We start from the raw sequence: 288,358 nt of genomic DNA, 5'->3' as shown, positions 1-288,358 counted from the left end.
TTGGATTTTCCCCCAGCGAGGGAGAGCCTGGGGACTGCGCAGCGCTGCGCTGCAGCCCCTGGTGAGGGAACCCCTCTCATAGGGATTCCCCCCTCCTTCTGATCTTCTTCTGGGTGCCAACCCCGCTTATTTGATTATTTTTATGCGCGGGTGCCCACCCCGCGACTTTTCCCATAATTAAAGCGGGTGCCCACCCCCTGCATATTTTTAATACCGAGGGAGCCTACCCCTCATTTGCCGCCGCCGAGATTGCCGCTGCAGTCCCGCCACGGCCACCCCGGAAGTCAGGCAAGTCTGCCTATGACGTGGGCGGGGCTGCGGCAGGACCGGAAAAAGGAGGCGGCAGCTTGGAGCCTCGCTAAGCTCCACACTGGAAGTCCCGGTCCCGAGGAGGGGGACCGGGTGAAGTAGGGCGCCTAAGGAGGCGGGGCTCCCATAGGTGGAGAGAGCCCCGCAAGCGCCGCAGCCCAGGAAGGTCGAGGCGGAGGGGGCTCGAGGCACATTGCCGGTGCCTGCCCCCGCCGCATGATGAAAGTGGCGCCGGTCTAGAGGACAGGAGCGGAGTCCCCAGAGAGCACCCCGGTAAGTTCAGAAGGGCTGGGGGGCTCCGTAGGCCTTGTAAGGGTCGCGGTGCAGAGTGGTCCCGCCAGGGAGCGGGCCACTCCAACGATGGGCGCAATTCTGATTATGTTCTAAAGGGCCCATGCGTTTTCCCGTGGTGGGGGTCTGAGCGGTCCCGCCAGGAGAGCGGGCCACTCCAACGTGGGGTACCATTGTCTTCAGAGCCTGTGCATGGCTCCAACGCTCCACAGTATTTATTTTCAGTGGCGGCTGGTGACATTTGAAAGTGGTAGGGCGTAACGGTTCGGGATGAGTGCCATATGGCGAGGGAGCGTAGCAAACGAGGCGCACCGTCGTAGGCACATGGAGCTTCAGACTCAGGTAGCTCCTGCTCCTTCTCTGCCTCAAAGCTCCTGGTGAGGGAAGACTATTCTAAAGGTAGGCCTGGTTTTAACAAGGGAAGCTAGCAGATTTTTCAAATGGACTCAATACCTTTGTCAAAATGTAAAACTCATCTGACAAAGGCAGGAATAGTGGATGGTTTTATATACAGGGCCACTGAAATTATGCAGCAACGGAGCACCAATTTATAAGATAAATTATGGGGCTAAGCACAGCAAATTATGTGTATGATGTAGCAGTCTTTTATTGACATTTCAGCAACTGTTAGAAGTGTCTGCGCAAAGGTGTGCACATTATTACCATCTGAGAATCTGAATATAGCAATATCCATTTGAAAGGTGATGGGTTAAACTTTACAAAAGAGTTGCCACTGCTAAGTTTTACATTTAGCTCGTACATGTAAACGTCTGAAATGAAAAATAAAACTTATGTCCGTGACATTTTGCCTTTTTTCTTGTGGGCAATCAAGGGCTAAACAGGCCAGTGGCTGAGAGAGACACAGAGGGCCTTTCAAATGCAGATGCCAGCGTCCCACTAGTAACGGGCTGACATCAATACTCCTGAGATGGGCACAGGGGGGGGGGGGGGGGGGGGATAAAAAGATGTTGTCCAGAACGTCATGAGCGTGAAGGTCACCAGGAATTGGGTACATATTTAGCACGTAGAAGCAGTCTAACGTCCACCACCCCCAACTCCCGTCAAACCCCTCGGTGGTGCCAAATAGAAAATACTCGACCTTAAGACTCGCGAGATGTAAAACCTCTAAGCCACGTGCTCTACTCACACCAGATGAGTTACATATAATGAAACAGAGCCTGTCCTCGGCAACGTTTCCCGGGTTCAATCCGCTTCTGTAGCATAACCTTCACGACCAAGGGCAGTGATAGCAGCATCATGAACCTGGCAATCGAGGGCCTCTCAGTCAAATTTGACGATGAACTTACTTTCTCACAAACAAAACCAGGGTACAGGAATTTGCAGCTACCGCGTTTTCTGTATAATTGTGGATTTGCTGCATTTGCCACTCCTCTATAATGTTCAGTTACTAAAACTCTGTGTAGGCAGGTCCTTTTCTGATCATGACAGGTCACCTTCCTTTTGCCAATTGCCATATTTAGATGTTAAACTGATAATAATGATGTGTAACTCTCCCCCCGCCCCCGCCAATGCTGACATTATATAAAAGACAAAAACATGAATTAATGTCACAGAATTCCAGTGGAAGGAAGAGGAAACGTCAATAAAGAAGCAGTTTATACCAAAGACGAAAGAGTAAAAAGCTAAACAAGATAAACAACAGAAGGAAGGAGAAGGTCGGATAATAAATAGCTTGTAAAACATGAGAAATAGAGAGGACTTAAAAGAAAGGGAAGATTAGACGGACCCACGAGGCTTGAACACTGAACACAGAGATAAGAACAAACTCATCTTGCAAATGAACGTGAGACGACCGAGATAGTAAAGACTCAACCCGCGCAAAGCCCCACCTCGTCAGTCTCCCCTCCAACACACGAGCCCTGCCAGCCTCGACTCCAAGTTCTCATTAGAATAATTCTGCCTTCACACATCTAGCTAGCACTGGGCTTTTCAAAGGCAAACTTGCTACCAAATCTAAGAATAAAATGCACAGTCACAGTGGCAAATGTTCTGGAAGCATGTATACTCAGCCATAAATGCATTCACTGAAGTATGCAGTCGTGGCCGGCATGACGGACCGGGGGGGGGGGGTGGAAATGAGGTCGTCACAGGGGGTTAGGGGGAGGCGGGAGGGGTTTAATTAAAAATATATATATAAAGTAAAACTTACTAATACCGCCCTGCGCCACCTCACTTCTCGATGGTTCCCGAGTCTGACTCCCGCCGTCGTGCGGTGCGTCTTCAAATTCGTCATCAGGAAAGGCAAAGGCAGCCTCCCTCCCTCCCCTTCACCAATCACAACACTGCAATGGCAGCATTGTGATTGGTGAGGCGCAATAGAGCACGCCCCACGCGGGCCATTTTCTCATGTAGGCTTCTGCATGCAGCAGCCTACATAGAGAAAAAGGTCGAGTGGGTGGTCCTGCTCGAGGGTAGGGGGGAGTGGCTTGGCCGCTGTTGTGGGTGTTGACTGTTTGGTCGGCTCCAGCGCTGACCAAACAGTCAATACCCACAACAGTGGCCAAGCCACTCCCCCTACCCACGAGCAGGACCGCCCACCCCCAACCAGGCACTTCTGCTGTCTCGCAGTGCGAGAAGCAGAAACATAAATTGGTGGTTATTACCATTTATGTTTCTGCCTTCTCGCACTGCGAGAAAGTAGTGGGCCAACGCCCCCACGCCCCAATGGGGGAGCCGCCACTGTTTGTTTTAGAGCCAGATGGCTCCAACAATCCACAGTGTTTATTTTCAGGGGTCAGTGCGCTCCATGGGGGCATCATTTGTCTACAGAGCCCCGTGTGGCTCCAACGTTTGGCGCCATTACGTCCAGAGCCCGTGTGGCTCCCACGTGGGCATATGTGTTTTTAGGGCCACTGAGAGCCCATGCCTCATTTGATCAGTTACAGCTGCGCAGCAATTAGTGCCAGCTGCACCGTTTAGGTGCACAGTTCTTTGGGGGAATGTTTTGTGAAGTCAGGAGTGAGATGCACTCCTTTGCCCCACACTTTCCCAGCTGCCCAGCAAGTAGTGAGCAGCTGCTACGTTTAGGTTTGCGTAGTGGCGCACCCTTGACTTTTGCTGCATTGGCAGCGCGCCCTGACATTCTGAACACAGGGCATTTGAGCCCCTTTGGGATGGCCAATTGGCCACGGGGATTGTTAGGTTTATAGGGCGCCAGGCCCTACTGTGATTTTGGGTGCTAGGAAATGTGATTCATGTAGAATGATTTACGCACCCTGTGTTGACACCTCTAAATGTGTTTTATGATTATGAGGTTGGTTCGCATATTATGGTTTATGCTAGTGAGATTTATTTCCTAATGTACTTATACTTAGGAGGTCAGGGTTTAATGCGTTTAGACTTGTGAGATGATTGCCTCATGTGTTTATGATGGTGAGGTTGGCGCAGAATGTAATTCGCGCCTGATGTGATTTCTGTGCATAATGTAGTTTATGTTACAGGCTGATGCTAAGTACAGTGGTTACCAGTAGTTATTGGTTGTGTTCTATGTTTATGATAAATTCTACATTTACTAAGTTCACTTTGTGATGGTACTGACAGTGGTCCAGTTGGCCCTGTCAGGTGTAAATAATCCCTTGTAAATATGACCTAGTGCCAGGTGGCACCATGTATAATATGTGCTTACTATTCTAATGTGTTATGATAATACAAAGGCTATTTTTATATATGACCTTGTGTGGAGTTCCTTTTGTGGTGTGCCGGGGATGTTGTTGCTGTGTGCGTGCGCAAATGCTTTATACATCGCCACCGGGATAAGCCTGACTGCTCGTGCCAAGCTACCAAGGGGATGAGCATGGGTTGTCTTTGGCGTGTAACTCCCTTGCCCTGACTTCTGCCTGGCTTTGGCGCAAGCCTTAGCCAACCAGAAATCCCATTTCTAACAATTCCTATTTGGGAAGTGAGAAATTAACTATCTATTGAAGAAGGCCATTACTCAGGGGTGGTAAATTGGTTCCACCTAAGATTTTCCATGACAAGGTAATTAACCTTTACCACGAAGGACACTTAAGGATTGTTAAAAGCAAGTGTAGAATTAAACAGTCATACTGGTGGACTGATGTGGACAGGGACATCGAAAGGGTCGCCCTTGATTGTGTTGATTGCACCAATTTAGACAAGGGCATAATCACTTTTAAACCGGCCTTACACCCCATTGTGATCCACAGTATGTCATGGGAAAGGGTTGGTGGTGACATTTTTGGTCCTGTTAGAGGCATGGATGGAATACAGAAGTACATTTTTGTTATTATTGATCACTTCTCTAAATGGCCAGAGTTCAAGATTGTGGAGAAGGCAGATACTGAGAATTTGTTGTGTTTCTTAGGAGAAGTATTTGAAAGGGAAGGTTTTCCCAAAGGTTTAGTGTCTGATAATGGAGGACAGTTTGTTGGTGATTATTTCAAGAAATTGATAAGAGAAACTGGTATTGTACATAGGACTACTTCCCTTTATCACCCAGAAGGTAATGGAAGTGTTGAGTGCTTCAACAGGGTGATTAAAGGTATTATTGAGTTGTCATTCAGTAATGGTAAAGATTGGGGGGGATGAGTTGAGGAAGATGGTATGTGCATACAGAGTCACTTAGTGTCAGTCCATGGGACATTCTCCTTTTGAACTTATGAGAGGGAGATCTCCTCTCACTAAGAAGAACATGGGGTGGTTGACGTGTACTAGAATTGTCTCTTGGTCTGTGAAGGATGTGAAGCAGTCTCTTGAAAGTAAGCAAAGCAATTGTATGGAGAGACCTGTTGGAGCTCATAAAGTGAGAAAAGTGAACTTGCAAGTGGGTGACATAGTTACAGTTAAGAAAGGGAGATTAACACACAAGGGGGAGAGCAGGTACTCTGCCCCCCTCAAAGTAGTGAAAATCCTTTGCAATTCTGTACTTTTAAGTGATGGAAAGGTATGGAATGTTAATAGAATTGCATTATTAAAGGGATGTGTTGAGGAGGAGAGTGTTGTGGGTAAACAGGCCCAGGTTAGTAAGTTTGACTGGGTTGAAGATGTGGAGGCTACCAAGGAGGTGTATCAACCTGATACTCCGATCAGTGCTCATGTTCAATTTTCAGTTAAACCCCTAGTGGTGAACCTGGTTCTAAGTGTTCCACTCAGTGTGCTCAAGGTGCAGTAAACGTGCATCCTAACACAAAAAGTGTTGATAGGGGAGAGGTGACCCGGGCAAGACGCTTGTGTGTGAAACCCAAGAGATTTGATGATTACATTACTCACATTTACACTAGAGCCTTTTCCTGTGGTTTACCATCCCTACATGTTCTTCTCTATTGCACATTCTAAACTGTTATTTCTACATATATTATTGCCTTATTGTGGTATGTATACTCTAGGTTTAATTTAGTATAGTTTCCTTTTGCTTTAGTTAGCTATGTTATATTTTATTCTTTTTGCTGTACCTTTTATTGTTTGTTTTTCTTTTGTGGGAAAGGGGAAGTGTTGTGTCGGTGCTCGAGTGTATGCTCGAGCCACCCTGGGCTCGTGGGATTCCAGAGCTTTGGCTGTGCTCGGGGCATGGGATGTATTGAGGGTGGTCTTGGTACGGAGCTGGGAGCTGGCAGTTGTTTGGGCTTTTCCCTGCTGTCGGGGGTTTAAGTATTTGGAATAAAGCTTACAACTGGACTACTTGCGAGTGCCTCCTTGCTTTCCAACATACAGCGTTTAGCAGTGTGACTCGCGACGTGTCCCGTGCTTCTGTACTCGCGGGCACGAGTCTCACTGAGGCATGTTTATGTTCATTATTGTTGTTATTTAAACTTGCATTCTAATGATAAGTCCCATGCTGGCAGGGAACGGTAGGTGAAGATTCCAGCTGAGCCAACTGGTCACTGTCCTTCGTGGGTGAAGTTGGATGTGGAATAAAGCTTTGTTCCCTACCTTTCCAGCTCCTGCAGTACTTATTACATTTACCTGCCAGAAGTGTGGACTAATTACACTTAAAGGACTCACAACCTTCACAACTAATAACCCATTTTCTTACTATAGTAGATGGCAGGTTGTTGCATCCAGAGACTGCTACAACACACTCGTCTGTTCCCCTTCATGCTTCATGAATATGCTGCTAGGTATTCATGATGCACTATGAAACCCCAGATGCCCATTCCATACTGGCAATGTCGCTAATTAAAACAAAAACAAGATTAATGTATCTGTTTCTTTTAATGTTTTAGATTATAAGTTTTGTGTTTAACCTGTTTTGTTGCCTTTTTAGCTCATTATGCTCTATATTTTACACATACATATCCTAACTTACTCCTTCGAGAGAACCCTTCATTTTTTCCCTGGAATGGGAAGTGAGGTTGATTTTTCCAATTGGTCCTTTTTTGTACGTTTCCCTTCACTTCCTTACTGTATCCTCTGTTTTATTCTTAAAGAGGGATTTTACATTCGTTTCCTTAAAGCTGCCCTAGTCTATATTCCAGTTGTACCTCTTATTGTCCATATAATGCACGTTTTCTTCCATGTTTTCTAATCTATTAGAATGTGCCTTGAATTTACAAACAAGAATTCCACTTTACTCTGAAGTTCTCCAGTGTTATGTGAAGATCTGACTCCACACACATCTTTTATTATTTGTTGAGCTATTTGTATTACCATATTTTCTGACTTTCAATTTCTTTTGAAACATATCCATGAATCTCTTTTATTCTGTTTTGTTTTTAGTTCCCTCATCTGTCAGCTTGCTCCCTACGTCTTCCACTATGCTCTTGTGGAATCCATTTTGATTAAGGTTCCATTTTGTGACGCTCAATAGGCCACCTGCAGAAAGTAAAAAGGCCTGCTGGCCTGTAGCTGAATTTGCTATGTCCTTACTGTGACAGCAATGTCTTGAGACATGTTAGTCATTAGTGTATGTGACAAACTGCTGCTATGCTTCATTTGATGATTTCATTGAAGTCAATGTCTATGCATAGCCAAATGTTTGGTTCTGATTAATGATTGGATAAATGCTTGGAAACCTCTATCCGTTTGTCAAGCAAATGGCTCTCATTGGCAATGTATCTTTATGCAACATGTATTGTACCTTATAAAACTTGCTTTTTGAGCAAGTCCGGAAAAGCATTTGGCTCTTCGAAGCTGTTGATTATAAAGTTACACTTTGAATCTTATGGCTGTCTGTTTAATAATTTTTTCCAAACTCTCCCTATCATCTTCGAACCTTTTACTGACATCAAAGCTGCCTTGCTCTTTCCAACGAAATTCTTTAGTTTATTATTTTATAGTTACTTTATAGATTTTAAATCTAATTTTTATAGGCCTCCTATGTCTTTTGACTGCTAAGGTTGCATTTATTTTTGTTATTTACATCGTGCCAAAAGCTCACTAAACCATGCCTAGGTGCAGAACTAATGAAGGAACTTGACGTGGGAGAGAAAGGCTATGTACAACTCCAGGTTCAACTGGTCAGTAGAGTAGCCATATTTTCAAAGGTTTCCAAAATGTCAAAAGAGTTGATTCTTGACAAATGTTAATAGAGGGCAGGTTGCAAAATCTAGAACACTGACACGAACATCTTCTGTAACCACGAAACGTATATGTTGTCTGAGGCACAGTTAAGATGAGCTGAAGGATGCAGTACAGAGTCCTTTCCAGTTGAAACCAGCTGAGTTTCTCTGCAAAATACATGGAACCCATCCCATGCAGGCATTTAAACACCAAAATAAGAATTACGAATTTTATTTTTTTAACAGTGCAGCAATCTTCTGAGATCAGGTACATGATCTCACTTTCTGAATCCAAAGATAACAAAAACGTGCTTTCTGAAGGCCTTGTAAATGATGCATTTGAAGTTGTGGAAACCAGTATGTAGGGATTTTTCCTAATCCAGTTTTGAGGAGTTGCATGCTCGAAATTGTTTGGCCTTTTCTAGTACCTTTCCTTTTTAATTATATCTGTGACTTACACCTTGTCCAATGATTCAATCCTTGGGCTAACTGAATGTGTGCAGAGATCGAAAATCGAGTACAAAATATCGAGTTGCACAAATATCGAGTGGTTAATATCGTGGGTCAGAAATATCGACAGCAATAATATCGCCGTCAAGAATATTGACTCAAGGTACGTAATATCGATTTAAAAAATATCGAAGTGCTTAATATCGTTTGCAAAAATATAGTTGTTAAAAATATCGTTTTTCATTATTATGTATTTTAGTATATATTTTATATGTATGTGATGTATGTTTTTTTGTATAAGAATTGTTTGTATTTTTAAGATATGTGTTACATTTTTAGTAGTTATTATTATTAATATTTTGTATTGGAATTTTGCGCTTTTAGTTCCGTAGCAGGTTGTGGGTTTATAGGGAATAGGGTGGGAAGTAATTTAATGATATTAATTATTTTTTTCTTTGAATGTTGAGTTTTTATTTCCGTAGCGGGTTGCGGGTTTATAGGGGAATAGGGTGGGAAGTAATTTAATTATATTAACTTTATTGATTAATTTTTATTTATTAATAATTGTTTTATTGAGATGCTATAGTGTTCAATGTGTAAAGTAATGTATTATTTATTAATTAATAATTGGTTGTTAATTAATTATCGTAATTAATTATGGTAATTGTGTAAAAAAATGTAGGTGTGTGTTGAGGTGTTTATAGGTGTAAAGCGTGGGAAGTAATTTATTTTTAATTTATGAATAAAAAATTGGTTTTGATTAATTTCTATTAATTAATTTGTAATTAAGTTTGGTAATTGTGTAATTAATTTTAGGTGTGTGTTGTGCTTTTTATAGGTGTAAAGGGTGGGAAGTAATTCATTTTTAATTGATGAATTAATAATTGGTTGTTAATTAATTTCAATAAATTAATTGGTAATTAATTATGGTAATTGTGTAATTAATTTTAGGTGTGTGTTGCGATGTTCATAGGAGTAAAGAGTGGTTAGTAATTTGTGTTTAATTAATTATATGTAGTTGTTAATTAATGTTAATTATTTAGGTGCCGATTCCGATCCGGTAAAAATAATTTGCGTACGACCCGTATCCGTATTTTTTTACGTACGAGTCGTACAAGTACCGTACAAACTGCCAAGTACGATTCGTCCGTGAAAAATAACTACGAATAGCGTCGGGAAAAGTCTACGAGAGTGCGTCGGAAAGTGTTCACGTCCGAATATCGTCGAGAAAAGTGTACGAAAGTGATCCGGACATTTTTACGCGCAAATTGTAAAACACAAGTCCGAGTGCGCAAGTACGATCCCGACCGTCCGTCCGAATGCACAATCGCACGTAAAAAGGCCCATACGGAGCAAACGCAGGAGCACACATGTACACGGGTAAACTCATGCCCGTGTACGAGCCATACAGCCCCCCCACCCCCAAATATGTCAGCACCGTACACCACCCTGTCCGCAGTGCACCCCAGCCCCGCAACTGTACGCGCTGTACCCCCCCATGTACGCGCCTTACCCCCCCTGTCCGCACTGTACCCCAGCCCCGCACCTGTACGCGCCGTACCCCCCCATGTATGCGCCGTACCTCCCCCCAGGCGCATCACCCCCGCATGTACGCGCCGTACCTCTGCATGTACGTGCCGTACCCCAGGGCCGCATGTGTATGCACCGTACCCCCACCGCATGTACGCGCTTTACCCCCCCATGTACGCGCAGCACCCCCGCATGTACGCGCCGTACCCCAGGGCCGCACTTGTACGCACCGTACCCCCATCGCATGTACGCGCCTTCCCCCCATGTAAGCGCTGTACCTCCGCATGTACGCGCCGTTCCCCAAGGCCGCACCTGTACGCACCGTACCCCCACTGCATGTACGCGCCTTACCCCCCCATGTACGCGCCGTACCTCCGCATGTACGCGCCGTACCCCAGGGCCGCACGTGTACACACCGAACCCCCACCGCATGTACGCGCCGCACTCCAACACCGTACCCCAGCACCCTCACCCAGCATCGCGTATGTACGGATCGTACCTACGCGAAAATGACTCTTACAGAACCAGAACACTGTAAAACAGCACATGGAGGGTCAATTCGACTCGCACAACACCACAAAACACGTCTACATGACAAAATACATCTCAATGACTGACCTGGCACATCCAAACAGGCAAACAGAGGCCCCAAATCACAACCACCACTTATAACACACCCACCAAAATTCAAACACAGCCACACCCAAAAAAGGGCCCACACACACAACCCATGAGCCTTTGCAACAGACCCACTGCTGCCAGACCACACTGACAAACAACTCCACTTAGAAACTACTCCACATCACTCATACCTCCACTACACCTTCACTCACACACCTTCACACAACCTCCTCCACAAACATCCCCCTCTTCACATTCACACACACACCGTCACATTCACACCCACACACCCATCCACACCCACACCATGACCACAGACAAGAATCCAAAGTTCACAACGGCGGAGCTGGACCTCCTTGTCAACGAAATCATCAGAGTCGAGCCACAGCTGTTTGGAACATTGGTCAGACAGACCAGCATATCTGCGAAATCTGCCATGTGGCAGAGGATTGTCGACAAGGTGAATGTTGTTGCGCCCATCCGAAGGACCAGGCATGAATGCCAAGCCAGGTGGTATGATCTGCGCAGGGCGGTCAAGAGGAAAATGAATGAAGAATAGGCCCAGACCAACATCACTGGAGGAGGGCCGCCCCGCAGACCTGTACACTACCATCCCTGGGAGGAGAAGGTGATGGCCCTTCTACCGCCGGTGGGAGTACACGGAGTCGAAGGAGTCGCAGAGCCTGGTGAGTACACAAACAACTTACGTAACATGGGGGCAATGGGGTCCACACCACATACACACCAAATGCACCCAACTTCCCCCAAGCACTCACCGCAAACAACCACACTCAAAAACCACGCTGATGCCACTAACGTCACCATGCACCCTTCACAAATCAAGGCACGGCCATGTCCAAGCCTACAACAACCACAAACACAAGACTGGATGTCCGGGAGGCTGGGAGTGTGGGCCCCACACAACACATTGTCAAAATGAGACGCAGACACCAATGCCCTCAGCCCATATGGCATAGGTACATAACCATGCACAATGCACAGGGACTGGCAAAGTACTGACAAGGTAGATGACACTTGGCCCTGCTGTATGCAGCACAAGGCCCTCCTGGGACCACTGTACACTCAAATACCAACTCCACAAGCACAAGTAACTAGCACAGGAACTCACACTCACTGTCATGCCAGCATGCACCATGAGGGGACAGACACATCACCTGGGAGACCCAATGAAAACTCACACTACACACAACAGCAGCCCCGGTCACAACCCCCCCCCCCTAACACAAGCACACACACCCGGGGCAGGCAACGGATTTACACACTCCCACAATGGACATGTGACACAACAAGACCGATCCAGAGCCAAATAAGCCTCAGAGCTAACAATCTACAGGTCAAACACTCAGGAGAACATCCCAATCTGTCCCCCGCAACAAACCCATCCCCAAGTGGACATTGAGAGGAATTAATAGGCACATCCAACTACCTGGAGGAAATGTGTCAACTTGAATATGTATGAAACATAGATGTTGCATGAAACACCATTAACATTGTCTCTCTCTCACACACAGGGCAACGTCGTCGATCTCCCCCCAACACTGGGGGGGAAGAATCACAGTCCCAGGCACCGCGTGAAGACGATCCCACCGGGAGCGACGACTCTCACCACTCCGTGGATGACCCCAACCAACCTGGACCTTCTGGTGCCCAAGCCCCTGCAGCACCTGCGTCAGGTACATCTGTGCCAACCACCTCCACCATTCCTGCCACATCCCAGGACACACCCAGAAGCCCTGCTCACACTGAACAACAGAGCCAGTCTGACCAGGAGGGACAAGGTTCTCCGGGCACCCAGGAGGAGGCAGGCAACCCTGCAAATGCCATCGCTCAGGGGTCCCTTAGACCCGATGTGCCCACAAGGGCAGGCCAGGCTCAAGAGGGCAGGGGTGGTGGGAGTGGAGGCAGGCGGAGGTGCGAACCTGACCAGCCAGCTCAGGACCCCGGTATGTCACACATACGCAACATCCTGGACTCATACCGGCGTGACACCAGAGGCATCAACCAGGTCGTGTCAAGACTCTCCGAGATGCAGGGGACCCTCGATGACATTAGGAACCTGCAGGTCGAGCATCATGCCAGTCATCAACAACACCAAGGACGGATGGAGGCAAGACTGGCTGAGCTCCTGGCGGTGCACAGGGACCTGAGCCAATCACTCCGTCAGATCGCCCAAAGCTTGGCAAACCCTCCCTGTGCCACCAGGCGTAGACCAGCACCAGACACAGGGAGGGAGGAGGAGGAGGATTCATCTGATGGAGCGTCCCCAGCATCGTCAAGGCCTGCATCTGAGGGTCCCAGGAGGAAGATGGGTCGTCCACGGAAAAGACCGTGAGAGTCAGCGGACCATCCCCATCTCCCAGGTCACCTGGCCTGGCACCTGGCCCTCCGGCGCAACAGCAGCACCTCATCCAATGACATTCTCTGCCACATGGACTTGCTGGTCACAGTCTGACCAATGAAGACCAACACTGTGGTCTGGACTCTGATGACTTCCAATGCCAAGGATACCATCTCCCCCTGTGAACTCTGGATTCTATTCCCCCGGTAGAGCACCTAATTTAATATACCAAAACACGTACCCCACCGCAAATAAATATATTACTTTGGTCATGAGACGTTCCTGTCATTTTGCATTATTCAACGACATATGTGTGTGGAAATGTCAAACTATGCCTGAGTGTTGAACTAACTCCAGCCATCCATACCCTGGGATCAGAGTCTGGTACAGGACACACATGGGTCACAAGGTATCATTCAATGTAGGCATGGAGCACAACACTCACCTGTGATGGCCTCTGGCTGCTGAGGGGGGGCTTGCTAAACTGTGCGGAGAGACCTATTTGGGAGATTATCATCAAGGCGTAGAGGTCATGGCTCATGTGGAGGTTCCCGGGGAGGGAGTCCCAGGTATGTGTGGCCAGGTGAGAGAACAATGTCCTGTATGCTGGAGTACGGTGGATGTGAAGAACGGTGGCCAGGGCAAGGTTGGATGCACGGAGATGGCCCAACCGGATCTAGGATGACAGACGTACAAGGTTGGTTGGGGTCGGGGTTGTGGACTGCCTCCTGAGTGTGGGTGGGGAGTGTGGAGGTCACCCTGCAGCAGACAGTGATCCATTGCAGCTATCTATGGTGGACGGTGAGGTGGCTGGGGCGCAGGGTGTTGAATCTGAGGTGTGCAGATGTCCCCTGGAAGTGGACCCGTTTCCTGGGAGTTTGGATGTACTTGCTCCATAGAGGGCAGGGCAGTATTTGACACGGATGTTGTCATGGACCTGGGGGATGGCCTGTCTTTTCTTGGAGTGGATCTATCTGTGGATCATGTGCATAATGCAGAGGGCATTGCAGCATGAGGTACAGATGCTGTGGACTAGCATGGCATATGTGAGCGAGCCAAACATGATGCACACCATCATGTGTGTGTGGTACTGGGTGCTTGTGCAGGGCTCTTGTGGGTGGGACACAGGCACTTGACCCAGCTGGAAGGGGACAATCCTCAGATGTTCACCTCAGTCCTGTACAAGTCCAGCCTCAGGTGCCTCGTGTGCAGCAATCCATCAATAGATCTCATGCATACTTGAATGATGGAACTGCCAATGTCTGTGTCTTTATTGAGGCTGAGGAGCACCTGACTGTCAATGGCATACGAGCTGATGATGAGGTGCTGTGCGCATGTGATGGTGGAGAGGGGGGTGCTGGACACTCTGTAGATTGACATGCTGAGAGATGATAACTGTGCCATGTCCCAGACGATGACACCATACTACATGCTGAAGCCTTGAGTCCCACTCCCATGCCCTTGCTGGGCTACAGAGCCGGTGGGGAGTATTAGAGACGTGACCTGGTTGGTGTGACAGGGCCTGGAAGGCGGGGCAGCGCAGTGTAGGCAGTTGGAGTTGCACACTCAGCATGCAAAGGTGTTGTGTGTGTGCCCAGGGAATGTCTGACAGCAGGTGTTAGATGTGCGGATGGACATAGCTCGGAGTGTGGCTGATACATCAGACTGTAGTGTGATGTGGGTAATGCAAGGACAGGATAGTGGTGCAATGTGCACCTTGCATGTGCTGATGGTCCAGCCTTTGGCAGCGCGTGGCGGCAACACTGGCATAGACAAGCTGAGGACAGCAAAATGAATGGGTGGAGGGAGGAAGTGAGGAGCATCCTGGAGGCAAGTGTGTTGCCAAATCTGAATACTCTGTTGGCCCTTGCTGCAGGGGCCGCAGCAGCAGGCGGCATCTCCTTGCAAAATGACAGAATTTGCACACATAGACTAGGATGTCAGAAGGACAACTGCAACAGGCGCGTGTGTAAAGTAAGGAGTGTCCAGTGTCACATGGCACACCCAGAGACAATGCATGCACAATCACCAAAGAAGCATGACACCGGATCAGGAAACTGAAGGCCGACCTGCGCACAGGAGAGACACCCTCAGCAGCCGTTGGTGGCCCATTGTGCGGACCAACATGCCAAAAAACATACACGACCATGTACCTCATGCCCAATAGGGAGCCTAACCCATGAGCAACTGCATGCATGTTGCTAAACTACACTATGCATAATCTTCCACAACTATGCTAGATATGCCGCATGCAAAGTGGCAAGAGACCTGCATTGACAGAGATGAGGCACCTTGGAGTGTGACAAACACCTTTATTACTCAGCCGCACACTAAGGGAAATGCATCAATTGGAACAGACTCACAGGTCATTTGGCTGACCATGTGTGACCTACACTGGACACCCCCTTCAACACACAGATGTTATGTTATGTTATGTTAAAATTTTATTTCTATAGCGCACGGCTACTCCAGAGGAGTGTCCCGGCGCTTTATCGGGGCAGCTCAATAAAAAACATAACATCATAAAACAGACAGCGAACAGGAGAAAAAGAAACATCCTAAAGGTTAAAAAGCCAAGTCTTAAGGCTCTTCCTAAACAGAAGGAGATTAGAGGAAGACCGAAGGTCCAAAGGCAAGGAGTTCCATAACTGAGGGGCCCTCAAACTAAAAGAGCGTCCCCCAGTGCGAGCCTTCCTCACTCGAGGAACCACAGCCAAAAACAAAGATTCCGACCGCAGTGATCTAACTGGGCGGTAGAAAGCCAATCTCCGTTGTAGGTACTTTGCTCCGGCGCCAAATAGCGCTTTATGCGCCAAGGTCAGTGCTTTAAACATAATCCGCTTCCGGATGGGCAATCAATGAAGCAATCGCACCAGACCCGAGGCTCTCGCTCGCCTATGGAGACCAAAAATAGCACAGGCCGCGGAGTTCTGCACAACCTGCAGCCGCTGAACAAGATAGTCCGGAAGACCTACATAGAGGACGTTCGCATAGTCCAGTCTGGAGCCTATTAAGGCTTGCACAGTGATCTTTCTATGCTCTTCTGTTAGCAGAGGCAGGAACTTCCGGAGCATCTTAAGTATGCCAAAGCAGGTGCCCGCCAGGCCAAGAATATGTGATCTCAGCGACAGATTATTATCAACCTTCACTCCCAGATTTTTTGCCACAAGCGATGCCTGGACAGGGGGACACATATCTATTGGCCACCAGGCCTGCCAATCAGGGTCAAGAGAGCAGCCGAAGAACAGCACCTCCGATTTGTTGGAGTTTGCTTTAAGGCTGTTCCGCTGGAACCAGCTGAAGACCATCTCCAGGCAACCCTGGATGTTCTCTCCATCAAAAGCCTGATCTTTCCCACACGTGAAGAGCAATTGAGTATCATCCGCGTAGGATACGATCTGGGCCCCAAAGGACTCCACCAGTGCCGCCAAAGGTGTCATAAAGATGTTAAACAGAGTCGGGCTCAACACAGAACCCTGTGGAACACCGACTCCCAGTGGCGGCATCTCGGCGGAGCTCGGGGAGGCCCAGACCGTTTGTCGGCGGCCCTCGAGAAAAGATGTAAACCAATTGAACACCGTCCCCCTCAGACCGATGTCGTCAAGTCTGGAGAGGAGCACCTCATGGGGGACGGTGTCAAAGGCCGCCGACAGATCCAGCATGACAAGCATGGCCCTTCCTCCAGAATCCAGTGTCTCCCTGACGATCTCTGACACTTCCAGAAGTGCAGTCTCCGTACTTAAGTTAGGGCGGAAGCCGGACTGCGATGGGTGAAACAGGTCATTGGATTCGAGAAAGCTAGAGAGAACGCCATGCACATGCTTCTCCGTGATCTTAGCCAAGGCCGGCAGAAGGGAAATCGGCCTGTAGTTAGCCAAAACCTCAGAGTCCAACCCAGGCTTTTTGAGGAGGGGGATCACCATAGCCCTTTTCCAGGGCAGCGGGACCCTCCCCTCCCTCAAAGACAGATTCACCAAAGAGTTGACCAAAGGGTTAACCACGACCGCCATCTTGGCCAAAAATTTGGCTGGACAGGAATCTAATGGCGAACCCGATTTAAGATTGGCCAAAAGAGCTAGGGAGACATCAGCGGAGACAGATGGAAACTCAGCAAGAACCGCACCTTGCGTGGACGGTGAAGATAATCCGGCCTTCAAACTAGAACACACTTCCGCAGACCTCACTGGGAAAGAATCCTGGATAGACTTTATCTTATCCGTGAAAAATTTGGCAAGATCACAGACCCAAAGCTCCGATGGAACACTATGGGACACGTTGGATCTGGGAGCCGTAAACTCCCTCACCACAGTAAAGATCTCTTTACAAGAGTTAGAGGCAGCCTCAATCCTCCTGGCCAGATAATCCTTTTTCTCACGGAGAATAACCTGATGATAGGATTTGATCATTGTCCTGTAAGCCAGTCTGGCCTCCGGATCATAGTGGAGGCGCCATGCCCTCTCCGCCACCTTACACTGGGCACGGGTGGCACACAATGCCTCAGTGAACCACGATGCTGAAACCCTCTTAGCCGTGTCCCGAGGGGCCATTGCGGGGGCCAGATCATTCAACCTCTCCAGCAACCACCCCTGCAAGGACTCCACATCCTGCTCTAAATCCCCTGAAAGAGGGCAAGGATGGTCCATAGCGGCCTGAGCCAGCAACTCAGGAGTGACTCTATGCAGAGCCCTTCGAGCAGAGCCATGCTGTCTAGGGGCGCTGTTGGGTAATTTTTCGCTCCCCAGCACACAGAATCTGGCCAGCCTGTGGTCAGTCCAAAGCACCGGAAGGAGCTCAACGTCGACGAGAGGGACCGAGGAAAAAACCTGATCTAAAGTATGTCACTTGTCGTGTGTGGAACCAACAAGTGAAGGGACGAGACCAAGAGGGGCCGTAATGTCAAGCAGTTTTTTTACATCCGGATCATCGCCGACATCCATATGAAAATTAAAATCTCCCGCCAGAAGACAGTGCTGCGCGCTCAAAGCCATGCCAGAAATGGCCCCCTGGAGGTCGTCAAAAAATGAGCCCGCTGGTCCAGGAGATCTATATACCAACAGCCCTTTCAAGGCTTGATGCGGGGTCAATCTGATAGTGAAGGCAAGGGATTCGGATCCTGCAATGGTATCCAAAGAAGAAATAGAGCAAGTAGCTGACTTTTCCACTACTACCGCCACCCCTCCTCCCCTGCCTTTTGCTCTATCTTGACGAAAGATGTTATAATCTGAAGGAATTGCCGCCATAATGTCCGGATTGGACGTCTCCCCCAACCAAGTTTCTGTCAGCAGGAGACAAAGTGGTTTTTCTCTGACAAGGAGATCGAAGATCTCCAAGGCGTGCTTACCTACCGATCTCGTATTAAGCATTAAGCAGAGGTGTTTGACACAAACCTCGTCTCTCCGAGATGAAGCGGCCGGGGTATAACCGGGCGTCCAACCGCAGCCAGGACACAACCGTTTACCCCTGTAACGGCCCGGGAACACGGATCGGCAAGCGCAAGAAAAGCTTTGCAAAGCACGTAGTTCCCTAGCAGTATAGCAGACCATCTTACCCAATAAAAAGAATTACAGCCAGGCACTCCCGCCGCTCCGCGGCCTCCGGGACGCTGACGGGCGCAGACGGGCAGGACTCTGGCAAGACTCTGGCAAGACTCTGGCAAGACTCCGGCAAGACTCCGGCAAAAGCGAAGGCAACCCCGCTGCGCGATCCCGCTGCGCTAAAAGGAGCGGTTTAAATAGGTCCTCCAGATGAGGTCTTACCTGCCCCACAAGGACGCTAAAGATGGCGCTGCCAGAGCGCCGCTGACCATCCCAAAATGGCGCCCAAAGTCGGAGCGCTGCTGTGTCCAAACCACCCGGGAGCCCGGACCCGCTAAAAGAGCAGTGATTCAACAATTATGTGGAGTAAGGGGGCACTCCTATCTAAAAACAGGGATAGGGGGGCGTGGCCAAGATGGCGGCGAGGTAGGACGCAAGATTCAGAGCTCCTGCCCGCCGCCCGCCGAAAACAGCTTCTGATAGCCTCCGAGAGACCCGTGGACGTCTGCAGACACCGGCGGAGGGCTGCCCCGGTGACCCACTGGCCCTGGCTGGCGCGGGAGGCGGCAACAGTTGGCCGCGGCTGGAGGCGGAGTTTCGGGAGGCGACCCGGCCTGCGGCGGCTGGCACCCAGTGGAGGCTTCACCAACGCGGAGGCCCCGAGAGAGGTCTACCGAGGCCAGCTACCCTGATACCGGCCTCTGCCTGGGGGCCTGCTGCCCCGGTCGCGGGCCGCCCTCGCCGGGCGTTGGAGATTACGGAGGCCCGGGCTGCGGGGGAGGGGCGGCCCTGGACTGCAGCGCGGCCCCTGGAGCTCGCCGGGACCTGCGGCCGGATCCTTGCTGGCGCTGGAGCGGGACCTCTCCCTGTCCCGGGTGGTAGACGACTGGTCCGATACTGAAGGCTGTCCTCCGCTGGGGAGAATTGGGGCTGGAGTACCGGCGGCTGGACGTGGCCCGGGACCCGGCTGAAGTGCACCGTTGGCGGGGCCCGGACCTGGCGATCTGCTTCCGTGCGCGGTTCCGCCTGCTGCCGAGGTGACTGGGGCTCCGGTGGTGACGACGACGGGGCCCCGGCCCTTTCCTGGAGCTGAACGGCGGGGCGAACTGCGACGCCTGAGACGAGTGGAGGCCTACCTGTTCACCCTGTGCGCGTGGGCGTGGCCCGGGCCTGGGCCGCGGGGGCTGCCCTGGAGGTGGTGAGTCGAGGAAGCGCCGGAGCAGGAGCGAGGTGAGAGGTTGAGGGGCCCGGTGGGTGCCCGGGTCCGGGACGCGGGGCGGCGTCGATGGGGGCAGAGGGTCAACCCAGTGCACGGCCAGCGAACTAGACGGTGGGCCACGAGCGGACAGTGACCTGCGGGCGCACATGGCTCCCCTCCCCCTGTGGCCTTTGCTGGGTGACGTGCCTGCCCGATTGGCGCCCCCCCCGACACCTTGCCACCGGACCTGCTGGGCAGCGGCGGGGGACGACCCGCGACCAGCCCACGAACTTGCCGTTACTAGACCCTATCTCCCTGTGTTTCCCGACGCCCGGTGACGACATCGACGTGCCTCTCGGCGCTGGTCACTTTGTGGGTCGCTGCGCAAAGCCCGTATCCAAGGCGAGGAAATCAAAGCCTCTGAAGGACATATTCGGGCGCCCTCAGCCTGTCCCCAGCACCCACGGTGTGGATTCCAAGATGGCGACCCCGCAGCACTCTCCCGGCGCTGGGGAGGAGCCGGTCACCAAGGCGTTCATGGAATCCCTCTTCCAAACTCTGCGGGCTGACCTACAGACAGTGAAGGCTGACCTCACCGCGGAGATAAAAGACATTCGCAGGGACGTGGAGGAGGTGGGGGAGCGAGTGGCGGCGCTGGAGGAGAGGAGCGACACCACTGTGTCGGACATGCACACGCTCCAACAAGAAATCCTCCGCCTGAGAGACCAGCAGCTAGACGTTCAGACCCACCTCGAGGACCTGGAGAATAGGTCCCGCAGACATAACATCCGGATTCGCGGAGTGAAGGCCTCGGACGACACCACGGACCTTTCTGCCTTAGTCGTGGGCCTCTTCCGCCACATCCTAGCGGCGCCGGATGACGCCGAGATCGTCCTGGACAGAACACATAGGGTCGGTCCACCCCGGGCGCCCAATAGCCCTCCAGCGGATATACTGGTGTGCGTCCAAGACTTTAAAACTAAAGAAGCGATCCTCGCAAAAGCGAGGACCCTCCATCCCGTCTCTTATAAGGAGCACTTTCCGGTGCTCTACCAGGACTTGGCCCTGATCACCTTGCAGTGCCGGCGGCAGTTCCACCCTGTCACGAACCATCTCTGACAGCGGGGCATTCCATACTCGTGGGGGCACCCATTCCGCCTCATCTTCCGCCTTGATGGCAAACTTCACCAGCTGCGCTCGCTCTCCGCAGCCTGCGGAGTGCTGGACTTGGTGCCGCCGGATGGGGAGGAGGACTGTCGAGCTGCGAACCCGGGGCCAGGGCCCTCGGCGTCGGGTTGGAGGCGACAGGGAGGGCGCAGACGGGGATGGAAGCCCAACAAAACAGACATAGCTAAGAGTCAGCGGGACGCATTGGCCTCGGCGACGGACGCGCTGGCCGGGGCGCCCTCGGGTGCTGAGTGAACAGTGGCCACCTGTGGCCTCACGCCCTTGACCCAGGGGTCTCCGGTGGGAGGCGGGCGGCGGAGGGAACCGATACTCCCCCTCTTGGTCGCACTATGGTCCCCACACTGACGCTCCCCTGGCTTTGCCACGGTGACGGACAATCCTCCCGGATCGTGACTTTGTTGTTGGGTTTTGTCAATGTTGTTATTATTGGTTTATTTGGTCTGCAAGGGGTTTTGGGGTTTTTTCTTTTTGTTGGGTATGGGTTCCCTCGTCCGCTTTCCCCTGTCGCACCCCGACAGTTGCTCCACAAGGGCTTGGAGGGTCTGAGTTGCTACCCGCACTTGCTTAGGATAGTTAGCACCCTACAGCGATTCCGCCTTGCTCACTGGACCGTAGATGCCACACACCCCCCTTAAAGTCCTTACGCTCAATGTGCGGGGGCTGAATAATCCCGTCAAACGAAAGGCAGTCCTTAGCTACCTGGAACACTCGAAAGCGGACATATGCCTTCTACAAGAAACCCACCTACTGGCTAAGAACCACCATAGATTGAAATCCCGAGCCTTCCCAACACAGTTGTTTTCCTCTGCCAACTCCAAGACGGCTGGGGTGGCCATTTTGGTTTCCCGCTCCTTCCCAGGCAGGGTCTTACACAAAGGGGCGGAGATCAGGGGTCGACTACTCACCTATCAGATTTTACTAGGAGGGGTGACCCTGGATGTTGGTTCCATCTATGCACCCAATGACAGGCAGATTGCATTCCTCCTCAATGCTCTTGACAACACGGCCGCAGCTTCGGGCCGCTGTCTGCTGCTGGGCGGCGATCTCAATATCGTTTTTGACAACGCACTGGACCGGTCCGGTCAGAGAACTGGTCAGGCAGGTGTTCTCACGGCTGCCGGGCGAGCTCGTCTCCGGGATCTGGGGCTGTCGGACCTGTGGCGTCACTTTCACCCGTCTAGTCGAGGCTACACCTTTTACTCCGGGGCACACAAAACGTACGCACGCTTAGATTACTTCCTTAGCTCCTCATCACTTCAGGCCCACGCATTGAACACGGACATCTTACCGGCCTCCCTCTCTGATCACTCCCCAGTTCTGGCCACCTTCCAGCTCCCGCCATCCCTGCAGCCTCTCCGACATTGGCGCCTGCGCGATACACTACTACACCACCCCTCTGTTGTCGAACAGCTCCAGAAATCTATCTCGACCTTCCTCACTCTCAATGCTAATCCGGATATGACTCTAGCGACACAGTGGGTGGCACTAAAGGCTGTTCTGAGGGGGGAATTCATAGCCATATCCTCTGCCCATAACCGCGAACGCAGCCACAAACGGGCGGAACTTTCCCAGCGTGTCTCAGAGCTCAAAGAAATGCATCAGCGGACCGGCGCCTCCCGGGCCTGGCGGCAACTTTGCATAGAAAGAAAGCAGCTGGCTGCCTTGGATCAGGACAGGGCCAAGTTTGCCGCGCTCAGGCTTCGACACGCATACTACACAGGAGGAGATAGGTGCGGCCGCCTGCTGGCAAACAAACTGCGGGAGACCAGACAAAAGCAGGAAGTCCGCGAGATCCGGACCCTGGGGGGGGAACCTGTAACTGACGACGCCGGTATAGCGGAGGCATTCCGCGACTTCTACGCGGGCCTCTATTCTGGGGATCCCCTGGAGACCCAGGTCTGCGCTGATTACGTAGCGGGGGCCCACATGCCTTCCCTAACGCCCGTGCAGGCAGATCTCTTGGAGAGGGATATTCGGATAGAGGAGGTTGTCTCGGCGATCTCACGCCTTAAGCCGGGTAAATCGCCGGGCCCGGACGGCTACACGGCTGCCTTTTATAAGACTTTTTGCACCTGCGTGGCCCCCCTCCTGACGAGTCTATTCAATACCTTCGACCAAGCGGGAGCAATCCCGAGTGAAATGTTAGAGGCCGCGATAGTCGTTATCCCCAAATCAGGGAAGGATCGGACAGCCTGCAGCGCGTACAGACCCATCTCCCTGTTGAACATAGACATTGAATTGTACACTAGCATTCTCGCGGCTCGATTGGCGCCGCATATGGCCAACCTGGTTGAACCTGATCAGGCGGGCTTTATTCCGCAGCGGCAAACAAGCGACAACACTAAGCGCATCTTGCATCTGATCGAAAAGGCGTCTCGTACTCAAGGAGAATACATGCTCTTGGCCATCGACGCAGAGAAGGCCTTCGACAGAGTGCACTGGCCGTACCTCGAGATGGTTCTGGAGAGCGCTGGGTTTGGGGAGAAGCTGCGTACCAGGATCTTAAATTGCTATCGCTCCCCCATGGCGACGGTCAGGGTGAATGGCTACACTTCCTCCCGCTTCCCCATTGGGAGGGGTACTAGACAGGGGTGCCCCCTGTCACCCCTTCTGTTCGCGCTCTATATGGAGCCTCTGGCCCTGCGAGTGCGGCGACATAAATTTGGAGTAGACATCCATACCATTAGTCTCTACGCGGATGATATACTGCTCTTCCTGTCAGATCCAATACCGGCTCTGCACGCTCTCTTCATCGAACTGTACGGCTTTGCGCGGGGGTCGGGGTTCAAAATCAATCTGGAGAAATCCATTGCACTTAACGTCTCCCTCTCCCCGCAGACCCTGGCCTATATCCAGGAAGAGCACACCCTGAGTTGGGCAGCTGCCTCGATTCCCTATCTAGGCATTCACCTAGCCCCAACCCTCCAGGCCACCGCGGACATTAATTACTCTGATCTCCGCTCCCGCATTCGTACGGAACTGCGCAGATGGAACACTTCTACGCTCTCTTGGCTGGGCAGGATTGCGGCCATCAAGATGACGGTCCTCCCACAGATCTTATACCTCTTCCAAACTCTCCCCCTCCGCCCACCGCCCGGCTGGATCCAACAGACTCAGGCGGACCTAGCGCGCTTTATCTGGCATGGCCGTAAACCCCGATTTCGACATGCAGTAGCGACTCTCCCACCGGAACGGGGGGGGGGGTAGGGGTGCCCGACCTTCAACTATACTATCATGCTTCTCAGCTTCGATACTTAGTGGAATGGCACCAATTGGAATCGGAGAAACACTGGCTGTTCCAAGACCAAGCGGTGGCGGCCAGACCGCTGCAGGGCATCCCCTTCCTTCGTAAACAGCATAGACCACCCAATCTCTACGCTTCCTATATCACAAGCACGGTGCTGGAATCCTGGGATCGCACTAACCTTGCCCACCGACTGACCTCCTTTCCGTCACCGCTCACCCCAATATTTGATAATCCAGAGTGTCGTCCTGGTGCGGACGCCCAGGCCTTTCGCGCCTGGCGCTCCTCCTCTTGTAGGTCCTTGGGTTATCTTTTCGATTTTGATGGCATAATCACATTTCAGCAGCTCAAGGAACACTACGGCCTCCCGGAATCAGAGCGCCTGCCGTATTTACAAGTCAGACACTGGGCACTCCACCAACAGGTTAGGCCCCAGGCGCAGCGTCTCCTGACCCCTTATGAGAAATGGCTAATGACATGCACATCCAATAAGAAAATAATTTCTGACCTCTACAAAATGCTTCTGGACTCCACCGCACACACATATAACGCAGGCCGGGCTCGGTGGGAAAGGGACCTGGGCAGATCCTTAAGCCACAAGGAATGGGACGGTATCTACCATAGAGCGCGGCACTCTGCGTACCACATGGGTCTCACGGAGACTCTGACTAAAATTGCCACTTACTGGTATTACACGCCAGAGCGCCTGCATCGCTTTGACCCTCGCCGGAGTGCGCTGTGTTGGACGGACTGTGGAGAAGTGGGCACCCTCGAACACGTTCTCTGGAGCTGTACCCGTATACAACCATACTGGTCCCATGTTTTGGATGAAATTGATCTGCACTTTGAGACAGAGCTACCGCGCTTCCCCGCGTATATTCTTCTGGGCTTGCCCAACCCGCTGACATACCCACTCAAATCCCGGAGGGGCAGGCTGATTGCCATCGCCCTAGGCGCAGCGACACAAAACATACTGATACACTGGCGTTCAGCCCAGCTCCCGACACACTCTGGATGGCTCCAGAGACTCTGGGGGGTGTTGGGTATGGAGAAACTGACACTCACTTTAGCTGGTAGGGGATCCGAATTCCCAGAGTTATGGAGGCCCTTCCTCACCCTACTGGTGTCTGAATTCCGTGAGCTGACCTGTCCCCGTTATCTGCGGTTACTGCGCCTGGCAGACACGCAGATCCCAAACGCCACTTCCCAGGATCGCCGCGGGCGGCGGCGTTTACCCTTCAGAGGCTGCCTTCACTTGACCAGTTGACGAGGGAAAGGGAGGGGGGAGGTATCATTGGGGTTTGTATGATTTTAATATTTTCATATTTTTTGGCCCGGTTTATGTCTACTGCCCGTAGTTTTGCTCAGCTTGGCAACCCAGTTGCCTCGTTGGTATTGTGCCTCTGGAGTTGAGGGTGTTGTTGTTCACTGTTTGCTTGAAATCAATAAACAGATTTAAACCATAAAAACAGGGATAGAAAACATCCCGAAAACACACTTAATAAAAGAGCGGTAAGTACAAATAAAACGCGCTGGCAAGCTGCGCGAGCGTGACTAGAGAGCCGCCCCTCCGGGCAAATGTTTCCAAAGAGGGTGAGCACACACGAGGACCGCCTTAAATAGGTCCTCCAGATGAGGTCTTACCTGCCCCACAAGGACGCTAAAGATGGCGCTGCCAGAGCGCCGCTGACCATCCCAAAATGGCTCCCAAAGTCGGAGCGCTGCTGTGCCCAAACCACCCGGGAGCCCGGACCCGCTAAAAGAGCGGTGATTCAACAATTATGTGGAGTAAGGGGCCACTCCTATCTAAAAACAGGGATAGAAAACATCCCGAAAACACACTTAATAAAAGAGCGGTAAGTACAAATAAAACGCGCTGGCAAGCTGCGCGAGCGTGACTAGAGAGCCGCCCCTCCGGGCAAATGTTTCCAAAGAGGGCGAGCACACACGAGGACCGCCTTAAATAGGTCCTCCAGATGAGGTCTTACCTGCCCCACAAGGACGCTAAAGATGGCGCTGCCAGAGCGCCGCTGACCATCCCAAAATGGCGCCCAAAGTCGGAGCGCTGCTGTGCCCAAACCACCCGGGAGCCCGGACCCGCTAAAAGATCGGTGATTCAACAATTATGTGGAGTAAGGGGGCAATCCTATCTAAAAACAGGGATAGAAAACATCCCGAAAACACACTTAATAAAAGAGCGGTAAGTACAAATAAAACGCGCTGGCAAGCTGCGCGAGCGTGACTAGAGAGCCGCCCCTCCGGGCAAATGTTTCCAAAGAGGGCGAGCACACACGAGGACCGCCTTAAATAGGTCCTCCAGATGAGGTCTTACCTGCCCCACAAGGACGCTAAAGATGGCGCTGCCAGAGCGCCGCTGACCATCCCAAAATGGCGCCCAAAGTCGGAGCGCTGCTGTGCCCAAACCACCCGGGAGCCCGGACCCGCTAAAAGAGCGGTGATTCAACAATTATGTGGCGTAAGGGGGCACTCCTATCTAAAAACAGGGATAGAAAACATCCCGAAAACACACTTAATAAAAGAGCGGTAAGTACAAATAAAACGCGCTGGCAAGCTGCGCGAGCGTGACTAGAGAGCCGCCCCTCCGGGCAAATGTTTCCAAAGAGGGCGAGCACACACGAGGACCGCCTTAAATAGGTCCTCCAGATGAGGTCTTACCTGCCCCACAAGGACGCTAAAGATGGCGCTGCCAGAGCGCCGCTGACCATCCCAAAATGGCGCCCAAAGTCGGAGCGCTGCTGTGCCCAAACCACCCGGGAGCCCGGACCCGCTAAAAGATCGGTGATTCAACAATTATGTGGAGTAAGGGGGCAATCCTATCTAAAAACAGGGATAGAAAACATCCCGAAAACACACTTAATAAAAGAGCGGTAAGTACAAATAAAACGCGCTGGCAAGCTGCGCAAGCGTGACTAGAGAGCCGCCCCTCCGGGCAAATGTTTCCAAAGAGGGCGAGCACACACGAGGACCGCCTTAAATAGGTCCTCCAGATGAGGTCTTACCTGCCCCACAAGGACGCTAAAGATGGCGCTGCCAGAGCGCCGCTGACCATCCCAAAATGGCGCCCAAAGTCGGAGCGCTGCTGTGCCCAAACCACCCGGGAGCCCGGACCCGCTAAAAGAGCGGTGATTCAACAATTATGTGGCGTAAGGGGGCACTCCTATCTAAAAACAGGGATAGAAAACATCCCAAAAACACACTTAATAAAAGAGCGGTAAGTACAAATAAAACGCGCTGGCAAGCTGCGCGAGCGTGACTAGAGAGCCGCCCCTCCGGGCAAATGTTTCCAAAGAGGGTGAGCACACACGAGGACCGCCTTAAATAGGTCCTCCAGATGAGGTCTTACCTGCCCCACTAGGACGCTAAAGATGGCGCTGCCAGAGCGCCGCTGACCATCCCAAAATGGCGCCCAATGTCGGAGCGCTGCTGTGCCCAAACCACCCGGGAGCCCGGACCCGCTAAAAGAGCGGTGATTCAACAATTATGTGGAGTAAGGGGGCACTCCTATCTAAAAACAGGGATAGAAAACATCCCAAAAACACACTTAATAAAAGAGCGGTAAGGACAAATAAAACGCACTGGCAAGCTGCGCGAGCGTGACTAGAGAGCCGCCCCTCCGGGCAAATGTTTCCAAGATGTGTAAATCCTACTGAGCTGGCACACAAGTGAAGGGGTTGAGCCTAATACCCCTTGCTGAACACGGTGAGTCTACAATTCCCCATTGAGCCTCATATGGGGATGTCCCACACTATGTCCACCATTAGCATCCCGTATGTTCCTTGGAGCCGTTATACACACATTGATGCCTTCATCAGAATCCACACACCATTACAGATGACTGTCAGGAAGGGTGACCATCAATTCATGGGAGCCATGCAACACGTCATGTGGCCCATGGTCATTCGACATGTATGCATGGTAAAACAACATGCACAGGAGCAGTCCCCACATATCACAAACACGTACCACCCACAAAATGCCTTGCTGCACTCCTTACCCCAAATGACTTGTCACCATGTCTGTGCATGTAACCCTGATCCTGGCAAAACATATTGGTCACAAACAAACATCAACAGATTGTTGTGAATAGCCACACAGGCACTGCCCAGTGTGAGTATGCACAAGCAAACTGGTGCATCCCTGTCCAGTGGGCAAATGTATCACACATGTGAAAACTACTACCTAGGCCAGGGAACAATGCCACATAGGCAGAGCCATCATGAACCCACAGTGAATGTGCACAGTGTTGACACACATGAGTAGGAGGGCAAGCTGTGACAGGGTCCGTACACGCGTGAGTACGTGCTTATCACTATGGTTGGGGGTACCGTAGGGCCTAGTGATACGGCACGTACTCACGCGTGTACGGGTCGTACACGCGTGAGTACGTGCCTATCACTATGGTTGGGGGTACCGTAGGGCCTAGTGATACGGCACGTACTCACGCGTGTACGGGCCGTACACGCGTGAGTACGTGCCTATCACTATGGTTGGGGGTATCGTAGGGCCTAGTGATAAGACACGTACTCACGCGTGTTCAGCCCATACACGCATGAGTACGTGCCGTATCACTAGGCCCTACGGGTGAGTACGGGCCCTACACACACCCTCAGAGCGTGTGTACTGCGTTTCACTGCTTACACTGGTGATAGGAGGCGCACACGAAAGGATTGGAGGTGTCAGACTTGCACAAGGCTGTACATCAAGTCATTGTCAGTGCAGTCCTTCATGTGCAGGGCCTAGGTGTGTCAGGCAGGATACATGATTGCCAATAACTGACACAGGCAATGAAGCACCAACAGCAAGCACTGGCGAACATCACGGGGGCACTGCACAATGACTTTCTGTACTTTGAATCATCACACACAAGTCAGTGGCCTGGCGCATGTGACTGCTTTGCGTTGCTGTCCATCAGCCTTGTGTTGCTTGGGATGCACAGTGTGTGCCATGATCAGGGATTGGTTCGCACCCCTCATGCCACCTGTGTACTTACTATGCCATGTAGTGCATTGCTGCGTCCCCAGTGGAAAAAGTCCCTATGACTAAGGTGCTATTACTTGCCAGCATACTATGCCCTGTTCTACAAATCTGAGATGTTCAACTGTGTGTCTCTGTGACATGGTGCAGGAGTAGTGATGTTGTCCCACTTTGTGATCCACACAGGTATCCCCCTACCACAAGGGGAAGATCTGGAAGGACGCCGTCAAGGCCGTGCAATCGGCGGAGGGCCACAGTCGGCGCCTGCCACAAGTGAGGAAGAGATGGCAGGACATCCGGTGCTGGACCCGGAGGATCACCCGGGTTATGCTGAAGGAGGAGGCTCCTCGCAAGCATGGCGGGCGCCGGCGCCTGACCCACCAGATGCGGCGTGTCCTGGTGGTGGTCTTCCCTGACCTGGATAGGCAGATACGGGAGTTACAGCAGCAGGAAGGGGGTAGGTACATGTGTGTTTGTTGTGTGTCGCAAGCTTTTGTTGCCGCTCAGTCGCCTGGAGACACTGCCAGGGTATATATGTGCAGTGCATATCCTGTTCCCCCACAGTCAACCTGTGCTGTTCTTCCTCCCTTCCCCTCCTTGACATGTGTTACCTGGTCTGTGTGTGATCACTATTGCACATGGTCATCTAGGCTGCCAGTTTATCAAGGTGCACACTGCTTTCAGCATCATGTGTGGGGGTGGTCTGCCTGTGCCCTGTCCTGTACAGTCATTAGGGGGTGCATATTTGTTGCCACTGATGCTGAGTCCCAACATAGGAGTGTGAGGTTTCAAATGAACAGACTTGCTGCATGCATTACCAATGTTGTGGCCTCAGACATGATGTGCATGAGTGGAATATATGCATAGTGCCGGGACGGTTGCTCCTGTAACAGTCAGCTCATTCCAGGACCATGGAGCAGTGTGCACACTACAGTCCCCTGTCACAGCCTGCCCTCCTACTCATGTGTGTCATCCAACACTGTGCACATTCACTGTGGGTTCATGATGGCTCTGCCTCTGTGGCATTGTTCCCTGGCCTAGGTAGTAGTTTTCACATGTGTGATACATTTGCCCACTGGACAGGGATGCACCAGTTTGCTTGTGCATACTCACACTGAGCAGTGCCTGTGTGGCTATTCACAACAATCTGTTGATGTTTGTTTGTGACCAATATGTTTTGCCAGCCCTACAAGGTGATGTTGTGTTAATGAAGCTAGTTTTCAAGCACAGTTATTGTAACCCTGAATATGAGCTCTCACTTCTTGATTGGTATCAGTCACATTGACTCAGGTATGGGTGGGTGTGCGAGGGAGGGGCGTACATGTTCAACCCTGATGTTTCATTACCAGTTCTGACTTGTGTGTGATGATTCAAAGTACAGAAAGTCATTGTGCAGTGCCCCCGTGATGTTCGCCAGTGCTTGCTGTTGGTGCTTCATTGCCTGTGTCAGTTATTGGCAATCATGTATCCTGCTTGTACATTTTTGGCACCTGTGTGTGGTTCAGATGCTACACTGTTGTGACTTTGTGTGCTGACATCTGTGGGTACATTCTGGCTTGCCATGAGGGGGAACCCACAGTACAGCTAGGCTTTTTTGCTAAACAATTGCAGGCCCATTAGCTTATGCATTGTCCTGGGTGTGGACATGTGTGCCACTCCAGATGACAGTCAGTAGGTCATATGTGTAGCCAACTGTGTGATCAGGTGACGGATAGCCATGTGACAAATGACATTTTTCAAGTTGTTACTCGGGGAAAATGTCCATTGGCACTCACTACACCTGTCAACATGTCTCAATGTTTCATATGCTTGACCTTGTTGTTTGGTTGTGAAGGACAATGATCTGCCTGCATGACAGATGTCTCCCAAGGAAGTGCACAAGACACCACCTTTACACTTTCCAGGGACACGCTGGCACATTTTACAGTAATGCACAGTTTGGACAACACTTATTTGGAGTTCATACATATACATGTTCCCACAGTGTGCTGGCATTTGGGTTAGTCCTTGGTTGTTGCTGGTACCAAATTACGAGTGTCAAGTCATCCAGCCACCCGGGTGCCATGTATATGTACTTACTGCTACGCCATTTCTTCCTAACAGTGGCTGATTTGAATGAGTCTGGCAGCTCAGACAATGACTGTGTACATGTAGTTTGGTGTGCACCTCCTTGTGTGACTTCTGCTATACAGACACGTGTGTGAGTGCCACATCCACACATGCTAGACATGTCCATTTTGTAAAGGGTTGTGATTCTCCAGGAGTCACAATGTATTTATTTGGGGTGTCAAAAGTACTCACAGGTCTCTGAGTGTGGGGACACCTTCTGCATTGGCATGTGGTATTTGGCCTTGGATGGGACAATACTGTTTGTTTCCCAGTGAACAAGAGGCGGCATGCCTTCATAGTCTTGCTGTGCTCAACTGATCCCAGACACTAGCTTCTCATGATCTTGTGATTTCGAGTTATTGTCATGCTCCACGGTCCGCGACGCCCGACGCTGCAGTATTTAAGGAATCTCGAGGCACAGAGACGCGCTTAGCGTTCTTGCCTCGAGATCCATTTCCGTCCTGACGCTCGGCTGCCTGACTTCCGGGTTAGGTTCTTCCTGTTTCCGGCTTCACTCTGTGGAACGAAGCCGGGTTGCGGTATACGCGTTCTGTTCTCCTCGAGCACCTTGGTCCTGCCTGCTTCGTCACCCTTGCTTGCAGACCGGACTTGCCCCGCTTTCCTTCAGTATTCCAAGTGAGAGGTCTTGGGTGTATGTGTTGCAGGAGTTTCCCTTTCATTACGGTGCTGTTGTATAACGTTCTAAGTGTCTTTTCCTGCCAGGCAGTTCCCGATGTCCTTCTACTAGTTAGGATTGCCTAAGCCTTTCTTGCACGAGTATTGCTTTCCATATTCTTTTCCCTTCGTATGCTTTCCCTCCTTTATGTTGGCCCTATTGACAAGTACTCCAACGGTTGTCACCCCTTCGTCCAGAGACTATAGTTAGGAGTTAGACACATAGTACCATGGTAGTGTTTCATCGTGTACCCACTTCTATACTGTGTTTGCCAGTCCTTATTCCTCGCCAGTTGTGTCCTGTCACTCCCTGGGGTTTGCGTGAATCACTGTGTGGATACTCTGCGCGACAGAAACACGGTAAAGGCGCATTGCGCTACATTATAAAACATACGGTTTGCTATATAGAGGAATAGTTCTCAGTGGGTATTTCTGTATGTTCTGAAGTAGTGTATTCTCTATTTCGGTAGCATATCTTCTACAGTGGTCAACAGTCGAAAAGAATCCAGGGAGTTGGTAGTTCATCTACGTCATTACTAGGGGTGAGTTATTAGCGGAAATAGAGTATAGCGTGGGGCTGAGTCTATTCTCCTTTAACAGTGTGCTCTCCTTATATAGAATCCTACAGCAAACCCATGACGCCTTCACAGTACAAGAGTATCAAGAGCAACACAGGGGTAGGTGCGGTCAAGGGACAAAGTACACATAGGGAGCTGGGTATGTGTAACAGTGTTTACATAATAATTATTTTTACAGGGTGTATGCCAAGTGTATCTATCCTCATCTGTGGAACCAGACGTCGATGACCCATTGAAGTACAACCCTCCTTCCCTTGTTTTGTTTCCCTGTTTTCCCTGGTTAGTCTTCTGAGTCTCTAGTGTCTGATAGAGTCGGAAGACAGCTGGGGAAGGCTGAGGACTCGCTTCAGGTTTCTGGCGCTCCTGCGGAACAGCAGTCACCGTTACAGAACGCTAAGCCCTAGTGGTTTTGTTCTGCCCGAGCGTCATGGACCTGGGAGCCGTCTCCCTAGCCGATGTAGCCGGCATGATAGGGAATTTACAGTTAGAAACGCAGGCCTTGGCGGCGAGAGTAGATGCCCTTCAACGTCATCACGTTGCGGCACAAGGAGGTAGTGCTGATGGTACGCCACAGATCATCCAAGTCACCACCCCTCCTTCCATTCCTTTAGCGCCACCAGAGAGGTTTTCGGGGGATGCTGCTCGTTGTGCCACATTTCTTAGCCAGTGCCAATTACATTTTACTTGTAAAAGCACGTGTTTTCCCTCTGATCAATCCCGGGTAGCCTTCACGATTTCATATTTGAGTGGTCCTGCAGCAGATTGGGCCATCCCATTGGTAGACAGAAATGACCCCTTGCTGCATGATCACTCAGCTTTCAAGAGGGAATTCCGTAAATTGTTTGATCGGCACACATACACTCATTCAGCTGATACCGAGTTGCTAGCACTCAAACAAGGGTCTCAAGACTTAGTCCACTACATTACATCCTTCCGTAGACTGGTGGTGGAAGCTAATTGGCCAGAAGAAAAGCGTAGTACTCTCTTTTATAGGGGACTACGCGATGATTTAAAGGATGCCCTGTCACAGATTGTAGATCTACCTGAGGCATGTGGGGAACTCATCGACTTAGTAGTGAAAATAGATCATAGACTACACGAGAGAAAGCAGGAAAAGGGAAGAGTAGAACACCGTTATGTGCCTTCCAGAGAAAAGAAGAGCGAATCTCTTAAAGTAGCAGACGAGAGTGAACCCATGCAAATAGGGGTGTTGAAGGGCCCCTTGACACCAGAAGAGAGACAGAGAAGACGCACTAATAGACTTTGTTTATATTGTGGCAAAGCCCGCCATTTCTTGAAGGCCTGTCCGGTTAAACCAAATCAGTCGGAGAAGGCGGGAAACTAGGGAGCCCGGGGCCCTGTGAGGCAAGGATCCCGGGTGGTTCAGATGGTTTTGTCTCTTCTGTTCAACCTACTAGGTCCATCACACATCTCTATATCTCTGCCCTGCTATCCTTCGCACATACGGGGTTACAGGTGGCAATAATGATAGATTCCGATGCATCCGGAAATTACATGGACTCTGAGTGGGCTAGAGAAAATCTGATACCCTGTAGAAAGAAAGATGCAGTAAACAGAGTCACCACCATTGACGGTCGTCCCCTTGTCTCAGGGCCAGTAACCCATCAAACAAACAAACTACACATGGCTATAGATCCTGGCCATCACGAAGATATAGAATTTGATTTAATTTGTTCTCCGCAGATTCCAGTGTTATTAGGCATACCATGGTTAAAAATGCACAACCCTGTAATAGACTGGGAGAAATCCACCCTTATGTTTCGTCCTCCTACGGAACAAGAAGTAGTGCTTGCAAGCACAGATGTCGCCGTGGAGGCAAAAGGTATGGAAGTCCTTCCGGAGTTGCCCTCCCATTACCAGGACTTATCTACAGTATTTGATCCCAAAGAGGCGGAAGTCCTTCCCCCACATAGGGTATATGACTGCCGTATTGATTTGGAGACAGGAGCCAGAATACCCTGTAGCAGGGTGTATTCACTTACCGAAAAAGAGAACACCTATCTAAGAGAATATCTAGATACCATATTGGAAAAGGGCTTTATCCGCCCCTTACGCTCCCCTGCCTCCTCGTCTTTATTTTTCATACCCAAACGTGAAGGAGGTCTCCGCTGCTGTATAGATTACAGAAAATTGAATATGGTCACCATTAAGAATCGGTACCCTTGATTGCCTCCCTCCTTGACAGAGTACGTGGGGCCCAGTTCTTCACGAAACTGGATCTGCGTGGCGCCTACCATCTGGTGCGTGTCAGGGAGGGAGATGAGTGGAAAACGGCGTTTTGTACGAAGTATGGGTTATTTGAATACCTTGTGATGCCTTTTGGGCTTTGTAATGCTCCTGCAGCGTTTCAGTATTTCATAAACGAGGTACTCAAAGATATGCTTGACGAATATGTCATTGCTTACATTGATGATCTATTGATTTTTTCCTCTTCTATGTCAGAACATGTTCTCCATGTGCGAAGGGTGTTGGAACGCCTTCGTGACAATCACTTATACTGTAAGTTGGAGAAATGCACATTTCACACACAAGAGGTGCCATTTTTAGGTTTTGTTGTTTCTCCATGGGGCCTGTCTATGGACCCCGGTAAGGTTAAGGCAGTTCTCTCCTGGCCTGCACCCAGTTCTGTTAAAGAACTGCAAAGCTTTTTGGGTTTCGCCAATTTCTATAGACGTTTTATTCAAAACTTTTCGGAATTGGCAAGCCCCCTCATGGCTTTGTTGAAAAAAGGCGTTTTGTTTGACTGGTCCAGGGAAGCAGAAAATGCGTTTCAAATGCTGCGTCTGGCTTTCACGAGAGCTCCTATCTTACGTCATCCAGATCCGGCTTTGCCCTTCATGGTCGAAGTGGATGCCTCACGGGTGGCAGTGGGAGGTGTCCTAAGTCAAAAGGACCCTGTTTTAGGACATTGTCACCCGGTAGCCTATTTCTCACACAAGTACACGCCTGCGGAATACAATTACGCAGTGGGCGAAAAGGAGCTCCTTGCAATAAAGAAGGCGTTTGAGGAATGGCGACAGTATCTGTTGGACGCTCGCTTTCCAGCTACTGTGTACACAGACCATCGTAACCTCCAATACCTAAAATCAGCTAAGGCATTGTCTATGAGACAACTTCGTTGGTCCCAATTCTTTGGGGATTATGACTTCACCATCCAATATAGACCAGGAAGGAGGAATGGCAAGGCTGATGCCTTATCTCGCTTAGGTTTCAAGCAACCAGAGGAGCCTAGGGAAGTACCAAATATCATACCCTCAAATGCTGTTCTTGGTGGGGTGTTTACGGAAGACGAGTTCTGTAGAAGGATTCAGTTAGCTCAATCATCAGACATGATGAGGGAAGTAGTAGGCACCCATGAAACAGTAATAAGTGATGGGTTTGTCAGTATTCAAGGCGGGGTGGTGCTACCTACACAAGAGTTACAAGAGCAGGTTATGTACTGGTATCATACACATCCTTTAGCAGGTCATCCCGGCATAAAGAAAACCATCCAGACAATACGTGAACGGTTTTGGTGGCCTAACATGTCAAGGGACATTGAAACTTATGTCAGGATTTGTTCTACCTGTGCCCAAACCAAGGTGTCCCACCAAAGTCCTGTAGGTCTACTCCTACCATTGACCTCCCCGCCAGGACCCTGGCATACGGTATCACTCGACTTCATTGTGGAGTTGCCTGTTACCAAGAGGAAGAACAATACTGTCCTAGTGGTGGTAGATCTATTCACTAAAACCACTCACTTTGTCCCTTTAGGTGGGTTGCCCACTGCAATGGAATTGGCTTTGGTATTTTTGCAGCAGGTGGTGCGTCTTCATGGGTTCCCTTCTGTTTTAGTTTCGGATAGGGGGGCCCAGTTTGTGTCCAGGTTCTGGAAGGGCTTATGTTCATTGTTGCAAATCGATGTCAGATTGTCTTCTAGCCATCATCCTCAGTCTGATGGACAGACAGAGAGAGTGAACCAATGTTTTGAGCAGTATATCAGAAACCAGGTCTTGCATTCTCCATCGGATTGGGATGAGTGGGTATGGATGGCAGAGATAGCGTACAACAATAGCCCACATTCTTCCATCAAACACTCACCTTTCTTTTGTTCTGCGGGGTTTCATCCTAAGTTATTACCATCCGGGTGTTCTCCAAATAGTCCTATCCCAGCAGCAGATCTTCTGGTACAACAACTCGTAAATCTGCACAAAGCAACCTCAGAGAATCTTGACATGGCGAAAGTACGTTACAAGGAGGGGGCGGATTTACACAGGGGATTAGAACCCATATATACTCCAGGGGATAAGGTGTGGCTTTCCACCAAACATTTAACACTCAGTGGTTCACGCAAGTTCAATCCCAAATTCATAGGTCCCTACCGTGTCTTGAAGGTGATCAATCCAGTGGCTCTGAAGCTGGACTTGCCTGCTTCTTTTAAGATTCACCCTGTTTTTCACGTCTCGTTGCTTAAACCAGTTGAACCGGGCACTTCAGTACTGAGACGGCCCGCACCTGTTATCATTCAGGGTAATGAGGAATATGAAGTGGAAACCATCGTGGATTCACGTATAGTGGGGAAGACTCTCCAATACCTGTTACACTGGAAGGGATATGGGGTGGAAGAACGTACATGGGAACCAGCTAGTGCAGTGCACGCACCTCGTTTGATTCGTCTTTTTCACCGACGATATCCTGACAAACCCAAGTAGTCGGGGGGACATTGTGGGGGTAGTGTACTGTCATGCTCCACGGTCCGCGACGCCCGACGCTGCAGTATTTAAGGAATCTCGAGGCACAGAGACGCGCTTAGCGTTCTTGCCTCGAGATCCGTTTCCGTCCTGACGCTCAGCTGCCTGACTTCCGGGTTAGGTTCTTCCTGTTTCCGGCTTCACTCTGTGGAACGAAGCCGGGTTGCGGTATACGCGTTCTGTTCTCCTCGAGCACCTTGGTCCTGCCTGCTTCGTCACCCTTGCTTGCAGACCGGACTTGCCCCGCTTTCCTTCAGTATTCCAAGTGAGAGGTCTTGGGTGTATGTGTTGCAGGAGTTTTCCTTTCATTACGGTGCTGTTGTATAACGTTCTAAGTGTCTTTTCCTGCCAGGCAGTTCCCGATGTCCTTCTACTAGTTAGGATTGCCTAAGCCTTTCTTGCACGAGTATTGCTCTGCATAATCTTTTCCCTTCGTATGCTTTCCCTCCTTTATGTTGGCCCTATTGACAAGTACTCCAACGGTCGTCACCCCTTCGTCCAGAGACTATAGTTAGGAGTTAGACACATAGTACCTTGGTAGTGTTTCATCGCGTACCCACTTCTATACTGTGTTTGCCAGTCCTTATTCCTCGCCAGTTGTGTCCTATCACTCCCTGGGGTTTGCGTGAATCACTGTGTGGATACTCTGCGCGACAGAAACACGGTAAAGGCGCATTGCGCTACATTATAAAACATACGGTTTGCTATATAGAGGAATAGTTCTCAGTGGGTATTTCTGTATGTTCTGAAGTAGTGTATTCTCTATTTCTGTAGCATATCTTCTACAGTGGTCAACAGTCGAAAAGAATCCAGGGAGTTGGTAGTTCATCTACGTCATTACTAGGGGTGAGTTATTAGCGGAAATAGAGTATAGCGTGGGGCTGAGTCTATTCTCCTTTAACAGTGTGCTCTCCTTATATAGAATCCTACAGCGAACCCTTGACGCCTTCACAGTACAAGAGTATCAAGAGCAACACAGGGGTAGGTGCGGTCAAGGGACAAAGTACACGTAGGGAGCTGGGTATGTGTAACAGTGTTTACATAATAATTATTTTTACAGGGTGTATGCCAAGTGTATCTATCCTCATCTGTGGAACCAGACGTCGATGACCCATTGAAGTACAACCCTCCTTCCCTTGTTTTGTTTCCCTGTTTTCCCTGGTTAGTCTTCTGAGTCTCTAGTGTCTGATAGAGTTGGAAGACAGCTGGGGAAGGCTGAGGACTCGCTTCAGGTTTCTGGCGCTCCTGCGGAACAACAGTCACCGTTACAGTTATTTGCTGTTGTGTCCTAATTTTCATTGTTTGCGAGTGGCATGGTGCGTCAACCAACTGGGGAGTGCAGGGCTTACATATGTGGGGAGTATCCTAGATGTTACTCCTGATGCCTTTCCTGATATGCACTGTTGCCTATTTTGTTTGGACTCATGTGTCAGATTTATACAGGTGACTGATTTTTTCCTGTCTCTTCACCTTGCCCACAGCATCATCGGAGGACACCGAGGGAGACACCGGCACGGACGTGGAGGAGGGACCGAGCAGTGGTGCCACCACTGCTGTGGAGTCGGTGGAATCTAGTGGCACGGAGGGCGAGGGGAGTGAGACGGAGGACCTGCCCAGTACCAACACAGACTACGAGGCAGACGGGTCCGAGGCTGAGCTCCCAGAGGGGGCGGAGGCTGCTCCCAGAGCTGAAAGCAGCAGTACATCTCTCGCCGCCCCCTCCATTCCCATCACCGCCCTCCCACTTGCTCGGGTCCCTTCTGTCCGTGCTAGGCCACACTGTGTCTCCTTCGTGCCAGGCACCGCACCCCCTGCCCCTGTCCCCCCTGCTGCCCTCACTGCCGAGTCTGTGGACATTCAGCGGCAGTTGCAAGTTGGGCAGACATCGATCCTGACTGTCCTCCATGGCCACACCAGACTGCTGACCCAGATGGTGTCGTACATGGAGGGCATGTCATCAGCGATGTCTGACCAACGGATGTTGCTGAGGTCCCTGGACTCGTCACTGATGGCAGTAGCGAGTCACCTGCAGCGCTGCCTCCCCCCCTACCCCTGGCCCATCCACAAGTCCAACACCCATGCCTGTCCCAAGCACACCCAGACATCCACACACACGCACCCCACCAGACAGAAGCAGCACACCACCACGTAAGGGCAAGCGCACACCTCCTGACACGCACACTCAGGGGGTAGCAGGCACACCCACTGGGTCTGGGGCACACAGGCAGGCACGCAGCCACAGTCCTCATCCACATGACTCACTCCCTTCGATGTCACTCCCCTTGGCTCCCCTGCTCCAGATTCGGAGAAGGAGGCCTACTTTGCTGGGATGGGCCTCAGCCCCACTAGTTCACCTGGACGCAAACGGTCACAGCACTCCACGGGTAGGGGAGTTAAGTCCCCCAGCTCATCCACCACGTCCCCCAGTAGCGCTGCAACCCATCCCTCCGACCCCCCCCTCCTTGGGGCCTGTTGTTTCTCCGGGTGCAGGGGAGACGCTTGAAGAACTGGCAGAAGTGTGCAGCGCTGAGCTCGCCTCCACCTTTGGCGCTGCCCCACCCCCTGTGGTGGAGTCGTCCGTCCCTGCACCCACCACACTTACCCTTCCCCCTCCTGTGCCTGCAGTGCCTGGTCCTTCCCCACGTGAATCCCCCCCCAGTCGACGAAACACTCTTGTGATGTGCAGGCAAGCTAGGGGAGACGCATGGCCATGTGTCCCCCCCCAAGGACTGCTGATATGGACTGGCCATTGGCCTTTGTGAATAGTCTCGTTTACACATTATTATTTTCATGCTGAATAAAGCATTTTCTTTTTCTTTGTAAAAGTCTTGCATTTCAGGTATTGATGTTGATGCTGATGCTACAGGAGTTGGGGTTGTGGGCATGTGTTATGTTTCAGGGAAATGTTGTGGTCTGCTGCTCATGGGGTGGAAACTGGTATCTGCGTGCCATCACGCGATCTCTGCAAAGATTCTTTGTCGTGTATGCTCTTTGTGTTTGGAGACATTGTCCCAAGGGGTGTTCCTCTCCTCTGTGGCACCTGACATCTCCCCTGCAGAGAGTTGCACAATTGTTGTGTTGCCCCGTGTCTACATGTCCTTTGTTGGTGATGGATCCCTTCAACTCTGGGCATGCCTGCTCAGCAATGTGTCCGCCTGCATTGTCTGTGCCATCCTTGGTACTCACTGTACTTGTGTATAGAGTATTTTGCCATGCCTTCATGGATAAATGGTCCCTTTTCCGCACCATGCATGTAATCCCAGCCTAGTACACATATGGTACTTGTTCTGCTGGGTATTTGAACACCTGACTCACAACTGTGGGCATTGTATCTGTGGTAACTCCACACTATTCCTTCCATGACAGACTACATCTTGGTGGCTAGCCCAGCACCTGAACATTCCTATCAGTCCTGAGATGTGCGTGACAGTGTGTGTTCTCTTTGGCTCTCTTAGTTTGTTAGGCAGTGACACACATGACTATACAGTCTTGTGGCATGATCTCAGTCTGTGTATTGTGCTGCATCTGCCAGGGGTGGGTATGCATGTGTTATTTGTCCTCACAGCCACATGTGGTATGTCATGCAGTGGGGGTAGGACCTCCTTCCTCCTGGGAGTGGGACAATGCTGTCAGTGATGTGTTGTTATGGCACTATCCTCATTGTCCTAAGTTAGGGATACGTACATTCACCCATGGAGCTGTGGTCATCTGATAATGATGAACACCCCCCATGTCTCTGTCCACTGCTGGGAGTCCTCTGCAACCACCCCTCATATGTCTGGGCACTGCTGGGAGTGATAGGCACCCACCCCTCATATGTCTGGGAACTGCTGGGAGGCCTCTGCACCCACCCCTCATATGTCTGGGCACTGCTGGGAGTGATAGGCACACACCCCTCATATGTCTGGGCACTGCTGGGAGTGATAGGCACCCACCCCTCATATGTCTGGGCACTGCTGGGAGTGATAGGCACACACCCCTCATATGTCTGGGCACTGCTGGGAGTGATAGGCACCCACCCCTCATATGTCTGGGCACTGCTGGGGGTCCTCTGCACCCACCCCTCATATGTCTGGGCACTGCTGGGAGTGATCGGCACACACCCCTCATAAGTCTGGGCACTGCTGGGAGTGATAGGCACCCACCCCTCATATGTCTGGGCACTGCTGGGGATCCTCTGCACCCACCCCTCATATGTCGGGGCACTGCTGGGAGTGATAGGCATCCACCCCTCATATGTCTGGGCACTGCTGGGGGTCCTCTGCACCCACCCCTCATATGTCTGGGCACTGCTGGGAGTGATAGGCACCCACCCCTCATATGTCTGGGCACTGCTGGGGGTCCTCTGCACCCACCCCTCATATGTCTGGGCACTGCTGGGAGTGATAGGCACACACCCCTCATATGTCTGGGCACTGCTGGGAGTAATAGGCACCCACCCCTCATATGTCTGGGCACTGCTGGGGGTCCTCTGCACCCACCCCTCATATGTCTGGGCACTTCTGGGAGTGATAGGCACCCACCCCTCATATGTCTGGGCACTACTGGGGGTCCTCTGCACCCACCCCTCATATGTCTGGGCACTGCTGGGAGTGATAGGCACCCACCCCTCATATGTCTGGGCACTGCTGGGGGTCCTCTGCACCCACCCCTCATATGTCTGGGCACTGCTGGGAGTGATAGACACACACCCCTCATATGTCTGGTCCTCTGCACCCACCCCTCATATGTCTGGGCACTGCTGGGAGTGATAGGCACCCACCCCTCATATGTCTGGGCACTGCTGGGGGTCCTCTGCACCCACCCCTCATATGTCTGGGCACTGCTGGGAGTGATAGGCACACATCCCTCATATGTCTGGGCACTGCTGGGAGTGATAGGCACCCACCCCTCATATGTCTGGGCACTGCTGGGAGTCCTCTGCACCCACCCCTCATATGTCTGTCCACTGCTGGGGGTCCTCGGCACCCACCCCTCATATGTCTGGGCACTGCTGGGGGTCCTCTGCACCCACCCCTCATATGTCTGGGCACTGCTGGGAGTGATAGGCACACACCCCTCATATGTCTGGGCACTGCTGGGAGTGATAGGCACCCACCCCTCATATGTCTGGGCACTGCTGGGGGTCCTCTGCACCCACCCCTCATTTGTCTGATCACTACTGGGAGTGATATGCACCCACCCCTCATATGTCTGGGCACTGCTGGGAGTGATAGGCACACACCCCTCATATGTCTGGGCACTGCTGGGAGTGATAGGCACCCACCCCTCATATGTCTGGGCACTGCTGGGAGTGATAGGCACACACCCCTCATATGTCTGGGCACTGCTGGGGGTCCTCTGCACCCACCCCTCATATGTCTGGGCACTGCTGGGAGTGATAGGCACCCACCCCTCATATGTCTGGGCACTGCTGGGGGTCCTCTGCACCCACCCCTCATATGTCTGGGCACTGCTGGGAGTGATAGGCACACACCCCTCATATGTCTGGGCACTGCTGGGAGTAATAGGCACCCACCCCTCATATGTCTGGGCACTGCTGGGGGTCCTCTGCACCCACCCCTCATATGTCTGGGCACTTCTGGGAGTGATAGGCACCCACCCCTCATATGTCTGGGCACTGCTGGGGGTCCTCTGCACCCACCCCTCATATGTCTGGGCACTGCTGGGAGTGATAGACACACACCCCTCATATGTCTGGTCCTCTGCACCCACCCCTCATATGTCTGGGCACTGCTGGGAGTGATAGGCACCCACCCCTCATATGTCTGGGCACTGCTGGGGGTCCTCTGCACCCACCCCTCATATGTCTGGGCACTGCTGGGAGTGATAGGCACACATCCCTCATATGTCTGGGCACTGCTGGGAGTGATAGGCACCCACCCCTCATATGTCTGGGCACTGCTGGGAGTCCTCTGCACCCACCCCTCATATGTCTGTCCACTGCTGGGGGTCCTCGGCACCCACCCCTCATATGTCTGGGCACTGCTGGGGGTCCTCTGCACCCACCCCTCATATGTCTGGGCACTGCTGGGAGTGATAGGCACACACCCCTCATATGTCTGGGCACTGCTGGGAGTGATAGGCACCCACCCCTCATATGTCTGGGCACTGCTGGGGGTCCTCTGCACCCACCCCTCATTTGTCTGATCACTACTGGGAGTGAAATGCACCCACCCCTCATATGTCTGGGCACTGCTGGGAGTGATAGGCACACACCCCTCATATGTCTGGGCACTGCTGGGAGTGATAGGCACCCACCCCTCATATGTCTGGGCACTGCTAGGAGTGATAGGCACACACCCCTCATATGTCTGGGCACTGCTGGGGGTCCTCTGCACCCACCCCTCATATGTCTGGGCACTGCTGGGAGTGATAGGCACCCACCCCTCATATGTCTGGGCACTGCTGGGGGTCCTCTGCACCCACCCACCCACCTGCGCCCTTGCTGTTGTACACTGCTGTCCTTGCCATACACCACCCCCAATTTACAGCTGATGTGCTGCACCAAGCCGTACACCTACATCCGTGGCGTGTGTACGCCTTGTATCCATCATGTATTGGGGCTGTAGGGGTACACGTGTACGGCCCATACCCACGCTCTGGGGGCGTGGGTACGGTCCGTACACGCGTACCCTTACATCACCACTGCAATGGTGGTACGGTCCGTACCCATGCTCTGGGGGCGTGGGTACAGGCCGTACCACCATTGTGGCGGTGACGTAGGGGTACGCGTGGTACGGCCCGTACCACCATTGTAGTGGTGATGTAGGGGTACGCGTGTATGGCCCGTACCCACGCTCTGGGGGTGTGGGTATGGTCCGTACACGCGTACCCCTACATCACCACTGCAATGGTGGTACGGGCCGTACCCATGCTCTGGGGGCTTGGGTACGGACCGTACCACCATTGTGGCGGTGACGTAGGGGTACACGTGGTACGGCCCGTACCCACGCTCTGGAGAGCGTGGGTACGGGCCGTACCACCATTGTGGCGGTGATGTAGGGGTACGCGTGGTACGGCCCGTACCCACGCTCTGGGGGCGTGGGTACGGTCCGTACCAGCATTGTGGTGGTGACGGGTACGCGTCCACGTCCACTTCCGTTGTGGCGGGATGTGAAATTGGTGGACACGCCCCCCGAAGTGACCAGACCATGGAGGTGATCAATGTGCAGGATGTATTAGTAATTTGCGGGGTGTGGGTTATGTTTCCTGCCCCTTGCACACACACCCCCCCATTGCCCCTGGGGGTTGATATGACCTTCTGCGGCGTCTGCGTCAGTTTCTGTACACGAGGTGGTAGGCTATGAGGGCCGGGATGACGCGTAGGTTGGGGTCCATCGCTGTCCGTCGCGTACCGGGACTCCTTCTTCGCGTCGTCCTCAATTTCCCGGCAGTTTTTGGCACCCGTAAAAAATGCTGCGTGCGGAGTGACGTCGCCACGAATCGTACTTGCTGGTCCGTAGAACGCTGCCTGACTCCGTCCGGACGTCGCGTATGCGCCGTCCAGGTTCAGATTTGTTTGTATTTTTTTGCCGGTGTTTTTTACGACTCGTACGGAAATGGTATTTCTGTGCGAATTGTACTTGTGAGTTTTTAAGCTGTTTTTCCCGGGTACGAGTCGGACGGAAAAAAACGCTTTTACCGGATCGGAATCGGCACCTTGATATTTATTTTGGGTAATTGTGTGTTTTTACTTTTAAAGGGGTAAAGGGTGGGTATTGAATACATTTTAAATATTTAAAAATTAGTTGTTTATAGTAATAGTTTTTAATTTTAAAATAAAATTTAATTGTGTTTTATTATTTTATAGTTTAATTTAGGTGTGTGTTGTGGATATTATAGTGTTAAAGCATGTGTTGTCAATTAATGTTTTATAGTTTTTTATTAATAATATTTTTCAATTCATTGTTAATTATGTAAATAAATGTAATTAAAAATGTTGAAGTGTTCTGTTCTTGGTGTGGTGGTATAGGGTAGGAAATAAAATAAATACATTTATGTTTTAATAATTTTTTTGCTTGTGAATATTTTCTAGTTTCAAAGATTTTTTTTGTAAATGTATTTATTATTTTATTTTATATATTTGTAGGTTTTTGTTATATGTAATTAGTATTATAATATGTATTATTTTTAGGGGTTTAATATTCTTTTTAATTTTGTTTATAAATTTTTATTATGTTAAAAAAAAATATATATATATATATATATATATATATATATATATATTTGAATTGTTTCAGTGTGAATAGCAATTTCTTTTTTCCGCTATCCAACACTTTCCCTACTGTTGCATTCACTGGACTGGGAATAGTAATTTTTACCCCTCCGCTATCCAGCACTTTTCCTACTGTTGCACTCACTGGAGTTGGAATAGTAATTTTTACCTCTCTTCTATCCAACTCTTTCCCTACTGTTGCACTCATTGGAGTGGGAATAGTAATTGTTATCCCTCCTCTAGTCAACACTTTCTCTACTGTTTCACTCACTGGAGTGGGAATAAAATGTTTTACCTCTCCGTTATCCAACACTTATCCTACTGTTGCATTCAGTGGAGTGGGAATACTACATTTTACCCCTCCGCTATCCAATATTTTCCCTACTGTTGCTCTCACTGGAGTGGGAATAGTAAATGTTACCCCTTCGCTATCCAACACTTTCCCTACTTTTGCACTCAGTGGAGTGGGAATAGTAATGTTTACCCCTCTGCTATTCAACACTTTCCCTACTGTTGCACTGTTTGGAGTGAGAAAAGTAATTTTTACCACTCCGCTATCCAGCACTTTCCTTACTGTTGCACTTACTGGAGTTGGAATTGTGAATGTAATTATTTTGCTATTCAACACTTTCCCTACTGTTGCACTGACTGTATTGGACAATTTACGTTTAAATATTTCTTCATAGTTTAATGTTTTAATTTATTGTAGAATGTTTTTTTTATATTTTTAAATTATTTATATATACATATTATTTTATATAATTTTAAAATAAATTAAATATAATAGTTTATTTATAATTTTAAAGTAAATATATATGTATACATTATGTTTATGTGTTTATTTTTTTATTAAGTTTATTTATATTTTGTACAAATTTATATGAAATTAAATGAATTTTGTTAAAATTAATATCAATGTTTAAGATATATTATTTTATTATATATATATATATATATTTAAGATATATTATTGTATTATATATATATTATTTTTTAATTGATATTTTGTACATATTTTGACATCTATATTTTTGATTCAATATTTTTGTACTTACCTGTTTAAGTTTACGGGTCGATATTTTTGTTGTCTATATTTTTTACTCAATATTTTTTACATCGATGTTGTGTCAGTGAGTCAACTGAATGCTTACCAAACAGAGGCTCAGATGTGCTAAGGCTTTGTGTTGGCACTAGTGTGATGCAAGACAGCATCTTTGATTTGATTATACAGCCTAAAAGGTGTTTTGTGCTGAAAAGATTCACTTTATGTTGCTTTGTGTCAAGAGGACAATACCAGAGATGCATCAGGGTAAACACCCTTAGGTTTTGATGGCAGATTGACTTACTAAAATAGCCATACTGTGTGTTGCCTCAAAAATGAACGCCTACTGGAAGCAGGCACATGCAATAGCAGTGTGTTGTTTTCTCCCAGAAAATCAATTAACACCTTGCATGTTTGCCTCAGAGCTCACCACTCATCCAATATGTCAGAAGAAATTGGGCCTGTCTACACATAGAAATTGTTACTGGGCTGTACAAATCCTTAGATAAATAGCACACACTCACCTCTGCATTATGATAACAGGCTGTGCATCGCACAAGGCGTCTGCACAGGGGATGACACCAGCAACAGACCAAGGGACATATTTACAATGCCTCTGTGACACTTTTACGCCGCCAGAGCGTCACTTTAGTGATGCTCTGGAGGTGCAGTGTGCTGGCCCATATTTACAAGACTAAGCAAAGCCACCCTGTGTGGCTTTTCATGGCCTTGTAAATATGTAGTAAGTCAAGTGCTTACTCTGCGTGTAACGGGTGTTCCATGGATGTTGCTGTGGGTGTTCCTACACAACACTGCCCCAGATTAACAACTGAGTGGAAATCTGGGGCAGCTCCATAACTAATGCCTTTACAAAGCAGGTGTAACAAGGAGAAACTCGTTTTGACTATTTGCACGTGTGCTGCATTCTGCAGCACATATAGAAGGAGGAAAGTGCCCCCTTTGATTGTTTTTGTGCAGGAAGGTGTCCCTTCCTGCACAAAAACAATCATGCCAACAATACAGACACTGGGTTCTCAGCCTTCTGATGGTGTTGGTGTGGGACGCGTAGGCGACCGCTTATTAAGGTGGTGATTATCCCACTGGGGATTATGAATATTGATTGAGGGAATTTATCCCTCTGCCCACTCATACGACTTTTGGTGCATTGAGTAGACCTGCCCTAAAGAAGTTCTCTTGGCTTATTGCTGAATTGAACAAAAAGCATTGGCTGCCTATTTGAGAAATCTCATTTGGATTTGAGTATTTCGGGAAAATAAAGAGGCATATTTACAAGATAATTTACTGGCAATACACATTGAATGCACTTCATTGCGATCCAAGGTAAGGAAGGTTAACAACTGAATTCCTTTCTATTAACCCAAACCTGAATCGCGAGGATTTCCTTGACCAGGTACAACCATTTCTAGCAAGAATTCTGTACCTGAAGCTAAGATATAACATACTACAGAGAAAGAGCCATACTGCAAAGTGCGGGGGGAAGGAAAATCGCTCCTGTACTCTATGCACTAGACGCACTTTAGGGCCTATAAATAACACCGAAAATATTGCACATATTCTGTGTTTTTTGCCCGGCATATGACAGAGTAAGGAGTAAATGGATCCGACCACTATGTAATTCGCTGGGATTTAGAAAACACCAAGAGGCTCTGAGGGTATTGACAACAAGTACCCTACCACACGTTATTTTTGCGTTATCAAGATATTTGTTTATAGTGGGTCTAATAAGGAAGAGAATGGGGTTAAAACTGTGATGTACTAAAGATTAAGATATCTGTGATCGTGGAACTTACGTTGGACTGTATAAATAATCAGACATCTATTCCTTGCATACTTCAAAAAGGTTTTTATTGAATGAAACTGTTTTATTGTTATCGTTTGATCCTTTTACTGAAATCATGTAACATTGGGCTGGATATATTTTAGATTATTTTATGAATGATGTATTATAATGAAATCTTTTATGGCCCTTGGCCGAAATAAATAATTTATACAAATACAAGATAATGCTGTAGTGCGGCGCTGCAAGCCATCTTGCTGCGTCGATCTTTGTCATTAGGAAAGTGCAGGATGTATCGTATTAACAACATTAAGACTCATCCCTATGCTTTTCACTGGGCTGCCTAGCGCCAATGCAGGCACCCTTACACCATGGTCCAAGGGTGCCTGTGTTGAAAGAATGATTGTTTTGGTGCAGGAAGGGTCACCTTCCTGCAGCAGAGGCACCTCCACTAAGTCGGAGGTGCACCACATCACTTCTTCAACTGCAAGCTCAATACAAAAAATAAAATGAATATAACGCTTCGTTATTATCATATTTTTTTGTATTGAGCTTGCAATTGAAGCGGCAGGGCGAGGCTGGGCTCCCTGCGTCCCAGGGAGGAGTGGTGGCTGCACCATAAGTGCGCATGTAGGTTTGGCTAGCCCTCTTGGACCAGCCAATTCTTCATGCCCACTTTGCATGTTCTCCACCCAGGCTGCATTACAGCCTGGGTGGAGAACATGCCCAGGCTCCCATTCCCCATCTGAGCTCTGAACCATGGCGCTCAGACCAACAACAATGCTGCATTGCAACGTTGTGATTGGCTGGGTGCCTGGTTGCTTGCTTCTTGGTTCCTGTGTGGAGGAAAGGTAGTGGTGGTGAGCAGCAGGCCTAGCAGGTAAGTTTATTTTTTCTTTTCTATTTTTTTGTACCCCGCCACTGTTTCCTACCAGCCGCTACTGCCTTCCTATACAAAAGCAATCATTGATGGCGTTTTCCTCCTCCATATGTGCTGCAGAATGCAGCACACATAGACAGAGGAAAAATGAGGAGAAATAAAGCTATTACTCCTCATTGCATCACTTTTATGCCTCCCCTGTGGAGGTGTTAGAATCTGATGCATTCCCAGGTTTACGAAACCGTGTAAATCTGGGAATGAATCAGAATCCATGTGTGTTGCATGGGAAAAACCCCGAGCATCAGACATGGAATGCCCCTTCCATGTGGAGATTGTCTTACTCCATATTTACAAGGCCATGAAAAGCCACTCGTGGGTTTGCATGGCCTTGTAAATATGGGCCAGCACACTGCATCACCGGAGCATCAAAAAGTGATGCTCCGTTGGCGCAAGGGGCTTGTAAAAATGCCACAAAGAGCAGAGAATATCCTTTCTTCTGCATTTGCAGTCTATGGCACAGGTGTTCCTGATTTCATTGAAAATCAGGGAATACCTCTTCAAGTCGCACAAACACTAAAAGTAGTGTGATGCAATGGTAACCATAAAAGGGCCTGCATCTGTGACCTGTTTTGCAATACCAAGTGCCCCAGTGGAAAGTAACGACCTCCCCTGCACTTCTTAAACGTGGCCCCTTCATGTTAACAAATGCCTATATGCTCATGTTTTGCCTGAACAAAAATTAAACAAGCACTTGCCAAACCAATAAGTCTGACATTGGTTTCGAGCCTGCTGGCTTTGCCAATGATGTCGTTTTTCAAATGTTTTTTGTAAAAGACGCACATGTACAGTCAATTGTCCTTGTTTTGTAATTAAATGCTTCAAAAACATAAAATAAATTGGCGCTGTGTGTGTGTGTAAGCGTAAACACAGTTCCGCTGACATCATTGAATGTTTTTGTAAATACAATTTAATAATAATATACAAAGGTAGGTGACCATGTGTGAGCACGCACAAACAAGTTTGCCTCTTTGAATGGGTGAAATCCCTTACATATGCGTGGTCATGCAAGGGCAGCCATTTTGGAATGAGTTAAAAGCCCATATTAAAAAAACGGCCACTCCAAGCAGTGCAACCGGGCTTAAAACACATTGCAAGTGGTAGTCCGGGCCGAGTGGGGCTATCTGGCTCTCAATAATTTTAAAATAAGTAAAAAAAGGGGGCTACTTTCTCTGTGGGTGAAAACATTACCGGGGTAATTATAATGGCGGGCAGATCGCTACCGCCAGGCCGGCGGTTGCGATACACCCGCCATCCCAACATGATTTACCCCACCATATTATCATGGCGGGGGTACCGTGGTGGACGGAAAGTCTGTCCGAAGCTTTTCCGCCGGTCGGCAATCGTTACGATTACCGGGCGGACGGAGCTGGGGCATAATATGGTGGCGGCGCCTGGAAGGCACCGCCATCTATATTATGATGCCAGGTTGACAAGGCCTTTCCATGGCGCCGCCATGGAAAGGCTGGCAGGGATGTGCTTTGGGGGCCCGTTGCGGGCCCGGTAGGGGGTTGGGGATGCACTTGGGAGGTACCCATGGTACCCCCCTGCAGTCCCATGCACAAGGTAATAGGCACCACGCTGTGCCTGCCACAATGTGCATGGCAAAGCGCAACATTCCTTTCCACCATTGTGGCGATTGCGGCTTACAGCAGCACCCGCCGCAATGTTAGAAATGCGACCGCCAGGGTGGCGGTCGCATCCTAATTAGCAGAGCTGGACAGCCGCACATATGGCGGACGGTCCCAGCACCGCTAGGATGGCGGGCTGATTGAAGTCCGCCCGCCATCGTAATGTGCCCCAATGTGTGACCAGAAAGCCATCACTCATAGAGAAAGTAACATATGACTTAAGTGGTCTGACGCACTGGCCATGTTGTAAGGTGTGGTGGCCGGAATTCAATGTGAATACAAATTCAATAGAGAAAGAGATTAGGTGGGCTGGCTGAAACACCATCTTGATAGGTATGGCTTATATGAAAAATATTTTAATCAGAGGTCTTGGCTAACACCAGACCTAAACATTCAGTTGGAAAATAAAGATCGCCATGTAAAGTACCATTCTCAATTTGCATAGAAATAAACACTGGTATACAGGCTACAAAAAATTATCAGTGAAACAACAAATGAATCATTTTCCAACACCCACTCAGGTATTTCATACATTGACATAAATTGTGGTCCTCAAAAATGTAAAACTGGCCCGCCTGTCACACTGCCTCTGTGCCAAGATGATCATACATAAATATTTAATATAGTACAAGCCATATCCTCTGAGGATTTACAGTGATCTGCAAACTCCAAGATCATTGCAATTAGATCAATTTTCTATTGGGTTCTGTTAGCTGTTTGATATGACTAAAGAGATTAGTGCGAATTCCCTTCAACGGTGCAATTATATCATCCTGTTTGCGATAGAAAATGTCTCCTAGTCTTTAATACTTTTCTTTTCTATTCTCTGACATTTACATTTTCATCCTCTTAGGTGAAGGTTTTTTACAACATTCAAAAATTGCATGTTTTATTTACAACAATGTTTAGTATATCACTTAACGTGGGGGTACGGTATTATTTTGTGGGTGCATTTTCCATCAAATGTTTAAATACCTCGGCCCAGATTTAAGTAGAATTCCTGCCACATTGGGCAGTAAGTAAAGTCACTGTGCTGCGTTGCATGAATGGGAGAGAGCAGAACAGCGCCATATCTTCTAAGATTTGGCGCTTTTCTGTCTCTTCCTGGACTGGTGCATTTTTGGCTGCCATGCGCCAAGCTGCTCCCCTGTCGCCATAGGGCAGGAGTGTCTCCGTTATGGGAAGAATAGGTTTTGTGCTGAAAGGGGTCCCTTCCAGTACAAAAGTTATATTTTAAGGCATTTCACACATTGTATGGGTGCTCTATAATGAAGCTCGCTTAAGCAAAGTGGACGTGTGCTCGACGAGGTGCAGGAATTTGGTGGAAATCCCTGTCTACAATTCTTTGTAGACAGGGATTTGTGTAAAAAGTCAGAGGTGGTTATACAGGAACACCCATGCAGCACCCATGGAACGCCTCCTAGACACAAAGAAAGGCACCTTCGCCTTACTTTGAGTTACAATCAAACAAAAATTATTTGAATTGTATTGTAAATCTCACCACAACACTGAGTCCGGTTTGCAATGAAAAAATAATGCAAGCCAGATGCAAGGGGGGCAGATTTACTAAGATTTTGTGTTCGGGTTGTGTCACTTTCGTAGAGCAGCCTCTACGCAACATTTTAGAGATTTACTAAGCCACTTTGCGTGGTTTAGTAAATACAAGTTAACCCAAGCCAGTGCATTGTGCTGCCTGGCGTTACTCTGCATCATGGAGGCTTTTCATGGGTGGAATATGCGCGTTCCCAGGCATCCACCTATGAATTATGATACAATCCCAGATTTACTAAGGTGAGTTAACCTAGGATTTTGGCAAAATGCTACACCTGCCTGAACCAGGCGTATTTCTTCTCGTTACTTCCTCTTTCTTTGTGTCCTGAGGAAAATGCTTTTAAGTATTGTTTGTGTGCAGGAAGCTGTACCTTACTGCACAAAAACAAATCCGGCCTGTAATGCAGGCACCCTTGCACCACGGTGAAAGAGTGCCTGCACGGGCACTAGGAGACAGCAGTAGTGCAATATATCTTAGTAGATATGGAGCATTAATGTTTTCTCCCTTTCAAGCAATTCAGCGCAGCAACTTTGCTTCCTGCCCTGTATTGCATGAAATGTCAGAAAATATGCCCCAAAGTGTTTGTAAATCTGGGCCCTTGTCTTGATTGTATTTCTTTTTTAAGTCGAGCCTGGGCAGCGCATGCACTGCTCTGCGAGGCATCCTGTATTCTGGTATGGGCTTAAAGCTCCCCCCACTCTCCACCCATATTTTTCATTGGCTTGTGTCATTGTCCTTAATAAACTGTGGCTTTTCATTGGACAATAGGCTTAGTAGTCCCTCCTTAGTACCACCTTGCCTCATCTTGTAACCTCCCATAACAACTGGCCCTCTTACTTGTGTTTTTACTGGGCAAGCTTTAATTACAGTCTCCGAGCACTATTTTGTTAAATGGTTTTCACCTGCCTGCTGATGCTGGCAAGATACTCTCTCTCCTAACGCTTTATTTTTATTTTTTTATAGCACTGCTCGCTACAATGGCAGATGCGCCTTCGGTTTATTTATTTGCGGCACCATGTTTCATTTTCCTATTTAGGGGTCGATTACGATCCTGGATTTTATTTTCCCGTACGAATCGTATCCGGTTTTTTTTACATACGAATCGTACAAGTCCCGTACAAACGGCAAAGTACGATTCGTACGTGGAAAATACATACGAATCGCCTCGGGAAAAGTCTACGAGACGTCCCCGGACAGTTTTACTTACAACTCGTAAAACTGAAGTCCGAGCACGCAAGTACGATCCGTACCGCCCATCCGAAAACACAAGCGCATGGAAAAGGCCCTGTACGGAGCGAACTTTGTACGACCCCTACCCCGAGTACACTTGTGCCCACGGTACGAGTCGTACGGCCCCCCCAGCCTCCCACCCGTCCCGCGTACGTCCGCACCGTACCCCCCACCCCCGTATGTATGGACCGTACCCCCTACCTCCCCGTATGAACGGACCGTACCCCCCACCCGCGTATGTCCGCACCGTACCCCAGGCGTTCCCCAATCCTCGCGTATGTACGCTCTGTACATACGCGAGGATTGGGGTACGCCTGGGATACGGTGCGGACATACACAGGTGGGGGTACGCCTGGGGTACGTACGGTGCTGACATACGCAGGTGCGGGTACGCCTGGGGTACGGTGTGGACATACGCGGGTGGGGGTATGCCTGGGGTACGGTGCGGACATACGCGGGTGGGGGTACGGTCCGTACATACAGGGGGTGGGGGGTACAGTCCATACATATGCAATGTTGGGGTACGCACCGTACATGATGACACTTAGGATGTGGGTGATGGCGTGTACGTCGCGTAGCGGGCCCCCTTTTCCTCGTGCATCGCAGCGTACTTAGCTTTTCCGGCACTTTTTGGCTCCCGTAAAAATATAGCCGTGCGGAGTGCTGTAGGTACGAATCGTACTTGCTGGTCCGTAAAACGCTGCCTGACTCCGTGCGGATGTCGCGTACGCGCTGTTCAGGATCAGAATTGTATGTATTTTTTTGCCGTACGGTGTTTTTTACGATTTGTACGGAAATGGTATTTCTGTACGAATCGTACTTGCTGGTTTGTACGGTGGAATTCCCGGGTACGAGTCGTACGGAGAAAACGCTCCGTACAACCATTCGTACCAGGGTTTTACAGGATCGGAATCGGCACCTTAGTCGCTTTTTTTTATAAGCGCCCCAGAGGACCACCTTTCACATTTATGGAGGCCACGCCTCTTTCTTTAGACAACCCGCGTCTAAAGATAGGTCGGTGTCCGCTATTAAAGTGAAACCTCAGCATGGGCCACTTTTCCTAAATAAAGCATTTGTTTGTCAACTTGACAAACAAATACTTTTTTTTGCAAAAGCGCCCCATACCGCGCTTTCATTTTAATGGTGGCTGCGCTCCTTTCATTAGACGCGGCTCGTCTATAAAAAGGGGCGCGACTGCCATTAAAGTGAAAGCGCGGTATGGGAAGCATTTTAAAAAAAAAAAAGGATTTGCAATGCAATAGGTCTCGCATTTGCAAGACTTTAAGCTATTGTCATTTACAATACCAATAGCTCAAACTCTTGTAAAAGCGAGAGACCTATTGCATTGCGAATGCTTGTTTAAATGGAGTGGAATTTACTTAGAATTACTGGGAAAAAACATTTTTTAAACAGTCTTATGAACACGGAACTATTTGTAAATGTAAGTATAAAGCTGGAGCCAATTCAGAGGTTAAAAATAATTACAAATTAGATGCATTTGCTGCTTTTCGTGTGGTCTTCAGCAAACAGCTGTGAGTAGCGCTGCAAGCCTGGCTTTTCTCCAGACGACATGACGCATGCTACAAAATGAACGGATAGTTCCAATGTGTGGTTCAATGGCAACAGAATCCAGGAGGGACCATGGTTTGCTGACACTTCAGAAGCGTGGTGAGCTAAAGGTTTCCTGTTTATTGTACAAATCTGTTAAACTTTGGTGCCAGCAGGGTTGCCAGCAGGGTATTTAAAATGCCTGATAGTGCATAATGTCCCAAAGTCACCTCCAAGGTCAGCCTCTCTAATGTTGCTGACACCTGAAAATTTCTGAGAGTCAGCATTCGGAAGGAAAAGGGCAGTAGCTGAGGAGGAAAAGTTTGGAGCATTTTACAGTAAGAATACCTAACATAAATGCTCTATAAGGGTAGTCCTTAACACATTTATTTTCTAGATGATTTACAAGAATATGGTGCAGCCCTGTTTTCCGCCTGCACTGGTGCTAAATTTAGCAGCCTATCGCCAATGCAGGCACCCCTTGCACCTTAGTGCAAGGGTGTCTGCGTAGAGGGGAAGGTTGTTTATGTGCAGGAAGGGGGACCTTTCTGCACATAAACAATCATAGGCAACACACATGGAAACAGCAAAAGCGAGGAGAAATAAACCATTTCTCCTCGTTTCGCCTGTTTAAGACCAGGTTTACCCTGGTCTTAATTTTGGCGCTGCCTCCTATTTACGCTGCCTTTGTAAATAGGAGGTAATGTCAAAATCAATGGAAGTTATGGTGTAACGCCCACCGCAACACCCATTGCCCTCCCCTTTCACGCTAAATGCAGTGTGAAAGGGTGCATTATTTACAAGGCAGCGTTAAGTCAAGTTAAGTGGCTTAACGCTGCCTTGTAAATACGGCGAGGCCCCTATCACTTCTACAATGTCACAGAAAGTGATGTTGTGGTGGCGATAGGGGCTGGTAAATATGCCCCTCTGTGCGCCAGCACACAGAGACAGCAGGAATGCATCATATCTTTGGGAATATGGTGTATTTCTGCTTTCTCCCTTTCATGCAACACAGCACGGCAAGTTGGCCTACTGTATTGCGTTGCGTTGTATTGCATGAAATCTTAGTAAATCTGGCCCTAGATTTTTCACTGTCCCTGACAAGCTTTCAATAATAATAATAATGTATTTTCTTATAGCTATTCGTAGCACACTCTGCTGTTTCTAAACATGAAATAACAGGTTATTATCACTACCCAATTTAATTTTATTGACCACAGAAGGATGAAAGGTTGAGTCAGCCCTGCCAGGGTTCAAACTTGTGACCTACAGATTACCCCATATTTCATCAGCATCTCAATAAAGCATATTGCCAAGTATGTACAATCAGGCCTCTTGAACAGGTCAAAGAGATCTGCAGGTAATTCTGGATTCCAGGAGGAGCCAGAGGAAGGCTTAAAGGGCTAGTTTGATTTTATCCTGTCTCTAAGGGAGGAGACAAAGTCTGATTCTGCACCTTCTGGAGTATATTGAAGAACATTTGGGAAGGCCTGTGCAAGTCATTATTAGGATTCCTGCAAGGCCAATTTGGTGTGCAGTCTGAGCAATGTGAGAGTTCTCCCCATCATTGCAGACAGGTGTGCCAGGACCATTAAGTTGGGAGGGCTATGACCTCCTAAACTACCTTCCCTGTTAGGTTCTGTGGGCTGAACTGGGCCAGTCAGTCACTGAGAGACTAGTTGACAAGACCCATCCCATGCATCCAGCTGTTTCACCTCTCCTTTACAAGCCATTAACAGCTCCTTAATCTTACTTGACGTCTGAATGTGTCCCTTGTCCCTCTGCTGGCTTTGATCCATGGGCCTAGTTGTCACATTTCCTTCATCAAAAAAGCATTGGCAAAGCCATTAGGTCTCAAATTTAAAATGTTTGAGCTAAGTAAGTTATTGGCTTGGCCGTTGCTTCTTTGTAAACCATAACACTGCCTCTGGTATGAGTGAGAAGAAAGTCCTTTAGACAAACTCTAAATGTATTGTCGTTTGAACAATATTGCCATAACCGGTCAATTATTCTTCACTCTGGACTTTTATTGACCCATGAATACTACCTAAAAGGCCACTCCTAGAAAATTAGACAAGGACAGACTTATAATCAGGGTTCCCAGTTTTATGGTATTCATTTTTTAGACTTTCAGACTGAATTTATTCGTATTTATTGTTTGCTTAATTTCACCTGTAGTTATCCACGTGTATTTTGTGTTTTGAGAAAAAATGAAAATGCATCTAGTATATTTCCACATTATTTAATTAATAAATGTACACTTGTAGTTCAATTCCTGATGAGTTTTAATGATATAAGAATCAATATAGCGTTGTATTTATTTGTCAAATGAAAACAGCAACTGAAAACATGAGTAAAGAAGTGAAAACACAGCCATATCTGCACCCCTTAAAGCTCATTAAGAAAACTTGTCCCTTTTTAAGGTTTCATCTGCACAACACTTGTGCTGTGCTTGTGAAATCTCTTGTATTTAATATATCTTAAAAGGGAGCTCTCATCAGTTCCCAAAGCCAAATTACTGTGTTCATTCACTTTTGTGTGGAGCTTTTTTTTAATTTCCCCTGGATGCACGAATTTACGATACTTCTACTAAAGCTGTTCACACAGTTTAAGCTCCATTATTTATTAAGATAAGATCTCTTCCCAAAGAAAAGGCAGACAGCTTCTAACAGTATGCTGGAATACTTGCTTTTTAATACATCCTTGTATAAAGCAGATGTTTTAGCCTTAGAACCTTTTTGTGGCATTTCCTATTCATGCCTCACTACCTTCCTTTGCACTTTGAAGGCATTATCGGATTGATTTTTTCTACTTAATCTTCTTGGTCATTATGATCATATATCCTGACGGACATTGCCACGCTTTCAGACAGTTTGTCTCTGCCATCCTGCCCAGACACTCAGCAGCAAGCTGGGACCTTGAATAGCTTCCCAGATATTGATGGAAAGCGACTGGCGGAGATTGTCGGCCATGTTAAATCAGGATCCAGCACAGATCCCTGTCCCCCGAAAATCTTCAAACTGGCCTTGCCAGGTATTCAGCCCCAATTGCTGCACCTACTGAATGCCTCATTAGAAGCGGGCTACCTTCCAGCACCGCTGAAGGAAGCCAGAGTCTCCCCACTCCTCAAGAAAGCGGGTGACGACACTAAGGCACTGAAAAATTATAGGCCTATCTCCCAACTGCCTTTTCTGAGCAAGATCTTAGAAAAACATGTCCTGAACACCTTAGCCAGCTATCTGGAAGAACACCATCTACTTCATGCCAGGCAGGCTGGCTTCCGGCCACAGCACAGTACAGAACTGGTTATGGCTACGGTCACCGATGAGTTGAGAATCAGAGCAGACAATAAACAGCCATGCGCTCTGATTCTTCTAGACCTGTCGGCAGCTTTTGATACGGTCAGCCATACCATCTTGCTGGACCGTATCGCGAAGCTGGGTATTACAGGACAGGCGTTCAAGTGGCTAGAATCCTTCCTGTCCGGTCGTACTCAGAGGGTTCAGATGGGGGCTCAGTTGTCTGGGATTAGGGACGTGACATGGGGTGTGCCTCAGGGGTCCGCACTATCCCCCTTACTTTTCAACATCTACTTACAACCTCTGATGGAGGAGCCTATGCGTAGAAACTGTGAAATCTTCAACTATGCTGATGAAACTCAGCTGCTGGTGCAGCTGAAAGAAACAAGAGACGCCCAGGAATCAGTGAGGAATTTGCTCAGATTCACGGTCAATTGGATGACTAGCAACCTCTTGAAGGTGAATGCTGAGAAAACGGAGGTACTGGTGCTTACCAACAAGGCCAACCCTTGGGATGACCTGTATTGGCCCCCAGAACTTGGTAAAACTCCCACTCCTGGTACCGTGGTAAAGAGCTTTGGCCTAAAGATTGATGCGGATCTTACCATGGCCCCTCAAGTTTCGGCTGTGGTGGGCTCCTGCACGGCCGTGATGCGGCAATTACGCAAGCTAACCACTATTCTCTCAGTCTCCACCTTACAAACCATCGTCTCAGCGACTGTTATTTCGAGGCTTGATTATGGCAATGCCTTGTATCTCGGCTTACCACAGAAGCTGCTGAGGAAACTGCAGGTTGTGCAGAACGACGCAGCCAGGCTGATTTTCTCCCTCCCGAGAAACTCACACGCAACCCCACTCCTCCGTAAGCTGCACTGGCTGCCTGTGAAGTTCAGGGTCCAGTTCAAATGTCTCTGTATAGCCCACAAGGCTTTCTTTGGCAAAGCCCCAGAGTACATTAAGCAGCGCCTGAGGAAATATGTTCCCGGCAGAACTCTACGCTCTGGCCATGCCTCCAATCTGTTTCAACCCAGATTTAATTTAAAAACTAAAGGAGGCTGTGCTCTTTCAGTGATTATTCCACAACTCTGGAATGAGCTTCCGGCCAGTCTGAAGGAAGATTCACAGTTACTCTCCTTCAGGAAAAAACTTAAGACGCACTTATTCAGAAAGGCAACACTCCCAGCCTAATTGGAGTTGGCAGAGGGTATTGAGGTGACAGTATGTTTGTGGTTTTTCTGTTGAGCGCTTAGAGCCCGGCGGTGATAGGCGCTATATAAAAACCTTATAACATAACATAACATAAATGTTGTAATAAACATTGTGCTTTAAAAATAAAGTTAATATACAAGTGCTATGCTATATTTTACTACTAAACAGGCAGCTACAAGTGCAGTTGCATTGCAGACAACAGGGTCATGATTTGACTGTTGCAGCAGGTGCAGTAACACCGGGCCCAAAAGTTGTCAGAACTCCTCCAAACACATGATATTGCTTCATTTGACTACTAAACAGGCAGGCACAATTGCACTTACTTTGCAGTTAAAAGGGACTTGACTTGAATGGTGCAGCAGGATCTGTGGCAGCGGAACCAAAAGCTCTAGGGTCCCCACTAAACAAAGAATATTGCTAAATTTTACTACTAAACAGGTCACGTGCAGTTATCTAGCAGGCACTAGGGCCATCATTTCAATGGTGCTGCAGGTGCAGTGGCACCAGGGCCAATAGTTGGCAGAACTCCTCTAAATACCAAATATTGCTATATTTAACTATTAAGGGGTCGATTCCGATCCTGGAGAAACCGGGTACGAACCGTCGGTCGGAGCGTTTTCTCCGTCCGACTCGTACCCGGTAATAACACCATACAAACATGCAAGTACGATTCGTACGGAAACACCATTTCCGTACGATTCGTACAAAACACCGACCGACACAAAAACACATACAAATGTGATCCGGGACGGCGCGTACGCGACATGCGGACGGAGTTAGGCAGCTTTTACGTACCAGCAAGTACGATTCGTACCGACAGCACTCCGGACGGCAATATTTTTACGGCACACAAAAAGTGTCGGTAAAGCTAAGTACGCCGCGAAGCGTGAGGAAAAGGGGGCCCGGTACGCGCCGGACACCCCCCAAGCCCCCCCATGTCCGTGCCGTACACCCAACACCCGGCATGTCCGTGACGTACCCCCAGCCCCCCGTATGTCCGCGACGTGCCCCCAGCCTCCCCGTATGTCCGCAACATCCCCCCAGTCACTCTGTATGCCCGCAACATCCCCCCACCCCACCCCCGTATATACGGTGCGGACCCCCACCCCTGTATGTACGGTGCGGACCCCCACCCCACCCCCGTATGTACGGTGCGGACCCCCGCCCCACCCCCGTATGTACGGTGCGGACCCCCAACCCGGTATGTACGGTGCAGACCCCCACCCCACCTCCGTATGTACGGTGCGGACCCCCACCCCCGTATGTACGGTGCGGACCCCCACCCCACCCCCGTATGTACGGTGCGGGGGTCTGCACCGTACATACGGAGGGGGCTGGGGGTCCACACCGTACATACGGGGGTGGGCTGGGGGGACGTCGCAGACATGGGGGGGGATGTTCGGCGCGTATGCTGGCACATGTTTGGACGTCTCCATGGTTGCTGTGGAGGTTCACTCCGTACGGTGTTTTTACCATACGGTTGTGGATTCGGACGGACGGGACGGATCGTACTTGCGTGTTCGGACGTCGGTTTACCGAGTCGCACGTAAAAACGTCCGGGGATGTGTCGGACACTTTTTCCGACCCGAGGACGTGTCGGGGTATATTCCCAATGCGATTTGTATGGTGTTTTTTACATACGAATCGTACTTGCCAGTTTGTACGGGACTTGTACGATTCGCACGTTAAAAAATCCGGATACGATTCGTACGGGTAATATTTCTCCAGGTTCGGAATCGACCCCTAAATAAGCAGTCACAAGTGGAGTTACCTTGCAGGCACTAGGGTCATGATTTCAATGGTACAGTAGGTGCAGTGACACTGTGCCCAAGGATCTAGTAACCCCTCTAAACTGTATTTATAGTAATATTTTACACATAAACAGACATTCACAAGTCCAGTTACCTTGCAGGCAATAGGGTCACGATGTGAATGGTGCAGGAGGTGCAGTGGCACCGGGCCCAAAGGTTGTTAGAACTCCTCTTAACACATAATATTGCTATTACATCAATTAATTCTATTATTTCCCTCTTTCATTTCATTTTTCAAAATGTTGCTATTACTTAACCGCACAATACCACTAGTAACAGCACAATATATTGCCTTTTGGTACATAAACAAGTCATAACACTTTAACAGACTTTATATAACTTATATTGTGCAACTACTCATCAAGCTACATCTTACAGCAAAAAACAGGTTATTATTACTCACATGCGGGAAAGCTATTGCATTTACCAATGCTTGTTTCTTGATTCTTCTGCCTCTCTGCACAGGCATTAGCTTGTCCATCATGACTGGCAGCACTAACAATCATTCAACAAGCAATTTTCAGTTTTCCTTATTTAAAAATAAATACAGATGCCAAAATAGATGGTTTTCTGTCTGTATTCATGTGTCAAAATCAGCAAAAACAGAAAACTGAGAGGCTTACTAAAAATAGTGGCACATAGACACTAGCAGTACGATAAATACACATTTTTACCCACGTTTAACATAACGATCCTTTATATGCAAAAAATGCAGGTTTTACGTTTCAATATTCTTATTTTACTTTTACTATAACGAGAAAGAGCGAATGCCAAGCCCTGTGTAGCATTGTCCATAGAGCAGAACAAATTGCATGTGAAGCAACATTTTGACTTTGTTCTGCTTTCTGCCAGTGTACACATATTTATAGATGCCTCGTGGTCAGGGCCGGATGGGGAACAAAATGCAGCCCTGGCAAAAACGCTCAACCCAGCCTGCTCCCTCTTCCTCTTATATCTCTCTCTCTCTCTTTCCATCCATCAATTCTATCTTTCTATTTCTGTTCTCTTCCTCTCAAAACTCTTGCTCTCTCTCTTAAGGACCCTCTGTGCCTGCTGCTGATAACTATGGGGAGCAGGGAAAGTGACGCAGGCACCAGCAGCCGCCCTGGACTTTCACAACTGGTCTCCAATGGCTCCAGCTCACTGAGGAACTGCCGAATGGAAGAAAAGCCCAGCATCACCCTCCTGAGATGTGCTGCTAAGTTTCTTGGTTCAGGCACAAGCATCCAGGCAGGCTGAAAGGTATACGTGCTGACTGTAGACTTATGTAGTGTTCTCCAGCAGCATCCCATTCAGCTCTGAGATTGCTGACTCACACTCTCAAACCAAGGGTTTATATAGAAGACTTATCCAATCCACCAATTATAGATGGACAACACCCAAGTAGTGTCAATGGTTGAGATCCAATTATAATTATCTCACCTTAGATCTAAGCAAATCAGATCAATATAATTACATACCAGACTTTTGTGCATTTCTTAAAATGCGTCAATTTCTCTTTGAGTAATGGGCCCCTCTCTGGCACAACCCTGTTAAAGCTAAGGGCCTCATTTTCAAAGAATTGTCATAGGGCAGTGCCGCATGTCATTTTGCTGAGCTGCCCTGGCCCAATTCAAAAGGGCAGGAATGCACCGTATTTACAAGGTACAGTGCCTTCCTGTCCTTTCAGCGGCACACAATTTGCAGCCGAGCATCATAGTGCAAGGGTGTCTGTTTTGCTGGCATGATTGTTTTCGTGCCGGAATGGGCCCCTTCCTGAACAAAAACAATCACAAGAGATGTTTTCCTCATTCTATGTATGCCGTGGAATTCAGCACATACAGGAAGAAGAAAAAACAAGGAGAAATATAAACATTTCTCCTCGTTACACCTGCACTGGGGAGGCATACTTTATTGGCCCTGTCCCAGGTTTACGTTATGATGTTAATTTAGGGAAGTATCAAATTCCATGGGTGTTGAGTGAGAACACCCATGGAACACCTCCTTGACTTAGAGTAAGGCAAGGCAGCGCTTTGTCTTACTCCATATCTATGAGGCCATGCAAAGCCATGCAGGGGGGCTTTATGTCACCTCATAAATATGATTGAGAGGCCTGCCCCATCGGATCATCATAAAAAATGATGCCCAGGCGACCTCTTGTACATCAGGGCCTAAGGGCCTACCCTGATACTGCTTCTTTCTGTTCTAGCAGCTGTACCTGTATTACAAAATTACTTGGAATATGTTCTAGAACCATAGGATGCTGTTCAAATGGTGTAAGTTTGCTTGCATTACAGGCGGGATTGTTTTTGTGCAGGAAGGGACATGAGGCTTTCAAGCCTGATCTAGTAGCAGCTCCACCTTCCGGATACACAATCCTGCACTTAGTCTGATTCTCAAATAAGGCTGGGGATGAGCTAAACATTTTTCTCTCACTGAAGTCCGAGCTCAAAATCTTGCTTTTCCCCTATATTACTCTGACATGGATTCTAGCTTATTGCTGTACCTCTTTATCTGGGACTTGAAGGAAATACCCTGTCTTACCTTTTGAAATCATTCACTGCTAAGTTTGTCAGTTCCTCATGCTTGAAGAGTTTAGCACCTGGATTGATATATCTCAGCAGCAATATGTTTTCTGTCTTCATGACTCCAGTGCCTCTTTTTGGACTTTTACAACTTAACCCATGTAGTAGGTTAGACCTTTGACCTTCTCTTTGCACTATGTTAACATGTTCGGTGCTCTTCACCCCTTTCATTTCCTGCCACAAATCAGCCCTACCTTTTGACTGATCACCCCTATGACCTGCCATGCAGTACCTTTTCCTAAGGTGAATTCACTTGTACGTGGTCCAAAATTGCCCCTCTCAACTTCTCTGCCATTTCCAAGCCCCTTCCAAGGGCACATGGTTCATCATCAGTTGACTACAACTCGTGTTTCACTTTAGCTGTTGATGTGGTATCACCTCTTAAACCCACCAGAAATCATTTTCCATATCCTGCAGCCCCTTTGTTTTCTGAGAGGTGCAAAAAGAAGCTGTAAAAAAACTGGATCAGCCTCCTAGACCAAATACAGTCTACCTCAAAGTGTCAACATGCCTCAAGAACATATACAAACAAGGTAGACAAGTGTGTGCTTGTGGGAGCGGAACCCCATACCCCAATATTGAAAACTGTACCACAGTAATCATGATACCACAAACATTTCAAAATATCATCGTGTCCTCAGGCGGTTCCATTTCCTAGTTGATCTAGCATAAAAGATAGCCCTACCAAGCCTAAAATCCATAGACTAATGATGTATCACAAAAATCAATTTTTCATTGTAGGGGTGCATTATAATCACATGTGTAGACTGCATCCCCATATAATCTTATGTTGCGTTAACCTAAGTGTTAGAATCTTGTAACGTGATAACATGAACGTAATGTATGTATGCCAAAATGTAGAATATGTAAAGAAACTTTTGGGGAAAGTGAATCTAACTAACAGAGGACATTAACTGAACACATGCGTTGTGCAAAAGAAAAGTAAGTATTTTGTTATTAAAAATGTTTAATATTTGTATCATTTTATATGTAGTCAAAATTAACTTCTTAAACTCATGTTCCATTCCCTTATGTTAGCTAAACTCTATATGCCTGAAATGCATTTTCCCTGGAAGCTCTTGTATTCGAATTAATAATTGAGTTTCATGTGCATGTTGCATTGTGTTCTTTCTCACGTTTCTGTTGCAGGCGGAAGAATCATCCGTGTTAGCTAGAATAATCTCTTTGTTTTTGGAGTTGCGTGAGTAGAGAAGGGGATACATTTGGTGTTGATACTGATAATGGAGATCTGTTGTACTTTCTTACTGGAAAAAGAGTGGGAATCAAGGTCATCTCACCACTGCTCGTGATCATCGCTGCCCAATGGAAAAGTACCTATGAGTGTTTGACCTGACCAGATGGCTTGATTTGTGAAAGATCCTGGGTAGACACCTGTGCTATTGATGTATAGAAACTAGGGAAAGAGCCCCACACACACTTCTTTTCTGCCTCTAAAGAAAGAGTATCTTAGGACGAGCTTTGTCTTAGCAGCTTCATGCTGCTTGACCCAACCCAAGATGGGAGACATAGAAGGAAGACTTCACACGTTGACACCTTAACTGACCTTACCCCACAAAAGGCTAATTTACGGATGTCATGTTAGTGCTAGTGTAAGGGACAGAATAATGCTTTATTCCCACAAACTTTTGATGCAGGTGAACCTGGACGTTTGTTCCTGAATCTTTGGTATCCTGATTCTTGAACTAATTATTTTGTGCATGTTACACCACCTTAATTTCATTCATAGAATTGGCTTTGTACTAGTACCAATGTATTTCTACACCCTCATCTTAAGGTGTCTGTACATTCAGTTATTTTTGGCTTTGTAATAAACCAACTAACCTTATTTGGTAGTCTGTGATTCTTAAGAGTCCTCTCGAATCACAATTAGAATGATTGACCTGCTAACGATTTCTCTCCCCCATGCTTTCATGCTGAGAAAAAGTACCTTTCAACTTGAGGTTCAAGAGCAGATTAGAATATGTAAACTCTTCTCTTTCACTAATTTACTGAGTTCTAAATCAAAGAAAAGTTAGAATTTAATTACAAAAATCAGGCATTACAGAATAAATTCCATGAAGGCTCAGAATTGCAAAATTACAAAGAATTGTCAAAAGTCAAGAAAACATTCTGAGTCCTAAATGAGTAGCAAAATCAAGAAACGTGGTACAGCTTCCCTATTAGCATCAACAAAAGTCTGCAAGGAAAAGCTCTGTAACATCTCAGACAGAGTCATGTTAGAATTGTTTTGTATGAGAGTGGTGTACTATTCTTGTGCAGTATCAAAAGTATCCACAGAAAGCTAAAACACCAATATAATCTACAAACTCAATTTACTGGTATGTACGTCATTTTATAATCCTTTTAAAAAGTACATTAAAAATGAAGATGTATATGGGAGTTTGATAAAAAAGAGTATCACAGTGATGTGAAAAAATATATGAGATTTACTGTATCTATTAGAGGGTATGTGTTTAAGAGATTAGTGGTGAATGTTTCGGGAAGTAAGAGAAAAATGAATTAGTGCTGCTTTATTAAATTGTGTATTTTATTGAAAAATAACAGTATAGTATTGTAGAAAGTTGCAATGAGCAACTAAGAATGTTTTAAATGTCTAAACATCATGAGTAGAATAGATACATATGTTATTTGTATTCTGGGAGTTGTATTACTTTTAGTAACATTATTAAACAGGAATAGTGTAGCCAGGAATAAAAGATGAGAACATTTTGGCCACCTGTATATGAATAAGAAAGAAGTAATACTTGTTAGGTATATACTGGGAAGTGCTTGTCAATGTGGTTTTTAACTTATATGACAACTTTGCGTGTGCTTAGATGGTGAGATCTGGTTCTTGTGCTTGCAAATAGCTCTATATTCGGTGGGACTTTTGAGTTTACTTAAAGATGCAGAGAGGTATATATTTTTAGAAAGATGGCTTGAAGGTGAACATCTATTAAGAAATCGCATATATGTTTACAGTAAGGATGATGAAAATGTCATGTATATGGCGAGGGTAGTGATTTTTCTTTAAACATGGTTTATTTAAAATTGAGCAGGATTAATAGTGCCGAATGCCTAGAAAGGTTTTGTGCTAGCTTTATTTCAAGTGTAACTTTTATTTGAGATATTCTGAATATATATTTTAAGAAGCAGAAGTAGTATTTGAGAAATGATATAGGTATGCCATTCGCAAAAGGTTTTGTGCTTTGAAAAATGTCAAAACGTTTTCTGTTTTAGAAACTTACTGATGCATGTGCACGCTCAGTAACAAAGAAATGCAGGTTTCTGGAGAGCCTTGTATGCAATTATATATCTAGTGTGATATCAAGACTTCAATCACACATAGCTCAGAAGAAAAGCAGATATACAGTAAAACAGTTAGTTTGATACTGACAGAAAGAGATAACCAATGAGTCAAAGATATAATCACAACTGTTATGTATCTAACAACAATGAAGGTACTTTCACAGTCAGTCAAGCAGTATTTAGGCACTCATGCAATCACCCAGCCACTAGTCAGGCAGACATCAAATCATTGATTCACTATCCATGGAGTTATTCAATTACCCAGACACTACACATGTACTCTTGCAAGCATGCTGGCAGAAATTATGTAGTCATTGAACTATGCAGGCTCTACCCATACATTCATCTAATCATGTAGGTACTAGCTATTTACTTATGCAACTAACAAGGCTGTAACTATGCAATCATTATAAAATGTGCGTAGAACCTATGCAGCCATCTAAAACCCACTTACAACCCATGCAGTCGTTTGAAAACACCGAGGCACATACATGCACTCATGAAACACTCAGGCACCACTCATGCGCTCATCTAATTACGTTGAGAATACGCTTGTAGGAAACCTATCACCCATCCAGTACCTGTGCAGTCATCTAATTACTGAGGCAATACTCTTGCACGAATACAATCGCCCCAGCAGTAAACTTACTTTCCTCCAATCTCTCGAGCTTTAACAATGGACTTCTGCAGTCACTCAAACACTGGTCATGCACTCATCAAATCAGCCAGGCACTACTGATGCACTTCAATTATCCAGGCACTACCCATGTAGTTATCTAAACATCCAAGCACTACCTGTTCACTCCAGTAACACAAATGGCCAGCATCCAATCACTGAAACACTATTCATGCACTCATCCAATAGGCTTGGTGATATGCATGGACTTAAACAGTCATGTATGCACTATCCATGCACTCTATAAATCACCCATATACTATGTATGCACTCCTGCAATCATCTATGCACTAGAGTTGCACTCATTTAATCATCCCACAAGTATCTATGCATGTATTGAATTATTGAAGCATTAGTCACGCACTTGCCTAACCATTCAGGCTCTTCTCATGCACTCATCCAAACACCCAGATACTAGTGGTATACTCATGCAAACACGCAGGCAGTAACTATGCAGATATGGAATACCCCATGGTTATGACATAGTCAGGGAATCATCTAGGCACTACTTATGCACTCATTCAATTGGCTAGGGAGTATTGATGTATTCAACCACAAACCCATGTATTTGCAAGTTTTACTGAGGAATATGCAGTCTTTTAGAACCATGTGGGAAGGTATATGTATGCAACCTGTCACACACTCTGCAAGTACTTGGAAGAATTAATAAGCTATATGGTTGGACATAGATTAATGTTCAGATTTTATATGCACTGATTCCCAAAATTTAAATCTGATAACATTTAAGTAGAAAAGTACTGAGATACGAAATACACCAGTAACACAGTGGTAGAGAGGCATGCAGATAGCTCTGATGATGGGTTTTTGGATTTACAAAGTTGAGACACTGTATGTACTTCTACACTTGGGTAATGCAGCGCAGAGCCACAAGCCATTTGGCTGTGCAGTGCTGCATTATTTTCAAAGCACAGGGATGCGTCATATTTACAACAATATGATGGATCCCTGTGCTCTCACCTGCTATGACTCACAACTGTCTGTCATGCTCCAATGGAGGCACGCTTGCGCCATGGTGCAAGGGTGCCTGTGTTGCGGGTATGATTGTTTTCCTGCAGGAAGGCACACCTTCCTGCACACAAACAATCACCAGTTTTGTTTTCCTCTTTCTATGTGTGCTGCAGTAATATTTTGTATTTGTACCTCTTAACAATGTCTTGTGAAATATTGTGCATTGCGCAAATCTGCTCACTATGAACTCCTTTAAAAGAATGTACAAGATAGATAGATAAATGGACGTGTTCTTCTTATTGTTTTAGTTGAAAAGTGTATTATTCAATGATTTTCCTTTATTTCTTGATGACATGATTTTCTGTTTTGGTTTCTATTTTCTTTGTAGTGGTTTTATAAAGTAGTAAAAACCTTTTGTTGGTTTTATGGTTGGAGACATTTTCTATGTTAGGTTTGAGGATGATAGAACATGGATGTCATCCCACATTAATATTTTTTCTTCGTCTCTCTAGATTGGGTCTTTTCCCATTATATTGCATTGTACTACATTGTTTGCAGCTTTTTTTATTCCTGTTAAGTTTGGGTAAAAATGGTTAGTTTGATGGGTGTTTTGTAGTTATTTTCTATTCATGAGTTCTGATGTTGAAAGTTATTTTTTTAAATTGTTGCTTTTTCTAAATGTGCTGTTAAAATAAAGTTAAACAATTATGTTTCTAAACAGCTGGATTCAAACTTTGTGTAACATACGTTTATATATCTGTTTTACATTTTGTCATTTGTATTTGTGACTGCTGATTTCATTACAAGACCAGAGGCTACCATTATGCATATTCCTTTTAATGTAACTTCAAGCAGCCACTTGAAAGCATTACATCACAAAGTGAAAAAGTTCTAGAACAGAATCTTCAGACTATACAATAACCATGAGCACAGAACAGTCTGCCTCTTTTAAATGCAGTTCCAAGCAGATAAGTTAATTTGTTTACTATTCTCTTTACTCTATTAATCTTGCTTGCTTTTTCAATACTAACTTTCAATAGCTTGTTCAAGCTCTTTTATATCCTCTTGGGACTCCCCCCACCTTTCTCTTTACTCTTTATCGACAACTGATATCCAATTTACGGAGATCAGCTTTTCCTTCAGCCTTTTTCACAGTTTTTTCACCCCCGCCTCCTCATCTCTTCTGATACACGTAAGTACCCTTTACAAGATATTAACAGCTTTCTACAAAGATTATTAACAATAATTATAATACAAGAACAAATATTAATTGTAATACAAGAACAACTCTCGTGAACAATTTATATATAAAGGCGGTCAATCCTATTTTATACTTAAGCCCTAGTTTTATTATAGCCTTATAGCCTGCCTTAGCGGGCTATACTGGCTATTAAAGGCCCGCTGCAGCGTTAAAGGCCCGAGCCGAAGGCGCGGGTCTTTAACAAAAGCAGCGGGACTTTAATAGCGGTATAGCCCTGCTACGAAGGGCTATAAGGCTATTAGAACATTCTGCCACTAGAGGGCAGAATGTTCTAATAAATTAAACAAAGGCTTCTCCAAACTCGAGGGGATTTAAATCCCCTCGAGCTTCGAGAGGCTTTTGTAAAACATTGGAATGTTGCTCTGCGGCCTTTACCGGCCCGTAGAAGCATGGAGCACTCCATTGTCTACAATGGAGTGCTCCACATTCCAATGTTCTAATAAGTTATATAACCTACCCGTTGGCCTTCTATTTACAATAAATTAAATTAACTATAATATTTAAAATAAGTCAACTTATTTAGGGGACTGCTATAATCCGACTCTAAGCCATTCTTGCTTCATCATTTTTTAATTAAAATGTCAGAGATCGATATAGATGATGCATTAGCCTCTACCCCTAACATGAATAATGAAGCTTTCAAGAAAATAATTCACAGGGAAATGAGATCCTGTATGTTGGAGACTCTAAACCAAGTTATGTCATCCAAAAGATCCCTCCCTACAGAGGAGGATGACATTTCAGGAAGCCCTACTTTACAAGTTAATGACACGTCTCCAAAAATAGGGGGAAAAGACTTAAGAAAACCAAAAACATTGAATACCTAAACCCCCTGAGCACAGCGGCAGGTCCTAGCACCTCAAACAATATTGGAGGTCTGAGCACCTCAACTCTTAAAGGAGGTCTTTGCACCTCATATGCCTCAGGGGTCCCTAGCGGCACAAATTATACTGGTGTCCACAGCGGCGCAACGCATATGGGTGTCCTTAGTGGCACAAATGATCAAAGTGCTCACTACAATATTAATGATAATGATATGGAGGACGAAGAGGCTAACAACACCTTTGACGAATATGTCCCTGATCTAGATGAAGATGATCATGAATTTAACAGCCAACCTACTGAAGACAAACTCCTGTCTTCTTCCAAGGATAACATAATCAACCCTCTTGGTGAAGAAATGTTCTGAGCCAATAACATTAAGCTTCCGAGAAGCTCGGAGTGGTGGCCACAAGAGCAACCGGAAGCGCAGCGGACGAGCGCAGCGGGCGCGACGAATGCGCGCCGAAGGCGCGCATAAGGCAAGCTCGTCTGCGCTCGTCCGCGCCGAGGACGGGCCAACGGCCATCCCCCCTGCAACTCCAGCGCCTCGGCCTCCTAAACCTACGGTGAGATTAACTTATTCCACCGACGAATTACGACAACTGAGACACCTAGCGGATCAACCGCATAAACTCCCTCATGTAAGATACTCCAATCATATCGTAGGCCCACTATCATGTCCAACTTGCACCAAATGTCCCGGCAAACCTTCATTAAACAACTTACCTTCAATACAAGCAGCACTAATAAACGCCAGATCCCTCCCCAAACATAAAACAGAAATCGCCGACCTGATCGATGCGCAAAAACTTGACCTACTGTTTATCACCGAGACATGGGGCGATGAGGCCTCAGGACCTGATTTTGCAGAAGCCACTCCCAGCAACTACAATGTTTGCAGACTTGACAGACCAATAAAAAGAGGTGGCGGCATTGCCATAATTTATAAAAGCCACTTCAAACTTACGACTAAACCACACATATGTTCAGAATATGAGTCTCTCACATTCACCCTAGGCTTATCGGCAAAATCATCCTTCAAGGGAATGTTGATTTACCGCCCTCCAGGCTCAAGAGCTAAGTTTTTAGCTAACATAGGGAATCTAATCGAAGCAGTCGCTGATGCCCCTCATTTCACGCTACTAGGCGACTTCAATTTTCATCTCGAGACTTCAAATAATCATGATTCCACGCAACTTATTACAGACCTTGAAGCTGCAGGCCTAAGACAACTTATTAATTCTCCGACCCATCAAGCTGGTCACACATTAGACGGAATATTTACAAATAGTCCCCATATAAATATCACCCAGATAATCCCTTTGATCTGGACAGACCATTCTGCTATTTGCTTCACAGTACAAACAAATTCCATTAAATCAAATTCCGTTGTACCAGCTCGTTCAACATTCAGAGACTGGAAAAATATTGATATATCACAATTAGCAGAGATGATACAGGACAAATTTAACCCCACTGAGCTTGATCCTACCAAAGCATCTTCTAACTACTTGACCAACATAAACATGGCCTGTAACAAACTAGCCCCACTTAAATCATCACACCGAAATAGAACTACACCTTCAGCCCCATGGTTCACTGAAGCTCTACGCATGCAGAAACAATACTGCAGGAACCTTGAAAGACAATGGCGTCGCAACTACAGTCCGGCAGACAAATCCAACTACAAAAATGCCCTCACTATTTACAAAAGAGCGATAACCACCGAGAAAAGTCATCACTTGATCACTCAGATTAATCAGGCAAAAAACTCGTCAGGAGAACTATTCAGGGTAGTTACCACCCTATCCAACCCCCCGACGCCGCCCTTAGAGGCTTCTCAACCACTGACTGATGCCTTGGCCAGGTTCTTCGAGGAAAAAGTTAGTTCCATCTTCCAGACTTTTTCACGATCCACCCCCCTACCATCTGCGAGTCTTCCTATTACTAGCATTCCATCAACTCTATTGTCTTTCAACCCCGTAGATAAAGACCATATTCAACGTCTAGTAGCCAGTACTAAATCCGGCTCCCCCCTTGACCCATGTCCCCCTTCTATTCTTAACCGCATACCGGAAGCAATTTCCCCTTCACTATCCACCATATGCAACGCAATGTTCGCAACAGGAATATATCCTTCAGTCTGGAAAGAAGCGATCATAAAGCCATTACTGAAAAAACCTACGCTAGACCCTCTTCTCCCAGCAAGCTACAGACCTATCGCTTGTCTCCCATTTCCAGCAAAGATTTTTGAAAAGTCCATGAACTTGCAGCTGTCAAAATACATCAATGACAACAACTTGCTAGATGACACACAGTTCGGCTTTAGGCAGGGACATGGGACAGAGACGGCACTACTGAAAGCCGCGGACGAAATCAGAACAACCATGGACAAGGGAGGAGCAGCTGTCTTGATACTCCTAGATCTCTCCGCTGCATTTGACACGGTCGATCATATTACCTTGATCGACCGTGTCGCAGATCTGGGAATAGGAGGAACAGCTAAAGACCTGATTGCTTCGTTCCTCGCCAATCGGCCGCAGACTGTCAAAATGGGCAATTTCACCTCCCAGACCTTCTCTCTCCCCTGTGGCGTTCCACAGGGCTCCTCGCTAAGTCCGACGCTTTTTAATATCTATGTATCGGACTTGGCGAGGGATAAAATCCTATGGCATTGCCCTGACAACATACACCGATGACACGCAACTAGTGCTATCGGTGTACAATAACGGAGCTAGCGTGGCAGCCAACTTCCAGGAGGGCATGAAGGCAATAGGCTCCTGGATGTCATCAAACTGCCTCAAGCTTAACTCCGATAAAACGGAGGTGATGACATTCGGGAGCTTGAAACCAGCATGGTCCCCACAATGGTGGCCACCGGAGCTGGGATTCCCCCCCCAACCGGTGACTAAGGTTCGCAACTTGGGAGTCATACTCGACAACAAACTGACCTTCCACCATCACGCCAATGCCGTCCTATCATCTGCATTCTACACACTCAAAAAAATCAAGAAACTTCTTCCATACCTACCACAGTCAGCCGGTAAAACACTTATCAGTACTTTAGTGTTTTCAAAAACGGACTACTGTAACTCTTTGCTTCTTAACGCGCAAGAAGGAGTCCTCAACAAATTCCAAACCGTTCAAAACGCGGCTGCAAGAATCTTACTTTCTATCCCCAAATTCACATCAGTATCCCATCACATCAAAGAGCTCCACTGGCTCCCAATCAGGAGCCGAATAAAATTCAAGGCTCTTTGCATAGCCTACAAGACCCTGAACTACCCAGGGCCTAAGTTCCTAAAAATAGCTCTTCATCCTCTGGAGCATCGCAGAACACTTCGATCCTCTACAACCTTTCTGCTGTCTGTCCCACGGACAAAAAAAGCCACTTGGGGAGATAGGTGCTTCACTACAGCCACTGCTAAATTATGGAACACCCTCCCATTGCATATAAAAACTGCCCCCACCCTCATTAAGTTCCGAAAGAGCCTCAAGACATGGCTTTTCTCCTCTGCTTAAATCCCCTTAAGAGTAAGGAGTTCTCTGATCGCCAGCGCCGAGACACCTGCATAGGTATTTGCGCGCTTTAAAAATAGCAATAAATAAATAAATAAATAAATAAATCATGTGGCAAAATGTATTAAGAAATGGCTCAGCAATCTTCTTGAGAAAGATACACATAACATTCTCAGATCTAAAAATTCAAGATCCTCTATACAAGATAAAGTCTGTCAGACTCCCAACCTCGACCCCGAACTAATGAAGTTTCTCTTCAAATTTGGGAGAGACCCCAGGAAGGGGATGGAGAGATCTTTTAAGGCATGTCAAGACCGCCTTCTCGACGTCCTTGGGCCTCTGGCCAGAATTATAGACACAGCTGAAGAAAGCCATATAAATGGGTCGGCTCTCGATACTGAGCTTATTAGAAGTTGGAGCCAGAAAGCAATGATCCTACTGGGAAATGCTAACGCCAGTCTCAATGCCGAAAGGAGAAGGGTAGCACCAAAATAAATCCTAAGCTGATACGGAAAATTCACAAAACCCTAAAGGTTTACTCTTCGGGGAAGACATGATTAAAACGCTTGGTAAATATGTGTCTACATTCTCGGTGCTCGACAAAGCTCAGCTCAATATGAGATGTGTCTTCAATCCAAACCTTTTTGGATGGGCCGGAAGAAGGGTCCTTTCCTCCGGCCGATTCAACCCAAGGCCCTACTCAAATTTCAGAGGTTTCAGAAGAGGTTTACAGTCATTCAACCCTTCCCAATTCTACCCGCAGAGAGGGAGGGGTTCTCGTAACAGAGGATTCAGATCTCGTGGACTACCCAACAACAACAAATTTCAGAGTGATTAACTTACCCACACCTCCTTCTTCTTTCCCTCAAAAGGTGGGAGGCAGATTCAGATTCTTCAATCAGAATTGGAAAAAAATCACTCAAGATCCATGGGTATTGCAAACTGTCAAAGGTTTCAAGATAGACTTCATAGAAACACCTACACAAACCTCACACCCAAGAGACTTCCCCCTGACCAAGGAACAACAAAAAATAGTGGAAGAGGAAATAACATCCATGCTCGAGAAAGAGGCAATTATAGAGGTACCATGGGAATTGAAGAGGTTTGTAAGCACTCTCTTGCTCGTCCAGAAAAAAGACAAAGGGTGGAGACCCATTATAAACCTCGGGGAACTAAACATGTTCCTAGTTTACATACACTTTTTGGATGGAGGGCATCCATCTCCTGAGGGATTTGTTATTGGAATGAGACTGGTTAGTCAATCTAGACTTAAAGGATCCCTACTTTACCATCCAGATGGCGAGAGAACACCAGCCCTTACTGCCGTTTGTTTGGAACAACCAATTGTTCCAATTTCAAGCTCTTCCTTTTGGGCTGTCGTCTGCCCCCTGGTCCTTCACCAAAGTAATGAGAACTATCGCCTCACTCTTAAGGGAAGAGGAATTCGACTAATTATATATCTGGACGACATTCTCATTATGTCCCAACACCACTCACAAATCTTGCAAGACCTGAAGGTAGTTATGGACCTCCTAGAAAGCTTGGGATTCATTATAAACAAAGAGAAATCATTACTATCTCCCTCCAGATCCCTGAAGTTCCTGGGGTTTACCGTAGACACATCGGAATGCCTCCTCTCACTTCCCTCAAAGAAAATAACCCAAATTCGCAAGGAAATTAGGTTTGTTTTGAAACAAGAGAGCCTAACACTAAGGGAATTAACCAGGCTTCTGGGTCTACTTTCTTCTTCTATTCAAGCTAATTTCCTGTGACCTTTGAAGTACCGAGCTCTTCAATGGGTAAAAGCGAGAGCTCTAAGGTCTGGCCTCTGGTACGGAGATCAGATAACCCTAGATCAGGAAGCGAGATCAGAACTGTCTTGTTGGTTAGAGAGTTTAGATGCATGGAATGGCAAAGCCATTTTTGGGTCAACTCCAGAATTCATCCTGGAGTCAGATACGAGCCTTTGTGGTTGGGGTGCCTCAAGCAGAGAGTTCACATCATATAAACTTTCTAGAGCTGACTGCAGGGTTAAATGCTCTGATGAGCTTCAGACATTCCCTTCAGGGGAGATCAGTCATTCTGAAGATGGACAATATGTCAGCAGTGGCCTATAAAAATCTTCTGGAGGGACAAAATCAGCAGATTTATCAAACCTAGCCAAGAAACTCTCGATGAGCACAAGATCGCCCTAAAAGCAGAATGCCTTCCAGGAAAGGTAAACGTGTCAGCAGATTGGAACTCGAGATTCCTCTTAGATCACAGCAATTGGAAACTCAACCAGAACGTCTTCAGAGCCCTCAATCAGTTTTGGGGCCCCTTAGAAGTAGACCTGTGTAGCGGGAGAAGAGATGACGTGGGACCACAGGGTGCAATGCACTGGTGTTTTATTTATATCCACACTCCAGTCAGGTAAGAGTCAGTACAAGCAGGAGCTTTGGTATGTCTTCGGAGAGATGTTCTTTCACTTTCTTGGGGAGATTGCCCTCTGCTTCCTCGGAGACGTCTGGTCACGCAGCAACCCTCCAATTAGGCGTGTGGAGAAAGGAAAGATAAAGAAAGAAAACGCCTTACTTTCAGGCTCTTATATGGCTATGAGGGAGGGGAAAAGTGAGGGAGCACCATTGGGGCCAGACCGGGAGGGTAGAGGGAAAACCAGCACCGGGTTCGGGAATGTCCCGTAAGGTATGTTGCGGGGCCCGCCCCTTTCACTGTCCACCCAGGGGGAAGTTCGCCACCCGTCGCCCTGACCCCCAGAGCCGCTCATGCACCTGTTGAAGCCACGAACCTCCGGGTCCGTGGCGCTGAACAGGAAATGCCTCCCGGCTCCTAGGTCTTTGGTTCACCGTCCAGGTTTGAGTCTGCTCCAGTCATCCGTCGTCTTCCGAGTTCGGTACCTCCTCCGCTTCTCTCCTCCTCGCTTCTCCCCTCGCTCGCCTTCTCCCCTCGCTCGCCTTCTCTTCCGGGAGAGGACTCCACCCCGTCAGGGCGGGTGAATCCTCGCTTGCCGCGTGTCCGGGGGCAGAGCTTTCCCGCAGGATGGTGGTATCGAAGTTAAAGGGCCATCTCCGTCTCCGTGGGCTGAAAATGAGAAGAGGAGCGTTCAGCGGGTGAATCTGTAGAGGGGTTCCAGACGCCGGGAAGGGGCGAACCCTGACACTCCCCTCCCCATGAGTAGTCCCGTTCGGGGACGTATGGGACCCGGGAGAGGAAGTCTGCGTTGGAGTTGTCTGCCCCTTTTCTATGACAGACGTCAAAAGCGAATGGTTGGAGGGAGAGGAACCAGCGCATTATGCGCGGGTTGTTGGATTTGTTTCTGCTCATCCAGACTAGAGGAGCATGGTCCGTGTATAGATGAAACCTTCTGCCTTCCAAATAGTATTGCAGTTTTTCTACGGCCCATTTTACTGCTAAGCATTCCTTCTCGATAACCGAATAGTTCCGTTCTCGGGGTAACAGCTTCCGACTAATGAAAAGGATAGGCCTTTCCGTTCCGTCGGGGGTCATCTGAGATAGAACGGCCCCTATGCCATTCTCAGAGGCATCGGTCTGTAGGACAAATGGCAAGTAAAAGTTGGGGGAGACCAATACGAGCCTGCTAGTGATCGCTTTTTTCAATTTGTTTATGGCGTCTAAAACCTGTGGGGAAGGATGTAGCAACGTTTTGTCAAGTGTGGATTTTTTTAAGAGTTCAGTCAAAGGTGCTGCTATGTTGGCATATTGTGGTATAAAGTGTCTATAGTACCCAAGGAGACCCAAAAAGGCACGGACGTCTTTCTTTGTGGTAGGGACAGGGGTTTCGGTAATGGCCTTGATCTTCTCTCTTTGGGGTTCTATACCCCATTCCCTAGGAGGTACCCCAGATATTTTACCCGGTGGAAACCCGCGAAAGACTTTCTGGCATTGATGTGAAGGCCTGCTTGGTATAACTCCGGCACCACCAGACAACAGTGTTCAAGGTGTTCTTCCCATGTGGGGCTGAAAATCACTATGTCGTCGAGATAGGCAGAGGAGTATGCCTGATGGGACAACAAGACCTTATTCATCAGTCGTTGAAAGGTAGCGGGGGCGCCATGTAAGCCAAAAGGTAACACAGTGAACTCAAACAGACCATCAGGGGTGGAGAAAGCGGTCTTTTCCTGATCAGTGCTTTGTATTGGCACTTGCCAGTATCCCTTGGTCAGATCTAGGGTGGTGATATAACGGGTGTTTCCTAGTTTTTCTATTAATTCATCAACCCTGGGCAAGGGATAGGCGTCCAATTTGGAGATGGCATTCACCCTCCTGAAGTCAATACAAAAGCGGATAGAACCATCAGGTTTGGGAACTAGGACAATGGGAGAAGACCATTCACTCCGTGACGGTCTAATCACCCCCATTTGTAACATTTTCTTTATTTCCGTGGAGACGGCCGCCCGCCGTGCTGCCGGGATCCTATAGGGCTTTTGATTCACCACCTCACCCGGCTTGGTGTTTATATGATGTTCCACGAGATTGGTTCTTCCCGGGTTGTCTGAAAAAAGATTCCGATAAGGAAAACAAATGTCCAATAGTTCTTGGAGTTTTCTAGCAGGTAGACTCTGGTTTACCACTATCTTTTCTAGGGTACAGGAGGGTTTCTCCTCAGGGAAAGATAACTGAATGGTTTGTGGAGAAGGCCCTAACCATTTTTTCAAAAGGTTGATATGATAGGACTGGGTTTTCCCAGGGGTTATCCGTAGACGGTAGGTGGTCCGTCCTATAGTCCCTATCACTTTATAGGGTCCCTTCCACTCACTCTTTACCTTGGAGACAGAGGAAGGCTACAGAACCAGGGCCCAGTCATTTACGTGTAAGGAACGCCATCTCTTTCCTTTATTGTACTGGTATTTTTGCTTCTCCTGACTTTTTTCTAGGTTTTGATGAGCCAGATCTCGTAATTTCCCGATCCTAGACCGTAAATGCAGGGAGAAATCTAGGAATTTCTGAGTGTTGTTGTCTTCCTTTTCCCAGGTCTCCTTCGTCATCTCTAACAGAGTTCGAGGCTGTCTGCCATATAGTAGTTCAAAGGATGAACACCCCAAACTGCTCTGCCTCTGCCCTCGTATGACGAACAAGGCCAGGGGCAGGAGACGGTCCCAGTTCTTCCCTTCGCTCGGCAGCATTTTTTTTAGGGTCAGTTTCAAGGAGCCATTATATCTCTCTACCAGACCGTCCGTCTGTGGGTGATAGACCGAGGTTCTAATGTGTCTGACATTCAATAGGTTACACACTTGACCCATTAACTTTGAAACAAAAGGAGTACCCTTGTCTGTCAGGATCTGTTGAGGAAAACCAACCCGAGAGAAGTACTCCAGTAGTTTGTCAGCGATAACCGGGGTGGTAGGGGACTGGAGGGGAAAGGCCTCGGGGAAACGAGTGCAGTAATCTACTAGGACTATAACGTATTGGTATCCTTGGGAGGATCGGGGAAGGGGACCTATAAGGTCCATGCCTACATGTTCAAAGGGCTGGCTAATGGTGGGTAGGGGTTGTAGGGGAACTGGTGGTGGGCGATAGGGATTCTTCAACTGACAGACGGGGCACTCCTGGCAGTATTTTGTTTATCTGAGCATAAATGCCAGGCCAATAGAAGTGTCTTAGGATGGTCTCTGTTGTTTTCTGGGCTCCCACATGGCCAGCTAACAAGTGGGAGTGGGCAAAGAACATGACCTGCTCTCGGAATTCCCTGGGCACTAGGAGTTGTGGAGGGACCGTAGGGCTGGTGGTCCTGTACAATAGTCCGTTCCGAACCAAAAAGGTGGGATGTGTCGGGTTAAGGGCAGGCGGGCCGTTCCTGGGCTCTTGCCAGGCATGAGAGAGGGTGGCGTCATTGGTTTGAGCCCAGTGGAAGTTCTTGTCTATTTCCCAAGGCTCCGGTGCCAAGAAGGCAGGGGTACCATCTGTTTTGGCTGTGGTACGCACTGTTTTCCAAAAAAGAGAAAGAAAGTCGGGATTGTCTGTACCAAGTATAATGTCCTCCGGGAGATTATCCATAAGACCCACAGTGACAAGTAATGGGGTCTTTTTCCCCTGACAGCGGATGGGTAGCCTGGCTGTAGGATAGAGGCGTACATCGCCATGAACGCACCGTATCGCTACCTGTCCCCCTGGGATCTTTTGTTCGGGTGTGACCAGCCGGCTTCTAATCATTGATTGTCGACAGCCGGAATCCAACAAGGCAGAAACAGAATAGTTGTTCACCATAACACTTACGTAGAAAAAAGTCCCCATCTCAGCAGAGTACAGCAGATTGCGTGGCACATAGCTGATATCAATTGGTTCTTCCGTCTTCCTTCGGGGACAGACCCGGGCAATGTGGCCCCACTCGCCACATTCAAAGCACTGAGGCTGTCGGGGAATGAGTGGCTCTGGGGCTCGGATTCTTTCTGGATCCTTAATCAGTCTTAGAGGTTTTCTGGGCAAGGCGTGGGTTTTCATCCCCTTCTCTGGCTCCCAGGGGAGAGCACGTGGCTGGGCCCTCACAAATGACGTTGCCATCTCCACGGCTTTTTCGATGGTTAATCCGGCATGCTGTTTCAGCCAACTTTGAGTAGCGTACGGGAGGGCCTCCGGGAACTGCTCCAGGACAATAGCATTCATGATGTCATCCTTTGTTTGGTCGTTGGGTTTTAACCATTTTTCTGCAGCCAGTTTTAGTTTAAAGTATAAAGTCTTTGGACTATCGTCGGGGGCCCCTTTCTCTCGACGGAACCTTAGGCGATACGCCTCTGCGTCCATACCTAAGCGATCGAGGATGACTGCTTTCACCTCTTCATAGGGGGTGACGTTGGTAGGCGGCCTGAGCTTCTCCTGACAAGAGAGGTGCCAGAAAAAAAGGCCATTTCGACACTGGCCAGCTGGACGCTCGGGCTGCTCTCTCGAAATTTAACAGAAAAGCACCTGGGTCCTCGCCCGGAAGATATTTCTGCAGGGACACCGTGGGGGCCGTGTCTGACGGTCGGTTTGGGGGCTCCTCTACAACACGCAACAAGGTATCCAGTTGCGCTTTCATCTGGTCCCGGAAGGTGTCCCTATCGGCCTGCGCGCTGGTGAGCTGGCGCTCTACCACCCATTCCAGCTTCTTCTGCCCGCATTCTCCACCATATGTAGCGGGAGAAGAGATGATGCGGGACCACAGGGTGCAATGCACGGGTGTTTTATTTATATCCAGACTCCAGTCAGGTAAGAGACAGTACAAGCAGGAGCTTTGGTATGTCTTCGGAGAGATGTTCTTTCACTTTCTTGGGGAGATTGCCCTCTGCTTCCTCGGGGACGTCCGGTCACGCAGCAACCCTCCAATTAGGCGTGTGGAGAAAGGAAAGATAAAGAAAGAAAACGCCTTACTTTCAGGCTCTTATATCGCTATGAGGGAGGGGAAAAGTGAGGGAGCACCATTGGGGCCAGACCATGAGGGTAGAGGGAAAACCAGCACCGGGTTCGGGAACGCCCAGTAAGGTATGGTGCGGGGCCCGCCCCTTTAACTGTCCACCCAGGGGGAAGTTCGCCACCCGTCGCTCTGACCCCCGGAGCCGCTCACGCACCTGTTGAAGCCACGAACCTCCGGGTCCGTGGCTGGGCGCTGAACAGGATATGCCTCCCGGCTCCTCGGTCTTTGGTACACCGTCCGGGTTCGAGTCTGCTCCAGTCGTCCGTCGTCTTCCGTGTTCGGTACCTCCTCCGCTTCTCTCCTCCTCGCTCACCTTCTCTTCCGGGAGAGGACTTCACCCCGTCAGGGCGGGCGAATCCTCGCTTGCCGCGTGTCCAGGGGCAGAGCTTTCCGGCAGGATGGTGGTATCAAAGTTAAAGGGCCAGAGCCCAGGGAGGTCTGCTGTTCCAGGATCGCTACCGGTGATCTCCGTCTCCGTGGGCTGAAAATGAGAAGAGGAGCGTTCAGCGGGTGAATCTGTAGAGGGGTTCCAGACGCCGGGAAGGGGCGAACCCTGACAACCTGTTTGCGAGCAGACTAACCTTTCAGTTAGAGAACTACTTCAGCTGGATGCCAGACCCGGGTGCTCTTGCAGTACACACTTTTCTTCAGTGTTGGAAAGATATCCAAGCTTACGCCTTTCCTCCTTTTGCAATGATTCAGAGTCCTACAGAAAGGGAGACAGGAACAATGCTCTCTAGTACTTATAACTTCCTTTTGGCCATCTCAGGCATGGTTCCCCACAACGCTGGAATTAGCTTGCAACATTCCCTTTTTAATTCTAGCCGAGAGGGAGCTCCTAACAGGCGTAGATGGAAGAGATCAACCCCTAGTACAGAAAGAGAGTTTGAACCTTTTTGCTTGGAAAGTGTCAGGAAATCCAATGAAGTGTCTGGACTTTTGTCAACAGCTGCTACTCTCCTCGGAGAGTCTTGGGCCCCTGATACACACTATAGGTACAACAATATCTGGCAAAAATGGGTACGTTGGTGCCTGGAGAGGAACTTGGATTCCGTGGAGGCTCCCATCGTACACATAGTTAACTTCCTTGTAGAACAGTTTGAAACGGATCTCACTTATAGAACACTTAATTGTTACAGATCAGCTATATCTGCTGGTCACGCCCTAGTCAATGGGAAAACAGTTGGTAAGAACGTCATAGTCTGTAGAGTCTTCAAAAGTATCAGACTAAGGAGATCCCCGAAGCCTAAGTACCAGACACTGTGGGACGTTAAAGCAATTTTTGATCTTTTCACTAAGTGGCCGGATAACACACAGCATGATAGGAAAAGTCTTTCCATTAAACTCGCAACCTTGTTATGCCTAATATCTTGCCGACGGGTTTCGGACGTCAAAGCCCTTGAAGTCACCAACAGATCTTACAATATGTTTGGTGCTAAATTTGAGATAATTAGAAGAACTAAACCTATGTCAGATTTTTATCTTCGTTGCAAGAAACTCTGGGGCATATTCACAAGAAACTATCGCCGAACTAACGTCACTTTATCGCAGCCAAATTCGTGATAACAATACCTCCCATTTCACAAGCCTGTGGAAACAGCCCACAGCACCAGTTTACTCGCGATAACAGCCGCAAAAAACATCGCTACAGAGGCCCACCGCAACTATCGCTAATGAGATGCAGAGGGGGCGTTCCCGTGCCAAAAGCCGCGACATCACACCTCAACATTCTCAACGACCAAACAGAACTGCGATAAAAACACATAACAGGCAATAAGGCGTGTTAGCACCAGGAAATCTACACCTGCTCTGACCTGGTGTAAAGTCGGACGGCAGCCTGCACTACAAAAGGGAGACCAGCCCAGGGCCACATTGGAAGGGCAACAGATGCCATGGAGTCACCCATCGTGTGGCGGGGACACCCAAGAAGGCCCACCCACACCACCCCAGGACCACAACCCACACCCGGAACACCCCCTAGACCACCCCAGATGCAGCACAGACAAAGACAGCAGACCCCCAGGAAGCGTACCAGCCTCACAGACCCAACCCCTGAAAATGTCACCGTCCACCACAGGCTGAAAGGGACAACCATCCCACGCATCCCGACCATCATCGCCCAACAGGCCTATGGCACCAACACAGCGGACAACCAACATCCCACCCCACACCAGGCTGCTGGCTTGGCTGCACCTGTTGGCCCCTGGCATCCCCCCAACCAACACCCGCCAGAGTGGGAGGAGTCACACTGCCAGCCACATCCAAGTCCCTCACACCTGTCTTGGACATCACCATCACCCTGGTACCCCAGTCTCCATACTTCCAACACAATGCACAGGTCACACTTGAGACCAAGCAAGGATCATACGCCATAGCAGGATGCACGCACGTGTTGGGGGCAATCCACAGCACACATGTCCCACCTGTGCCCCCTGGTGACACAGCACACAATCACCGCAACAGAAAGCACACGTCCCACCACAATGTGCAGGCAACAACAGAACACCGTGTAACCTCCAACAATGTCGCCTTCAAATACACAGCCAGTGTGCATGATACCTTCATCCTCCGACCTTCTATCACCAACCAACGTACCCAAGATGGCAACAAGAGAAATGCACAGCCCCTTGGCAAGTTCCAAATGAACACCCCACTCACATCAACTCCACAACCATGCAAATCACAACTCTGGCAATGCACACGTCACACAATCACAACCAACATGCACAACAACATGCCCACCCACCAGACACGACAGAACAACTCACAATGGTTACCTGGCCAAGCCGTGAACATGAGCCGTCAATGGCATGGCACCTCAGCCACACAACAGCCGAATGTTGGGAGAGGTGGCAAACAGGCATGTGTGAAGGATGCAGTAGTACCATGATTGGGAAAGTACACAATGCCAAGAGTGACGGAGATGTGCTGGACAGACCGCAGTATGCAGCACACACCCATATCCATGGTGACATACACCTCTGGTGTATGGAGTGTAGTGGATAGTGGACGCAACCATGTCACCACAGCCAGTGGGGGACCTCGTGGAAATCTTGCCTGTTACGCCACCCCCAAGCGTGATCGGAGTGGGATGGCCCAGCATAAGCCACGCCAGCGTAGGGGTGTGAATAAGAAGCATGTAGCCCTGGGCGTGGTCCTCTTCCGGAAAGCCCAACATCTCTGCCAGGGTGGTGCCTCTCACCCTACCATGAGGCCAACGCTATCCTCTAGAACGGAGTTGCCTGCGATGCTGTGCGCCTGCCGGACCACGAACCCATCAGGCCCGCCCCTGCACAGCCAGGCCTCACTGATCACCTGCCAACACCGGCGTGTGTCAAGGGGGGTCCACCACATTCCGGCGTAAGCTTCAGGCCCTTGTCCCGTGACCTTGGCGGCCTCCTCAGACCATCACGGCCTCCACAACACGGGCCTGCTTTAGTCCTTTTTCGTTGACGTACTCTGCTGCCGCTTCAGGCCTACTCCTCGGCCCAGTAGGTCCCATGTGTGAAACTGTCCTGAGTCATGAATGGCAGTGACCCCAAATCCGAGCCACCGGCAAAAGCACCAGACTCCCTTCGATCAGTGAGGCATAGTTCCATATGGGCTTCTTGCTGCACATGGTGCCACTAACCCTGTTCAACGCCAGCAGGCGACACGTCGTGCCTCTAACCCTGTTCAACGCCAGCCGGCGATACGTGGATGAGGGACCAGGACTACCCTGCGGACCAGTAGGTCCCACATCCAACACCTAGGCGCAAATCACAAGAGGCAGAGTCCACACCAGTGGTTGCACGGAGAGGAGTAAGAGGAAGATGTGGCTCAGTCCGGACGAAACCCGGATCACATACACGGAGGTGCCCGAACATGTGGTGCCACTGAACCTGAACTATGCAGGCCGGTGGGGCCATCCAACCCATGCCGGCGACACTCGGTGAATGGCCCGTGCTGACCGCTGCCTCAGGCCTACACCACGGTCAGGTAGGTCACACATTTGGAACTGAGTCTTGATTACACCATGGCAGTGAACTCCATTCAAGGCATAGGACAAGTCACGATACCTTCTTCGATGTGATGTGCATGGCATCACAACCACACGTGTCTGTGGGCCTACGTGGACTACTGCCCTCGGCCTATGCTGCGCCACGAGTGGGTCACAGATTTTGGACTGAACATTGGTTATTCAAAAGGCAGAATACATGTCATCGCACGCACGGAGAGGCGTAAGAGGATGACGTGTTGCAGTCCGGAGGGAACAAGATCATCGTTACGGAGGTGATCATACACTACAGACAACTGCCCTTGTGTCGCTAACTCTGTGCCTCACCAGCCAACGACACGTGGCTGTGGGCCACTGCTGACAGCTGCCTCCGGCCTACACTGCAGCCCAGTAGGTCCCAAACTCTTCATTTTGCAATGGCTGTGGCTGCGTACCGGCATCATCGCAGACCGTATCCCCTCTCAGCCCCGGTGCCACTAAGTCTGTTCCCCGACAATCATGGACACTCTCTGGTCGAACTTTGGTGGTGTCTGAGTCTATGGATTAGAGGGCAGTTTTCATCCTCATTTGCTGCTTCCGGATAAAATCAAACCTTTCGGCGTCATGCCCTGGAGGACACCTTCCACTGTCCCCCGATATCCTCCACAACATACACCTCAGGCATTGATGGTGACCCGCTCAGGTCACATGGCCCACCTGACTGCACCGCAAGTCACCGTCCCGTGGCTGGGTGCCTGTGCCGGCCGCTGTGCATCCAGGGCCACTAACTCTGTGCTGGTCAGGTCCGGGACCCCTTCTTCTGAGATATTGGATGGCCCCTGAAGCGTTGGCCTTGGGGTCGTCAATGCCATGTGTCTGTGGCCCTGCGCTGTCCGCAGCCTCCGGGCTCAACTGCGGGCCGCCAGGGCACACACATAGATTCGGGTCCTGACCGGCCCAGACGTCGCGTCACCGCAGGAGGCACACGCCACCACCGCAAGGACCACCTCCAAATGCCATCTGCCAGAGTTGATACGGTGGTCCTGATAGACCTACAGAGTTGCTCAGACCTGTCGTGGATGCCATCATCGGCCTGATACCCTGCTCAGCACTCCAGGTGCCAGTGACTCAGTGCACCGCAAGCCATTGTCCATTAGTGATTGAGTTTTGTGCTGTGTAGATGTTGCGTAGCTATGTCACCTCATGCAGTGTGGAAGACCTGGGAATATGATGGGGAAAATGTGTCAAGTGTGCATACGGGAGATGGTACAGACAATGGGAGGGCAGGAGGCAACATCCCCAAGGCAGGAATGCAGACTGGAGGTGGTAGTCGAGCCACACACCCGGAACCATTACTGTGTATTGCGCTGTGGACTGCGGACGCAACAGTCACCTCAGGCAGTGTGGGAGGCCTGGGACATTGATGAGGAAGTTGATGCAGGTGTAACACACCCCACTGCATCTGCATCAGGACTAACCCGAAGGGACACAATCCTAGCAATTCCTTCATATGAGCGCGCTCATCTCTAGTGCCCCTACCTCAGTGCACTGCAACTCACGGTACCTCCTAACTGAATATTGGGGGACCTCTGTCCTTACTCCGGCTCCCACCATGTTGCTGTGTAGCTGACTCTGTTATGCATGTGTTCTCTGTTTCCCTTGCACTGGTGTCCAATGTTCAAGTTGTTGCCAGTACCAAGCATTCCGTGCGGACTGGCTTACACTCACCCCACACACATCCAGCACAGGCGTCACTGTACATGTGGCCCTGCCAATAAAGGGGCTCGGCGCACGTGCCCATAGCCAGTTCGACATGATATCTACGTGTGTCCCTGTGGTTTTGTTGTATGCTTGAGGGCCCTGGGCCCTAGTACATTACGCTGTGCTGTGTACATTGGATGCAGACATGTCACCGCAGGCAGCGGGTTGGAGCTTGGACATGTAGCTTTGTCGTCACCCACTCAATTTGTAAGGGGAGTGGCCAGGGCCATTGTACGCAGAGCCAACATGGGTGTGTGACTGCAATTTGAGCGCCCCTGCCCGTGGTTCTGTACAGTGAATGTTCAACTGCATGTGTCTCTATGGCAGTGTGGGTCTCCTTAGTGGGGTGCTGGTGGCCCCTGAAGGGTGATAGACATCTACGTATGTGTCCTGGTTCAAATTCCATGGGTTTGGCCCCCACCCACACCTGTTGGGCCACCTCCTTTCTGACGTGCAGGAACATGGCATTGGGGTGCGATGTGTGGGTGGGTGAAGTGTTGTGGGCCAGCTGTGCTTGCAGGTGCTTCCAGGTGCTTCCTGCTGTGTGGTCTGTTGCAGGCTCAGTGTTCTCCTCTGAGTAGCTTGGCTGTCCGTGTCCTGATGGGGGATTGCATGGGATATCCATGTGCTGTTGTAGGGCGTCAGTGTGCTCTGCTGATGGTGTTGTGTGCCCCTTTGCGATGTGAAGGGGAGGTGCGTATTGACTTTGCGTTGACATGTATGCTGGCAAGTTTGCATGCAGACTGTATGGCAATGTACATTGTGACTGTTTGGGGGGTGCTGGATTCTTCTGCGGGACAGTGTACATTTGGTCTACATGACGGATGTGATATCGTACGCGTACATTTCCATTTCACAGTTTCTGGCTCCGTCAGATATAGTAGGCATGTTTCTGTGCATGTGCAGAGCCAGTTGTGTCCTCTGTTCTGCAGTGTCGGCTATGTCGCGTTGTTCCTCGTTGTCATCAATGTGATTGTGCTGTTCGTGCTATGTGTATGTGCTGCAGTGTGCCAAGGGGATCGGGCCCATGGACCTGGGTGATTGTGTGTGTGCAGTGTGCTACACCTCGTTGTGCATGTATGCCATTGTGCCCACTCCCCCGTCCCCCCAATCCCTGTTTGTTGCACTCCCTGTTGATGTTGTGTCAGGTCCTCTCGAGCTGTGTCCGTACTCCCTACCTTGCACCGTCTCCTCACTGATGACTGTGGCCTGGGTTTCCTTCAGCTCCTCAGGTGGCGCTGGACTGCCACCTCCTGTCACCGTTGCTGCCTTCCTGTTGGCAGCGGGTTTGTGCCTGGTTTAGGTAGTCACGTCATGCCAGCGCCTATTGGCCTCCTGGATTGGCCTCCTTGGCACTCCGACTGCAATCCAGGTGGTCTGCTAGTGGGTCAGTTGCTGGTAGTTTTCTGTCACCTCCGTGATGTTGGTCTTGTTTTCCTGCGGTCTGTACCTTGGCTTCCTCTCCCTCTTCTCCTTGGCCTCCCCCCCCCGTTGTTCCTTGCTGGTAGTCTGTGGGGGTTGTGGGGTTCGAGTTGGCCCCTGCGCTGTGTCAGGGTGCATCCATGTTGCTACGCGCTTTGGATTGTTTTGGGTGTGTTTTTTTCTATGGTTTTTATGGTGCATTATTCCGCCAGATGCGTGGGATTTGCAGGCCTGTTGCAGGTTTTCGCTACTTTTTGTGCCGCGGTTGGCCTCATCGTATTTTTTTTGCGTTTGCGTATCGCATTTATGTGGCGCGGCGTTGATTTTCACGTGGAGATTTGGCCGATTATCTGGTGACTATCACATGCTACCGCCTTGTTGTGAATTCCACGTTGGCACAGGGTTATTTTCCCGCAATAGGCTGCTATATTGAAAGTTGCGTTACGCTACTCTTGCGGTAGTTATCACACTTTCTTGTGAATATACCCCTCTGTGTTGTAGATCGCATGAAAGAATACGAAAGTAGAATGAAAGACCTGCGTGCTCACAGTGTAAGTCAATTACTTATATCCTTCGTGTAACCTTTTAGAGCCATAACTTCTGCTTCTATATCCAGATGGATTAAATCCGCAATGGAATTAGCGGGCATTGATTTAAAGAAATTCCAAGCACTCTCTCTCAGAGGTGCTATGGCCAGTAAATCCTTCTAGACTGGAGGTAAGTTGGACGAAATTCTCAAGGCAGCTGACTGGTCTAATGCAAACACCTTTGCACAACACTATTGCAAACCAATTGAGCATATGTCTGATCTAGTCTTACAAAGCTACCAACATGCACAATGGTAGCCTCTGGTCTTGAAATGAAATTGTGATTCTCCTATTACCATGACAAGAGAATCTGCATTTCATTAAAGACACGGAGGCTAACATTATCCCACCCTTCCCTTCCCATGGGTGGTAAACTTTTATTCTGTTTAGTATATGGTATATTTTCAACATACTGTGTGTATATGGTTTATTACAATAACATTTTGACCTATTGAATTTTATTGCTTTTCTCAATCTCTTTCTCTACCTGTCAATCCAAAAAATGGAGTACTTATACTTTTCTTTATTTCAGGTAACACTTCATAATTGATTCATCATCCGAAGTTTTGGACTTCCTGACTTTTCCTTTGTTTATGTTCTCATTTTAAAGATGAGGGGCAAGAAGAAGAAAAAACTGGAAAAAAAATTGGACCTTTTCACTATTTCTCCACATTTAAAAGAGGCAGACTGTTCTGTGCACATGGTTATTGTATTGCCTGAAGATTCTGTTCTAGAACTATTTCACTTTGTGATGTAATTCTTTCAAGTGGCTGCTTGGAGTTACATTAAAAGAAATATGCATAATGTTAGCCTCTGTGTCTTTAATGAAATACAGATTCTCTTCTCATGGTAATAGGAGAATTGCAATACATTTCGACGTCCTGTGTTGCTCTGAAAAAGGATAATGCATTTTTTATGTAGTTATTTCGACAAATGAAGACAAAGGGGAAAGTTAACGCTACTTGTTAGAGAATTAAGTTTTCTTGGATGCTAATGGACCTTGGGGACCAAGAAGCCCTCTTGGTACTTTCTGTAAGTCTTACACAGCGGGATTCCAGACAGCTGGTCAGATGGCCCACCCCTTTTCCCACTAGTCTGCAAACACCATTACTACTTAAAAAAAACATAGAAATTCACTGAAAAAACCAAAGGTGACATGGACATTATAGTTAGGAATTAGCATTTAAAATACTTTAGAAATTCACCGAAAAAAAACAAAGGTTACAGGGAAGCTATACTTAGGCTGACATTTCACTGATACAAAATCAGAGAAATTCAGCAGTTATAGTTAGCTGAGCTAACTATAACTTGAGCACCCGCATGCACTGCTTATGACCTCATATATTGCATCACTCATGACATGGTCAGTGACAGCACTAATGACATCATTGATAACATCTCAAATGACATCACTGATGACACCACAAGATAAGTACAAGATATTAATTGGCTAAGGATTTCGGGAACTACACAAGAGTCGAAAGAGTCTGCGCATGCTTTCCATGTGAGGTTTAGGCATATTTTAAAGAAACATAGTGAAGATGGTGTCAGTGGTTTCGTGTCTGCTTTTATGATGGGGTTGAGGTCTGAGCTTAGTAATCACATTCAGTTGAATGTGAACTGTGTTGGCAAAATATAGTTGTGATTACTTTATACATAGCTGAAAAAGATTAAGGAAAAGCTGATGATTGCTCCAAAAGAACAATTTGAGAAAGGATATTGAAACCCATTGAATTCAACTATGAATTTTGTTTGGTCTGGAATGAATGGAATGCCTCAAATGCAAGGTGTGCAGATGTAAAATAGAGCAATACAGATGAAAATTGGTGGAAGAGGCATGATGAACAATGATAGGATAAATGTGAGTGTTGAAAGAATGAAAGGAAACACTGCTTGTCACTTTTGTGGGAAAATTGGGCACTGGAAACAGGAGTGTCCTAAAAATCCTAATAAAGTCCAGAGTGATGATGTTATTCAAATTCAGAGAAATATGATGGGTTTAAATTCTAAGCAGAATATGCAGGGTCTCTAGGCACACTTGAGGTGTGAGTGCCATGTTTGCTTTGGGAGGTAACTCATCCTTTCATGTTCTAGCTGTATGGCATCCCACAGCATACTCTGTTTAAGTATGCACTTACTCTGGCCAATTTGTGAACAGGGAGGAGGGTGCCTTTATTTTGAAGCATCGGACTTCTCTTTACTGCTGCCCTCCTGTGACTGATCGCCTTGCTGACCATGCCCTTAATACCCAGGGGTATACTTGCAAGAGGGTTTTCGTCACATTTGCTTGGCCCTGAGTGGCTTCATAAATGTGGAGTAACGCAACTCAGAGCAAATCCCTGAGTGGCATTACTCTACCCTGGCAAGGCACTCCTTGGGCGTTGCGTGGGTGTACCCACACAACTCCCATGGTTTTTGACGCATTACCAGACTTATCAGAACTTGCACCTCCTAGGAAGGTGCCAAAAGGGTAAGCCTTCCCAGGCGAGACATATGGAGGAGAAATAGCTCTATTTCTCCTTGTTTCTTCCTTTCTCTGTGTGCTGCATTCTGCAGCACACATAGAAAGAGAAATATGCCTTCCAGGATTGTTTTTGTGCAGGAAGGTACCCCTTCTGCAGCCACTGCATTCCGATGCAACCATTTGGGCTGCCATCGCTACGCCGGCTGAGCCAGGGAACAACTATTCCCTGGCGGTGGCACAACGTACAGGGGTATCCAATATGCAATGGGGGACCACCATGGCCTGCCGAGCATTTTTCGAGTTTCCCTAGCACCAGCCATGAAAAGGCGGTCAGTGGGGAAAAAGGTGGCCATACAGGGCCCCCATTCCCCTGCTGCCATGGAGATGCATTCAGGGGGGCACAACATAGGCCCTCATTTGCATGCACCCCAATTTCCAGCATGGCATGGACTTCACAGTCCATGCCATATTGGAACTGCTTTTGCATTGCCTTGCGGTGCCTGTTTTCAAGGCACTGCCGTGGGAAAGGCAAAAGAAAAGCCTGCCAGACACGAGTTGAACTTGTAATCTGATGGGCGGATCGATCATGCACAGCTTTGGCGGTGCTGTGCCAGCGCAAAGTCTGTGCTGCACCTCCAAAGTCATAATCAGCCCCTTTGTTCCTTCTTCAAAATTTCTAAAAAAATGATATAGGTTTGGGTGAAGATTGCCAATTGATTTACTGAGGGGATTGTGCTAACTCTCAATGGCATTGTTAGTCTGTGCACCTCCCTATAAGCAAATTGAGTAACAGTTTCACCATTCAATGGGAAATCTTGGCTTCCTCCTGTGACCCGACCTGTTTAGAAGGCCAATCCATGCATCTTGGAAATAATTTAGCAGTAGTGCCAATTTCTCTTCATTTTGTGTAAAATACTACGATTCAGAAATTGCTGTGTAGTACTCTTCTACACTGTCAGTAGGTACAAAGCAGGTCGTTTTTTTAACTTCAAAGTGAAGTTTACTGTTAGATAAGTAAACCTCAACTAAGGATGATTTGGGGATTTTACGCCAATATGCCTGGGAAAAGTGGAAAAAACATCCTTGAATTTAGATTGTAGGGTAAATTTTTGTAATTGTATTAATCATTGATGTTTCAAAAGGCAATTATTTCTTTTCTGGACTATTATTCATTGTTTAGGATTTTATAACTATTAATGATTCAGTGTGTGTTGTGGATTGCTGGTCAGGGAGTAAACTCTAGACTAATGGGGGCAGTTCTGTTATTTATGTTGGCGTGAATTGTGTAAATATGGGTGAATGGATGGAGTGTTGATTTAAAAGTACCATCCATCATTCATATTTCACTATTTTCAAGTGTTAAAAGGTTACGGTTTGTGCTAAATATTAGTATTCTTTTTTGAGTGTTTTTTTTGTCATGTAGTAGAAATGATTCTTCAGAGAAGGAGATAGTTAATTCAGGGGGATGTTAATGTCAGAATAAGTCTGCGGTGTTATTCGTTGTGGATTACTTGACTGTTTTTGGCTTTGTATTATTCTCCTAATATTGGGAATTGTGGCCGTACTACTTGCTATATGCATGCAAATGGGTTCAGATACCTGTCTCAAAACTGAGCCTCAGGGCTCATTGGAGGTGGATGCAAGTGCTTTAATATTTTTTCTGTTTTCATGTACTTCAATCTCCATTGTAGAGGCAGAGTGGTTATGCGTAGTTGTCCTAACTACAGTGTCTTCCATAGCAAAATGATCAGCCTGTGTAATGGGATGAAAATGTGTTGACGCACCTCCAATGACACCTGGGCTTACTTAACCGATCATTACAATAACGGTAGCCAGCATACTTTAACAGTCTGTTGCCCCTCCAGGAATTCACATAGTTTGCTTGATTAGCTGATGCCATCAATGTTGGTTCTGTTAAAAAAGAGAAATAGAAAAAAGGGTAAGTTTCAGTTTTTTTCTGTTTTATCATATTTTTGTTTTTATTTGGCTGTTAAAATTTTTTTTTGATTTTTGAGAAAAAAAAAAGGTTTCATACTCGGTTGAAAAGAAAAAATATTTATTGTTCCCTATTATGTTTCAACTGGGAATTAATTTTTTTGCTATGGTTGAAAAATTATTTGTTTACTTGGAAATTGGTGTGCTGTTTGATTTTGAGGGATGTTATTGGTAGTAGGTATTTCTACTTTTAAGTGTTCTGTAACTAAACTTGTCTTTCTTCCAGTCTGTTGTAATATGACTCATTTAGACATCGTTTTACTCAAGGCATGCAAACTGTATCTGGTTGGATGACTGAAAATTTCCTCCAGCTGAATGCTGCCAAGACCAAGATCTTGTTATTCGGCACTGCTCAAACAATTTGGTCTCCAAATTGGTGGCCTGCTAGGTTAGGCCCCGCACCTACCCCGACACAAATGGCAAAAAATTGGGGGTCTGACTGGACAACTCTCTATCTATGAGAGACCAAGTCATGGCCTCCTCAGGAGCCTGCTACCACACTCGGAGTCTTCTGCGTAGAGTGTTCCAGTGGCTGCCCTTATCAGTTCGAAGAACTCCGATTCAAGCCCTGGTCATTGGCCGACTCGATTATTGTAATGCTTTCTTAGCATCGGCCAATAAATCCCGCTTGTGTAGACTACAGATAGTCCAGAATGTTGCCGCATGGCTAGCTCTCAATATGCCTCCTCGAAGCTCTTCCCGGCCTTTGCTGAGTCAGCTTCACTGGATTCCAATCCGCCAGAAAATTACGTTTAAACTTTGCTGCCTTGGCCACAAGGCTCTTTATGGTGTGAGCCCTAGCTATTTGGCAGAAAAACTCACGTTTTACCACCCGAGCAGACTGCTTGATCTGAGGGTAAAGGGCTGCTTGTGGTCCCCCATTGTAGGAAACTACAAACAGGAGGCAGAACCTTTGCCTATCTGGCTTCGATATCTGGAACTCTCTGCCCGTGGACCTGCATAAATGCCCCAATCTTTTTCGGTTCAGGAAACTCCTGAAGACTGAATTATTCCGGTACTGGTCTTTCTGACCTGTCTTTTGCCTCCTCTGCAGCGCGGGGATACCCCTTCGGGGGTGATTCTGGCACTTTATAAATCCCATACAAATGTTCCAATAAGAAAAAAGACAATTTATTAGTGATTGATAGCTTTGAGTTTTATGATATTTTTCTTACTTTTTACTGTTGATATTTACAATACTTACAAGAATATTTCTGTTTTTGTGGTTTAGGATATATATTGTGTAGTTTGATGTATTTCAAGTTGGTTTGTAGATAGGTGTTTCTGTTTTAATAAGAAACAAAATACATGTTAATTTATTTTTTATTAAGTATGTATTTTATGAACTTGAGCATCTTGTTTGAGTTAAATATTAGGTGTTTTTAAACTAATACATTTGTACTTTAGTCACTGTCCAGAACCAGTCCTGAGGTAAGTACTTGGTGGAGTTTGATTTGTAATTTTGCCCCCCAGTCACTGTCAGTCAGTCAACAAAGCGTTATTCGATTTCTGTCTTGGAAAAATCATAAAACCACATAAAATCACAGTACATTACACAATAAGAATAAAAAGTATCAAATGTAAAATTAATTCATATTATTCTGCCACCTAAAACCTCTAAGACACAAATATATTGTTGTCATGTTTTCCATAATAAGTCAGACATTCATATTGCAATGGTTTTCCTGCATTTAAATACACTTTTTAAAAACATTGATAATCTCCATACTACGAGTTCATTTTCCAAAATCTGTAATTTTATAAAAGCAGGTTGACATTATCTAAAACCCAGTGACTTTAACATTGGTATAATCCATTTTTTCCTTTGCACATCGTAAAACTTGCAAAATAAAACAACATGAAGTGTTGATTGTTCTGAATGATCATCACAGGGACACAAGTGCATAACTCTTGACCCTTCATTCATTCTTGGGAAGCTTGTTAATCTGCACAAAAGTATGAGAGGCAACACAAAAGCAAATTAACCTAAAACAGTGTAATACGAAGAAGGTTGTAGAGTCCACACAGAACTGGTAAGAATTCAACATTTTTCTTTATTCCATAGTTCGATACTGTCACATTCACAGCCAACGCGTTTCGCCCAAACATGGGCTTCTTCAAGGCTGTTGGAGATCATACAGAGAAACATTACAAACTTTATATACTGAAATGATTTAATTCCAAAGCAAAATAATAAAAGTAACAAGAAGGCGTAAAAGAATGAACAAGAGATTGATTTTATGAGAAAATAGAGAAGGACAAAACACCAAAACCTTGATGTCTGCCAAGCCAAAGACCTAAAGTTGAATAAGAGTGAAAAAGAAATAGGAGTGAATTGAAGTCTTCCTAGCACTTAAGCCCGAAATAACATATAACCATTATGTGTCTTACAAAATTTCTAGAAAGGAGTGAAGTGGTTAAGAAAGATTCCTAAATGTGAGACTGAACGAAAAAAGATATTCAGATTAAGAACTGTTGCTTACCAAGATATCAAACTAACTGACGCATGAAGGGCTGTCACGACTCCAACGCGTGTACTTGTTGAATAGAGTCTAAACATAATAAGGGTGAATATGAGTAAGCCCCAAAATTATATTTGCAAGTCTTAGTTAAAGGCCCTTTAACTGTACTGATGTCAAGCCAAACCAAACACACTAACCTTTTTAATTAGTAGCGTGTCATCTATACAAGTACGTAGTTAAGCAGTCATAGAAAGATTTCTGTATTAAAAAATCCTTGTCAGAATAATCTATAATGAGATTAAAAGAGTAATAGTTGTAATATAAAAGGGGAAAACAAGTATGAAGTTACAAAGATGTGTAGAAGAGCGCATTAGGCATCAGTATCTGCTGATCTTACCGGATGGTAGCGTAAGGCCAGTGGAGCGACGTATGTACACATTCGTAAGAATGATAAATGTTCAAGAGACAATTATTTTCTGATCAGTTCAATCTAGATTATCATACTAAAGAGAGAGATAAAATAAAATTAGATACACAATGTGTGTAGGTGTCGAACACGCACCTGCTAGATATAGTAATCAAGCAACAAATTGTATTATTTATTTGTTAAAAATCAAACGCCACCCAGTCCTACATGAACAAAAATTATTCTAAAAAAGTATAACGGAGGATACCAGCCCAAATGAGAGCGTATGGTTTAGAAAAGTTAAAAGCATGTCTAAAATACTATGAACAACGAGCCAAAAGATCGTAAGCATCAATAATTTGGCAAACACCCATATAGAGGATATACACAGAGGCAATGAATTTGAGAAATGAGTGCAAACATCAATAGAGCCACTGAAATCCCAGGGCCATAATAAAGTATGCATACTAGAAAGGTAACACTCAAAAATCTCAGACCGTTAGCCGGCTTCTATATATCAACTCCTAAGCCCAGAAGGTCCAAATATCACCAATCAACACCTTACTTGAAATAGCGTAAGTCCAGTTCTTATGGTTGAGTGGTCTGTACAGGTACGAGTACCGTCGTTTAGGAGCGGTAGCATCTGGGTGCTGGACGCCCATGTATATATATCTTCGGCGTCTGTGTTGAAGGTGTAGATAGATCCAGGTTTCGTTTTCATGGCATTGATGTAGCTATGCCCGCCAGAAGGGGTGGGGATAGAGAACTTAGACTGAGACAATTGGAGGCGAGATGGATTTGTACTCTACGATCAGTCACAACGGGTTTTAATAGTGATAATGAGATGCATTATTTCCTCTAAAATACTGAATGCATCTGGTAGAATGCAATATTTGCTTTCATTGTCTATTGTATGACTTCCATTTCAGTTAAAAAATTGTGTTTCATTGTATTTACTGTCTCTGTATACCTATTCATTCTAGAATGTTCATACTCCTAGTACATGTTTATTGCTCAATTTTGTGTATTTTGCATATGATAATATGAATTGAACATATTTGGGTGTGTCTTTTGTCCGTGGTACATAGCTCTGTGTCATGTTTCTACTGTGTCCACTAATTATTGTTCTAATCCGTTCGTTTGAATCGTATATTATGTTTGTTTAGTAGATATTTATGTCTGTTTTATTTAGTCTTTTCAGTCTGTTTTACTTAGTCCTCTTAGTTTTGATGTTAAGATTTTTATCTATGTAGATGTCACCATCTGTACTTCATGGCGGCTGCCTGTAGAAATTACATGTATGTAGATGCTTACCGGTCTATGTATTACTCTGAATCAGATCATGTGGTAGTGACCTTTTTAATTGAGCAACTATACATTGTCAGATGCTATTTCATATTTTGGCACCTCACAACACAGTGATTAGTTTCAGCCATACCTTAACATGTCTCTGTCACTTTCCCATCTCTCTGGAATTGGGTTTTTTGGGTTCGTTGTTTCCATGCTGTTTCTCTTTATGGTTCTGTCTGTTTTCTGTCTTTCCATCTTTTGGATTGAGAACGGATCGTTGCTTTGGTCGTCAATTTTTTAAAAAGTCATCTTGTTTTAGAAAACGTTGGGTGAATGTCTCCTTGATGTGTTTACACACGTTTTGTTTTATTTATGACTTCAGACTGATTATTAGTCGCTTACCCTGGTTGTGACGTTTAAGTTTAGTACGTCCACCCAGCCTACATGAATTTTGGATATTTCTTACTGTATGTTTACTTCATCTATGAACATAGGGCTTATTTTGGCCTTTGTTCTTTTACATGTTTTTTGGCATTCTGCATCTTTTTCACTTTTGTGACCACCCTAATATGGAGTACCGTTTCTTTAGAGACTCGGTTTAATCCCACTCATGCTACTCCGGTCTCTAATCTTATTTTTACCAATATCAATTGTGGAATTACACTGTTTTGGGACATATTTGGAATGTTGTTTACTATTCGGACAACACCACTGTATTTTTGGTCATGAACTGTTTTATGTGACTTTTAAAAATATAACTACTATCCGCATATTCGGCACCATTCCAAAATGGAGGAATCTTTGCTTGGTGACGCCATTGCCTGTTTACTCTATCCCGTAACATAGGATATATTATTTTGGTGCCGAATAGTTATTAATAGATATTTACGTGTTTATCTGTACACTTTTTGAGTTACATCGGTACTGTCGTAGGTCTCACTGAGAGTTAAACAGTTAATTCGGAACTAGCTTAAGATGGAGGGCTTTTCGCTGGGGCATTTTTTAGCTTTTTTCACGTCATCCCCCTCTTCCGGAAATGTTCATTTTTAGGTTACATCCCGTAATACGGGTGATTATACTTCAGCGTAGCGTGAAGATGAAGAGGTATCTATTTGGGCGCTTTACGTACCTGCATATTTTCTGAAACCATCCGTTATGCTAGTAGTTTTTTTTTTTTTTTTTTTTTTTTTTTAAAGTTTTTATTGAACAATAATTCGATTACAAGCACGGGCCTACAACCACCAGGGCCGGCCGCTAAGTACAGAATGAAATATACATTTATCAAAGCTGCAGTCGGTTCCCGGGGGTCGGCCCCGTAGTGAGTCCGGATAGTTCTAGAGGCACAGGAGACTTAGATCCAAAAAACACAGAAAACTAAAAGAAAAACAAAAGGCGAGGCATAAAGACAAACGGCGCAGGTCAGGCTTCCTCCGGGGAACTCCAGGTCAGACCATTAAGCAGCACACGAAAGGAAGGAGTACCGGGAGGCTGGGGACGGGGGGGGGGGGCCAAGGGAACTGAACGTCCATATGTAGTCATTCCGAAAGGTGCCAGGAACCGTCAAGGGTCAGGGGGACATGGCGATATCGGTGTCCACCAGGGGGGGCGTACAGATACCCCCGCGATATGCATTCCATTGCCCCCAGATTCTGCCCCATGTCCCCGGCCTACCACGGGCAACATACACAGTCTTCTCCCTGAACATACACCAGTCCATATTCTCCTTCCATACTGACACGGTGGGCGGCCGCTGGGCACCCCAAAGCTGCGCTATATCTCTCTTGGCAATCATGTTCCCCAGGGCCGCCCACCGAGTCTGAGCCGCGCTATAATCATTGGGCTCCCACACATTCAGGACACAGCGACGCACCTCCGGCAGCAGCACAACCCCAGTGACCTGTCCCATAACCGTATGTACCCGGCGCCAGTAGTCCGCCACCTCGCAGCACTCCCACAGGATATGGAGAAAGGTGGCACTGAGCCCACAACCCCGCTTACAGAGCCCATCGTCGGAATATCCCATCGAGACCAAGCGAGGACCTGTCACATACACCCGGTGAAGAATCTTAAGCTGTACCAACCGGAGACGGGCTGGAATGGCGACCTCTTTGGGGGACGACAGTGCAGACTGCCAGTCCTCGTCGTCCAATTCCACCCCATCCCCCGTCCAAGCCTCCCGAAGGCGCACCAAGAGGTCAGCCCGATGATTAATCAGTTTCTTATAAATTAAAGAAATAGTGCTGTCCGGGACATGTCCGTCAAGTATGCGGTCCTCGAGGGGCGAGGAAACCGGGATCGTGGTCCCCTCTCCAAAGACCGAGAGCAGGGCGTGTCGAACCTGGGCATAGCGGAAGAACTCCCTGTCCGTAAGCTCATATTCGGCCTGAAGAGCCGCGAAAGTCTTAACCGCGCCCTTATGCCACAGGTCTCCCACTTTGCTGATACCAATCGTGTCCCACTGGTCAAACCCCTTCGTAGTCCAGAGGCTCCCCAGGCGATCGGAGGCAAACAAAGGAGTAGCACATGTCAGTCGCTCACCCCAGCCCGTGGCCGCAGTGGCGGCCCTCCAGGTCCGCACAGCAATCTTAGTAGGACCCGTAAGGGTCCGGCCAGCCGAGCGGGAGTACAGCGCCCTGTTATAGTCCCCGCCGGGAAGCAGGAACTTGTCCATCTCATACGCCGGGTTCAGGCCAGGCGCATACGTGGCATGGTTGATGGCCGAAAGCTGCGCGGCCCAATAATACCTGCGAATGTCGGGAAGCGCGATGCCCCCGTCATACCAGGGGAGAGTAAGCTTAGCAAGAGCAATACGCGCCCGCCCGTCCCACACCAGTCTCCTCTGCAGGCTCTCTACCTCCCGAAAGTAGGCCACTGGGATGACGTCGAAGGAATTCTGGAGTGCATAGAGGAACCTGGGAAGGGACATCATTTTGAACAGCGCGGCCCGACCCAGCGGGGACAGGGGCAGCCTGCACCACCGGGCCGTATCCTCTCGCAATCGCCGAAGCGGACGCAGGAGATTCAGCTCATAGCGAGCCACCGGGTCCAGCGAAACGTGTATCCCCAGATACTTAAAGCCGCTCAGTGATACCTGGATCGGAAGCCGAGGCGGTAGGAATGGAGGACCACCGGAGATCGGATAGACGCAGGATTTAGACCAATTGATCGTGAGACCGGAATTATTCCCAAAGGAAGTCAGAACGTCAAAGAGGACGTTGAGCGACTGCCGCGGTGAGGTGAGATATAGGAGAATATCGTCCGCATACAGCGAAACCCGATCTTCAAAGCCCGGGGCCCACCGGATCCCTCGAAGCGAGGGCTCCCAGCGGAGCCAAGCCGCGAGTGGCTCCAGGGCGAGCGCGAAGAGCAAAGGGGACAACGGGCATCCCTGCCTCGTGCCCCTGCCGAGGGCAAAGGGCCGAGAGACCCGCCCGTTCACCACCACCTGAGCCATGGGTCCCGTGTACAGAAGCTTCACCCAGCCAATAAATCCTTCCCCAAAGCCAAATTTAGCCAAGACAGCCCAGAGGAATGGCCACTCGATGGTGTCAAAAGCCATCGTGGCATCCAAAGAAACCAGCACGGCCGGTTCGGAGAGGAGCTCCGCCCTGGCGAGGGCGCCATGAAGACGCCGCAAGTTAAGAGCGGTGTTACGATGCGGGATGAATCCGCATTGGTCCGGATGAATCAGATCGCACACGACGCTCAACAGACGATTGGCAAGAGCTTTCGCCAGGATCTTAGGCTCCGCATTTAGCAGTGAAATAGGTAAGAAGTACAGCGATCTCGCGGCTTGTCCTCCTTGGGGATAACGACTATCGTGGCCAAACGCTGATCGGCCGGGAGGGAACCCGCCGCCAGAGACTCACGGAACATGCGACTGAGGAAGGGCGCAAGCTTGTCAGGGCGCAATTTATATAGCTCAATGGGCAGACCGTTGGGACCCATAGCCTTGCCCGAGCGAAGGGAGCGGATCGCGGTCGCTATTTCATCCACCGACAAGGGGGCGTCCAGCCGCTCACGGTCCTCAACGGACAGGCAGGGCAAGGCGATATCCCTCAGTAGAAGGCGAGAGTCGTCCTCATCCCTGTCAGTCACTGGGGAGTACACAGCCCGGAGGTGGTCGGCAAAACATTCCACAATCTCGTCAGGCTCCGTCACACACACACCATCCGCAGCACGCAACTCCGGGACCACACGATTCACTCTCTCCTTCCTGTCCAGCCACGCGATCAACTTTCCCGCCTTGTCCCCGGCATCGTACAGTCGACCCTGCTGCTCCCTATACATAGTTTTGGCCGCGTCAGTGACCAGGGACCTATATTCAAACTGTTTCAGGCTGAGGGCATGGAGCCCGTCCGGAGTAACATTCGCCTCCAAGGCCGACTCCAGCCCCAAGATGTCAGTCTCCAGCCTCACCACTGCCTCACTCTTGACCCTCTTAGCCACCACTATCTGGGAAAGGGCGTGTCCGCGGATCACGGTTTTAAAGGCTTCCCACAGGGACATTGCAGAAGACACCGACCCCTCGTTATCCAGGAAGTATTGGTCCATAGCCTTAACCAGGCTGTCACGAGTCGTAGGGTCTCGCAGGTACCATGGGTTAATGGGAGCGATCCGCCCTGCAGACCGCGGCCCGGTGTCAAAAACAAGCCACAGCGGAGAATGGTCGGAGATACCCCGCGCCAGGTGCCTGACCTCTCGAATCCGACCAGTCTGCGCCGCGGGCATAAGGAAGTAGTCTAACCTAGAGAGACTCCCATGGGCCCCCGAGTGAAAGGTGAATTGGCATTGGGTCGGATGCATTAATCTCCAACTATCCACCAGGCCGAAGGTCTCCAGCATCCCACCCAGCCATGCCTGGGCAGCGGGGAGGGTCCTTGGTGGGTGACGATCCAGTTCACCCGAAACCACAGAATTAAAGTCCCCGCCCATGAGCAGGAGGCTGTCCGGAAGGTCAAGCAGCATTCGACCCAAGTCAGTGAAGGTGGAGTTCTGGAGGCCCGGGGGGACGTAAACTGAAACCAGGGCAAGGGGCTGCCCCTCCCACCTCCCAATCAAACACACATAGCGCCCTCTGTCATCCGAGACTATCTTAGTGATCTCCACCGGAAGTGAGGTTCGCAGCAGAATGCCCACCCCCCTGGAACCAGTTGTGAAACCAGAATGGGCCACGAGGCGGTATCCCCCCCTGTTCATTGCATGACAAACATTGCCAACCAGATGCGTCTCCTGGAGAAACACCACATCAGGAGTCAAACGACGCAAATATTGCAGTACTACACCCCGCTTGATACGGTCCCCCAACCCATTAACGTTCCATGACATAAGCCTCAACCCATCCCCCCCCATCCCCCCCAATAGATCAAGGGTCCCCCAGCCTGCAGCACAGTTCCCAAATGTGGACAAAAATCAGTACCTCGCCCTGTAAACAAAAAACACACAGCAAAACAAACCCTCCTCCCCCCCATCCCCACCCCAGGACCAACTCCCCCCACCCTGCACCCCTGCGGGCCAAAAAACCCCCCCAACTTGCAGTGTGCCTGTCGCCCCACTAACCCCATTCTACGAAAAGAACCCAGAGGAGGTAAGGGACCCGTCCCCGCCCGCCCCCCTCACTGGTCCTGGTAAAACACAATATGCAAATGAAATAAGACCCGACTGTACAGTGCAAAAAGGCAAAATCAAGGACCAAAAGTCATTCTAAAGGGGACCCATCACCTGCGGTGCCCGCAGAGGGTCCGGGACGGCCACCTCCGTCCGGCAGAGAGTCCAGCCAGTCACTTACAGCCACAGGAGAGTCAAAAAAGGCTGTCCGATCCTCATGTTCCACTCGGAGTTTTGCAGGGTAGAGCATCGAATACTTTAGGCCCAGCTCACGGAGACGACGCTTCACCCCTTGGAATCCCATCCGTTGTTTCTGGACCAGTTGCGTGAAGTCCGGGTAAAAATTGATGGTCGAGTTCTCATGACGAACCGGGCCGTGGGTCCGTGAGGCCTGCAGAATAGCGTCGCGGTCCCTGTAGTAGAACAGTTTGGCCACGATAGGCCTCGGGGGGGCCCCCGGCCGTGGCCGACCGCCCGGAACTCGATGGGCCCGCTCCACGGCAAAGAACTTACTTAGGCCAGCCGAGGACAACTGTTTCAGGATAAGTTCCTCGACCACGAGGTCAACCGGGCGGCCGTCAGAGGACTCCGGTACACCTATGACGCGGATGTTGTTGCGTCGGGCCCGTCCCTCGAAGTCCTCAAGCCGCCGGGCCATATGGTCGTTAACCACCCTGATGTCTCCAAGCGCGGCCCGCAGATCCGACACCTCCGCACCGAGGGTAGAGGTCCGTGCGTCGAGAGCCTGGACCTTCTCGTTAGTTTTGGAGAGGTCGGCCCGGATCAGGGTGACATCGATCGCGACAGTGTCAATCTTACGGGCCAGGGCCTCATATTGCGTCGCGATGGTTTCCCTGATGCCATCAATGGCGCCCATAATGTCCTGCAAGGATAGTTCCGTAGTGGCGGTCGCGCCTCCTTCCGCAGTATCCGAGGGGAGGCCAGCAGCGCCAGAGGGCCCCCTGCCCTGGGTGTAGCGGTCCATGTTATTGCTCTGGACTGCCCCCCGCGGAGGGAAGCCTTGGTCTTGCGGCCCTCGGGACCCCCTTTGCCCCCCATGTGAACACGGTCACCCGAGGGGACCTCCAATCAAGAGGTGTAAGGCACCAGCAAGAAGACCACAAAATGTCGGTATAGGGGGTCCGAGGCGATAGGCGCTCTAGTGGCAGATGAAAGAAAACCTCATGCAGAGGCCCAGGAAGCACCTCTCCACCCCGAGCGCACCTCCCTGCCGGTCTCCTGAAGTGCAAAACCGAAACCGAAAGTGGTGGATCGGCAGCTGGCACCGCGCTGAAGCCGCTGTTGTTCAATTGCAGCCCGGTCCCTCGGGTCACCTTCACCCCGGTCACCTCCGTCGGGTGGGTCCCAAAAGTTCCGACGACGACAACTCAGGATTCCCAGGTCCGATTTGAGTTTTGAAAAGAGATATACGCTCAGCTGGTCTTTATCTCCCAGATTCCATAAGCCACGTCAGGATATTCTCAGGATAAATTCCGAGGAGCAGAGAGGGTCCGGGGAGCCCTGTGCTCACGCGACCATCTTGGATGCGCGCTAGGCTCCTCCTTCATGCTAGTAGTTTTTAATGTATATCCGTTCGCGGTATGTCGTGTTTATAATCAATACGTAAACCGGAACTAGCTCAAGATGGAGGGCATTTCGTCAGGTTACGTGTTAGCGCATTTACGTCATCCCCCAATACCGGAAATTCTACTTGGACGCCAAAGATATATATACATGGGCGTCCAGCACCCAGATGCTACCGCTCCTACACGACGGTACTCGTACCTGTACAGACCACTCAACCATAAGAACTGGACTTACGCTATTTCAAGTAAGGTGTTGATTGGTGATATTTGGACCTTCTGGGCTTAGGAGTTGATATATAGAAGCCGGCTAACGGTCCGAGATTTTTGAGTGTTACCTTTGTAGTATGCATACTTTATTATGGCCCTGGGATTTCAGTGGCTCTATTGATGTTTGCACTAATTTCTCAAATGCATTGCCTCTGTGTATATCCTCTATATGGGTGTTTGCCAAATTATTGATGCTTACGCTCTTTTGGCTCGTTGTTCATAGTACTTTAGACATGCTTTTAACTTTTCTAAACCATACGCTCTCATTTGGGCTGGTATCCTCCGTTATACTTTTTTAGAATAATTTTTGTTCATGTAGGACTGGGTGGCGTTTGATTTTTAACAAATAAATAATACAATTTGTTGCTTGATTACTATATCTAGCAGGTGCGTGTTCAACACCTACACACATTGTGTATCTAATTTTATTTTATCTCTCTCTTTAGTATGATAATCTAGATTGAACTGATCAGAAAATAATTGTCTCTTGAACATTTATCATTCTTACGAATGTGTACATACGTCGCTCCACTGGCCTTACGCTACCATCCGGTAAGATCAGCAGATACTGATGCCTAATGCGCTCTTCTACACATCTTTGTAACTTCATACTTGTTTTCCCCTTTTATATTACAACTATTACTCTTTTAATCTCATTATAGATCATTCTGACAAGGATTTTTTAATACAGAAATCTTTCTATGACTGCTTAACTACGTACTTGTATAGATGACACGCTACTAATTAAAAAGGTTAGTGTGTTTGGTTTGGCTTGACATCAGTACCATTTAACTAAGACTTGCAAATATAATTTTGGGGCTTACTCATATTCACCCTTATTATGTTTAGACTCTATTCAACAAGTACACGCGTTGGAGTCGTGACAGCCCTTCATGTGTCAGTTAGTTTGATATCTTGGTAAGCAACAGTTCTTAATCTGAATATCTTTTTTCGTTCAGTCTCACATCTAGGAATCTTTCTTAACCACTTCACTCGTTTCTAGAAATTTTGTAAGACACATAATGGTTATATGTTATTTCGGGCTTAAGTGCTAGGAAGACTTCAATTCACTCTTATTTCTTTTTCACTCTTATTCAACTTTAGGTCTTTGGCTTGACAGACATCAAGGTCTTGCTGTTTTGTCCTTCTCTATTTTCTCATAAAATCAATCTCTTGTTCATTCTTTTACGCCTTCTAGTTACTTTTATTATTTTGCTTTGGAATTAAATCATTTCAGTATATAAAGTTTGTAATGTTTCTCTGTATGATCTCCAACAGCCTTGAAGAAGCCCATGTTTGGGCGAAACGCGTTGGCTGTGAATGTGACAGTATCGAACTATGGAATAAAGAAAAATGTTGAATTCTTACAAGTTCTGTGTGGACTCTAAAACCTTCTTCGTATTACATTGTCTTAGGTTAATTTGCTTTTGTGTTGCCTCTCATACTTTTGTGCATATATCTTTCATGGTCTTTTTAGCAGCTGGCCATTTGAGGTGGGCAATACTTTCACTACTGAATAGTGACATGTCCTGGCAGTGCATATGTGCTTAACCTAGCTGCTGTTTCTGTAAATTGTTAAGCTTGTTAATCTATGTAGAATCCCTAGTCTGAATCTGGTCAGAAGAAATCTGTCATGACCACCAGGGACAATATTTAGATAAGGTTAAATGCTAAAAGTTGTTCAAATCAATTGATTAGACAATACAGTGGGCGTTGTTATTTCAACTGATAGCTTGAGTGATTCATGTAAAATGAGGCTCTCTTTTTCTTAGACCTTTTCTTATGATGGTAGTCATAGTGCTGGGCTTAGTGTAAAACTGTGGATGACCCAAATCGCACAAGAAATCCTGGTTAAGCGCGGTTTTTGTTGATGACCAAATCCTGTGCCATAAGAGAATGGGTTCTATTTTTATAAGCTCTGCAATATATGGCACACCCAATTCAGAATGTCAAACATATGAAGATGTGTGTTACATCCTGCTCTTCCTCCCTCTTTGTCCCTCCTTAATGTTAGTGTCTGCTTGTCTATGTCATTTCTCTGTGATGTCATCCATGATTCTACCTGTTGCTGTTCAAGGGAGTTTATCAGTTTCCTGGAGGCTGAGCAGGAGGTTATCTGCTCCCGGTGGGGTTTTCTTACCAGATTACATTTCTACTTAAATGCTGTACCTGACCATCTAATCCCAAGAATAAATATACTATTTGAACTTTACAACGAGGAGTCTTTCATCTTTATTCTATTGAATGCAACACTGGCGACGATTTAAGGAAAGAAACCACGCGTGATCAAAAGATACTGCAACAGAAGAAACTAACTGAACCTCATGCCCAACCTCTTGATTGCCCCACCGGTGTCTACAACAACAGACAGCCAGAAGTAAGTTGGGTTTGGGACATGTTAAAGTACGCTTAAACATTGGATGTTTAAGCTGTCACCTGCTGTTTGAAATCTGCACTTACATGATATAATATGCAGCTACATGTGGAGACTCCCTGCCTTACAGTCATCTTACAAAAGGAAGTGATTCGATTTGAATAACTTGGAACTTGTACATGGATAGTTTATGCTGCCTGCTACCAAATTTCAAGTGACTGAAAATTAGTAGATAGTATATTCTGAAACTAACTTTGCTGCCATCAGAGTTGTGAAATAATCTAGCGTTGGTGGGCTGTGAACAATTATCAATTTTGGCTGTGCATCTGAGATGATCCGGATAATCTGTGAACCCTTCGCACTACTTGGGGGGAAAAGGTGACTTTCATGGACTTTTTGTGCGCTTCGTTTTGTTTGAGAGTACAACTGAGGTGAGCCTATCTACATCCATGAAAATGCTGTTCCATCTAGTGGTGGCAAATAGCTGAATAAACACACAAATTTAGATCACGCCACGACTTGCAGATGAACTCGGAAGTGCTCTGCCATGAGATCGGTAAAGTACTGTTACAATGATTTTATTTGGGTACTTTGGAAATTAATGTTAAAAGCAAACTGTCTAGTTTAACTGCTGTGCTGACATTCGAACGTTTAAACTAGGCACGCGCTCCTCACCTTTCAAGCGGACCAGCTGAAAAACCTTGTGTGACGTTTTCTCTTCGTTCCAGTTTTCATTGCTGCCTGTAGATGTCTTCCAGCAGCAGCGTGCCTGGAGCCACTCGGTGTGCGTCTCCAGTACGTGCCGCCATATTGTGCTTGGAAGTAGCACATAAAGTGTGTAGTATTACAAGGTATTCTGCGGAGGAATTCGTGACTGCCAACCACGTAAAAGCAATCGAAATGTCGTGGGATTTCTATAATTAAAGGTGATTTTAGGATTAGCGTACAAGATTTACCTGCTTGCATTTCACTTGAGTTTGATTCATCGGCAGGCATGTGTTTCCTCTTTTGAAACACATGGAAGACACTGAACTTTGACAATGGTTTCACCGCAGTGAACATTCGGTCTCCATGTTCTAAAAGATTTATTGGTACGGTGATTATCCTTCGTCCACACACTATTCAGTGAAGGAGCTGTCTCCAAAGCTTTGACAATGGTGACTACATTTATTATTTTAATTTATTATGTTTATAATATTGTCAACTAATGTACGATCTGTGCTGTTGGTCTGATTATTTACAGTTTATTGTTATTTATTTCCTGTTTTGTGATACATTATGCAGGTCATTTCATGCATGCCAACTTACAATGCTTCCTTAGAGCTGGGCATCCTAATTTTTGTGTGGGGAGCCATTTTTGATGCTCAATATGTACATATTGAGGTGCTCCATTTATTTGTTGCGGGGTTTAATGTTTCAAATGAAAGAAAGAACAAAAGGAAGAAACTATGCATGCTGATGAATTCTTCAAGTGTTGCTGTGACTAGCAACGTCTGTGCTCAACTTCGTTGAGGAGCTCCATTCTTGTTAAGTTTAAAGTTGAAGAGCCGTGGTGTGCTCACTTTTGTTCATGTTCCGTTTTATTTGTGCTAAAATTTTGATGAACCACGGAAGTGCTCTAATTGTTTAGAGGTGTTCAGTTTCAGTATTTTACATCCTTACTGTGAGGAGCCTTAGGTGCTCCACTCTTTTCTTGCTTATTGTTGATCAGCTTTAGTGAGGCTCAGTTGTTAGTTCTTGTTTCATGTGAACCACTTTATAAGTGCTCTATTATGTTAGAGGAGTTCATGTGCATGCGGTGGGGAGCCGTAAGGGCTCAATTTTATTGTCATTTCAGATGAACCACTTATAGTGCTCTATGGTTAGAGGAGTTCAGGTATTTACTGTGGGGAGCCGCATGGGCTCAGTTTTATTGTTGATTTTCTGTTACTTATTGTGAGGAGCCGCAGGGGCTCAGTTTTATTCTTGTGTTAGAGAAGTCGTGCATTTTCTGTGAAGAGCAGTTTCATTGTCATGAACCACTTTTACTATGCTCTATGTTTAGAGGTGTTCATGTCGTTGAAACATAATCTTTATTTAGATATAACACAGATATCTTTAAAAGAAATTACAAAATTACAAAATTTCACATTAAAAAGCCAACTGATTTAAAATGATGAAAACGGGCAGCAGATCGATAGCCAGTCTAAAATGGAAATTTTCTAAATCCTAAACTGCCTGAGTCAATGACAGTTACATAATAGCAAGCATTTAAAAATTAAATGTAAAAAAGAAAGAAAACAAAAAGAGCTATTCAGACATTGCTTGTTACGATAACTATAAATATACAACATACAGATTAAAACAAGAACTACGATATGCTTGCTGGATAAAAATTGTTAACCCCAAGTTTAAATCTGTATTGTCGGGGTTCAGGGCCTCAATGATGGCTTGCCTGCATGTCCGGACACCTAGCCTGTTCCAGTCTGCTTTGAGTTTGAACCTGCGTTGAGAGTTAAAAGCTGGGCAGAGACAAACTACATGTAGCAGAGTTTCGGCAGTCTTGCCGCACCCTCTACAAATTACGTTTTCCGCCGTGCGTCGCCAAGGGGGCAAATCTTGCAGGAAGCGCCAATCACCCATTCTAATTGTCATGAAACTGCGTTTTAAATACAGTGAGTATGTGCAGGACAGGTAGGTAGCAGGGGCTAACCGTCTGTATGAGTTTACGAGGGCTCAAGCATGACTGCGTTTGGTGAATAGTGCCTTATCCATTATAAGAGAACTCATTCTCACACATTTTTTAATGGCGGTTTTAAATATTGCCCGGCTGGGGTTAAGGGCCCATAGCTCACTCACTGACAATTGAAGGATATAGTCCTTGAATAGGCAGCCAAACGTGCCTCCAGGGTTTTTCTGGGTAATTTCCATCCAGACTAAGGATTCTAATGTTCCTGAATCCGCTTGCCTTAGTTTGTGACAAAGGTTTAAGTATGTACCCATATTGGAGATATCATAATTCAATATCCCCAGCTCTAATCTTACCTGAGCTGGCGATGAGGAATTTGGCAGGTGAAGTGCCTTTTTGTAAATTTTTGTCGTGTGTTGGTTTAAGGCGGTGTTCAGCTTGCCTCTAAATATCTCTATGCCGTATGCTAAGGTCGGGCCAATTTTCGCTCTCATGACTTCTAGAAGTGGTAGGAGAGTTGGGCCAGAGATATTTTTTGAAAGCTTTGCTAATGACACCGCAAGGGTCATAGCTTTGACTGTAATCTCGTTCCGATGTTTAATAAGATTACCCCTAGAGTCCAAGTGGACGCCTAGGTACTTAGACGAGTGTCCTACAGCAAGGCTTATGTTGTTATACGCCCATCCACCAACAATGTGCCTTTTCCGACCAAATGGGACAACCTGTGTTTTCTTTAGGTTAACCTCTAGTAGGTTCATTGTCGTGTAGATGTACAATTTATCCAGAAGTCTTTGCAGCCCAACCCTGGTGAGACTAAAAAGGACCAGGTCGTCGGCGTATAGAAGATTACTCAATGTCATACCTCCTACCTTTGGGGGGTGGCTGTTAGTGTCGTCCAGTAAGGTTGACAAATCTGCTATATACAGATTAAAAAGCATGGGGGCCAGCACGCATCCCTGCTTCACGCCTCTTGATGTCGGGATTTTCCGCGAGAGGTGCGTGCCGGACCCCAACTTCACCCTGACCCAAGTGTTGGAGTGGAGTTGTATTATTGCCTCCAGAAGTTTGTCCGGGATCCCCCATTTCCTCAGTTTTTCCCATAAAGCAGCCCTCGGAACCCTATCAAACGCTGCTTTAAAGTCAACAAAGCAACAGAACACTGATCTAGATGTGAAAAGAGCTTTGTCGACTATAGTTGACAATGCTAATAAGTTGGTCATCGTCCCAGACTTGGCAGTAAAGCCTATTTGATTAATTGGGATCAGATTGTGGACTTTTACCCATAGCCTCAGCTCCTCCAGCAGTAGACCCGCGTAGTGCTTTGCCTCAATGTCCAGCAGTGCAATAAGTCTGTAATTATTGGGGGATGCCCGAGAGCCTGATTTATAAATAGGTTGAATTATTGCACCCCGCCATGAGTCTGGGATTGTTGCAGTTCTCAGAGCAAAGTTGAAAAGGTTTGTCAGTGGGCCTGACCAAAAGGTCACGTCAGATTTGAACAGATTCTGTGGCAGGCCATTTGGGCCTGGCGCTCCATCTGATCTGGCTTTTGACATAGCAGTAGCAACCCTTTCTTGAGACATCTGAAGGTCCACGATGTCAATATGTGAGCACTCTGTAAGGATGCTCTGCTTATTATTGAGGTCTGTTAAGTTCTTTCTTGCGAGGCTGGTTCCTGTGTCGCATAGAAATTCTGGTGATCTAAAATGGTCAGTGAGGAAGGTAGCCCAGTCTGATTCTTGGATGTTGGCGGATCCGAAGCTCAATGGGCTTGAGTTGGACTGATTGATTAAGGCCCAGAATGTTCGTGAATTTCGGCTCTTGCTCTCATACACTAATTTACACCAGAATTGGTTGTCATGTGTTCGTTTATCTTTAGTGATCTCCTGCCTGAGTAACTTTTGGACTGCTTGGTACTGTTTTTAAGCATTCGCTATTCCCTGGAGCTTTTACCAGTAGACGTAGAGCTTTGTTTCTGGCGTTCTTAAGTAGCTTCGATTGTTGTGAAAGTGCAAACTGGCGCATAGGGGTTCTCCTTGGGGAGTGCGTTTTTTTGGGGAAGAGATTAATCAGGTGGAGGCAGAGCATCGTCCATGTCGCTATCGGGGATGTTTCATGATCAATTCCACCTCTTATAAGTTCCTTGCTAGCTAATAGGATCTTTGGGCTGATGTCTTCACTCCATCTGAGGCGCTTCAGGTTTTCGGAATATATTCCCCTGCTTGTTAAGGGGGCGGATTTATGCTTCCCTGGATTTGTTTTGAAAGCTATGACCTGAGGTCGATGATCACTTTCTGTTCGCGGGAGAATGCGAAAGCTAACCAGACATTGGAGCAAAGCTGAGTTACAAATGGAGTAGTCCAGATAGGATTGTTTCTTTCCATTTGTCCAAGTCCAATTAGGAGGGATGTCGCCTTCCGACCTTCCATTTATAACCAGATAGCCTGCGCTGTAAAAGCGCATCACGCAAAGGTGGCCCAGGTCACAATAGGCTTGATTTACCGGTTTAGATTGTAACTCTGCCTCATTCAAGGAGAATAAGAAGGGCCCTTCAGATTCTGTTAGCCCCTGGAATAAATTAGTATTAAAATCTCCAGTGACAATACAGTCTGAGTCAGAGTACTCTACAGCTAAGTCACTCATAATTTCTGTTAATCGTACCAAGTGTGCTTTTTTTGTTCGTGTGTTTGGATTGATATATACATTTAAAAAGATGAGTGAACGATGATCCCGCCATGCATTGATTTTGACACCCAACAGCCAGTCTTCCTCCAGTTTTAATTGTGTTATTGGACCTTTTAAGTTAATTGATATATAAATTGACATGCCGCCTTTTGAGTGGCCAAACCGGCTGTCCCTCAATGCTGGTTTCCATAGTTCGATATAGCCAATGACAGGGCAGCCTTGTGAAGCCCAGGTTTCCTGCAGGGCTATTACAGCATGTTTACAAATGAAAGATTGAACATCTGGGTTTGTGATTTTCTGTTGAAGTCCGCTCATGTTCCAGAAGCAATTTAAGAATGTGGAGGCTGCTTGCGGGTTGTGCTCCGTTGGTAATACAGATGCTTGAGGTCTTATATTTTCCAGGGATTTGATAGTATCACCATGTATTTAATGTGAGGAGTTGGGCTTATTTTTATTGTGCTTTATTTTTAGAGGAATCGAAAATATTCGAATTTGAGGAGTTGAAATTTCATTTTCTATATACGGTACTGTGCCATACAGTACCTTTGCTAATTTGTTTTGAGATTTTCAATTCTCATTTGTGGATTTGTCATCTTATGGACTGTAACACATTTACTTATGTTTACATTCTTTTGTTAGCTTACGGTGCTTGTACAACCTTTGTACCTGTGCCCTTTGGTGTTACCTCTTCTTTCCACCATGTTGAAGAGGGTGTTTATTTCTTGTGCGTTTAGGTTCTTTCTTTCATCTGCCATCCTGCTTCTGCTGTCTTCTGTTTTATCTTCTTCATCTTTTCAGTTAAAGGGAGGAGGTGTGTTACATCCTGCTCTTCCTCCCTCTTTGTCCCTCCTTAATGTTAGTGTCTGCTTGTCTATGTCATTTCTCTGTGATGTCATCCATGATTCTACCTGTTGCTGTTCAAGGGATTTTATCAGTTACCTGGAGGCTGAGCAGGAGGTTATCTGCTCCCGTGGGATTTTCTTACCAGATTACATTTCTACTTGAATGCTGTACCTGACCATCTAATCCCAAGAATAAATATACTACTTGAACTTTACAACGAGGAGTCTTTCATCTTTATTCTATTGAATGCAACAATGTGCTATTCAGGACTGCCAATATATATCTTAGAAACACATTTTCCACTATCTGTAATGAGTGCGAATCAGCGTGGCCCCAGAGCCCAGTGCCATACATCGCCGTAGAAACACATTTGGCCATATAGATCTTTAAAAGCTCCGTCGGCGGCCTCCTACCCAGTTTACTTGAGAAATTAGCAAGGGCAGCTGTGGCCTTCATAAATGAGAATTTTCTAGCTTGCACCGCCTGGGTCCAGGAGTTGTTTTGGTCAAAAAGAATGCCTAGATATGAGAATCTTTTTGCAAACTCTACCTCCTGCTTATCAATGTACATATCTCTGCACTTTTGACTACCATTTCCACATCTTATAATAAAGGTTTTCGATGTATTAACCCTAAGACTCAGGTTGTAGATATATTGTGAAAAACTATTCATAACCCTTTCCAGTCTCACTTGGCTGCACAACATCAAAACGGCATCCTCCACATACAAAAGGGCTGGTATAGGGCGTCCTCCCATTTGTGGGAGATCTTGACTCTCATTCACCAGTGCTTGGCCCAGTCCGTTTATATAGTGGTTAAATAGAAAGGGGGCTAGCATGCAGCCTTGCCTTACCCCTCTCCTTATTGAGAACGGATTAGTGCATTCACCACTAGCACTAAACTACACTCTCGCCTTTGCATCGCTATATAATCGTTTTACAAAGTGGATAATTGTATCTTCCACTTCTAGGTCCTCCAGGATCTTCTACAGCTTATCATGCCTAACACAGTCAACGGCTGCAGTGAGATCTACAAATGCTAAAAACAGCCTGCCCTTCTTGGCGCGGGTATACTTCCCTTTGATGATATTCAAATTTAGGCTTTGTTCGACTGTGTCTAGACCCTCCCGAAAGCCGAACTGTATGTCGGAGATAACCTTGTTATCCTCAGCCCAGTCCTGTAATCTTTCCAAAATGATTCGACCTACTACTTTTACCAAGGAGTCTAGTAAGGATATCAGCCTGTAACAGCCGGGATTATGACGATCCCCCTTTTTTTAAAATAGGAACTTGAATTTGATTCCGACCAGCTATTTGAGAAATGAGAGGAGCAACTTGCAGTGATTACCTGTGTTAACAACGATCCCCATAGCGCCAAATTAGATTGATACAAGTCTACAGGGACCCCGTCAGGCCCTGGAGACTTTCCACCCATACTTGCCATAATGGCATTATTGATTTCTTCCAGGGTGACCTGGAGGTCAGTAGGGTGAGACAAAGGAGCCAAAGCAACATCTCCTTGCGATTGATTATCTAACAGATCAGCATACACACCATTATTGTACATCTTGGCAAAGTGCTCGACCCATTGCTTTTCTGCAATAGCTATTTAAATAGTCAGGGCATCTCCAGGTACCAGGAATGGAGTTTTTACGGCTTTCCAAAAAGCCAAGCTATCTTTGGATAGAGAGGCATCATGCAAAGCTAACCGCGCCTTGTTTCTCAAAGTTGCTCTTCTTTCCTTAAGTGATCGTTTACAAACCTCTCTGGCCTGTCTAATATCGTTTAAGTTTCTCGGTATCTTGTGTATTTTGGGTTTTAATTTTGCATAGGCTCGTGTACATTTAGTGTCAAACCACCCTTGTTGTTTTCTTCCCACTTTCCTATTCTTCACAGAGCCTCTTTAATGGCTCCTGATATCTCTTGAAAAGAAGTCAAAACATTGTCAGGCATGGTTGTTTCACCCAAGCAGGCTACGAAAGTAGGTTTACACTTGGTTATCACATGCTTTAAAATTTCTATGGGGTACACCATCGACCAGAGCAAGGAATATCCAGTTATTTTATTAATGGCTAGGTTTTGTGCAACATGTGCACATTTATCCCCCAACTGACTTTTAAGAAATGCAAGAGTGACGCTCAGTGGAAAGTGGTCACTCAAAAGTTATGTGTAGTAAATGATTTAACTCTACTCGAGTGGCTATTAGATATAAATATATAGTCACTAGTTGTAAAACATCCTCTACAATTAAAAGTATGCATTGGGGGCCAGGTGATGCACGTAGCTCATTTGCAAACCCTAGATCAAGACCAAACATTACTTCGTTAAACAGTTCTCAGAGTTTAGTATGTGGGAAATGAGTGTAGCTATTCCTGTCCTCGTTTATAAACGCACATATTTCTCCCCCGTTGTTAGTACATAGATATACATAGTTGTTATCGATAGTTTTCAGGTCATTGCCTAGTTTCTTCACAACTGTCCCAATCTGACCGGGGCACATTATTATAGAAATTTGTCAGGGCAATATATTGCTTCTTATCAATATGGAATATAATCAGTTGGTAGTATATTTCTTCTATTATCATCTCTATTTTTCTCATGTTCGCCATGTTGGATACATAAGTAGACATCCCTTCCTTTGCCCTCCCATGGACTGCTGCAACGGCTGCAGTATGGAAGGTTCTAAATCAAATAATATGTACGATATCCTGTGCCAAGGTTTCTTGGAAACACATTACAGCAACCTTTGATATAAAATTGCCCCATAGTGGGTTAGCCAGCTTTGATCGTATACCTGAAATATTCCAGAAAACCAGGTTACAGGAATCAGTGTTGTTGCTACCTGTGGAATTCACTACGGTGGCATGTTCGAGAGTTGTCACAGGTTTAGGAGTTAGTACCTGATTTGAGCTAGTGTCTAGAGTATATGTGGAGCACTCAACAGGATATTTAGTGCCCGATATCTCGTTTCTCAGGTTGGGCTGTGTTAATGGCAAAGCATGTTTTTTTGTTACATTTTGTGAGTTGTCAGGCACAGGTCTACATATATTTAATTTACCAGACCAATTACAGTCTTCCTTTTGTGTGGGGTGTGGATCTGTCACTTTAGTTAGTCAATCTATGCCTTCTAGAGTATTGAGAGTATCAAAGCGATTACTAACCGGTACCCTACAAATGTGATGCATCATGTCTGCAATCATAGGTCTGCTCCACTGTACCTTTGGTGGTTGGTAGAAATACCCTAATGGGACGATGTTGGCTCCGTGGGCCATAATAAGGGGATTCCCTGCCCTATTGAGGATAGTCTGCACCAAGTGGGGGGATCTGAATGTTAAGACTACACAACCACCTGCAACGTTTTTACAGGCTTTACCTACCCAGCCTATTCTTCTGGCCATTTGGAATTCAGAAAAGAGGATTTCGGTAAGTCCAGTTCTAGTAATCAGCCAGTGTAGTGATTTGTTCCCAAGGGCAAACCATGGTTCGTACACTTGAGCGGGAAGTGAAGGGACATTTCCCTGAACTATCATGTAGGGTGTGGCTTCCGGTGGGAGGTGCAAGGTCTGGTTTGAGGTGGCGAGGTGGCTCAGGTTAAGGCTTTGCTGCTGCCTTACAGAAGCATCTCTCCCTCGGTCCCCTGAACGTAGTTACCGTATATTGGTTGCGCTCCTATTGGTAATTTTACTATCGTGTAAACGAGAAGTTATAGGTTCCCCCCCATATTCGATGAGTGTTCAATGGGTTGTAGGGGTTGTGGGGTGGGCTTTTGACAATGAGAGTGAGTGGTGGATTCAGGGATACTCCCGTCAATATTTGGGTGGTGCGACTGGTCCCCCTCAGTATTGGTTTCCATGTGGCGAGCCCCCACCCCCAAATGTGTTGAAGGACCAGAACCCCTACCAGGACAAATGCCCTGGGTGAGGGAACAATTACTTATACCCAAACCCTCAATGTGTGAAAGTCTTTCTTCAATTTGGGTTCGTTTTAACAGAGGGTCTAATCTTTTCCAAAGTCCTCGTCGTTCACTCGGGAAGGCTGTATAACAGGGTCAGTAGTCTTCAGCACAGAACTTAGCCAGAGGTCATTTTCTCCATTTCCATTTCCTTTTGATTTACCAGATCGGGTGGGTTTCAATGGCTTTTGTTTTTGCAGTCCACCACCCCTTCTTTTCTCTGGCGGCTCATTATTGTTATCTTGCTGAGTTTTCGCTGCCTGGCTCCTTGTAACTATATTAGTCCCAGTTATTAGCTCAAGGAGTTGGAGGCACATGTAAAACTGGCACCAAGTGTTGTGGGGGCGAGATGGGGGGGGGATTCAGAGGAATTCCGTCCATGATATGACTGCCAAGGGAGGAGAGTTTCTGCAAAATCAGGGGCTCCAGGGAAAGCCGCTGCTCCATTAATTCAATCTCATGAGTGAGGACTGACTCAGCCCTCATTAGAAAGGCGTCAAGTGTTCCTGCCACTCCACACCCCGGACGATCACTGGGGCCCTTACGTTTGCTCATTACTGTAAGGGATGTCACTTTGATTAATTCATGAAAAATAGTGATGGCACTGTACCTCAAGGAGAGAGTCTCGAAGGTCCAGGGATCCAGGTGATAGAGGGGGGTCCCAGCCCAGCCTCCTCCTCCTCCTCCAGGCTTCGACGAGCCCGCCCTTGGCCTGGGCTTTGTCCAGGCACATCCCGCACTGTGGGATCCCTTGCTGAGCTTTCTGCACCTCCTGGCGGGTTGATTACGGCGTTGGTGGCGTCAGAGCCACAGTGCAAGCAGGGAATTGTAGTCGGCTCCCCCCGCGTCCACACAAACAAACAGGAACGAGCTAGTCACTGTCCAGCATGTGTCCTGAGGTAAGGACCTGGGGCATTTAGAATAATAATTTTGACCCTGGTAACTATCCAACGCCTGCTCTGAGGTAATTTTCACATTGGAAGTTAGAATAGAAAATTCACTCCCAGTTACTACCCAGCATCTACCCCGAGGTAAGTATTTGGTGCAATTAGAATAGTAATTTTGCCTCTTAGTCACTGTCCAGCACCCTCCCTGAGGTAAGCACCCGGTGGAGTTGGAATAGTAATTTTGCTCCTTACTCACTGTCCAGCACCTGCTGTGAGGTAAGTACCCAGTGGCATTAGAATAGTAAGTTTGCACCTTAGTCACTGTCCAGCAACTGCCCTGAGTTACTATTCAGTGGAGTTAGAATAGTAAATTTGATTGTATTCACTATCCAATACCTGTCCTGAGGTAAGTACATTGAGGGAGTTATAATAGTAATTTTGAATACTAGTTTTTGTTTAATAGCTGCCCTTAAGTAAGTCTGTGGTAGAATTAGAGTGGTAGTTTTGCCTTTTAGTCACAATCTAGCACCTGCATTGAGGTAAGTTGGTGGTGGAATTAGAACAGTAATGTTGCAGTATAGTGACTGTTTAGTGTGTACTAGAAGGGAAGTATCTGGTGTTGTTAGAATAGTAAGTTTTCAACTTTTGAATATTTAGTGGGCGAAAGCGTAAGTTTAGGAAAACATAAATTAATCGACGTCATATAACTAACAAGTACAAATACAAGCATTTTCTTGTGAAACTTCCCATGAATTGGCTGGGTAGATGGTATAGTTTGTGGTAGTAACGTCTTGCTTCAGTAACTATTTCTGTGTGGTCACGAACGCAATCAGTGTAATAGTGAATGTAAAATGGTGGGCGGCTCTTTTTATACGTGTTTGGGTGGTAGATGAATATTTAAACAAAGATGTGTGTTGGAATGTACGTTTTTAAGTGAGATTTATTATGGCTGTGTAGTTTATTTTGTTCGTAAAAAAAACATTTATTTCACTTCCGGTTGTACAACAAGAGCCATTTTTATTTAGGAACGGTGAAAATATGGGGTTAAAATAAAGGTAGAACTAAGTTACAAATGTATTTCAGAATACATTTTCCCCAATAATAGGTAGATTGTGACATGTTTGATTTATTATGTTGATTTAGAGAATAGGTTTTGGAAAATATTGGTTTGGAAAATCTTTTAGTATTTTTAGAATTTGTTTTTATCTTTTAACATTTTGTGACTGAAAATACTTTTCTCCAATGATAGCAACGCATTGTAATGGTATGAGTGCTGATGTGATACGTGATAATGGTATGCATGATAATGACATGTTTGATGATAATCAATGTATATGCATGGTAGTGTTTTTTGTGGTGAAAATGTGCATTGTAGTAGTTAGTGCGTTGTAAAAACTGCATTGTTGAGGCATGCGTGGTAAAGGCACTCGTTGGTCCATCATATATTCAAAAATTCATGTTTCACTGAGTAAATAGCCGTTCTAAGCTAAGAGTACTGCAGCCTATTATACCTCTCATTATATTTTTAGGATGTACCCTAAACGTACAATTTGATGGCGTGTCAAGTCGCGTACGTTTGTTAGCCGATACCAGCTTAGCGGCTCATGAACTTGTGCACTGTGGGGGATATGGTTGCACCCTTTCATAGAGAAAAATGTTGTACATTTTTTCATATTTTCAAACTTTAAACGGGCCAGGAGCTAGTATCAAACGTGTTATTTTTTTGTGTGTGACAATTCTGCTTTTTTGCTGTACTATTAGTTAAGGAATAGTTAAGGCAGCTCTGAAATCAGGTTAAATTGATTTGATCGTACCTTAGCTCTCAAGTTTACATTTCAAGGGGGGTAAAAAACAAGAAGCTACTCACCTTCGGTAACACTCTTTCTGGTGGATACCCTATTTGCAGACTCCTTACCTTAGAATGCTCCCCAGGCACGGTACTAGTTCGAGAAACTAGGTGGCCCATGCAGCTCTGTGCTTCCCCAAAAGGGACAGTGCGGAACCAGATATAAGCACAACCACTGCATGCTGATGGCAGTTTCTTATTTTTCCATTTTCGAGCCATCAGCCAAGGAACATGAACAATTGTTGGTACCAGTGTGCAGACTCCTAAATTGGGACCTGATGTCAAGAACAGTCACTCTGTTGGTAAACACAACGGTAGCATCCTTAGATCTGGTGAAATGGGCTCAAAGACCATTCTGGCGCTCATAACAACCCACTACAACAATGTTCTCTTCTACACAGCATTCCCTTTCTTCACCCAGGAGAACGCCACAAAAAGGTGATTGTCCACTAAATGTTACTTGGTATGAGCAATATAAATGCTTAAAGCCCTTTTAGAGGTCCAAGTACTGAAGAGCACCCCCCCTCATTTTAAGAAGAGTGAGAGGGGTCAAAGAACACTGGCAGGGTGATGGATTGTGCAATGCAGAAGGGCATCACACCTTTGCAGGACAGGTATATAAGAATACCTGTCCTGCAGGTCAAAGAACATCATCCAGTATCCTCAGTCCAGAACAGAAAGAAACTAGGCCAGAGTGAGCATTTTGAATTGGTACTCCTAGTTTTTTGCCTCGGGGCTGAGCCCTCAGGGCAGCACTTTTTGGCATTTAAAATTACTACTTTTCAACCATTGCTATGAATGCTTGGGAAATGTTATACCTTTCCCCAAAATATTCCAGGACTGAAGTTTGAGTACTAAATAAGCCTCCTAGAATAATGGGAGTAAAGTTGCTTTCCCCAAATATTGTAGGGTTGGAGTTAGAACAGTAATTTTGACCTTCCATTGTCCGTCATGCCCACTACTTCTCTGAGGGCTCAGTTCAGGGCAAGAAACACAAAATGTTTTTTAATTTGTCCTTCTGCAAGAAGGAATTCAGAGGTTGAAGATTCAAAATAGCCTGGAGACCACCATCTTTTTTCGGCACAAGGAAATTAAGAGTAAAAAATCATCTCTATTTTCAGAATCTGGAATTTCAGAGGAGCAGCTTTTGAGAGTAGCACTTGCAACAGAATGGAAAAGTGTTCCTATGAAATTCACTCCGATTGTGATGAGGGCAAAGTTGGCGGGGCAAAAAGAAAGGGTAGAGAACTGCAATTCTGAACAATGTGTAGGACCCATCTGTGGGACGTGATAAATCACCACATTGGAAGTGCTGAATCTTGTCCACTATGGGGTAACCAAAAAAGCTTTGTGGACGTTGCAGACCAACATGGAGGACCGCAGCCCAGCATGCTGTGTGCCCACATCCACAGCCTTGACAGGACTGTGGTGACTCTTGTATTGTTGGAGAGACAGTCTTTGGCAATGCACCAACCCTCTGGTGTAGTCTCTGAACTTTCTGAAATGATGCAGGAACTGTTTGGGAGGGTCAACTGGCCCAAGAAGCACCCTGTGGCTCTACTGTCTTTAAATCGCTACAAGGCAGAATCAGTTTTATCACTGGCATGGATATGCCCTTTGGTAGCTCACTCTTTTTCAAAGGCTTGTACATTTCCCAAAATTCCTGTGGAATGCATCCATGTGCGTCTGCGAAGCACAACACGGGTGTCAATCGCACTTCCCATGTAATCAGTAGTAACTTGCACAAATAACATATTTGGCCGCAACTTGCACATTATGAAGTGGCCAAGCCAAAGAGACTCCATGGTCTTACGAAACTGCTCCAAGATCTTGCTGGCCAAGTCCTTGAGGGCAGGTGTGTTAACAGCCCAACACATAGAGCATTTACTGATCGTAATGTCAGGCAGGCAGAGCAGAACAATAGCCTGATCCTCAATCCTCTTGGACTCCCTATTCAGAGAGGTTGTGGGGAATCAATGGAGGGTCTACCTTCCCGGTTGAAGGCTGAACCACAAGGCCCTGAGGAGTAGGATGTTGAGTTAAAAATAAAAATCAGAATCACCAGGAGCCACTATGTGATGCTGGCCACCAGCCTGTTCATCAGTGAGCAGGAACAAGGCTTTGACAAAGTTCACATCAAGGTATATATGAGGGCCTCGTTAAAGGAGATATAGGGCTCAGAAGTGGATGGCCCAGGCTGCAAAATCTCTGAAAGGATGTTTTGGGCATGGGTCAAAGTAACTGCCCTTGAGACTACTACTTCAGATGATTAACTCAATTTAATTAGTGGCCTAAGTGGTGAATCAAACCCCAAGGGGATGTCTCAAACCCACTGGCCTCTTTCCAGTCATGTAAAAGTTGTCATCTGTGCCCCACCATCACCAACTCTGTCTTGAGTGGTTCCTTGTTCAGAATCAGAGCCAAAAAGATAATGGGGCCTTTGCAGACATGTTCACCATGGTAGAGGTACTGGTTAAGAGTCTGGCTGCATTAGGACCTGTGGCGCTTTTGTAATTTCATAGGGCAACATTGGTCAAGATCTGGCTGAAGTTGGATCAAGGTCAGCCATTGGAATCCGCATCGAATCCTCTTCCAGCCCCAGTGGCGTCAGTACCAGTGTCAACATGGAAAGCCCTGGCGCAGGTCCTGGAGGCGAAGTGGAAGTTTGTACCGGACTCAGTACAGGACTCGAGCAGGTTCTAACGGTACGGATGACATCCGCCAGCAGCAACCCAACTATTGGTCCCTGCGGTTCCTTAGGGTCCAAAGGCACACTGGAGTGAGCCAAAAGTACATCAAATATCTGTAACATGGACTTCTTTAAGGCTTTAATCGGCTGTGGTGATAGAAGATGGCCCGAGAAATTAAGGTCACACTGAAATCAGTTGACTAATCAGCTCTGCAGCAGAGGACTTCTAGGGAGACAGACTCAACAGGAAACCCTTGTGCCTTCCCCCCTGGATACAGAGTGGTGGGAAGGTGTTGAATCCCACTTATTTATTCTGTCTCTGGACTTACTGGTGGACTTCAAGAGTGAAGGTGACCTCTCAAGAACACCCTCAGGAATGGAATTGACTCCGCACCAGAGACTCGGAGCACGAATTACACGAGGGCCGATGTTTGGTGACATACAGATTCACTTTTCAGTCCTGAATCTCCTTCAGGTGCATAAGAGCACATTGCGCATTACTTACTCGTGTCCCAAGCCCTTACACCAGGTGCAGGTCAGTGGCAGACATCTGCTTTCTACAGTCATGGCACAGTTTGAAACCTGTTGTTTTAGTAGGGGACATTGTTCCCTAACATACTGGATTTATCTTGAACGTCATCGGAAGACTGACCAAATGGGGAGCAAGCTCTAGAGCCGTGTTGGAAGGTGTGGATAGAAAGCAGCATGCATTGGTGGTTTTTCTATACAGCTCTGCTCTGTCACTTCCCCGACTGTATGGAGCCAGAGTGGAGTGGCTCAATACTCCCTAGTGGTGCACAAGAGCAGTTGCTGGAGAAAACTTTCTGGATCCAATAGGGCCCCAGGGGAGTATTCTTAGGTGAGGAATATGCTAGAAGTATTTCACCAGAAACACATATTTTTGCTGATTTATTTTCCACAGGCCTGAACATAAAAATATGAGCAATGTTGGTCAACCCTGCATGAAATGGCAGATCTGCCAAACATAAATATATCTTCTGCTAAAACATCAGACGGCTAATGTTTACATTGTTTGCACATTTGTTTAAATTGGACTGTGTGTAATTTGCTTTGATATTGTGAAAATAATGCAGAATGTATATGAACTGTCAATTAAAATATAAAATGCACAATTAAATTCCAAAACAAATGACATACTAACCAATTAACTAGAGTTTGCAAAGCCAATAGGTCTGGAGTTGGATGCCTGCCTTTTGGCTTTGTCAATGCTTGTTTTTTGTCATGGGTTTTGCAAAACATTACTTTTGAGGGCACTTGCTGATAGAAAAATCAAACATGAAAGCAAAAATATGTTTGAGTCTTCAAAAAAATAAAATACTTTGCCACAGTACGTTGTCTGGATCTGGTCTTTGTAAAAGAGCAGAATACTGTCACTTACAGTAAAGTTAAGCAATGGCTGAAGTGAGCTGTCCCACTGCCCCATAAGATATGCTGTAGTGGGTGGGAAAAACTGAATGACAAGAATAGACCAATGGATGAAGAGGTCTGGTTGAGGGCCCATATTAAATGTGATTTTAGTCAAATCAAAAAGTCTTGGCTAACGTCAGACCAAAAAAAAATAAATCAATTAATCAAGCTGCCAACTGAGACATTGGGCGGGCTCACTGTGCTGGACGTTCACCAGTGACAAAAGGGATGTTCTGGAGGTCCTGAATCGGATTCCCAAGAAGGCAGGCTTCCATCCGAGGTCGGTAAATTAAGCACCTTAAATGGGTGAGTGGCAGCATTATATAGAGTTTTGAAATGACAGAAGGGTGGTAAGAAGTGCTACATAAAACTATTATTAAGTGGACAGCACCAATTATGTCTTTTCAACTTGGGCTGCATTCAGTGCACGTAATACATTTTCAACCAACTGCAGTTCTGTATGTCAGGACACCTTGTATCCATTATGAGCTTTGCTTTCACAGATTAGTCGCCAGTTCATTTCAACTAAACAAAGATTACAATTTCAGGAATGTAGACATCTGTTAAATGAAAGCTCAGAACAGGATACATTGCATTTGTTCTGTTGACATATAGCAATATCGTCTCCATACCCAATCCGCAGGTGCTTTGACTCCACTGATATCACGCCGCATGCAGTCTCGTGCTGGAGCTGGCATCCCCTACCGGTGTGGGAGACCTACCGAAACATTTCTGGATCCAGATTGACACCCGTGATGTTCAAAAGGTGAACAATTTGCAGGTAGCAGTATCCCTCAGCAAGTCTCTGCACTCAAGCCAAGAAAAGTTTTGAAGAAGGTTAACCTGGCAATTTCATGCCACTGGGACCAGGCTTCTCCTATGCTGGGTAGCGGTGGGCGGTAGAGTTCGCTACGCTGGTGGAATTTGCGAAGTTTTGGTACGCCACGCTCTGCTTGGACAGGGAAGTTTGGCAAAAACTCCGCTCCACCGGCGAAGCGGAGTTTATTGGTAAGCTCACCACTCTCTTCATTGCTATTCTAGTCTTCCTCAGTCATCTCCCACTGTCCATAGTCTCTAGGTCTGAGCTCTTTCCTCAACACTCCCAGTAGATCCCTTACTTGCATCAGCCCTGGGATGGGCTTCAGTAAAGCAGCCCTGTGATCATCACAGCACCTCACCCCCTTCATCTGTAAATCCTGTTTGACCAGCTGCATCGATGATGGCGGCACACCCTCATCAGCGGAGTTTCACTGCACACGTGCATGACCTGTGGGCTTCTCCTGCATGGCCACTGTTGTGGCCTCCTTGCGTGCGGCCGGTGTTTTTCATTTGGTGCAGACAGAGGGAGACCCGGAGCAGACAGGGTTGAGGGTACCAAAATGACGGAGAACTGAATGTGGACAGCCTCATATTCTGGCTGCTGGAGGGTGAGTCACAGAAGTTAGTGCACGGGGGGGCTTCACCAAGTAGGAAGGTGATGGGTAATGATGTGCGCCACCATCCGGCATAACTTTGCTCGTGGAGCATAGAGTTTATTGGACTGTGCATCTTTCTTAAGTAGTATATCTAGTGCCCCACTTGCAACTCTGTAACGGACGCAGCGAGCCAACCTGGGGCAGGGTGCACACTTCAAAGTACATGACTGGCCGACTTAGCTAATAGCTAGCTCATGGAGCGCGGAATTTATTGGACAGTGCATCTTTTTTTTCATTTGGCATGGAGATTGACCAACCGTCTCCTGCCCTTGTGTTGGACTACAGTTGGTTGTCTTGTCTTCACTTCTCGGGTACTTTCAAGCAATGGGCTGCTCAGCGGTGGTCCTCCCCATTCTACGGGTATTGCTAGTTTGTACAGGAGGGTAGTGCAGCTATTATCTAGGCCGGGTGGCCAAGCAATACAGCAATACAGTACTCCGCCTGCCACGGAAGTACGTGGAATTCCATTGAGTTTTCCAGTGACTCCGTGAAATTCCGCGGAGTGAAACTCAGTGAACTCCACCCAGGCCTCCTAATGCTGGGTTTTCATTTAAAAAAATGCATTTTGAAACCTATAGTGCAGTGCCAGCTCAGTTGAACCACATGTACTCACTATGGCAAAGACCGGGCAGAACTTGAATATGTGTGCCATGGTGACGTGAAGTCATCTAGTAACACTAGCAATGGGGGTCTCTGAGAATCCTGGTTGTACTCGGACAATCTAGTACCTAGCAGAAATTATTATTATATTTCAAAATGTGATAAAGTAAGGTTATCAACCCCAAATTGCCCTGTTTTTTAAAATAAAAAACAAAACGGTGCCGTCGCCAGAGAGTTGCTCACCCTACATTCTAAGGCACTTCAATCAGCCACTTTCAATGTGACCACTGTCAGGCTTCTACATTATCAAACTGGATAAATAAAAATACTGTTTCTGTCTCGTGGATCGATGGCATTACTCTTAGGCCGAGAAAATAATTGAAGACATAAACCTGGCAGGTTTGGCAACATTTGTAAAAATGTTTCGAGTCCTGAGGATTTGGAACTTGTGAGTGTGTGAGTCCAAGCCCACAGAAGAACCATCACTTGCATCAAGCTTATCATACTAAAGAAAAACAAAGAAACGCAACCATACACAAAATAAACACTGCATGAAAGCAAAAAAAAAAAAAAAAGGGGCACATAACTGCATCCTATGCTAACTGGTGTTGATGTTGAATAATGAAGTAAAATGAAGTCATAACCATTCCCCATAAAAGCAACAAAAAAAAATTACAAAGCAAAATAGAACATATAGGTACAACTACACAGTTATCAAAACACCTACAGAGCCCCATTTCTAAAAAGTCCAACGAACATACAGAAACTCATGCACATAGGCATAACATACCGCATACAGCCATGCGCAGCACAGGCACACAGTATGCTCTGCAGCAAAAGGATGTGGTGCACAGGGTGAGGTGCACCAACCAGTGACAATCCTTAGGAGGGGTTGGTGATGGCCCTTGTGAGAGAGCTGGGAAAAAGGAGTCACTGTGGACAGGACTGCAGGATAGGCCTGTGTGCATTTAAGGGGCAAAGGGTGGTGTAAAAGGGGTGTATGTAGTGATGCAAAACAATAGACCATACCTTCAGCCAGCAGCATGTTTCACACCAATACTTCGAAAACCATCTTATAATTAAAACAATAAAAATTCTTCCTGAAAATGCAAAGTTCTATTGGGTATGAAATGAACCACTGATGGGAGGGGTTACAGATGATATGGGCTACTTGGTACTTATGCAGTGAGAAGCGGATTCATGGGGGGGGGGGGGGGGGGGGAATCCCCCACCTTTTATATGACCTCCTATTTTCCTGCCTTCCATTAAGGCAATGCCTGACAAGAATGATTTCCGTGAAGATGGAATTCTTTTCCACAAACGCCAAAAGAAAAAAAATTGCAAACGTTGGGCAGTTCTAAAAATACTGCGGAGACACCATCAGTAAAACCAGTCACATTTCCACTTTTCACATAACACCTGTCATTAGAGAGCATCTCCAGAACGCTTTGGGGTATCAGCTTCATATACCTACTACTGCAATATTCCCGTTGGACCTGTCAGCCCTAGGGTGGTCTTTCCCTGTGTTTTGCCTTTGCCTCATTTTTTCCACCCTCTTTTTCGTTGGCCTTAGGTCTCCGAGCGCCTTCCCATTGCTAATCAATGCTAAGGCGCAGGTGCTCTCTTCTCCCAACATGGCTGCCACAGGCCCCTGCTACTGCAGAGTGGTCTTTTTAGTAGCACCCTAGTCGCCAGGAGCTGGCTGGGACCCTACAACATTGTTGCCACACCAGCCGCCTTTTTCTCCCATAGTTAGAGTAGGGAAGCTCCTGGAACCTTTTAGAACAAGGGCGGGGTCTGTTTTTGCTGTCTTAGAGAGTGGTCACCTGACCTGGGCATACATAAGGCAAGGAGGGAAACTTTTTAGTCAGTTGGGGCGACGCTGACCTGGGGGAACCTACGCAGGAGAATTAGGCGGTAGGGCCTAGTCAGGGACCTATACCACTGGGAGTGACAGGGCTTAGGTGCTGCCTTCCAAGCAGTGTGAGGAACACTGGACTAGCCCACTGATCTGGCCTGGCGGGAGGGGAACCCAGGGACGACCTACAGAGACTGACTAACCTGCCTTCAGTCACCAACTCAATCCCCCCCTCCCTCAAGAAACCAACTACTAAGGGCGCAAGAACCAGCAAGCGCCGAAGAAGACCTCATAAATTTACCTCAGGACTGCTGGGGGATCGACCAGGTATTAGCGCTGTGCCACCCCTGCGCTCCCTGACGCTACCTGGGGCCCCCTGAACTGATTTGCCACCATCGTGTGTGGCCTGCCCTGCTCCCCTGAGGCGCTGTAGCCAAACTCACCACTGCAGCCCAGCTCCGCCGTCATCTCCAGGGCCCCCGGGGAGGGCCCAGTGGCTGGTTGTCTCCTGCAACGGCCCTCGGTGAAGAGAGGGCTGTCGGAATCGAAAGTAGGCCGCGCTAGGCCCTGAGGCCATTGCCTCGCATCACGTGATGGGGCGGTCTCCAGGACTCCGCCCCCGCCACTGGCCGAGTGAATCCTGAGTCCGCGCCCCCGCAGGCCGCGCTGCTGCTGGCGGCTGCGGGCACGCCTCTATTGTGGCACTTACAATCGGTCCCCGGGCCCCAGGAGGCATCAGAGGGTCTGGGACCAGCCCCTTATCAGTGCGGGGCTCATTGGCCGCCTCCAAGACCCGTCGGAGGCCCCACGACGCTTTGCTCCCTTCGGAACCCCACGGAGCCCTGCTCGTCACCTCAGGCCCTCCCACAAAGCCCCCTCTTATCCCGGACAGCACCGGGAAGCGCACACGGCTGGCGGGAGGGGGTCAGAGGAGAGCGAGCCCCCCGCCCTGCCTGAAACCGCCGCAAGGGCCCAGAGGAGGCCGAATGAACAGGTAACTCCCGGGGAGGAGGGCGGAAGGCCAGAGAGAGGCCCTGAGCTCGTCCCTCCCCCGGGGAAGACTATCGTTGGGCCCTGTTGGCCCCCACTTGCCCCAAGAATGGGGAATAAATCCGTCCATGGCCCTGTTAACTCCTGCCCTATGATTACCTGACATGCAGGTTATTTTAGGCCTAAGGATATTGCTAAAGCTACTCAGGGTGGAGGAAATGTTTACCCCTACCTGCCAGAAGGTTTTATTCCTGCCTAAAGTTGATTAGTTGCCTTAAATGACATGTTCAGTCTTACTGAAATGCCCGGATGAAATGCCATGGTTATTCTTACTGAAATGCCCTGATGAAATGCCATGTTTAGCGCTCTAATGAAATGCCATGTTTAGCGCTCTAATGAAATGCCATGTTTAGTGCTCTAATGAAATGCCATGTTTAGCGCTCTAATGAAATGCCATGTTTAGCGCTCTAATGAAATGCCATGTTTATTTCTAACGAAATGCTTTGATGAATACCTGACTCTGATCTAGATAAAAGCTATTTGATTTTTACCCACACTCACTGGAGTGGTGTCACTCATTGCGTGCGTTTTCTCAGTGGATGTGTGTGCTGTATGGTCACTTTACACTTAAGCCTTCGGGTGCCTATTTGCTCGGGCCAAGCTACCCCCCAGGGGGACTGGGGACCACAGTTCCTACATTGTTGGCGAGCCGTGGGATCAGGACCTGTGGCTATACAGCACCCTCCAGTGAGACGGTGGGCGCCGCAATTGGACGCCTATTGTGTATGCGAGCTGTATCAATTGACCCCCCCCCCCCCACTGTCTAAATTGAGTGTGCTGAGTCCGGTTTTAACCCAATACTGTTACCTACGTCCTAGTATCTTTCCCTTATCTGGGTCCTCACCTGTCAAAATGGAGTTCCAGCTAGCCAACCTTGAAGAGTATACAGTGAGGCAGTTGAGAGGATTCTGTCAGCAGATGGGGGTGCCTGGTGGGTGGAGAGCCAAAGGAGAGGAGCTCCGTGCAGCCTTGAGGGCATGGGTAGAGGCCCACCCAGAGGGGAGAGGGGATGGGGGACAGGAGGGGCAGGGCACACCGCAGGAGGCGGGCACACAGGAAGGGCTAGACCTACTGCGCATTGATGTTACTGAAAACTTGCTACCAGGGAGACGTTCCAGGGCAGGCAGTAGTGTAGGGTCTAGGAGGAGTGCGTCGCCAGAAGAATATGAGGACAGGAAGGAGGAGAGGCAATTGAGGTGGGAGCTTGCCAAGCTGGACCACGAAAGGGAGAGAGAAAGGGAAGGTAGGAGATTTGCAATGGAGGAGAAGAAGCTGGCGCACGAGGTTCAGCTTAAGGAGTTGGAGCTGCGAGCACTGCAGTTAGGTGCGCCAGGGAATGCTAATGCTGGCAGCGTACCAGAGGCTCTACATGGGCCTAAGTTTTATGTACCCAAAGATGTGATCGCGAGTTACACTGTGGGGGATGACATCGCCAAGTGGTTGGAGGCGTAGGAGGTGGCCTTGACAGCCCATGGGGTGCATGAAAGATACTGGGGAGGTGGCCTGTACCGATACATACCTCCCAATGTCAGGGACACCCTCCTGTACCTAGAAAAGGCAGACCAGTTCAGGTATATCCCCATGAAGGAGGCGCTACTAAAAAAAAAAGTTTGGCCTCAACCCAGAACGGTATCGCCAGAAGTTCCTTGGCAGCCATAAGCTGTCCACGCAGAATTGGGTAGATTTTTTGGACTATGCCCGTAAGGCTCTGGATGGTTGGGTGCGTGGCAACGAGGTGCACGATTATGAGGGCCTGTACAATTTATTTTTGAGAGAGCACCTCCTGGATAAAATGTTTTCCGGAGCTGCGCCAACATCTGGTGGACCGCAAGCTGATTGATACCCGTGAACTTGCGTAGGAGGCGGATATTTGGGTTAGCACCCGGGTGTCTCACAAGGGCCCCGGGGGAGATGGCCCGAAAGGCGGACAGGGTTTCCCCCAGAAGAAAGAGGGGGGAGATAAAAAGACGGAGTTCTGACGAGGCCCACAAACTAGACAGTTTGGGAGAGGAGTAGGTACCCCACCTCAGTCCAGTTCCCCAAAGCCCACTTACCCTGACAAGAGTCAGCAGCCAAGAACTGTCCGTTGCTACAAATGTGGGGATGTTGGACACTACAAGGGCGATCCTAAGTGTCGTAAGAGACCCCCAGCCCCCACAGGAGGTAAGAGCCCCGGGGTGGCTAGTGTAGCGCTTGGGATGGAGCTGCCCCTAGATAGGGAAGGGGAGTGGACAGGCATGACCCTGGTTTCCCTTGGGGATAGAGAGATGGTCCCAGTGACGTCCCTACCCTCTAACACTGCTAAGTACCAGCAGAAGGTGAAGGTTAACGGGGAGGAGGTGGAGGCTCTGAGGGACACGGGTGCCAGCATGACCACCGTAGTGAGGCGGCTGGTGTCCCCTGAGCAAGTGATCCCTGATGTGTTCCATCCCGCCGTATTGGCTGACGGCCGTGTGAGTCACTATCCTGTGGCTCAAGTTCCCTTTGAGTGGGGAGGGGTTAAAGGCCCGTTGAGAGTTGCTGTGAGCCCTGCCTTGCCTGTGGAGTGTTTACTAGGAAATGATCTAGAACACACCGTCTGGAAAGAAGTGGAGTTTAGAGCCCACACTGAGATGCTGGGGTTACCAGGATGGACTTGCGTAGTCACGAGGTCCATGGCTGCCCGGCAAGGGACTCAACACGGGTCGGAGCCTGAGACAACAGCCCAGCCCAATGCTGGTTAGGAAGAGGAGAATGTTGTGGAGGACACGCCCCGTGTGATGGATGGGGAGCCCGCGGAGGTACCCCCAGGGTCCGCGGAGGTGGATGTTGTTCCCGTGGGGGACTTGCCGACCCTTGCCGAGTGGCATGTGGAAGGAGGGCCTACCCGGGAGGAATTCTGTCGGGCACAGAGAGACAGCATGCGGCGGCAGGCTGAAGCCCAAGCAACCAATCAAGAGACCGGCAGTTACCATGTGTACTGGGAGGATGGCCTCCTTTACAGTGAGCCTAAGGTTCCGGGGCATGGGTCCTCGAGGGCCTTAGTGGTCCCGGGCCTTCCTATTGGAATTGGAGCATTAAATACCCTTAGCTGGACACCTGGGTCATGAGAAAATTCGATTTTCGATCGTGATCGAATTGACCCGCCATTTTGTGCTCCACCGCCATTTTGTGTTGCCCTCACTCAGGCAGCACGACGATCGAAGTCTTTTATGCTTTTCCTGCAATATTGTGTCGAAATTCTCTCATTTCACAACTGTCCTCCAAAACACACAAATGTATCTCGCCACCTGCAAGTCAGTTACAGACCTGGTTAATACCTTAACCTGTGGGAGGGGTAGCAAACACAGTTGGAGGAGAGGCTTCTTCGAGTTACTCGATACTTTGTTTTCCAACTTTTCCTACTGGCTCTATCCTATTTTCGAACTATTCTTATTGGCTCCTTTTATATGTTTTAGGTGTGTTCTTACTTAATGTACATGTCACCTATGTACTATATAAGATTGTGCGCCACGGAGTGAAGTGGCAGTCTCTTGAGAACATACCGTGTGTACTTCTAGGACAACTGTACTAGCTGCAGCTAATAATATCTGATCTTTTACACCAACAGAGTGTCCCCGTGTCTCTGTGTAGCTAAGCAGGAGAACCCAGGAGATTAAGGCGTACCCTGCGCCGCCAGGCCCAAAAGGTTCTGGTTCTTCAACTGGCGCCCAACGTAGGGCGGTTTCAGTGGTAGTGTTTCTGCCTGAAGGTCGTGAGGAACCCCGCAAGAAAATTCTGGAGGAATCGCGAGCCACGTCAAGCGACCCCTGTATGTCGAAAAGTGGTCCGAAAGTCTTTTTCAGCGCGGTTACTCCTTCCTGACGGCTAGTAACGACTGCTGCCCTGACTGCCGCCCTGCTTTGGCCATTCCTTTGGTGATGTATGGTAAGGCGAGACGATAGACGGGCCTCTGTTGGCGTAAGAAGACGTCCTTAGTTAAGTATTTGGTGGGTCGCTCCCACAATCTTTGTCCTTTGGTTCTTTGTTCCTTTATTTCTTTGGTCCTTAGATTCGACTATTGCAATAGCCGAAGCCGAGGGGTAAGTGCATTTGTGCTGCGTAAACTGAGTTTTACCCCCTTGATGTTTGTGAACAGTCCGGTGAAATCACGAGATGCCTGGTGTGACTAAGTTTGGAAAATTTTGTTGCTTTGGTTGTAATAGGGATTCCCGGCTTGAGGACTCTTGTCCGATTCCTTCGGTTGGAACTCCCACATATGAGCTCTATTCAAAACATGGTGTTGGCCCCATTGCCTTTAACGAGACATGGACCCGATACACGAAGAAAGATGGTGTTTTAAAAGGGCCAGAAAATGGTAGTTTCGATTCTAATGTGCTAGATAATTTGGAAGCAGTTTTATTCAAAAGAAAAGCCGGCCGGCAATGTTTGACTCTTTCCGCCTTTGGCGTAAGGAAGCCAAACAGAGAGAAATTAAAACAAGCAAAACGAGATAGGAAAGCACAGGGTATGACAATTATACAGGCTGCCCAACAATTCAAAGATGACGAAATTAATAATGCGATGGAAATTTCAGAAAGACAGCATCGTATGGTGATAGATAAATGCTATCCAGTGTTGCCCGTTTCCCCTTCCGATAACAAGAAAGATTTAGAAGAAGATCCCCTAATGTCTCATTTATTGAGATTTCCTCCGCCCTATGCATAAGGTGCTAATGCACCCCAGTTGTTACAGCCTGTTCAGCCGCCAGCAGTACCTCCGCCTGTTCCAGCTCTTCCGCCTTTGCCCCTTTCAGTATTACCGCCTCTACCAGTTTTGCCTTTAACTTCAACTTCTTTGCCCTCATCTTCTGATCTTCGAACTCCTTTGCCTTCTGCTCCTCCTGCAATTACCGGTTCTCCTTCCGTTAGTTCGCCTAATACCTTGTCCCCTATTCTTATGTCCAATTCTCCGTATGTGCGTAAGCGACTCACGGACACTGTCACTGGTATTTTGTCTCCTTTCTTTGAAGCTTTAAATGTGTCTCCGGCTTTTGCTCGAAGACAGTCTCATAGTCAGTTCCCAGATTCTGAAGAACGAGAAAGGTTGGACTCTCTCGCACGTAAATGGATCAAGAGGGGTCCTCAGTATAGTGTGTCCGATATTATGTCTACCTTCTCACAATGGAATGCGCCTACGCAAAGATATGTTTTTAATGTAATGTGTGATACTCTCATTAAAGAATGGGAGGATGTGAATTTGAGTTCGATTCCACAGGGTCTGTTAGATGTTCAGGCTGACTTCGATAAAGGACTCGTTGTGGGTTGTAAGGTTGAAAAAGCTGTGAGGACACTTATTACCTTAAGATCCTTATTGTCCTCTAAGACTTTCCTTGATTCCGATCCGTCGGTTAGACTGACACTGAAAAATTATCCCATGAGAGAGGTTCCTCCAGTGTGGAAGGAGGAAGTTGCGGCTCAAGGTAATAATCCAGCTATTCCTGCTAATTTCCAACATATATGGGTACATGTCCCTTGGAAACGATCTGAAGTTTTAGCACTTAACCAGACTCTACCGGATCCTCGTAAGAATCCTGCGGGTTATTATAAAGAATTATCACAGACGGTTGATGCTTGCATCATGAATCTAGCGGATATCGATATGTTGATGGGAAATGTAGTCCCACCAGCATTATGGGCTAAGATTCGTAGAGAGAATCATGTTCAAGCATTAGGTGGTGATTGGGCTGCTATAACTGCCACAGATGCAGCTCAAGTGGGTGGTGCTAAGCCTGATGCTTTGGTTTCAGAACTCCCTGGTAGGATTATTACATTAATGAAAACGATTATGCCTGCCTTGAGAGTTAACTGGGATAAATTAGCAGCATGCAAACAAAAGAAAGAGGAGTGTCTCTGATTTCTTTACTCATTTCGAGGAGACATTTATTGATCACAGTGGTCAAGATATGGCTACAGAGGGTGGACAGCGATTATTTGTGGACAAATTTGTATTTAATTTGCTTCCCGAGTTGTCACACAAATTGAAAGATTCTGAAAGTTCATGGGCTTTCTTCTTCTGCCCAGATATTGGCTACTGCACACTATTATGAGAATAGAGATAAAGAAGAAAGAGAAAAGCAAGAGAAAAAGACAAAAGAATTGAAAACGAAGGTTCTCTTGCAACAAGCTTATCCTCCTCGTTATGTTCAGCCTCAGTTTCAACAGCCTCCGCAGTTTCAGAGGTTGTATCAAAAACCTGAGCCATATATTCCGCGACCTTTGTTAGGACCTAATCAATGTGCCTATTGTAGAGAAGAAGGTCATTTTAAGAATAGTCGTCCGGTTTTATTGCAGCGAAATGAAGCATTATCTGCTCCACGAGGTCGTGGTGGCCTCCAGTCAGCAAATAGAGGTAGAGGTCGAGGTGTGTTGACTCAAGAACAGCGTGTCCTTCCTCCTCCTAATTCCGTGAATTACTTTGATCAGCAAAATGTTAGGTCTACACAGTACTACAATGAAGACCATTATGTTGAAGGCGAGAATTAAAGTCTTCATGCTAACTAGGACAGCCTTGGACAAAGTAAGGGAGTTGTGTCGGTTCCAGTAGATCAGAATGGACCTTATGTTAATGTCACTACAATGGGTGTTTCAGAGCCATTTCTCCTAGATACTGGTGCGATGAGAAGTTCTATCATTCATTCTAAACTCCCTGGGGCACCTTTGTCTGGCTTAACGAATGTATCTGTAGGATTTTCTGGCGCCCCTGTTCGTAATCCGGTTTCTTGCCCCTTGCCTATTTCAGTTGGCCCTTATGATTTGGAAGCTCCGCTTCTTGTGACGAATGGTTGCGGTGAAAATCTGTTGGGTTTGGACTTATTGAAAAGAATGCATGCTACAATATATTGTTCTCCTTCTGGTGTACATCTTCCTTTAGGACAGAAACGGACTTCTCCAATGTATTTGTCCAAAGATCAGTTTCCACCTGAATTGCTTTCTCTCCCGGCGCTTTGGGCCACGGGTCCGAACGATGTGGGTTGTCTTGAGATTCCACCTTATGTTGTCACTCTTAAGCCTAATGTTGAATTGCCACGTATTCCGCAGTATAGAATTTCCACTGAAGGTGAAAAAGCGCGTCTGGAAATCATTCATGATTTGATTCAGAAGGATGTGGTTGAGGAAACGAGAGGTAACATATGCAATAGTCCTATTCTTCCTGTTCTTGAACGCACTGATCCTTCTCAACCTCCTGTATACCGTTTCGTAATTGATCTTCGGGAGGTAAACAAAATTGTTGTACCACAATTTCCTGTTGTCCCAGATATCACTGCTCTGTTGACAATGATACCTTCCACAGCGACTTGGTTTTCTGTTATCGATCTAAAGAATGCCTTCTTTAGTATTCCCATTGCAGAAGAAAGTAGGGATATTTTTGGCTTCTCTCTTGGAGGCCGAAGCTTCCGGTTTAAGCGCGCACCTCAGGGCTATTGTGAAAGTCCCTCTATTTACAGTCAAGCGTTAAAATGTCATCTTGATGCTTTTCATTTGCCGTCTGGTGCTGCTCTTATTCAGTACATGGACGACTTGTTGATCGCTGCTGATTCAGAAGATATTTGCAAAAATGTGACTGTTGCATTGTTACGCCATTTGTTTAATTTGAATCATAAGGTTTCACCTTCCAAACTACAATATGTTTGTCGAGAGGTTACCTACTTGGGTCATCTCCTATCAAAGGAAGGACGACGATTAACCCCAGAATGAATTCAAGCGATTGCGCAAACATCTGTGCCATCCACACAAAGGGAGGTACGTGCCTTTCTGGGTATTACTTCTTATTGTAGGCAGTGGATTCCGAACTTTTCTTTGTTAGCTAAACCTCTGTTGGCACTCACTTTGAAAGATACACCTCAGCCCCTTCCATGGACTGACGAATGTCAGAAGAGTTTCGCTGACTTGCGTGCTGCTCTGTGTTCTGCTCCTGTATTGGGTACTCCCAATTACAGTAAGCCGTTCACGCTCTATGTCCATGAGAGAGAGAGGGTTGTGCGTTGTCAGTTTTAACACAGCGTTTTGGAGACAAACAGCGATCATGTGCATATTTTTCAGCTACGTTAGATCCAGTAGCCAAAGCATTGCCTAGTTGTCTTAGAGCGACAGCAGCAGCAGCAATTTCTATTCAACAGTCTGCTGGAGTAGTGCTAGATAACACACTTATTGTTATGGTGCCGCATGCAGTGGATACTTTACTAAATAGGACAAAAACACAAAATCTTACGAGTGCTCGTTTGTCTGGATACGAGCTGACGCTCTTGGCTCGTCACGTGCACATCAAACGATGTAACACTTTAAATCCAGCTACTTTATTGCCTCTTCCAGTAGAGAAAGGTTTTCAAGAACAGCATGATCGTTTCCTCCATACTGAGGAAGAGACAAAAGGAAGAATTGACTTGAAAGATACGCCGCTAGAAAATCCGGATGGAATTCTATGGGTGGATGGTTCTTGTTTCAAGCTTCCTAATGGAGATAAAGTTTCAGCCTATGCTGTTACTACTTAACATACAGTCGTGGAAACAGCACGTATCAGACACAATTCAGCTCAAGCAGCAGAACTGATAGCATTGACGAGAGCATGTGTGTTGTCTAAAGGAAAAAGAGTGAATGTGTATACTGACAGTCAGTATGCGTGTGGTGTAGCGTTCAATTTTGGGCGTCTTTGGAAAGAGAGGGGAAATCTTTACTTCCCATGGCACTAAAATACAACATGGTCAGTTGGTGACTGATCTTCTTGAGTCACTTTCTTTACCTGCCCAAATAGCAATTGTGAAGTGTAGTGCGCACAAGAAAATTACTGACGATGTTGGTCGAGGAAATGCATTTGCAGATGAAGTAGCGTAAAAGTCAGCGAGAGATGCTACAAGTCGAATGTATGTTGCGGGTCCTGCGAATTGGGTTAGAGAGAGAGGAATGTATGAGAATACAGTAGAAAGTGTAAGGTCGGTTCAGAAAGAGGCTACAGAGAAAGAATTGAGCAAGTGGAAAGAAAGTACAGGAATGTTAGATGAGATGGGATGTTGGGTGGAATTGTCTGAGCACCAACGTTGGCTGTTACCAGATGCTTATGTACTACCAGTAGTTACTATGGCGCATGGTCCAGCCCACTTAAGTGCGAAAGGTATATGCAAGCTTCTGGCTCCAGTGTGGCAAAACGAAGGAATCCCAAAGTGTGCAGACAATGTAGTAAAACATTGTATTGTTTGATGTACAATCCGGGAAAGGGAACCCCCAACTCCGGCAGGTCACTTTGCTCCTCCGACATATCCATTTGAGGTATTGCAAATCGATTACATTCATATGGAACAATGCAACAACCTCAAACATGTTCTGGTGGTAGTATGCGTCTTTTCTAGATGGATAGAAGCATACCCTCTAAAAGACAATACAGCCTTTTCCACAGCCAAAGTTCTACAAAAAGAATTTTTCCCCAGGTTTGGTTTGCCGCGCATTGTCTTGAGTGACAATGGGAGCGAATTTGTGGGCCAAGTCATGCGAAAAGTTTGTGCGGGTCTTGGTATTAAGCAAAAGTTCCATGCGGCAGACCATCCACAGTCAGCGGGTTTAGTGGAATGCTACAATGGAACTTTAAAACTAAAACTAGCGAAAGTGCAGGCTAGTACAGGACTTAATTGGCCCGATGCTTTACCATTGGCTCTCCTATCCACCAGAACTGCTGTACACTCTCGTTTGGGACTTAGCCCTTATGAAGTGGTTTTTGGGCGCCCAGCTAATATATGGGGAGTCCCTCGCCCTAAGAAATACTCAGACTTGCCATATCCAATGTTGATTGATTATTTGCATGACCTTACGACTAAATTGCGTGTTCATCAGCAGGTTCAGAGTGCTTTGCCGGAGGCTTCCACAGATCCAGGTCATTCCATCCAACCAGGTGACTGGGTTTGCATAAAGAATTTCCAAAAGACGAAAAATTTGGAGCCTCGGTGGAAGGAACCTCGTCAGGTTTTGCTTACGACGAGAACAGCAGTGAAAGTCGAAGGAAAGAAAAATTGGATTCACGGCATGCATTGCAAGAAAGTGCCTTTGCCTCTACCGTTTGATCAGTGGGTACGTAAGGGCATTAGAGACTCTGAGAGCGAAAAGGTTCCACGATTTGTAGCTTTTAGTGATGCACGCCTGAATGGAACATGGTCTGAGAAAGAGGACGACGACATTCTTCAGGAAGCGATAACACCACATCGTCGCTTGAATACGACAAATCCGCGAACATTGTTCCGAGACCAAACTGTACCTGATAAAGAACACTCTAACCTAAGACCTAGACTAAAGAACACTTAAGATTTTTTTCTCTCCTATGTAGTTTTTCTATCCCGGTTGCAGGGTCACGGTAGGAGTCCTGGTTGCAACCTGAGTAGTGGCAATAAGCCTCAGGACTTGCAGTGTCATAGGACAGCAGACAATCGTGACTAAGTGATTGAGGAAGATTGCCGTGAGCATCCACTTAGAAAGATGGAGACTACATTAGGCAAAAGAGAAAGAAAGGATAAAATGAATCATTGTAAAGAAATGTATAGTTGTTGTATTACTTTATGTATCATTATATTATTGTGTATCCTTTTGGCGTGTATAAGTTGGATTATTTATGCTCTGCAGCAAAAAGTTCTCTCCTTCTACCTCTTCGTCTTCTTCTACTGTCTCTCCACATCTATTTCATACACTTCAACATGAACTCATTAGAAGAACCGACTATTACAACAATTCATTTGTCCAGTTATTACATCAACACCAATTAGTGATCAATACAACTAACTGTTGGGTGTATGGACTTATGCCACATACCGTAGAAAAAGGAATGCCATATTTAGTTCTTCTGTTCTCCTATGAAGGTTCTGCTTGGGCTTATTGTTATCTTCTCCAATGCCTATCAAAGCAAATTCAGACGATCCGTTAGTTCACATATTGGTGGTCCAGATTTTAGTCACAGCTCGTTGATAAAAGGAATGGTAGCTATGGCTAAAATCATGGAAAATAGTAAGATCTCCGTTGACGAAAGAAAAGCGTACACTAACTGGAACGTCACCCATTATGTCACTAGCCTTAGTGATAAGGTTAAACAAGAAAAATCTCCACCGATTTGGACTATACCACATCAGGGCAATTTCTGTCTACAGATAAATGGTCAGTCTGCTGACACCGTAAAAAGAAATAGCTGTTCCCACACATACGTCTACTCCTCTCAGAATTCGCCGCCTCTAGTACCATCTCAGGGTACCTATTTCATCTGTTATAATAGGGCTTACACGTGGTTGCCAACTGGTTTTTCTGGTACCTGTTAAATAGCTTTCCTTCTTCCCCCTACATACACTGCTTCTTCCAATCCTCATCGAAACAGATATGGCAGAGGAATTATTAATTCAAAGGACACAGCAGGACAAGAGGGAGGAGATTTCCTCAAAGGATTTCTTCCTTTTTGAGGTCCAATGGCCAACAGCAGAAATATAAGGCAACTGGTTTGTGTCGTAGAAACCACATAGACATCACTGTAGGAGCCTTAAGTAATATCACAGCAGAACTACAGGCGGATCGTCTTATGACTTTACTAAACCGAGTTGCCTTAGACTTTGTTCTTGCAGACCGTGGTGGAGTGTGCAAATTGATCGGGTCAAGTTGCTGTATTTTCATACCGGATGACGCTCCGACACTATACCAAGCTATCTCTAAGTTACATGAAATCTCTGAGTCAATTCATCAGGACGAAGGAGATTGGTCATTATTTGAGTGGTTTTGGGGACTACTGTCCAAATGGGGTTGGAAGGTATTGACATTTCTTGGAGTAGTTTTGACCATCATTTACTCTTGTTGCCTTTGTATGCACTGTGGTCCCGCTATCTGCGATCTTTGTGCTACTGTGTGCATCCCTAAACCCAAGTCACAAAGAATAGAAAATATCAAAATGATGGTACAGCAACAACTCGATGACCTCATGGCCATCGACATTGACTCAGATTAACGTGAGTCTATCTTGCCTGAGTTCTGGCAAAAGGAGGGTCTGAAGAAATTTGATTTTCGATCGTGATCGAATTGACCCGCCATTTTGTGCTCCGCCGCCATTTTGTGTTGCCCTCACTCAGGCAGCACGACGATCAAAGTCTTTTCTGCTTTTCCTGCAGTATCGTGTCAAAAAAGCCTTCTGCCTTTATTTACAAAGCTGGTGTTAGAGAACTGGCCGAGTACACTAATCCCTGTCTGGTTTTTCTAATCCCTGTCTTGACTGTTGGTTCACACTATTCTCTTCTGACTTTATCTCATCTTCTGGCCTTCGCTGTCCTCCGCTCGTATTCTCTCATTTCACAACTGTCCTCCAAAACACACAAATGTATCTCGCCACCTGCAAGTCAGTTACAGACCTGGTTAATACCTTAACCTGTGGGGGGGGTGGCAAACACAGTTGGAGGAGAGGCTTCTTCGAGTTACTCGATACTTTGTTTTCCAACTTTTCCTACTGGCTCTATTTTCGAACTATTCTTATTGGCTCCTTTTATATGTTTTAGGTGTGTTCTTACTTAATGTATATGTCACCTATGTACTATATAAGATTGTGCGCCACGGAGTGAAGTGGCAGTCTCCTGAGAACATACCGTGTGTACTTCTAGGACAACTGTACTAGCTGCAGCTAATAAAATCTGATCTTTTACGCCAAAAGAGTGTCCCCGTGTCTCTGTGTAGCTAAGCAGGAGAACCCAGGAGATTAAGGCGTACCCTGCGCCGCCAGGTCCAAAAGGTTCTGTTTCTTCGGTCAGGACAAAACCTTTGCACGGTTGGTCCCGCATTTGTATTGGCCCAGGATGAGAGTTGCTTCTGACACCTACTGCAACTAACGGGCTCGTAGAGCACTTTAATAAGACTCTGAAGGGGATGATCTGGAGCCTGCCAGAGGACTTGAGGCGGAAGTGGGACATCCTCCTCCCTTGCCTGCTGTTTTTGTACCGCGAGGTGCCACAGAAGGGAGTTGGGTTCAGCCCTTTTGAGCTGCTCTATGGCCACCCAGTTAGGGGGCCCCTCAGCTTGGTGAAGGAGGGGTGGGAGAAGCCTTCCAAGAAGCTTCTCCGTGATTTCGTCAGCTACATGCTGGCATTCCGCAGCCAGATGGCCAAGATGTGGAAGGAAGCCTCAGACAATCTGGAGGCTAGCCAAGCCGTCATGAAGGAGTGGTATGACCGCAACGCTCGGACGGTGGAGTTGAACGCTGGACAGAAGGTGTGGGTCATGGAGCCTGGGGAGCTTAGTGCCCTCCAGGACCGGTGGACTGGTCCGCACGAGATTGTGGAGCGACGAGGCCAGACTACCTATGTCGTTGATTTGAAGACCCCCCCCCCCGACAGCCCAATCGTGTGCTCCACGTCAACCGCCTGAAGCCACACCATGCGCAATCTGAGCTTGCTCTCCTCATGGTGACGGATGGAGCGAGGAGGAAGAGAGTGAGACTCTTCCGGACCTTCTGGCGGCCCAGGAGAAGGATCGATCGGTGGAGGGAGTAGTCCTCTCCCCATCCTTGACCCCAGAGCAACAAAGGGACTGCTGCCAGGTGTTGGAGCAGTACGCCTCGTTCTCCCTCACGCCTGGAATCACTCACCTGTGTACCGTACCCATGATGTGGACACAGGGAACAGCCCCCCTGTAAAAACCAAGTCTTACCGGCTGTCCGATAGTCAAGAACAGTATCCAGGGTGAGGTGGCCAAAATGCTGGGGGTGATCGAACCTTCCAGCAGGCCGTGGGCTAGTCCAGTAGTGTTGGTGCCGAAAGCGGCCCCACCAGGCACCACACCAGAACTGCGGTTCTGTGTGGATTATCGGGGCTTGAACTCTGTCACCAAAACAGACGCCCACCCGATCCCACGGGCAGATGAGTTGGTTGACCGGCTGGGAGCAGCCCGGTACCTCAGCACAATCTACTTAACATCAGGGTACTGGCAGATTGCCATGGCCGATGGAGCAAAGGAGAAACCAGTGTTCTCCACCCCCGAGGGCCACTTCCAATTTAGGGTGATGCCCTTCTGGCTCAAGAATGCTCCGGCCACTTTCCAGCGGTTGGTGAACCAGGTGCTGTCTGGCCTGGAGTCCTTCTCAGCGGCGTATCTGGATGACATAGCTGTCTTCATTAGCACCTGGGAGGACCATCTGCAGCACCTCCAGGAGGTACTGCAGGCTCTGTAATGAGCTGGTCTGACTATCAAGGCTAGCAAGTAACAGATTGGACAGGGATCTGTCGTCTACCTAGGACACCTGGTGGGCGGGGGTAAGGTGCAACCCCTCCAGGCCAAGATTGAGACCATCATGGCCTGGGAGCCCCCCAAACAGAGGTCCGAGCTTTCCTCGGCCTCACTGGATATTACCGCGGGTTTGTCAAGGGGTATGGTACCATCGTAGCCCCCTTGACTGAGTTGACGTCCAAGAAGCAGCCACGAAAAGTGATCTGGACGGCTGCTTGCCAAGAGGCATTCGAGACCCTGAAACCGCTCCGGTGCTTGCAACACCTGACTTCACGAAGGAATTCATCGTGCAGACGGACGCCTCTGAGCACGGCATAGGCGCTGTGCTCTTGCAACTGAACAACGATGGCCAAGACCAACCTGTGGCCTTTATCTCTAGAAGACTCCTCCCTCGTGAACAACGGTGGAGCACCATTGAGTGAGAAGCCTTCGCTGTGGTCTGGGCTCTGAAGAAGTTGAGGCCATACCTTTTTGGCTCTCACTTCCTGATTCAGACAGACCACCGACCCCTTCGCTGGCTCATGCAGATGAGAGGCGAAAATCCCAAGTTGCGAAGGTGGTCCATTTCCCTACAGGGGATGGACTTTTGGGTGGAACATCAGCCCGGAGTTGCCCCCGCCAATGCTGACGGTCTCTCCCGGTTTTTCCGCCTTAGTGACGAGAACTCCCTAGAGGTTGGAGGTTGGGGGTGGGGGGTGGGGGAACGCGTTTTAGACCTGTCAGCCCTAGGGTGGTCTTTCCCTGTGTTTTGCCCTTGCCTCATTTTTTCCACCCTCTTTTTCGTTGGCCTTAGGTCTCCGAGCGCCTTCCCATTGCTAATCAATGCTAAGGCGCAGGTGCTCTCTTCTCCCAACATGGCTGCCACAGGCCCCTGCTACTGCAGAGTGTTCTTTTTAGTAGCACCCTAGTCGCCAGGAGCTGGCTGGGACCCTACAACATTGTTGCCACACCAGCCGCCTTTTTCTCCCATAGTTAGAGTAGGGAAGCTCCTGGAACCTTCTAGAACATGGGTGGGGTCTGTTTTTGCCGCCTTAGAGAGTGGTCACCTGACCTGGGCATACATAAGGCAAGGAGGGAAACTTTTTAGTCAGTTGGGGCGACGCTGACCTGGGGGAACCTACGCAGGAGAATTAGGCGGTAGGGCCTAGTCAGGGACCTATACCACTGGGAGTGACAGGGCTTAGGTGCTGCCTTCCAAGCTGTGTGAGGAACACTGGACTAGCCCACTGATCTGGCCCGGCGGGAGGGGAACCCAGGGGCGACCTACAGAGACTGACTAACCTGCCTTCAGTCACCAACTCAACCCCCCCCCCCCACCCTCCCTCCCTCAAGAAACCAACTACTAAGGGCGCAGGAACCAGCAAGCGCCGAAGAAGACCTCATAAATTTACCTCAGGACTGCTGGGGGATCGACCAGATATTAGCGCTGTGCCACCCCTGCGCTCCCTGACTCTACCTGGGGTCCCCTGAACTGATTTGCCACCGTCGTGTATGGCCTGCCCTGCTCACCTGAGGCGCTGTAGCCAAACTCACCACTGCAGCCCGGCTCCGCCGTCATCTTCAGGGCCCCCGGGGAGGTGCGGGGCCCCGCCATCGCGACCTGGGCGCCCCCGGCATGGGCCCAGTGGCTGGTTGTCTCCTGCGACAGCCCTCGGTGAAGAGAGGGCCGCCGGAATCTAAAGTAGGCCGTGCTAGGCCGTGAGGCCATTGCCTCGCATCACGTGACAGGGGCGGTCTCCAGGACTCCGCCCCTGCCGCTGGCCGAGTGGATTCTGAGGCCGCGCCCCCGCAGCTGCTGGCAGCTGCGGGCGCGCCTCTATTGTGGCACTTACAATCGGTCCCCAGGCCCCAGGAGGCATCAGAGGGTCCGCGACCGGCCCCTTGTCAGTGCGGGGCTCATTGGCCGCCCCAAGACCCGGAGGCCCCACGACGCTTTGCTCCGTTCGGAGCCCCACGGAGCCCTGCTCGTCACCTCAGGCCCTCCCACGAAGCCCCCTCTTATCCCGGACAGCGCCGGGGAAGCGCACACAGCTGGTGGGAGGGGCTCCGAGGAGAGCGAGCCCCCCGCCTTGCCTGAAACTGCCGCAAGGGCCCGGAGGAGGCCGAATGAACAGGTAACCTCCGGGGAGGAGGGTGGAAGGCCAGAGAGAGGCCCGGAGCTCGCCCCTCCCCCGGGGAAGACTATCGTTGGGCCCTGTTGGCCCCCACGTGCCCCAAGAACGGGGAATAGATCTGTCCATGGCCCTGTTAACTCCTGCCCTATGAAGGTCTGATCGATTACCTGACGTGCAGGTTATTTTGGGCCTAAGGATATTGCTAAAGCTACTCAGGGTGGAGGAAATGTTTACCCCTACCTGCCAGAAGGTTTTATTCCTGCCTAAAGTTGATTAGTTGCCTTAAATGACATGTTCAGTCTTACTGAAATGCCCTGATGAAATGCCATGTTTAGCGCTCTAATGAAATGCCATGTTTAGCGCTCTAATGAAATGCCATGTTTAGCGCTCTAATGAAATGCCATGTTCATTTCTAACGAAATGCTTTGATAAATACCGGACTCTGATCTAGATAAAAGCGATTTGATTTTTACTCACACTCACTGGAGTGGTGTCACTCATTGCGTGCGTTTCCTGTCTCAGTGGATGTGTGTGCTGTATGGTCACTTTACACTTAAGCCGTCGGGTGCCTACTTGCTCGGGCCAAGCTACCCCCCAGGGGGACTGGTGACCCCAGTTCCTACAGTTCCGTTTTTCAAAAACAATTCAAGCAGCTTCTAATCTAAATCATTATTGTGATGCGATCACAGACCAAAGACACTGAATAGGAAAATATGCAAGAACAGATCTGTAGTCCCTGCGTAACATGCAATAATGCAAAATAAGGAACACACATAAGAATATATAAAGTGGCTTTTATTAGAAAAAACGTTCTGCTGAAATATATAGGTTTTAAAAGAAGCAATTTTCCCCATGCATTCACATGCTCGTTTCAAAGGAATGCCATTAACAAGAAATGTATAACTGATCGTGGATATAAGCTCACCACTGGTCCATCATCAAATGAGATTTAAGTTTTAAAAAAGACAGAAAAAACACAATCTTTAAATCATTTCTGAGTTTGATTTGCATGAAAAGCAGCACAGATTTTGCAATCAGTTTCAGTTCAGCCTCATGTTAGGACCTTTCTGTAAGTGAATCACCGAGGAATGTGACACAAGCACCCAATGATTTATAATTCTGTAATTATCCATTCACTGTACATGGGCCTTTAGGTTAACTGCTCTTACTCCATGCTGAAGCTGCCATAATGGTATAGATGCACTGCTGCTTTAGCAACTGATGTTCCCCAATATTTAAAAATAAAACACAGTAAACTGAAAAGCTTAAGCACCAAGTACTGCATGCCATCAAATCAAAAAAACTGCGTAGATATGCAAGTGTCCATTTAATTAGTCACATCTTCTGAATAAGACAGTAGATACAAGATCACAGCAGGTAACTTGGAAATCTCTTGTTCTCCAGTAACACTTGGATGGCCTGTCATCAGAAAGAATTTGGCATAAAAGCAACCAAAGTTATTATTATAGTATCTTCCTTTATACTATTAAGAGGCGGTGAGGTACTCCACGTCAAAATGTCATAAATCTTTAATTAACACAACTATATTTTAGCCCCCTGATCAAACGGGTAGGGATCTGGCTTCAGTGACAGTCAAAAGACCTTACAACCCTTTTGTAGGCTCCCAACTATTTGGCTGAATTTGGCCACAATCAGAGTTTTTACTTTGAACTTTGGCAGGAGGCGGAAGAACACTGGAACTGGGTCAGCTGAAAATATGGGTGCCTTTTTACAATAGGATGTATGAATTCAATCAAATTGAAAATCAATGTAAAGAGTTAGAGGAGCCAAAGATAGATCCTGCAGCATAGTTTTAATAAGTCTTGGTTCTGGACCTGGAGTTGCTGAAATCAACAAAAGGCTGACAGGCTTACACTCTTATCACGATCAAGCGGCTGCACCAGATTTGCAAATGCAAGATATTTGCATTGGCCTTCACTTTTAAGAGACCCCTTTACGGGCACAATATTTTCAAGAGTTGAGACATTTGTAGGAAGAGTTTGGTGCTATCCCCCTATCCTGACACACTGGGGATGGAGATTAAGTGGTGACCGATGAAACTACATTAGGCAGTATGTTCAATTTTTGACATGTTTCTACCGGACTAACACACTGTCACCGGAAGCTCAAGTCATATATCATTAAATTTAAGAGATCCCTACTATTACCAATATTAATTAACAGATGGATCATCCATGAACATCAAATTAACATTACAGCTTACAAAGATGTCAAATGAGCTAGTCAAAAGATAACTTGTGGCTTGCACCATAAAAAGCTTGGTAATTAATCTCTCCTCCCTTACACACCAGCAGAAGAATCAACAGAATAAAAAGTGCTAAACTTATTTAGCCAACTGTGACTGTACAAGAATGACCAAATATATAAGATTTTACAGTGTTGCCCTTTTTTTCCTGATGAGTCACTGTAGTAGGCCTTAAATGCAAAACCTTCAGAAGTCAGAATTTACTGCTAAGTCTTATAGCTACTGTATACACTCAGTGAATGCCAATTTAAGTAGAGTGCCTAATGAAAGATAATGAGCATTAGCTTTACTTTATCAAACAAGACATAAAATTATAAATCACAAATACAATAAATGTGTCCACATTCATATTAATATACGTTGAACAGTGTTGTGAAAAGCTATTCTTCAGCAGCTCACTACAAGCACCAATGTTTTAATTTTCTACTATACTTATAAAGAAGCAGCCTAGAAAACTGAGTTAGTATGCATGGTTTGCCTTTTGTTCCACTAGATTTAGGCTAGTACACAGATCATGATAAAGGTGATGCATGTACTTTGGTCCTTCTAAATATATTTCCATTACAGCAAGAGTTTATTGGATGCTAAAACAAGTACCAGAGTTTCATCCCAAGATTAAGGGTACTTGGGGAGCATTCATAACAGATACTGTACCTAAGACAATGGCAGATCCAGTCATATCTGACCAATTATTGGCCACTTCTAGTTAGCAGCATTTTGAAGTACCATAAAAATAAAACTATGCAATATGGCTCCGTCACTAAATTCATAGCACATATAGTTAAACCAATGATATGCACATTTCTTTGTAGCACTAGTCCTTTGTCAACATATTCAGTAAAGGATTATTTTTATTTATAAAATATGAATATATGTTGTTCTTTTGCTTATGTAAAAATATAAGTAATGTGTTTAGCCTTAACGTGCACATTTTTCAAAAGGCAATTTACAATAAATTATGATTTGCAATAGATTATGCATTACATTGTATACATTGTAGTAAACCAGAAACAAAAGGGAGGGAGATCAAAAGTCAACACAACCTCTGGGAATATAGGGATGGCTATCAACATTCTCGATGAAAGTGATTACAACTGCATTCTAGGCACAAATTAGAAGGTCTATTTTGAGATTAGGTGTTTCAAGCAGTGGTACAAAGGTTCTTAATATTCGAAATGAAAATACTGTAGGAAGTAAGTCCAATGTCACTGGATTACAGTCAGGCAATGTGCACCATTCACAGAATTCTGCGAGTGTCGTCTTTTCTTTTATTAGAAATATTGTTTTAACATAGGGTTAATACTTTATTTACATCTACAGACTGCACAATTTTAAAATAACTTCCCCAAAAATATTTTATCTTCCGTAAATCTTTCGGTTTGGCATCTTGTAGGTTTTGGATACCAACACTGTAGTGATACAAATGTGATCTGCTTCAACAGCTGCTGGCATTCATTAACTAAATAATATGAAGATAAACCAAGCCATTCATTCTATATTTGCATGCAATGACTGCAATCATAAGGAAAACAGGGCAAGAGTATACAACAGTTTGCCGTTTTCAGTATAGACTATTTATGCCTCACTATAAAACAAGAGCATCATTGCAGTTCATTTTAAAAGATTACTTTTAGATGTGTACATATCATACAATTAAGCGATTTCATTTTCAATATATAAAGTACATCTTCATAAAAATATTTTAACACATCTCTGAGCCACGTACCACTGTAAATGTATTATTTTAGAAACACAAACCCAAGGATCTAAAAAGCTGCAATTTGTGCCAGAAGATGTCCAGGAATCAAAAGAGCAATATGCTATTCGGCCTGGGTGTTTTTCTTAAGTGAACAGAAAACTTGAAAGTATAAATTTTTAACATATAACATTTGTTTGGTTGAAAACTCATTTTCAGAACCCACTTTACACCATTGGTATAACACCTTTCAGCAGAGGCCACATACTTGCAACCATAACTGTCCAACTTAGGTTTCTTCTTTGAATTCATTAGCATGAAAATAGCTCTCTCCAGGTGCAGTATTCCGCAGCACATTTCCTCAGTTAGCAATTTAATGTTTCGAAAAGATCTCCAAAATAAATGATATGCAGGAAATATTTCCAGTTACAAAAAAAGGCAATTAGAAGAGGGAACAGCGCAGATGGCACGGTTTCTCAGAAGGGCTACATCGAGTGACTGAGGGTCCCAATAAACCCTGGTGCAGAGTAATAACTGCTAGCCCTTTTGAACAGGCTGACCTGAATATAGAAAGTTATTTCCTCATTTCAATAAGGCCTAGTTCAACAATCTGGCATACTCCCCCTGCCTTCTCAATATACCTATGTGGGATCTACTGTTCTATATCAATGCTTTATATTCGTAGAGTCTGGAAGATACCATACCAACTATGTGATCATCCTTCTAAGATAATTTACCACCAACGTAGAAAGAAACTAAAAATAAAAGACCACTAGGGAGAGAGTTTCTGGGAAATATGTTTGTGTCTACTTCAAGAAAAAAGTGAAAAGATGTAATGCATTAAAAAAAACAGTGAACTAGATCAGCTTCAAAAACGGTTTAGTAAAAAAAACAGACTCCTAAATAACACACCTGTGATAAGGGATCCTTTTTCATAGAGTGGAACAATTAATAGCCTTAACTGGCAATACTCTAAAACACGAAGAGTGGAAATCCTCAACACACCAAAAAGTCATTTACCTGTATTAAAAATAATAGGTTTGTGCCGTTTCCTTAGTTTTCCATTTTTGACAGTATTTTAAAGGGGTGTTTTTAGTCAAGTGCTTTATACCATGTTAAAATGTTAATTCTAAATATCTATTTAAAACAAATGTTGCCTCCCATATGCATGTTTCGGGATCTAACACATTGGTAGAAATGTTCTCATGTTTAGGAATATGAAGAGCAGATCGAGAAATGCTGTCAGCACCTCCGTCTTCTCCTTCAATTCAATTTATTTTTGGCAATGCTTCTACAGTCTCCATTACATTGCACATAGACAGATGTGGACCAGACTCAGAAGGATGCTAGTGTATTGCTAATCCCTCAATCTTGTCTTCACAAAATAGAAAGGCAGAGGAGAAATGGAGAAAAAAGTTGCAAGGTAAGATGGTTTAAAATATCCTTTCTCTTAATAATATATAAAAAGGATACTTAAGTTAGTGCATATCAAAGATGTGTAAAATGTGTTCCAATGCTGCAACACTGCTTAAGTCTTTGGCAAAGCAACGAACATCCCAAGTCAATTTGACCATTCTATTTACTCCCTTTTTAGGTTTGCACATGCATGATAAACATATATGACATATACATACAAAGGAAAACACCTCCAAAACCTCTCACAGCATCCTTTTAACCACCACAAACCGATGAACAACTCCTATTTTAGCGGATGGCTTTTGCGAGGAAGTCAAAGAAAACTTTCTAGATACTCAATACTTGGTCTGCAGATTATAAATATATATTATGAGAAACGTACTGTTCTGCAGCGGTGGCTAAAGAGTACAATGTGTCAGAATTGGTCCATTTACCAGTTTGCAAGTATGAATTAATATTGGTTTACTTTCATCTATCATTGTGAAAGGAGTAAAATCATGGCTTAAAAGCAGACTGGAGCTCCTTAAATGCTGCTTTCCTCTGTTTTTTCTCTTCTGCTTGCTTTTTCTTTTCCTCTTGTTCAGCTTTGATCTCTTCTTCAAAACGGCTGGATTCGTTGATAGCATGCACCTAAAAAAAAATAAAAACCGAAAGTAAGCAATTAATGGACCAAGAAGGTTGCAACATAATTACCTGGCGTTATGTGCCAGGCAATTGCAATGTAATGGTTTTTTGAGTTTGCTAGTCGCCTACATAAAGTTTCCAGCCCCCTGTCTCCAAATCCTGAATATCAAGCCAATATTCTATCCTTTATTTTATTTAGGTGTTTTATGGGTTGAATATACAGCCACGACTGCCACAGTTTTTTCTCTACCTCGGGTGGGAAGGAATTAGGACTGTATCAGTAGGTCTGTAGATGGGATCCTCAAATGCCCAGAGACCTAATGATCTGGTGGAAGTTCAATGCTTCAGAGGATAATCACCAGTAATTCTGCCCTACAGCTGGTTGAAGCAAATGCATTTTCAGAACTGTCCTGAATCTCAGAAAGTCTATTTTGAGGTGAAGGAGTAGAGGAAACAACTTTTAGGTGGAGGAGACATGCATGCATAATGTTCTGCATCCACAAATGTTGTATAGCACCACGTCAGCAGAGTAGGGTACGGATCTATGGGTATCAGATCTACTAGTAGTGTCAAGACTGGTCATGAGCCAGTGGAATGACATTAAGACTAAGTCGAACTATGGCCTCTGCGCATTAGACTTGTAGGGTTGTCCCTCCTAGATTCCACTGAGACATTAAGTCCAGGATATGTCCCACTTCTAGAATGTGTGATTTTCTGAGTGAGGAACATCTACGAAACATTTCAATAGAAGAAGCAACGTTTGTACAATGGGATCATAGCAGTGTTGTTCATCTGCGAAATTAAGTGGCATGTTTGCTTTATAACAGGCTTCCAAACTGCTATTTAAGATGGTTGTTGCGGGCCACAGGACGGAGGCAAGTCAAATGGAAGGGGTGTAGGAAATGGCAATTCAACAACATATAAGTAGACCTTATGACATGTCTTTCTTCAAAATATGTATATCTGGCTGACAATTGTTTTCAGTCATTTTAACAGTTTTGAATTGGCATACCCTTCTCCTTATTACTAAAAGGAAGCCTCGTCGTTGGCCATTGCACCAGAAAATTGAGCAGTTGGTGAGGAAATAAATCATCTAAGGCATGGACAAATAGAACTTAAGGAAAAGCAGATACATTTGTTCCTGCAAATGCATAACTATCTGGAGAAGATGGCCACTATTACAGGTGAAGTAGCAAGTGCAAGACTATAAAATGATTGCACAAGTCGACATTTTAATTACCAACTAATTGCTTTTAGGACGGCCAGTAAGTCACACCATTCGCCATGATAAGCTCTTCAAGTTGTAAAACGGAGGTAAGAGTACAGATGGGTAAGTGAAGGAGAAAAGCTGTTTGGAAGGACTAACATTCTTCAGCTAAATGGTTCAATGAAGATGAATCACTTCAGACACGTGAGGCTGGGTCAGGATGCTTGCTAGGCAATTGACCGCACAGGCATACTTACCTTAACACTGGATGGGAAATGCAATGTGCCAAAGTATTGTGACCAAAATAACAAGGACCACAATATTGTGACATTAAGTATATGAATAGGTTTACTAAGCTTACTGCCGCATATATGTACCTTGACGATATAGGTCAAGTTACTCTGATGTGGAGTTAATAGTGAACCTAATAATACAAAAAAACACATACATATATATACCTTCCCGATAATAATGCTACAATATTTAGGAATATATATATATATATATATATTCACTGAAAAAACCATAGGTTTCACACACGTTATAGTTAGGAATTAGCATTTAAAAAACCTTGCAAATTCACTGAAAAAACCATAGGTTTCACACATGTTATACTTAGCTGGAGATTTTACTCATAAAAAACCAATGAAATTCCCCTGTTATAGTTAGTGCAGGCAACTATAACTCACGCGACCGCAATCCTCTGCTGATGCTAATACTGTATTTAGACACTTATTTGCCCAAGTCTTCTTCCATTAAATTTTAGCTATACATATATTACAAATATTTTTTTTTCATAAAGACACATATGTCATCAGCAGAAGATTGCGGTCGCGTGAGTTATAGTTGCCTGCACTAACTATAACGGGGGAATTTCATTGGTTTTTTATGAGTAAAATCTCCAGCTAAGTATAACATGTGTGAAACCTATGGTTTTTTCAGTGAATTTGCAAGGTTTTTTAAATGCTAATTCCTAACTATAACGTGTGTGAAACCTATGGTTTTTTCAGTGAATTTGTATGGTTTTTTAAATGCTAAGTTACTTTACGCCGTTCGTGGCGTGCGCGCCCACTTAACGCAGTTCGCTCCGTGCGCGCACAGTGAGCGCGCGGTCCGCTTCGCGCACCGCGCGCCCACTTTACGCAGTTAGTGCCGTGCACGCACGGTGGGCACGCGGTGCGCGTAGCGCACCGCGTGCCCACGTTACGCTGGATGGGCAATGTACGCACGATGCGCTTCGCGCACCGTCCGCTCACGGATAACATATTATGCCCTTCGTTATGAAAGGTAATCTATTAGATGTTCAATTGAGTTATATGCCATGCACAAATGGTGCACTGCGGTCACCATTTGCACACGGGGGTGGGAAAGTATGGATACTGTTTTTTTTTTAAATTAATTTTTACCGTACGGTAAGCGTAATCTGCGTTTTTTCGAAAAAAAATTAAATTGAATTTTTTGCTTGGGGGGTTCTTTTGGGACACCTTGATCAAGTCTAGGTGGTTGGGAGCTGCTGTTTAACCTGCCCCTTTGCATGTTTTCACCCTTTGTTTTTCATCCCCCCCCATAGAGTGCGAGAGAGAAAAAGGCGGCCGTCGCTTCCTGGTTTCGACCGATTCGAATGTTTACTAAGATCTAACAGCCAATCAGAATCGCGCACGGCACCGTACGCGTATGGTAAGCTTACCGTAAGCGCACGGTAAGCGCACCGTAAGCTGCCACAGATATATATATTGATTTAAATGCTATTTTCTCAGGAACTACTGAACAGATTTACACCAGACCTACAAAAGGCACTTCCTTGACCTAGGGATTACCTCTCTGCCAAATTTCAAGTAACTCTGTTCAGCCGTTCGGGCTGTAGCTGTGTCTAAAGGTCCTATGGAAAAATGCATGGGAAAAACGCGTTTTGGGACCCCCCTTTTTTCTCAGCCCCCGCTTGACGAATCCCCCCGAGACTTTCAGGGTAGGAGCGGAGCGTAGCACCCCATTAGTTTTGAAAATTTCACGAGGATTCGTCGACCAGCGCCAAAGTTATTCCAAATAGAATGTTGCGGTTTTCCTATGGAAACAGGGTCCTAACTATAACTACCTACTGGCGACCGCCAGTAGGTAATATATATATATATATATATATATATATATATATTACCTACTGGCGGTCGCCAGTAGGTAGTTATAGTTAGGACCCCTTTTCCATAGGAAAACCTCAACATTCTATTTTGAATAACTTTGGCGCCGGTCGATGAATCCTCGCGAATTTCTCAAAATAGGTGGGGCGCTACGCTCCGCTCCTACCCTGAAAGTCTCGGGGGGATTCGTCAAGCGGGGGCTGAGATAAAAGGGGGGTCCCAAAACGCGTTTTTCCCATGCATTTTTCCATAGGACCTTTAGAACGAGCTACAGCCCGAACGGCTGAACAGAATTACTAGAAATTTGGCAGAGAGGTAATCCCTAGGTCAAGGAAGTGCCTTTTGTAGGTTTGGTGTAAATCTGTTCAGTAGATTCTGAGAAAATAGCCTTTAAATCAATATATATATCTGAGCCCGCTTACGGTACACTTACCGTACGCTTACCGTAAGCGTACGGTGGCGTGCGCGAGCACGATTCTGATTGGCTCTTAGATCTTAGTAAACATTCGAATCGGCCGAAACCAGGAAGCGGCGTCCGCCATTTTGTCTCTCGCACTGAGTGTTGTTTGTCAAACATGATGGCCAAAAACATGTTACGGCGCTGTTTTGACAACTCCCTCCCACATAGTCATGTTGAGGGAGTCCCCAAACATCCTCCAAGAGCAAAAACGGTTTTATTTTTTTTTCGGCAATTTCGCAGAGTACGCTTACCGTACGCTTACCGTAAGCGTACGGTTAAAAAACAAAAAAAAAAAAAAACAAAAAAAAAAACACTAACCACACTTACCCCACCCCCTGTGATTTTGGTGGCCGTAGGCCACCAAATGTACAGGGCTTATTAATAGGTAAAAAAAACCTAAATTTTGGCAACATGAAATTATAAAATCGAAATAAAAAAAACACTATCCACATTGACCCCACCCCCTGTGCTTTTGGTGGCCGAAGGCCACCAAATGTACAGGGCTTATTAAAGTTGATAAAAACCGTGCACGGAACGAACTGCGTTAAGTGGGCGCGCACGCCTCGAATGGCGTAAAGTAACTTAGCATTTAAAAAACCGTACAAATTCACTGAAAAAACCATAGGTTTCACACACGTTATAGTTAGGAATTAGCATTTAAAAAACCTTGCAAATTCACTGAAAAAACCATAGGTTTCACACATGTTATAGTTAGCGGAAATTTTACTGATAAAAAACCAGTGAAATTGCCCCGTTATAGTTAGTGCTGGCAACTATAACTCACGCGACCGCAATCTTCTGCTGATGACATATGTGTCTTTATGAAAAAAAAATATTTGTAATATATGTATAGCTAAAAATGTATGGAAGAAGACATGGGCAAATAAGTGTCTAAATACAGTATTAGCATCAGCAGAGGATTGCGGTCGCGTGAGTTATAGTTGCCAGCACTAACTATAACGGGGCAATTTCACTGGTTTTTTATCAGTAAAATTTCCGCTAACTATAACATGTGTGAAACCTATGGTTTTTTCAGTGAATATATATATATATATATATATATATATATATATATATATATATATATATATATATATATATCCAAGCTTAACTGCTCCTGCCACTTCCGATTCCCACACAGCGGCGGTACGGCAAAGAAGGAGGCGCAGACCCCACAGAACTTCAGGCAAAGTCTAGTTTATTTACACCCAGCACAACGCGTTTCGGGCTGAAAAGCCCTTGTTCACGTGCAAAATGCAAACATGCCATCTTGGTTTTTATTTTCTAGAGTGAGCACACCCCTTGACTGACATCACAGGTCACCCGATCATAGATACAGAGGAAAGACTACATTTTCGTTGATTTGTACAGTTAAGACTAAATCCACATGCATATCTTTATATCACATATACATTTCATTTTTAAACATATACATCCATTAAAATTCCATATAAATATGTGCAAATAGCTTATTTTCTTTTTCCTCTAACATTAATTTAGTGAAAAATATATGTATAACTGGATAAATCCATCAAATGCTATCAGAATGCAGTCTTATCAAATCTCATATCACCGGATAAAAATATATATATATTTTTTTTTTCAAGAAGTTAGTAAAGAAAATCTATCTAAATGGCAACGTTGTTATTTTAGCATATATGGCATGATCAAGCATGTTTAATTCAAACAAAGCAGTCAACAAATGCATTTTAAAATGAAAAAGCAGGTGTTGACAATCAGATACTTACGCTTAAACATATTTGGAAACATACTTGGAATCTGAAAGCCTGCACTCAACCATCAAGGTGACCATTTAGGGCAGGTATACAATTTCTGGAGGTAAGCTTGAGAAAGGATCTCATCAGATTGACAACCAAACCAAGCAGTGTTCCTTGTTTGAAGAGATGTGTGTGGCACATGTACAAATTCAGACAAAGCATGTAATGAAGAACTATAATTAAAAGTAACATTTCTTCCTCAATCGAGGGAGAATGGGATATTTTCAAACATACACTGACGGTAGGAGACTAGGAGATAAACTAGGTACACAGATAGCACAAAAAAGCCTTACCTACAAGTGCAGACTTCGGAAGGGTATGCAGTAATGAAAGCAATGTTAATGGATAACCAGGAAGCCCTGCAAATATCTGGGGTTGGTGCATTCCTCAAAAGCAGTTGCTTCGACTGCCACCTTGTGGAATACGGCTTAGCCTATTGGTGCAAGGGGATGATTCAGTAACAATCTATTTAGCAATAAACTGGTAAGAGAAGGGCCCATCATTGTGATCCCAGAACTGACAAAGATTTATAAATGCCGAAAGCCTTTTCCCAATCCCAATGCTCTTACATTAAGGCATGAACGGGCCTCACTAATGGAAAAACAGGTTTGGGGGAAATAAGAGGGTAAGGAAATAGTTTCATATGAAAATCAGGAGGACCCTTTGGCTGAATAGAAGGATAAATCCCACAGAGAAACAATTTCATGCAACACTGGTTGAAGTCCCTTGCCCTCCTCTTTAAGCTGAGAGCCACTAAGAAGTCAAGACAAATGTCTGGTGTCAACTTTCTGAATAGGTTTTAAAGGACATCTCCACCCTCCCTGTGGCCCCATCATTTAGGTGTTTTGGCCTTCTAGGAAATATTTGGTCACTGGCATAATAACAAATGCCTGAGAAAGACTTCTGAGGTGCAGAAATGCACATCAATTTAATAAAGCTTGCTTTGGGCAAATAAAGAAGGAGAGGGAGTATGGTCTGTTCTTGACAAGTTCTTTGGAACGCCTGTTTCTCCTGACAGCTGAACTTTGTTCAACTAAAAACACGAGACTATTGAAGCCTGCTTTGCTTCAAGGTGGTTATGCATGAATCAAAAACATTCAGGAAGCCACATAAAGATACTCAGAAGCCAGGAGTCCAGTTTAGAGATGGCAGGTGGGGTATAGGATCTTGACAGACATTCTGTGCACACGTCTCCCCTGTGGTTGAAGGTATAGGTGGAAAAACAATGGAGCAATGAGTGCAAGTCCTCGTGTATTGTTTCAGGCGAATATTCAACTGGCTGTAGCAGGATCAGAAGACCTCTTTACAAATGTCTTTATTCGATTAATTACAAGAGTATTTTTCTTTGCAATGCCCTTCTAGGAACATGGTTGTGCAGTTTTGCTTTTCTTATGTGGCGAGTAGCTTTCAAAGGGAGCTTCCAATGCAACAAAGATGTTTAGCACCCACAAGTTTGCAGACCTTCATTTTCAGGAGACTACCCGATGAATTGTTGATATTAGATTGACAGAAGCCAGTGCAGACTGTCTGTGCTTCACGTTAGAGGATAATTCATCTTGTTTCTCATATTTTGTTGAGAATACTTTATCATGGTTCACTTCATGTGGATGCAGGTAAAGTGATTGCCAGCAATAATCACTTGTGGGCCAGTTGGACTACTCTCATCTCCAGCACATTGATGTGATATGCCGGCTTTGATGGACCACTTCACTTGCATTGTGAGGTCTACTGCTATCTGCAGGTCACATAAAATAAAATCTAACCTCCAAAATGAAACGTGAGCAGAAAAAGAAAAAAAAAAAAAGGGAAAAGAAAAGTTGCGTTTATGCAAACGTGGGACGTGCTCACATGCCCTGGACCATGGTGTACCTTGCTCTCCCTTTCTTACAGTTTGTCTCATGTAGCAGGCTGGTGTGACAGAGAGGTAGCAGATTAGTACTATTTGAATCACAATAGCACCACTTTAAATCCCAATATCCGTTGTCCAATGCTACCTTGGTGTCGGGCACAACCTCACACCAGGACCCTTCATACAACAAGGCTTCCCTGCAGATGGTAAGTGACTGTATATAAAGATGTAAAAAGGTTGTGCTTGCCAGCAGTTATTCAGGACTGGTGCTGCATTTGCTTATAGGCATAGTGTCAAGGCAGCTAACCCTTAACACCAAGCCATATAATCTACCTTGATTCAGCAGGCCTGGTTACAACTAGGATTCGAATTGACTTTATGGGAAACCCAGTGATTTTGATCTACAGTGGGCCAGTGGATTCCTCCTTATTTTCTGCACTTTTCTTTGTCTACCATCCAGTCATTGGTCCCCAATGGTCAATCAGTAAGCTACCTGCACCCTGAATTTCATTCTCTTAGTGCTCCACACAAGTTCTGTTACTTACCTCTGTGCCCGATTCTTGTGGTCAGAGTTTGGAATCTTGGAACATTTTGTGTTGGTTGCAGACACCTAGGTTTAGGACTCAAGGGTGCCAGTAGCAATATCAAGAGCCTAACCTCCAAGAACTAAAGCACCAAAATAACTTTCACATTTGCAGCGCTATAATAATGTGAATCATAGTTCATGCACGCCCAGCTGATGCTTTTTACTAAAGCACAGTGGTCAGAGAGTGGAGAAGCAATCACTTACAGAGGGGGTAACTAGTCACCTCAATGCTCAAAAGGTTAACCACTCATCTAAGCCCAAACGCAAGTAATCAACTAAAAATATCACAGATGTTTCCTGTATGAGGGTTTGGTGGTTTTCAAGTCCCAGCTTCCACTCCAGATCACCTCATCTCAGAAAGTGGTCCGAAAAGCAGAACAAAAAATGTCCCCCATTCAGACACTATAGACTTAGTGGAATCCGGGAACCTTACCAACTCAGAAGAAGCACCAGAGAGTAAAGCTTATTAGATCTTAACCTAGAAACTCAGGCAGTCGATACTGCTAGTCTTGCTGGCAAGACAAAAACGAAGGAATGAAGGATCCTAAATGTCCGTCCACACTATGAAAAGTTGTTACAGTCTAAGACTGGTGCTACAGATAGCCATTGCAACAGTCACCATGATAGTGCACTTAAAAGCAGAAGGCAACACAAATAACAAATGGCCGCAGTGGCGGAGGGCATCAGATATCCCACTTGGCCCGTCACCCAAACCTAGCCTTACTAGCAAGTTTTTGTTTTTTGCAATACAACTGCCTATTTGCTGTTGTGTTCTAAAACACCACCACAAACGTTTGTCACTGCTCGCAGCCCCCCAGTATCAGGTTTCACTTTGTATTGTTCTTCATCCTTCCTGGGATATAGTGAACAAAGTATTCAAAATCTCTTGGACAAATCGAACAGGCTGGTTGAAGACAGAAATTGGAGCTCCTAGTGCTGGCCAATGAAATTCAGAAGCCGGTACAAAATGGAATCCCTACCAAGGAGAGATTTCTTTCAGAGCACAAAATAATCTATTGATTGGACAACTTGCAGATGGAAGCTGCCATTGAGGAAATTAGTGTTCTGGACTCTCCACGCCTTGTCCTTCACTAGTAATTAAGATCACTGAAAGATAGAGTCTCACCATACAATAGTGGTTAAGCAGCCCAGAATCAAACAATATTCGAGATGAAAGAAAAGAAATACCAGAGAAGGCTTTTCACCAAAGTAGTGAAAAAGTATCCGAGGAGGCAAAACCTAAAACAAGTCATGAAAATATAGCAAGACGAAGGTTTAGAACTTAAAATTATCTACTTCACCTACTACCCTGACACATGCTTTTTTATATGCATTGTGACAATAAAGCGAACAGGTGGAGGTCAAGTTTAATGTGACTGAGATATGTTGCCTACAAATCAATACTTTTGAAGGTCCTCGCAGTCTGTTTAACCAGATATTTAAAAGAGGGATGTAAAAAAGCACATTACGCCCCATTTTGTGGAATTATAAGCAAAGCATTTTAAGTAGGACCAAGATTCCTCATCTAGGGTAACAAGTTGACCCCAATGCACTACTTTTGTATTCCTGTGCCTTCCTGTGACAAATCCCCTTTCAAGTGGTGTTATTCTAGCTTGTTCCCTTACACCAAAACAAAAGGCATAAGTCGCAGAACACATTAATTTAGAGAGTCTGGGAATGGAAAAAAAATGTTTCTGCGCCATGGAGTCGCCCGATGTACGACTCCTTACAATGGCGCAAGGCTGACATTTAACTCGGTATCATACTATACTTTACCATACCATACTATCATCCAGATCGGATATTTTATTGAATGCTTTAATGAAACCATCTGGACACAGTTGATGAGAATGATTTTACAAAACAAAGACACACTGTCCAGTATTTCAGTATATCCAGTACAAGAGGCTCTGAATATGAAACGCAGAAAAAGCAGCCTATGTACAATACACTAAAGCCTGCCAAGAGGTTAGACATACACATTATGAAAAACTCCTTTCAAATGCTCTCTGCACAACATACTCTAACCCAGTGGTTCTTAATCTTTTGATGTCTGTGGGCCCCCAATAAATATAATTAATGGAATATCGGGACACCCACCGAGTCATTTGAAACTGGGGGAAATCAACGGCCTCAGCAATTTCTAGAATTTGATCAAAACAATACACCAAAATACAGAAACCAGTGTACACCAAACAAATCTTTAAATATTGAGATATTTTGTATAATTCACAATCAAATATAGAGAATGTTTTTAACGTTGCCCCTTTATTGGTTTATACCTTATTAATTTAGTTTATGACTAGGCCTCGTGGTCACCCATGGGTCCTCATACCACAGGTTAAGAACCACAGCTCTAACCCTTTCACTAAGCCTATGTCGCTACCATGTTTTGGTCAGAAGCCAGCCTGATGGGTATTCAGGATATGGTGCTGCTACATCTACCACTTTAACTTGTGTCCAAGATGCATTTTTTCAACCTACCCAACACTGGATTATGAATTGAGGTGGAGGAACACTCACTTGAAGAAATAATCACAACCCATGTGAGGGTTAACCATTAAACTCGCTAAACCAAACTGAGCTCAACCACCTAGTAGCTATGGCTCAGAGCAGGCAGCCTTAACTAATAATGTGTAAATTATTTCTGTACTATCAAAACAGTAATAAAGTAAAAATGCAAAAACAAAAATCCTAAACCAAGTTAGAAAAATAAAGAAAAATTTAACAAAATGACAAAAATTCAATAAGGGAAATGTGAGATACAACTTTGTTCTTGGCAATATTCCTTCATAAACAATTACAAACTGGCACTGGTCGCAGTAGACTGGAACCTAGGTGCAATTTTCGAAAGGAGGTATTTTCCACCTCCCCACCACTCGGAGTACTCACCAGGTGGTCAACTTGCCACCCAGGAACACCGTACCTCTTTTGTCTTCTGGTACCTATACACTCCCTCTGTAAAACCCTGCCCTATGTGGCAGACACCATGGGGTGCCAGCGACAGGGTGCAGGGTTTTACGCACACATCCCATTTCCCCATAGGAGCCTGTGTTGTCGGGCGAAACACAAGCTCCTATAGGAAACAATGGGAATTCGAACGAACAGTGTTTTAGTCGCAGCGTAATCGGGCGGGCGAAACCCACCGACCCGAGTCTGTGTCGCGCAGAAAGTTTCCGCCCGATATCGTTATCAGCCCCTAAATTTCTAACCCCGCTACTTTTAAATACCATGCACTCTATCAAACGGACTACAAGGCCTGAGTCGGGGTGACCTATTTATATTTAAAGAGGAGGTTTTGACCTATCAAAATGTTTTAATTTGACAGGTTGAACTGCAGTTTTTACACTGCTATAGTCAACCTACACTCGTAGACCTGAAGCCATGTTTTACACTGTCACTGTAGTGGATGGTACTATAAGTGCTACTGTCCTCTAGTGACATTTAACTTATGGGCCTGGAAACACTTTGAACCATATACTAGGGACTTATAAGCAAGTTGAATATGCTAATTAGGAGCACACTGATTTACTAATGTTAAAAGGAAGCCCAGAGGCTCTCTCACTGGTTAGAAGGGGCAAGGTTCACAGAGTTCTATAGCTAGCAAAAACAGGTAAGCCAAAAATTGGGGGGGGGAGGGGGGGGGGATAGATTTGATTTATTTTATTATTTATTTGAAAATTGCTATAACGCGCGAACATGACCCGTCAGGGTACCAGAGCGCTGTACATGTAGGCAAACCATAAAGGAAGTTAAGTAGACATAGGGTGATCATATTAGATATAAGAAAACAAAGCGTAGCATGGTTGGAAGGTAGATCCCGGCTGTAAGAACATGAGATAAAAGTTAGTTTGGTAACTACAAGTCTATAGTTGAAGCCAGCTTTTCACGAACAAACCTTTGACTGCTCTTTTGAATGAGGCAGTAGAGGGGTTAGTTCTGATTTTGTGGGTGGTAGTGGGGGCTGGGGAGGGAACGTGCCATATTCTTGGAGCAAGGCTGGAGAAGGCCCGGTTGTAGGTTTTCTTCTTGAGTTCATGTGGTTTCAGTAGTAGAGTATTTGAGCTTCTTAGGGTCCGGATCAGACCAGATAGTTTGAGTTTTTTTGTCAGGTATATTGGAGTGTTACAATGAAGTGCTTTGTGTCTCAGGCAGGCTATCTTGAACCTGATCCTGGCTTTGACAGTGAGCCAATTTAGTTGGGTTAGATCTGGTGTGATGTGATCTTATTCTCGTGACCCAGTGAGGAGTCTGGCCGCTGAGTTCAAGGTAGCCCTAAGTGGGGCAAGTCGGGCTTTAGGTAGACCCACCAAGGTTGCAATTCTGTAGTCTAGGCAGGAAACAAGTAGGTATTGAACTGTTAACTGCAAGTCATCAGTCGGCAGAAATGGTTTGAGTTTCCTTAATGTGTTGAGTTGGTGTTTGGCTCCTCTGGTGGTTGCACTGATGTGGTTTTGCATATTCAGGTGTTTGTCCAGAGTAATGCCTAATGATTTAGTGGAGTCCACAACATGAGGAGCGCAGTTGAGCGCCGTTAGTAGTTTGAGCCAGTCTTGAATGGGGGCTGATTGATTTTGGGGAGCAATCAGGAGGAATTCCATCTTGAGCGTGTTTAGTATAAGGTGATTGTGAGTTAGCCAATGTTGAGTTTTCAGAAGAGAAGTGTTAAGAGTTTGGATGTTCTCCGGTGACGATAATTTCAGGTATAATTGAGTGTTATCAGTGTATATGTGATATTGTAAGTTTGAGCAGTTTAGAATTTGTGAGGGGTTCCACAAGTGGGTTGAAAAGCGTGGGCGAGAGTGCGGATCCTTGGGGCACTCCAATTGACACCAGCGTACTGTTAGATGGAGAATGGTTGATTTTTATTCTTTGCGTTCTGTTATGTAGGAATGAGGCAAACCAAGTTAAAACAGGGCCAGATAGCCCCATCCTGTTTGAGGAGACAAATTAAGTGGTCATGTTTGACAGTGTCAAATGCAGGTAAGAGATCGAGAAGTATAAGACAGAGTTCGTTTTGGTCCAGTAATCAAGGAGTCAGACGATGTGTGTAAAGGCAGTTTCAGTACGGTGTCCAGATCTGAAACCCAATTGGAATTAGTCCAGGAGTTTAAACTGTTTATGAACGCATTTCTCAAGTAGCTTGGCTAAAGTCATGCTATTGGAAATTGGCCTGAAGTTGTTAGGACCGGATAAGACTGCATTAGGCTTCTTTGGTATGGGGTGACTTGGCCGATTTTGAGGCAGTCAGGAATCAAGCCCTGCATGAGTGATTCATGGACAATCTTAGACCAGACTGGGAGCAGAAAGAATCTAAGGTCTTTGAAGCACTTGGCAGGCAGCGGATCATTGAAATGATTTGAAGGTTTCAGAGAGGTTATAATTTTGAATAGCTTGTCATCATCTGGTAAAGAGAAGGTATTCCAAGGCGTACTATTTTTTGGGGAGTATACTCCCTGTATCCTGAGTGAGAAGAGCTCACCAACGGTAAACATGGAGAGGAAGTGGGCCGAGTTGAAAAATGTGTATTTGATAGGGCGAGTTGAAGTTCTAGCTCAATTTTTCTTGTTTTGTCTCTGAAGTGTGTACAGAACTCCGCACCGCTGGGGAGTGAGTACCTAGGTATAGAATGCTGGTTGGTGGAGTGGTTTGCTTGCTGTTTGAGGATTTCAAAGATTTTTTTTCGGTCTGCTTTTAGCATGGTCTAGTTGTGATTTAAAGTGATTGGCTTTGGCACAAAGGATGTGTTTGTGATACGCACTTCTAGTCTTCCTCGACTGTTTGAGGTTGGCTATGGAAGGAGAATTTCTCCATGATCTCTCTGCTACCCTTAGTTTGAACTTTCATCGTTAATGGAGCAAATAAGCCAAGGATTGGATTGTCTGCTGCGAAACTTTATGAGCGGTTTTGAAGTGATTTCGACAAGCAATTTTGTCATGGAATGGATGGAAAGTTTGCCACGGTCATCAAGGTTAGTCATATTAGGGACAGAGGAAGAAGGTTATTGCTAATGTGGGCAAGATCCTGAACGTAATGTTCCTTAGAGCTCTTGCCCATTGTTTGCTTTTATGAGGTTGGCCCGGTCTTATCACTCAAACGATGGTCAAATAGCATTCGTAAAACTGGTGCGAAAATACCAGAAGTTAAAGGATTTTTGGCAAGTCAGCAGATTGTTGAAAGGTTTGAGGGAGTTTTTTTCTCCAAAGCCAGCAGGCTGCCCAATAAGTTATTGGTCCGTACTAGAGAACACATGAATTTTATGCAGTCATTGGCAGATGTTTCCTGAAGAGTAAATTCAGAAACAGCAGCAACAGCTTCATGGGTACCGGAAGAGACTCTTAGATTTTATTTATTTTGGATAGGAAGGGGAGAAATAAGCGATGTAAAGGAGGCCTGGAATCTTCTTTGAGCCCACATTGGGAGTGAAAATTCTAAAATTCTTGAAATAATTCTTTTAGCTTAATTATCACAGTCAAAATTCACTGCCACAGAAAATTGATTTTTGCCAGCTTCCCAGGTCTATGCTACTGTTAGAGAGCCCCTAGGTAGACTGCAAATGTATGTATACAATTCTTTGCTGCAGTGGCTAACACCCTGCTGTGCTAAAGTGAATGGCTGACAGAGGCCACTCCAGGAGCAGGGAAGTGCAGATTTAACACATCCTTTCACTGAGGTAGATGAAAACTGGGCAAGAGAGTCAGCTTATTCCACTGAATCCTCAGGGTCCCCCAGACCAGTCTTTGGCACTTCACTGAATGAGGCAGGGGTGGTTTATCATCACAATCAAAACATTTGGTGTGGGGTCAAGGGGTTTTAGGGAATTCCAAGAAGAACCTTTGAATCAAACACTTCAGTGCAAAATGGCGAGTCATGGGACCAGACGCAATTTACAGAAGTGAATAGTCCCTTAACATGATGGGGTATAAGAGATCAAGCACTGGTACTGGTTTGCAGAGGCAAGAGTTTGTGTGTGAAGGACAAACCCAACAGACAGCAATGTCTTCCAGGATTAAACCATGAGCAGAATCCTCTAGCCATACAGAATCTACCCTGTACATCTGGTTGAAAAAAAATGGTAAATTGAACTTGTGGGTTAATAACAAACCAATTTATTTTGCTGGGTACTTCTTTGACAAAATTTAAAAAGGAAGAAATTCCCTGTTATGTAGCATCATATTTTAATGGAAGCCCGGAGAACAGCCACAAAACTGTCCCGTTACTTAGTCTCTTGATGTACCTAATCACAAAGCCTTCAGGCAGTAAGTCTGTCAATTAATTCTATATTTAAAATCAGTGATTCGTAAGAAGCATGAACCACAATTAACTACAGCATGTGTAAAATACGATGTAAACAATTAAGACAGTAGGCAGCACCATGTATAAGAATACTATTTTATTTGAAACATTTAGTCAATTTTGGACCCATTATTAAGAAGACTAGTTTGGATACCACATTATGTTCCTCCTAGAGTAGTATGATCATTTCATTCTTACATTTAAATGCTATTTTACCAGAACTTGAGGCAGCAAATATAACTTATCACCGTCTCAGTCAAGTAAAAATCTGGTGACACAATATCCTTACCTAATTGAAACCCAAATTTCCTGAACAGAGGCATTAGCCACCTTGCTCATGGCCCTTGCTACAAAGGGAAAACAAGCAGCATGGCATACATTACATTTTCAATTGATTGATTTTTTTTAATACGTTTTCCTAACCTCGTTTGGGTCAAGTTCCAGGTTAATTCCAACATTTCTGCCCTGGTTTCTTTGAATTAATTAAAAACACATAAAATGTGATGGGAGGAATGAGTGCAATTTGTCAATCATGCAGAGTAGCATTTCAACCCATCGTTCAATTATCCACCATGGAACCCAAGATCAGACTCAGTCATTTTCTTTATTAGCCAGGTCCTCTCTAAATCGGAAAACAAGAAACCCAAGAACGGTTTCTCCCTGGCTGGGGATCATCAGTTGAGTGCAGCCTGATTCCAGTTGCACAGCGATCAAGGGACTCACGCCTGGGCATAACTGTCGCACTTACTACAAACACACAAAAGGTGATGGGAGGAATGCATGCAATTTGATTATTAGCCTATTCGATCTGTAGTATTTGCTACATACTTACTCTCCATCCGATACTTGCATCTGAAATCGACGATTTGGCCTTTATAAAGTAATACCAGCTGTTTGTAACAATTACCATTTCAAATGATCCCTTTTAGCAAGGCAAACAAAAGTACAAAAAAACATCATGTGCATAGGTTTTAAAATATTCAAATTATTCCATATACTTACTTTTGCCTCAAAAAAAGTTTTTGCCCCTTTCACACCCTCAGTCGATACATCAATTTCAGACAGTCTTGCAAGAGCATGAAGCCCACTATCTTCCTGCAGTTCTCCTGCTGCCGCCTTTCGGAAAATTAAGAGAAACTGTGGATGGATAAAAAATAAAAAAATAAAAGAACTTTTTTAAAACAACCTCATTACTCAAACTATTTGCACTCAGTTTTAAGTCTGCTAAGAGAACCGATAATCTCATGTTGCTATAGTCCCCCACTTAATCTCCAAATAAAATAAGATACATGACAATTTTCCACCAAGCTGAAGACTACTCCGTGGGGGAAAAGACAGAAAATGCAGTTTCCAGCAGAACATCCATGTTTTGCCCACTGTTTACAAGGATATGATCCTGCATTTCAGATTTGTCCCACCCAAACGGAACTGACTATATAGAGGAATAGAAAACTTGGGCGGTTGGACAATGCTGTTGATACAGAAGAGTACACTGCATTGTTATGAACTAATGTTATAATTTAGTGAATACAATACAACCTGCAGCAACACACCAAACCCCATACCGCCCACAGGATGTCCTACCTATTAACATTTCCACATTTCACAGATCTGACAAAATTTTTGTTAAATATAGATTTCACACATTCAGTTACTGACAGCCCCAAGTTGCCCCACAAAGTGTTTCCGCTGAAGGTGCAGTGGCACATAGGACCAAAGGAAGGCAGAGCCCCACTGCACCACATAATGTGCTTGTATTTTACTAACAACCTAGCTATGTGCAACCTCAATCTTGATCTACATCCAAACTGCTTTGTTTCAATCTCAGCCACTCTCTATCTCAACTTCCCTCCTTCGGCCTCTCATGCTCACTAAATGTATGGTTCAGTTAGATCTGGTTTGCTGGTATTATAGTTCTTGTGGTGGTCATTGCTATAACAGCAGACTCCTAGTCCCCTAAATATTAACACAGTCAACAAAGAAGGAGAAATTCCGGGTATGGATTACTGCTTAATGTGGGGAAAAAAGGAAAAAATTCCTTATTTTAAAAAGAACCATCACCCACCAACTAGTTGGTGGCATGCTTCCTCATTGGGTTCCAACCCAAGGGGCCGAGTGCCTCCTGGGTGTGCTTCAACGCCAGAGTTACAGCGGAGCGTTTTTTTTTTTTTTGAATAGTGCAAAGTGAGTGACAAGTGAAAGTGATTAAAAATGCCTCTAGGACACCTTGAAATTTGATTGGTGGGGTCACAGGACAAGATATAATACAAAGCAAGGGGATGCTCTCTGTCACTTAATTGGTCATAAACATAAGTAGTAAGATTGTGACTAGGTCTAAATGTTTCAGCCTTGCATTGCTTAATAGCAAGGCTTTCTTCGGGACCAGTGTGAAGATAAGTGCACTCGCTAAGGAGCACTCATTCAGTGAATGACGAACCCGCAAACTTACGGTTCTCCTACCAATGACTTGTTGTCGATCACAAGTATGCGATACCCCATGGATCCTGGCGGGGGGCGTTGCCTATAGTCAAACCTTCATCAAGGTCAGCGCCCGCATCTGGCACGTACTTGAGGCCCGGCCCGGGATCCAGAGGATCGCTATAACAACACATTTTTCCAGCTTTTTTGAATGTGCCTTTTAATTGGATTTCTTGGTTTGCTATCCTGGCTGCTTATCAGAAAGGAAATACAGTCTTACATACCTTAGCCATTTGTCGCAATTAACTCTCTGTCTATGAACCAAGTATAGTGATTCTTCAATCCAAAATAATCACCATCATTAGTTCCCCGTGAAATTACTGAACTTTCCATGCCGGGGGGGGGGGGGGGGGGGGGGGGAAACATACTCCCCTTGGCTGAAGTGCCTATAGAAACGATGCTGAAGTCGACACAAGGTCTAATTTGATTATCAATCTCCCAACACGTTTGTTTTCAGGTGAGGAATATACTGGCCAATTCAAGCTATGTGACTGCTTCTTTTTTAAAAAAAAAAAATCACAACATATTTTATTGGGATTTAATACAATGCAAACCCGAACATCCGGCAAGGTAGAACATTTACCTTGGGCAAACAACTGTATCTATGCCAGTCAAACGCCCAACAGACCGATTGTATTTTGCATTGAGCTGATATACATCGAGGATGGCGATTAACAAAAAAGGGTAAACCACATTGAAACAAAATACTGCAAAACAACATGCATCTGTGCACCCCTCAGTCCCTCCCGAGCCCACCCGCCACCCTCAGTAAGAACGTGTATTGCTTCTTATTTTTGCAGATTACATATATATCCATGTACCCAGAGGACTCCACATCACCAAAATCACTACATTGTCCGCTTTAGCCTGCAGCTCCTTGACCAACGGGCAACCACACGGTTATTATTATTATTAACACTGCTTAAGCGCATAGCTACCCTTAGGCATCCCAGCGCTAGCGGCAGAGAAAGACAGTCAAAGTGAAGTAGCTACCAGTTGGTGTTCTGGAACAGCCAGGTTTTAAGACACTTCCGAAAGGTGAGCGGGGATGTCTCGGAGCGCAGATGCAGGGGAAGGGCATTCCACAGCCTAGCTGTATTGTATGAGAAGGAACGACCCCCAGTTCGCATCATTTGGATTTTAGGGAGGACGGCTAAATTAAAGTTCACAGAACGGAGGAGTTTCCTCTGACGGTATGCGGTGAGAAGGGACTGTTTGATGCAAGGGCCTTTTCCCTTGAGGGTCTTGTGGAGAATACAGAGGGATTTAAATTTAATCCTCTCCTCTACTGTCCAAAATCACCCGACGCAACAGGAACAGGATGCTCCATCCCTGCCCTGACCCCAAAGGAAAGATACTCATCAGTGCTCCAAATCCACTGAAACAAGACATGAACCTCTCCTTGGTCCATCACTAATTTCTCCACCTGGATCACCCTCTATGTAGGCTCTCTGGTCCAAAATAAGACTTATCAACCCCAGGTCCAGACCTCAAACAAACACTACTGCAAGCAACAACACTGGTGGAGGCACAACCTGGTTCAAAATGATAAAAACGTCCTTCAGAGCCACCCTCCGTTTCACCACCAGCAACTCAGGTTGACCAAATGCTCAGCAATGACCAAATATATTGAGATCAGCATCAACAACGCCCCAAAACGTTTTTGCAAAGTAAGGGACCTCACCTCCCCCGTTGCCACCTGTACAACAGTCACCCTAACCTCAGGAGCTCTGCTCCAAGCTCTCCCGCTATGTAACAACTCTGCTCTTAACCGGACCTATCCACCCTCGCCGCCCTCCACCGACCGAGACAAACACCTCATAATTTAGGATGACCTGTGGCCCACCATCACATCGATGAAGAATCCCACCACCATGCCATCCATCCACTCAGGAGCCCCTTCGGACCCATGCTCTCACTTCAAAGGACTCAACCACATTTGCATCGCTCTGACCAAGATACTCAATGATTTCCTCACCACAGTCACCTTTCTGGACACCTGGAAACATGCCACCATACTACCCCTTTTGAAAAGACCCTCAGTAGGCCCGAAGACTTTGGCAAACTACTGACTGATCTGTTTACTTCCCTACCCAGCCAAGGAATTGGGGGAAAAAAACAAGTGACTGGCTGAACACCTAAACAACAAATACCTCCAGGACCCCTCTCAATCCAGATTAAGGCCCAGTCACAGCACCAAAACTGCCCTCGTCAGCACCACTAACAAAATCCACATGATCATGGACAGAGGATTTACAGTAGAACCCATCGTGCCTGAACTCCCAGGTGCTTACCACACCGACTCATCTTCATTCAACATCTCCACAAAATCAGCATACTAGGACCCACCCTCCACAAGATCAGCTCCTTCCTCACCAAACACACCCGGTCTGTAAGCCTGGTGGCGTAAACCTCTGCCAAGGCCAAACTAATCTGCGGTGTTCCTCAAGGATCCTCACTCAGCCCTACAGTATTCAATGTCTACTTGGCACCACTCACCAACATAGCACTGTGCTCACTGAATCAGCAACATCTCACAAGCTGATGATACCCTGTTCATCCTCTCCAACGACTTCCCCAACAACCAGACGTAAGTTATAACTTGCATGTATGAAATTGCAATCTGCATTAAGAAACAAGAAGGAAGGGGTCCTCTTTGGTAAGGCCACTTCACCAGGGACCTGAATCTAGTGGTCAGTCGAACTGGGGCCAACACCCAGCTCATCAAAAGAAGCCAGAAACCTCGGGATAGTGATGGAGCAAACTCAAAATTGCCTGCCAGATTAAAACAATTGCCTCCTCCTGCTTCCTCATCCCAAATCTTCTAAGAAAAATCTTCAGATACCTCCCACTCAACACCGAGAGAACAGTCACTCTGGCCTTGGTTTTCAGCAAGCTAAACTATGGGAACACTATATCTGTATTTCAACACACCTCACCATAAGACTCAAACTCATCTAGACGTACACTAAAATTCCTACTTCCTCACACACACATCTCCACACACCTCAAAAACGTTCAGAGGCTCCCAGTGCACAAACGTGTACTCTTCAAACTCAGGACCAAGTTTCCTTTATTCAAGAGGCCACTAGTGGGTAGGGGTAAAAGGTATAGGAGGAATTATTCAACCATTTTTAGAAAGGTCGACATGTTTCAGTACTCTAGACCATTGTCCTGAAGCTGAGGAGACGGTAACATTGAGGCTGCTCCCCTTCTGCGATCAGAAATGAAGGTGGATGGTCTGCCCCAACAGTGTATAAATGACTCCCAAGTGATAAAGCAATACTGTAGTACTTTGTACTGTATGTATATGTTTCACAGTGGAACTTAAATCCAAATAGATGCAAGAGTAGAGCGGGCTGGTCCTAATGAAAGCCCATTGCACAGACACAGGAATACAAATAGGGCTGAAACAGGTTGACCTTCCTCAAATGGGTTGAATAATTCCCCTATACTTCAAACCTACTCAATGGAGACTTCTTGACTGAAGGAAATCTGGACACCAGGAGGTAGTTTTAAATTCCTTTTTGCATTTCCTCTCTACACCTGCACAAGGACACCAGGTACCCAGTTTCATATACCATCCTGAAAAGCTCACCCGACTAATCCGGGTAGAAGCCCACACTGGTGTCTTGTCACATCAGTGTGAGGAGGGACCCAATGATGGAACATGCCACCACTGGGTGGGCGAGGGCTTCAGTTCTTTAAGAAATACATGTCCTGGTCAATTAACCAGGTGGAATTCTTTCTAGCACAGGATATTGGAGAGATTATGACAGTTCCTTTTTTTCCTCTCTTCTTACCTTGCATATCTATGTTAGTACAGTTCGATGGCATGCCCTGAGCTTTCCTCCCCCATTTATCTTTTTTTTTTTGTTTGTTTTTTTTCAAATCCAACCTAATCCATCTCAAACTAACTTGTGTACAGTTACTATAGACTTCAACAGCCAGTGGGAAGCCAAGCACAGCAAATCCACACCATAATAGTGGCGGAGTCACTTATGCAGTTTTAAAATCTATGTCCATTAACTAGCTTTGTGGACAACATAACCAAAGGCAAAAACATGGTACAATGTTGACTAGCCCGGCCAGAACCTAGCCTGTGGAATTAGGTGTGCAGTTTTCAGAAACCCAGTGTTTGGCTTCTTTCAGCAACAAACATAAATAAATAAATAATAATAAAAACAGGGAAAAAAAATATACATTTTATTTAAAAAAAACAACAACCACCAAAAAAATCAACACAGGGTATTGAGGTAGTCAAGTAAAACGCGTTGGAAACACCATCAGGGCCTGTGGTCAAATTCATCTTTAACTTCTTTATAATTTGTGCGATCTTGAATAAAAATGTTTCTATTGATTAAGACACCAACAGGGATCAACAATGTAAAATAACATTATCGGAATCAAACTGTAAATCCAAGTGTACATATACATAAAACTTTTAAAACCATTTTAAAAAGGTTTTTTAAAATGTGAATACATTAGAACACACAAATTCAGTTGGGGAGACCTTCTCAAATTTAGCTTTTCATTTTTACTTGCCTCAACTCAAAACAGAATGGAGTAATAAATCGACAGCGCACTGCTGAGATTGCAGGACAAATACCAATTATAAAACCTAAATCCAGTGTTCCTCCCCAGACACAAATCACACAATCCTGTTGAATTGTACCAGTGACTTTTGTAGGCATAGAGGGGGGAGCACCCCTAACCTAAGTAACAATATTGTCCATCTAACACCATGTTCTAGGTTGAGTGATAGATATATTTTGTCTTGAGCAGCCAATGAAGATTTATAGAATTTTAACTTCATGTACTGATTGGTGTCACTTAGATGACAAGCTCTGGATATAGTTTAAAAAAAATGACCTTAATTTGTGCTGGCGCCCAAGTGGATAGATATTCCACTTTGCACTCCAATTTATTTAAGGCCAATTTTAAGTTTTTCCTTAAGCGTATTTTCTTTTTCTTGTTTTATAAGGGTTTCCGGTCTCCTAATGTCCTTAAGCGTGCCTTCTGTTGCATGGCATAGGCAATAGGCCCAGCCACTATATTTGCCATTGCTGAGGCAAAGGAACTCGCAAGGTCAAATTAAAGTCTTAATGCCTGAACGGGGACCGATTGGCTTATTTGAGGTCAATTTGCTTAGAATTTTCCCTTCACAGTGGTCCAAAAAGGACCATTGCCTCATAGGTTTATCCGAAGAGCATAAATGAGAGTTTGAGGGATTTTTGTGGTATATACTTCTAGTAAATGTTTAAAATGTCTTTTGCAAGCATTTATAAAATTGATTTACAAAACAGCCACATACCCCATGGCCTTATTTCCTAAATGTGTAAAATGAGACTTTTTACTAAATACTTTTCCTAAACATGTGTATGATTTTACAGTTTCCAAAGGTGGCCCAACTATATGCTCGCTAAATGCCCAGCACGGCTTTCTTCCTTTAAATGCCATTACTTTGTGATATTATTTTTCAAGTGCTTTTTTCTGCATACTCATTCAAAACTTCCATTTTACGCTGTAGACCTAGGGAGTAAGGTCAAATAAACCCACATCATCTGCATACCTTAAAATATCTAAGTTATAAGATGCGACACATGGAGGAAATTTGCATACAAGCAACGCGTTGACCAAGGCGGCGGCCGCCGCACCAGTCCTGATCTTCAGTGCCTGGTGAAGAGCAATGGAGGCCTTCAATGCTGCAGATGCTGCTCACCAACGCCAAAGAGAATGACTAAGAAGTGAACCCAGGTAGCCACATAGCGTTGACAGAAAATCCTGCAGCCGAAACTGCATGCAATACAGGTGGCACAGAATGGAGGTTCTTAAAGGTCCCTGCCTGCTCTGAAGCCCAGAATGGCAGCTCCCTTGCCTTACTACCCCATCCTGATCTTGAAGCCATTTGGGGACTGCTTTCCCGCATTGCCCATGCCACAGCTGGGGTGGAACTTTATCCCCCAATATACACCAGTCAGCAGGAAGAGGGGCACAGACTGCTTGACACACTTTAAAGCGCTTGAGGATTCCCGCTGCGCTGGACCCGCCTAGGCGAAGACTGGGCTAGGAGCGGAACTTGTGCGCCCAGCCGGACGTGGCTGGGCCACTCCCCTTGGTTCTTCTGGTCAACTACATTCTTCATTATGCAACTTTGTTGGGGATATTCAGTCCCTGAAGGCCAAGCATAATGGGTAAGAGGAAATCCGCAGTACTGTCATCTAAGGATTGCCAGTTGACTACAACTATCAAACGAATTTTCTTACGAATGCTATGGGTGCCCTTAACAATAAGAGAGAGTGTGGGAGACTGGAGGGTAACAAAAAAAAAAAAAAGAAAAAACACTTTCGCTGATCCGGACACTGGTGTTATGGCAGCCTTTCCACCACATACCACACGGTAACTAACCAGATATTAGAGAAGACCATAACCCATGTGTTTTCAATGGTGTACTAGCGATTGATACCAGAAATGCCCAGCAATGAGAAAATGACCCCCCCCCCCCCCTTACCCTCAAGAAGGAAAAAGGTAATGGCTGGTCAATCAACACGCATGCAAAAAAGTCCCCAATCGCTGCCAAAATTGTACCCACCCTATAGTCTAATATAACCGTCATGTGTAGCTGTGGAATGAACTTCATGGTGAGAACTCAACACATATTAGGTTTATGAATGCCTTTGAGATAACTATAGTCAAACTCAACTAAGTATTTACCACACTCAAGAGCATAGACTCCTAATTGAAACTACTGGTAGATCAGGTTGCAACCAAGGCAGGGGATTAAAAACTCAGGCTCTGTGTGTCTCTCATATGCAAGTAGTTCCCACCATATTGCGGCCTCCCAAATTGGGAAAAATGAGGAGTTGGGGTCAGGCCAAACGGGAATCAAGACGACTGCTACATCCATAAACCCCAATACCTTGTGTAAGGATTCCCTTCCCACAAGCACTACACCTGCAGCAGGGCAGCTGGGAAAAGCGCATTGATCACCAGTCATAGATCAAAGTAGGATTTGTACAGATGGTCATTTGGGAAAGAGCTTGGACCTCAGAACAGTCAAAAAGGTACTTCAGTTGCGGCCTGATGCCACATCGCTGGTGATAGTACTTAAAACCTTTTCTGCCCTAAATAATGACCAGGCGGAGGATAATTTCCAGCTAAAAAACAAAATTGTACATTGGCTGGCCAATTCAATAGATTTATACTGCTGTGATGTTTTATATAAACATAATTAATATGCAAAATGTTTACTGGGTAGTGAATGTCATAAAAGAGGAACCTGGGGACTGTACAGTAATACATTTTAGAAACGTGCAGATTGTCTGAACTTTGTTGAACAGGCTGTCCCATGTACAATAATTTCACAGGCATATCAAGGCGGTGTTCTTGGGATATTTCTATAGGCCAAGCAGTATATCCACCAGTAAATCCCCAATTCACTGTGTCCCTGTGAGTAGGCCCTTTGTCATACCAACACACAACTGCTTCACTCCTCTTAAACAGGCGGATTGACTGTTGAATTCGACGTCACAGCTGGATTCAATTTTGCAGCCTAGTTGAACGGCGAGCAAGGACTTTAAACTGGACAGTGGGGGCAGGATATCACCTGGGAGGGTGTGGAGCCTAATAAGCTCTGAATTCATGCCGGAAAGCTGATGGTTCCCTCAATCTGTGTGTTGCAGGACCCAACACCTTCGGTAGCTGAATGGTTGATTGCTAATTATGTTAATTCGGTTATAAGCAAAAGGAACAAATGATGGCTGGAATGCTAATTAATGCAAACATTCACCCCCAGTCACAAAAATATGGGTTTAATTCATCCTGTTTTTGCTCACCACGCCACCCGTTTGAACCCCCCCCCCCCCCCCCCCCCTCCCCAGCCATACACAAATTAGTCTTGACCCTGTTTCTCATGGGAACAGTCCAGCCCGAACTGTCAAGCCAGGTCCTCCCTTGACCAGAAACAAGCATCATAGGAATGATGCGGAGACCGATTTGCATATTGCTGGGTTTAAACTAGAATGGCATGTAGAGCAACAACAACAAAAAAGATGGATTTAGGCCCAGATCTCTGTACCGGGGTGAATAATTGACATTGTTCAACATCTGTCCATCAATTGTTCTTATTGCATGCGTCACCCCAAGTGGGACGGGTTGGCCCAGACATGGGTCCCATGCTCTCCATGCCACTGGAGTCAAGCTAGCCTGGCTGATGAGGGGCGAAATCCCGAAACCTGTCCCAGGATGCTGGTTTCCGGTCCAGAGAGGACCTGGCTTGGCAGTTCGGGATGGACTGTTCCCATAAGGAGCAGGGTCAAAACTGATACGGATATGGCTGGGTTTAAACTGGAATGGCATGTGGAGCAAAAAATGAGGGATTTAGGCAAAACGTTCTGGGTTAATCTCGGATGCTAGATTACAACTTGTTGTATATAAGCATATTTTTAATAGCTTATTTTGGAATGCGACAGGTCTTTAATAAGGTGAAGAATGTTGGTTGGAAGGACTTAATTAAGGATTTCTAAATTGTTTGCTTACGAAAGACCTGGGCCTGTGATGTACATATAGATGGGTTTGTCTCCATTCGCACGCCAGGCACTCATTCTAGAGGGGAGCACCATATGTGGAAATTTAGCTCGCAAACTGAACATTATCTGCGCCATCTTGCCCCTCCCCAGCGCCACGCACAGCGAATGCACGGCCGACATTTTAGGCACCCCACTCTCTCCCCGCTCACCCTCGACCGCCAGCGCTTTCCCCTGGCGCTGCGAGCATCCCCCCGCGCGCCGGCCACCCCCGCTCTCTCATACAGGCCATAAACCCTCTCCTTCTGCGCGACCCTGCTACGGAACCACTTCCGACCGACAACCCATACATGGTCATGCCTCTCCTTTGATAACCCCCTTCCTCTGCGCCCCATTGTCTGAACTGGTCCCAGGCCATCGCCTAGCCCTGCGGATGCAGTTTATTGCCCCTACTGTAAGGGAAACACCCCACATCAAAGGGATTACAGTAGAATCAAAGCCCCTACCCCCTGAGACCCGGCCGGTTGCACACACCCCCGGGAATTAGCGGAATTCCCTGCTGCGCGATAGCCATCTCCCACTGCCGGTAGGGTGGGAACCTCTACTGTAACCATGTGTGGGATCGGATCTGAGCCGGGGCTTCAGGGGATATTTCCCCGCACATCAAGGGAATCTCAAGAATGTACTATGTATAATAAAGCAATAAACCAGTGTATAAGAGACCAGGTCTCAGAGATGCAGTTAGAGCACCTCGTGACGATACCTTGCTGTCTGATCTGATGTGTTCTGCTCCGACGGAATAAAACCTTGTTTCCTGCCTTCCAGTCTCCAGCGCCTGCCTCTTTTATTGGTAAATTACCGAGTGGTATGAGAGGCGATTACCGCCGGGCAAATACTTGAAAGGATACCGACTGAAACTGCCGCTACCATTTAACACATAGAGGAGGTTTGGTAACATTGATTTCTACCACTCTAGACAAACAGATTCACAAAAACCTATCTTGACTCACCCTATTTTCAAATTATCCGTTGGTTGCATATACCCAGGGAAATGCGTATTATTGTTAACTTTGTATTACAGGAAGTAAAGTTGTTGTTATAATCAGACATAGTAGCTTCCCTTGACCAGTTCAATACGGTTTTATGGTAATTTGAGGGAAGAATATAGGGGGGAAATGGGGGGGGGGGGGGGGGGGGGATTTTAATTGTAGCCTATGGCCTTTTTAAACAATCTGGGTAATCAGCAGCAGCAGAACACACTACTTACCCTGCAAATATCAGCTGGTAGAAACTAGGCCATCCTTCGAAAGTGGGTAACAGTGGATTCAGGTTGTCACCTAGTGGACCTTGTAGCCAGAAGGTGGGAGCATAACGCGGCTTACTTGGACGCTGAATTGGATCCGAAATGTATATTGAGGGCATTTACTGGGATCTGTCATACTATCGAAGAGCTCTTAACATCTGTCAAAAACCATGGGGAGGTAAGGTGGCAGAAGTGGTCTGACTGTGATTGAACTGAGTGCAAGGAACAAGGCCCCAGGCCCTGACAGAGTACACATTAATCTGTATATCAATAACATCGATTTATGGGCCCCTCACATTGTCAACGTACTAAGGAGTGCAGTTGTTCAAGGTCCCCCAAAGTCATGGACGAATTTCGTTCATTGTTACCATTTAGAAAAAGTTTGACAGAGCAGACTCTTCCCCCATGTTATCGGCTGATTTCTTTAATTGATTCAACAAGTAAAGTATTGGGTAGGATCAAATTGGACTGGTTGGAGGCTAGAGTGGAAGAGAGGGTAGTTTTTCTGTTGTTCAGCATGGTTTCAGACAGGGCCTTGGAACAGTTGATCAATGTCTAAACCTCCATTCAATCGTTAGCAAGTACATACAGGCACAGAAGGGTTGTCTGCATTTATCATTTATGGACCTCACCTCAGCGTTTGACTGTGTGGATTGAGGGAAACTCTGGGGGTTATTACTGGATATGGGTGTAGACGTTGCAATGATGCACTTTTTAGCTCAGATGTACAAACACGTGACCAGGCGCATTATGTACGGGGCTACTGGCGAATGCACGGACTCCATTAAAATGAAACATGGTGTGAAAGCAAGGTATGTGCTGAGCCAGTTTCTTTTTCGCATACATATTAATGATTTGGATTCTTTTATTTTAAAGAAGGGGAGACAGATACACCCAGAGTGGGCCAGAGAAAACTACCTGCCCTTTGATATGTGGATGACTGTGTTTTAATGTCAAGAACTAGTGTAGGACTTCAGAAGTTATTGAACAGATTTGTCCTATTTATGAGCAATCTGAGATTAAAGATGAATACAGCCAAGTCACACACCATGGTCATTGGGCGAACACACACTAACCCTAGCTCATATTTCACCAATGGAGAAAAACCTGATGGTCTCAACTTTGACATATCTGGGAATACCATTTGATTGTAATAGTTCATGGTTGCATTTAATCAAGGTCAGGCACTCCCAGTTTAATAAAACCACTGGGGCACTATTCAGATTTGCTAGAAAATAGGGTTCCAAACCACTGGATGCCATGATCACTATCTAGAAAGCACGCTGGTGCTCCGTTATGGCATACGGAGCAGACCTCTAGCGATATTTTGACACATCTCCCCTTGAGGTAAGAGAGAATGAGTTTTTAAGATGGCTTTTGTCTGTACCAAACAGGGTTTCATTTTTCTCTGCCATAGGGGGTTAGGCATACTGAATCTGGAGGATCACTTTAAGTTAGCACCACTCATGTCGCGGTATTGCATATGGACTAAATACAAAACTCTCCTAAATCAGGAGTCAATTAAGGACTGCTTACCTCTCGATCATGTTCAGGGTATCCCATGGCTGAGATATGCTATAGAACAAGGTGTCCTGTTAGGAAGACCAGATTGTTTCTCTAGCCCACGGGAGATTACTGCTGTTTCTAAAAATCAATTAACCTAGATTTTCTAACTATGCAGAAACGGCGTAGAGAAAGTCTAGTGTCAGGAAGGAAAAGGGTGACAACATACCTTCCATTAGTAACTACAGCTGGCAAGTAACCCTATATTTATAATCCTTTACCACAGAGATTTTATTTACTTCGGTTCAGATTTAATATAGCTAATTTCCTGGTTTCTTATCCCAGTAATGTATACTGTGACACTGATTTAGAACCTTGTCCGTCTTACTCTTACTCACCTCAATCTATGCTTCACTATTTCTGTACATTTTAGGTTGTACCAAAGAGTACATTTTTAACAGTACTGCTGAGACAAATGTATAAAAGAAGGTACAGACCCACCTTATTTTACTTACAGCTGCTACAATCAGAATATATTTGTATGATAGCCTATAAGTTTATCTTTGCAGCCGTAAAAATGAGGAATTTGGTAGGGAAATCGGCTTTTAACGGTGATCTGTGTATGGAGATTGCAAATTTTTCTCTTACTTTTGTGTTTACATTTAAGCGATGAACGGAGTTTCCTGGTTATTAAACATTGATCACTTGTCTTGAGGATGTTTTTATTCTTGTTTTATTTGTATAGTCCTGATAAACTGCAATTCAATTTCTTTTACGGCTTTATAACTGAATAAAGATAGATTTGAATTGCGTTTGTTTGCAAAGGGGGCTGGCAAGTCAATGAGCTAAAGCGACAAAGGTAAAGGAGCCAACGAGCAGCCTGGTTTCAGGCCATTCTTAGTTTGTATTTTTGTGGATAGGCCCTTACGTCTCCCATGAACACGCTGCACCACATGGAAGGGGAAGAACGTAATGCTATAAAGTAGTCTCAATAAATTCAGAGGTCTACTCCGCATTACTTTTCCGGAACTGTTTCATCTTTTACTAAAATCACCGAATTGTTTGGGACATATTGCGCTGCTCTTTTTTTAAAAATGACATTGCTGCTGTTCGTTTTTTAAAAATAATATTACACATGTTTTATTATTGCTGGTATCAGTTTTTGCACATTGCTGGTTTGCACGATAGCGACCTTACCGGGGGAAGGCTCCTCTTGTGCACTTCTCCCTGCTAAATCATCGACAGTCGACCCAAGCGGACCCGGCTGTAGGCAGGCCCGCACTGCACCTGGGATCGACGCGTCAGACAGGGGGCGTGACTATCGGCAAAATAAAAACGGCGCTGGGACGGCCGCGCAGCGGGCGTGCCGGCGGCGCGCCAAAGGCAAGCCCGTCTGCGCCCGTCCGCGCCCAGCGCCAGGACCCCTGCCCCTCGCCATTTGAACCTATAAAGCAGAGAGGAGTTGTTAGATTTGGACAACTCCATATGTAGGCCTCATGACTGGGATCTAAGTCAGAGGGTTTCGGGGATAAGATCCTGTCCCAAATGTGAGGTTCAGCCTCGGAACGACGTTTGGGAGGATGGTGTGAGGACCCTATCGAACAGGCAGAAGGCCGGAGAGTCCACGATTGAGAGCAGGGCAGTGCCCCTTCCCTTGACGAGGGGTCACCCACTTCAGTCGCTCAGTTGTGTTCTGGTGAATGTTCGGTCGCTTCATAAGCACAGCTATCAAATTCACGATCTGATAGAAAGTGGTGTGTATGATTTAGTTGTTTTAACCGAAACGTGGACGGACGATGCGTCTGGTCCGGACTGGAACATTGCCCTACCGAGTGGGTATGTTGTCTCTTCCCAGGGTAGACTTGATAAGAAAGGGGGGGGGGGGGGGGGGGGGGGGGAATAGCTGTTCATTCATCACAGCTGAAAATTCGTGTGGAAACCCACCTGGACCTCGCCGCGGAAGCAATGTTTTTTACCATTTATGTGGCTAACATGTATAACTTCCACGGAATCCTAGTTTATGGTCCACCAGGTCCTAAGTCCACTTTTCCGGTTACGCTTATGCATTTTTTAGAGTCCCGGATGGATCATCACCCTTTTATGATCTTGGGCGATTTTAATTATCATTTAGAACTTACGAATCAGTCTGAGGTTACCATGCTAATTGACAGTTTAGCAGCGCTGGACTTTAACAAAGTAGTTACTAGCCCCACGCATAGTGGGGGACATACCTTAGATGGTATATTTATTAGTAATATTGCTTTGAAGGGGGTTAACATCATGGCACTTCCCTGGTCTGACCATAAGGCAGTGAATTTCACTGTTATGACTGGGATATCAGTCATTCCCTTGGGTCATAGAACAGGGAAACGCATGATCAGACCATGGTCTCAGGTTACTGCGGAGAAACTACTCCCTATACTGGCCGGGTCACGCCTGGTCTACACTAATGATATCTCTGTGGCGTCAATGCGCTTTAAGGATTGGTTGGAGGCGGTGGTGGATAGGGTAGCCCCTCAGATGCTGCTTGGATCCAGGAGAACTAAACCAAGCGCACCTTGGTACAACATAGAGCTTAAGACCTTGAAGGCAACATGTAGAAGGGCGGAGCGGTCCTGGAGAAAGGATTACAGTGCTGAGGGCAAAGCACATTATAACTGCACCCTTGCAGCCTACAAGCATGCAATAGTGGCAGCCAAGAGTGCTTATTTTTCAACCAAAATTAGGGATGCCGGTAACTCGGCCAAGGAGCTGTTTAGGACTATAACAGTTCTGGCTAAACCGCCGCAGGATAACAACTATCGACCGGACCAAGAAACCTGCCAAAAGTCGGCGGTATATTTCCAAGAGAAGGTTCAGGTTATCTACGATGAGTTTAGTAGTATGTTTTCCAGCTCAGAGGGGGGAGAGCTAGGGCCGGAATCGGACCCCAGGAACAACACAGGACTTAGTGAGTTTGCCCCAATTACGGTGGAGGAAACCCGGAGGTTGATCATCTCAACAAACTCAGGATCACCTTTAGATCCTTGTCCTCCATCAGTTTTTCACCTGGCCACAGAGGTGATAGCGGAAGAGCTGTCCCAGGTAATTAATATAGCAATGCAATCCGGATGCTATCCGTCTTGCTGGAAGAGGGCAATAATCAAACCTTTACTAAAAAAGGCCACATTAGACCCCCTTGTCTTAAAAAACTATCGGCCAATTGCCGCCCTGCCTATGGGGGCCAAGATTCTGGAGAAAGCACTGAACCGCGCCCTTACGGCACATTTGGTGGCCCACGATCTGCTTGACTCTTCTCAGCACGGTTTTCGTGCCCAGCACTCTACAGAGTCAGCACTGTTGATCGCAGCAGAAAATGTACGGGCTATAGTAGACGGGGGAGGTCGGGCAGTCCTGGTGATGTTAGATCTCTCGGCTGCCTTCGACACCGTCAATCATAAGGTGTTGCTCCGAAGGCTTCAGGAGTTTGGGGTACAGGGAATGGCATTGGCCCTACTAGCTTCTTTCTTGGAGGGTAGAGACCATAGCCTGTCCTGGGATGGTCTACAGTCGGACCCTTTCTACCTACCATGTGGAGTGCCACAGGGCTCCTCTTTATCCCCCACGCTTTTTAACATTTACGTAGCCCCTCTAGCCAAGCTCATTAGGGCTCAGGGCATTACTATAATCTCCTACGCTGATGACTCCCAGCTTATAGTTTCTGCCGGGGAAGAAGCGAACGACACGGCTATTAAGTTCCATAGCTGTATGTCAGAAATTATGAGATGGATACGAGAAAATTTCCTCAAAATTAATACAGAGAAAACTGAGATAATAGAATTTGGCCCGGGAAGTCCCGTATGGAATAGCTCCTGGTGGCCGGCCGAGGCAGGTGAATGTCCCTGTCCTGTGCTCAAGGTCAGAAATCTGGGAGTGGTGTTTGATAACCAGCTCAATTTCTCTGCGCATGTCAGTAATCTTGCCTCCTCCTGTTCTTATTTAATCACGATATTGCAGAAGATTTTCCCTTTTATCAACCCTGATCTTCGCAGGAATGTGGTGGTGGCTTTAGTGCTGTCCAAAATGGACTACTGTAACGCATTACTGCTAGGATTGAACAAGACCTTGTTGAAGAGACTGCAGGTTCTGCAGAACGCGGCAGCCAGACTCTTGTTAGACGTACCCAGGGACCAGTCTATCGCTGAGGGAATTAAGGCATTGCACTGGCTCCCAGTCCAGCAGCGGATAGATTTCAAGGCGCTATGCCTAGTCCATAAGGCTGTGTTTGGGGGTGGGGGGGGCTAAGGAAGTTGAGAAGCTCTTTACTCCCTACCTCCCGGGTCGGACACTTAGGTCATCTACTCAAAGCCTGCTTAAACTTAACCGTGTTAAAAAAGCTAGATGGGGTGGCAGAGCTTTTTCGTTTCATGCGGCCAACCGGTGGAATGATCTCCCTGGCTTTGGTAAACTTACTGACAGTCATCAAGTTTTTAGAAAATTGATAAAAAAACACGGCTTTTTGATGTGACCCGGTGTTAGTTGGAATGGTTTCTTTCTATGGACTAGCGCCAAGACGCCTCGGCATTTGTTTGCGCTTTATAAGTGATTATCCTATCCTATCCTAATGCTCAGTGATCAGTTTCATCCAGAGAGTTGTTCTGTCAATTATATTGAATGCCGTTGCGATATCAATGACGGCACGATACAGGATTTGTGATTTTCCTAGTACATATTTATCGATTAGATTTTGGCCCATTGGAATGTTATCCATCACCAAGTGGTATGATCTGAAACCTGCCTGTTCTCTTGGGATAATTCCTTTCATAGACGCCCAATACTGAAGATGTTCTAGTATGCTGGCTGCAAAGATCTTTCCCGATGCATCCAGGAGAGCAATCAGACGGTAATCAACTGTCAAGGTTTGTGATGCTTTGTTGTGGAGTGTCATACTAATGCTCCCCTTCCAAGAGGAGGGGATTTGCCCAGTCTGGTAACAGTGGTTAAAAATAGGAAGTACAAATTCACACCTTACGGATCCTTTTTAAGAACTTTTATGGGAATTCTCTCTGATCGCACTGATGCAAAGGATTTTGCCTAATATAAGAATCTATCTGGTTATTCCTTAGGGGTGTTGCAAACTCAGCCAGGTCTACTGAGAAGTGTTGTCACCGTTTACTAGATTCAGGAGGAAGGTTCTCATAATATACGTGGACACATATTCAATCTACTCTGACTCAGGAATAGGGATAGTTCTTTTGGCGCCACCAAGTTGCAATTTGGCTCAGAAATTTCCTCGAATGTTTATGTTTTTGCTGCCTGGTGAAGGGCAATCCAGTTCTTGCCCAACGATCTTAAAAACTGAGCAGAGACTTCATCACCAATATGAGTCGAAAATTTGCATTGGCCGGTCTGAACAGTCATTATTGGGGAAGGCATACAGTTTACCCAAGTGGTTGACCTACTTGGAATTAGTAATCTGCGTCTCCTTCTGCTACATTGGGATTATAAATCAGTCTGCCACCTTTTTCCAAAATCTCCTAGAGTGCTTAATTTGTATGGCCGCCAGCATCTGACACCAGGTCAAATGCACCAACTGTTTTTCCTTCTCCTAATCAGTATACATTTGTAGGGCAGGGACCTATAATGTTTGAGAGCACCCCGTTTTTCATCACGGATAGACCTAGGAGCCTGGCAAAGTTCCCTTCACTTAAGTGTACTCAGTGTCAAACTGTGGTTCCATATTTAGGACGGTCACACTTCTATATACTTCGATAAATATACAAGCAAAATTGATGATGTGCCATCTGTCCTAACACCTGAGCTTGAAGGCAATTTGGCACAGGTTTTGCTTTCCAAATTTGTACTCTCTCTCAGTGGGGCACTTTACCATCACTAATAACTAAGGTACTGCAAATTCTAAATAGGTAAATTCATTTGATATGTGGGACTAAATATCACTCTTCTGTTCACAATTTTAAATGTTCCTGATTAGCAGGTGGTTGCTACCTTCCCAGTCCAACATTTCAAAGGTATCAGTGAACTTACTGACTGCATACTTGCAGTCAACAAGTTAACAATGTATACCACTTATAAACATTAGCATAGCAAGCCGATCCCCAGGGAGTTTCTAATATTATCATACTGTATTTCCAATATGTGTGTGAACAATTTAAAAAAATCTGGAGTGGAGCTGAGCAGACCCCAGGCTTAATAAGTGTTAATCTCTTATGAAGAGGCCTTCCTAGAGCAGTAAATCATCTGAAGGGACAGAGAAGCACGATTTTCGTCTCACAGCCTCTTATACCAAGAAACTTTTTAAACGATGAAGCAGGGACAGAGGAAGCGTAGCGGGTGCTCCTGACCTGGGGAGAAACTATTAATGGAGATGCTGAGTTTAGCATTAGCAAAAGACGCACAATTGATGGACGGAATGCAGAACAAATCAAAACATTCACCCCCAGTCAAGAGATCTGGGTTAAATCCATCATTCCTTTGCTCACCATGCCACCCCAGTTTAGACCTGGCCATATGCAAATCAGTCTTGACCCTGTGCCTCATGAGAACAGTCCAGCCAGAACTGTCAAGCCAGGTCCTCCCTGGCCCAGAAACAAGCATGCTAGGACCGGTTTCGGGGTTTCACCCCTCTTCAACCAGGATAGCTCAATTCCAGTGGCACAGTGAGTCCAGGACCCACGTCTGGGCATACCTGGCGCACTTAGGGCGAGAAAGCAAAAGACCATTGTTGGCCTGGCAGTCCGGTCTGGACTGGATGGTTCCCATGGGGCACAGGGTCAAGACTGATTTGCATATGGCTGGGTCCAAACTGGTGTGGCGTAGTGGGCAAAAGAACGATGGATTTAATCCAGATCTTTTGACTGGGGGATAATGTTTGCATGGTCAGCTTTTCGTCCATCATTTGTTTGCTATAACACCTTTCGCCCTAAGTGGGATGGGTATGCCCAGACGTGGGTCCCTTGCTCACTATACCACTGGATTCAAGCTAGCCTGGCTGAAGAAGGGTGACATACCCTCGAACCGGTCCCAGGATGCTTGTTTCCGGACCAGGGAGGACCTGGCCTGGCATTCGGTCTGGACTGGACTGTTCCCATGGGGCACAGTCAAGACTGATTTGCATATGGTTGGGTCCAAACTGGGGTGGCGTAGTGGGCAAAAGAACGATGGATTGAACCCAGATCTTTTGACTGGGGAAGAATGTTTGCATTGTCAGCATTCCATCCATCATTTGTTTGCTGTAACGAGTTTAGCATTAGGGAACTACTATTATTATTATTATAATAGAGCGCATGGCTACCCTTAGGCTTCCCAGCGCTAGGAGGTCACATAGCTGATAAGAGTCAGGCGGGCCTTAAAGGTATTGCTTAAACGGCCAAGTTTTATTCGCTTTGCAGAACTGTAATTCTTAATTCATCAACCTATATTCCAGTGGTAAAGAATTCCAGAGTTTAGGAACAAGGTGGGAGAAGGATCTTCCTTCCCATCTCTTCCTCCTGATCTTCGTTGATTTTAGAAGTTCTTCAGTGCTTGAACGGAACCGCCTGTTTGGAATGTAAGGGGATACTAGACTCTTGATTTTTTTGGGACCTCTATTATGGCAAGCTCTGTGTGGCTGATGACCAGTATTTTGAATTTTATTCTGGCCTCTACTGGGAGCCAATGAAGCCCGATTATGTGCTTTTTCACAAACTCCCGCGCCGGAACATTGCACAGCAGCCTTGCAGCCACATTCTGGACCACCTGCAATCTGTGGGTTACAAAAGAATGGACCACTGTCTTCCTAAGCTGTGTATGAATCATGTCTAGAATTTTCCAAAGACTTCTGAGTAGTCCAAAATCAGGTCCCTGCAACTTTCTTAGCCTGTATCACCATGAAGAGATCCGTTTCTAACCAGAAGCCTAGATTTTTTATTATTTCTTTGGGGATGGCTGGATTGCCTAGGCAAACAAGCCAACCTATGGTGGGCCTGGGTATTGCTTTACTCCCGAGAAACAGTATCTTCGTTTTGTCCCTATTTAATTTTAGACAACTTGTTGTCATCCACTCCTTGACTTTTTCCAAGCAAGAAGATAATCTCTCAGCGGCAATGCTATTTTTTGGGTCCAAGGAGATCACCAACTGAGTGTTGTCAGAGATATCAAACACCAGGACAATCTTAGCCAGTAGTTCCATGTACACATTAAAAAGCGTAAGGCTCAATGGGGAACCCTGTGGTACCCCACACCTCATGGACATAGTCTTGGAAAGAGTAGTGTTCTGCTGTACTTTAAATGTTCTGCCTTCCAACAATGACAACCATTTAAGCATCGTGCCCTGTATACCAATGTCTGAGAGGCTTCTCCGTAATGTCTGATGGTCTACCGCATCGAAGGAGGCGCTCAGATCCAAAAGGAGCAAGGCAGCTGATTTTCCCTGGTCTAACAATCTTCCGAGTCCCTCCACCACCACGACCAACAGAGACGACTCTGTGCTGTGTTGGGCCCTGAAGCCCATCTCAGTGGTGTGGAGGCACTGGTTAGTTTCTAGGAATTCCGACAGTGTTCTGTTGACATGCTTTTCTAGTAGCTTGCCCACAAACGGCAGCAAGGAGATGGGGCGATAGTTACATAGTTGCGATCTATCTGCATTTGCTTTTTTCAACAGGGGCTTAATAACAGCGCGTTTCCAAGCGACTGGAACTATGCCCATTTCTAGGGACTAACTCATGACCCTCATTAAAGTCGGTAGAATGACAGGTGTTACTGTTTTGAGGATTTGCGGAGGAGCTGGGCCCAAAGACAAATCGAACTTCACCTTGTCCATCAAGGCTTCCTCACCCTTCTGTGCCATAGGCGGGAGATCGGTGATAGTTTGTTGTGGGGGAACTTTTTCCTGTTCCTCTTCACACCCTGTGGTTAGCTCTCCATTTGTTTTAAAGGAACTATACATGTCAGTTACTTTCAAGAGGAAGTCGGTGGCTAAGTCATTGCACTTCTCCTCTGAAGTTTCTGATGGACAGGTGTCAATGACTGGATCAATTAGAGCCTCGATTACCGTAAACAGTTCCCAACACTACCAAGCACATTAGTTTAAAAGATATCCTCAAAGGGAAGGTGGGGGGCGGACATTGGAGGAATTCAGGGTTTACAAAATAAAAGAACAGCATCCAAATTTTTTTAAGTTCTTTTATAAGAGAAAAGAAATATAATTCAAAGATGGCCACCGTGCCTGTAAATACATACATAGTGGCAATCTTCTGACTTTGACATATCAAGATTTCTAAACAGTAAATTAAAATATAAAGTATATGTGAGATGCCGCACAAACTGTGGTAAGTAAACAGCCTGCTACCAGGGAGCCTCTACAAAGCCCTTGCAAAATCATTGAAAAAAAAAAATAACCCGGAGGGGGGGGGGGGGGGGGGTTAAGAAAAAGTACACGATGAGCAAATTGTCAAAATCAAACAGGTTGGTAGGAGTGTACAACTGCCTGGCCCTTGCATAACCATAAAATAAAAAATAAAGCAGAAGGGGATGAGTGACTAAAGCGATGCACTTCCAAGGAGTGTTGAAAACAAAATACAAAAAAAAAAAAAAAAAAAAAAAAAAAAACCCACCATAATAATGGCATGTCAACTGCAGGAGACTACCACTCATCCAAACCAAAGACAGTGAGACTGAACTGCTCCATAGGTGGAACACACATGACCACGGACTGAAAGACATTTAATCCAGAGATGGGAGCGAGACAGACAGAGCCATCAAATTACAATCAAGTTCTGGACCCAAAGCAGACTTCAAGCGTATACTGAGTCCTTGCCAGCAGACAAATAACGCGGTCTATAGGAGACAACTAATGAGGTACACCGTTTCTTTTAATCAGTGATGGAAGGAGCTACAGAGGTCAGGGTATGTGTGGTGGGGGTGCCATGTCTCATAACAAAACACCATACAGGCTCAAGTGGCAGGACTAGTAAACAGATTGTAGAGATGGAGTACCCAAAATGCAAGCTGGTGGCCATAGGGGTGGTGAAGTGAAGAAATCTGAACTTTAGTGAAGCAAAAAAAACTCACGTCTTTCAAGACATGAACCATGCCACCTTGGGCAGGAGACAAACTTTGCAAACTAATTAAATTTATTTGATCTCAACAGGTCAGAATAAAACGGAGTCAGGATGGTTTTGGTGCTTACAGTTTTCTATGCTACTCAATGTGCATATATGTTTGTGTCTTGTTTCTGCATCTCTCTGCTTCCTCTCCCCATCACTCCTATTTTTCCTTCCCGTCTCTCTACCCCTGGAAGTTGACAGAATGTTCATATACATTAATGCTTCTTGGCCACCATGCGTTTCTATCAAGGATTGTGGATTGGGTTACTTCGTGTGTGTGCATTGTTTCGGATGCTACCAATGCTTGTTGGCCATCCCATTAATCTATTCAGCGCCTGTCCTCCCCATTTTGTATTTCTTTGCACACACCAGGATGCCCTGTTCTTCTCAAAACCCCTTCCCATCTTCTCACAATGGCCCATTATTTTATCTTGTTCTTGACTGGATCAATGTCCCCCGTTCTATTATACACTCGAAACACCACCACACACAAGCACAAACTGCTTATTTAAACTCTCACCGTCCGGAAGACGTATGCTATAACTACTTCACCTTCAGTTGGAGGAAAAAAAATAAATAAATCAGCAATCCCTTTATTAATCCACAAAATGCCAAGTGATCAATAAGGTGCCTCCTGGTGAGTTTCAGCTGGTTACATACATAACGGGTAACAGTGTAATGTCTTCCAATATTGCTATGGGTGGTTATGGCGACATCTCAAATCACGAGGCAGAAGAATGGTTTGTTGAATGCCACCAAAACCCAACGATTGTAATAACGGACCGCATTATACATGTTACCGATTATGTACTTTCATAGTACATGGGTGGTTTGCAGGGATTAGCTTGAAAATTATGTTTTCTTCAGAGTGCAGCTAACGATGGCCACGATGGGAAAGTTTAGGCTGAGTTCATCTTTCATGAATACACTGTCAATAAAACAATAGTGGGGACTATGAAATTCAGTGGCTGAGGTTTACCACATGATTATGGATTAAAGCATTTACCACAATTCACAGATTTCACAAAAAAGAGGTTTGCTTCTTGTGCATGAAAATAATACTACCATTGAATTCCTTGATGCGTAATTAAGAAAACCTTGCTACATAATCCTCCTACTCCTGACAATGGTAAAATCTACCGAGCTGTTATGGAGCCATCATTATGATGATGATTAAATCCATACTTCACTGGGAACAATGACACATTTGGCATTTCTTGGTCCCCTGTGAAATGTGGGCGTTTACGCCGTTGCATTTTGTGCAATAAAAGCACCTAAACATGTAAAAAAAAAAAACACAGTCTATACACAAATAAACCCTTCCTTGAACTTTTTTTTTGCTTAAGCCTTAAAGGTACTGAGGCTGTTCAGCATTTACGGAAACCTACATCGACATACCTTTAAATGTATTGTAATAGGAACAGCGAGATGGATAAGTGTTAGAAAAAACACAAACATCCAGAGCTTTTGGCGCCAATCCAAAAGCAATTTGAAGGCCTTGCTAGATTGGATAACGGCCCCCAAACTGAAATGCTGCTCCTGAGCAAGAACTCAAACCCCAGACAGCTACTTTTACCAAGAAAGGAAAGCTTCCGAGTATTGGCAGGATTACTACAACTAGAGAAACTCTAAAAAATAAAATGATTAAGTGTGAATACTGTTAAACACGAAAATTTACAAAAGTACTCAAAATCTAAACTATAATAAACATTAAAAAATACGCTTTGAAGTGATGCATGAACCAGGGGAAACTTGTGGACTTTGCACTAGCCCAGCAATAAATAAATAGGAACAACCGCCCAAGGGATTCCTTATATGGACTGGTCGAGGACACCGATTCCTGATTGGATCCTGCATCTCAAGTTCAATGTTTATTCACACACGTTATCTAGGTTCCTTTGCTGGCTGTTATGCTCGACTGTAAACAGAGAAAGAAGTATGCCAGGAGCATCCGGTGTGGTGATATTAGGCGTTTCCGTGAGAGACTAAAACACTTAAACTCCCTTTTATAAAGTATGGAGAACTTCAGAGAGGAGTCGACATGGGGGGGGGGGGGGGGGGGGGGGGGGAAAGCCAGTTGGCTGGTGGACATATAATTGAACTCTTAGTTATAGGAGTGCATAAAGCTATGCCACATTTCATCACTTAATATCAAAAAGGCTACATTTTACACCCGTGAATATTGTAAAGAGGAAAAGCTTGGATAGAAAGGATGTAAAAGCAGTTTCAGACAGGGTTCTATTTCACCATTGTGTAACATGCCATAGCGAAAAAGTGCTCCACTTCTCGAACTTCTGTAATCAACTAGGACATATCCATCAAGGCAAGGGTTTCATCAATAAAACTAGCATTCTATTTAAGAGTTACATGGGTAAACTAATTATTTAGGTATACTTATAAAGCACATTCACACACTCAAAGAGTCTCTTGGTGCTATAAGAATCATGTGCCCAATGAGAGCAGATACATTAGAACCAGATGAATAAGCTAAAAAAGCCATCTCTTTAGCTGTTGCCTTAATTTCAGATACTTCATGCTAGCATAACGATGTAAGGGCAACTTGTTTCAGGTTAATGCACCTTGATCGCAAAAGGCTCTCTAGCCCCTTCTCTTAAGTGTATACTTGGGTACCGGAAATCGAAGAGAACACTAGATATCTTAAAATGCACAGAAGCGAAAGTTTTTATAGATTTATTATCCACAGGAGGCCGATGCAGAAATATGTGCCCTCATTTGTTCAAATTAAGCTAGATTCTACCAGCAGTGTTTTAGATAATCTGGTGATGGCTCATGCTAGTAGAGTGTAGACCTAAATTAACTGCTTTACCAAAGTTAATGCTCGATTGAGCAAGGTATTGACTGCAACTTTGTGGGAAGAACCAATAAAAATTTTTTTTTTTTTAAAACACCAAATAAACGGTGATAGTAGCAGGATGTATTCAATAGGGCCTGCCCTATTGTCATTCGATAAGGCATATTGCTGATAATAAAGCATATAGTATATCCATGATAGCAGAGGCAACAACTTCCTTCCCAGCTTTAATAAAGTTTCCCAGACATATGTTCAAGGGTGAACCAGTGATCTTACTCGGGGTGTAAGACATGTGCAGTCGGATATAAATAAAAGATTAAAATGAGTAAATTTCACATTAGTAGTACAGAGCGATTCTTACTTTAGACTACAGGTCCTAAGAGAGAACTTGTTTCTGATCTTATCCACTTTTTCATGAAATTAAATCAGACAGATCTACCGGAGCTAGATAGAATCCCGGCATTACCAATTACTGTACGATGTACCAAAGAGTATTATTTGAAAAATGTCCCTTGGAGCGTTCTGAGCAATTTTTTTGCGAGTAGAATTTGTTTTTGCAAAACGAATCAGATGAATATATTTTTTCAGATACTTGGTATAGGAAACATTGTTGTGTGCATAGGTTTTCGGCCACATCCCATTTTTATTGCTTAAACATTTTATTCTTTTTTTAGTTCAAGCAAATACCATTTTCAGTGTAGAAACGTTCCCGTTGCTACTTGGTTTGTTCTGGGAATATTATCCAGAGTGGAAACTAAAACTGGATTGAATTTCTTAGCTAGACCAACTTAAATTCTAAATATCACATTATCGTGCAAGGTCTGCTTCAATAATATCCCCGATTTTAGCAGGGTTGATTGCTGACCAGTTGCAAGACAAAGTGGCCTTCCTTTGGTATTTGCTGTTACTAGACAGTCTGGTCCAAGCCACAGGAAACAGTATACATTTGTGATCTGATCGGGCAATCTCAATAGCTTTGCTATAGGTTAACAATTTCAGGGTTGATAAAAATGAAGGCTAGTTAGTATGTGTCCAGGATGATGGTTAGATGGAGACACAGCCTGGTGAGGACTTAATGAATGCAGTTTAGCACATTCTGAAAGGAGGAATCATCCAGGTTATCTGCCCAAAGGTTAAAATCATATACGACCACTAACTGGTCAAAGGTGGAAAGAGATTGAAAACACAGTTTTCACAAACCATTCAATACAGGCCAAATCTAGGTTTCGGAGGGCGATAAAATAGGACTGCAGCCATATTTTGGTAGGCTCAATTTCCCAATGGTATTGTATTCATGGAAAATAACCACCTCTCCTCCTCACTCTGAGTTGGCAGTCATGCTATAGTATTTTAAAATGTTCAAGCTTAAGTTCTCAGCTAGAAAATTACAGTCGGATGAAAGCCAAATATCATTAAGAAATAGCAGCTTCACATCATGCGGATCCAACGTGTATAATTTCGCTTTCCTTACAACTGAACTCACCCTCAGCAAGGCAGTTTTAATCATGTTCGGCTGTACACAGAAGAAAAATTTATATTATTCTTCTGTAGCATAACAGAATGTACTACGTTATCTGGTTGGGTTATCTTGAAGAGGATGATCCTTAACTATACTTACTAGTTCATATCTATGGCTAAACTTCAAAATATTAGTAGATACATTGAGAATCAGAGCACCTTTAGCATGCCTCAACTCACCTTTATTTGGATGGTGTCTCCTTCCTTTAACTCATCTTCACCCCTGAATCCGGTGAAATGCCTCCCACAGTCTTTAATGGGAGCATTCTCTCTGAAAAACGTAATTGCCCTCCAAAGAAATGTTTTACATCCACAGATGTCAAGAAGCGCACCCCATAAAATCACTTCATTTCACCATCCTTGAAAACTTAAAAGCATTGGAGGTATGGTTAAACAGCTCAACTTCCATACCTCATTTTATAAAAAAGTTTATTTCAGTTGAAACTCTTGCAAGCAAGCTTGTAGCTTACAATAAGCAACTTAATTAATGCCTAGATTATACCAGCTATGACTTCAGGTATGAGAGTTGAACCTCCTTTTTTAGGTCTCGCATAAAGCAGCGCATGCGCTGCCTCTGCGAGGCATTAAGTAATAAGTATTACTACTGAAACTCCACCCATTGCATCTCACTTTGTTTTGTCACTTGCCATTGGTTACATCTGGCATTGCTCTTTTTATGTAGCTCATGTATTGGCTGGTGGTCCGAAACGTCACTTCCGTTTTGCTTCCTTTGAGCAGGAAGCAGCACTGACCAACTACAGTTTAGTTCCGCTGCTCCGCATTATCTACTCAATTTGGGACTACTTCCTTGTTTATTTTCCACCGCCGTTCACCACTAGCTGCTGAGTTTGGAAGTGTTGGCATTTTCTTTTCCTGTTCCGCCCCCCTCCCTTTGGTCGTGTTATCCATCCTCCCGCCCTCTTTCCCGTTGTCAGTGTCACCGTTCCCTTTGTTCCCGCCCCCCTCCCGCTGTCCGTTTCCCCGTTCACTTTGTTCCGCCCCCCTCCCGTTGAGAGTGTTCTCCATCCTCCCGCCCCTTTCCCATTGTCAGTGCCCCCGTTCCCTTTGCTCCCGCCCCCTCCCGCTGTCTGTTTCCCCGTTCCCTTTGTTCCCGCCCCCCTCCCGCTGTCCGTTTCTCCGTTCACTTTGTCGTTTCTCCGTTCACTTTGTTCCGCCCCCCCTCCCGTTGAGTGTGTTCTCCATCCTCTCCTCCTTTCCCATTGTCAGTGCCCCTGTTCCCTTTGTTCCCGCCCCCTCCCGATGTCTGTTTCCCCGTTCCCTTTGTTCCCGCCCCCTCCCGCTGTCTGTTTCCCCGTTCCCTTTGTTGCCGCCCCCCTCCCGCTGTCCGTTGTTTGGCAGCTTGTTACAGATTAGAGTCTGTTATGGTCTCCTTTGTACCTTTTAGTAGACACTGGGGCCTTTGGTTTGTCAGAATTTACATATTTCCTGCTGAAAACAGCCATATTTATCTTCAATGTGTAAAATATAAATGCCTACCTCACACTGTCTTTCAGATGTGGTAGGTAACCTTGATAGCGTCACATCCGCCTTGAAACAGACATCTCGAACTATGAGGAAAGAGTTTTATTAAAGTTTACAAGATGCAGTTTGTGTTTAGATGTTTTCGTTTTTGTGCCACTCTTGCTTTCTTTTGTGTTTATGCCGTTTTAGTTGGGGCATTTCACCGAGTTGTTCTTTATTTCTTTATTATTATTAACCAGGACCATGGCTCGTTGTGGCAATTGTTGAATTTGAACAGGCTTCACTAATGCTGGCTTTAGAGCATAACTCATAACATTGTGCATATTTCCATTATTCTCTGCCGCATTACAATTATGGGATGGGAGATGGCTTTAAGTGTTTTTTAACCCTATAATTATAATGCATTGGAAGTTTGTTGCTTTTCCCATCTACCCTATGAATCTAATTTGTTTGAAGATTTCACTGCGGGTAGTCTTTCTCATTGTCACTTTTGAATGTTAAATAGTGCTTGAGCTGCCTCGAAGCACTGGGAGAGACCGGACATTCTAAGGAAGGAACAGGAAATAGGGTAGATAGGAAAATGCCATTTTGGGTGTTCTTGCAAAGGTTATGCCACCCAAATCCTGTTTCAGAGTACTGCAAGACTCCTAATCCTCCCTCTCACATTCCTCCAATACCTAGTGCTTTGAAGCATCCTTATTATGGCCTAAGGGCTATAGAAGAGACCAGTGTGGCTTACTTATTACGCAATGACGAATCTATATCCAGGTGCCCTTAATACAGCTGGTTTAAGCCCTTTTCTCTGTTAGAGTCCAATTGTCCAACCAGAGTCGCGCTCTTCGTTACCTCCTGAAGCACAGCGCTGCTGTAATGGCGCTAGTGGTGAAGTGATGCCACTGACATGAGAACAGAACATGTCAGCGGGGTTGACTTCCAGCTATGCCTCAGTAGCACAAGTTGGGAACAATTTGGGTAAAGCCATTTGCGTAGAGCTTTTGGGAGAGAAGCGTGTATTTGTGTCTTCTCTTGGGGGCTGCGCAGTGGAAGTGATCGGTTGTGATGGTCTTCAGATGTGGTATGTTTTACATGATTCTTTCAGCACAATGTTTCCTCATTAATACTTTCATCCACTTCGAGATTACAATAGTCAGTCAGTTTGAAGTACTTGGTGTAGTTGTAATGTGGCTCAAGGAACTGTGAACTAGTGAAACCACTTCAAGTAGTTCTATGGTCAACAGATCTGCACCAGAGATGGTTCCTCAAACATGGCGACTGCATAGAGTTCAGGGGAGCCCGGACTGCCTCTGTGTGCATTCACATCCCGTTCCCCCATATACAATATTGAGCAAAGCAATATGGAAGGAGGCTGTCATGCAGACTTAGCATCCTTAAAATGAATACTGAATTAGAATATTGGTGATGGGAGGCAAAGGCTGGTTAATGACAAAGATCTCCAGATACTCTGGCATTTTGTGTGTGATTTGAACTCATATTTTCACTTTTGAGTATATACATAGGCGTGTCTATTTTTCCGTAATATAAAGAGGCAATATCATCAACAGTGTCCATGAGCAAAGGGGCGTAGCACAGGCCCCTAAATCCCCAACGATGCAGGCGGGCGGACCTTCAGGGGCCCCCCAATACTTCAGGGCCCCCCGTTAAACCCAAGGCTAATGAATCTGTAAATTATGGGAGACGCAGGAGCACCTCATTACATTCTACTGAGGGGGGCCCATTATTTTGCGTTACACCACTCTAGGGCCTGCAACACCTTTTGACAGTTTTGGTTTTTTAGCGTGTGTGCACACATTGGCGGTACTTGTATAGTCTCGGTAGGTCCCAGGATTTGCTTGTTAACTGTAGTCCAACAGATGCACTAAGTGAGGATTGTATGCAGCGGTGGAAGTACATTAACAAGCTTTGCAAATGCAACAGGTCTCGCATTTGTTGGAGATGAGTAATTGGCATTACAAATGCCAAGGTTTTAAGGTCGAGCCTGGGCAGCACATGCGCTGCTCTGCAACATATTTTATTGGAGTATAGCATGGAAGCTCCGCCAATATTTGTCATTGGCTTGTGTCATTGTCCTAAGTAATGCTGGCTTCTGATTTGTTAATAGGCTTGTTAGTCCCTCCTTAGTACCACCTTGTCTTAATTTGTAATCTCCCATGAGGACTGGCCCTTTTACTTTGGTTGTTACACAGTTCGTCTTTTTTAGTCTGTAAGCGCTATTTTCTTTAATGAGTTTCTCCTACTGTAGGCACAAACATGCTTTCCTGCAGCATTTGCGCTTTCACTTTCTGAGCAGCCCTGGACAATGGTGGCCGCTTCTTTGAATATGTCTTGCATTTACAAAAGTTTGAGCTATTTAAATTGTAAATGATAATGCCTTTTATTTATGTGTTAATCAGCAAAACAGATCAATAAAAGGCATTGTCATTTATAATGCCAATAGCTTAAACTCTGGCAAATGCGAGACCTATTGCATTGCAAATGCTTGTTACACCAGCTGCTTAGTAGGGTTTTAAATTATCACCTCTGCATACACAACACCAACACAGCAGGGTTTTGAAGGGGAAAAACAAGTATTCTATCCAATGTAGAACACTTCAAATGGTAAAGGTAAATGCAAGAAAAAGAGAATGAGGACACGGATCATAGTTCATAAGCTCCGCTTGCTTTAAGAGATGGGATCCTTTCACTTAAAATCATTTACTTACATTGGTGAAACTATACTATTTATTGAGCGGATACTAACTTCCATATATGGTACATCATATAGGTACAACTATTTGAATGCTGTGCTTTCTGGAGTATGGGTGTCAGCAGAATCAAAAGGCTGATTCTTATGGAAATAAAAGGGTCTGCCACTAAACAATGATCGCTATCTCTCCAGATACGTTAGCTTCCAGGGAACTGTGTTCGGGGACTAAGCTCTTGATGGGTGCGCTCTTTAGGAGGGGGGTGCCATAGGGGGGAATCTCCCAAATCTACCACTCCTTGGTGATTAATGCACTTGACAAATTTGAGCCGCTGCGAACTCAATGGGAAGGGGTTTGGACCCTTGGAAGAGGAGAACTGGCACCACCAGGATGGCCCCTCGAGCCATAACCATCTAAAATAAGATGAGTGCAAGGGTACTACGTGCATTGGGCTGATCTCACCCCTACCCACTTACACTGTGCCTGTATCTTCCCTAGTCCCACATGTTTCAGATGTCCCCACACTACTGCAGGGCTTATACCATATGGTATGTACATGCCCCCGATTGCCAACTACTGGAGTGAAGTAGCTCAGACGTTCTGGGGAGTGCTGGGCTGGGAGGTGGAATAATCCCCACAGCTTGCCCAATTGGGGATTTTTGAGGGGCTGGGGGACACGAAAGCCAACAGGTGCTAATTGGAGTAGCCACCATGGTTGCAAACGAGATTGCTTGGCAATGAAAAAAAAAAGAAAATCGCCTACACCGCCTTCACTGACTCAATAGTGCCCAGGTGTGAACTAGAATGCGGAGGAGCCGGAGTACGGTACCCAGGGTTGAAAAAAAAATGTTTAAAAAAAATCATACTAAGATGTGGAACACATGGTGGGAACTCTTTGGGCTGGGCACCCCACTGTAATGTTAATCACACTCCCCCAAGGGAGGGCCCTGATGTTAAGTCATCCTGAAGGGATTAATCTGAGACTGTATAACTGCTCTTCTTAAAATGGCTCTATGTGGCTTCTAGTTGCTTCTGTTCTCTCACGCAAAAATCAATAAAATTGGTTATTTGAAAAACAAAACACCACCAGAAAATAGCCATAGGGTGTAGACATTTATGCGGGGTGTGTGGGACTCAACGCAACTAAGCAATCCTTCTTACAAGTATTGCCGTAGTGCTTGGTACCCTAGAAGCAAGAACTCCTTGCAAGCTCACTGAATTGGCAAGTATCTCATTTCAGGTTTTGACTTTCAGGAGCAGGAACTCTGAATTTTCGAAGGTTGTGGGGCACAAAGTTCCTTTCAGTCTTGGGTGAGCTCCGATTGCAGAGCAGTTTGCCCCGGGTGTTATTACTTTTCAGTACTCACCAAAGATAACTTAGTGTCAGTCTAGGGTAGGGCTAGGAATGAGCCTTAGGTCTCTGATCTTGGCAGTACATTATAAAACAATGATCTTCACAGCCGCAAATAAAAAGCTGGATTTGGGACAAGATAGATTAAAGCAGGTTTTCTAGACTTCAGGAACTATCTACCTTCACTATCCAGCAGCATAGCATCCCAACTACAGTCCTGGTGTAGGTTTCCAGACTTGTTAAGGGAGGCAACCAAGATATGATGCCTATGGTAAAGTCCTTCTTTCACCATGCAGGTAACAGCTTCGTTAAGTAGTAACCTGTTGCGTGTTTGCTTTGGGGTCAGGCTGTAGATCAGGCCCTGCAGTCAGCCCCCATTATACACAGCTGAAGGGCATGCACAGCAGGGGTTAACCGCCTGTGAGGGGTTGGCTGCAGGCCCTGATGCCGATTCTGAATGAGTACAGCCAAAGGTTGTGCGCAGTGTGGGTTGGTTGCTCAGCGGGTTGGGCACCGCAACCGGTCCTGCAGCCAACTCATGCTGAGCACAGCCAAGGGCAGAGTACTGGTTCCTCTGGATGCATCACTGCGAGGTCATCAAAGTCATCTGAGATGTCATCAAGGAGGTCAGTTAACATAGCAGGAATGTCAAACAATGCATGATAGGCATGAGTTGTGGTTAGCTACATAACAATAACTGGCACATTTAAGTGGTTTGTATATGTGGTCTTGTAAACATGGTTGCATGTCAACTCTGTGTTCTTATCCAGTAAATTTCTGAAACACAAGTTCAGATTTTATAAGCAAAACCAACCATAACGTCATTTTAACCCTTTGTTTTTTCAGTGTATTTATTTATAATTTGGGTAAATCATGGTATAATTTCTTTACTTTGGATTAATGATGCATATTGTCTATTTAAGTAACATTATAGAGACCCTGAACTCACTCTCACACTGCAGTGATATGGCCAGTTACAATCTTCCTGTCACAATCTTCACCAGTTTGCCCTACAGTTGGCAGAAGGAAAACTTCAAGTGCGATTATCCTGCAGTCAAAAACACGGAGATGCAAACACCTCTCTAAAAGAAACCAGAATACATTGAAGAGGAGGTTCTACAAAAGAATCACCCAATCCCTGAAGAGAGAAATCCATAGTCCAATTTAACCAATGAAGCTAAAACCACTCGACGTTTAGATGTTAATCTGCAAACGTCCATCACCAACTCATCATTTGAGGCAAGAGACAAAACCGGCCCTTCAGATCCCCCTAGAAAATGCTACATTGAAGTTGTAGTGGAGGCATAGACGCATTCTCTGCTGCTCTCTGCCAGTGCCCAGATATAGCCTAATCTTGGGCCAATTCAAACCTTGATACCGAAAGAACTGATCAGAGATGGAGGAAGTCTTGCGGAACGCTCAAATAACATTGAAGATGTGACTGCTCATGATTACCAGAGACCTGAAATGCAAAGGAAGAAGACGATATGCTGATGACCAACAAGGATGAGAAGCAGTTCTGAGTGTTTACTAAAGCATTTGGGTATGCTAGATGCGATATAGGGCTATCAGCCAGCTGCTGCCCCTCTAACAGTGGAGCCACAGCACGAGACGTGTACAGATGTAAGGATTGGCAGCCGTTTACTCTAACTTTGCAACACAGTGAGGAGCAAATTAGACTCTCTAATCTAATCACACTACACTGAAAGAAGAAATGATTGACTTTAGTGAGTGAACAGAGTAAGCATGCTAAGGTCTTGGGAAAAGACGGCCCAGGTAGATTCCTTCCTTAATGCCTACTAGTTACCCTGACAACATTACAAGTTTCCTGAGAAGGTGACTAACTATTGCTGCAGTCAAGGTGGTTGATATGACATTTCTGATAACCTGTGCTGCACGTGTAGATTAGGATATAGCTTCCTGCGCCATCTTACTATTATAGCCCCCAAGGACTTGTGATGGGCACAGTGAAGCAAAATACTCAGCCTGCTCTGGAACACACAATAAAACATAGGTACGTGAAATATGTGCCACGAATTTCACCCAGGTTGTGGGAGAGGGCACGAACTGCTGCAGTGGAAGCAGCAGCTCCATGATGCTCTCTCTTCTCCTCCCACTTGTTCTCTACCTCCTGTGCTTTTTATTTCAACCACCCCTCACATTGCTTCACCCACCCCCATTGCTTCCTGCTAACAGCTGCTATGTTGCTTTCCCACCCCTTGCTTTTGTGCAACTATTTTTTGATTTATTTACTGAGCCAAGTGGTAGCTATCTTGGATCAGTAACTAAAAACAAAATGTAAGAACATGCCATCCACACCCATCAGTAAGGAACACATCGCATCATCACACACTTTCTTTTTGTCCATGCTGCACAGGATCAGCAAAAAGCATTTCTTTTTACTGATGCTGTACAGTATCACAAGAAAGCAGTGACAAAGATAACAGACTGTTGTCTTATGTAATTGTAAAGAAAGGATTGTGTATTTCTGAAACATAGGATTTTGGAATTACAGCAAGACCTACAATGGCCAAAGGGGAATGGAATGTAAATTATTGACCTGGTGGTATTAATGGCTAAACAACTAATTGCCATGTCTTGAAGGTGTACCGAGTTTCCAGCATTGACAGGCCGAAAACAAACCCAAATTTAGTAAAGTTTGAAGAACGACCACCAGAATCCAAAATACAGGAGGTGATATATTAGAAAAGCACTTGAGTGGGATGCCCTATTGTAACAATTCCCAAAAGGTAATGCTCAATGCCTATTGACTATGCAAGGACAGCATGTGGTTACACGTGAAGTTATGATGGTGTATTCAAATAACCACTGTAAAATGGACGTATCCATAATCATGAGGTATGGTGTTGAAAATAAAAGCTATTAATAACGATTAATGCTTGTTTATCTTAATGAGAAGCACATAGTAATAGCTTGAATCTTTGTTTGTGGGAAGGATGGAAATGTACTGAAGGCCCTTCTAAATCTTCACACCTATTAATTGTAGTTTCATTATAACCAACAGTATAACAGAGGATTTGACAAGATCCAAGAAAGGGATTTTCAGCCACCAATATGTAGGGGTACAGGTTTAACATGTTGAGTTCTTTGAACTCATATGGGAGTGGCATTTATGACAAGAAACGTGCTTCCCAATTTCCCTTTGGATGTTCCCTAGTGGTTTGAAAAAGCGCAGATTTGGAGGCAGTTGCTGCCCTTGAATTTGCCAGCTGCGTGAAAAACCTGCAGCAGATTCTGGGGAGGATCTGAAATTTTCCTCTAGCCATGTTTTGGCAAATGGGGCATTAGTCCACTAACTACAAGCAGAAAAGTAATGGTCCTAGGATCCTTTCTGATGGGGTCTTGTTGCATGGGGAGGGGGGGGGGGGGGGCTTTCCGAGAAGAAGGAATGCGGTGAACTGTACACATTTTAAAAAAGGTAAAAGCTAATCTATACCAAACTATCTCAACCAGTACAAAAGAGAACAGAATTCTGGCAAGGAACATACATACAAACATATGCAGACACACAGTCATGTGTTCAGGAACACCATACTGAGGAAGGAAAAAGAAACCAAGCAAACATCCAAAGCTATGCCTCTGCTTTAGTAGGACTGCCTTGTCCCTTAAAAAGCACAATGAGGTTTCACTCTTCAATTTGCCATAGTTTTAAAACATGCCTAGCAATTTCCTTGTGCCACCTTTTAGAATATCAGACTGGTCCTAGGAACGAGACCATCTTAGAGATTGTCCCTGAAAGTCTACACAAGTTCTGAGGGTGTCAAGGAGGATCTAATGCGCTAAGTGGAAAAAATAAAATAAAACTCTGCTGAGAAGCCAAGATGATCGGCAGAGCAACTCCCCCCCCCCCAAAAAAAAAGAATCCAATAAAGCAATTAGCAAAGTACAACATTTGTAAAATGGTGATATCAGTATTATAGACAGGTATGCAGTCTGACTGGATGAGTTTGTAAGATTTTTCTTGTCTCCAATAAAAAAAGATTTCAATTAAGGATTGCCTAGCGGTCTCAATTGACTTCAGCTAAAAAAAATAGGGGATAATTATAAGCCGATATTTAGGGTCCGAGATAGCTTTCTTCATGAGAGGCTGTGTAAACATGCATGATGCCATGTAGATTTGGGTGAGTCTGGGGTAGATGGGGGCGAGAGGGAAGATTTAATCAGGGACATGGTGTAAGGCTTCAGGAGGGCATGTAACTTTAGTTTAATGTGGCACAGCAGATGCCCTATGTAAAATTCCAATAAAACCGTTTGGGGTTGGGAGGAGTTGTGGATACATATCCCAATGTAAACATATTGAATCTAGTTTCAGGAAAGTCTGGAACAGCCAGCCTGTAGAGACAGATGCATCCTGATCCTCTAACGCAAAGAGGATACATCAAAATGCATTCCGCCTTCTGCAATAGACCTCCTGTAGATAAAGCACTAAAAACCAATTCCACTACAGGCATCACCTAATAAGTAATTTATGGATTTCTTTTTGTCTTTATCGTATTTTTAGATCCATCAATGTCAACAGATTCGAAGTTAATATGCAAGGGGGGGGGGGAGGGGGGGGACGCAGTTTTACACAGGGATACTGCTACTACCCCCGCTTCAAACCCACATGGTTTAATAGTGGACATGTGTGTAACTTCAGCATGCTCAGATGCAAAAAAACAGCCTTTCCCTTTGGTAAGTGTGCATTGCTATGAAGATTACACAATGCAAGTGTTTACTAGCCAGTCTCAACAGTACTTCAATCATACTTAAAGTGCATTTTTATTTATATATTTATATTTTTAAACATTTACTGAATAGACTGAACTTGAGACAATCAAACTTCACATGCAGAGTCCTCCCACCCGCATCCACCCAATAATTATTATCATCCTATTTGTCATAAGCATTAGTACGGAGATGATAATTAAAACTGGAGTGGTTTCACCAAGGATACAAACTTGGCCTGGAAAAAAAGCATACTTTTTTCAGAAAAACATTCTCTTTCAAGAAAACCTCCTACGGTGGACTGAATCCTTCCACCTCAATCGCAATGAAATGGACATCTCTACTTTTTTGAAGAACTTAAATAAAAGTTAGGTACGGCCCCCTTCTAAACTTATAATTCACCTATCTCTCTGTAAAAGCAACAAGTCACAAAGCTTGCTCTATATCCAATAGTGTTTGAAATGATCAATCCATAAATTGATATTAATTTAGCGTGGCTTATCTCACCAGGGAGGTATCCTGGCGCTGAGGTAAGGTGGGCCTTAGTTGAAGAGCCAGGTCTGGATTCTCTTTCTGAAGCCGGAGTGTGAGAAGAAGGTTCGAAGGTGGTACGGAAGATCGTTCCAGGACCTAGCGGCAGGGTAGGAGAAAGAACGACCTTCACTGCGGCTTCGCCAGATGCGGAGGACGCGATATAGGGCGGGGGAGTCGGATCAACGACTGGGGGGCTAGCAAAGTGAAGTTGCTAAGAAATTGTAAACCTCATTTATTGTGTTCTGCATACCCTTTAAATGTGAAAATCCTAACAGGAAAAAAAACCAGACCTGAAGAGGTGTAAATAAACACAGATGAGGTAAAGGTGCGCATATTTGGAGGGTTTTATAAAGATCTATCCACAGGCACACCTCCAGATAAAGAATTGCAACAACAATAGTAAAATTCACTAAACCTGCCCCAAGTCTCGCCTTCGGAGAACGACCAGCTAAATGGCCTGATCACTTCAGAGGAAGTAGGAAAGGCAATTCCGAAACTCAGCACATCGGGCCTGGGGGCTTTGTGTGGTTTGACGGCACACTTTTAAAAAATATACACGTCGGAGCCAATACCCCACCTCACCTCGGTGTTCAATGCAATAGCGGAGAACTCAAATGTATCGAATTCTATGGCTGAGGCAGTAATCACAGTTATACCCAAGGCGGGGACAAATCCCCAGGTTTGCACCTCCTACAGGCCTATTGCCCTTTTAAACCTAGATGCTTAACTATTCTCAGCAATACTGGCCACAAGAATGGAAAATCTAATGCCTGCACTAATCCACCCTGATCAATCTAGCTTCATAAAAGGGAGGCAGACGCATGACAATCTTCGGCAAACTATACATTTGATCGAAAAAGTCTCCAAACCTAAAATTACGGCGATGTTGGTGGGCCTAGATGCCAAGAAGGCCTTTGACAGGGTGGATTGGTCGTTCCTCTTTCTTACCATGGAAGTTTTGGCTTTGGGGAGAGGTTTATTAATATGGTCAGAGCTAACTATAAGAACTCGCATGCAACGGTCCAGGTCTACGTTACTCCCATTTGCATTGAGCAGAGGCACAAGACATGGCTGCCCGCTTTCACCTCTCCTTTTTGCCTTGAGCATCAAACCTCTGGCAACTCGGTTCAGGGCTAACCCGGAGATTACAGGGACACAATTTGGGGATATAGAACACAAGGCTTCGCTTTTTTCGGATGATATGCTGATGACACTTACAGATGCAGTCCTGTCACTACAGTTATCGCAGACAGAACTTCGAAACTTTAAAGTGGTAGCAGGCTTCAAAGTCAACTTATCGAAATCCTTTATCCTAAATCTCACAACCCCAGAAGGAGAAGTCCAGCAGCTCTGTGGACAGACCCCTTTTCAGTGGGCCAAACCCTTCCTTCAATACTTGGGAATCCAGCTCACCCCGCGGTTAGAGGACCTCTATTAGGCAAACTACCCCACTTTGTTGTCACAACTCCAACAAGATCTCAGGCGCTGGAAACCTCTGTACATCTCTTGGCTCGGTCGGATAAACGCCATAAAAATGACAATGCTCCCAAAGCTACTCTGATTCAAGCACTCCCGTTTGACCTGATCGCGATCTCTTGCCCGAGCTCCGCTCTCTTATTACTAAATTTGTATGTCAGAATGGAAGGGCTCGCCTTCCATTCCACACATTACGACGCACAAAGAAAGAAGGGGGTGTGGCGTTACCGGACTTCTCCCTGTACTATAAAGCAGCCCAACGAAGGGTGGTGGTAGAGTGGTCCATGAGGGAGTCCGACAAACATTGGCTCCACATGGACAGGGCAATGGTGGGTAGGTCGATTTGGGATGTGCTCTAAAAGCAGAAAAAAAAGATAGGCCGACCAACGCATACATTAGCACCCCGACACGAACCACTCTCAAGGTATGGGACAATGTTATGGGAGATGGACATCCTTCCCTTCGCCCTACACCCCTATCCACTTCAATCCAGACTTCCCACCAGCACTGCAAGAAGGCCCATTTGATGCATGGCAGGAGGGGGGCTGCCTGATGGTCTCGGACCTTTTTCACAATTGACGTGCTGACATTTGAGAGCTGCCAAAGGGAGTTTAATGCCTCAAGCAGGGACTACTTTGATTATCTCCAACTCATACATTGGGTATCCCAACCTCGGATTAGGGAAGCCACCACCAGAGAACAAACCCCGATAGAACAGTTTGTACAGCGGGTGGGCACCATGAAGGGGGCGATCTCCTCTCTCTATGCTTTGTTACTCTCGACAGTACATGCACCACGGGTACGATACATTACTTTTTGGGAACAAGTGGTCGTGAGGGACATCACAGATGAGGATTGGAAACACTTCTGGTCGGATATAGCCAAGAGCAATCATTCAGTGGCCTTGAGAGAGGCCCATTACAAGACCCTTTTTGATTGGTACCTTTATCCCACTAAACTCAAAAAGATATTTCCAGAAACCTCTGATCTCTGCTGACTGGGTTGCGGCCTTCTCTGGGACTTCTGCCACATCTGGTGGGACTACCCGACGATTCAAACTTTCTGGGAGGAGATCCTAACACACATCAAAGACATGCTGGCTTACCCCATACCGACATCTATAGAAGTAGTACTTTTGGGCATCAGAGACCCAGACCTAGAACACCAGACGAGAGCAGATAAAGCAATAATGTGGGCCTGTCTAGGGGCGGCCAAAATGACAATAGTGCCAGCCTGGAAAAAGAGAGAAGGGCCAGCTCTGTCCCTATGGTACTCACGCTTGTGGAGAATACTCGCCATGGAAAGATTAGCAGATATTTTTAGAGATGAATACAAAAACTTTGAATATTAATGAGGCCCGCTGGTTTCCTTCTCCTCTCTGGGGCTTCCCTCTGCAGTATGCCCACCCTGCTTCCGAGTCATGCACCTATTCTAGTTCTAACTTATCCAAGGTCTAGGCCCGATTATGCCACCATATACACAAGGTCTCTCTAGGCAATACAGAGAACAAGTCGAGCTACAGGGGAGCGCCGTCCTACTACCTGACAAATTTCGGAATGTCCAGCCATACATAAAAGAAGAACCCACCACCACCAGGGAGGGGGAGGGGGGGGCGGAATAGTTGGCGCATGTTTATAAAAATTGTTTTAGAAGCCCTAATGCTTGGATTAATAAAGCGGACATGACTTGAGTTAAGGGAGGGGGGCGTTGGGACTTCCCAAAAAGAGAAGCTGTATCTCTATTAGACTATAATGCTTATATGAAGTCCCTTTTGCTTTCATGCATTGTACTGTCATCTGAAAGTCATGCTGAATAAAAAGAACTTTGACAAAAAAAAAAACCTATAATATCTGGAAACCTACAGAGCCGACATTTCACAACACAGGAGATTGCAGACCAGTTGTATTGTGCTTTACGAGCCCAATAAACAGCTTACATCGATCTGTATAATTGGATGGTCATGTACCCATCAATACCTGGCCAGTGTGGGAGAGCAGAGATAGGAGGCTTCTGCAATGCTCTCAGGCAGCCAGCACGAGGATGCAAAACCATTCATAAACTAGTGAAATGTTTGCAGATTTCAAGCAGGCAATTAAGCACCACCTGAGGAAGACGACAAATTGAAACATCTCTAGGTGTGCGGTGCAACCTCCTTTGGGTATATATATATATATATATATATATATATATATATATATATATGTTAACCACAATCCTGCAATGATCCCAGTCTCAATCACAAACAACCGGTCCGGACCGCAATATGGAGATAAATTCTTCTTTTTATTGTTGCAGATTTTTTAAAAAGTGCATGTGCAAAAAGTCTCTAAATCAGCAAGTGCCCAGCCTGATGCGTTTCGACTGCCTAACAGCAGTCTTGATCACGTATATATATAAAAACACTAATCAAAAGAAAAGTAGGATCATATTTTATGTTTCATTGTTAACCAAATTACTAACAAGATGCATTTAAAACTAGGGCCCAGATGTATGACCATAAATTGCATGCGCAAACGGGTTTGCAACCTGTTTGTGCATGCAAAATGGCAAAGGGCCATGTACAATTCCTAAATAGCGAGTCACAATTTATTTGCGACTCACTATTTAGGAATTGCAAGTTGCTATTAAGAAAGGGGGATTCCCTTCCTAATAGCGACCCCAAAGCATGGTATGAATGTTTTGCCACGGCAAGTGCGGTCGCGAAACACTCGCAAATTACCACCATCTTCAAGAGGGTGATAATGCACCCGCAAAAGAGAAGGGGTCCCCAGGGGACCCCCTTCCCCTTTGAAAATGCAGGGGAAAATATTTTTAGGGGCAGGCAGTGGTTCCTGGGACCACTGCCTGCCCTTAAAAAATTAAACAAAAAGGTTTAATTTTTTTAAATGCATCTCGTTTTCCTTTAAGGAAAAAACGAGCTGCATTTTTTCAAAAAAACCTGCTTTATTGAAAAGCAGTCCCAGACATAGTGGTCTGCTGAGCCCAGCATGCCACGGTCCCTGGGAGGGCCAGCCATTCCCAATTGGGTTGCAAATTGCGAGTGGCTCATTAATATTAATGAGTCTCGCAATTTGCGACCCCATTGGGAATCGCCAACAGTGTATCTGACAATGTTGTACATTTGCTTTTGCGACTTGCAAAATTGCGAATCACAATTTTTCGCAATTTGCAAGTCGCAAAAGCAAATTGTTGTACATCTGGCCTTAAATGTAATAATGACTGGACAATGTCACAAAAAGCAGTTTGTGAGCTTAGTGTATAATTATATTCAAACTCCAAACAGAGCTCACAAAAGAAATGTAACATAATATAAGTTAGGATAAAGTCTTGAATAAATACTACAGCCAAGACTGGGATACAGTAATCAAAGAAAGTTCAATTACTGAAGGAAAGCTACCAGAAAATGCAAAAACAAGCAGCTGTGGTAGGGATTTTACGAGCTGCAAAGTAAAAACAATCTCTTACCTCCCTGAAAGAAAGTTTACCGTCAAAATCTTCATCTACTTCTTTGATCATGTTTTTCAGTCCAAGGTGTGTTTGTGGTGCTTCAAGTTTCTCCATCATTAATTTGAGTTCCATAAGGTCAATAAAACCATCTTTACCAGCATCATACCTAATGTTCCCCAAAAAAGTAAGAAATTAGACATGGACTACCAGACAACATAACTGATTGCTCAAGTATCTATTGGAATTCAAACTAAGAGAACTAGAATCTACAATATGCACAAATATAACATTGAAAAAGATGAATCAGTGGAAAGCGATCTATATAGAGCCTGCAGCAAGCCATGAAACAAGACCTGGGGCAGGCTGTGCATGCCAGAAGTGGAGTAGCACGCAGAACTACCACACAGTTAAAGTTGAGAAGCTGAGAATGTCTTGCGTACAAGGAAAGGAAAGGTCTAAAAAGCAGTCCTGAAAAGAGAGCTCAATAAACAATACTGGCAACATTCAGACAATCTTTTTTGCAAGAAAGAGAAAAAGATATGCTGATGTCTATCATATATCCACATGCGTGTACCATCACATCTATAACTTGGGGTGAGAATTTTCAGTAAAAAGAATAGTACCAACATACATTTATTGAATACAGAATTGTAGATAGCCCATTCACCTCAATCTTTAATATCTGCACTGCAGTCACTTAAGTGAATGTTCTTTGAGTGCTTGAGTAATGGATTAAAAAAGGGACATGTGGGTAGTGGTGACTGGGGTGGCCATGACAAGTGAGCCAAGATGGCAATTGGAACATTAACCAGGCCTCTGTCTAAAGCTCCATCCATCTGTCATCAACTCATTGTAGAGTGTCTCAAATGTGATCTTCCTACTGCTATGAAGTTGTGGTGCCCGACTGCTTTTTCCAGCCGTGGGGAGTCAGGAAGCAGCAGTGCCGGACCCCGGTTGATATCTAGTGGGCAGGCCTGTTGGCTAAGGCATGTCCTTTCATTAGAGGTACAGCTACAAAAGTAGGGGTGTAGGGGCCGGCATCAGAGGCACCAAGTCCTCACCGGATACATCCACAGGAACTGGGTCTCCGAGATCCCTTGGGGCACTGACGGCAACAGGAGAGCCATGGGGCCTGCGGCTGAACGTCAGCCAAGTGGCCCTCCTGGCTCGGCCTTGTCGAATGCCTACAGTGGGGAGTGGAAGGGTGAGGCTGCCGCTCCAGGAACCTCACATGCCCCAGGACTGAGTAAACTTAGGAAAGCCAAGTGGACAAGGCAGAGGACCACATTCTCATGAAGATTTAAGAGAGTGTGCGAGGTCTGAAGGTAAGCTTGTGGCACAGGCAATGAGCCTGTTAAAGAGAAGCCTTAGAGACAAAGTGTTTGCCACATACAGGGTGATGGCATGGACACCTGCTCAGACCCTAGGGGCCGGATGAGTGAGCGGCTGGACTGGTGAGCTTTGGCATGAAGGAGCACGCTCTCCAGCGGTTGCAGTGGATGGGTAGATGGCATGAACTGACAGTGGACCCCAGGCGCCCGCACTTAAAACTTTGGATACATTTTGTCCCAAGAGAATGAGGATTGGTAGCCTGACAGAAGAACACTCCAGTGGTTGCTATGAGGCTCCAAGCTTGTGGCAATCTCAAATGATCCACATTAGGCCTAAATGGCATAGAGGAAATCTAACAAGGCTCTGCACAGCTGGTGGAAGAGACGGCTTCCTTCCCTCGGCGACACAAATAAATGCCATAATTTTATAATACATGGGATTCTACGATCTCTGTATAAAAACCTGTCTCTAATTTCTTTATAAACAGTGACTTGTTAAGCACCCAGTCGTTAACTATAAACAAAAGGCAAAGCACACAACTGTAGTAACTTATTACAGTCGAGTTCTAAAGTCACAATAACTGCTGCTGGGGCCAGCTGTCAGGGGAAATGCAGGTCATGTCACAGAGCATAATTCAAGAAGCTGGTGAAAGATAAAAAAAAAAAAAAAAAAATTCAAACACCTTTTATATTTCTTCTACTGAAGTAGAAAAGACATTTTTGGCAACATGTTTATATTTTGCACTCCTTGGGTAAATATTGAAAAGTTATAATCTTTCTGTATGATGCTACTTATTCCGAGCTTCTGCCCGTTTTTAAAAAAAAATGTTTAATGACTTGTATTAAACTGATTTCAATATCTTTTTGCAACAAATATCCAACAGCTTTTTTGATGCGTTTATTTTTGCACTAGAGATTCTCTTGTTCACATTTGCAAACATACTCTCTTCATATGAACGAGCTACACACCAAGGATTTAAGTGGTTTGTGAGAAAGGTGATGGTGTGACCATGTATTACATGTTATAATACTGCTGTACATAAGGATACTGCAAGTCACCTTGGAGTTCTATAACCTTATACAGGAACTCAGTACTCACCTCATTACTCTATACCGTCATGAACTCCTCAATGACTTGCAGTAACATTATATTATTCAGCAGGAATATATCACAGAGGCCATGTGGCACTGGGTTGAGGAGAACGGAAGCTCCCAACACAAGACAGCCCAGAGTCATAAAATGGAACAGTTGCAGCCTGTGTCAGATCCTGGGAGAGAGGACATCAATAATGCTGGAGGAAACAAGCTATTGGTCCTTCTCAAATCTGTATAAGCTGTGACATCACCTCCATGGAGGTCAGACAGGCAACTTCTCGAAAAAGGCTTCCAGAAGACAGAGCGGACAATAGACCACACAAAAGACTGGAATTTGAGTTTCCTAGTGTTTTGTCCGGGGGGAGGGGGGGTGGGGAAGGGGAAAGAACAGGCCACCTACTATGTTACAGCCCTATTGACAGGAGGTAGTGGACTTGAAACCAGAATATGTGGCCGCTTAGTTCCTAGTATGGAAGCTGTTGGCAAACCGGCCTTCAAAGTTATCTACCGGAATGAAAAGATCAGGAGGGGCCGTGCTCCACTTTGTCAGATGATACAACCCTCACACTGCAAGAGATCTACCTCCTTACCACTAAATGTCATTTCCTGGGGAGGCTCAGATGGAAGAGACTATACATACACGGTGCAGTAGGAATTGCAAGGAGGGTCTATCCTACCTAAAACCTTTCCTTTGACTGTTCAGTGTGTTTTCAGATAAGCTAGGCTGATTAGAGTCAGTCCCTGGTCTTTTGAAAGAGCGTCCTTGGTCTTTATTGTATAGCCCCCCCCCCACTCTCTACCACACAGTAAACCCAGGACAAACTAACTGATTTGCTATCAGGTGCCAAATTAGGGACGTCCACTCAGTGGTGATTTTAACGCCACTTTGGACCACACCATAGAACGTTGTCATGCCGCTTCCCCCTAGACAACCAGAGGTCCATTATTCACTAACTGAGCCGATTCCCTCGGCTGTGTAAATAGCATTGATTAGATAGGATACATAGATTTCGGGTACATTGGTCTCTCTCATGGACTACTCCCTTATTCCCATACTTGACCTGCAATGAGTCACTGAGGATCAAATCCTTCCTTGTGGCGTGTCAGACCACTGTGCATTGGAGTGGTCTTTGGGGCATGTGTGAGAAGCTGGCCTGGCATATGCTGGTCACTAGTTATAGTGGCGACCTTGCACCAGTCCAATTCGACTCTTATGGTAGATAGGTTTAAGACAACCTTTTAAAGAAAGCTATCCTAGTGGTAGCTGTGGAGAGCAGCCTTCAGGCTAAGTCTCAGAGGAATGTAAAGCAGCTTGTTTTACCTTATAATCTCTTGAATTACCAAATGAAAGGACACCACACAGGTATATATAATATATATATATTTATTTCTAGACACACTCTACTGATCTCTTTATGAGATTAGAAGTCAGGAACTTAAGCACATATCAATGCTTCACAACAAATTAAGCACTTGTATGGCTGGGGCCCTAGGGGCGTACCAGACCATATACTAAAAAAAGAGATTTAGGAATGTCGACTTGCAAGGGGACAAGGCCTAGGGCCTTTAGAATTGCTGGGGCCTCACTAATCCACCCAAGGCAGGTAAGTAAAGGACCCACGTGCAGTGTGAGAACACAGCCGCGGGTTCCCTATTGATTTCAATGGAGCAAGTCGCGGTTGGATTTTTAAAGTTTTAGGGTACTTCGGAAAAGTCTACAAGCAAGCCACTTACAAGGTAAGTACTTCAAGGGCCAACACCCACAGGAGCACCGGAGTGCACGAGTTACCTCACCCAGGGAAGCCGGGTGCATAGGTGTCGGGTCGCGGTGTCGTTTACAATGGAAGCCGAAGAAGATTTGCTGCTTGTGAAGACTGGAGAAGTGTCCAGTGGAATCCAAGGCTGGATTCAGAAGAAGGAAGACCTGAAAGCAAAAGGGACAGTGTTCACAGTCACTTGCCAGTGACCCGAGGCCAGGAAGATGGATGCCCACGGTAGTCGGGTGATTTCAGGTGATTCACAGGTGTCTTGACTCTTCAGCCACGAGGTCCAGGAGGCGTCGACGACAACCAGGAGCTGGATTCGGAGTGTCCCACGAAGTCTGCCGCTTACTGAAGTGTCGGCAACCGGATTGGAGCCAACAAGCCTTGGCAACAGCAAGTCTCGTGGAATGTTAAGAAAGTCAGCGGTGCAGACCAGCAAGGTCTGAGGGACTCACCCAGCAAGGCTAAGTCAGGGCAGGCCTGGAGCAACCAGGGGAGCCCTTGGGTTCGATGAAAAGTCTTCAGGGGACCCACAAGCCAACCGGCAAGGTATCGCGAAGACCCCTCGTGAGGATTCACTTCACAGGAGCTCACGGTCACTCGGGACGAGGTAGGCCTCTGATTTTTTTAGGGAAATCCTGCTGGAGGCTTGGACCACACGTGGCCCAATGCACAAGTTCGTAGAACGTCGTGAAGGGGTTGCACTCGACAATAGTGCACGGTACCCGGGTATTGCTGTTCCTAGTCACTCGTGGGGTCCACTCGCCTCAGGTTTGCTGGGGACTCACAATGGCCGTCGAGAAGTCAGGAAATCCACTTCCGGGGCTGCAGGGACTTCGGACTCCGGCGGAAAAGTTTGCGAACGTTGATTCAAAGTTTTGGTGCCTGCCAAGCAGGGGAGTCACTCCTTGACTCCAAGGGAGATTCTTCAGTCTTCCAAAGGTAGTGGAACGTCGAAGGTCCAGGATTCTTCTTGTAGAGCGTCGTCCAGGGACATCTAGTTTGCAATGGGAAGTTTTCCCTATCTTATACTAAAGGAAATGGAGGGACTAGCTCTATGACCATTCCTATGGAAGAATCAGGGGAGTGGGTGGTTACACCCACTTCGCTTTGTCCAGTTTTGCACCAGAGCAGGGGCAGGTAGCCCCTGAACCGGTTTGATCTGGCATATGCACAGAGGAGCCTACTGCTCCCCCATTGCAGGACTTCAAAGCACTCTAGGAGTGCACCCACCCAGCCCCAATACAATAAATCCTGTCTGGAAGGTGGTGACACCTCCCTGTGACAGGATGCCTATTGTTGGGCCTCCTCCACTGTGAGCTTCAATCAGCAGCAGGAGGCCAGCCCAGTCTCTGTGCTGGTGGCATCCATTACGTGATGCCAGGCTCTTTCAGATTTCTACCGTGTTTCCACAGTAGGTACATGTCTTCTGCTCTAGAAGGGTGGGATCATACTCCACCAGTTACTGGTGTGGGGGTATGATTCCAAGGCGTTTGGCACCAAACACAACATGTTTTGATGCAGCCATCCCAAAGTTAGCATTTACAGCTAGGTTATAATGCACTTAAAGAGTATATGGTTTAACCGCATCCACAAACAGCCACAGGCAGAGGCACCCCCTCACATGTAAACCAAGCACCCTGCCCTCAGGATTGGTAGGGCCTGCCTTTGGGGGTGACTGATAGGTTTGTGTGTGTGTGTGTGTGTAAGGTGAGATATAGGGGACCTATACCTCGGTGAGGAGTGCTAACACTACCTCACCCAGGCTGCAGTAGCAGGCCTGTGGTGTCAGATTTAGTCTGCTTCCCAGGGGTGGGATAATACATGCTTCAGCCCCTGGTAGGCCTGTGAAGTACCTATGCCCTTGGTACCTAAGGTACCATATACTAGGGGCTGATAAGGTACCACAGTATACAATCACTAGTGCATCTAATATGCACTCCAAGTCATTTAAGGGAGTAAGCAGATAGGCTGGGGTCCTGGATAGCAGGATCCCAGCCAGACTAGTCAAAAACCATCCACACACCAGGAACAAAAGTGGGGGCAACCATGCAGTCAGATTCCACCTTCCTACAGCACGCTACAACAGCGTGCAAGAGATATGATGCATCAAAGAATGGTGGATGGTTGGCAGCGACTTTGTGAGTAAAAATCATACTTGGAGTTGAATACAGGTTCAGTCTCAAGTAGGAGGTCCTGTTGAAGACGTACAAAATCAGTCGTGTGTAGAAGGGCAAAGGCATCTCTCAGGGGCAAGCTGGAGAAAGGGAATCTACGAAACTGGAGATCAAGAAAAAAATGGATTGTGGCTCTGCACCTCAGAGTACTTGAAGGTGCAATACATGAGTTTAAAAACAGTCATGTGGAGGAGGCACAGTGGGCATAACTAGCATCACAAAGCTGCATATGTGAATTAAGTGACAAATACAAACGCCTTTAGAGGTAGCCACCAGGACAATAGCAGAGATAATAAAAGAGTCTTACGCAGTGCTTACAGATGCGGTCATTATAACTATGACAAGCTTCGCACCATTCCCCTGCTCGCCCCCCCATGGGAAAGAAATTGCCCTGCCCTGGGAGTACCTGATTCCCACTCTATCACAAGCAGAGTGCGAGTCTCGGGTTGTGCCACTGACAGAGGAGATCAAAGACGCATCAAGTGCCACGCAATTCATTAAGACACCCGGCCATAAAGGTTTTCCTACAGAAAGAACCAGACTAAGCTACTGGTCCCACACCTTCTGAGCCATTTTATTAAATAACACCAGACAGACTAATTTTCGCAGGACATCCAAGCTACGATTGCAGTCATACTGAAATCAGGTCAAACCCTGGATGATTGTGCCTGGGCTTCTCACCAATTAACACAGAGATAAAAATTCTAGCAAGGGTGATTGCAAATATATTGGCTTGGAGTGGAAACCACAAAGATGCATATGGACTAGAAATATTGTATGCTGAGTCGGGTAACACTGCACTGCCTGTGGCAACTCAAAATGTCTCTGCTGCAAGCAAATCAATTTATGAGCTCAGATGTGCTACTTCTTGTTGAATGTGAAGTTTTTTGTTTCGCCTGAGATGGGGCTTCCTATGGGAAATCCTACCGAGGACAAACATCAGCCCCGCATTCTAGGCATTTATCAACGCTCTATACAGTGGTCCTAGAGCCTAGTTGCTTCTTAAAAGCCATCTTGTCTGACCCTTTCCCTATCGAGTGACCCACCAGGCATTAGTACCTTCTCTCGCTGTTTGCAGAGGTCACTGAGCCACGTATCTGAAGGGAAGGTCTGGAGCAGGGCTTTCAGGGATAACATCAGGTATCACTGTATGTAGACAATGTTTGCCCCTTTCAAAGGCTAATGAAGCTCTTATCTATGGGGAGGCCTCTAGCTTGATAGTGAATGGGACAAATGCACCATTTTCCAGGTGCAGTTTCAGAATCACATGAATGACTGGAAATGTGCATGACCAGGTAGTTGAAACTGTCGGTCAGTATTAGAGTTGAGACACCCACTCTCCTAACAGTATGGTGAGGGCTTAATAAGGTCCACCTTCTCGCTAAATTAGGAATGGAACTTTGGTGTTGAGATGCCCATTCCAAGACTACACTGGTTCAAGCTGCATTTTTCATAATGGTGGCTAAATTGTCGCGAATAGCCACATGAGGTTCCGGACCGGTTTTTAGGTCTCGCCTAGGCAGCGCGCATGCTCTGCTCTAGGAGAGGACCTTTTGGAATCGGTCAGCTCTTTTCAAGCACTCGTGCTTGAGGCGGCATCCACCTTGTGGGAGCGAGCAAATAACATGGCCGAGCCCGCGTCTGCTCGCTCCCGCAAGGTGGATGCCGCCACAAGTACGAGTGCTTGAAAAGAGCTGACCAATTCCAAAAGGTCACTCGTGCTTCTGGTCCTTTAGCCACAAACTAAGCGATTTCTCAGACACACTCTCCTTTGCCCTAGGCAACGTACTTCTATTTGGTTCTACTATAAAGTCTTATTTATTTCATCAAGAATTGACAGCAAGTATTCTTTGGAGAGAGAGAGAGTGTGTGTGTGTGTGTTTGTGTGCGTGTGCACGTGTCCTCAGACCAGAGCGGAACTTATGCTCCTGAAAGCGTTGAAAATTGCTTCAAAAAGAAAGGTTTTCTGATCAGCTTTGTCAGGACGCCGATGATATTTAATGTCGTGTTGTTCTTATTTTGTTGGTTATTCGTTCTCGCATTCCGCCTCTCTTCTTTGGCTGGATATGTTTGGTTGCTTTTTCTTTGGCTTTAAAGATCCTCTTTCACCCCTCTTCTCTTTTCCACGAGTTAAGTCTTGTTGACCTACATGGTTATTAGGTGCTAAGCACATCGTTAATTTTGCTTACTGATAATGTTCAGCATCGATTTGTATTTGAAAGGGCTGCCATTTATGTTGCTTTTGTAGCAATTTTACGCAACTAACAAAACACCTGAAACTAACGTATATTGGACGTCAATTCAGTTAATTTTTGTTGAGCTGCATCATAGTCCGTGGCATGCATTTCCAAGTTACAACGCTCTATTAATTGATAGCTTGGCTCATTGCAACACCGATAGAAAGTTCACACCTTTCATGCTCTCTCCTGTTTGCGATGGTGCATTGATTGGTAATTTTCTGTGTGTGAGTCAATGGTAGGACGAACATGTTGCTGGATGAATAGATGAATGACAGAACATTTATTTGTTGTATGTTTATTTGGTAATGGGTGAGTGAGTGAACAGATGGATGGCTGAATGAATGGATGGATGTCTTTATGGCTGGATGGGAAATGTTACCTAAATTCTTGGTGAAACTTACCGTAAGATGCAAAAGGTCTATGTTCCTCAGCCTGTGATATATTTTTACAACTATCTATCCTGAGCTTTACAGTGCGTTTGAATGAATGCTAATAAAATGCCAGTGATTGATAAATGGGTACAGATCATGCCATGTAGGACAGAGCCAGTGACACACCACTGGTGAGCATCATCTTCCTAACAGTAATCACAATGAGCAAAGGTTTTCGTCTATTGTGCCTGGAAGAGACATCATCATGTCTCAAGTATGATAGGAATTATCACAGTAATTCCAATTCCAGATATTATGCCATCAGTGGAGGATGACCGTTAGTGGATGGCAGAGAGCGCAGGTCAGTGGAGGACCTTCATTCACTCTCCCATACATTGACCTGCCACCCCCATACCCGGAGAATAAACATCACAAAATAAGCAATTCTGACCCGACAAAGAAAACCTCAATCTTTAAAACACTCCTTAGAGGCACCCTCAAACTGCAAAAACGTTTTATCCTGGGACCAAAACATGTTATGTGCAAGTACACACAAACCTAAAAGGAAGCATTGCAACCATAGTGTTAAGAAATGGCTCAGTCAGCAGCACATTTATAAATAAAGTGCTGAACCTTTCAGTGTCTGTTCTCAGGCTCCTACCACCAGCAGCAACGTGCTGCAGAGAGAGACATTTTTTAAAAACAGGATTTCCTGATGTACTGACATGCACACGATTGCATTGTACAGTACAGATGGCTACTAGTATTAAACAAGCATTGGCATAGCTAATAGGTCTCGCCTTTGGGACCTTATAAGTGTTTAGCCATCCAACAGTTGATGTTGTTGCACCAAGGATACTGTGCTGGATAACTAAACACTTATAAGGTCCCAAAGGCGAGACCTATTGGCTATGTCAGTGCTTGTTTGATACTATAAGGGTCATGTTACATAGCTTTCAATGGGGTGGCAATCTACAGGGAATATTTTTTGATAAATTTATTTTATCTATGTGTGATAGTGGCCTAGGTATTGCGGACATAAAGCTGGATTAATGGGCCAGTCAGTTACCGGCTAGAACCTTTGGAGAACTAGACTTGCTAGATGATGTGTCTCTATTAGCGTATCTATATAGCTCCCATTTCCCCCCAACTCCTTGACTGTGCCACCTAAAGCTGTGCTGAATAGCTGGCAAAGATGCTTCCCAGCACTAGATGGCTTGGTGAGGCAGGAGAACATGCAAAACACCTTTATGTAAAGGCAAGATGCTGAACAAGTGATGAAAGATTAAATTGAAGGGGTTCCACAGGTGGGAGGGAGCTCATTTGCATTTCTAAACCAGGACATGTATACATGAGCCGGACCATTTAAAATCCTTTGCAATGGTATCGGAGGAGTACAGGTTTCATCGATATTAATTATTTAAATACTTGCAACTTCAGCATGCCCATGACCGGAACTACTCAGTGCTACTATCACTTCCAGAGTTAAGCTGAACCAAGGCCAGAATAATACCGAAGCCATTAGGTAGACATGGAATCTTGCAAATGTACTGCTTTGATGAATCAACATGACGGGGGTGGGGGGGGGGGGGCCTGAAGAGGGTTAAAAAACTGTGTAGTAGAGAACAAAGAATGCACTGAAGCCAAAAGATCACCTGTGAATCAGCCATTCCTGCAGGTCTTTGATTCATCAAACTTAGGTTCCTGGGCATATTGTTACTCCCTCACCCCCGCTGTTGTTTATGGAGAATAATCACAATATCCTCCCCAGTTTGCTCGCGAGAAAGGACGGGGGGTGACCGAGAAATGTCACTTTAACTACAACGCAGTTTCAAGTCACAAATTGGTAATCAATACTGGCAGACAAAAGGATCAACACTTCTGAAGGTACTCGGATGACAGGTGGACCCTTCATCAGAATTGGGTCTTCTTGTTGTTAATGAAGAGTGGGAAGATGAGTAACAATCTTACACGCTACTAGGTTTCAGTGGCCTCCTGGTCAAAAGAGAAGTTACAGGCTATTGTAATGTAGCTATGACAATCCACACATCCTGAGCAGCAACAAACCTTCCATGAAAGCAACCATTTGGTCGACATAGAGCTTAGAATTCATCCCTCTGCCACTGCTAACCTGCGAATTGTCCCGGATTGTGAAGATTTTCCCAGAGGGGCAGCCATAGAACCAACTGGTGTAATAAATTGCCCTGGTCAGCGCTCTACTTTTTGCGCGCCGCCCTGACTCACTCACTATTTAATGAACAGCAAGCGGTCGCGCAGCGGACGCGCCGGCGGAGAGCCAAAGGCAAGCCCGTCTGCGCCCTTTCGGGACCAGGGGCCATGCCCCCTGGTCAATTTCCTTCTAAGAAGTCTGGTCTTTTGGGGTATTCATCTGAACAACTATTGAAATACTGCCCTCTCTCAGACCTGAACTGCAATGTTTGTCTTGATTTTAATATGGCCTTTCGTTGCCCTGGCTGTAGCTTTTCATTCGGCATGCCACTCCTGGTTGACATCCGCGATGAAAATCCATCCAGTTCTTCTTCTTTAGGTTCAAAAAGGTCTATTTTGCCATCGGGTAATGACACTGGCATAAAGGTTTTTACATATTGAAATGTGAATTGCCGGTCATTACCTAAACATAAACTGGACATTTTTGACTTTCTTGAAAACGAGCGCCCTGACGCCATCTTCCTTACCAAAACCTGGCTACATTCCAGTTCAGGCCCTGACGTAGCGGTAGCGCTACCAGCCAACTATGCTATAGCCAGAAGAGACAGGGTTAACGGAAGGGGAGGTGGAATCGCTATAATTTACGACAAGTCCTACCAATGTAAATTGGAGGACTTAGCAATTTTAAATTCGGAAGTAGCATTATTTAAAATTATGCTGTCTCCTCAGATCACCTTTTCAGGTATTCTTGTTTATCGCCCACCAGATCCTCCCCCCCCCCCTCCCCCCAACTTCTGGGCTCGGCTTCTCCCCGAACTAACTGCACCCTATCTTCTCAAAGCATCAAATTTTACTATACTGGGTGATTTTAATTTACACCTTGAAAATCTGAACTGCACGACTAGTGGTACTTTAATTACGGATTTAGCTGCCTCAAATCTTCTACTTAGCAATAGTGGCTCCACGCATGTAGCAGGACACCTGCTGGACCCTATTTTTTCTAATCTACCTAATATTCATTGTGACCCTGCCCTCCCCCTGTGTTGGTCCGATCATTTTGCTCTTAAATTTCAGTGCACTTTTTCAAAGTCCTCTTTTGTAGCCCCTATGAGTGAGCCTTACAGAACTCGGAACTGGAGTAAACTGGACCTTGAACTTTTTAATAGGACTCTTAATGAGAATGCTGCTATCTCACATGTTTCAACTCAGTCTTCTAATCTGATACATGAATGGATTTCAGATACAGTTGAACATTGTCTTCCGTTAACCATAAAAAAGACATTTAATCACCGTTCACCTGCCCCCTGGTTCACAGAGCAATTGAGAATAGAGAAAACTAAATGTAAGGCTTTGGAAAGGAACTGGAGGAGGAATTATTCGCAGGATTCCAAATTAAACTGTAAATTAGCCTTAAAGCAATATCATGCCCAATGTGACCTGGCTAGAAAGGACTATGTATCTCAGGCCATTTCTAATACCGAAAACTGCTCACACACATTGTTTAGCACAGTAAAAAAACTTGCGGGCTCTGATACGCAGTCACTTCCACCTACCCTCAACGAACAACAGTGCGATAATCTTGCCAGATATTTTGTAGACAAAGTCGAACAAATCTACTCTGCTCTACAAAATACGCAGACAGTATCATCTAGTTCGACTCCTTTCCGGTTTGGACCTGATCATAAAGTATGCAATTCTATGAATTTGGAAGCCTCGTCACTTCTTGATATTACAGCTTTTAAAAAAATTCTAAATGGTATCAAATCGGGCTCTCCCCGCGATTTGATGCCGGCCTCTGTGTTACAGCAGCTGGATTCCTCTTCTCTGCTTCTTATCATGCAACTGCTGAACGCTTCAATTCAGGAGGCTGTTGTGCCTTCTGATTGGTAGCATGCAATGGTGCTTCCTCTTTTGGAAAAGGCCAATGCTGATCCTTCTCAGTTGTCTAATTTTAGGCGTATCTCCCTGCTTCCCATTTATTCCAAAGTTCTGGAAAAACACATTAACCAACAACTCACACACTTTGTAGACCCATTTAGTCTTCTACACCCTTCTCAATCGGGCTTTCGAATAGGTTTCTCTACAGAAACTACTCTGCTCGGAGTTTCAGAGCTGTTGCGGCAGCATTTGGATGTTGGGGACACCGTAGCTCTTATCTTGCTCGATTTGAGCGCTGCGTTTGATACGGTGTCCCACACTGTGCTCCTAAAAATCTTACAGGCCTCTGGTATCACCGGCACGGCTCTTGATTGGCTCACATCCTTTCTTACCAAGCGGACCTTTCAAGTTTTTTCTTCTAGAGCTACTTCTAAAATTTACCCCTCTCCTTATAGAGTGCCTCAGGGCTCTATTTTGAGTCCCATTCTTTTCAATCTGTATATTAAACCTCTGGCAACTATAGCAGAGGAAGCAGGACTTAGCCTGTTCTCCTACGCCAATGATACTCAGATCATCTTCTCCCTATCTTCAGATCAACTGTGCTCCAGACAGGCTTAAGGAATATTGCATCGTGGATGCAGAGTAATCTCCTTAAGCTCAATGGCGATAAGACAGAGCTCATTATTTTAGGGAAGAACAAAGACCTTTGGGGCCCTCAACATTGGCCATGTGAGATGGGAGCTCCTCCTCAGCCCTCCGATTGTGTCCGTAACTTGGGAGTTTTGATCGATGTTGATTTATCTATGAAACAACAGGTTGTAAAAGTAGCCGCCACTTGTTTTACCATCCTAAAATGGTTAAAAAAAAAATTTAAAAAAAAAAAAAAATCATTTGGATGCTCCCTGTGTCCACCCAGAAAACCGTAGTCCAAGCTCTCGTGACTTCGAGACTGGACTATTGTAATGTTCTGTATCTGGGTGTTAACAAGGAGATCACACGGAAATTACAAGTGGTGCAAAACTCGGCTACCAGGCTGCTTTGCCTGCTTTCTAAACACTCCCCTACTTCGCTTTGTATAATCTGCACTGGCTTAAGATTCGAAATAGAGTGAAGTTTAAAGCCATGTGCTATATGCACAAAATTAAAACTGGTTCTTCTCCTAAGTATCTACAAACTTTGGTGCACCTTTATTTACCCTCTTGTATGCTTCGCTCAGCTACCCAAGGTAAATATATGGTGCCTATCATCAAACTTAAAAGAATGGGCGGCTGCTCTTTTGCCTATATCGGATCAGTGCTTTGGAATTCCCTCCCAATAACACTCCGCATCGAGTCGTCTTTTCTGGTCTTCCGAAAACTTCTAAAAACTTGGTTATCTGACCAATAGTCAGTTTCCGTAACTCCATTCATTGTCTGATTGCTCTAGTTTTCTGTCAGTCTTAGTGCTGGGAAACCCTTGTTGGGTAGCTGTGCGCTCTACAAAATTACTATAACATAACATGAAATAAAGTTAGGACGAAATTTTATATTGGTTTCAATAGATATCCTTTGGATGAGTGCATTTGCCTCCCAAAGGCAAGGAGAGAAATCCGCTAGCCTAACGTTTTTTAACCGAGGATCTGCGGACCCATGGGGGTGGGGGGTCCACAATTCCTACTCAGGGGGTACTTGACTCTTAAGAAAATTAAACATTAACAGATTAATAAAGTATATAAGAAGCCAAATGAAAATTATAAAAAAGTGTTCTGTGAAGGTGAAGAAATTTGAGATTGAAGGTCAAAAATTAAGTTTATTAGATTTATTTGTGGCAACAGCGATGTAGAGCAACTACTCAGGGTTCGAGTCCGCCCGCCCTCTGTTCCTGCTTTTGGCTCTGTCCCAGTTTTGGTTCCAATTTTATTCTTATTCTATGTGACTGCCTCTGTAATGTTCGCCCGCCCTCTGTTCTTGCCATCTTCCTCTGTTCCGGTCCTGGTTCAATTTTACTCTTAATTCTTTCTCCCTGACTGCCACTGTATTTTTCCTCTTTCGTGTTCTGCTCCCCCCCCCCCCATATCTTTTCCCGCCGTTTCGCCGCTATCCCTGACCCTCCCCTCCCGCCACGCTCCCACCTCATCATCCCTCCCCAACAAATGGCGACCGCTGCGTGGGCGCGCCGCGCCAAAGGCGCTCCTAAGGCAAGCCCATCTGCACCCAGCACCAGGACCCCTGGCCCCCGCAACCGCCACAGCGCCCATCTCCGCTACGACTCCAGCACCCTCCACGCACTCAATACCGGACGAGCCTGCACCTGCTACCCGGCTGCCCCAAAGCGCACCCAAGGGACCTTCTCCTGCTGGAACTGCAGCTTCACCAGCATCCGGCCCAACAACCCATCAACCAGGAAAGAACCCAACCACCTCAGCTGCATCCTTCTCAACACCCGCTCTGGCCGCAATCACGCCATCGAACTCTGGGACCTACTCGACTCAACCTCCCAAGACGTCGCCTTCCTGACAGAGACCTGGATGAACCCCTCCTCGGGACCCGACATTGCCATAGCCATAGCCATCCCGGACGGCTACAAGATCACCCGCAGGGACCGCACCAATGGAATAGGAGGAGGAATTGCCATCGTCCACAGGAACACTCTCAGAGTCTCGACCGACACCGACAGCACCGCCGAACACCTGCACTTCCAGATCCACACCGACCCAAACACCACCCTCAGAGGAACCCTCGTCTACAGACCCCCGGGCCCGACCACAGTTCAGCTACTCCATCACCAACGTCGTCAATACACACGCCCTCGCCTCCACAGACTACATCCTCCTCGGGGACCTGAACTTCCACCTTGAGAACAACGACGACACCAACTCCACCACCCTGATTGACAACCTAGCCAACCTCGGACTCAGACAACTAGTCACAACACCCACCCACTCCGCCGGCCACACGCTTGACCCCATCTTCTCTGCAAGCTCCCACGTCCCTTCAGCCACACCACTGGACCGACCATCGCTGCATCCACTTCACCTTCCGGAAACCCACCACGCACCACCGCGCCCAACAGATGCCCCGCCGCTGTTGGGGCAAAGTCACCGAAGACCAGCTCCTCCAAGCAAGCCTGCCAAAAGCTAGAGAAGATCTGGCTCCGCGAACGAACACCGGACAGCTACGCAGCCCACAAGAACACCACCTGCAAACACTATTCACCTCATCGAATCCGCCAAAAGGGCCTCCTTCAAAGATCGCCTAGACAAAAAACGCACACAACAGCAAAGAGCTCTTCAACATCGTGAAGGAACTCTCGAACCCCATCTCCAACACCAACGACATCCCACCTTCGCAAGACCTTGCTTGCCACCTTCTTCCATCGCAAGATCGCGGACATCCATGACCGCTTCAAACGCCACATCCGCCCCAACCACCATGGAGACACCCGCCCCCCCACGACCACCACCCGCACCAACCGCCTGCTCTCCTGGACCAACATCAACGACACCATCAAAATCATGAACACCATCCACTCCGGATCTCCGTCAGACCCTTGCCCAGACCACATCTTCAACAAAGCCAGCACCGCCATCGTACCCTATCTCCTTCGAGACAGCAACCTTCCCGGAGAGTTGGAAGCACGCAGAGATCAACGCCTTACATCGAGAAGACAACAAACAACGGACCCGCTACCTCGAGGAGAACAATATCCTGGACCCGTCCCAGTCTGGGTTCCACAGCAACTACAGCACCGAAACTGCCCTCATCGCCGCCGACGACATCAGAACCCTGCTAGACAACGGAGAAACCGCGGCCCTCATCCTCCTGGACCTGTCAGCCGCCTTTGACACGGTCTGCCACCACACACACTACGAACACGCCTCCACGACGCCGGGATCCAAGAGAAGGCCCCTGGACTGGACCACCTCCTTCTCCGGCACAACACAGAGCGTCCGCCTCCCGCCCTTCCGCTTCGAAGACACCGAGATCTGCGGCGTACCCCAGGACTCATCCCTCAGCCCTACATGTTCAACATCTACATGGCACCGCTCGCCCACGTCACGACCTCAACATCATCTCCTATGCCAATGACACCCAACTGATCCTCTACCTCACCAAGGACCCCCACACCACCAAAACCAACCTCCATGAAGGCAGTCGCCGAATGGATGAGGAACAGCCGACTGAAGCTGAACTCGGACAAGTCGGAGGTCCTCATCCTCGGACCCACTCCTTCGACCTGGGACGACTCCTGGTGGCCGACCGCACTGGGAACAGCTCCAACACCCACCGACGCAACCCAGAGATCATCCTCGACGCCACCCTCTCCATGACTAAGCAGGTCAACACTGTCTCTTCCTCCTGCTTCAACACCCTCCGCATGCTCTGCAAGATCTACAAGTGGATCCCCACCAAAACGAGAACGGTCACCCAGGCCCTCGTCAGCAGCAGGTTGGACTACGGAAACGCACTCTACGCAGGAGCCTCGGCAAAACTCCTGAAAATACTTCAACGCATCCAGAATGCCTCTGCACGCTTGATCCTCGACATCCCTCGCCGCAGTCACATCACACACCACCCCACCTGAGAGCCCTGCACTGGTTCCCCGTCAGCAAGAGGATACTTCACCCTTCAAGCTCCTCACCCACAAGGCACTCCACAACACCGGACCAGCGTACCTCAACGGACTCAGCTTCTACACCCACCAGCTACGCTCCGCCGCCCCCGCCACAGCCCCCCGCATCGGAAGTGCAACCTCCGGTGGCAGATCGTTCTCCCACCTCGCCGCAAAGACCTGGAACACCCTCCCCATCCACCTACGGCAGACCCAAGACCTGCGGACCTTCCGAAGACTCCTCAAGACCTTGCTTTTCGAGCAGTAGCAGCATTCCCCTCCCCCAGCGCCTTGAGACCCTCACAGGTAAGTAGTGCGCTTTACAAATGTAAATGATTGATTGATAGAATATAGTATGGAGGATGGGTGACTTCAATTGAATTTGGAAAAACGCCAGCATTCCCATTAACATTTCGATTTTTTAAAATATTTGTTTGTGAATTAAATAAAATATTTAATCATTTGCGTTTTTTGTTTGGTGAATACCAGTTTCTGTATTTTGTGTTGGGTATTGAGGTTCAAACTAGTCCAGGGTCCTCAGTTTCCATTAATGTTACAGTGGCCCTGGATTCCAGCAATGAATAAGTGAGGGTCCACAGAAGTCAAAAGTTTAAGAACTGCTCTGGCCCCTTCACTTAATGATGGGAACCATGGAGAGTGTGCTGCATCTAATATTGTTTGGGAGACAAATACCTCTTCTCTGAAAGAGCCTTCAACTGGAATGGTAACCAAAGATGAAACTAGTCTGCTACTTTGACAGTTGGTAGTTTTCAACGACTAGGCGTTTGTCCTGTTGGTACAAACCTCCATCAGGACTGATTGACTTCTAACCGCTTCGCTGCGGCCGGAATTCCCCCACGGTGCTGAAGAATTTCACGTGTGTGCGGTTCGGACAGCCCCCAGCCATCCTCCACGTGAAGTCAGACGGCTGGAGGCCGTCCGACGCATGAAAGAAGCTAATGGGTAATTAGACCAACAAGCTCTACATATGAGATAGGAACCTAGATTACTGTCCAGGGAACTATAGAACGAGACATTGAAGATACTTCCCCATAACATACCGAAATGCACTGGATAATGAAAGAGGAAAACAAATGGTCAAGTGATGTGGGTACACAAAAAAAAAAAAAAAAAAAAAGATAAAACGGAGGAGGAGCTTCTCCATTCAAGACAAATAGCTATTTAATGTAGCTTCCACCCGACTAAAACCAAGATCCTGCATACATAACAAGGCTACTTATTATGCACCTTTAACCAAACTGTACCCATCTTAGGTGTGGGACAGAGGAGGATATGTTCTACCACAACATTCAGACATGTACTAAATTGGGATCTTTTGAAATAAATGGGGCAAAATCTAAACCAACTATGGGGAATCTAGCAACCTGATGCCTCAAATGGTCATACAAGGTGCACCTGCAGAGACAGTTTAATGATTTCACCAGGACTCACAATTGCAAAGTGTGACATTGATTTGGTGTGGTGAGGAAATATGAATTTTTATGATCGATTGTGTCCCCTATCTTAGACCCCAACGGCTCCATGTACATACTACAAGTACATGTATGTTCCCTCCACTCAAGCTATGAAGACGCAAATACAATTGTGTCCAACGTTAACATGTCCTCTTTCAGATCCACCATGAATGGGTTGGATATTCCGTTCCTAAATAGGTTTGGCCACCGACTTTATATGGTGCACTTTTCACGTTTTACAGCTCAGGCGAGTAGGCCCTGAATTCTGCCATCGAGCTTTTCCTGCCTTCTGCCTCTGAATGCACCAGCCTGGACCTGCATCTGTATCAATGACCTTTGTCTTACTTCCTGCGCGGCTAACAGTGCCTGGCCCGGCCTGTTGCCTGCCAAAACTGTATTCAGCCTTCAAGTTATCTGCTCCGCTCCTCGAGAAATACATTCCTGTCCAGTAGTTTAGGTAAACATCCTTCCAGCTACAGAGCAAAGGGCCCGGCCTTACTGTCTCCGTGCAAGTAATTCATGGCTTCTGTTGCCATGGTAGGCCCATGCCCCCTCGCTCCTCATGTAGACACTTAGACGCTTGTACACGCACTAGCAGTCAGTATAGAATAGACTCTGTCCGAGAGACCTTCCCTTCCAGATAAATTAGTTCCTTAAACACAAGATATTAGATACGATTTGGGATTAGGTTGTTCTGACATCCCAGACTTCTGTCTCCTCATCTAGGGCTAAATGTCAAATCCCCTTCACCTTCTAGTTACACGTCAATCACACGTCATGCGGCTACGCGCGCATCTCTGCCATGTATTCCTGCTGACATTGCAGGATTTTCTTATGGATCCACCCACCTGTGACATCCTCTTAATGACGTTTCTAGTATACGCCTTTATGCACGCCTACTGTAACGCCTTTTTATTACGTATGTGTATTCTTATCCTTCCTATCAGCTGTTACGCCTCCTGCATCTGTCTTTACTGTAATGCATTTACTATATATATAATAACCGTCAATAATGTATTGCCGATCCCTTCCTGAACCTTCGTGGTGACGGAACCCGATTGTAAGGAATAAATTCCCTTTTATAACCTCAAATACCACGGATTCTGCCTCTTATTTTTACTGAGTTATTCTTATTTAATTTTACCGCATAAATTAAGTCTAGGTAATTTAAATTTACCACATAATTGGCGCCCGAATAGGGACACCTCTCACACCCCACGCGCCGGAGGTGCGTTGCAGACCCGGTCTCCTGCCACAGCCGGACGACTACGCGTACCCGCAGGATTTCCTGTATCTCCCTCAGGCCAACGGGGGGCGACTGAGGCTGCGATCAACACCCAGACGAGGCGGTGAGGAGTGCGGAGAATCCCGACCAGAGCCTAGCTGAGAGAGCAAGATCCGAGGTATACAGAGGCCCACCAGATTTCGAAGTTCCGAAGTATCCACGTCACGAGTCGAGTCCAGTCCAGTCCGGTTTAGTCCAGTCCAGACTTCCGAGGCCTTCTGTTCCGTTCCGTGCTTCCCAGTGAGTACCGTTGCTGGGGACGCATCTAGACGTGCACATTGGTTTGTGCCGGTCAAGACGGGTTTGGGTACACAGACCTGGTCTGCACTGTTCCAGCAGTGTATCTGTGCTGTTTAGCAGTACATCTAGTATTATGTCAGTAACTAGTTTTATTCTAATTATTATTGTTCGTTCTAAAATGTTTTGATATGTTTTAAATGTCGTGGTATGAGTGATTGTTCGATCTTCATTACTATGTTTATTGTATTAATTGTGTTCAAGTCAGAGTAAGAATCAAGTAGCAAGGTTCAAGATGCCGTTATTCTCGAAATTAAGACAGATAAAAACTAGAAAAGGGATACTCGAGGAAGCTGTTCCCATTCCACCTAGGGACACTCCAGGGTACTTTATGTACCATAAACATGGCCTAGATGCCGTACTATATCTTGATTTATGGGTGGACTACACCAAGGATCTAGCAGAAAGTCAGAGATGGCCCGCTGCTGGGACATGGGATGCAGATTGCATCATGAGAGTAGAAGAAGTATTGTGAAAAAGAAAGCCAGATGGTCACAGAAAGATGCCATTGAATTATGGCGTAAAGAATCGTATAGACGCGCAGAGAAAGCGTTCAGAAAAGAAGAGAAAAGTAGAGAGAATTCAGACAAAACCCGAGAAAACATATTAATTAACGAAGGTATCCGAGTAAAAACAGAACAAGTAGACAGACAACGAAACACTCTTATGAATGGTATGTATCCCCTTCTGACCGAGGGTTTGCCTAAGGCCACCCTGGAGGTACCAAAAGATCTGCCACCCCCATTACTCCCGATTAAAGTACATCCCAAGACCGCAAAGGACATTTTCCTTTCTTCCTATTTAGATGATGCCGCTCCCGAATATGCTAATGGTGCGCAGCCACGCGCACCACATGTTGACGAAGCTCAACGCCAAGATCATCTGCCCCCACCTCCGCAGCAACAAACTCCTCCTCACGTTCTAAACGTTCCATCCGTTTCTACAGTCCTTCCTGCATCTACACTCTCTACCCTACATCCAACAAATCCTTTTGGACTTGGCACCTCAGGAGGTGCGACAGGAGGTTTTTCCACGCCACCGCCAGCACTTAGGTTGACTTATAGGGATTTAGCACACCAACGTACACCCCAAACAGCTAATCACAATATATTTAATGAGCCTCTTACAGATTGTAGATATGATCCAGTGCCCGGTAAACACGACAGAATGTTGCTATCATCAGTACGTTTACGACGAGTTTCGACCGATCTAATGACGCTACCAGGAATGATTGGTCATCTAGACAAAATATACCACTTTATCCAAACAGGGCAAGGTCCTGAAAGTATTGGCGAGGCCATGGAATACCAGAAAGTGGACATGCAAAAATTATTGTTACGCTTCTTCATAAACTGCTTGATCAGAAACAGAGATAGGCCTGAGGTAGATCCGGAGGAAATGCAAGTACTTACCAGATGGGGTCAGAATATAGCAGACGGAAAACATGATAAACAGAAGAGTATAGAAGTTATGCACCGAAAGATCAGAAAAGAAGTAGAACGAATACATGAAAGAAGATTAGAGGCAGACAAAACTGAATCAGAGGGAGAGGAGGAGGAACAGTCAGAAATGACCACAGGACAATTAGAATTACCAGCTAGAGAAACGATAGCTTATGTAGGAAAAGGAAGATCTTTTAATAATACAATACGTCCGATACGTCCAGAATGTAACAGAATTTTTCAAGCAGCTATCTCAAATCCAAGGACCCCTGAACACTTATTCCAGGCTACTGATAAATTACTTCGAGAACGAAGGGGGTACCATGTGCTCGATTCTATGGATGAACAAGAATTAGCCCGGTCAGCAGTACAATGGGCTGACAGTTCTGAAAAATACAGTGATGATGCGCTAGCACACACGTTTCTGAATCTCACACCAGACGAACAGCGTTTAGCTGGTATATACATGATACAACACCTCCTTATATTGTATAAAAATGAACACTCCGATCCTGGTCCCCTACCTGAGATACTGATAGAACTACTCACGAATAAATGGAGAGGTATGGGTACCGATCTAATTAAAGAAATTCTAGAACATCGGCATCGATACAGTACCTTCCTATGTCCAGAGCATGATTCAGCTCCCTCCATGGAAAGAAAAATGTATTACATAGACCGACAGAATCCCTTACGCGAAGTGCACCCAGTTAAAAATATGGATGATTCTTTTTCGCGCGTGTTTGTGTACACGCCCATAACTAAAATAGAACTATTGGAAATGAAAAAATTAGTACCCAGCCATGACAAAGATCCAGCAGGTTTTCACCGTAAACTCAAGGACATGTTACTCATGGGTGATTATACCTATCCTGACATTATGAAAATATTAAAAGTATTATTGCCTGCCGGTATTTACGAGAAACTCAAAGAAAAGGAATGGGAGGTGGGAGACCAAAAGATTGGACCGCATTAGAAAACGAAGAAAAAGCCCGAACAGCAGGCCGAGGGCTTGGGTACAAAATTAAAGCATTGCCAGGATTATTAGTACAAGTATTGCCACGTTTATTAACTACAAAAAAGGAAGACTGGGGTGCAATCTCAGCCTGTAAACAGAAACCCGATGAAGACACTAGTGATTTCTATTCCCGATTTGAGAAATGTTTTGGTATTAATAGCGGCCTAAAAACAAATAGCGAGTCATATCCACATCTTTTTGTAACAAAACTAGTCGAGAATTCCCTGCCCCAGGTTAAAAACAGAGTATTGAAAGTTGAGAGCACTTGGCAAGCTAACACTCCTTCACAAATGTTACAAATGTTACAGTATCACCAGAATAGAATTAGAGAAGAACAAGACCACGAACAGAGACGTATGAAAGACACAAAAATGAAAATGCTCGTTGCTCAGTCAGTTTCAGCTGACGGTCATAAAAAGGGTGCAACACAGTCCAGTAATTCAGCGGTTCCTGTAAAAGGGACATGCAACTATTGTAAACAGCCAGGTCATTATATAAACGATTGTGCAGTTCTGAAACATAATATCTCTACGGGTAAAACCAAGGAGAGCCCACGTCCGTCTAGACAGGATCAGATCCAACAACAAGCACCTCAGAATGTACAGCCTATGCAAGCTGCACAACAGACCGTAGCGGTACCACAGTCACAGCCTAGTGCCGCAACACAAAACACGACACAACAGATGTACCAGTATGCACAAAATGATTACCCAGAGTATCAGCGATACACATGAAATAGCCTAGAGAGGGAAGTTGGCTTACCCCTTATTGAGGTTCCCGTAGATCAAGAGGGTCCTTATGTACAGAGTCAAGTATTAGGGAAAGACAGAAAGTTTTTAATTAATACAGGGGCAAGCAGAACAACTATAAGTCACGACGAAGTTCCAGGGGCACCCCTCTCAGGCTCACAGAATATTTCCCTTGGTTTTTCAGGAAAGCCTACTATTAACGAAATATCGCAACCGCTTCCACTTGCAGTTGGTCCATTGACACGGACTACAGATTTATTGCTTACTAAATCATGTCCAGAAAACTTGTTAGGTATAAAGACGTTGAAAGCTCTAGGAGCTATAATATGTTGTTCTCCGGACGGAGTACGACTATTTTTGCGTGACTTTAAAGGTCACTACGTGTCAAAAGACATGGATCACCGGTTACAGAATCTACCTGCACATTTATGGGCACAAGGCCCCACTGATGTAGGTTGTATGCACATTACACCATATCGAGTCACACTCAAAGCAGGAGTGGTATTACCACGAATGCGACAATACAAGTTACCTCCAGATGCTGTAGTGGCTTTACTGCAAATCATTGACGAGCTCATTGCACAAGGAGTGGTTGTGGAAACCGACTCCAATGTATGTAATTCTCCGATCATTCCGATTCTTAAACGAACTGATCCAAAAGCACCCCCAGTATATCGATTAGTTATTGATCTGCGCGAATTGAATAAATGCATTGTACCACAATATCCCGTGGTCCCAGATATCTCTTCACTATTGACAGCTATTGATTCAGAAGCAACGTTCTTTACTGTAATTGACCTCAAGAACGCCTTCTTTAGCGTCCCAATCGATCCTGAAAGCCAATATTTGTTCGGATTCTGTTTAAATGGACGAAGCTTTAAATTTGCACGCGCACCTCAAGGATTCACAGAAAGCCCCAGCATCTACAGCCAAGCACTGAAAAGACAACTTGACAGTATCCACATGCCTGTTAACACGGCACTGCTTCAGTATGTCGATGATCTGCTGATCACCGCCCGAAACGAACCCGAATGTGAAAAAGCATCACTGACGGTTTAACATTTTCTGGCCGACAAGGGGCACAAGGTGTCCCCTTCGAAGCTACAATTCTGTGCCCAGCAAGTTGTGTACCTTGGGCACTTGCTGTCCAAGGGGGGGGAGACAGCTCACACCTGACCGCATCCAGTTAATTGTAAACATGCCACCACCCAAGACACAAAAGGAGATACGGGCCTTCATAGGCCTCACTTCGTACTGTAGGCAGTGGATTCCCCAATACGCATTTCTAGCAAAACCACTCATTCAGTTGACAACCCAGGAGGCAGCGACATCGACTGTCCTCCCTTGGACTCCAGAACATACACAAGCTTTTGAAAACTTAAAGAAAGCCTTATGTCAAGCACCTGTTTTAGCGACACCATGTTACAGTAAGCCTTTTACACTCTTTGTTACAGAACGTGAAGGTACTGCCTTGTCAGTACTCACTCAGGAACAAGCAGGATCACACAAGCCATGTGCTTACTTTTCTAGCACATTAGATCCCGTAGCTCAGGCTCTGCCTACGTGCCTGAAATCAGTCGCAGCAACAGCTTTAGCGATCAGACAAAGCGATTCCATAGTATTAGGACATCAATTGACAGTACAAGTACCACACGCAGTAGAGGTTCTCTTGAACCGGACACAAACACAACACTTGACTATAGCACGACTGACGGGTTATGAACTAACATTGTTTCAGCCACACATAGAAATCAGACGCTGCAGTACATTAAATCCTGCCACACTTTTGCCATTAAGTGGAACAGACCCACTGGCACATGATTGTATTGAAGTCATTACTATTACGACAAAACCCAGACAAGACTTGACAGATGTCCCAGTACCAGACCCAGACCTGACACTTTATGTGGATGGTAAGTACAAAAATATCTGCTGTACCTATAGTTATTTTATGAACGCATCTAAGTCGTTTCTTAAGACAGAAAAGAACCACTCTTACTGGACTGTGTAAGGATTACAAAACACATAAAAATGAGGTATTAATCCATATTTTAATTTTTGACCTTGTTAGAAAAATACTTATTCAATGAATACGTGAGATTTAAACATTATACCAACATTTTCATACAAGCAAAACCCAGGACCTATTCGTCCTACAATACATTGGTACCCATGGACAATCTGTGGAATAAAATTATTCACACATACTCATTCATACTCGGACACATTCATACATTATAACAAAAGACACATGACCCTAAATGCTAAAAATAGAACAAAATGCAGGCCCAAGATAATGGTAAGCGAGTCTTCTTAAGTGTTAAACATAAACCGAGGGGTACAAAAAAGAAGAATGGCATATGGTGAACAGAATGGGGTAACAAGAAAAGTGTGTTCTTGTAGTATCTTAATAAATCTGTGTGGTGAACAATCCAGTTCAATATGCCGACGCGCGTTTCGGTGTGACGCCCCCTTATAACCGGGGCAACACCTTCTTCAGGGCAAGAAATTATTCAGACATAAGTTCCATGGGACCTATCAAGTGATAAATAACAATTAGTGAACAAAAAACTGTTAATTCTAAACATATCTATTAGATAACACTGATTATTTATAAAGTTACAACATACAAAATACATCTAAAATAGACACTGGTCCAGATACATGAGTGGTTGAGCATTGAACATATTAATTATGTTATGAACGTTGCACACATAATGGAAAATAACGAACAAAAAGGCAAATTTGAGAGAAGTTTATGAAGGAATACACAAGCAACAAATGGTTTGGTCATATTGGCAATTGATCAAAAGGAATCCTGGATATATAGCTAGGACTGGATACCGTTGCATAAAATCTGGTAAACAGCATTTAGATAAACATGCTCACCAGATATATATTCTCATCTTCCCATCTGATCCCTTGGTGAGCATGTTTCTCATCTTCCTTTACCTAACCATCAGTTTCATGCAGACATCGCACCCCTACTTTTTATTACTGTCCTCGAAACTCACCCATCCCTTAGGTGATATCATTCTCTTGATGATATATGGGGACACACGACCAGGGTGAATCCCCAAACGATATTTTATTTACTGAGTTTATCTAAATGCTCAACCACTCATGTATCTGGACCAGTGTCTATTTTAGATGTATTTTGTATGTTGTAACTTTATAAATAATCAGTTTATAAATAATCTAATAATAATCAGTGTTATCTAATAGATATGTTTAGAATTAACAGTTTTTTGTTCACTAATTGTTATTTATCACTTGATAGGTCCCATGGAACTTATGTCTGAATAATTTCTTGCCCTGAAGAAGGTGTTGCCCCGGTTATAAGGGGGCGTCACACCGAAACGCGCGTCGGCATATTGAACTGGATTGTTCACCACACAGATTTATTAAGATACTACAAGAACACACTTTTCTTGTTACCCCATTCTGTTCACCATATGCCATTCTTCTTTTTTGTACCCCTCGGTTTATGTTTAACACTTAAGAAGACTCGCTTACCATTATCTTGGGCCTGCATTTTGTTCTATTTTTAGCATTTAGGGTCATGTGTCTTTTGTTATAATGTATGAATGTGTCCGAGTATGAATGAGTATGTGTGAATAATTTTATTCCACAGATTGTCCATGGGTACCAATGTATTGTAGGACGAATAGGTCCTGGGTTTTGCTTGTATGAAAATGTTGGTATAATGTTTAAATCTCACGTATTCATTGAATAAGTATTTTTCTAACAAGGTCAAAAATTAAAATATGGATTAATACCTCATTTTTATGTGTTTTGTAATCCTTACACAGTCCAGTAAGAGTGGTTCTTTTCTGTCTTAAGAAACGACTTAGATGCGTTCATAAAATAACTATAGGTACAGCAGATATTTTTGTACTTACTTGTGAATTTTCCCCTGCTGCTCTACCTTCATTCATTCAGGGGTTCCCCTTTTCTAGTACTTTATGTGGATGGGTCATGCATGAGAACAAGTACAGGAGAATTAGTGGCCGCTTACGCAGTCACAACAGACACTGAAGTCATTGAAACGAATCGTATTAACACTTTGTCAGCTCAAGCAGCAGAGCTCATCGCTCTGACACAAGCCTGTATTCAAGCCAAAAATAAAAGAGTCAACATATACACAGATTCCCGTTATGCATTCGGAGTTGTACACGACTTCGGAGTCCTTTGGCGAGAGAGAGGTTATTTAACTTCTCATGGTGCCAACATTCAACACGGTCCCCTCATTCAAGCTCTATTAGATGCAATACATCTACCTACTGCGATATCTATCATGAAGCGTAAGGCCCATACAAAAGTCACCGATATTATTTCCCAGGGTAACGATCTAGCAGACCGAACAGCTAAACAGACAGCTCAGATTCGGAATCACGCAACGGACGTGACAAAGACAATAGTTCCGACATCGACACACTGCATGACAGTTAAAGATCCCGCCCTTGATGTAATCGACATACAGACACATGCTACACCAGAAGAAATAAAGAAATGGACTGAATTAGGAGGGATCCAAACAGATCAGGGATGGATGACGAAGGGAAAATCTATATGGTTTCTCCCCGACTCCATGGTTCAAGTTATCATTAACACAATACATAGTCCAGCGCACCTGGGAGAAAAAGCTATGCTAGATAGCATTCAACACATTTGGTTCAACAAACACTTAAGAGCAGCAGCCAAACAGAAAGTGCGTACTTGCATGATTTGTTGTCAGTTCAATCCCGGTAAAAGCATTCCTGTAGAGCAAGGTGGATTTCAACCTCCCGATCACCCTTTTGAAGTCCTCCAGATGGATTATATCCAGATGGAACGTTGTCGAGGATTCAAATATGTCCTCGTAGTTGTATGTGCTCTTTCCCGTTGGACAGAGGCATATCCCGTCTCAGATTACACTGCCCCGACTACTGCCAAACAGCTAGTTCGCGAATTCTTCCCACGGTATGGGTTGCCCCGTATCGTGTACTCAGATAACGGCCAGCCGTTCTCATCCGAGCTAATGAAACACATTTCACTCTTGTTAGGCTATCAATGGAAATTCCACTGTGTCCGACATCCCGAGGCAGCAGGTCTCGTGGAGCGTCATAATCAGACTCTGAAAATTCGACTTTCTAAAATCTGCAGAGAGAAAGGTGTCGACTGGATAGTAGCCTTACCAGTTGCTCTCTTTTACATGAGAATGGTAGCACATTCTCGCACAGGACTATCCCCATACGAGGTGGTCTTCGGTAGGCCACCAAATATGTGGGGGACGCCTATACCTCGAAAAATAACTGATGTCGATTGTAACATGCTTACAGATTACCTTGCTTCCTTGATGTCTGCACTACAATCTTGCCGTTCACAGGTAGCTGCAGCTTTTCCCGACAACACCGAGGTGAAGCCCCATGAAGTGGTTCCCGGAGACTACGTATTCATCAGAAATTTCGACAGGAGGAGCCCGCTGGAGCCTCGCTGGCAAACGCCAAAATTGGTAATTCTGACCACGAGGACAGCAGTGAAGATCGAGGGTCGCAAGGGTTGGCTACACTCGAGCCATATCAAGAAATTTCATGGACTACCGTCTGATCTGAACTCTCAGCCCTGCCCCCTTCCACAGACTGACTCAAAACTCCCCCTGGTTGAAAAAACAGAATCACAAAACTATAAACTGAAACTAAGGTCTAGCAAGTCAGACAATTTGATTGTTCAAGTCCTCTCCTAGGTGAATCGGTCAAATTAGTCTCTGACATGTATCCTCTAGACCGAATTAGAGAGAGAAATAGACAGAAACAGCTCAAGAAACATGCATACTGTAAATCACTTCGTAGTCACTGTGTAGTGACATTATTGATTATGTTTTTTCTAAGTTTTTTGATTATTGCTGCAAGTATACTGTTGCACATGTACTATCCTATTTTCAAGCATGCTCATTCTGCTTACAATGTTACTGCCGAACATTCTTTTAGTGAATTACCTTCACATGAGTTGTCCTACAGATTTGCGCTGCGCAACAACACATTCATTAGTATGTTACATCATTCCCATCAGACCAGCAATGCTACAAATTGTTGGATATGTGGCCGACTCCCTCCCTATCAGAAATACAAAGGAGTTCTGCCCCTCTTTCCGTACCCGTTCACACACAATGGCTCCTGTGGAGCATGGTTTAGTTTGATTACTTCTTTAGATTCAAAAACTGTAGTTTACCAGAGCAACTGGGTAGGGGGAAACCTGAACTCAGTTTTGCTTAAAGCCTGTCACCCTGACAAGGAGGGACTCCCCAAAAAGACAGGAACTGACCTAGAAAATGAAGTATATGGATTAGGTAATTTTACACTTAACCTCATGATTCTGAATGTTGAATCCGAAGCTGCACCAGTCTTGCCCGCTATGTCAGTATTTCCAGTTAAAGGTGAATTATGTGTAAGAAAGAATGGTTCAGTACACATGGGTCATAGTAAATGTACCACTGTGATCGAATTCAGTGATCAAGGCAAGTCTACATTTAGAGCTTCCCGTCATTCCTACTTCATATGTGGTCATACCGCAAATATACGCTTACCTCCAGATTGGGATGGTACCTGTTACATTGCATTCCTTCTGCCACCTGTTTTCCTAGCCCCTCCTGATTATCATAGGAATACCCATTTAGTACACAATAGACCCCAGAGAGATCTCCCGATTGTCGACTACACTGAAACGGCATGGGAGCAATACACAGATTTCAATAAAGGTTTCTTTCCCTACATAGGTGTTGTCACTAATAGTAAACTAATACGTAGATTAACAAGAACCCTTGAAGCAGTAGTGAATGAAACTACTTCCGCCCTAGGCAACTTAACAGAGGAGCAGTCTGCGATGCGGATTGTTGTTCTTCAAAATCGTCTTGTCCTTGACGTCATCCTAGCCGATAGGGGCGGAGCCTGTAGGGTCATCGGATCGAGTTGCTGTGTTTTCATTCCAGAAAACTCGCCATCAGTATACAAAGCCATAACTAGTCTTCATAAGATTGTAAGCCAGATACACCAGAATCCAGGCACCTGGACTTGGTCCGGTTGGCTCTGGAGCGTGTTGTCAGCCTGGGGATGGAGGATCTTATCCTTCCTAGGTATTGGCCTTCTCATAATATTCAGTTGTTGCCTGTGTCTACAATGTGGACCAGCGATTTGCGGCCTGTGTGCCACATCATGTATCCCACGTTCAAGTTCTCATTCAAAATCCCGGAAGAAGAAAGAAGAGCAAATGATGTTACATGAACAGATTGATGGATTCCTGAGGATCGATATTTCATGAAGGGTCCGTAGGGGACAAGGAGGGAATGAGGAAATATGAATTTTTATGATCGATTGTGTCCCCTATCTTAGACCCCAACGGCTCCATGTACATACTACAAGTACATGTATGTTCCCTCCACTCAAGCTATGAAGACGCAAATACAATTGTGTCCAACGTTAACATGTCCTCTTTCAGATCCACCATGAATGGGTTGGATATTCCGTTCCTAAATATGTTTGGCCACCGACTTTATATGGTGCACTTTTCACGTTTTACAGCTCAGGCGAGTAGGCCCTGAATTCTGCCATCGAGCTTTTCCTGCCTTCTGCCTCTGAATGCACCAGCCTGGACCTGCATCTGTATCAATGACCTTTGTCTTACTTCCTGCGCGGCTAACAGTGCCTGGCCCGGCCTGTTGCCTGCCAAAACTGTATTCAGCCTTCAAGTTATCTGCTCCGCTCCTCGAGAAATACATTCCTGTCCAGTAGTTTAGGTAAACATCCTTCCAGCTACAGAGCAAAGGGCCCGGCCTTACTGTCTCCGTGCAAGTAATTCATGGCTTCTGTTGCCATGGTAGGCCCATGCCCCCTCGCTCCTCATGTAGACACTTAGACGCTTGTACACGCACTAGCAGTCAGTATAGAATAGACTCTGTCCGAGAGACCTTCCCTTCCAGATAAATTAGTTCCTTAAACACAAGATATTAGATACGATTTGGGATTAGGTTGTTCTGACATCCCAGACTTCTGTCTCCTCATCTAGGGCTAAATGTCAAATCCCCTTCACCTTCTAGTTACACGTCAATCACACGTCATGCGGCTACGCGCGCATCTCTGCCATGTATTCCTGCTGACATTGCAGGATTTTCTTATGGATCCACCCACCTGTGACATCCTCTTAATGACGTTTCTAGTATACGCCTTTATGCACGCCTACTGTAACGCCTTTTTATTACGTATGTGTATTCTTATCCTTCCTATCAGCTGTTACGCCTCCAGCATCTGTGTTTACTGTAATGCATTTACTATATATATATATATATAATAACCGTCAATAATGTATTGCCGATCCCTTCCTGAACCTTCGTGGTGACGGAACCCGATTGCCTGGTTCGAACCAATTCCTTTGTAAGGAATAAATTCCCTTTTATAACCTCAAATACCACGGATTCTGCCTCTTATTTTTACTGAGTTATTCTTATTTAATTTTACCGCATAAATTAAGTCTAGGTAATTTAAATTTACCACAGTGGGACACCACCACCACCACCACCACATCCAGACTTGCTGTGTGTGTTTGGTAGTAATGTATTGGTGCATGGTCTTAGTAAAGGTGATACACAAATGACAGGCTGCTTATGACATTTTTGATAAGCTGTGGGGGGCCATGACAAGCTAATTATGGGTTGGTCAGAAAGTGTGACTGTATGTCCTTCCTTGCTGCTCAGATTATAAAAATTCCAGCAGGGAAAAACAAAAAACAAAAAAATTGACTCCTGCAGGTCTCAAAGTGTTATGAACACCTTTAAAGTAAGGAGCAGAGATATAAGTGTATGCACTCTAGTATAATGGAACTAAAAGTCTGAGTTAAACTCTTACGATCAAAAACAGCCATTAATTTGCTCCAAAATGAAAAGGAATGCCAAGGGGGCATGATGAAGGTTGGTGGATTCTTAAATTCTCAAAGGGAGGGTGGTTGGTTGACAAATCATAGATTCCCATGGTAGTAGGGGTTACTGTCATACCCGGTGAGAACCTTGGTAAAACCAGACTAGCATAGAACTTAGTCACCCCCTTTGGCACCCAAACCATCCCGTTCTGAGGAATCAGACGTCAAGAAATTCAAACGGAATCACAGCTAATAAAGTCCATGTAACAACAACAAAAATAAAATCACATATAATCCAGAAATTCAGAATGTTAGGAGGCATACTGGGAAAATTCTAGTGCATACCCAATGTGATTGGTAGTTGTTCACGTTAACTTTTTGAGGTCGCGGTAAATATAACTGTAGGAGGAGTAGGATCTACACTTATGTTGCCCCCACTTTTTTTCTGATGTTAACACTGGTTTCTGGCTATAGTCTGGCTGCGTCCCTGCTAATCAGAGTCTCAGTCTCTGTTCTCTCTAAACAACTTGGAGTGCATATTAGATGCACTAGTGATTGGATACTGTGGTACCTTATGAGCCCCTAGTATATGGTACCTAGGGCATTGGTACTTCACAGGCCTACCAGGGGATGAAGCATGTATTATGCCACCCCTGGGAAGCAGACTAAATCTGACATCACAGGCCTGCTACTGCAGCCTGGGTGAGGTAGTGTTAGCACTCCTCACTGAGGTATAGGTTCCTATATCTCACCATACACACACATAAACCTATCAGTCACCCCTAAGGGAGGCCCTATCAACCCTGAGGGCAGGGTGCTTGGTTTACAATGTGAGGGGGTGCCTCTGCCTGAGCAGGGCCCCTCTGCAGCTGGCAGAGTCTATTCTCTGTGGCTGTGGTTAAACCATATACTCTTAAGTGCTTTATAACCTACCGGTAAATGCTAACTTTGGAATTACTGCATCAAACCATGTCGTGTTTGGTGTCAAACAACTTGAAATCATACCCCACACCAGTAACTGGTGTGGGAGTATGATTCCACCCTTCTAGGAGGGGACGACATGTACCCACTGTGGAAACACTGTAAAAATCTAAAAGAGCCCTGGCATCACAAAATGGATGCCACCAGCACAGACACTGGGCTGTCCTCCTGTTGCTGACAAACCCGCAGTGGAGGAGGCCCAACAATAGGCATCCTGTCACAGGGAGGTGTCACCACCTTCCAGACATGGCTCCTCTGTGCATATGCCAGCTCAAACCGGTTCAGGGGCTACCTGCCCCTGCTCTGGCATGAAACTGGACAAAGGAAAGTGGGTGTAACCACCCACTCCCCTGACCCTCCCATAGGAGTGGTCATAGAGCTAGTCCCTCCCTTTCCTTTAGTATAAGTTAGGGAAACCTTGCCATTGCAAAGCAGATGTCCCTGGATGACGCTCTACAAGAAGAATCCTGGCCCTTCGACGTTCCACTACCTTTGCAAGACAGAAGAATCTCCCTTGGAGTCAAGGAGTGACTGCCCTGCTTGGCAGGCACCAAAAACTTGAATCAACGGTCGCAAACATTTCCGCTCCCGCTGGAGTCCGAAGTCCCTGCAGCACTAGGATACCTTTCTTTGAAAGGTTGTCTTAAACCTATCTACCATAAGGGTCGAATTGGACTGGTGCAAGGTGGCCACTATAACTAGTGACCAGCATATGCCAGGCCAACTTCTCACAATAACCTTTATTGCAAAGTTATATTACATGTTTGCTGCTATTAGGAGGGACAGAAAAAGTTCTACACAAAATGTTCTCCTCCCATCTTGCCAATGTCCTGTTTTACCCATACGCTGGAAACGCAAGTCATTGCAAGGGCGTTGTAGCTTGTAATAAATGTCAATTCAGAGATCTGCTGCAGTGAAGTCATTAGTATAATATTCTTCTCCTTGTATTGGCACACGTTTTGAATGCTAAAGTTCAAATTTCGTGCACAATGTAATGGGTCAAGCACCTACAACTAAATGTTGCAACAAGGCTGCAAAGCCTTTAGATTTGGCACAATCACAAAGACGAACAGTGATCAGACATGAGTGAAATGCAAATGCCTGGAACGAAAAAGGGAAGGGAGCCAAAGGGAAGCTGAATGAGGAAGTTATAAAACAGAAGCTCTACAAAGGAACCAAACACTTCCCAATTTGTAATCTGGTCATCCTGAATGTTTAATTTAACTGACTCGAACTTGGTGTCAGACAGCCAGGTAACATGCGGTATGCAATAAGCTGCCAGATGGGGTGATCATTGTGTAACCGCATTTATGAGTCAAGGGCGCCCATTTACATTCGACTCGCTAAAGTGTACAAAACATTTCTTATGAAGATGTGTGGTTATTTACCTCAGAGATAAATCAATGTCCAGAATATTAGATCCTGGAGAGGCTAATGCAGATCTCAGTGCAGAGAATAACTGATTATTACGTTCGATATTGACACAATAAGCAAGAGATGGTTATGACATTTCAAAATTCTACAGATCCAACCAAAAGTCTTAACAAAAAGCTGAAGTAAACTGTAAAATGTAAAGCATTTGCTAGAGGTGTTGGTTGGCTGGATGCACATTATGTAGAACTGGGCAAAACATTTGAAAGAAAACAGGCTTGCAGTGGAGGATATGTCGTTAGGCTGCACATAATCGGATGAACTACAAAACTGTATTAGACCCCCCTTCACGCATATTGACATTTCTTCCTATTCTTTGTCAAATAAGAAAAACCAACCAGTGGGGTTGATAAATGCACCGGATTCCAGACGCTGACAGATCATGAAAATTTCTCTACTTGCAGTGGTCTCTGGCAAATATCTAATATGCCACACCCCCAGATATAGCAGCGGAGAATTTTCCGACTTTTTTTTCAATGCCAGCTGACTTTGGAAGACAAGTACAGCTACAGCAAAGTAAATCCCAGAGTAATTCCCGCAATCACACACGTCTTCAAGGAAAACCAAAAAGGGGTCGAGCGATTAGAAAATGCACACTGTATAAAAAACGTATAACAAAAACATCTGCTGAGTCAGAGATGCGGACAGATTCCCCACCTATAACTTCAGCACAATTCGTATACATTTTTGCAGCAACGTACGCCAAGTCTAACCTTTCCACATTCAACAGGGTCAGTCCCAGTGCTTAAATCCCTGACTGGCAAACAGTTCATACTTATTTAAAGACCACGTAACCTGAAGTGGTTAAATGAGTGACTTAAATGCGTGGTGCGTGTAATATTTAATGGTTGGCTTCTGGAGTATTTAATAAACTGCAGAAGGTGTACTCCATATACTCCTCAAGGTCTTGTATGAGTGGCTCATAGGTCTTTATTGCACTGTTCACAACTACTACCTTACTTGCAGTCCACTTAATTTCTAAAACCAAAAAAGACAGAATCTTAACACAATTGTAATTTCCGACTTCTGCCCCACTTTCGAAAACTTGCAAGTAAAAAACATGAAATAATATAGTTCTCGTAGAATTTTTTTTTTTATTTTCATTTTAACTTGCAAGAAATCAGAATTTTAAATAAATGCCATTGAATGGCACTGAAGCTTGCAACCTGCTCTAAAATCACTTCACTTATCATTAAGCGAGTGCATAAGCAACAGAATCGATTATTTGGACACAATGGGATCAGAAATCTGTAAAACAGGACTAGACATGTTTATTAGTGTTGATCAGGGCTAACGTAATGAAGCGTCAAAACAGCCACATTTTTCCAGCGCTTGCTGGATAGTGGATGAAGGAGGGTGCAAATAGTACCGTGAGAGACTTCTTCCACTCCACCCTCTGCTCAGGTCGTCGCAGATGCATCACTCTGTTCTTTAGAACTCAGATCTCTAGTTTTGTGACTTAAGAAAACCATACTAACAAAAAGTCAAGCCAACCTATTTCCACAATAACCACTTTTTCTTGACGTAAAAAGCCATAGTGCGAGTGTCCAATCCAGGCCAACTGTAGGAAAAGTTGGTGCGAGTTAAATAAAGCCATAGTGCGAGTATCCAATCTTGGTCAACTGTAGGAAAAGTTGGAGCGAGTTCATTAGTCTAAAAATTCTGAATTATTCCCAGAAAAAAAAAAAAAAAAATGAAAAGCTATATTTAATTTTGAGAAAAAAATAGACTTGAAAGCAAAGTTATAAAGGAGTGTTTCCGCTATTTCGGTTACACAACGATTTTACTATTTCTTTTGATGGATAAAGCACATGCAAGATTGGCATAAGGAGATAGTGCAAAGGTATCCAGTAGAAAAAATAAGGGGAAGACTCTGGGATAAGAGATTGAACGAGTGTATAGTAAGGAGAGGCGTAACTGTTGGTCAGTATAAAATGTTTGCAAGAAAATTAACTGACAACACAATGACAAAAAAAACAACAAACAAACAAAAAAAAAAAAACCACCAGGGACAAATAAAAAAAAAAAAAAAAGTGCTGCAGGTGAAATGTACATTAAGAAAGGAAGGGTGTTCGGGCGGGGGGGCAAAATATAGGGTGTAAACTGCACCTATTAGACAATTAATTTAAAACCAAAACCTTTATGTGGCTCGTTACTTTGCCCAGCTAGGCTAGAAAATGTCATCATCAAGGGAGTTTAGTCAACCCCAAAACACCCGATTCATATCCAAGAGGAAGGCACTGTTCCTTCTTGTTATTGCACCTCATTACCCCCAAAACAAAAAAAAAAAAAATCAGTATTCTTTTATCTTTACCTTCTGGTATGAAGATTCTAAAGACAGCCTTAACCAGATCAGTCTGTCATTTCATTTGCCCTCACCCTTCCCAGCATTTATGATCTTCCCAACCCCTTGATCAAAACTTGGACATTTCCTGAAACGGCAGACAGGATCCTAGAAGTGTTTTAATAAGCACCAAAAAAAAAAAAAAAAAAAAACAGTTGAATGTAAAGAATTTGTGCTATGGAGGTGACCCTTCAATTGTAAATCATCAGCAGCCACACCCAGCTCCCGCCTTTTTCCCCAACATGCAACAAAGTAGCAAAGTATGTGCAAATTAAGAGAATGGCTAGGTATGTGCCGAGAGCAAAGGCCAACACCATCAGAATAAAAGTAAGTGCATTTCTCTCCATTGTTCCCAACTGGTTAAGTATTTAATTTCAAATATTTTAACGCAGTTAAGAGTTAAGGAATTCAGTGGAAGGAGACATTGTATGTCCAACTAAATTCAAGCAGAAAGGATGTGCAGAGGCAACTAGCTGTAATGTTTGGGAAAAGCAGGTCTATTGGCCCGGTTTCCTTCCCTGCAAAGGTCTGCAATTTTAAAGTTTATTTGGAATATTTGCATAGATGGATTCTGTTGTGGTTGAATGAATCATCCAGTCTCTTTGAAGCACAGCTCTGCTGATGTGGGAAGGCTGCGAATTACAAAAAATATACACTTGGAAAGGAGCGCCTTTAGATGTATTACGATCTGAAGAAAAATATGCATGTCAAACTGATACTCTGCAATACTGAAATATTCACTCTAACAAAAAGTTCTACAGACCTCAATACATCTAGATTATGCAAATAATTCCGAATGAAGAGCCGTCGGGCATAGGTTTAAAGTCAAGGTCATTACCTGATCAAACATAATTTCAACGCGGACCTTTGATATGAAGGAATAAACATCTCAAGGGCAACCTTAGCCTTGTGGAAGAAAACATACAGCTCTACAGGTAAAAGAACTTGAAACCTACTGGTCATTTCTCAGGCGTGAAGACTATAGAAAAGACCATCATCCATGTTGATAGATCTAGGTCACAGCTGGCCCTGAGCTCAAACAGTTCATGCATGAGAGGTGCCAAATTTCATGTCCTACAGAGAATGATGTGGCAAGGTGCCACATCTGATGGTTTTTTATCGTTAGATAAGTTACAGTGGGTAACAAGTTGTGTCCACAAGAATCAACCTTAATCTTTTCTTTGTGTCAGGAGCACAAATTGAAATAAAAAGAAAGGATAAGGCCGATCATGGGTTTTTTAAGGTTTAAATGCCCCTCCAAGGCCCAGTGGCAAATTCTAACCATTTCATTTTATCTTGCCTACTAGCTGAATCCTTTCTAGCTGTGCAAAGATTACGCTTTGTATAGATATGCTCAAAAGTGCATGAGATAATTTAATTTTATGGACTTGGCTCTCAAGTTCAGCAATTTGCAGGCAGGGAGGGGAAGAAAATTACATCATCCCCATCTGTTAGAGTAGACTTTCTGGAACCTAAAGAAGCATCAGAAAGTTGTTCTGGAAGAGACACCCTGCTAAAGCATCATGAAGAGTTCTGTGAACCCTATTTAGCAATGGGCATACTGCAATACACTTCAAGGTAAGGTCATCACTTGAGCTTCAGAAGGCTTCAATAAATTAGTGGAAATGGGGTAGAGGTGGAAATACAAAAAAAGTGTGGCTAGTGCATAAAGACTCAACATTGTATTTAGTAGAAGAACAGATTTCAAGGTAAGTTCCCTCATTCACAAGAGAGTTGCAAAAAGAAGGACACAAATCATTGATCCACCATTGAAAATGTCTATTTAGTTATCCCAACTTCTTAAGATTGTCACTTGATTGGTTTTCTAATCATGTGGCACATGATGCAGTGAGCAGGGAAACCCTACATCCATGTTACTTTTTCCCTGTAGGTGAGACTTTACCAGGACAATATTGTTGTTGTCTCAGTATTAAACTGCTAGGTTGTACAGAGAATGGGAGAGATGTTCTACGCTTGTCTAGGTAAAACACTGCAATTATTGTCTCGGAGATTGAGCAATGTTTTTCCCAAACAAAAGGATCAAAGGACTTCAGGATAAGAATAATGCACTTAAGCTCCAGCGAGTTGATATCCAGTTCTGTACTGGAGAATTGAAAGACCAGTATGACATCAGTAATAAACCAGGTAGATACTTCTCAGTATCTAGGTTCATGTTACACAACAACATTCCACCAGACAGTAGTGCCTCATGAATGACAGGTCTCTACCATCACATAGAGACAGAGCAAGAGCATCAGTGGTTTTGAATGGCTGAGTCTGAACGAGAACGCCGTTTTAAACTGTTCTTTTTTTACTGAATTTCATTTTTATTTATAATGTACCTTATTTCCAAGCCCCCTCTGTGTAAGGCCGAAGGGTTGGCTGCAGTGTCTGGACTGAAGCCAGGAATTATTCCTAAACAGATCTAGGTGTTCAGTCTATGCTATGCAGCAGGAGATGGGTGCAGGGCTGGCCGTAACCACCACCATCAGCCAACTCCTACATCATACTGATCCGCTACATCGAACTGGAGCCTTATTTTTTATCCTTCCAAGCCCCTACCACCTATGCACTTGGGTCATCCACTCGATACATTGGCCCCCTTGCCCCTGGATATTTATTCTCACTGCACAAAAGTCATGAATCATAATCCATTTGTGAATCATTCCCAAAATGGCAGTGAAATCCCACAGTTGCTTTGATAATTGTGCAGCGTTTTCTATTTTTTTTTTCACGGTGCAGGACTCAAATTTTCCGTGCTGTTGGGTACACCCAAGCGTTCGCCTGGAGTCTAAAGCTCTAAGTGACTTCTATAACAGTCAAAAATGTTTTTCTACAGCACCTAAATTGCAAAAATCAGAAGATATTTGCTAATTTCAAGATGGCCAGGGAAGTGATCGAGAGGGAATTCAGACACCTTCTCCATCTGTCAAAAACTCCAAAATGCAACTGACAGAACGCCCAATTTTAAACAGCAGAGATATAAAAATGTGTTAACCATTTAAAGCACACCTGCCAACTTTAAGCACTAATGTCTAAAAAAAAAAAACTACTGAATGGATTTACACCAAATGAACAAAAGCAATATTTGAGTAACGGTCTACTTTCATATCAAGTTTGGTGTAACAGTGTAAATCTGTAAGTACAAAAACACACTCCCTCAAGACCTATATTTCTTTGTTATTGGCTCTCATAAGTTCAAATACGTGGCATTAAAAATGTTCTTGTCCACACAGCACTTATTACTATTATTTCATTTTTTGCCTTTTTTACTTATATAATCACACTTTACATATAATAATTTCTTTTTACAACACTCTGCATATATATTGCTGTAAATATCATCATTGTTTAAAAACTAGTACAATCTATGTGTTACATCTAATCTACGCATCTGTGTAGCAACAGCTAAGATTATGTAGTGAAAGCAATAGGCAGTCCCCCACACACTCACACCTCTCTCATCTTCAACCATATCCCTCACACACTACACACTATCACTGCACAACCCAGATCAACTCTGCATGCACAGATGGGAAAAACGGGGTGATGGCATCAACCCTTGGTTGCTGTGCTGGTAGCTGGGGTGTCACTCTCTTGCCGACGCACGTTTCAATGGACTACATAATTGTTCTCCATCTTCTTCAGGACCTATTTTAGAATTTATAATGGGTGAAGGAAGGGGGAAATCTAAGAATAAAAACGATTAACAAATAATAATAGGAGATGAGAAATATTAATTTTCTACGTATACCCCCGGAGAGATCTTACATTTCTCCTTCTAGCTAATTTAAAAACAAGAGAATGCTTCACCCTATCCAGCATGACTCTGCTTTCTTTCTCTTTCTGTTTCACTCAATGTGAATGTCTGAAAGTTGAAACAATTATGATATTTACAGCAATGTATATGCAGAGTGTTGTAAAAAGAAATGAAATGATTATATGTAAAGTGTGATATACAAGTAAAAAAGAAAAAAAGAAAATATGAAATAATAGTAAGACATTTTGTGTGGAGAAGAACATTTTTAATGCCCCGTATTTGAGCTTATGAGAGCCAATGACAAAGAAATATAGGTCTTGAGGGAGTGTCCTTTTGTACTTTTGGTTGTCTTTTCCCCCTTTCTCCCGTACCTTTAAACTATACTTTTTCAGGGGGTCACCTTGTCAGCTCAGTGTAAATCGGTTACATACCCAAGCGAAATTTAGGGTGGAGCTAAATTGGGTAAACATCTTCTCCACATTCAACTTTTTTCTCCTACGCGGATCCACATGAAAACTGGCTTGCAGGACCTTAGATGAATGTGCAAAGAGACAACTAAATTTGGTGCAAATCCATCAAAAGGGTCAAGAGTTATAGGCAAATCAAAAAGTGAGGTGTTTAAAAATAAACAAATCGAGAAAAAAAAAAAAAAAAAAAAAAAGGTTATCTGTGCCCTCTTATGGGACGATTCCAACACATCCATACATTTCTCTTAAACTCATTCAGGAGCCACTACAAAGGGTCAATCATTGCATTCGACAATTTGCAAAGTAGTGACATTTCTTCCGAAGTACTGAGGGAGAGAAGAGCAACATAGGGCAAAATCATGGGGATAGAAGCAAAAGGGCTCTAGTGAAGAGTATTTGCTGGTGGTACTGCCACATTTAGAGGGAGGGGAGGATGACGGTTGTTTTAATATGCTCTGTTACCAAAAAAAAAAAAAAAAAAGAAGTATGGTGGAAATTTAAACATCATTACAGCAAGCTTTACAGTCCTCTTTTTTGCAGACCGCGGTTAATAATAAATTCGTGCAATCTATTGGGCGGACTGGCTCTGCCACGTTAGGCTCTAATTTATGGAGAAGGGGAAGTAAATGTACTATCTCCATGGCACAGTTCCACTGTGGTTTACAGATGTTTTTCTTTAAAACAATCTTACAGTAAAGATACTAAGAACAGCCAGCAAAGGTTCCCAAATAACATTTAGTATTTAACAGAAATCTGTGGTGCAATGTTGGGCATATTAACACAAATCCTGATCCAAACAATGTGGTCAAATTAAATGATCTTTTCTGAGACCGTGACCACATTTATCCATTTATAAGTCAGCTCTCATCCAAAAGGTCACCATTCATTCATGTTTGAAAGCATGCACTGCTCCTACAAACAAGAAAACCACCAATCTATTCTCAGCAACAGTCTCCTTTTTATGCGGGATCGTGAAAAAACACCTTGCCAATACACCCTTTAGGAGACAGGAAGAGGCATTATTGAATTTTGTTTGAGTGGGTAAAGGGATGAGCAGAGTTTTTCAAAGCTACCAACATACTGAAAGCCATACAACTGTGTGTCTGTCTTGCACGTCCTCATCCACCACACTGCTACATGTTGCATCGCATAACACGTTAACCACACCTCGGTGGTCACTACGCACAACATGGAAACACTTCCCACATAGGATAAAAGACAACATCCTTATAACCACACACCCCTAAAGGTGTTGCATGCTACCCATGTAGGCCAGCGTTTCAGTGCCCCACAAAGGGGTAGTAAGCGCTATTTAAATGCTGCAATACAACACAAGGATATGGCATCCAAGATCTTTACCAGACTTGATTTACCATTTCTGCCCAGTGCTTGTTTCTGGGACACAGAGTTTAAAACAGTTTTCTAGATGCAAGAACTTTTTAATTGGTCTTCCCTCTCCAATTTTATATTCCATTTGCTTGTGTTGCAAATATACAGCCTATGCATTGGTTAGCTAGGATGGACGAACTAGACTGCTATATGATTTAATGTATTTTAACATTACATAATGATAGTATCGAAAAATAAGACCATGTACTCTACGGCTTTGCTGCAATCGAAAATAAACGGATGTTGACTTAAATGGAATGTTTAAATACTACTCCACTTGAACGGGTTATGCTTGGACAGAATATGGCAAAGTATGAGGTTGATTGTACGCTTCCTACATCGTATATATTCAGGCCAGGATACAACTTGCTCCCACTCATTAGCACGTCATAAGAAGACGAATGCTGCAGGTTATCCTAACATCTACTTGTTTGAACCTGTCCTAGAAATTCCTGTCTTGTCTGCAAAGAGCACCTAAAATAATATGAATAGGCTTACAGTGCGCGTTAAACGAGGAAATCGCTGTCGATGGCGTTCATCACACCAAACAGGCTGAACACAAGTTGGCAGAACTAGTAAGGGGCAAGTTTGCAAAATATAAACTCACTTCCTATTGACCACACACAGCAGTCTAGTCGCACTGCACACTGTCTTATTAGATCATTTGAAAGGTGTGTTCCGAAGGATTCAGCATACTCTAAACTGTTATTTAATATACTTATGGAGCTCTTGCCACCAAAATAGTTACATCTGCAGTGTTTTGCAAAGCGCTATATGTTGTCAAGTCGAGGTAATGAGTACATCAGTTTTCAGATAAACTGGTAAGTGAGAAACCGGTAAAGCACATTTCCTTACAAGGTCGAGGCAGATTAAATAGAATCCGACCACAGAGTAGAGAAAACTCCTAAACGATTTTTTTTTTTCTTTTCAGGATTTCCCTCAACTGAGATTGAATGGAAACCAGCAACAAGGATTGTTCAGAAGGAAAATTGGACAAGGTTGTGCGCCTGCTCACTTGGACGATAAATTCCCTGGACCAAAATTCAAGTTGTACCTCCACCCTGCAAGCGCTATGTTACAGAAAGGCAACACTCGACGCTTATCAAAACGCCATAATAAAAAGTGTAAACTGTGGAAAACCAGTTACACTAAATGTATTTGCTGTGTGATAAGTCGTGATCTTCAGGGATGGCAGAAATCAAACAAACTGCATTATTGCTCAATAATTCTAGCCAGGTAGCCGATTAGTCACTACTGAAAAGTTAATGAACAACCGTCACCAACAAAGTGGATCACAATGTCAACAGCTATATTCTTTCGTAGCAGGTCTCTGTGGCCTAAATCATTTATCAATTAGAATTCAGACTTTACTACGAATTGACAGAATGCAAGTTCATGGCACCAAATCAATGATTTTGCTCAAAAACACTTTGGTGTGTCTGGATTTTAAAACACTAAATCTTTAGACTTTCAAAGAGCTGTCTGGGAAAAAACATTGCATGTATGAGCTATTCTGTTTACGGCCCTAGAATGAATGGATGGCTCTTTATCTTCATTATTAATTATTGATGCACAAACCGGACGATTACAAAGTATGTATTACATACAAATATGGCAACAATGCCTTTTTTTTTTTCTTTAAACCTATGTCGAAACGTGAATGACCAGATTCGTTGTTCCCTGAATGTACACTCCTAACTTTAAAAGAAAAAAAAAGTCAGATAATAGATGTGTATATTAATATCGTCTAAGAATAAAATAACTACGTATGGAAATTTAGTTGTGCTGCTAAAAAAAAAAATGGGCATTTCCCTCTCGTTTCAACATCAGATGAAGAAGTGGAGTGTGTTGCAGGCTGTGGTTATTGTCAATTTCCTCAAACCTCCGTCGAAGCGACAAACCGTCTGTATTGGGACATGAATCGTGAAACACCACTTCCCTAACTGAAACTGAATTTCCAGTTCCACGGTAGGCTTAATATGCGCGCCTTTCAAAATGACATGTACGCCGTTTCTTTTCAGGTGCACAGACTGGGGCCTAACACAGACTCCTGCGGCGCAAGGGGCCGCCGGTTCGCTCAGTGAATGCTCTTTTCGTTTTCACAAGAAAACGTCGGATACTGGAATGTCGTCGTCCACCAAAAGGTTTGGTTTCAGGACGCAACCTGCACAGAAGGTAGGATCATGTGCAGGCAAGAGCTACAGGAATTCGAGCGTCTACTCCCGTCAACCTGTAATTATATCTGCATGCTAGAAATTCCAATTGTGCCTTTCAAAATGCACGACTAAATCTTTCTATCGATCAAACACCAGGTGTTCCACTTGCGGGATGAAATGGGAGAACTCTAAACTGGCTGAAGAAAAACACATCTGACGACAAAAAGATTGCTGAACCCATTAAGCCTGCCCATTTCCATGCCATTCCTAACCATACCGGTCCAATAGTTTTTACTTTATTCTTACATTTTCACCTTGTTTACTCGGATTACTCATTTTATGTATGTTTATGCTCCTCTTTCTGGTTGCCATGTTGTCCCTTTTTAGATAAGCATGCCACTATTGCTCTCTTTAACGAAATCCTCTCGTTCGAGCTGTAACCTTACTGAAAAATAACTGCCCCTTGTATAGTGTTTAATAATTCTGGTGACATTTACCAGTTAAGCAAATTTAGCAAGGGTGAGTCCTACCTGTACCCTGGCACTGCAGGGCGTGACACTGGCCTCAGTGTTCACAGGTGAACAACTGGGGGGGAAATCAATCTGTAAATCCCCATGTAGCAGGTGACTGGGCATGCAGTTGTAAAATGCGAATTTCGCAGCACCCCACACTTATTCAGGTACAGCATTGTCGGGGCCCCTCCACTGGGATTTTTGGATAGGACTGCATATGTACTGGCGGACCCTGGGCGCTAGGGTGTGGATGGTGTTCTAGAAGGCTAATCACAGACATCGACCAACAACCATGGAGGAACTTCGCACATGGCACTACCAACCATACAGGTGTGACAGCGACTAAGCTCCACACCTACCCAGATGTACACCAGTGCTTTAAATGGGAAAAAATAAGTGCTGGTACTCATTAAAATGAGCTAGAGGTGTAGTGAGGGAGCGGGGCTAAGGGCAAGATTTGATGATACTTAACGACTTCTATATTAGTTGCAGCACATACCAAAACACATGAGAAATGTGTTTATATAAACAAAGCAGGTTAACTCATTACACAAAATGAAAGAAAAATGCGATAATATGTTAACATTTCCTTTTTTTTTGCAATAGTTGCACCTTCTTAATGTCATACTGTTAATTGCTGTTTTCACAATACTATATATTTTTGAGCACGCGAATAGGAAGAAACAGAAAATACCCCCTCTTCGAACAAAAGCCGTTATGGAACCAAGCAAATAAAGCAAACAATTATGACCCTCCCCAGAAGAAATCTCTTGTCTCTTCCATCGATCTATCCATTCATACTTAAACCTACCATTTACCTGCTGATGTCCACCATTTAACCTTTACATTCTATTGTCTATTCAGTCTTTCATCCATCATTCAGTTTTTTACCATTCCGTCCATCCAATTCATATCCAAACCTATCCATCCATCTCCAAACCTATCCATTCATCCATCTCTTTATCCACCCTTTTCACTCATCCATCACCCTTTTCACTCATCCATCAATCCTTTCGCTCATCCATCCACCCTTTCGCTCTTTTATTCCATCCACCCTTTCACTCAATAACTCCTTTCACTCATCCATCATGCCTACCTTTCATTCATCCATCCAATCTTTCACGAATCCACCCATCATCCGCCCTTTTAGCCAATCATCCACCCTCTTTCACCCATGCATGCTTTCACTCATTCATCCATCCATCCAACCTTGCTCACTCATCCATCCCCTCATCCACCCACCAACCCTGCCATTTACGTTTATGAATCTTTGTCGCCGAGCAGACATGTACACACAAAGTGCCACCCATTTTCTTTAAAATACCTCCTGAGAGTGTCTTGATTCTCTCTCTCTCACTTTTTTCTTACAAAAAACAGGCATACAAATGCAAGCAAACACACAAACCTAACAAACACACAAAAGACTCCGGTATGATAAAAGCCATGTTTTCTCTTCACCTACCATGGCTTTTTTAATTGCCACCAGGGCCGGACTGGCCGTAGCCTGATTGCCACTACCATGATTCCTGAGTTTGCACAAATGCAGATGACAGTGTGAATGTGATTGACAGCACAAGGCCTGAACGGACCCTGCTCTGTCAAGCACAGCGTGATGGTGAGCACCCGACATTATTCAAATGAGCCCTGCTGAATAGCTCAGCTGGGGCTCAGTTCGAGACTGCAGAAGCTGCGCTTTGGCTGCCAGAGACACGTTTCACTCCTGCTCACCAGCACTGCCAATGAGCCTACCTTTTCATGAGTACTGGTACTCTCCTCGGAAGTAGAGAAGTGCCGGTACTTAGAGTAATAAATCTAAGAAGTGCCGTTACTCCGTAACGGTGAGTACCGGCCCATTTAAAGCACTGATGCACACAGATATAATGGAGGGGAAGGGCACCGACATGCACTGGTGACGTAGGCCATTATCTACATGCTAATGGGTGTTTCAGCATAAAAGAGCCGGGGATTCTCTTTTAAAGGCAAGTGGGTGGTGGGGATGGCACTACACAGTGGGTACCTAGGGAAAGTTATGTGCAAAACAGGGCAGGGGACTCCGTCACATACTCACTTGGCTATGGCAGGGAACAGAAGTATTAAAGATGAAGACTTCTAAGAGCACTGACATCGCAGGATCAAGGCTAAGGCATTGCTTAGATGGCTGTACCATATACTCAGAATTTATAGGAGTGCATTTTAGCTACATCCATGCAATAAGATGAAAAAGAAGGTGGGGGATGTCATTTGGGAACTCAGGGGTAGAAAGGGTACTTCTCTTTCTACACCCGAACTCACGCCTTGCAAGCTACAGATTAGTGGTCTAACAGGACAGGGCTTACCCCTTACAATGCCACCTAGCGAGGTGTAACAAGAGTCAGAGCTCATCTCCGGGGACACACTTGGTCATATACCAGGGAATAGCTGCCTATATAAAAATGTGGGCACCCCTCACCTGGAGAATGTGATGAGGGGACCCCGAGTAGGGTGACCCCTCGTTTGTAAATTTCACGGACCGTCCGTTATTTGGGTGTCAAGTGCTTTGCAAGTCATAATTCCTTTGATGGGCGCCTTTTGACCATAATTATGGGGATTGTAGCAATCTGTGCTAAAATTTGTTTCTAGCTCAAATGGATCAAACGTTACTAAAAAAGTGGCAACGTGTTCATGCACAATGGAAGGCACTTTACAAAGATTAACTGGTCATCGTTCAGCGCTTATTTCTGTATTCAGTTGTTCAGCTGGTACGGAGGTGAAATCTTTGCCCAGACAGCTATGTTACGTTATTATTTATAGAGCGCATGGCTGCCCCAATAACAGGGTTTCCCAGCACTGGACCAAAATAAGTGAAAAATAGCAGGAGGAACAAAAGGCTAGTGAGAGACCTGGAAAGCAAATAGCCATGTTTGAAGTTTTTTTTCTGAGGTATGCTGTTCCAAAGGACAGGTGCCAGCACCCGAAAGGAGAGTCCACCCAATTTCTTGCTCTTAAAAGAAGGGAATCACTGCCAGGTTAAGATCTGCAGAGCGAAGAGCTCTAGTGGGAAAGTTGGGCATCATAAGTTCGGAGAGAATAGGAGCTCCTGAAAAGTGCATAATCTTATGGGTGGTACTGAGAAGTTTAAACGGGAAGCGCTTCTCTGTGTATAATTTTGTTTTTTTTAAATTAAGTAATACTATAAATAAATGTGCTGCATTATGCAGCATAATTTTCCAATTTTTTGCTGCATAATTTAGTCATCCCTGTCGTATACGTTGGTGCTCCCCTGCTGCAAAATTCCAGTGGCCCTGCACACACTGCCTACCAGTACGAATGGCATTTAACTCCTACGCCTTGCAGTTTTATGTGTCTTAAGTAACATTTCCTATGCATTAACGTACACACTTATAGGAGTCATTGTCTCTGAATAATGTGTGTGATGTAAAGCACTCGACACCCTACATTGGGATGAGTAGCACTATAAAAAGGTCTATAGAGAGATGAGAGGCACTGTTAAATAGTGGTAAAGAGGGAATCCTTGGAGAAGGAGGTTGTGGGGATGGAACCAACAAAAATTCCTGCAACCGTTGCAGCAAGCTCTAAATCCGGCCCTGCCAGAGGCATAGCTATCATTCCTGCAGCCTATGCAGTGCCTATGGCTGCTACTGTTCGAAGAGCCAGGTCTTGAGAAGTCTTCTGAAGGTCTTCGGTCTGCCGCAGGTGGTGGGGAGGGTGTTCCAAGTCTTGGCGGCGAGGTGTGAGAATGATCTGCCGCCGGTGGTCACTCTTTGGATGCGGGGGGACGGTGGCGAGGGCTGCGGAGCGGAGCTGGCGGGTGGGGGTGTAGAGGCTGAGTCGGCTGTTGAGGTACGTTGGTCCGGTGTTGTGGAGTGCCTTGTGTGCATGGGTGAGGAGTTTGAAGGTTATCCTCTTGTTGACAGGGAGCCAGTGTAGGTCTCTCAGGTGGGGTGTGATGTGGCTGCGGCGAGGGATGTCGATGATCAGGCGTGCAGAGGCGTTCAAGCAGTTTCAGGAGTTTGGCCGGGGCTCCTGCGTAGAGTGAGTTTCCGTAGTCCAGTCTACTGCTGACGAGGGCCTGGGTGACCATCCTTGTTTCGGTGGGGAGCCACTTGAAGATCCTGCAAAGCATGCGTAGGGTGTTGAAGCAGGAGGAGGTGACGGCGTTGACCTGCTTCGTCATGGAGAGGGTAGAGTCGAGGATGACCCCTAGGTTGCGTGCGTGGTCGGTGGGTGTCGGGGGTGTTCCTAGTGCAGCCGGCCACCAGGAGTCGTCACCAAACACCTGTTGCCCCCATACAGCGATCTCAGATCAAAAGAATTCCGCTAAAGAAGCCACCAGGCCAGTCAGGACATTGCAGCGCCTGTCTAACCAGGAGCGCCCTATGATGAAGCATGACCACCTAAAAAGTGTGCGAGGGCATTACGATCTGAAATGCAGATCTCCCAGCGACAAATACAGTAGGCATACATTGACACCTTACACGTGTTTGCCACAACAAAGGAACTGATCTCCTGTGTCTCTGGTATCACCTAATCCCAAAATATTCTAGTGCCACATGGTAACCTGGCAGATAAATGCCTCATCCTGGAGCTTTGTAATCATTTTTCCATAATTATTTGTACAATTGCTTTTTCTTACCAAATAGTGGTTTTCTATCTGCATGTTTTTTTTATTTCTATAGTGTGGCAATAGTTAAAAGGCAACAGAATGCTGTACAAGATCCAAGACAAAATGTATGTCTGGACACCTGCACTGTTGAGGAGCACATTTACTAAGATTTCATGCAACACAGTGCAGCAAGTGAAGTTGCTGCACCGAGTTGTGAGAAAGAGAAAGAGCAGAACAGCACCATATTTTCAAAGGCACGGTGCAGTTGTGCTCTCTCCTAGCACTGGCGCACTTGTGGCTGCCTAGTGAAAAAACGTTGTGGTCAGGTGAGTAATCTGAACAGGAAGACAAAACTATCCTTAGAGACCATTTCCTCCTTGAAAGTGTGATCTGCAGTATGAACAGGACCTTCGGGACAGGAAAGAGGAGGAGCTTTAATAGCCCGAAGTTGAGCAGTAGCATCAGGGGCTGAAGGTGAATTGTTGTCCTAACTGTTGACCCTTTGTCCTGAATTTTTATTGTCACTGTCCAGAATTTGCCATCCGGTCAGGTGGTCACCCTACCCACCTAGTCTCCTATATCTCACAGATATTCATTACCCATGGCTCCAGCCAGAACCACCAGAGGGATTTGTAGGAGTAACATGGTGATGGTGTATCATTAAGGTGCATTGTGAAAGGAAATGCCTTTAAGGATTCTTTTTTTGTGGGTGGTTGTTTCCGCTCACAGAATGTAGTAGGTGCGCCCGGAACAGTACACACACACTGGCCGAGACTTGGCTGAGGCCAATGCTGTCGCTTTGTGAGAGTTGAGTTGTGAAAGGAGGGAAGGGAGCTTGGTGTTCTTGGAGCAAATTAATGAGTTACTGGGGGTGTGGTGCTACCCCCCCCCCCCCCCATACGGCAATCGGCTAAGCCACCCACAAACCATTAGACTTAACGCACTGGGCTCGTTAGAACTATAAAAAACGGACTGTGTGGGTGCCCTGGTGATCATTATGCGACAGGATCTCTGACTCACTATTTCAACATTTATTTTCGATCTTCGGGGGTTGGGGTGCAGTGACTCGGTGCGAGTACGTTCTCCCATTTAATCTGCATGGACCAGCTGTGGTAGGTAAAAAGCAGAGTGTAATGAGCTGTATGATTAATGGAATGTTTGAACCTGCAGACCTTGGCTGTGTGGAAATAGAGCCGTATATGTATTCATGTTTTGTCAAACCCCCGAGCGTTATCCTGATCTGCCGAGGGTGTATGGCGCTGCAGTGCCGTGACTCACTGTATCAACGCGCTGTGCTCGAATTCGTTCTGCAGAGGCTGTCGCCGAGGGTGCAGCAAGGAGAGAGGATTACATGTGCTGCATGAATATAGGTCTAAGTGGATGTACACGTTGGCGGTCTGCAGAGGTGGCAGATGTGCGGATTGTGCACAAGGTGGCATGCATCAGTTCCCCTCAGTTTATGGTGGTTCTGGGTCAGGAGTCTTATAGCATGGAGTACTGTATGCAAGCGCTGCATATCTGTAGGCGACACAATGCACGCGTTGGAAATATATGGGGCTAAACTTCTGCGGGCTGTGCACAAGGTAGCGGAGCGGCTTTCACTCAGTTCACGGATGTTGTGGACCAGCCGGGAAGCTGCCTGGAGGACTGGTTTTACGCAGCGCGATGCAGACTGGCGCAGTGACTCACTGTTTGAACATGCTCTCCATGCTCTTGATCTGCTTCCTGCTGAACTCTTTGAACTCCGTGTATGGGTTGAAGACCCGCATGCTCGGCTGTTGCTGCTCGCCTACACCCTCGTTCAGGTCGTTCCGTCGCTGCAACTTGGCGCTGAGCTCCGGTCCAGCGCTGGGCGCGGACTCCCCGTTCTGCCGCTCCGACTCTGGGGCTCCGCCATTCCCAAGTCCCGGAGGCTCTCCGTCGCCTTCCTCCACCTTCAGTCTCCGATTCAGCTTGGAAGCCAGCTCATCAGAAGCCATGGCTGAATGCGGAGGATCAACACTTGTTGCTGTCGATGACACCTGTGGCTCGCGCACTCAGCCGAACACGGAAATAACTGTCAGCCAGTCTGAGCTGTAAATGACAGGAAAGGCCGTGTGACGTAGGACGCCACGCGCTGATGTCACACGCCCATCTATACAACTGCCACGCCTCTTTTGGGACGAAGGCATGGGTTGGGATTATTAGATTCACCTATCCCATTCTCATCCTGTACTTCAGTGACTGGTCACACGGAGAATGAAGTAGGAATGGATTGGATCCCGAAGCAGCCATGGAAACGTGTAGCGTGCTGCCCTTATTAAAGTGATTAGTCTTGCCAGGTCTCAGACCCGAGAATGATCAAAACTTTAAGTGTCCCTATGGGGCTCTGTACTCGTCCTTAACTTTACTCACAAAATCACTGATCAATTTATGGTGGCTTTGTGTCACCCTTTTCGTCTTGCCATGAAATTACACGCTAGCGTTTAATATGTTTAATCATTGCTTGTATTATGCATATCTGTAATGTTGCCCCTTTACTCCCTGGCAGTGCCCACCACAGATGACTCAGACACTGCTTAGATGTTGAGGGGTTTATTTCTTAATATGATCGCTATTGCAGGAGCGCCGGTGCGGAGCTCCGTCCTCTGTTTAAATCGGCGCGCTAATGCCGATCCTAAGATGGCCGCCGCCGGAAGTCCGGTGACGTCACGCCTAGCGTGCCGTCAACTAGACCGCAACACCACATCTCCTCCCTTTACAACACCAAAGTCACTGTTCCCCTTAACACACAAACAGTCTTACTTGTGGTCTAGGCTGAACTCCTCAAACCTCCTGGGGAGCATTACTCTTCTTCCGCAGCGTGTTCTCCTACCTCCTGCGCCTGCGGTCGGGGTATCTCCCCCCCTCATCGGACCAGCTTCCCCACACACTTCTAGGGGCTCACTCTCACTCAACTCAGTCCCTCGGTCATCCCGTCGCGGAGTCACGACTTCTCCTCCTCGTGGACTCCCGGGTCCCTTGGGAACACTTCCTGCCTCCTTCTCTGGTCTCCTACTATCGCCTGTCCCCACCGGGGTGGCTCTGGCTCCTGCCTCGCAGTCCAGCTCCCCACTCCGCTCAGTCTCATCGATTCTGGAGCACCTTGCCATCCGATCTTGTGCCCAGATCTTCCCGTCGCTTAGTAATGCTGATGTGGAATAGGGTTCCACAACTTGGAAGGGGGGGGTGAATTTGCTGTCCCCTTTCTTCCCCGGTGAGGGTAGTTTCACCCTCACCCACTCTCCTTTTTTCAGGGCTGTTTCTTTGGTGTTATGCCTTGCGTCGTAGTAGTTCGTGTAAACGGCTTGTGCCCTCTCTAAGTTTCTGCGCACCACTGCCGGTGACCAATGACTCTGCACCGTGAGCCTCTTCCATGCTACATTGTCTCGGGTGAACGGTTCTCTTCCTCGCAGAATGCGGAATGGGCTGTAGCCTGTGGACGAGGGAGTTATCCGGTAAGCCCATAGCATGCGCTTGAGTTCTTTCTCCCAGCTTGCTCCCTGACCGATAGCTGCTTGCACTGACCCCATTATCACCCTGTTGAATCTCTCTACTGCTCCGTTTCCTGCAGGGTGGTAGACCGGTGTGTGCCTGGCGGTTATCCCATTCCTGTCCATGAAGGCCTCCCACTTGGCGGAAGTGAACTGTGGGCCGTTGTCACTGAGGATCCCCTTGGGGATCCCTTCTCTGATGAAAACTTCCGTGAGGAATCCCAGGATGGTGTCAGTCTCTGCGTTATCATCCACATGGACTTCTGGCCACTTCGAGTACCTGTCCACCACCACGGTGAGGTACTTCTGGTCACCACTGGCATCTTGTATGGGACCTAGAACGTCTATGGAAATCTCCTCCCACGGGTTTTCCGGGTAGTCAAAGCGGCCCAGCGGTGGGCGCAGCACCTTCTGCGTCTTGTCTGCATTGTTGCATTGCTCGCACGTTCTGACGTGTCTTTCCACCGCGAGATCCAGCCCTGGCCACCAATAATCCTCCTTCACTCTACCCTTCGTCTTCACGATGCCCAAATGTCCTTCGTGGGCCAAGGTTACTACTCTGGGCCTTAGCGCCCTCGGGGGCACCACTTTGTTGCCTCGGAATAGAAAACACGGGTTGTCCCCCAGCGACAGTTCTTCCCTGACTTCCCAGTATTGTTTCAGTTCTTCTCCAAGTAGCCTCTTCTCCGGCCACCCCTGTGTCACGTATGTTTTGACAGCCGTCACCTTCTCATCAGACCCATACTCTTCTTCCCACTCCTGCTTGCTGATCGCTCTTTCGTGATCGCTCATGAACGCCACTGCGTACTCGGCCCACTTCTCTGTGTCTTGCACCTCCGCCGACTCCTTCGCTGCCGCCCTGCTCAGGTAGTCCGCCACGCGGTTCTTGGTGCCTGGGATGTACTCTACGTCGTACACGTAGTCGAGGAGACGCAGGGTCATCTTCGCTATTCTTGGGGTAGCGTGCTCGTGGCCATTGGAGGTGAGCACTTTGATCAGGGGTTTGTGGTCTGTCCGCAAGAGGAACCGCCCCCCCCACAGGAACTGCCGGAATCTTTCCACCGCCCACACGACTGCCAGCATCTCTTTTTCAATCACGCTGAACTTGCGTTCATTGTCGGCCAGTGTGCGGGACGCGAAGCTGATGGTCACTGTCTCTCCTCGCGCTGACTGTTGAGTGAGCACTGCCCCGAGTCCTCGGTCGCTGGCGTCCGTTGTCAGGGTCGTGGGGGCTGTGGGGTCAAACCCTTGGATGGGTATGGCACTACAAATTTCTCTCTTCACCTCTTCGAATTCTCTCTCCTGTTCCTCCTTCCATGAGAACGCCGTTTTCTCCTTCAGGACCGCCCTCAGGTGGTGTGTCTTTGACGCGAAGTGGGGTACGAACTTGCTATAGAACTCAGCCATCCCTAAGAATGTCCGTACCTCCTCCTTGCTGGCGGGTGTGGGCGCGTCTCTGATGGCGGCTACGTTGGATGCCTTGGGTTTTATGCCTTCCTGACTGATTTCATGTCCCAGGTACGTGACGTTCCCCAGTCCAAACTTGCACTTGTCCCACTGGGCAGTGAGCCCGTTTTGTTCCAGTACCGTCAAGACACCGGCGAGCCTCCGGTCGTGTTCTTCCGTGGAGGCGCCCATCACCAGGATGTCGTCTTGGAAGAACTGGACCCCCTCCATCTTGTTGAACAGGCGGTACATCAGTTTTTGGAATACCGCCGCTGCCGAGGCGAGCCCGAACGGCATGCGTAGGAATTTGTAGCACCCGAAAGGAGTGATGAATGACGTGAGGTGGTTGCACGATTTGTGGAGCGCAATCTGGTGATACGCGGATGTTAAGTCCACTGTGGAGAACCACTTGGCGCCTTTGGTCTTAGCTAACATCTCGTTGATGCGGGGCAGAGGAAACTTGTCCACTACAATGTTCTTGTTGAGTTCCCTGAGGTCCACACATAGCCTCACCTTCCCGTTCGGCTTCTGCGCCACGACTAATGGGGACAGCCATTCCGCGTTGTCGATGGCTTTGATGATCCCGTTGTCCTCCAGTCTCTGCAGTTCCTCTTGCACTGCCTCCCTGGTGCGGAACGGGATGTTTCGCACTTTGTGGGACACTGGTCGGGCCCCTTCTTTGAGGTTAATCTTGTGGGTGAACTTTGTTAGCTTCCCAATGTCGTCTCTGAAGACTTCGGGGAACTCCTCCTTCCACTGCCTTGCCTCCCTTTTGGGGTCGTCCTCCATCATGAGCACTTGAATGCGGCCTCCGGGGTTAAGCTTTATTTTCAACTTCCCTTGATCCTTCCATCCCAACACTGAGGGCCCCTTTTCCGCCACGTACAGTTTCCCTTCACACGTCCTGCCCATGAACTCGAACATTAGGGGGCAATATCCTACCATGGGTATGGGTTCCCCTGTGAATGTCACTGGGTGAATGTCCGTGGGGCGCAGTCGGTGTGTTATGGCAGGAGCGAAGTCCTCTTCCCATATCTTCCTCTTTATGATCGTGTAGGGGGACCCTGAGTCTGCGACCATGGTGACTTCGACGCCTCCTATTGTCATGGCGCACCTCGGTTTCTTGTCGACTGCGCCGTCAATCTCTAAGATTTGGTCGTCTATCATCAGGATCTCTTCGTCTTCCTCCTGCCCTTCTTGCTCTTCTTCCTTGGTCACATCTTGCGCCACGTATTTCACCTGCTGCCTTGACGTCTTCCTACGGCATACTCTCTCGTAGTGCCCCATCAGCCCGCAGTACGTGCACTTGGCCCGGAACGCTGGGCACCCTTTGTCATTGGCGGCATGTCTTTCGCTGCCGCACCTGTAGCACCCGTTTGCGCTTCCCTGTCCCTGCGCCTGCTGCTTCGCGCTCCGGGACATGGGCTTCCTTTGTTGGCGTGTGCCGTGCTGTTCCGCCGTCGTCGGTCTCTCGTGGCCTTTCCGGTCCTCGATCTTGCACACTGCTTGTTCTGGGTATCGGTCCTTCTTAGCTGTTTCCGCACATCTCTTGGACATTTCTGCCTTCTTCACCATGGCAATTAACGTTTTGAGGGGTTCGTCTCCGTGAGCCCACAGCTTATCCTGGATGGACGCGTTCGCTGCGTGCATTACTATTTGGTCCCTGATTAGCTCTTCCTGGAAGGCCCCGAACTTGCACGTTAGGGCCAGCTTTTGTAACGCCGCTACATACTGGTCGATAGTCTCCCCCTTCTGTTGCGCTCTGTGGTAGAAGTTGTACCTGTCGACGGCTACACACACAGTTGGGCGGTAGTGGGCATCCATGTCGTCGATCGCGTGTTGGAATACGTTGTCGTCCGCTGCGGGCCGCGCCACCTTCACCAGATCGTCGTAAACCCTCTGACCTGCTGGGCCTAAGTGGTGTAGCAGCATCCTCTTCCTGCGTGAGCTCGAGAACTCAGCACCACTTTCTTCCTCCAGGGCGAACAAGAAATTCAAGAAATACGGTTTCCAATCTTCCCATGGCATGTCCGGAACCCCTGTTTTCGTGAGGAAGGGTATCGGGTTCGGCAGGCCCGTCGACGAGGCACTCATCGTACCTCTTGCCTCCGTTCGCCGCTGTACAGGACTCGAGCCACTCGATCCCTGGGTGCTGTCTGTGCCCCCTGCGTCTGGGTCGTCGTCTTGGTCCGTGGCGCCGCCGCTCGCGTGTCGACCTGTGACCCCCGCCACGATGTGTGTGACTTCACCACGTGGGCTCTTCTTGGGGCGGTCCCCCCCCCCGCTGCGGGACTGCTACGGTTCAGAATCTGGTTCTGGAGGGGGCTGGTCCGCCGTGTAGCGCTCTACCTCCACTCTCCGCGACACTGCCGCGCTCCTGCTGATCAGGGGTGGTGACTGTGGGCGTCGATGACTCGCAGGCACGAGGCACTCACCCTCAGAGGCAGCGCTGGGCCGTTTCACCTCCTCGTCGCCATTGTAATGTTGCCCCTTTACTCCCTGGCAGTGCCCACCACAGATGACTCAGACACTGCTTAGATGTTGAGGGGTTTATTTCTTAATATGATCGCTATTGCAGGAGCGCCGGTGCGGAGCTCCGTCCTCTGTTTAAATCGGCGCGCTAATGCCGATCCTAAGATGGCCGCCGCCGGAAGTCCGGTGACGTCACGCCTAGCGTGCCGTCAACTAGACCGCAACACCACAATATCTATACGCAAGAACTTATATTTAGATCGATTATGATGGGACATTTCACATAAAAGTTAATTGCCAGTTATAACATAGGACTAACGGTTCCACCTTTATGTTCCCTTATCGCTAATTAGGGACTTGTAGCAAGCTTATCGGTGGCTGCACTTGAACCTGATATTTTTGGACTTTCCTTGTCCAACAAGTGAAAATACTACGGGCAATAAACAAATGTAAGTGCATATTAGAAGTCTGCTCTGTGTCTACAAATTCCAATCTCAATAAAGAATTTTTTGAGGGATATATGACTATCTCGTGTTCTGATTACAATTTTAGAACACTGTTGGATCTGGATGATGCCACAACCATGTCAAGTACTAGTCCATGAAGAAACAAGATCGGTTACTATTACTACTATCAAAATAATTTTTGCGAGGTCAGTTGTCGGAATTTTTCTCTCTTTTAATGAGAGCACATTCCACTGGGCGTCACATTTATTTACTGATTAATGCCTTGTGTGTTCTTTTTTAGGGCTCGCCTGAGCTAGCGCTTTAGCGCTGCTCTGCCGAGAGTATTAGTAAGCGGGTTTTGGAAGTGCAAACTAGTGGCTTTTTTCAGGCCTCCAGCTACAGTGCATGTGCGCCGGGCGCGCGCACCCTTTGTCAGTCTGCGTGATCACTTTCGCAGCTGCTTTGATGTTCTCAGTGAGCCGCGCGGCCACTGAGAACATCAAAGCAGCAGTGAAAGTGCACACCATTTGCCAGCCTGCGTGCCTCTCTCCTCCTTAGTGCGCGTGACGTGCCCTACCACCTCCCTTATCCCACTTCCTGCGTGGTTTCCTGTTCTCATCGCCATTTGAGCAGCCGAGTTGCCCTTGCTGTTTCATAGGGATTCACCCTCGCACGTCTGTCATTCATGAGCGGTACAAAAGGAGTTGGTGATGGACGGAGCATCAGAACCAATCAAACACTCACACCCAGTCAACAGTTCTGGGTTTGATCCATCACCGTTCTTTAGCCCACTCTGCCACCCCAGTTCAGACATGGCCATATGCAAATCAGTCTGACCCTTTGCCTCATGGGAACAGTCCAGCCCGAACTGCCAAGCCATGCCTTCCCTGGACCTGAAACAAGCTTCCTAGGACCGGTTTCTGGCATTTCAGCCGTCTTCAGCCAGGCTTGCTTGAATCCAGTGGCAAAGTGAGCAAGGGACTCACGTCTGAGCATACCCTGCCAACTTATGGCGAACAAAGCGGTACAAAAGGGGTTTGTGATGGACGGAGCATCAGAACCAATCAAACACTCACACCCAGTCAACAGATCTGGGTTTGATCCATCACCGTTCTTTAGCCCACTCTGCCACCCCAGTTCAGACATGGCCATATGCAAATCAGTCTGACCCTGTGCCTCATGGGAACAGTCCAGCCCGAACTGCCAAGCCATGCCTTCCCTGGACCTGAAACAAGCTTCATAGAACCGGTTTCTGGCATTTCAGCCGTCTTCAGCCAGGCTTGCTTGAATCCAGTGGCAAAGTGAGCAAGGGACTCACGTCTGAGCATACACTGGCAACTTATGGCGAACAAAGCGGTACAAAAGGGGTTGGTGATGGACGGAGCATCAGAACCAATCAAACACTCACACCCAGTCAACAGATCTGGGTTTGATCCATCACCGTTCTTTAGCCCACTCTGCCACCCCATTTCAGACATGGCCATTTTTTTTTTTTTTTTTTTCAGACATGGCCATATGCAAATCAGTCCGACCCTGTGCCTCATGGGAACAGTCCAGCCCGAACTGCCGAGCCATGCCTTCCCTGGACCTGAAACAAGCTTCCTAGGACCGGTTTCTGGCATTTCAGCCGTCTTCAGCCAGGCTTGCTTGAATCCAGTGGCAAAGTGAGCAAGGGACTCACGTCTGAGCATACCCTGCCAACTTATGGTGAACAAAGCGGTACAAAAGGGGTTGGTGATGGACGGAGCATCAGAACCAATCAAACACTCACACCCAGTCAACAGATCTGGGTTTGATCCATCACCGTTCTTTAGCCCACTCTGCCACCCCAGTTCAGACATGGCCATATGCAAATCAGTCTGACCCTGTGCCTCATGGGAACAGTCCAGCCCGAACTGCCAAGCCATGCCTTCCCTGGACCTGAAACAAGCTTCATAGGACCGGTTTCTGGCATTTCAGCCGTCTTCAGCCAGGCTTGCTTGAATCTAGTGGCAAAGTGAGCAAGGGACTCAAGTCTGAGCATACCCTGCCAACTTATGGCGAACAAAGCAGTACAAAAGGGTTGGTGATGGACGGAGCATCAGAACCAATCAAACACTCACACCCAGTCAACAGATCTGGGTTTGATTCATCACCGTTCTTTAGCCCACTCTGCCACCCCAGTTCAGACATGGCCATATGCAAATCAGTCTGACCCTGTGCCTCATGGGAACAGTCCAGCCCGAACTGCCAAGCCATGCCTTCCCTGGACCTGAAACAAGCTTCCTTGGACCGGTTTCTGGCATTTCAGCCGTCTTCAGCCAGGCTTGCTTGAATCCAGTGGCAAAGTGAGCAAGGGACTCACGTCTGAGCATACCCTGCCAAATTATGGCGAACAAAGCGGTACAAAAGGGGTTGGTGATGGACGGAGCATCAGAACCAATCAAACACTCACACCCAGTCAACAGATCTGGGTTTGATCCATCACCGTTCTTTAGCCCACTCTGCCACCCCAGTTCAGACATGGCCATATGCAAATCAGTCTGACCCTGTGCCTCATGGGAACAGTCCAGCCCGAACTGCCAAGCCATGCCTTCCCTGGACCTCAAACAAGCTTCCTAGGACCGGTTTCTGGCATTTCAGCCGTCTTCAGCCAGGCTTGCTTGAATCCAGTGGCAAAGTGAGCAAGGGACTCACGTCTGAGCATACCCTGCCAACTTATGGCGAACAAAGCGGTACAAAAGGGGTTGGTGATGGACGGAGCATCAGAACCAATCAAACACTCACACCCAGTCAACAGATCTGGGTTTGATCCATCACCGTTCTTTAGCCCACTCTGCCACCCCAGTTCAGACATGGCCGTATGCAAATCAGGCTGACCCTGTGCCTCATGGGAACAGTCCAGCCCGAACTGCCAAGCCATGCCTTCCCTGGACCTGAAACAAGCTTCCTAGAACCGGTTTCTGGCATTTCAGCCGTCTTCAGCCAGGCTTGCTTGAATCCAGTGGCAAAGTGAGCAAGGGACTCACGTCTGAGCATACCCTGCCAACTTATGGCGAACAAAGCGGTACAAAAGGGGTTGGTGATGGACGGAGCATCAGAACCAATCAAACACTCACACCCAGTCAACAGATCTGGGTTTGATCCATCACCGTTCTTTAGCCCACTCTGCCACCCAAGTTCAGACATGGCCATATGCAAATCAGTCTGACCCTGTGCCTCATGGGAACAGTCCAGCCCGAACTGCCAAGCCATGCCTTCCCTGGACCTGAAACAAGCTTCCTAGGACCGGTTTCTGGCATTTCAGCCGTCTTCAGCCAGGCTTGCTTGAATCCAGTGGCAAAGTGAGCAAGGGACTCACGTCTGAGCATACCCTGCCAACTTATGGCGAACAAAGCGGTACAAAAGGGGTTGGTGATGGACGGAGCATCAGAACCAATCCAACACTCACACCCAGTCAACAGATCTGGGTTTGATCCATCACCGTTCTTTAGCCCACTCTGCCACCCCAGTTCAGACATGGCCATATGCAAATCAGTCTGACCCTGTGCCTCATGGGAACAGTCCAGCCCGAACTGCCAAGCCATGCCTTCCCTGGACCTGAAACAAGCTTCCTAGGACCTGTTTCTGGCATTTCAGCCGTCTTCAGCCAGGCTTGCTTGAATCCAGTGGCAAAGTGAGCAAGGGACTCACGTCTGAGCATACCCTGCCAACTTATGGCGAACAAAGCGGTACAAAAGGGGTTGGTGATGGACGGAGCATCAGAACCAATCAAACACTCACACCCAGTCAACAGATCTGGGTTTGATCCATCACCGTTCTTTAGCCCACTCTGCCACCCCAGTTCAGACATGGCCATATGCAAATCAGTCTGACCCTGTGCCTCATGGGAACAGTCCAGCCTGAACTGCCAAGCCATGCCTTCCCTGGACCTGAAACAAGCTTCCTAGGACCGGTTTCTGGCATTTCAGCCGTCTTCAGCCAGGCTTGCTTGAATCCAGTGGCAAAGTGAGCAAGGGACTCACGTCTGAGCATACCCTGCCAACTTGTGGCGAACAAAGCGGTACAAAGGGGGTTGGTGATGGACGGAGCATCAGAACCAATCAAACACTCACACCCAGTCAACAGATCTGGGTTTGATCCATCACCGTTCTTTAGCCCACTCTACCACCCCAGTTCAGACATGGCCATATGCGAAACTGGGTGTGAGTGTTTGATTGGTTCTGATGCTCCGTCCATCACCACCCCCTTTTGTACCGCTTTGTTCGCCACAAGTTGGCAGGGTATGCTCAGACGTGAGTCCCTTGCTCACTTTGCCACTGGAATCAAGCAAGCCTGGTTGAAGACGGCTGAAATGCCAGAAACCGGTCCTAGGAAGCTTGTTTCCGGTCCAGGGAAGGCATGGCTTGGCAGTTCGGGCTGGACTGTTCCCATGAGGCACAGGGTCAGACTGATTTGCATATGGCCATGTCTGAACTGGGGTGGCAGAGTGGGCTAAAGAACGGTGATGGATCAAACCCAGATCTGTTGACTGGGTGTGAGTGTTTGATTGGTTCTGATGCTCCATCCATCACCACCCCCTTTTGTACCGCTTTGTTCGCCACAAGTTGGCAGGGTATGCTCAGACGTGAGTCCCTTGCTCACTTTGCCACTGGAATCAAGCAAGCCTGGCTGAAGACGGCTGAAATGCCAGAAACCGGTCCTAGGAAGCTTGTTTCCGGTCCAGGGAAGGCATGGCTTGGCAGTTCGGGCTGGACTGTTCCCATGAGGCACAGGGTCAGACTGATTTGCATATGGCCATGTCTGAACTGGGGTGGCAGAGTGGGCTAAAGAACGGTGATGGATCAAACCCAGATCTGTTGACTGGGTGTGAGTGTTTGATTGGTTCTGATGCTCCATCCATCACCACCCCCTTTTGTACCGCTTTGTTCGCCACAAGTTGGCAGGGTATGCTCAGACGTGAGTCCCTTGCTCACTTTGCCACTGGAATCAAGCAAGCCTGGCTGAAGACGGCTGAAATGCCAGAAACCGGTCCTAGGAAGCTTGTTTCCGGTCCAGGGAAGGCATGGCTTGGCAGTTCGGGCTGGACTGTTCCCATGAGGCACAGGGTCAGACTGATTTGCATATGGCCATGTCTGAACTGGGGTGGCAGAGTGGGCTAAAGAACGGTGATGGATCAAACCCAGATCTGTTGACTGGGTGTGAGTGTTTGATTGGTTCTGATGCTCCGTCCATCACCACCCCATTTTGTACCGCTTTGTTCGCCATAAGTTGGCAGGGTATGCTCAGTCGTGAGTCCCTTGCTCACTTTGCCACTGGAATCAAGCAAGCCTGGCTGAAGACGGCTGAAATGCCAGAATCCGGTCCTAGGAAGCTTGTTTCCGGTCCAGGGAAGGCATGGCTTGGCAGTTCGGGCTGGACTGTTCCCATGAGGCACAAGGTCAGACTGATTTGCACATGGCCATGTCTGAACTGGGGTGGCAGAGTGGGCTAAAGAACGGTGATGGATCAAACCCAGATCTGTTGACTGGGTGTGAGTGTTTGATTGGTTCTGATGCTCCATCCATCACCACCCCCTTTTGTACCGCTTTGTTCGCCACAAGTTGGCAGGGTATGCTCAGACGTGAGTCCCTTGCTCACTTTGCCACTGGAATCAAGCAAGCCTGGCTGAAGACGGCTGAAATGCCAGAAACCGGTCCTAGGAAGCTTGTTTCCGGTCCAGGGAAGGCATGGCTTGGCAGTTCGGGCTGGACTGTTCCCATGAGGCACAGGGTCAGACTGATTTGCATATGGCCATGTCTGAACTGGGTTGGCAGAGTGGGCTAAAGAACGGTGATGGATCAAACCCAGATCTGTTGACTGGGTGTGAGTGTTTGATTGGTTCTGATGCTCCGTCCATCACCACCCCATTTTGTACCGCTTTGTTCGCCATAAGTTGGCAGGGTATGCTCAGTCGTGAGTCCCTTGCTCACTTTGCCACTGGAATCAAGCAAGCCTGGCTGAAGATGGCTGAAATGCCAGAAACCGGTCCTAGGAAGCTTGTTTCCGGTCCAGGGAAGGCATGGCTTGGCAGTTCGGGCTGGACTGTTCCCATGAGGCACAAGGTCAGACTGATTTGCACATGGCCATGTCTGAACTGGGGTGGCAGAGTGGGCTAAAGAACGGTGATGGATCAAACCCAGATCTGTTGACTGGGTGTGAGTGTTTGATTGGTTCTGATGCTCCGTCCATCACCACCCCCTTTTGTACCGCTTTGTTCGCCATAAGTTGGCAGGGTATGCTCAGACGTGAGTCCCTTGCTCACTTTGCCACTGGAATCAAGCAAGCCTGGCTGAAGACGGCTGAAATGCCAGAAACCGGTCCTAGGAAGCTTGTTTCCGGTCCAGGGAAGGCATGGCTTGGCAGTTCGGGCTGGACTGTTCCCATGAGGCACAGGGTCAGACTGATTTGCATATGGCCATGTCTGAACTGGGGTGGCAGAGTGGGCTAAAGAACGGTGATGGATCAAACCCAGATCTGTTGACTGGGTGTGAGTGTTTGATTGGTTCTGATGCTCCGTCCATCACCACCCCCTTTTTTACCGCTTTGTTCGCCATAAGTTGGCAGGGTATGCTCAGACGTGAGTCCCTTGCTCACTTTGCCACTGGAATCAAGCAAGCCTGGCTGAAGACGGCTGAAATGCCAGAAACCGGTCCTAGGAAGCTTGTTTCCGGTCCAGGGAAGGCATGGCTTGGCAGTTCGGGCTGGACTGTTCCCATGAGGCACAGGGTCAGACTGATTTGCATATGGCCATGTCTGAACTGGGGTGGCAGAGTGGGCTAAAGAACGGTGATGGATCAAACCCAGATCTGTTGACTGGGTGTGAGTGTTTGATTGGTTCTGATGCTCCGTCCATCACCACCCCCTTTTGTACCGCTTTGTTCGCCATAAGTTGGCAGGGTATGCTCAGACGTGAGTCCCTTGCTCACTTTGCCACTGGAATCAAGCAAGCCTGGCTGAAGACGGCTGAAATGCCAGAAACCGGTCCTAGGAAGCTTGTTTCTGGTCCAGGGAAGGCATGGCTTGGCAGTTCGGGCTGGACTCTTCCCATGAGGCACAGGGTCAGACTGATTTGCATATGGCCATGTCTGAACTGGGGTGGCAGAGTGGGCTAAAGAACGGTGATGGATCAAACCCAGATCTGTTGACTGGGTGTGAGTGTTTGATTGGTTCTGATGCTCCGTCCATCACCACCCCCTTTTGTACCGCTTTGTTCGCCATAAGTTGGCAGGGTATGCTCAGACGTGAGTCCCTTGCTCACTTTGCCACTGGATTCAAGCAAGCCTGGCTGAAGACGGCTGAAATGCCAGAAACTGGTCCTAGGAAGCTTGTTTCCGGTCCAGGGAAGGCATGGCTTGGCAGTTCGGGCTGGACTGTTCCCATGAGGCACAGGGTCAGACTGATTTGCATATGGCCATGTCTGAACTGGGGTGGCAGAGTGGGCTAAAGAACGGTGATGGATCAAACCCAGATCTGTTGACTGGGTGTGAGTGTTTGATTGGTTCTGATGCTCCGTCCATCACCACCCCCTTTTGTACCGCTTTGTTCGCCATAAGTTGGCAGGGTATGCTCAGACGTGAGTCCCTTGCTCACTTTGCCACTGGAATCAAGCAAGCCTGGCTGAAGACGGCTGAAATGCCAGAAACCGGTCCTAGGAAGCTTGTTTCTGGTCCAGGGAAGGCATGGCTTGGCAGTTCGGGCTGGACTCTTCCCATGAGGCACAGGGTCAGACTGATTTGCATATGGCCATGTCTGAACTGGGGTGGCAGAGTGGGCTAAAGAACGGTGATGGATCAAACCCAGATCTGTTGACTGGGTGTGAGTGTTTGATTGGTTCTGATGCTCCGTCCATGACCACCCCCTTTTGTACCGCTTTGTTCGCCATAAGTTGGCAGGGTATGCTCAGACGTGAGTCCCTTGCTCACTTTGCCACTGGATTCAAGCAAGCCTGGCTGAAGACGGCTGAAATGCCAGAAACTGGTCCTAGGAAGCTTGTTTCCGGTCCAGGGAAGGCATGGCTTGGCAGTTCGGGCTGGACTGTTCCCATGAGGCACAGGGTCAGACTGATTTGCATATGGCCATGTCTGAACTGGGGTGGCAGAGTGGGCTAAAGAACGGTGATGGATCAAACCCAGATCTGTTGACTGGGTGTGAGTGTTTGATTGGTTCTGATGCTCCGTCCATCACCACCCCCTTTTGTACCGCTTTGTCATTCATGAGCGGCAGGATTAAATAACTTTCTGCTATTTAGTTTTATTTCAGAAGCATAACCACTGCAGGCAGCTTACTAAATTCAGTAAAGCCCGCCACATGAGAGAGGAGTACATTTTAAATAGTATTTTTATATTGGTGTGAGGCAGAACACGGACAGTGATGCACAAGACTAAACCGATAGTGATGAGGGCAAACGCATTACGTAGTGCGGGTGGAAAAAATAAAAGATTATCTCAGCCAGCGAGTTTAACTTTTGAGAATGTGCAGGTGTCCAGCGTTTTGTTTAGCAAATCTGAGCTTTCAGCACCAATGCAGCGCAAGCCAATGTCGACCAGGTGTTTAAATAATATTATATTACTAGAAATATTAATAATAATAAACATTTTGGGGGTGTGCCATGCCGCACATGTCTTGACTTGTAATGTGATTGCAGTGTTGACCGTAACAACACGATTTTCAGGCCTGTTTAGAGAATCACTTGGAGCAAATGTCAACACGGCACCCGGTTTCATTTTTATTTTCATTAACGTACTCGGGCGCCGCTCTCCCTACCACGGCGCCCGGTTTCATGTTTTTTTTTTTCAATTGACTGCAGTCTGTGGTAGATCCCGGGTGCTCATTATTACTGTTCCAACGCAGCCTTACACTTGCCGTGACCTCTTGGAAAATCTCCTGGTTTCCCTGTGCTATATACTACTTTCCTTCTTCTACGCCAAGTGACAGCATGACTAACCACTTATGCGGTCCCAAAGGCGAGACCTATTGGCTATGCCAATGCTTGTTATGTTCACGTTCTGGGTCTGTGTTTTTTTCACGGTGTTTTCCTTCTCACTAAGCTAATTTCTTTCTACTATGAAGAGAATGTCATCAGTCACGGTCACGGGAGAAATTCACAGCTTTTCCCAATTCACTTGCAAGCCATACTTTTGGGACCTTCTTTTTCTTTTTTTCTTTTCCCTTCCTTTGACATCAGAAAAGCCACTTGCAGGTTATGGGTTTTGATATTGTTGTGAGAACTTGGAAATGTCAAATTCCGATATTAATAGCACGTACGAATCTCTGTCATTGTTTTTACAGCCTTGAGGAAGTCACTGGATGTGACGAAACACGTGTCGGCTGTCCGCGTGCATATTGATCAGGACCGCGTAGTGCAACAATTCTTGTTAATATCTTTGTATTTGTATCTGTTGAAATAGGGGTACACACAGTCCTGGCAATATTTTTGTATACAGAAGAATATCTGCATAAACTAATGGAAAGAAACTTTTGTACAAACTCATCTCTAATGTATGCCTGGAAGATATTGATTTTCTGGTTGTATGACACCAACTTATCAAGGTTACATATTTTGATCTTTATAATGTTTAGAGTGCCGGGGTATAATGATATTGTAGTGAGCGTATGTTTATACAAATGTAGTTGGAGTCGTTATGGGCCTCAAATGACTGACTACATTTTTATGAATATATTCCTGCTTGTTGTGCATGATCTGTCTGCGCACAAACTCATTTTAAACAATCATGTCAAAATTACAGCAACAGCTAGGACCAGGAGCGGTGTAATCCCGATACGGACTTTGATGAGCCCCAATCGGACCTCACCTGACAACAATACATTCCAGAGCAAGCTCAACAGTCAGGACTGAAGCATTTTCAATAAGAATGACAGACGCAGGTGGTAGTTTGAGAATTTATAAGGAATTTATAGGCAAAATACTTGAAATATGCCATCATAAATTTAGCAGCACAGCATATATAATTCATAAGTAAAAGAACTCGGAGAAGTTTGAATTTAAATCTGGCATAGATTTGCCTTTTAAAGATTGGAAACCCATACTGGATATACATGTATATGGTGACCTGTGAGCCTTCTGAAGTTTATCAGGCTCTGGTAAGAGCAATAAGTTCAGCTAGTTGTGCAGACGTGGCACAGGTAGGATGCTTCCACGACCCCACTCAAAATACACACAGTATAAGTGGCTCTTAAAATACCATGTTGGTTTCTAAAGTAGGACCCATCAACGAGAAGAGTATGGTCAGATTCGGGAAGGGGTACATCCAGTATATCAGGTCTCGATTTTGTGCACAACTCCTTAATGCTAACACAGTCGTGGTCAGAATCGCCCTAATCCTCTTCTGTGGTTGGCAACAGAGAAGGTGGGTTTAGTGTGCTACATCTCCTGATGGAAACATTTTCAGCTGTCAAAATGATTCTATCATAGTGGGTTAAGAGGCTATTTGTCAAATTCTGTGTGTGTGTACAAGTCATGAGAATCTCAAACGAGTGAGGGACCATTACGATTAGGGGATATCCCACCACTATCCCCTCGGTTTGCTGAATACTAAGGCTTACCACTGCAATAGTTTTGAGACAACCCGGCAACACTGCTGCCACCAGATCAAGAGTAGCTGAGAAGTTTCCGATGGGGCATTTAGTCTCCCCATGGGCTTCTGTTAGTAGAGATAATGCACGCCCAACTCTTTCATGACAAAAAGTGCAAATTCTTTGGTGTAGTCTGGCATTTTAAGAGTGAGTGTGTTGAAAAGTAAATTCTTGAACTCCTGGAAGAGTTCCATGCTTTCGTCATCCTTTGGTACCGGCTCATTGACATCAGTGTACATCAGCCTCAATAAGGTCTTCTCCTCAAAGGAAAAGTGGCATTCAATGTCAGCAGTAGCTGGCCATACCAAGGAAAATTAGCATTTGTCGCTGTGTGGTTGGGAACTTCATTTTAAGAACTGTCTCTACGTATTCTTGGGACACTCACCCCCCTCCCTTTAATATTTGATGTCCCAGATACATGACTTCCATCTGAAAATATAGCAATTTCTCTGAAGAAATCTTGTGCGCATTCTCGCCCAAGTGGCTGAGCAGAACAATCGTGACTTGTTTACAAGCTTCCTTTGTCATTGATGCAATTAAAAGATGATCAATGTACCGTATTAGGATCAAACTACATGGTAACGGCAGAGACGCTAGATTCTTTTTAAATATCTGATTGAAATACGATGGACGTTCAGTATACCCTTGTAGGGTGTATCACCACAGAAGGGTTTTCTCTTGCAACCGAAACGCAAAGAGAAGCTGTCTTTCTTCGTGTAGAGGAACCGAGAAGAAGGCTTGGCAGACATAACTGACTGTGAAGAACTTGGCCTCTGGGGGAATTTGGAACAGAATTACAGCAGGGTTTGGTACCACAGGATATCATGGAACGTCAATGTGATAAATTTTCTTGAGATCCTGAGCTATCAACCAATTTTTGTTTGCTTTTTGTAAGGACATGGTTAGTGAATTACATGGACTCCCGATTTCAATAACAGGGGTAATCCCTGCAATGGCTTATGGGGTCATTTTGTAAGGACGAGTCTGCAGGAAAACAGCATTGGGTCGGAGGGTGATCTGTAGGGGTTTAACACCTTTGATTCGTCCAATTTCTCTCTATTGATTCCCAGATATGACACCCTCTCTGTCTCTCTCAAATCGACCGGTAGGTCCTCCTTAATAATGATCGGATACAGTCGGACAACAGACTTCGGCAACTGTAATTTAAACTCTGCATCAGCTGCTTGTGTTTCAATCCAACTCCATCCTGCGTGCAGTAAATGACACAGTTGAGTTTACAAAGTTGATACCTTCCTAGCACGTTTACAGGACTGGCACACAAACTGGTTTTGCTTTACTGGAACCAAAGCAGTAATTTGGTTGGTGCATTACTGATTGGTAATACCTACAACTTGGACTTTTTTTCTAGGTAGGGGTAGGTTAGGGACCTCCGCTGTTCTAACAGTTGAACAGGTAGCTCCTGTGTCTATTAGGAAAGATACAGGATGCCCTTTAACCTCGGCATCCACACACAGTCTACTTCCAGGACTGCGGCAAGTATGCCTTCCTGGTTCCCCCTCAGGCACTGTTATTGATCCTGATCAAAGTCTGTGGAAGTCTCAAACAACCTAGGGACTGGGCTGTTTTGAGACATCATTGGGTTTTGGGGTACTCTGTCACTTGGTTGGAAATGTGTAATCCCTCCCTGCATCTGCACTAGGCTAGGGGAATTTTGTATCATGCCAGACTTTGGGATGTTCTGGGCTGACATGGGGGGGGGTGTCTAGGTATAGGGGGAAGCTCTTACTGCCCTGTAGGAGTTGCGGCTTGGGCATCGGTCATGTTTGATCTGGGTTGTAACGACACTCCTGCTTCCAATGCCTCACCTTGTTCCAATGTGGCAAGGGGTAACCTTCTTTAGGGCACTTATGCTAATTCCTGGCATATTACTAAACCTCTTCCCATCCCAAGGACATTTCCGCCATATGTCATGGAAAATCCTTGCATTGTCATTGGGTTATTACATACTTCTCTTTAAGCCCTTTCCACTTGGCTTCCATTATGTCACTAAAATATTTAGCATCCTGCAGGATCCCTTCAGCTGGTTTGCTCTGCCAACATCGTACACCTTGGATAATCTAGTTGCTGATCCCAGGTCTCAGTCCTTGCACAAAGGAGGCAAGAATCCTTCCCACGTTATGTCCAAGTGGATCGGTCATTCTGCTGTGCCCCCTATACAACTGCATTACCCTCTCAGATTAGGCATGCACCGACTCTTTCGGCTCTTGAGAGGGTCGGAAAATCTTGGTCTAATTCATTTCCCTTTGAGAGACCTTTGTCTTATCATGTTTTATGACTTTGTTATATTTAGTTTTGAATATGGATCGCTACCACCGTATGGGGTTCTTGGGTTAGCCAATCAACGGCCCTCTTACATTTTGCACATCCATATCTTCCCATGAGACCTTGGAAATGGTCACAATTTGGTCCATCTGTGTATACAATTTATGAGTATTCCCTCTGAGGTTTGGAAGGGAGTATGTAAAGTGGAAAAGATCTAAGCATGATCACAGAACATGTACATATGCTCCTCCCAGAACTTCTTTGAAAGGATACTAGTTTACCGTCCCCCCTACAGCTCCTTCTCCGTCTTCCTGTGTAACAACGTTTTTACATTTCACCTTACCCTTTTACATGCTGGACCACAGCTCCCTACATTTTCAGTCTCACTCCATTCCCTAATGTTCCCTCACATGAGTCCTTAGTCCTCTCAGCTTCAACAATTTTAACTCCTTCTCACCCATTGTCAACCTAACATTCTTCCGCAGATTCTTTCGCTGAGTTATGTAAATTCCACAATCATCCACCACCTTTTCCATCTTTGCTTGCACTCTCTTGACGCTCTCTCTGCTTCCTTACTCATGTAGTATATTTCAAAAAGACAAGGAAACCCAAATACAATTGGTCAGGGACCTTTGGGTAATTTAACTCTTTCTAAAGACAGTGGTCCCCAGACCGACAATAAGTTATAGTCAATAAATATAGACCCAATCAGTGCTATATTGTAGACATCTGTCCAGCCGGACAGATATTTAATATTCAATCAATTCAATATTTACAGAAAAGTAAACACAGAGCAGTTTAAGTGGGACACAAGCCTGCATCCAACTTTAGCAAGAAAGACGTACAACATAAAGTAAGGGTTTCAGGCAAGGCAAATTGTTTGTTTTCAACACATTTCTTATAGAACAAAGAGAGTATACAAGAGACACCATTACACAAAAAAATTAGAACATTTTCAAAAAGCGTATATGGTGTACAAGGTGTCTCTGGAGTGCTGTGACCGTCAACACACATGTTGTGACTGACTGAAGACTACATTCGCATAGGCCCGGAACACGACTCGAGACCGCAAAAGCGGCTTGGTTGACATTGCAATATGTCCACATTGGAACTCCCCTAACCACATTGGCCCAGGACCGCAAAAGCGGCTTGCTTCATATGGAATATGCTTACACTGGAACTCCCTTAACCGGTCTTTTGCTTCCTGGTGCGAGTGCCAACTCCCTCACACCAATACCAAGACCATCACTTCTAAAGGTCCCACACCGGTGGTCTTCTCTCTTGATTCCTATGACAGTCTGTCATTTTGCCCAGGCAATTAAAATCATATGTAAACAGGCATGCATATTATAATGTCCTGAAGATGATCCCAGCATTTTCTTAAGGGATTGAAATGGCGTAGACACCTTGTACACCATACACGCTTTTTGAAAATGTTCTAATTTTTTGTGTAATGGTGTCTATTGTATACTCTGTTCTATAAGAAATGTGTTGAAAACAAACAATTCGCCTTGCCTGAACCCCTTACTTTATGTTGTACGTCTTTCTTGCTAAAGTTGGATGCAGGCTTGTGTCCCACTTAAACTGCTCTGTGTTTACTTTCTGTAAATATTCAATTGATTGGATATTAAATATCTGTCGGGCTGGACAGATGTCTACAATATAGCACTGATTAGGTCTATATTTATTGACTATAACTTACTGTCCTTACTCATGTAGAGCAACTTGCTGTCAGTGTGATGCTCAGAAAGACCATTCCCATATTTCCCATAACGATTTCTTTGAATTCTGTTTTCTGCTGGGCGAGGTTCAGTCGCTGTGGGGTTTGCGCGGTGCCTGGCAAATTAACTAGTAAGCCTGTACTAATTGTCTAACCTCCCGTCGCAATGCTAGTCAAACCCTCTTCCTGCAGGGGTCCTAATGCCATCACTTCACGTCTTGGTGGAGGGTCCTGTGGTACGCTCAGAATAGGTTGACTCGGTAGAGTACTAACTAGTGCCTTGACCGGGGAAACAATTGTGGTGCCCTACAAGGGTAGTGTGCTAACTGCTAAGGGCGCGGGGATCTGAACCGGGGATGAGACAGCAGTTTCTGTATAGCTCAGAGATACGCGAGCTGCTATAGGGGAATCTGCAACTTTCCCTGTCTCAGTTACTGCCGGAGCTGTGGAAGTCGGAGCAGATGCTGCCACATTATATGGGGGTGGTCTTATGTTGAGCTTATATATGAAGGCATCCTCATCCTCACTATCTGTTTCTTCCTCCTTTTTTAGTTTTCTCCTTTACTGTCTCTTCACTTTCTATCAAGAGATAGGCCTGAACAGTCTCAATGACTTCCTCCGTTCACTTTCTCTACCTTTCCTCATCCTGCGCGCTTCTCCATGAATGAGCCCTACTACGGATTTTTTATTCAAATTTCTTTCTTTTCTTTTTCGCTTGCCATTTGCTCCCAAGATTTAAGGCTTCAAATTGTGTGGGCCTAGGCTGAGGCTTTAAGTCATACATTCTTCTCCTCAAATTCTCTATTCTAGGAATGTGGAAATCCCTGCTCAGTAGGAAAAGTAATTCCCCCTCTTTGGATGTATATTCGTGCCATTGGCTAAGCCACATACACGTATGTAACCTTTTCTTGGCCACCACTTTCCTAGCTGGTGTGCCTTCCGGGGAAACATTGTCTACCTTATTCACATCTTTCTCCCTTTTTGACAAGGGATTTCCAATACTGGTAAATTATCAGTCACTCTCCATTCCGATCTCTGACACACTTCGCTCTATTGGGTTCACGATCTGCCCACCAATTTCAGTGCATCTCTGTCAAAAGTCACCCTATCGCAGCACAGCTACAGTGCCTGCCAGCCAGTTCCTGTGCGAACCCCTAATGACGCAACGCTCGAATACTGCCAAAGCTTCCTGGCCACTGCTCACTAAATTCTTCATTGTCTGCTTTTCCTAAACAGAAATATCTATGACAGCAAGAGTACTACATTCTTTTACACAATGGTACACCTTCGACCTGCTGAGGTCACCATACTCAGTGCGCTCACTCCTGTGCACCAAGGAATGAACCTCCACTGAGTCTAATTAATACAGTTGTACAAAGGAACGTTGTGATTCCTATCTTGGTGAGATTGCTAACGCTTCACAGAACACCTTACCCTAGCAGACAAGTTCAACAGGTTAATACTCTAGCTTGAGGTACCTCTCTTCAGTTCTATGTGTAACAATAAGTACATTTGTCAATGTCAAAAATCAAGGAATATTATCAAGAACATAATAACTATTGTTGCCACAAATCCAAAAACTAAAGCCACAAATAAGTTACTCTCAAAATGCGTCCACCGCATTCCATCGCAATACGCCTAAGATAACTCCCAACATACACTGCTCTGCAACTTGTTAATTTTTTGTATGCATGCAAATCCCTATTGCTACTCACGTCATTCTTCTTCAGACACCTCATCTCCTGGGACCAGGATCGGGTTGGGACTGGGTCCGTTTTAATTCTCTGGGAAAACCGTCTGGACCATGAAGGTGCAGTACTCTGTTCTATGGCCAATTGGTTTATCAGTTACTAGTCGGATCCAATCAGAACCATCACTTCCACTACCAGATCTGTCGGCATGCAAACCTGTCTTAAATGATCATGCCAAAATCACGCCTACAGCTAGGACTGGGAGCAGTGTAGTCCCAATACAGACTTTGGCATCCTCCCCACCAGCAGGTGGCCCATTCAGGCACACCTAATCCCTCTCTTGTGTGACTGTCTGGGGGGAAGCATTCTTACCTGGCAGCAGCACAGCAGACATTGCGGGCAGTTCCTGGGTGCGGCGCGGTGCCTCAGAGACGGGGTGGCAGCACTGTCGGTCTCCCCTGCCGCCTAACTTCAGCATCGGCTGCAGTCGGGGGAGACTACAGCTACCGTGAGGCCTTGCGCTCCCTGCCCACTTCCGCCTTCCGCCCACCTGCGCGCCCGGAGGCGCTTCAAAAGGACAGGCTCCCTCGGTGGAGCGGGGGAAGCATTCTTACCTGGCAGCAGCACAGCAGACATTGCGGGCAGTTCCTGGGTGCGGCGCGGTGCCTCAGAGACGGGGTGGCAACGCTGTCGGTCTCCCCTGCCGCCTAACTTCAGCATCGGCCGCAGTCGGGGGAGACTACAGCTCCCGTGAGGCCTTGTGCTCCCTGCCCACTTCCGCCTTCCGCCCACCTGCGCGCCCGGAGGCGCTTCAAAAGGACAGGCTCCCTCGGTGGAGCGGGGGAAGCATTCTTACCTGGCAGCAGCACAGCAGACATTGCGGGCAGTTCCTGGGTGCTGCGCGGTGCCTCAGAGACGGGGTGGCAACGCTGTCGGTCTCCCCTGCCGCCTAACTTCAGCATCGGCCGCAGTCGGGGGAGACTACAGTTCCCGTGAGGCCTTGCGCTCCTGCCCACTTCCGCCTTCCGCCCACCTGCGCGCCCGGAGGCGCTTCAAAAGGACAGGCTCCCTCCGCGTCGCGGGACGCGTGTGGGCGGCGCCGGGCCATTCCTCTTGGTTCCCATACCTGGAGTTATGACTGAGCATCTTGTCTAATGTGACACAGGGTGCGTAAAAAGCTTTATATTGCCCTACTATCCAAGACTTTGCCTTTGAGATTTGCTATTTTGCCAGTACTGTTTTATGTGATTGTGGTGACAGGGGCGTTGGGGTAAAAACGGTTGATATTCCACGTTGGGTGCGGTGAAGGTCGGGGCTGGAGGAGGGTGATCAAATCCCCCCACAATACCTCTAAGGGCAGGGTCAAATTGGCGCTGGGAGTATGGCAGGTAAAACGGTCAAACGCTCGACTAGGGCAAAGCTGACATCCCCACCTGTCCCTCAGGCGCATAAAGCTGTTACTAGCTCACCATTCCCCGTCATCATGCAGCCTACAGCCATCGATCGCATGCTCAAAAGAGTGCTAGCGTTACAACAAACAAATGATGGACGGAATGCTGACAATGCAGACATTCTCCCCCAGTCAAGAGATCTGGGTTAAATCCATCGTTCTTTTGCCCACTACACCACCCCAGTTTAGACATGGCCATATGCAAATCAGTCTTGACCCTGTGCCTCATGGGAACAGTCCAGCCCGAACTGCCAAGCCATGTCTTCCCTGGACCGGAATCAAGCATCCTAGGACCGGTTTCTGGCTATCAGCCGTCATCAGCCAGGATAGCTTGACTCCAGTGGCGTAGTGAGCACGGGTCCCACGTCTGGGAATACCCATCCCACTTAGGGCGAAAAGCGTTACAACAAACAAATGATGGACG

The 288,358-nt window shown here is 46.0% G+C and overlaps 1 protein-coding gene across 1 annotated transcript; it reads right to left on the bottom strand.

Annotated features, from left to right (window-relative positions):
- Nucleotides 1–147,418: 147,418 nt before the first annotated feature.
- Nucleotides 147,419–264,408, bottom strand: EFHD2 (EF-hand domain family member D2). Its single transcript, XM_085608666.1, has 4 exons — nucleotides 263,990–264,408; nucleotides 211,910–212,057; nucleotides 168,953–169,087; nucleotides 147,419–152,648 (listed from the first exon to the last, which is right to left on the bottom strand). The coding sequence occupies exons 1-4, from the start codon at nucleotides 264,277–264,279 to the stop codon at nucleotides 152,514–152,516; spliced, it is 708 nt and encodes a 235-aa protein (XP_085464792.1). The 5' UTR covers nucleotides 264,280–264,408; the 3' UTR covers nucleotides 147,419–152,513.
- Between the last annotated feature and the right edge of the window lie 23,950 nt (nucleotides 264,409–288,358).

The sequence above is a fragment of the Triturus cristatus genome, chromosome 1_2 (genome assembly GCF_964204655.1).
Source record: "Triturus cristatus chromosome 1_2, aTriCri1.1, whole genome shotgun sequence".
Classification (NCBI taxonomy): Eukaryota; Metazoa; Chordata; class Amphibia; order Caudata; family Salamandridae; genus Triturus; species Triturus cristatus.
Note: the sequence above shows the minus strand (reverse complement) of the source record. Positions and strands in the feature narration are given on the sequence as shown.

Excerpts from the sequence above, each read along its gene's own strand:
- EFHD2 (XM_085608666.1), bottom strand. The coding sequence starts at position 264,279 with ATGGCTTCTGATGAGCTGGCTTCCAAGCTGAATCGGAGACTGAAGGTG. Across the intron at positions 212,058-263,989 it reads ATGGAGAGCATGTTCAAACA|GTATGATGCTGGTAAAGATG; the intron begins GTGAGTCACTGC and ends GGGGAACATTAG. Across the intron at positions 169,088-211,909 it reads GTAAACTTTCTTTCAGGGAG|TTTCTCTTAATTTTCCGAAA; the intron begins GTAAGAGATTGT and ends ATCCATCCACAG.